The following is a 288,358-nucleotide window of genomic DNA, read 5'->3' as shown; positions in this document are numbered from 1 at the left end:
TTGGACTTCCCAGCCTCCAGAGCTGTGAGAAAATATTTCTGTTGTTTAAGTTACCTCATCTATGGTATTCTGTTAGGGCAGCCTGAGCCGACTAATAGAATAAATTACACTGAGATTGAGTTTTAAAAATTAAACATATTAGTAGGTAAAACAAAACCAATACAAACCCTTGATTTCCAGCTATAATAAATGTATTCAGAATTTTTGTGCTACCCATTCTAGAAAATTAAAGAAATGTTGCTTAATGTGTTACATGTACTTTGAAAAGTATTTCAAACACATTTTTTCTCTTTTCCTTGAAAACATAATGGTACACAATTTATCTGTATTTAATAGATGCTCTGGATCCATGAACGTATCAACAAAATAAGAAATTTCATTTCTCATTAGCAACAAAAATGTCAACAGGTAGAAGAAACAAGAAATTTAAAAAGATCATTAGAATACTAGAAAGAAACCAGGAGGTACTGTTTCTGGAAACCCAGACTGAGTAGTCTGAGATGAATGACATTATAAAAGCAACATGTGGAAAGAAATAGAACTTGCATTAACATTGCCAGATACAGGGGCGCCTGGGTGGCGCAGTCGGTTAAGCGTCAGACTTCAGCCAGGTCACGATCTCGCGGTCCGTGAGTTTGAGCCCCGCGTCAGGCTCTGGGCTGATGGCTCAGAGCCTGGAGCCTGTTTCCGATTCTGTGTCTCCCTCTCTCTCTGCCCCTCCCCCGTTCATGCTCTGTCTCTCTCTGTCCCAAAAATAAATAAACGTTGAAAAAAAAAATTAAAAAAAAAAAAAAAAAAAAAAGATTGCCAGATATATCTGATCCCAGGATTAAGAACTCTTGTCTTCTTGCCTGCTTCCCCTCAGAGTGACTATTCTGCTCTACTAGTGAGGCACTGAGTTGTAGCGGTAGTCCCGATGTCAGCTTGCCCTTTCTGGATTGGAACTCCCTCCCTAAGAGTCAGATAGACTGAGAGCAAGCAAAGCCTGGTGTCCTTGGCCTGCTATGTCCAGGTTAGGGCTTCTACCTTACAAGTAGAAGCTGGGTGAAAGAAGAAAGCCTCATACATCTCTGCTGTACTTTCCTACAGTAATGCTTCTGCAACATGGGACTGAGGGTGATAAGACATGCTGTCACCTGCCCCTCCCATAAGAGCCATCCCTATAGACTGGAAGCTGTGGGGGAAGGGAACCCCACATTCTTAGCTACATATGCCTGGATAAAGCCTCTATCACACTGAGATGAGGACAGTGTACATCGAAGAAATGCATGTAAGATGGAATTAAGGCAGCAAAAAGTAGAATATGTTTTTCAGTATGTCTGAAACTATAGTGGCAGAGGAAAATTAGTTCAAATATTAAGGCAAGGTAGGTAGGTCTGGTGGTTCAGACGAATGTAGGTCCTGTTACAATGTTTGAGCAAAGATGTGAATGACTAATATTGCCTTCCTACCTAGAATTTTAAAAATATCAATAAAATCCAACTAAATGAATAGTATAGTAATGGGACAACTCTGGATTGCTAATAGCAGCTAGTAAATATTGTGAGTAACAGCAAGGCCTTTGACCATACTAAAATAGAACGACAGTGAAAATTTCTTATTCCATAAAAATACTAGCTAGTTTTTTGTATAATCAAATATGATTATTAATCCAAAGGATAGGAGAAAGAGCCCTGGAAAGTGCTGAAGTTACATTTTAAATCAGTTGGTCCAAATGGGAATTTGGATTCAGAATATATTGTATCTAATATATTATATATATACATATATATACATATAATATATGTATACATATACATATATACATATATATACACATACATATACATATACATATATATATACATACATATACATATACATATATACATATATATACATATAATATATATGATGACTGAGCTACATACATACTACTACAACCCTACTGTATGTTTCTTTCTAGAGGACATTAACTTTTTGTATTTGTTTAACTAAATCCCTTATTTATTTTCTACTGTGATATTCATTCAACAAACATGTATTTACTGCTTAACTAGTGCAAGTGTTACATAGGATAAAAAGATCTATCTGATATATATAAATAAATGTATAAATAACATTTTATTTTTTATTTTTAATGTCATTTTTTTATTCTTAATTTTTTTTAATGTTTCATTTATTCTTGAGAGAGAGAGAGAGACAGAGAGACAGAACATGAGTGGGGGAGGGGCAAAGAGAGAGAGGAACACAGAATCTGAAGCAAGCTCCAGCCTCTGAGCTGTCTGCACAGAGCCCACCATGGGGCTTGAACTCACAAACTGTGAGATCATGACCTGAGCTGAAGTCGAACGCTTAACCGACTGAGCCACCCGGGCACCCCTATAAATAACATTTTAGAAAATCTCACAAAGATGCAATTTGAGGAGTATTGCTTGGTACAGTAATTTGTTTGAAAACAGTAAATACATTCTAAGTCAGACACAGAAAAAATTCATTAAGTTGTGATACTTTGTGCTAACAAAAATGGACATGAATCCCTGTATTTGCATTCTTGTCATGTCCTTTTCACCTTAATATCATTTTGAGGTAAATTAGGCATGCCACACATGTGCAAGTATTAAGAATTATAATAAAGGTGATATAGGACAGCTAGTTCCCTTTGTAACTGTGAGGTGGTGAATGTGGACCTTCAGTTGTTATGGCAACCTTCAATTAATGAAAGTATCATCAAAGTCATCTCTCTACAATATTTAATAAGTTATTTCCATTAAACATGATTGAATGTTCCTTTCTGAATCCAATGACACAGCTGAAGTTAAAAGCCATATTTTAAAAAATGAAAATAGATATATCCTTAATTGTTTAATGGAGAAAAATCTTTCAAAAACTTTTCTTGAAATCAAATTTTTGTAAAGACAGCTGCAGCTATGTTGCTAATAAAATATTAATAGCTTCTACATAGTTAGGCTTTCATGCAGATTTATGGATCATTATGGATTTACCATTAGGCTACTGGGGACAGATTTGATGATGATGATGATAATGTAGGTTACTGACAGGAAATTATGCTAATATTAGAAATGTTAATTGACATATAAAATACTAACAGATAATTTTATTTTAACAAAATAATTCTCTCCAACTCTGTCACAAATCCATTAACATAAACAAAAAGTTGAAAATCCAAAGGTTATTATTAGCAATAGATGTAGTGTTGACAAATAAAACTAGAATTTATAATGACCACCATTTATATAATGACTTTTCATATATTATCTTGAATCTTCAACACATATAAGGTCTATTTTATTAATCCCATTTTATAGATTGGGAAAATGAGACTCCATGAGCTAAAATTAGAGTAATATTTTAAAGATCACACAATGAGTATGGGAGTAAGGCTTTGTACCAAATCTGTCTAATGCCCAAATCTGTCCTCTATCAGACCATGCCCTCTTCTTATGACCTAAAAATAATATCGTAACATTTATAAGTCTACAAACTACTATCGTAAAATTCCAGTGTTTTTATTTCACTACCTGCTGAAAAATAAACTTGAAAATTTGAGTTTGTTAGCTGTAAGCTAATAATGATTCAAAGTTTAAGCCTCATTTCCTAAAATCTCCTTGGATCACAACGCAGGATGATGTAAAAATAACTGTAGCATGGGGCGCCTGGGTGGCTCAGTTGGTTGAGGGACCGACTTCGGCTCAGGTCATGATCTCATGGTTTGTGAGTTCAAGCTCCGGGTCAGAGTCTGTGCTGACAGCTTGGAGCCTTGAGCCTGCTTCAGATTCTGTGTCTCCCTCTCTCTCTGCCCCTCCCCCACTCATGCTCTGTCTCTGTCTCAGAAATAAACATCATTTTAAAAAAATGGAGCATGATTAGAAAATATTCTGTGATTCAGTGATCAGCAATGTAAACCTTGGAAGTAAACTAATAGCTACAATAGGAAATAATAGGATTGTTCAGTGGCACAGATGTAAATAAAGTCTAAGAGGAAAGTGTCTTGCAAATAGTGGCAATTGGCACACACCCTTCTTCTGTCTGGAACTCCCAGACCACTCAGCCCTTCTTCCTTCCATGATCTTCCTAAAGTGAAAAGGTCTGCATGTCTCTTTCCATAGAGAGGCTTGTCATCATTTGGAATTCAGTTCACCTAGTAAACTTGTGACTTTAGCACTCCAATAGGCTCAAAAAATTATGATTGTGAAGGTTTTCCAGTTTTTTAAATCAATTTTAAGATAGAAATGGTTTTCCCTTGTGTCATTTAAAAAATGTTTTTTAACATTATTTATTGTAGAGAGACAGAGAGAGAAAGAGTGCGAGCAGGGGAGGGGCAGAGAGAGAGAGGGAGACACAGAATCTGAAGCACGCTCCAGGTTCTGAGCTGTCAGCGCAGAGCCCGATGGGGGGCTCAAACCCACGAACCCGTGAGATCATGACCTAAGCCGAAATCAGACGCTTAACTGACTGAGCCCCCCAGGCGCCCCTCCTGTGTCATTTTAAACCCTAAACAAAAGCAAAATCACTTGATTTCTTATATAGTATTTTTAATATTACCTCTCTTCAATGGAAGTTCATTAACATACATGAAGTAAAGAACTCCTAAAGCCTAATAAGTCACTTTACATCTTAAGCAGTTAAGTCTAAGAGTTTCAGTCAAGAGTTATTACATCAAATAGAGGGCAACATAATGGCTTAATCAGAGAAAACCTTAGGAAATCAGATTTTAGATGGATTTTAAACTTTAAGCTTACAGTATGTTAAATTAAATTCTATTATCCTGCTGTGTAAAGATGGCAGCAGGTCCAGATATATGTAGTTAAAATTGAGGTAAGATTTGTTGAATGACTACTCTAAGGAATAATGTATGTTTTATTCTTTCTAATTTTTAGTACAAATATATTATTTAGATAATGTTATATATCACTTCTGTAGATGTGAAAACTGAAGCAATAAGAATGTAAATAATACCCCAAGTCATAAAGCTAGAAAGTTGTGAAAAAATATTCAAATTCATACATTTTGATTCTACCGATATTTATAACACTCTGCTCCACTACACTGGGCAGATAAATGTTTCCTGTATATGTGTATGTGTATGTGTATCTCCAATATATAATTACAAGTATAGTCCAATATATCATATTTGTATGTATGATATATATTGCTTATCCATACCCATGTATTATTAATGATATACCCATAAAGGAATCTGGAAAGATTAAAAATTTTAACAATATATACTTTTGGCTTACAGTACAATTTTACTACTTTTATAAGAGCAATTTATCCCTAAGCCAATACCCATTTCCTTTTATCACAATCTCTTATCTTTTAAACTCTCCCAATCTCTTACTTCTATTATGTCCATTCTCCATGTCTACCCCCATTCTTTGTGTGTGTGTCTCCCTGACTACCTACTATACCTAACTTCTTAATCATGGGATTCATCTTAGCTCACTTTAACACGTGAGCTTTTTCCCAGCCCTTTGCTTCTCTGCAGTCTTATAGGTGAAGAAAAGATTTAGGGAAGACACAAAAGGAGGATTGAGCAGGGAAGAACAAATATAAAGACTTATGAAAGCAAAGATAAATCAGTGTTTAAAAAAATACTTCTATGTTGATTAGAAAAACAATTACTTTTGCGAGTACTAACTTTCCATTCCACAAGAAATGTAGATTATTCAGCTAAGAAGTCAGGAAAAGAATAGTTATCATAAGGATTTATGTGGAGAGTAATCAAACCCAGATCAGGCTAATTCAACAGGAACTTTATGCCCCAGAGAGTATGAGATTAAAGGGTCATTCTAAAATCTGAGAAATCCTGGAACCTCAGTAATTAGAATCTGCCAACGTTCATTCAAGCAATATTGCTTTTAATCTGATCCAGCTGTTCTTTTCACATATAGCTCTAGCCTGGTCTTTCTGCTGACCCTTCAACTAACATGTGACTTTACGTCTCTCTACTTTGTCTATGTTATTTCTGTGATATAACTTATTTAAAATTTTATCTTAGTTATTACTTCAGCTAATGTATTATTCTTTAGGATATCAAGTCTCTACTTTTTAAAATTTTTTTAATGTTTTTTTAAAGTTGCTTTTATTTTTGAGAGAGAGAGAGAGAGATAGACAGACAGACAGAATCTGAAGAAAGCTCCAGGCTCTGAGCTATCAGCATAGAGCCCAATGCGGGGCTCAAACGCATGAACCACAAGATCATGGCCTGAGCCAAAGTCAGATGCTTAACCGACTGAGCCATCCAGGTGCCCCAAGTTTCTCCTTTTCAAGTTCAACTTTTGCTATTACCATCATACGTCCCATTCTTCTGGAATTTTCTGAGAATTCAATTACTATAATTCATTGTTGCTTACTAGTTCTCATCACACATCATTGACCAACCTCTTCCCATAGATTATCTATCGTTATGAAAATGAATTGGAATTGTCCTTTGTGATGGAGGTGCTCCTCACACAGAACAGCTTCCCATATTTATGAGTTTTCCAGAGCTGATGAAACGAAGTGCTATAAATCATGTGGCTTGAAACAACAGAGATGTATTGTTTCACAGTTCTGGAAGGTAAAAGTCCAAAATCGAGTTGTCTCTTTGGCCATGCTCCCTCTGGAGACTGTAGGGAAGTTCTTCATTGCCTCTTCCTAGATTCTGGTGACATGCTGTGAGTCTTTGGCATTTCCTGGGCTGCAGCTCCATGACTCCAGTCCATCTTCATCATCATGTAGCATTCTTTCTGTGTGGTATCTGCCTCTCTCTTCACATAGTTGTCTTCTTAGAAGGGCACAAGACATATTGGATTAAGAGACCACTTTCTTCCATTATTACCTCATTTTAATTTAATTAATTACATTTTCAAGACCCCTATTTTCAAATGAGATCACATTCTAAGGCACTGGGTTTTAGGACTTCAATTTAATTTTTGGGTGGTGGGAGAGAGACACAATTTAATTCATAACACCATAGGAGTGTGTACATTATGGCTCTCATAGAAGGAACCATAGTATTGGTAGGATCAATGAATGAATCGTGTTTATAGTTCATTGTTCAGAGCATAATGAAATATTTGCTATGGATTACTTCAATAAAACTGGACTTCCCAGAAGCCTTAGTTTATACTATCATTCACCTTGATGTAATTAAAAACTTAATTCCAGGATTTTTACAGTTACCTAATAATATAGGAACTTTTATTTGCTTATTTTTTAAGTGTTTCTTTTTGATGAGCATTGGGCTACATTCTTTATATACATTAATTTTTTATTCATCAAAATGAGCCTGTAACGACATAATGCTATTTTCCTTGTTTTGACATATTTACCTATTAAGTCACTGGACAAACATCACAATGCTGTTAAAAAATAGGGCAAGATTTATAACATATATATCTTATTCTATTGTTCATGATACCTTTTCTGAATGAATTCTTAGTTATCTTTTGAAATCTAAACTAATGTTTGTTTCTTGTTTGTAGATAGCTTCAAATATAATAACCAGAGTCCATTGCTCTGAGAAACAGTATTAAATGTGCTACAAGAATTGGCTCTAACGTCAGATAAATTTGTGCTTTGGTTCCATATTCAACCACTTAATAATTTTGAAACATTAGACAAATTAGATAATCTTTCTGAGCATACATTTTCCAGTTTATAAAATACAAATAAAAACTCATAGAATTGAACAGAGATTTGCAAAGACTAATCAAAGTGCCTGTAAGGGAGCAAATACAGAGTATATAAGAGCTCTTAATATTTTAGTTTTGTTATTATTATTCCCTGTCCATGCATTATGAATGACACATAACTTATCAATGTCGTTATAACCTTATTTACATGATTTTTATTTCCAAAGAACAAGCTGAGTGTTAAATGGTATGGAAAATAATCAATAAATTGAGCCCAGTATAATGAAAGTTAATTTTGGTAGTTATTAATGTATGACACTCAGATTCAAATTTCATCATGAATCAAGACTATCTCAAAATATTGCAAATGTTGCAGTAGCGTGAGCCATTTTGCTATAGAAGCTTGGATATAAATTAATGAGAAAAGCAAATACATTATATGTATATATAGAAAGATATTCATTAGATATAAAGCCATTTGAAAGTGTATAATAGAAAATATTAATTTTAAAATTTTTGTTCTATTCTAGTTTCTTTTTATGTAAACTGTTACTCATATAGGAATTTAAAATGTTTTACTGCCAATTTAGATAGATTATACATTTTTTCACTTTTAGATCGAAAATAAAGGATTTTATATCAATTTCAATATCTCCGGTACAAGAGGCATGCACCCCATCAATGGCATTATTGCATAATATTGAGATTATTATGAGCAGAGTCTGGGAAATTTTGTCACAGCCTCATGGAGTGGTAGCAGAGAAACGTTTCCATGACAACACTCTAACCACTCTTTCAAAATGTACTTGTAGATGTTCATATTTTGTGATGAGAAAATATAACATTTTTACCTTGAAAGGTTGTCTAAAAACTGTCAGTATTATCCATTTTCACCGGAAAAAATTGTTTAAAACTTTACATTTAAGATACCTTCCTTAAAATAAATATACTTTAATAATGAACATACAGGCATATAATAAATATACTCTGCTTAACATGGGTTCATTTTTTCAGCCAATAATAAATAGATTGCACATAATTCTAGCTATTCATGATAGCTTTAGATGTTATTATTAAAATAATAAATGTTATTACAGAGCCTAAATTAGAGCTCGAAACCTGAAATCCAGTAATTGGAGAGATGTTGTTTTTTCAAGTTACAATTTAAATGTTATATTATATTTGTTAATATTTTGCCAAATTATCAAATTTTAACTCATCAGGCATTCTATTTAAAAATCTAAATTAGGATTGTTTTGAAAGATAACTGGAATATCCTGAACTCCCCAATTCCCATGGACACACCAAATCTACAGATACATATGGAACAATGCCTTCTGAAAAAGACTAGAAAAATAGCTAAAATCTACCTAGAGGCTATGAAGATTCTCTTAGGGTATGCAGGCTGGGACATGCCATCACTTGTGCTCTCCCTTGGCCTTGCTGGAGCTCACCAGTACCTCCCAAAAGGAGCTTCTACACTTGTCTGGAGCTGTAATTTTTGCATCCGTTGCTCAGGGGTCACTTTCAGGTTGCCTGATATGGAGACCAACAGAGTTTATGATTCCACAGGACTTTATACATTTGTATACTTTAAAAGCTTTAGCCTGAAGTTTTGGCTTCCACTAAGCCTGAAATGAGATGCTGACTGAGTTCCTTCTCTTTAGAACACTGACAGGTCTTGGCACACCCTCAACAACTGGGGCCTAACAAACATAAATCAGGCTACTTAGACATTTATGAAGGTTTGGGAAACAACAAAGAGCTAGGGCAGCACTGAATAATAAGTTCCATCTCCTACATGTCTTCATGACTGGAAGACATAACTGTTCCACTTCATACACAAAAACAGAATCAAGCAAAATGAAACACACACACACAACAAATGCAGAGGAATATGTGCCAAACAAAAGAACAAGATAAAACCTCAGAAAAAATAACTTAATGAAACAGAGATAAGTAATTTACCTAATAAAGTGTTTGAGGGAATGGTCATAAAGATGCTCACTGAACTCAGGAGAAAAATGGATGAGCACAGTGAGAACTTCAACAAAAAGGTATAAAATGTAAGCAAATACCAAACAGAAGTTATATAGCTGAAGAATACAATAAATTGAACTGAAAAATACACTAGAAGGGTTCAACAGCAGACTAGATGAAGCAGAAAAAAAAGGATCAGTGGTCTAGAACTCAGAGTAGTGGAACTCACCCAGAGAAATAATTTTAAAAAAAGAGAATTTTTATTTTTTTATTTTTATTTTTTTAAATTTTTTTTTCAACGTTTATTTATTTTTGGGACAGAGAGAGACAGAGCATGAACGGGGGAGGGTCAGAGAGAGAGGGAGACACAGAATCGGAAACAGGCTCCAGGCTCTGAGCCATCAGCCCAGAGCCCGACGCGGGGCTCGAACTCACGGACCGCGAGATCGTGGCCTGGCTGAAGTCGGACGCCCAACCGACTGCGCCACCCAGGCGCCCCAAAAAAGAGAATTTTTAAAAAGTGAAGATAACTTAAGACACCTATAGAATAATATCAAGTGGAATAGCATTCACATTACAGCTATCCAAGGACGAATAGAGAGAGAAAGGGGGCAGAAAACTTATTTGAAGAAATAATGACTGAAAACTTTCCTAACCTGAAGAAAGAAACAGACATTCAGATCAGGAAGCTCAGAGAGTTTCAATTAAGATGAGCCCTAAGAAATATGTATGAAGACACATTACAGTTAAATGTCAAAAGTTAAAGAGGGAGTCTTAAAAGAAGCAAAAGAAAAACAAGTTGTTACATACAAAGAAACTCCCTTTAAACAGAAATTAACAGATATTTCAGCAGAAACTTTGCAGGTCTGAAAGTAGTGGAATGGTATCTTCAATGTTCTAAAAGGAGAAAAAGAAAACAATCCAACCAAGAATACCTGGCAAGGTTATCATTTAGAATTAAGAAGAGATAACAAGTTATTCAGAAAACCAAAAGCTAATGGATTTTATCGCCATTAAACCATTTTACAAAAAATGTTAAATATTACTCCATGTTCATGGGTTAAGTGAATTAATATTGTTAAAATGTCCATACTATTATTGAAAACAATCTTCAAAATCAATGCAATCCCTATCAAAATTCAAAGGGCATTTTTCACAGAATGAGAACAAACAATTCTAAAATTTTTAAGGAACCTCAAAAGACCCCAAGTGGCAGCCGAAGCTATCTTGAGAAAGAACAAAGCTGGAGGCATCACAATTCCTGATTTCAAACGATGTTACGAAACTGGAATACTCAAAACAGTATAGTATTTGGCATAAAAACAGACACACAAATTAATGTAACATAATAAAGATCCCAGAAATAAACCCATATATATATATATATATATATATATATATATATATATATCGCCAATTAATTTATGACAAAGGAGCCAAAAGTAGACTGTGGGGAAAAGGACACTATTTCAATAAATGATGTTGGGAAAACTGGACAGCTACATGCAAGAAAGTGAAACTAGAATACTATCTTATACCATCCACAAACATTAACTCAAAATGGATTAAAGACTCTAAAGGATTAAAGACTGAAACCATAAAACTTCTAGAAGAAAACATAGGCAGTAATCTTGACATTGGTCTTGGTGATGATTTTTTGGATCTGATTCCAAAAGCAAAGGTAACAAAAGCAAAAATCAAGAAGTGAGACTACATCAAACTAAAAAGCTTCTGCAGAACAAAGGAAACCATCAACAAAATGAAAAAGCAGTCTACTAAATGGGAAAAAGTATTTGCAAATCATATATCTGATATGGGGTTAATATCCAAATATATAAAGAATTTACATAAATCAATAACAAAATACAAACAATCTGATCCCACTCTGTAAATTTAGTTGGGAGTAATGAATGAGTATAGAAAAGTAAGAGATTGTGTTAGCTTCCTACCTAAGGTTGCCATAACGAAGCACCACATATTAGATGGCTAAAAACCAGAAATTTTTTGTTCCTACATTTCTGGAGGCTAAAAGTCCAAAATCAAGGTGTTGGCAGTCCTAGTTCCTTCTGAGAACTATGCTGTCATACCTTTCAGGAGAAAGGCTACCTTCTGGTAGCCTTGGGTATTCCCTGGTTTATAGATGATATTCTTGTACTTTTACATCATCTTTCTTGTATGACTATCTCTTTTCTTCACATGGCATTGTTTTTATGAGGACACCAGTGATACAATCTAGGGGTCTACTCTACTATAATATAGTCTCATCTTAAATATTTCTGCCATACTTCCAAGGTACTTGTGGTTAGAACATCAACATATAAATTCAACCCATACAATTCAATCCATAACACAATCTGTATGATTTCATTTCAGGTGATACTCTGTAATTAAATGTTACAATTAATAAAACTGATATTTTCATCCTTATTTATCCTCTTTGACTATTTCGCAATTATATCACAACTTGTAAAGGTAAAGGGGAAGTGATCAGTATCCACAACACCAACCACAGATAACTAAGTTCATGAAGATCTGAAGACCTGTAATTGTTCATGTCCCACAAGCATTACTATGTCCTTGATATATCTGATATTTCAAACATTGATTATAATTGCTAGTTTCAATGCATCAGATGTGGCTGTTAGAAAAAGGGTACTTATAAAATTGGTAATGAGCTCCGTTTTCAAATAGATGTTCTGTTTATTCAAATGAATTTCTTCAGTAAGCATTCTTATTTTTCCCAGTGGGAGGAATCTGTCTCTCAGCAGTTTCTTTGTGTTCAGTGAAGATGCCTTCCAAATGCCAGAATTATGTCTGATTTATTCTCTGTGCAGTAAAAATTTTACCTTTTCAATGACAAATTCTTTGGCCACCACTTTCCAATTGTTTTGAAAATTTATTACTTCTCTTTATTGTGTACTGACTAGCCTAGTGCCATTCCTACTAAAATGAGAAATAAAAGATGCTTCTTATTGTATATTTGGGTTGCACATTGTTAAGTATCAGATTTGAAGTGTGACAATGACTTGAAATAGCAATATTTTAACATGGAAACATTTGTCTTCGACTTATTTCCTTTTAACAAAAATATTATATATCTTTAAATGTCTTTTCAATGTTTATTACAATTTTCATATTGTCTTAAATTATTTGCTAACTTAACAAGTTGTCTTATAATAATACATTCATGATACAGTGTTTCCTTCATTCTAAGATGTGCAATTTTAGGATTTTTAAGTTTCAGCTATTCGAATGTGCCTTATAATTGATACAGAATTATAATAGGAGACTATTTTCTTTCTTTCTCCTTGCTTTCATAACTGATGATGTTATTAAATCAATCCCATATCACATGGACAACAATTTGGTTGAATCAGGTGTTATAAAACCATTCTTATGTTCCTGGCTTATAAGTGATGAATTTGTCCATTCAATTAATATTTTAACACTTCAAAATTATCTATGTATGGTGATCATATGTTCTGTTTTGCTCAGAATTCCCGAATTTTATGTCTATTTTCCTATCATAATCATTAATAGTACATAATTTCATTCTCAAATGTATCACAGTTTGGATGAGAAGTTATATGTTTACCTGACACATGACTGAGAGTAATCTATAGCTTTTATTCAATATTATCTTTGTCAGGTTATATCATAAACTTATACTTTGATTGGGTCACTTTCAGTTTTTAGAAGATGATAAATGTGTTTCTCAAATACATAACTTCCCATTGTTTATACAACATAGAATGAATTAGAAAATCATTACTTCTGTCAGAGAAGGTTAAGTTTGTCACCAAGAACACTGGTACTTAAAATATAATTCTGAAAAGGACATTTTAGAATATAGTCCTCTGTTAAAAAATCTGTGACAAATTGATCATTTTGAGAAGGTACACTAAGCCATAACTATGTCAGAGTAATTTATTTGGCTATATTTCCAAATCTAGAGAATGATTTACCAAAGAAAGTGTCTAATAAATCTCTTCTTTATAAATTCATGTGATCTAAAACAATAAACCTGTAAATGCGAATTCAAAAAAAAAACAGAAAAAATGTCACTTGTCTAGTTTTTCTTAAGGAAGAAATACAATTATATTAAATAGATAAATTATTGTATAGACAAAATTTTTTATGAGGTTAAAAAAACATGTCAGAGTCTCATTGGAGACAGCAGCAAGTAGAGAGGACGGGAAGAATAATATTAATCAACATATTCATTTCAGGACTCAAAAACTGATCAAGACATGTCACTGTAGGGAAGGAAAAAATAATTTTCCTTTTACTCTTCTAAGTTCCTGACTAAGACCACTCTGTATTACAATACAGATTATAGGAGAAAAATAAACAGAGGTTTAATAACATGTATACTTCCTTGTATACATGGGAGATGCCCAGGAAAGCTGAGTAACTCTTCAAGTCCCCACCATACAGACCATCTCTGGCTAAAGGCGAAAGAAAGATGTTGGGGATAGGGAGGCCACTTATGGGAAACTATGGGAAAAGCACAGAAAATAAGATTATACTTATGTAGATTTAAGGGGGAGCCTTCTCCATTCCTAAGAGCTTCTAAAGATTTAATTATCTTCCTTATCTTGGTACAGAGAGGGAGACACCTTCACAAATGGAGATTCTCCTTTTAAATACAAATATCCCTTGCAAAAGAGTAACTTCTACTAACTTTTCAGAGCTTCTTCTGTGTCTCCTGTTTCTTAAATATTACCAGCTCAATGGGAACCCGGGTGGCTAAGTCAGTTAAGCATCCAACTCTTGATTTTGGCTCAGGTCATGATCTCCTGTTTCATGTGATGGAGCCCTGTGTCGGGCTCTGTACTGAGAGTGTGGAGCCTGCTTGGTATTCTCTTTTTACCTCTCTCTCTCTGTCCCTCCCTCCACCCAAAATCAATAAATAAACACTAAAAAAATAACCAGCTCAAGAAAATCCTCATGCCAAAGAGGCATAGGTTGGAGTGGTAAATTGACCTCCCCTTCACTACCTGGAAGCTTGTTTGCAACAGCACCTAGGACCTTAGTGACAAATGGTGACAAGTGGATTTTCTAGGAATATGGGGAGTAAAACATGCAAAAGAGGAGAACACAATTGCTTAATCTCTCTGAGAGGTAGCAAAGAAGAATCCATTCTGAGTTTTAGGCAGCCCAAACTCATGTGACTCATCCCGGGACATCATTGAAGAAAAAAGAGGAATGTACAGGACAATACTAACAGGTGTTTCTCAAATATCCTAGGAAGAATCCTCTATGTATCCTGACAAATAGGACTTTAAAATGAAAAGAAAAAAAGTACTTACTTACTGAAAACAAACTCAATCTCCTACTGATCTGTAATCACAAGAAAGACTCAGTTCAGATTTGGTTGTAAATGCAACAATCCTTAGAGCAAATGACTTTCTCCCAATTGTAAGGCATTGCAGACAGGACAGTTAGGGCTGGTGGAAAAGCATAGTTGTTCTGTGCATCTTAGCAGAGGAAGCAAATTATGTACCTATATTGGAGCAATTCTGTCATCAGCAGAAGATGGGTTGACAGCAATAAAATGTCAGTGATAACCAAGGAGCAGATGTTAGGACCCACTGTGAATAGAAATTAGCCGGAGAACTAGAGTGTCACAAACCAAGGAGGTGGGGACTTGGGATTAGATTCCAAATAGTATTGCAATACTATTCATATAGTTGACCAGGTTCCCTGCGGCCAAACTATACAGTTGTCTGGGGACCATAAATCATATATATAATTTCAAAATTCTAAAAATTACTCTAATTTCAAAGTCTTAATGCCTACTAATTTAACTACAGTAAGATTGAAACATAGCTACATCAGGGAATTCATTATCATTTTAATTTAACCTACATAAAAAATGTTTTAAGTCCAATTTTTCTTAATAAATTCTTTTATTGTTAACAATTCACCCTTGTTAAAAAGAAATAACAGGTCCAAAGTGTAGTCACTTATGTTAAGGGCCACCAAGACTTAATATACAATCTAACTGCAGTTTCAGCTTGTCTCAGGAGTGGAATTTTAAACCAATTAGTCTCAAATTTGTGATTGGCACTTGTGAGGTAATGTACATGATAAGATCTCTGCCCTTCCCTCTAAGGGTAGGTGACCTTTCTTTTCTTTAGCTAATAACTTTCTTGACCCACTCTGTTTCTGTCTTTAAAAGCCTTCCAGGGTATCCTTCTATTGTAAGAAGGGATGTGGCCCAATTCATAGCGACTGATGCCAATCAGATCTTCACATTTACTAGGCTGAATTTTTGCTCTTTAACACCTTTTGATGCACAGTAGAACAATTTTAATTTTCTTTAATTTTTAATTGTATCTGATACACCTAGTTTACCTTATTTATTGATTTTTATTTGAATTTTCCAAACTCCAAACTGCTAAATTGGGATCCTCAGATTTTTTTTAGTGAGTTATATTAATATATTATACACCACCATCTGTCTCTTAATTTTTTTGCAGTTTTTATTTGACAAGATAGTGCTGATCATAGTTTTAATCATTAGTAAACTTTTATAAAATTTTGGGTTATACAGTAAGAAAATTTGTGGAATAGCTTGTCAACCATATGCCTGATTTAATTAATAAGATGTATTACTTAGCAAAATACCAAACCATATACCTATTATTAGACGTTAATTAAACTTTGAAGTTCTAATTTAGCAATTCAGCAAACTGGGTTTATAGAAAAGTTTATCTATGAAAGGAAACAGAATTTACCATCTCAAAATATGTCTCTTGGCATGTGGATTACCTTAGGTTGCTCACTTAAGAAGCAGCAGACATAGGGAAAGCTCTGAAAACTGTATATAAGCTACCCCTTTTGTCAGTGACATTTACATTTATAAGGGAAATGTCCATTTGTAAAGGTGTCTCCCTCTCTGTATTAGGAAGATAATCTATAGAAACTCTCATCAAAGGAAAAGGCAATAACTTAAATCTTAATAACAGCCTTATCTGTTTACTTTGCTTTTTCTGATAGCTTCTCATAGCTGGGTTCTCCCACCCCACACCAATCCCATTCCCTTTCTCCCCAAACCTCTTTTGCCTTTAGCTGGAGATGGTATTTAAGCTGGTGGCTTGGGCCATTTTGAAGATTAACTCAATTTTTTTCCGGGTATGTCTCAAGTACATAGAAGGTAACCTGTTATTAAATTTCTGTTTGTTTTTCTTTTATTAATGGTCTTTTATTGTAGGGGTAGGTCTCAGCCAAGAACCCAGAAGGTAAAGGGAAAATTATTTTCCTTCCTCACATGTACATAAACTGGTTGATTTATTATTAGAGGTATCTGTATGCCTAATGAAAACCCTGTGAACAACCTGAGTTAAATATGATAGAACCAAATGGTTTAAGGAGCAAGAGTGTCCTAGAAGTAATATACTTTCCTAAATCAGTGTAATATTTCCTGCTGTCTTTTCACTGCCACAGTTTCAGGCCATATACTTTTAAACTATATTCAGGTTTAGTCAGATGCCTAACTCTAAGATCAGGCTCTCCTTCCTTCACCTCTTTTCTTAACATATATCTAACTATAAAGTTACATGAAGGCATTTGAAAAGTAATACTGCTCAGAGTCCGTTTACTTCCAGCATCATGTTTGTTACTGTGTCCAGGAAAGTTGAATCGATGTTAAAAATATTTTATTTATTTACTTACCCTGGTGGCCTGGTGATATTTAGGGTATAGTATTTGAATTGATTGGAAACCATATGCAACTACTATTTAATTTGAATAACAAAGATGTGCTCCTTATTTCTGGTGATTGTCCCTCACCACCAAGAAACATCAATTTAAATGTCTGCTAAATGTTCAGTACAATGGTTTTGGGATTGATAAGAAACTAACCATCAATCAATCAGGGCAATGATTGATTTCTCATCAACCAATACTTTCAATTTGCTCATCCATATGTGTGTGATAAAGTACAAGAGAAATCAGGTAAAAAGTAGATGAGTCTCCGTAAAAAGAGAAAATAGCTAGGCCTCCAGTGTCCTGTGAGTCTTTAGCATATGAGAATCCCTCTGGAAACTTCCCCTAGCCTTTACCTCCCCCAACTCCCAAGTATACAATCCCAACTCACAATCCCAGAGCAGCTCTTCTGCCCACAGGTCCTGTCTGTATTTAATAAAATCACCTTTGCACCAGAGGAAAAAAGAGAAAGAGAGAGAGAGAGAGAGAGAGAGAGAACAATTAAAAAATGCTTATGAAAACACACAATCTGAAAATACTGATATCATTGCTGAGAATTTTACATGTAACAGAAAGAATTATTATATATTTTTAAGCACTTCCTTAATTGATTCTTTTGCCTATCTTCTGTCTTTCTACATCTCTGATTTTTTTCCATCCAATTTATAATTCAGCATATGGTTTAGTATTTCTATACTTTTAATAGACATTCTTGGGGTGATTTCATCTAATCTTTATGACCATGGGTCAATAAGTATTTTTTACTCTTGCTTTTCTTTATTTTAACATTTCTTAAGAAATAACTCATAGTCATTGTTTCCATTTCTTCCCAGTAAAATTAACTGTTTGGTTTCTGGGGTTCATGTCACTGAAATCTTTCTTTAAATATCATCAATTTCTTCTTTAATTCCAAAACCTAATTGTTTTTCTTTAGCCCTCAGCTTCCTTGATTTTTTGTAGCCTTTGAATGTGTTAAAAATTACCTTTTTTTCCTTATTTTCCCAACTTTTCCTTCATCTTACACTTGGCTGTTTCCTTTCTTCTTCTTCTTCCTTTTTTTTTTAAATGTATGATAGTTACAATTTTTCTTTTGTTACCAAATGTAGCCATTGTCCTAGTTTTTCTTCCATTACCTTCCTTTAAAGACAAAAGTCTCAATAGGTACTCTCAAAGTTTCAGTTATGATCACTATGTAAAGATAGTTTCTCTGAACTTGAGATTCACTCTTGCTGATAACTGTTTCTGTTCTTTGTTTCTTTCTTAGTCACTAAGCCTTTTAACAGGTGTTGGCTCTGTCCTCCTCTCTCCAATTAATCATTGGCTTTTCTCTTTCTCTCTGCTTTCGGTACTTTCTTCTCATACTGACATTTCCTAATTGGTGGCCTTGTGTTAGCTGCTCTATTCCTCAATTTTTCACAGTGTTACTCTATACTTCAATTCTATATTCCTTTTTGCACAGTGAAGTTAAATGATTTTTCCAGACCACCTAAGAATAGTAAGATTATATAATACTAGAGATCCAAAACACATTAAAGCAAATATTGGCCAATCCCTTTACTGTTTGATGAGGAAATAAAGACAGCATTTAATAACTGTATAATATAATTACACATTAGTGGCTTAGCCAGAGTTAGGAACTGAATACAATCATTTCAGGCTAGTATCTTTCCACTCCTACAAACTGGAAAATATATTTTTCTGAAACAGTCAAATGAAAAATTCTAAATCCAGCGTTATATACCTAAACTATCCAATAGGTTGGCCAGTAGCTACATTTGGCTCGTGTGCATGTGAAAGGTGTGTGTCTGAATTGAAATGTCTTAAGATCGTACCCTATTCCTAATAATACAAACAAAAGAAAGCAAACTGTCTCTCAGACTGTAAAGGCATTGATTACCCATTTAAATAATAATACGTGAATAATAATATATAGGGTCAAATAAAATATTTTTCACCTACTTCTTTTTACTTTTTATGTTTGCTTGTTTGTAATTTATTTAGGGAAAGAAAGAAAAAGAGAGGGAAAGAGAGAGAGCACTAGAGCAAAGTAGGGCAGAGAGGTGGAGAGAAAGAATCCCAAGCAGGCTCCATGTTCAGCGGGGAGCCTGCCATGAGGCTTGATCTCACTACCATGAGATCATGACCTGAGCTGAAATCAAAAGTCAGATGCTTAACTGACTTAGCCACCCAGATATCCAATTTTACTTTTTAAAAATAATTTAAAATTGTATATTTGGCTTCAATTTTGAAGTTTGTAGTATAATTCTATAGAGTAGTGTTTTTCTAGAAACTCCACAAATTAATGCTTTATATACCTTAAGACTTCACACAAAAAGTTTCCACACCAAGCAAATCAGCCTGGCTCAACTCTTCCACATGTAGTTCATATTATTGTTATGTATGCTCCTCTTTCCTGTCATCTGCAACATCCCCTCGGATACACCTTTCTCCTGTCCCTGTATGTATGTATTTATTCCTTCAGTGGGAATTCATTGTTTTTTCCCTTCAAGAAGTAAAACCCATTTCTCTATTCTCTTGACTTAGAACTTTGACTGACCAATAAAATTCAGAGGAAGCAAAGTTGTAGGAACACTAAGCCTCGGTCCTTAGAAGTCTTACAAATTCTATTTTCACTTTCTTAGAATGCTGCCCTGAAGACTAGTTGTGAAGATTCCTGGTCCAGTATACTAGAGGATGGGAAACTGAGTGGAGCAGAGACAAATCAGCCCAGATAAATTTCCCTATATGAACCATCTGACAGCAAGCCTTAAGCATCAGACATGAGACTGGGGACATTTTGGACAACTCAACTGCAGTCCAGCCAAATGACTCTAGGTAGTATCAGAAGAACCATCTAGCTGAACTCAACCTAAATTGATAACTCACTGAATCAAGAACCATTTGAAGATTCTTTCTTTTTAGCCTGGGCTGTTTTGTTGTTCATAATTGTTAACTGATACCACTTCATTCCTCTTAATACACCAAACATGGCACTCCAGTTAAAGCTACTTGAACTGATAAACTTCATGCAGAGTTTTCTAATTACCATAGACCTCTGACTGTATTTCTTTAAATGGATTGATAATAATTTTTGAATATGTAGTTTTTTCCTATAATTTTAGAATTATTTCATAAATGTAATCCATATCTTCATAACTATGGAGTCTAGCTCTTTCCTGACAGAGAATGTGAGACTGGTAACATAGTGCTAGAATTCAGTTATGGCAGACACTGTAGCTACTGCTATTTGTCAATATCACTATACTTCAAGTGTTTTAACTCTCAAAACTCTATGTCATAAAAACAATTACTATACTTCCGAGGAACTGAGACAGAGAGAAGTTTATTAGCTGTAGAAGGTCACATAGTGCAGTCAATAGGTCCAAGGTCTTGAGAATAGCCCAAGTAACAGATTCTGAAACTCTTGCTTTTAACCACTTCAGGCTAATGCCCTCTTGTAAAACTACTGCATAGCACAGATCTTACCTAAGGGAAACAATGTATTCTAAAGGACATAGTTTACATTGTCTGGATTGCTAACCACATTTTTGCAGTCTTCCCCCTTCCCTTTGCTATTTTCCTCTGTCATCTCTTTGCATAGTGGGAATTAGCAAGGCTCAGATCTAAGCTCCCAGATTTCCTCAATCAATATTAGATTTCTAGGGGAACTCACACCTATAGTCTTAATTACTACGGATGTCAGTATTTCCAAAATTTATATCTCCTAATTAAGCTTCTTTAAGTTCCATCATCTTGCCAATTAAATCAATCATAAATACATGTGCTTCTGTCAATTTTCATTATACCATTCAAATAAAAGTGATTTTACCCTGGGCTTGACTGCCCTGTTCATTGCAACACTATTAATTTATAATCCATATGTAACAAGATACATCCTTTAAAAATACTGACCTAATCATGACATCATAACACCTGCTGAAACCCTTGTAAATATTTAATACATAGACTGCATAAACTATGTGTGTATTTCAGCTACTGTGTATTTCTTCAACTTCAACATTTCCATTTCACCCACGCTGTCTTTTTCCTTGCTTTTCATCCACACTGGACCTTTATTTCCTCAAATAAGTCCCCCACCATTTGGGTGACTTTGGGCATACTCCTGCTTTTGCATGACAGAAATTACCAAAAAGTAAATAAATAACAGTAGGTTAAAATAAAAGTGTACCTAAGTTTTATCTATTTCCTGTAATTCCAGCTGCAAAGGGAATGAGGAAAGTAGCTGAAAAGGGATTAGAATTAGAGCAATGGACTTTTTGTCCCTGGCAGAGGTAAATGCTTATTGTTGCCTCTGTTATTAATGTGCACTCCAAAACACAATGGCCCTCCCAAGGAACTCCGACAGTTGAGAGAAGACTAGAATAAGATATATGGTTCCCCATCCTCTGACCTGATATCCCTTAGCTATATAGAAATGAAACACAGAATAAAGACCATCAGCCCATAGTCTTCAAACTGATGTTTTGAAGTAATTGTACAAATAACAACTTGTTTTTATGGTAGTAAAAACAAGAGAAATGATACACTAAAGATATATTTGGGAAGAAAAAATTGAATTAAATGACAAACATATAAAAACTCTCTGCCTAAAAAAAAAAAAAAAAAAAAAAAAAAACAGAAAAAGTAGCAACCACACTGAAATAGTGCAAAATATTAAGAAGTAAGAGGTAATGGGATGCCTGGGTGGCTCAGTTGGTTGAGTGTCCAACTTCGGCTCAGGTCATGAACTCACGGTCCGTGAGTTTGAGCCCCATGTCGGGCTCTGTGCTGACAACTCAGAGCCTGGATCCTGCTTCAGATTCTGTGTCTCCCTCTGTCTCTGACCCTCCCCCGTTCATGCTCTGTCTCTCTCTGCCTCAAAAATAAATAAACATTAAAAATTTTTTTTAAAAAAAGTAAGAGGTATCATAAACTCTACAAGAGACAGATGACCACATATTTTATGGAGAGAAACAAATAATTTAACAGTAAATATTTATACTCTCTTAATAACAATGAAGGTTAAAAAACTAACAAGTATAAGATTGTTCAAGGACTATGAAATGTGACATAGAAGAGAAAGATCCACTTTGAGGAACAAACTGAAGCAAAACTATTATAGACCTTAGAAAAAAAGAAAACTGGGAAGAATAGAAGCGAACCTAATAATGAATCAAGACATGAAGAAAAGTTCTGAAATAAACATGTAGACTAGCGAGAGGAAAATCATGTAGATGAAAGAATTAAAGCACAGTGGGGAATGGTCACAACAAAGGCAATGTCACAGTGACCAATGTAACTCAAGTAAGGAAGAAAAAGATAGATGATCAGCTGATAGAATCAGAACCAAAATAGAGGACAGATGTTTACTTTTCTTTTCTTTTTTTATTTATATGGGATAATGAGAGAAAGAAATTTCTCAAAAGAAAATAAAAGTTTTAGGAAAAAACTGCACAGAAAAATCAGCAACACGAAGATATATTTGGGTGAAGTTACAAAGCTTTAAGATGTTAAGATAAAATAAAAGCTATCAGGGCAAGAAAAAACAGTGACATGGATAATCAAACTGATTGACCTCAGACTTCTCCACAATTACATTTAAAACTAGGAAATAGTGAAGCCGTGTGTACACACACACACACACACACACATATATATATATAGAGAGAGAGAGGAGTAAAAGGAATACCCCACAAAATTAATATTTATCCAACTTGTAATTCATAGAAACATATTCTAATGCATTTAGGGTCTCGGATAATACAGGTAGTGCTCATAAGGATTTTTTAGAAGTAGTAAAGATCTTAATAAAGACAGAACATGCACTGTTGATTTTATACATAACGTAATGGATGTTTTAGGATTTCAAGAGATGGGGTTTCTGTTTGTAGTGTTTTAAACAGACTACTTGCTTCCACTTCAGGGAAATGCTAAGCAATGTTTAGATGTCACCAGCACTGCTTTTAGTCCTCCACCCCAGGAGAGATTTCTGAGCATTCATGGCAACCATGGATGAGCTAACTCTAATAAATGGGTGGACAAAGAAGGATTTATCTACATTCCGTGGACAAGCTCTCAAGGTAAAGCTGGGAACTTGTTTCAAATTGGGTAAGTATTTTAGTTCATTCTTATCATAATTCTTGAGACAGAAATGGCAGGCCCCAGGCATCACATACTTCCATTAACATTTGGAATAGATTTATTAGTGACATCTTATCCCAACCTGCCTATCTCATTTGCAAGATTAAGAGGAACATCCTACTCTTACTATCCTACTACTCCTACACACACACACACACACACACACACACATACACAAAAATTTTGCACCAGAATTTTGACAATATTATTATTCCTTCCTTTTTCACACAATTATTTGTATATTTTACTTAATATGTATAATTTCTTAATCGTATATTTTCCTCAAGGGCAAGAAATTAAAAATCATTATTTGAATGGCAAGTTATAAGAGACAGATTCCCATGGCCTCAGAGTGAAATTTGCCCAACTATCTCCAGTAACACTCACAAATTTGAAACTAGACATTTTTTTCTGAGCTCCATTCATAAATATCAAACTACCTACTCAAAATCTTCACCTACATATCACAAAGGTACCTCAAATTAAACTAGAGTTATTACCTTCTCCTAAATCTTCCCCGTGTCCCTTTTTCATTTTAAATAAGTAGCACTATCATTTACACAGTTGCTCAAGCTTGAAACTTGTGAGTCATCCATGATTTCTTCTACTCTATGAGCCCCAAATCTCACCAGTCTGCCTACTACAGTCCATCTTTATTGCCACAACCATGGTCCAGGTCACCATCCTATTCAATTTATTGGTAATCTTCTAACATCCATTTGATATCAACATCCCTCCTCCCTCAATCCAGTCTCTACAATGTAAAAGAGTAAACTTAAAAAAAAAAAACTATATGAGAACAAACTGAGGGTTAATGGCAGGTGGGAGGGAGGGCAGGGTGGGTGATGGGTATTGAGGAGGGCACCTGTTGGGATGAGCACTGGGTGTTGTATGGAAAACAATTTGACAATAAACTTCATATATTGAAAAAAATATATATGATAATGGAATTTCTTTACCAAAAACTAAGCAGTGGCTTCCCATTGTCCCCAGAATAAAAGACAACCTGTTTTAGATAGTGGAAGACACTGCCTTCACAGGCAGTCCAGCTACTATCACAGAAACGCTGTTTCTGCATTCTCTGTCAGTGCCATCTTCATTCCAATGCTGGGATTTTACAGTCCTTTACATGTTCACTATTCCAATTTTGCATCTTAGCCAAAGCTATTGCCTATTCAAAATGCTGTTTTATTCTACATCTATTCCATTCATTTTTTGTCTCAGCTCAAACATTTTTCTCTGAGAAGCCTTCACAAATTATATGGGTAGGTATACTTGTTATGAGTTCTCTTGTACTTGAAGCTATTTGATAACCTTTTGAATACTTGATAATATTTTTAAATAACATAAACTAAAAAATGTTTAATCTTTACCATAGTACCTAACCTATAGCAGCATTTTTCTTTTCTTTTTTAATAATGACTGAATTCTTACCTCTAGCATATTAATGGAAACTGATATTTCTGTGATCAGTATTGAATTTGATTGAGAACACTTCAAGTATTCTGAAACGTTGTACCTGATCATTATATAAAGAATTGTGTAATCTCTTAATTTCTAAGTCAAGACTTTACAGATATGTTGGTCTCATAATGTTGTTTACACAATTCATATAATACTAAATTCACATAATATTAAATACTTTGATTATTGTGCAAGCCGTTGGCAGGTCAAACTATGTTCTGTTATTAAATTTTTAAAACAACAGCAACTATTTGTATTTTTGCTAATGTTTACAATAGATAATTTTAAAAGACAGAAATGTGCAAAGGGGGAGATAAGACCTACCTATGTCTTCTCAGAGAGACCCACTATTAACATTTTGCTTTACACACCAGCCACAGATTTCATTTGTGAATGTGAGTGTATGTTTGTGTATTCATATTATACCCTTGAGTGGAGGTGATATTTCATAACATTTTAAAAATTGTGGTTGTACTTAATTACTCATTACAATGTAAAGATTTTCATGTTGTGATTCTGTCCTACATAGCTGTTCTCTGGAGCAGTAATCGTTTATCTCTGTTAGCCTTCTCTCCCATCTATGTATGTGCCACCACACCCCATGGAAGACTCAGTGCATGTGTACATGAGTCCTCTGAAGCCCCAGAGCTATCTTTTTGGTTGTGAACTAAAAGCTGACAAAGATTATCACTTTACAGTGGATAACGAAGGAAGTGAGCACCAATCATCTTTAAGAACGGTCAGTTTGGGGCTGGTGCAAAGGATGGATTATACATTGTTGAAGCAGAGATAAAGAATCATGAAGGCAGTCCAATTAAAGTCACTTTGAAAATATCTGTACAGCCAATAGTTTCCCTTGGGGGCTGTGAAATAATACCACCTGTGGTCTTATGGTTGAAATGTGGTTCAGGGCCCATGCATATTTGTGGACAGCACTTAGTAGCTATGGAGGAAGACGCAGAGTCAGAAGATGACTAGGAAGAGAATGTGAAACTCCATAGTATAGCTGGAAAGTCTTCTGTCCCAGGAAGTGGTAGCAAATTTCCACAGAATAAAAGTAAAACTTGCTGCTGATGAAAATGATATGAAGATGATGACAATAATGATGAATTTGACGATGACGAAGCGTTCACCTCCAGTAAAGAAATCTATATGAGATTCCACTCAAAATCTATATAGCTATTCTAGCCAAAAAATGCACAAAATCAAACCAGAATGGAAAAGACTCAAAATCATCAAGACCAAGATCAAAAGGTCAAGAATTCTTCAAAAACCAGGAAAAGACTACCAAAACACTGACAGGATCTAGTTTCATAGAAGACATTAAAGCAAAAGTGCTAGCAAGTATAGAAAAAGGTGGTTTTCTTCCCAAAGTGGAAGCCAAGTTCATCAATTCTGTGAGTAATTGCTTCTGGATGACTGACCAAGAGGCTATTCAAGATCTCTGGAAGTGGAAGAAGTCTTTTTAAGAAAATAGTTTAAAATGGTTTAAACAGTTCGTTAAAGTTTCTGTCTTGTTGCCTTTCTGTAACAGTTGATATGCAGAGTGAGAACTTTCCCTACTATGTCTGATAAATGTTATCCAGGTTCCATTGCCAAGAATGTGTTGTCCGAAATGCCTACTTAGTTTTTAAAGATGGAGCTCCTCCGCCCTTTTCTTGGTTTTAAGTATGTATGGAATGTTATGATAGGACAGAGCAGTAGTGGTAGTCAGACAGATGGAATGGTGGGGAGACAAAAACATACAGTGAAATAACGTCAGTAAAAAAAAAAAAAAAAAAGGCCATGTAAACATTTTCTCCATGTGATTTAATAGTCTCTTATAAAATACAGATATGGCTGCATGGTGTGTTATATGGATAAATTATATTAAATCATTCTGCTATCACTGGATATTTAGCTTATTTATAATTTTTCCACTATTACAAAGATAATCAATATGTGACTGACCATATTTGTATATAAATCTTCTACATCTCTGATTCTGTCCTTAGGATAAAATCCTAAGAATTGAATATATGGATCAAAGAGCATAGTTTTATTTCTAAGGCAGTAATTGATTTACAAATGGACTAAATTTCATCTCAATAATTTCAAAGTAATTTTATATAAAGTTCAAGTATATGAAAAGAATTATAAACATAAAGCAATCAAATTCTTGACAAAATTAATGTTGGTAATCTTATGATTTAGGAAAAAATCTTTTTTTAATAATTTTTAATATTTTTTAATATTTTTTAATATTTTTAAATAATTACCATATTATTTTAGATATAAAATTTTGTTTATAATTTTAATATCTCAAGTGAAAGAGACATAGCCCTTGTGAGTGGATCTGCAATAACACACAAAGATGTGGCATTTAATTTTTTTCTCTATAAAACATTTGTGATTATCACTATTGTCTACAACTTATATTTGCAATATGATACATGATAGCAATGCTTCAGTGAGTTTTGAAATGTTTCCTATATTGCACCAATGATCTAGAGTCTACATTTAATAGGAATCTTTTCTAAATAGGTCTGAATAAAGCATGCAAATGCATGAATGTTCAAAGGAAGCAAAATGATCTCTCTTCCAATTCTTGAAATATATTTGTGGGTTTTTGCTCTAGCAACTGCAAAGTCAGGCATCTGTTACTGTTTGGTGTGGTGTTGAATTTCATGGTTTGTTAATTTTGCAGTTATGTCTACAAAGCTAATAAAGGGAGAATGGGTAAGTCTTTTATACTGCAAAATTTTGACTATCCCCTGGGTAATTTTTCTTCATGAAATTCATTTCATATTTCTCTTTTAAGTGAATGAGATAAGTTTGTTGCTTTTTTAAGTTATCAAAAACTATTATGGGTTACTCAAACTTTAGACCTGTTAAAAATAATAAAACTATGGCTGCACACCATTAATTCTCCAATATTGGTTACAGAGATTCTTTTACTATATAGATGGTAGGATAATATAAAATTTTATATAAAACATATCTCTATACTTCCCCAGTCCATGTGGATACTGTCGTAACACCCTTTCTATTATTTTCAAAATAGATAGCATAATGTCGATCCTTGGGTAAAAATAAATTCACTTAATGCTATAAACATTTCAATAAACAATTAGTAGACACTAAATGAGCATTTGCTAGTGCCAGGCAGAGGCCCAGCAGTTCCAGGGACTGAGATCCAAAGGTAAAGATCTCTGTGTTTAAAAACTGTGGTTCTAATAAAAGGACCTATATATATATATATTCGAAAGTCCAATGAACACGTAAAGATAATTTTATATAGGTATATAGAGGTGTGGGGAAACAGTAAAAACCTAACAATGTACCTGAAGTAGTCTTACATTAGTCTAATAAAGTCTAAAATTAGATCTTGAATTGGAGCTCCATCAGGAAAAGCAGAAATTATTACTTCTATTTCAAGTATATGTTGCATATAGAAGATTAGAAACTTAACTCACCCATTATATGGGTTGGACGGAGTATAGATCAAGGAAGCCAGAAGCTTCATTAAAGGACTCCCCTGCAGTGACAAATCAGGTGGTTTCACAAGAGGTCTTCCACAGCAGCTGTTTTAAGTATCAAGAATCCACCGGGAGCTCCCCCCCATTACACAGGAACCAATGATGCTGAAGGAGACCCTGGTAGCCCCAGAAGCTACAATATCTAAGCAAATGCTTCACAGGGGCCTGATGCGAGTTGCTTTGAACATGCCCTAGACCCACAGCTGCATCTAAAGAACACTGGTCTCTCCTTTTCTTCCACCTTACAAATATCCTAATAGTGGCTCATTAGCAGACTCTATCCAGGTATCATACCAAAAGGTGTTTAGGGAATTGTAGTTCCTGAAAGCAGATGGTGTTGATACTAAGTTGATAACTGAAATCCACACAGATAATTAACGTGTTTGGATTTGGTATTTGTTAGGATAATATTTTCAATACCATGGCTTTCATTACATTTTCTTAGCCAAGCAATATGAACAATGTAGTATCTTAATAAATGTAAGTTAAATTAATTCCAATGATAGATTTAAGATGAAGCAATAGAGACTATAACTTTAATATATTCAAGGAGACCCAAATAAATTAAACAAAGGTAATTAATTTTGTTATTAATAATTTTATTTGCTCTAAACAACAAAAAATATTTTGTCATGTTCACAAAGTCACTGGGATATGTATGTATAAGTGAGTTTTCTTACAAATATATTTTGGATATATCCCTTTGTCTTCATTTCCACTGTCCCAGTACAGACTGCAATTGCTTGTTGTATAGAATACTGAAATTAGCCACCTATCTGGTCTTCTTGCAATTATTTCTTCCTATCACACCCTTACAAATCTGATGGTGTCATATCCAAACATTCTAACTACACTGTTAGGGAGATACACATTTTATTAGGAAAGTTCAGTTCAGCAATTATCGTAAACTTTCCTCTGACATTGTTTTTGGTTATTTGTTTTTAAATGTTTATTTATTTTTGAGAGACAAAGAGACAGAGCATGAGCAGGGGAGGAGCAGAGAGAGAGGGAGACACAGAATTCGAAGCAAGCTCCAGGTTCTGAGCTGTCAGCACAGAGCCCTATGCAGGACTCGAACTCATTGTAAGATCATGACCTGAGCCGAAGTTAGATGTTTAACCAACTGAGCCACCCAGGCACCCAAGACATTGTTTTGTAATTTGCAGTGTTACCTAATGTCTCTGAAGGTCTGAATCTATTTCTAAAATAAAGTTACTGCCTCAAAGATAAAGTGAGATAAGCACTAATTCGCTGCCTGATGTATTTGTTTAATAACTGTTCTTTTTTAAAAAATTGCTTTTGTGTGTTAAAGTATTTGTTTACATAATTGAATGGTGCATACCATAGACTAAAATAACAATATGAAATATTGGTTTTTTTTCCATTATAATTTTGAAAATTTGTATACATTGAGGTAATATTGACATACAATAAACTGTACATATGCCCCAAGAGACCATTACCAATATCAAAATACCCAACATTTATATCTTCCCCCAAAGATGCAATCTTTCCTATCTCCCAATTATATGACAAGGATTGATTTGTTTTCTGGCACTATAGATTAGTTTGCAATTTCTAGAATTTTATGTAAATAGAATCAGCACCACTTGCTAAACATGCTATACCTTCTCCATTGCTATGCCTTTGCACTTTTGCCAAAAACCAAATGACCACCTTTGTGTGGATTAATTTCTTCTTTTTTTTAATAAATTTTATATATTTATTTATTTATTTATTTATTTAGAGAAAGTGAGCAGGGGAGGGACAGAGAGAGAGGGGGAGAGAGAGTCCCAAGCAGGCTCTGCACTGTCAGCACAGGGCCCAATGCGCAGCCTGAATTCGTGAACTGTGAGATCTTGACCTGAGCCAAAACCCAGACTGAGCCACCCAAAAAGCCCCTGTGTGGATTAATTTCTGGACCCTATTATCCCATCAATCTTTTTGATTATACTTTTGTCACTACCACCTTTTATTGATTACAGCATCTAGCACTATAGGTTGTTTGATATTGGTTAGTGTGAATCATTCAGCTATATTTTTCATTTTCAAGATTGTTTTAGTAGCTTTAGTTCATATGAGTCCTATTTAAATTTTGACATTAGTTTGCGGATACTTAAAAAAAATTCTGAGGTGATTTTTATTGTGATTCCACTGAATTCATAGATCAATTTGGGGACATTTGCTATGTTGAGTCTTCCAAATGAAGTACATAGTATATTGCTCTATTTATTTGGGTCTTTGATTCCTTATTTTTGGTCTACAGTTCCTGCACATATTTTGTAAGATTTGTAACTCAGCATTTCAATGTTTTTACCTGTTATAAATAATATCTTTTTAAATTGTGGTTTCTACATTGTCAATGCTAGAATATAGAAATAAGATTTTAAAATATGTTTTTAAATTGTACTTTATGACCTTCCTAAACTCCTTTATTAATTTTGAGAACTTTGTAGATTATTTGGATTTTCTAGATTGCTAATCTTATTATCTATAAATAGGGACAATTTTATTTCTTCTTTTCCAATTTTCTTACATTTATTTTTCTTTTCTTAGGGTACTGCTAAAACTTTCAATACAATACAATGTTAAATAAAAGTGATGAGAATGAATATTTGTGCTTTGTTCCTGATCTTAGAGGTAAAACATTCAATCTTTTATCATACAGTGTGATGTTGACTGTGAGTATTTCTTAGACACCCTTTATCAGGACAAAAATATTTTCTTCTATTCCAAGTTTCCTGAGAATTTTTTTTTTTAATTTTTTTTTTCAACGTTTATTTATTTTTGGGACAGAGAGAGACAGAGCATGAACGGGGGAGGGGCAGAGAGAGAGGGAGACACAGAATCGGAAACAGGCTCCAGGCTCTGAGCCATCAGCCCAGAGCCTGACGCGGGGCTCGAACTCACAGACTGCGAGATCGTGACCTGGCTGAAGTCGGACGCTTAACCGACTGCGCCACCCAGGCGCCCCTGCTGAGAATTTTTAACATGAATATATGTTGAATGATGCCAATTTTTTTCTAGACCAAATGATATGATTATAATTATATGGATTTTTGAAAAGTCTTAGAACACATTGATTAACTTTTAAATAAGCTTTTAATTTTAGAATAGTTTGATATTTACAGAAACACTATGAAGATAATACAGAGTTTCTTAGTGCCCACACTGTTTTCCTTTATTAACATCTTACATTGGTTCGCTAAATGTGCTACATTTCATGAATCAACATTAATAAATTATTATTTAAGAAAGCCCATCTTTTACAAATTTCCTTAACTTTTATCTAATGTCCTTTTTTCTGTTACAGAATCTTATCTCAATATTACACTCAGTGACCATATCTCCTTATGCTTCATTTGGCTATGACTTTTTGTTGTTCTTGAAGAGTTGACAGTGTTGAAGAGTACTGATCAGATGTTTCCCAGAATGTGCTTCAAACTGGTATTTGTTTTATGGTTCTTCATAATTAAATGGAAGGAAGACCAAAAGACTAAGTTCTAGTCTCATCATTCCTATCAGGATACATGCTATCATGACTTTTCAGGTTGAAATAGTTTTGTAAGCTTTCTTCCTTGTAAAATTATTCTGTCCCTCACCCTTTTCCATACTGTTTCCATACTCTTTGGAGGGAAGTTACTATCCACAATCCATACTTATAGGATGAGAAGTTACATTACACCTGCTTGAGCAAGGAATATTTACATAAATTGTTTGGAATTTTTCTGCACAAAAGATTCCCATGCTTTGACCTTTATTTATTTAATCATTATATACCAATATAAATATGATGTTCATTTTATAGTAATGTCTAATGCAATGTAGTATAATACAATACCATATTATTGATCTTCTTGCTCAAATTATTCTAAATTTGGTCACTGGTACCTCTTTCACTTGGCCCCTGTGTCCTTTTTGCACAATCTGGTCATTATGTTTTATTTTATTTTGTTTTGCTTTTGTGAGGGATGGGAGCACTTTTTTATTTTCTGGAATTATGCAAGATACTCCAAACTCATCTTGTTTATTCCATATCACAGCCCTAGATAAAAGCCATTTATTCTAAAAGCTTTGGATCATTTTATTGAAGACTGATTTTCTAATTTCAATTTTTGAATGTTGCACAAAACTTGCATTTCTTTTATGAGTCCTTCTTAAATATGAGGTTTTATTATATATTGCTAGATTTGATGGACTACTTTTCTTCTTGATAATTGTTGATCTGTAATTGTGATGAATATGAGTCTATGGTTTTATTTTCTTATGCTTTCTTTATCTGAATCTGGTATCAGGACAAGACTAGTTTCACAAAATGAGTTAAGAAGTATTCCCACCTTGGGGCGCCTGGGTGGCGCAGTCGGTTAAGCGTCCGACTTCAGCCAGGTCACGATCTCGCGGTCCGTGAGTTCGAGCCCCGCGTCGGGCTCTGGGCTGATGGCTCAGAGCCTGGAGCCTGTTTCCGATTCTGTGTCTCCCTCTCTCTCTGCCCCTCCCCCATTCATGCTCTGTCTCTCTCTGTCCCAAAAATAAATAAACGTTGAAAAAAAAATTAAAAAAAAAAAAGAAGTATTCCCATCTTTGTATTTTCTGGTGAATCTTGTATAAAACAGGTGTTATATTTACATTTAAGTGCTTTGTGGAATTCACCAGTGAAAAATCTGGAGCTAGAATTTTTTGGAGGGAAAGGATTTTAATATATATATTATATATATAATATATATATATACATATATACATATATATAGACACATATATATACATATATACATATATATAGACACATATATATATATATACATATATATAGACACATAATATATATGGTGTCTTTCAAGAAAGGATTTTCATATATATATATTATGTATATATACATATATATAGACACATATATATACATATATACATATATATAGACACACACATATATATACACATATATATAGACACACACACATATATATATATACACATATATATAGACACACACATATATATATATATACACATATATATAGACACATAATATATATGGTGTCTTTCAAGAAAGGATTTTCATATATATATATTATATATATATATATATACATATATATAGACACATATATATACATATATACATATATATAGACACATATATATATATACACATATATATAGACACATAATATATATGGTGTCTTTCAAGAAAGGATTTTAATATATATATATTATATATATATATACATATATACATATATATAGACACATATATATACATATATACATATATATAGACACATATATATAGACACATATATATAGACACACATATATATATACATATATATAGACACATAATATATATGGTGTCTTTCAAGAAAGGATTTTAAAAATTTTTTTTTTTCAACGTTTATTTATTTTTTTTGAGACAGAGAGAGACAGAGCATGAACGGGGGAGGGGCAGAGAGAGAGGGAGACACAGAATCAGAAACAGGCTCCAGGCTCTGAGCCATCAGCCCAGAGCCCGACACGGGGCTCGAACTCCCGGACCGCGAGATCGTGACCTGGCTGAAGTCGGATGCCTAACCGACTGCGCCACCCAGGCGCCCCTCAAGAAAGGATTTTAATATATATATATTATATATATATACATATATACATATATATAGACACATATATATACATACACATATATATAGACACATATATATATACACATATATATAGACACATAATATATATGGTGTCTTTCAAGAAATTTGCTCATTTCACCTAAGATTGAATTTATGGGCATATAATTCCCTTATTACCCTTTTAATGTCTAAGGATTCAGGAGTGATGGCTACTTTTCCATTCCTAATATTGGTAATTTGTGTCTTTTTTTCTTATTTAAACTGGTTAGAGGTACACCAACAAATCCATTAATTATTTAAAAGGATGAGCATATTATCTCTCATTTCTTCCTTCTATACCTCTCAAGGACAAATATAGAAAAATCCTAAACAGAAATCACATTTGCTGAAATTCAGTACCAATTATTACATGCCCTTTTTGTTTGTTTGTTTGTTTGTTTTTTAAATGTTAAATTATCCACAAATTTTAAGAATAAATTGCATTGGTCATGTTGAATTATCTTATTTTACATGTCAATTTTTTTCACAAATAATACTTTATTTTTTTATTATTATTTTTTTAATATATGAAATTTATTGTCAAATTGGTTTCCATACAACACCCAGTGCTCATCCCAAAAGGTGCCCTCCTCAATACCCATCACCCACCCTCCCCTCCCTCCCACCCCCCATCAACCCTCAGTTTGTTCTCAGTTTTTAACAGTCTCTTATGCTTTGGCTCTCTCCCACTCTAACCTCTTTTTTTTTTTTTTCCCTTCCCCTCCCCCATGGGTTTCTGTTAAGTTTCTCAGGATCCACATAAAAGTGAACCATATGGTATCTGTCTTTCTCTGTATGGCTTATTTCACTTAGCATCACACTCTCCAGTTCCATCCACGTTGCTACAAAAGGCCATATTTCATTTTTTCTCATTGCCATGTAGTATTCCATTGTGTATATAAACCACAATTTCTTTATCCATTCATCAGTTGATGGACATTTAGGCTCTTTCCATAATTTGGCTATTGTTGAGAGTGCTGCTATGAACCATGGGGTACAAGTGCCCCTATGCATCAGTACTCCTGTATCCCTTGGATAAATTCCTTGCAGTGCTATTGCTGGGTCATAGGGTAGGTCTATTTTTAATTTTCTGAGGAACCTCCACACTGCTTTCCAGAGCGGCTGCACCAATTTGCATTCCCACCAACAGTGCAAGAGGGTTCCCGTTTCTCCACATCCTCTCCAGCATCTATAGTCTCCTGATTTGTTCATTTTGGCCACTCTGACTGGCATGAGGTGATATCTGAGTGTGGTTTTGATTTGTATTTCCCTGATAAGGAGCGACGTTGAACATCTTCTCATGTGCCTGTTGGCCATCCGGATGTCTTCTTTAGAGAAGTGTCTATTCATGTTTTCTGCCCATTTCTTCACTGGGTTATTTGTTTTTCGGGTGTGGAGTTTGGTGAGCTCTTTATAGATTTTGGATACTAGCCCTTTGTCCGATATGTCATTTGCAAATATCTTTTCCCATTCCGTTGGTTGCCTTTTAGTTTTGTTGGTTGTTTCCTTTGCTGTGCAGAAGCTTTTTATCTTCATAAGGTCCCAGTAATTCACTTTTGCTTTTAATTCCCTTGTCTTTGGGGATGTGTCGAGTAAGAGATTGCTACGGCTGAGGTCAGAGAGGTCTTTTCCTGCTTTCTTCTCTAAGGTTTTGATGGTTTCCTGTCTCACATTCAGGTCCTTTATCCATTTTGAGTTTATTTTTGTGAATGGTGGGAGAAAGTGGTCTAGTTTCAACCTTCTGCATGCTGCTGTCCAGTTCTCCCAGCACCATTTGTTAAAGAGGCTGTCTTTTTTCCATTGGATGTTCTTTCCTGCTTTGTCAAAGATGAGTTGGCCATACGTTTGTGGGTCTAGTTCTGGGGTTTCTATTCTATTCCATTGGTCTATGTGTCTGTTTTTGTGCCAATACCATGCTGTCTTGATGATGACAGCTTTGTAGTAGAGGCTAAAGTCTGGGATTGTGATGCCTCCTGCTTTGGTCTTCTTCAAAATTACTTTGGCTATTCGGGGCCTTTTGTGGTTCCATATGAATTTTAGGATTGCTTGTTCTAGTTTCGAGAAGAACGCTGGTGCAATTTTGATTGGAATTGCATTGAATGTGTAGATAGCTTTGGGTAGTATTGACATTTTGACAATATTTATTCTTCCAATCCATGAGCAGGGAATGTCTTTCCATTTCTTTAAATCTTCTTCAATTACCTTCATAAGTTTTCTATAGTTTTCAGCATACAGATCTTTTACATCTTTGGTTAGATTTATTCCTAGGTATTTTATGCTTCTTGGTGCAATTGTGAATGGGATCAGTTTCTTTATTTGTCTTTCTGTTGCTTCATTGTTAGTGTATAAGAATGCAACTGATTTCTGTACATTGATTTTGTATCCTGCAACTTTGCTGAATTCATGTATCAGTTCTAGCAGACTTTTGGTGGAGTCTATCGGATTTTCCATGTATAATATCATGTCATCTGCAAAAAGCGAAAGCTTGACTTCATCTTTGCCAATTTTGATGCCTTTGATTTCCTTTTGTTGTCTGATTGCTGATGCTAGAACTTCCAGCACTATGTTAAACAACAGCAGTGAGAGTGGGCATCCCTGTCGTGTTCCTGATCTCAGGGAAAAAGCTCTCAGTTTTTCCCCGTTGAGGATGATGTGAGCTGTGGGCTTTTCATAAATGGCTTTTATGATCTTTAAGTATGTTCCTTCTATCCCGACTTTCTCAAGGGTTTTTATTAAGAAATGTTGCTGGATTTTGTCAAAGGCCTTTTCTGCATCGATTGACAGGATCATATGGTTCTTCTCTTTTTTTTTTTGTTAATGTGATGTATCACGTTGATTGATTTGCGAATGTTGAACCAGCCCTGCATCCCAGGAATGAATCCCACTTGATCATGGTGAATAATTCTTTTTATATGCTGTTGAATTCGATTTGCTAGTATCTTATTGAGAATTTTTACATCCATATTCATCAGGGATATTGGCCTGTAGTTCTCTTTTTTTACTGGGTCTCTGTCTGGTTTAGGAATCAAAGTAATGCTGGCTTCATAGAATGAGTCTGGAAGTTTTCCTTACCCTTCTATTTCTTGGAATAGCTTGAGAAGGATAGGTATTATCTCTGCTTTAAACGTCTGGTAGAACTCCCCTGAGAAGCCATCTGGTCCTGGACTCTTATTTGTTGGGAGATTTTTGATAACCGATTCAATTTCTTCGCTGGTTATGGGTCTGTTCAAGGTTTCTATTTCCTCCTGATTGAGTTTTGGAAGAGTGTGGGTGTTTAGGAATTTGTCCATTTCTTCCAGGTTGTCCAATTTGTTGGCATATAATTTTTCATAGTATTCCCTGATAATTGTTTGTATCTCTGAGGGATTGGTTGTAATAATTCCATTTTCATTCATGATTTTATCTATTTGGGTCATCTCCCTTTTCTTTTTGAGAAGCCTGGCTAGAGGTTTGTCAATTTTGTTTATTTTTTCAAAAAACCAACTCTTGGTTTCGTTGATCTGCTCTACCGTTTTTTTAGATTCTATATTGTTTATTTCTGCTCTGATCTTTATTATTTCTCTTCTTCTGCTGGGTTTAGGCTGCCTTTGCTGTTCTGCTTCTAGTTCCTTTAGGTGTGCTGTTAGATTTTGTATTTGGGATTTTTCTTGTTTCTTGAGATAGGCCTGGATTGCAATGTATTTTCCTCTCAGGACTGCCTTCGCTGCGTCCCAAAGCGTTTGGATTGTTGTATTTTCATTTTCGTTTGTTTCCATATATTTTTTGATTTCTTCTCTAATTGCCTGGTTGACCCACTCATTCGTTAGTAGGGTGTTCTTTAACCTCCATGCTCTTGGAGGTTTTCCAGACTTTTTCCTGTGGTTGATTTCAAGCTTCATAGCATTGTGGTCTGAAAGTATGCATGGTATAATTTCAATTCTTGTAAACTTATGAAGGGCTGTTTTGTGACCCAGTATATGATCTATCTTGGAGAATGTTCCATGTGCACTCGAGAAGAAAGTATATTCTGTTGCTTTGGGATGCAGAGTTCTAAATAGATCTGTCAAGTCCATCTGATCCAATGTATCATTCAGGGCCCTTGTTTCTTTATTGACCGTGTGTCTAGATGATCTATTCATTTCTGTAAGTGGGGTGTTAAAGTCCCCTGCAATTACCACATTCTTATCAATAAGGTTGCTTCTGTTTATGAGTAATTGTTTTATATATTTGGGGGCTCCCATATTTGGTGCATAGACATTTATAATTGTTAGCTCTTCCTGATGGATAGACCCTATAATTATTATATAATGCCCTTCTTCATCTCTTGTTACAGCCTTTAATTTAAAGTCTAGTTTGTCTGATATAAGTATGGCTACTCCAGCTTTCTTTTGGCTTCCAGTAGCATGATAAATAGTTTTCCATCCCCTCACTCTCAATCTGAAGGTGTCCTCAGGTCTAAAATGAGTCTCTTGTAGACAGCAAATAGATGGGTCTTGTTTTTTTATCCATTCTGATACCCTATGTCTTTTGGTTGGTGCATTTAGTCCATTTACATTCAGTGTTATTATAGAAAGATACAAGTTTAGAGTCATTGTGATGTCTGTATGTTTTATGCTTGTAGTGATGTCACAAATAATACTTTATATATAATTTTATTCATTTAGGATTTTTCTGTCTTGGCCTATAAGATATACAGATCTTTAATTTTTCTTATGATGGATTTTTCAGATTTTGATTTCAAAGTATGTTGATACATGAAATAGCTGGAAAGTATTACCTCAATATTCTGAGGAGTACCTAAAACCTGGGGAGGTTTTAGCGAATATTGGTAATACTTTCTTAAATGTTTAGAATAATTTAGTGTGTATCCATACTTCTATCAGAAAAACTAGATTTTAAACCAAAGACTGTTACAACAGATGAAGGAGGGCACTATATCATAATAAAGAGTTTTATCCAAAATAGTAGGGGGCTTTAACACCCTACTTACAACAATGGACAGATCATCTAAGCAGAAAATCAATAATGAAATGATTGCTTTGAATGATACACTGGATCAGATGGGCTTAACAGATATATTCAGAACATTTCCTCTTAAAGCAGTACGTCCTAAAGAATACACATTTTTTTTGAGGTACATATTCCCCAGAGTAGATCACATACTAGGTCACAAATCAGGTCTCAACAAGTACAAAAAGACTGAGATCATACCATGCATATTTTCAGACTACAGTGCTATGAAATTTGAAGTCAACCACAAAAAAAAAAAAAAAAAAAAGGTAAGCCCACAAATACATCAAGGTTAAAGACATCCCACTAAAGAATGAATGGGTTAACCAGGAAATTAAAGCATAAATTAAAAAATACATGGAAGCAAATAAAAATGAAAACATGGCAGTCCAAAACTTTGGGTTGCAGCGAAAGCTGTCATAAGAGGGAAGTATAAAGCAATACAGAATAACCCAAGTAGCAAGAAAAATCTCAAGTACACAACCTAACCTTACACCTAAAGGAGAAAAGGAACAGAAAATAAAGCCTAAAACCAGCAGAAGAAGGGAAATGATAAAGATTATAAAAGAAATGAATGATATAAAAACAAACAAAAATCCCAGGAGAACAGATTAGTGAAACTAGGAGCTAGTTCTTTTTTTTTAATGTTTATTTATTTTGAGAGAGAGAGCACATGCATGCAAGCAAGCAGGGGAGGGGTGCAGACAGAGAGAGAGACAGAAAGAGAGACAGAGAAGGAGAGAGAGAGAATCCCAAGCAGAATCCATGTTGTCAGTGCAGAGCTAGACCTGGGGCTTGATCTCATGAACTCTGAGATCATGACCTGAGCCGAAATCAAGAGTGAGATGCTTAACAGACTGAGCCACCCCAGGCTCCCCTGGGAACTGCTTTTTGAAAGAATTAATAACATTGATAAACCTGTACCCAGACTTATCAAAAAGAAAAGACAAAGGACCTAAATAAACAAAATCTCAACTGAGAGGAGAGATCACAACCAGTCCCACAGAAATACAAAAAATTATGAGAATATTATAAAAAATTATATGCCAACAAGTTGGGCAATTGGGAAGAAATGGATAAATTCTTAGAAAAGTGTAACCTGCCAAAATTGGCACAGGAAGAAATAGAACATTTGAACAGACCCATAACCAGCAAAGAAATTGAATCAGTAATCAAAAATCTCCCAAGAAACAAAAATCCAGGGCCAGGTGGATTCCCAGGGGAATTCTACCAGACATTTATTTATTTTTTTAAAACTATTTGTATTTCTTTTTTAACGTTTATTTATTTTCGAGACAGAGAGAGACAGAGCATGAACTGGGGGAGGTCCAGAGAGAGAGGGAGACACAGAATATGAAGCAGGCTCCAGGCTCTGAGCTCTCAGCACAGAGCCTGATGTGGGGCTCGAACTCACGGAGCGCGGGATCATGACCTGAGCTGAAGTCAGACTCTTAAGTGACTGAGCTACCCAGGCACCCCTCTACCAAACATTTAAAGAAGAGTTTATACCTATTCTTTTCAAACTGCTCTAAAAAATAGAAATGGAAAGAAAATTTCCAAACTCCTTCTATGAGGCCAGCATTACCTTGAGTACCAAACCAGACAAAAACCACACTAAAAAGGAGAATTATAGGATAATTCTGATAAATATGGATGCAAAGGTTCTCAGCAAGATACTAGCAAATCAAATCCAACAGTATATTAAAAGAATTATTCACCATGATCAAGTGGGATTTATTCCTGGCAGCAAGGATGGTTCGATATTCACAAATCAATCAACCTGACACACCACATTAATAAAAGAAAGGATAAGTACCATCTGATATTCTCAATAGATTCAGAAAAAGCATTTGACAAGGTACAACACCCATTCTTGATAAAAACCCTCAACAAAGTAGAGATAGAAGAAACATACCTCAAATCATAAAGTTCACATATGAAAGACACACAGGTGATATCATCCTCAATGGGGAAGAACTGAGAGCTTTTTCTCTATGGTCAGGAACAAGACAGGGATGTCCACTCTCACCATTGTTATTTAACATAGTACAGGAAGTCCTAGCATCAGCTATCAGACAACACAAAGAAATAAAAGGCATCCAAAATGGCAAAGAAGTCAAACTTTTACTATTTGTAGATGACATGATGCTCTATGTAGACACTCAAAATAGTCCCCCCAAAGTCTGATAGAACTGATACATCAATTCAGTAAAGTTGTGGGATATAGAATTATCATGCATAATCTGTTGCACTTCTAAACACCAATAATGAAGTAGCATAAAGAGAAATCAAGGAGTCTACCCCATTTACAACTGCACCGAAAACCATAAGATAGCTAGGAAATAAACCTAATCAAAAGCGGGGGGGGGGGGGTAAAAGACCTGTACTCTGAAGCTAGCTAACTAACTAACCAACTAACTATAGAACACTTATGAAAGAAATTAAAGATGACAAAAAGAAATGGAAAAACATTCTATGCTGATGGATTGGAAGAACAAATATTATTAAAATGTTGATACTACCCAAAGCAATATACACATTTAATACAATCCCTTTAAAAGCACCACCAGCATTTTTCATAGAACTAGAGCAAACAATCCTAAAATTTGTATGGAACCACAAAAGACTTCAAATAGTCAAAGCAATCTTGAAAAAGAAAGCAAAGCTGAAAGCATAACAATTCTGGGCTTCAAGCTAGATTGCAAAGCTGTAATCATCAAGACAGTATGGTCTTAGCACAAAAGCAGACACATAGATCAATGGAAAAGGATTCAAAACCCAGAAATGAACCCACAACTCTATGGTCAACTAAACTTCGACAAAGAGGAAAGAATATCCAATGGGAAAAAAGTCTTTCAACAAATGGTGTTGGGAAAACTGGACAGCAACAGGTAGATGAATGAAACTGGACCATTTTTTACATCATACACAAAAATAAATTCAAAATTGATTAAAGACCTAAATGTAAGACAAGAAACCATCAATCCTAAAGAAGAACACAGGCAGCAATTTCTTTTACCTTAGTCATAGCAATGTCTTACTAGACATGTCTCTGGAGGCAAGGGAAATAAAAACAAAAATGAACTATTGGGACTTCAAGATAAAAAGCTTCTGCATAGCAAAGTAATCAATCAACAAAACTAAAAGGGAGCTTATAGAATGGGAGAAGATATTCGCAAATGAGATATCTTATAGTTAGTACCAAAATCTGTAAAGAATTTATCAAACTCAACACGTAATAAACAAATAATCCAGTTAGGAAATGGGCAGAAGACATGAATTGACATTTTTCCAAAGAAGACATCAAGATGGCTAACAGACACATGGGAAGATGTTAAACATCATTCATAATTAGGGAAATATAAATGAAAACCACAATGAGATATCACCTCACATCTGTCTGTCAGAATGGCTAAAATTAACACCAGAAACAACAGTTATTGGTGAAGGTGCAGAGAAAGGGGTACCTTCTTATTCTGTTGGAAAGGGTAACTTCTTAGTCTAAAAAACAGTATGGAGTTTCCTTAAATAGTTAAAAATAGAACCACCCTCCGGTCAAGCAATGACACTACTATTTACCCAAAGGATACAAAGATACTGATCCAAAGGGGCATTTGCTCTCCAGTGTTTATAGCAGCATTATCAACAATAGCCAAATTATGGAAAGAGCCCAAATGTCCGTTGACTGCTGAATGGATAAAAAAGATGTGGTATATATAAATGGATAAAGAAGATGTGGTGTGTGTGTGTGTGTGTGTGTGTGTGTGTGTATAAGTATACATGCATATATATATGGCTGTACTTTTAACTAATAAACAGGATATAAAAAGACTCAGAGAGGTGGTTAACTTTGCTACAAGCAAACATTTCTACTAGTAATTAAATAAACTGATAATATGTTCAAATTCATTAAAATCAAACACAATTGGAGAGGAGGCATTGCTATTTATTAAAAACAAAGGAGGATAAAGTTATCACATTTCTTGAAAAGACTTGTCTCTATTTTCCTTTATGATTTTATCTTATCTTTATTTTTCAAGATTAATAATGCTTGACCTCCATGTTATGGACTCAGAGAATATGTTTAAGAAACTATATGGTAAATTTTATCATTTTAAGAAGCTCATATGTCTAAAGCATTCCACTGTACTATGATATATTAAAACTCTCTGGTGATATATAAAAAGAATTATGCCATCTGTGATTTAACTTTTCTCTATACTAATGCTAAAATCTAAAAGTAGTAACCTTTTAGACTTTTTTTAAAAGATAAGCTCCAGATGTTGCAGTAGGTTATGACCATCAGCGATTTGAGATTTTCACTATAATTAACACCTGTGATTCTTCTCTCTTGATGTACTTTATATACTCCAGAACACTCCCACAGGAAGCATCACTGATGGTCACTAGATTGATTTACAGAGGACAAAAGTACAATGAGCAGAGTAGGAAATACTACTTGTAAGAAAACAGTGACTATAAAAAAGGCACATGAAAAGACATTGTTGAGAAAAATATTTCTGTGAACAAACTTTAGATACAGAATTACGGAGAATGTATCTTTACAATAACAGTGTTTTAAATTCTAGATTGTCAACATGAATATCCTTCCAATATTCCATTATATTTTATGAGTTTCACAGTCCACTTTATTTGTGCCTTCTCATTCTACTAACTTTTAGTAATTGGTAGGAAGGATGTCAGACTTAGGGGTGCCTGGGTGGCTCAATAGGTTAAGTGTCTGACTCTTGGTTTTCTGCTCAGGTCATATCTCATGCTTTGTGGTTTCAAACCTCTAATCAGGCTCTGTGCTAACAGTGAAGAGCCTGCTTGGGATTCTCTCTCTCCCTCTCTCTCTACTCCTCTCCTGCTCACACTGTCTCTGTCTCTCTCAAAATAAACAAATAACTTTAAAAAATTTTTAAAAAGAAAGAATGCCAGCCTTAGAGAAAAATTTTTGCTGAGCGAATATTCATTCATATATAGTCTATTTACATAGGCTCTGACAATCAATATTTTTACTACAGCTTTATGCTATTTTAATAATTTTCTTACTAATTAGATTTATCTCATTAATAATTCCAAAAATGGTACCTATGGATCACAGTATGATATACCTATAGCCCCTTCTCCCTCCCAATTTTACATTTTGTAGCACTTTACCCGTCAGGACAGTAGTGATATCTATTCTTTCATCAGAAAAAGTGTGTGTTGGGGAGGGATGTGTGTATGCATATACAACATGTATAAAGATTTATGTACTTAATTCTCATTAAGGCCTACTTCTCCAGTGGGTGTCCTCTTCAAGTTGGACTCCTATTCTTTATATTCAACACACTTCAAACATACTTTTGTTTTCTGACACGACAAAATTGTGAGATTCATGTTGCTTTTCTGTCCTTGTTTGTGGTGTTATGCCAATACTTCACCAAAGCTCAGATTTCTATCAGGATATAAAAGTGAGTTGGTCAGAGTCTGGATGCTGCGCATATATTGATAAAATAACTAGAGGAATTTCCAGCAACTGTTTCATTGTGTCACTGATGGAGTTGTCTCACAAATTCTTAGTCATTAGATCATGTTGATGGTCTCAATTGACTTTAATGTCTACACACACACACACACACACACACACACACTATAAAATTTGGTATTTTGCATTATATACTATTGTAAAAATGTAATTAAGTTACAACATAAAGGACTCAAACTACTTGATTTAGAGATATATTACAAAGCTTATATAATCAAGACAGTTTGGTATTGGCAAAAGAGTAGACACATATATCAACGGATGAGAGTAAGGAATCCAAAAGTAGACCTCTGCACACAATTGATTTTATACACAGTGCCAAAGTTATTAAATGAAGAAAAGGCAATCTCAACAAATGGAAATGGGACTGGAACAATTGGGCATCAATATACAGAAAAATATCTTAACTAAAATTTAATTCAAAATGAAAAATAGATATGAATCTAAAACATAAAGCTGTAATAATCCTAAAGGAAAACATACACAAATGTTTTTAGTTAGGAAGTAACAACTATGGTTATCTTTTTAAAATTTTTTTAACATTTATTTATTTTTGAGAGACAGAGAGAGATAGAGCATGAGCAGGGGAGGGGCAGAGAGAGAGGGAAACACAGAACCTGAAGCATGCTCCAGGTTCCAAGCTATCAGCACAGAGCCTGATGTGGGGCTCGAACTCACAAACCGCAAGATCATTACCTGAGCCGAAGTCGGATGCTTAACTGACTGAGCCGCCCAAGGGCCCCACAACTATGGTTATCTTAACTGATTCATAAACAATCTTGAAAATAGAAAACTTTATTTTTACCCTGATAAAAGATGTCTATAAACCCCCCACAGCAGAGTACTTAATAATAAAACATTGAAAGTATTACCATTGTGGTCAAGAATAAACAAGTGTTCCAACTATTATCATTTCTATTCATCTTTGTACTGGTTAGGGAGCTATAAAGAATATATAAATATTAGGAATATTAGCAATGTGGATAAAAAAGTAATGCTGGGGATTCCCTATTAGTCCCAAACAATTCTACAGAACAGCAATGCCATATAGAATCAGTCTTTATTCATGATTGAGTGAGACAAAAAAGTAATCACTCTGTAGTAATATTTACGAAGATAAAATCAGAGGACTAGCTCTATCATATATATTGATACATTAGAAATGTATAGTATAAAAAAAGAAATGCCATTTATAATACAAAGAGAACAATTAAATAAAATATCAAGCCCAGAAGAAAATCACTTACATATGGACACGTGTTACATGACAGATGGAGTAGCAGATCAATCAGGAAACATGAACTTTCAAATAAGTGAGGGAACAATGGCTACCCATGTGGAAAAATAAAATATACAGCCCTACCTCTCATCATTCAAAATAAATACATTCCATAAATAACATGACTATTAAAAAATAAAAGCTTAGAATACAGGACAATATATTGGTGCGTGAAATAATTTTTTTTATATAAAATCCAAAAGTGTAAACAATAGGGGTGCTTGGGTGGCTCAGTCAGTTAAGCATCCAACTCTTGGTTTCGGCTCAGGTCATGATCTTGTGGTTTGTGAGTTTGAGCCTCATGTTGGGCTCCACGCTGACAGTGTGGATCTTGCTTAGGATTATCTGTCTCCCTCTCTCTCTGCCCCTCCCCTGCTCTCTCTCTAACTCTTTCTCTCTCAAAATAAATAGACATTTTAAAAAAGTGTAAGCAATAATGGAAAGTACTGATGATTTTGACAATATTAATTATGAAATTCTGTTCATCAAAATACAAGTTGAAACAGTAAAAAAATTTTGTGATACAAATTACCAAAAAATGATGAATGTCTGTAGTCTACAGAAACATGAAAGACATGAGTCAAGAAAGATATGATGTAATAGAAAGTGAACCAATGAAACACACAGACTTTTTAAAAAAGATAAGCAAACTACCAATAAGTATTTGAGAAGGGAAATTCAAAATGAAGTCACAATATAACAAAATTTTACAAGCAAGTGACAGGCAAAAGCCAGATAATTCTAAATGATGATAAGAATGATCACAAGTGCTCTCTTGCCCTGCTGGCCTAAGTGTAAATTGATATATTCATTTTACAAAATAATTAGTCATTCCCTAGTATAGTTAAATATTTGCATTCCCTAAAAGCTGTAGTGACACATGGACATAAGAAGAAATGTACAAAAGGATTTATATCACCATGGTGTCAAATGGCAAAAACTGGAAATGATAAACACCAATAATAGACTGGAAGGATAATTTGGAGTATCTATAGGAGAGAGTAGTCTACAGTAGTAAAAATAAATGTAGACTACTACAGTAGTCTACAGTAGTCAAAATAAATGTAAGTCAAAAATATGTGAATTAGATTTCATTTATATGAATTTCAGAAAGAGATAAAATAAACAATATACTTGGGGAAAATACATACAATGATGATAAATGCTATAAAGGAAAGCAGGGGAATAATTCATAGAAAATTCAAGATAGTCATTATTTGAGGGAGGAAAAAGGCTATTATGATGGGGAGGAGGCCTCAGGGTCTTCTGAGGTATGGTAAATTCTTGTTCATAGGCCTGAGTATAAGCAGTAAGAGTCCAAGATATTATTATTCCTTAAATTGCATAAAGTTTTTATATTTCTTGTGTGTACGCTATGTTTTATTTCAGATTCTCAAGAGAGTATTAAGCAAAATACTGGTAGACGCAGAGATCTGGAACTAATTTTATATATTTGGTATAAATATCTTGGGCATAGGTTATAAGAAACTACATTTTGGAGATTGCTTCTTGGAGCTAGGGTAGTTATTAAAATAACTATGTAATATGACAAATCTTTCAATTATGCAGTTTTAGGACAACCAGATATTGACATGAATGTTACATTATAAGTCAGTGACATAAAAATCACTAATTTCTTCCCAGTTTTTTGCTGGAAAAATCAGCAGCAAGAATAGAAAAGCTGAAAAAAGACATGTTTTTAGGGGAAACTTAAAGACTCTAATAAAAGATGATTTGACAGATTATGGCAAATATGATAAAATATGTAGGAGGCTTTGAAAACATCATGTAATATTGCATCATCTCTCCATACTTTTTTCTTATTGCTCACATTCCTTTCTTATTGCTCACATTCCTTATTGCTCATATTCCTTTCCTTTCAATTGGGCCAAATATTACCATGATAAATTCGTAATCTTTTTTCCTAGTAATTTAATGAGGAGACTTGGACCCTGCTATCAAGGGATTAAATATTTGTAAACTGAATTACTCTCAATCATTGTAAGATACTATTAACAATTCTTGGTTTTCATTGAAAGACACTATGTGTGATAGAATATGTTTGATTATGTGATAATTCATAATATTCATTTTATATTTATACATTATTATTCTCAGACATTTATAATATATACTCAAAATGTTTTACATAGACAGAGAAAGTTTGTCATATTTGTTTTCACAAGGTCTCCAAAATTTTTACATGCTATAATGTAGCATTCTTTAGTAATAGTAGTGTCACCCTGAGATAAAACAATATATTTACTTACACAACATTAACCCCCACCCCCCCACACACACACACATATGGGAAGCTTGGGAGGCTTAGTGAAGCATCAGACTCTTGATTTTGGCTCAGGTCATGATTCCAGGGTCATAGGATCAAGCCCCACATTGGGCTCCATGCTGAGTGGGGAGCCTGCATAAAATTTTCTCTTTCTCAAAAGGAACGCTTTTGCACTGCTGGTGGGAATGCAAACTGATGCAGCCACTCTGGAAAATAGTATGGAGGTTCCTAAAAAAATTAAAAATAAAACTATGCTCTATGATCCAGCAATTGCCCTACTGGGTATTTATCCAAAGGATACAGGAATGTTGATTTGAAGGCGCACATGCATCCTAATGTTTATAGCACCACTACCGACAGTAGCCAAAGTATGGAAAGAGCCCCAATGTCCATTGACTGATGAATGGATAAAGAAGTGGTGTATATATATATATATATATATATATATATATGGTATATACATATATACATATATGGTGGTATACATATATGGGGTATACATATATACATATATGTATATGTATATGTGGGTATATGTGTATATACATATACACATAAACACACAATGGAATATTACTCAGTGATCAAAAAGAATGAAATCTTGCCATTTGCAACAACATGGATGGAACTAGAGTGTATTATGCTAAGGAAAATAAGTCAGTCAGAAAAGAGACAAATATCATATGATTTCACTCATATGTGGAATTTAAGAAACAGAACAGATGAACATAAGGGAAGGGAAGCAACAATAAGATAAAAACAGAGAGGGAGACAAACCAAAAAAGACTCTTAAATACAAAGAACAAACTGAGGGTTACTAGTGGGGTCTTGGGTCAGGGGATGGGCTAAATGGACAATGGGCTTTAAAGAGGGTACTTTGGGATGAGCACTGGGTGTTATATGTAAGTGATGAATCACTAAAATTCTACTTCTGAAATCATTATTGTGCTATATGTTAACTAACTTGGATTTAAAGTCAAATAAAATTAATTAATTAAAAAAATTCTCTCCCTCCTCTCTCAGTTTCTCTCTCTCTGTCCCTCTCCCCGACTCACACACTTTCTCTCTCTTTCAAAAAGAAGACTCCCCACATACAGACACAAACACAAGTCTATTTACCAAATGTAAAATTATGTAATTGAGATATTCAGATAAAGAAATTCCAGAGGTTAAAAAATAACAATTTTCTTGGTTAAAAATGTGTTGCATTATTTTCACCTTTTATATTTAACTTAAAAATAAAATTACTCATTGAGGTTATTATTTTTAAATAAGGGAGGAAGTTGTTTAGTCTCCTACCCTTTACTACTTGAGCTGCTATGCAAGATTCTAAAAAGGTATAAAAGTATTTACCTAACTACTAAGAGATAGCAGTTAGATGGCAGATAGAATGTGTTTAACATTTCCTGCTCGTTACCTGTGGTTGATTTCCTACTCTGCATATCAATGAATTCTGCTTTTAAAATGAAAAAAAAAATCCTCACAGGCAAATCATTCTTGAAACACAAAACCAACCATAATAATGATAATACTTATAATAGCAGCAGCAACAAATCAGCTCAAAAATAAAAAACAAATATGTGTGAAATGCAAAAAGAAATTACCACCAAAGGGAAAAATTATGATAGAATGAGAAAATAAATTAATGATTAAGCATATTTAATTGATAAGAAAATTTTGGTATAATTAAAGTCCATTTTTACTCCAGTTAAATTAATCCTCTAATTATAATCATATTAGTGTGTATGAAGTTTTACTGAATAAGTCATAGCCCCATCTTATCCCAGAGAGGAAAGTGAGAAATTGTAAATGCACACAAACAGCTGAGAAGAACTTGCAGAAGATTCTGAGCAGGAAACCCATGAGCCAAACACATGCACAATTCATGGATTCATGGAGAGAAAACATAATTTTAACAATGATATTTTTCTTTTTCCAGTTAAGCAGTGTTCATCATTCATTTGTAGGTAACTTCCTTAACACTTATGTTTTTAAATTTGCCATCTCTGAATACTGGATTTTGTGAACAAATTTAGATTTTTTCAAAGTTAGGGTTTATCTAAGAGAAACATATTTTGCCTTTAAGGCAAAAAAAAATTAAATTCACAGTCTTAAGCAGATTCTTTCAGAATCAAGGAAAATATATTTCTGGCGACTAGTCCAAGTGCCACATGAGAGCATTTTTTAAAATACTCCTCTGTGTTCTTCTCTTTGTCAGTTAACTACATCAAAAAGGTCAGTGAAACATTCCCTTCTCTAATACACTTTCCACTTTTTTGCCCTTGATCTTTTGATCCAAGATTGGCAGATGTGAGACCCTGAGGCAAAGTCATTGACTTGGAGAATCCAACAGAGCTTAAGACTCGTATATTTTATTTTTGGAATGTTAAACTTCCCAACTGGGGCATTTGGTTTGGTGACTGACCTGTGACACAGAGTTCACCCTGGCATAACAGGAGGGGGATTTTCTCCTCAATATCCACCAGGGAATCCCAATTCTTCCTCTATCTTGTCCTCTCTCCTGGTTTGCTTTCTTTGCTTACTCTCAGCACTGGTTACCTTCTATAGCCCCTTTCTAGCAGTCATTAGTACCATCTTTTTTTTTTTTCCCAGTGTCTTGGACAGCATCTATCTGTTATAGTATTTTCCTAGTTCATTTTCAGTAATAATTTCTCACATAGCTGTGATTGGGTCTCAATGGGATGTCTGGCTCCACCCCAGGAAGAGTTATGTTCTTTGCCTAAATAGAGTAAACCCTTGGTTTGCTGGTATAATTCATTCAGGAAACATGCTTGTAATCCAAAGATTTGTACATCAAAATGAATTTCAAGAACCATTGGCTTAGTTGTGATCATGTGTTGCTAGGCATCACGTCCTACTCGTAATGCAAGACATCACTTGTTTACCAAGTTAAAATGTATTAGAAATATTTTTTCATTCTTGCAGAACACTCACAGAACAAGTTACTTACAATCCAAAGTTTTACTGTATACACAAACTAGTTACCCTTTCAGAAAACTCCCACACAACTTCATTCCCAGTCTCCCTAATTGCCTATTACATATTTTTTTTTCAGTGGAGGAAGTAAATTCTTTATTTTTTCTAACCCTCTCCTGTTTATATTGTTTAGTGTCTTCTTGTCTTTCCCCGTATATTTTAATTCTTCAAATAAACAGGCCACGAACAAGGCTAATCCTCTTAAAACCCTAAGGTCACTAACCTTTGTTCTCTGGGTCCCAATTTCCTGACAGTTCCTCTTGGAAAAATTTCTGTCAGTCATGGCTAGGATTTCTTCTCAGTTATTCCTGACAAAGTATTAAATACAGAATGCATTTTCAAGAAATTCCAATATGTACTAATGATTTGCTTCAGGAATAATACTATCTGAAGTGATAAAGATAGTTGCTCACAGCTCCAGAAAAAAACAAACAAAAAGTATAGCATATGCTTTTCAAGGTTCAAGAGTTTCTCTCATGTCCCTACTCAAACAAAACATTAGAGGCTTTGAAGAACATTCCTGGGTTAATTTCAGCAAGTGCCAACTACACACCATTCCTGCCCAGTGCAGCCAGTCATGGCAACATAAGCCTGGATCACAGCATGCACCTCTGAAGATCAGGCTAAGAAGCCTGAGAAATTTCAAATATTGCCAAGTTCCAAACTTTCTTTATTTCAACCTATGTTTGGCCAACTCACTCCAAAGCTTAAAGGACTTTAAGATTCTGTAGCTACCAAATATCAAATTCAGAAAGTCTTACTTAAATACACTTCTTGAATTCTACCTACATGACAGAGACCATCCCATGTAGGACATAACCCATCAGGGAGCTTAGCCAAAGTACTGAAAACTTGCTCTAAGAGCCATATTCCATTTCATCGCCTGTTCTTTCACTATGATGGGTGTCTAAATGACTATCACAAACCCATATCCCTGCTTGCAGTATTTTATTATTGGAGGACAATGGCAAGACTTGGGACAGTGACAGGACTGGCTGAGGTTTAGACCATGATGCAATTATGAAAAGTTAAGAGCTGTCTGCTTGGCCAGATTTTTCAAGCCTTGTGTAAAATGTTTTCAAACAATTATGAATAATTGTTAAAATTTGAGCATGTTCAGTTTCAGATGGGTAATGTTGGCATAGCAACTTTATGATTCATGCTTATGTTATTGTTTTGTTTTACCCCAAGCCAGAGATGATCCTTGCTTATTGCTTCTTAGACATTTATATAGAAAATATTTATTGAGCTCATTCTAAGTGTAAGGCACCATAGGTGACATTAATTTGCATTAGATGTGGACTCCCTATACAAGGGAGCATGCAGTCTAAGAAACATCAGATTGGCACATTCTTATAATAGAAGGTAAAATAATAAAGAGTTGCAAGCATAGTACTGTAGATTTCAAGTCAGAAAACAATTCCTTCTAGTGTCACTAATAATAAAATCTCACTTCTTAGTTTTATTGATAGAAATCACTAATCTGTCCATAAGCTGTCTAAATTACAATACTCAGTATAATTTTGTGATTCAGAATTTCAAAAAAATTTTAGCAATTTTAATATAAATGGTATCAATTTCATATGAATTTTATCTTGACTATTTCTCCTGTCCTTTAAAATAATGACATCCATGGAGGTGCCTGGGTGGCTCAGTTGGTTAAGTATTCAACTTTAGCTTAGGTCATGATCTCATGGTTGTGAGTTAAAGCACTGCATCAGGGTCTGAGCTAATAGCCTGGAGCTTGCTTCAGATTCTGTGTCTCCCTTTTTCTCTGCCCCTTCCCTGCTCATACTATGTCTCTCTCTCTCTCTCAAAAATAAATAAATATTACAAAAATTAAAAAAAAAAAGTAATGACATCCAACTATTTCTAAATAAGAATGTACGAACCGAGCAACCTTAAGAGTTCATTATAAGAATGTATTTGTTTATGTGTATCTAGTATAGTTTTGTTCATTGCATTTGTTTGTTTATCTGTTTCTTTTTTGAGGAGAGTGTAAGAGAATCAATATAGTCCACTGGCAAAAATGTGAAACTGAATATAACAAAGGCAAAGATTAAAAAAAAAAAGATACTGCCATCATTGCATGATCTGTAAGTTAAACATCTCCCTAGAATTTATCCCAAGTTTTTCTCCATTTAAAAACTTCAAAAAATCTTTGTATGTTTCTTAAAAATCATTGTTCCCTTTGCAGCTACTAAATGAGATGGCTGCAGACAGGTGCTATTATCCTTACTGTAGGAAACACAGTGTGGAATATTATCCTAAACTCCTTTCCCTACTGGGTGAAAAATTACTCAGATAACGTGCATCTGTATACAGCATTTTTATCTTTTATCTAGAGTTCATAATGCTCCTTTACCTAGGTGAGGAAGGGGACAAATGCCAACCAAACATATATGAGTTTCAAAAGAGCTATCACACTTGTACTTCATAAAGAAAATCTAGACAATCGTCAAGGTCAAAGAAATGAATGCACTGAGAGAAATTTCTCCATGGCAGGAGATAATTTCTAGGCATGGCATGCTAAGGCTGTAGAAAAGAGATGATGTCTGGAAAGCATATAGATATTGTCCTTGGTGTCAAAGATATCCTCACTCTTTAAAGCATTAATAAAAAAGATGAGCCTAAGATCAAATCATGTGTACAAATACTTCTGTTGTCTAAGAGAACCCAAGTCAGCAGTTCAATAAGATAAAGGAGATTTGCTTGGTCAAAGAAAATAGAGAATAATCAAAGTTGGTAAGATTAATTAAAAACATGTTCATGGTTAGCCCATAGATATTAGCAGTAAAGCCAGCAAATGGTTTTTAGAAATCGTTTAGAAACAAAAACTGCAGGTGTCTAATGTGCCTACTTTACTATAGTACAAGAGGGAAGCTGATATAGAAAAAGTAGGATATAAAAGATGAAATTTATAATATATATATGGTAACAAGGATGAGACACCCCTGTCTCAAGGGATTAATCTGAGATTCAGACTTGTAGACAAAACAAGGAGTATATTTGACCCAATTTTCAAAATTTGATGTTTTTGATCTGCAGGGTTTTAGCCAGGCTATTAGCCTCCTGCAGTGAACTAGCCAGAGAGCATGGAACTTAGAGAAGTTAAAAGCCTTTAATGATTCATGGCACTGAATTGCAGACACGAAGAGGTAGTACTGAACTAAAAATTTATGCTGAAAGCTCAACCCCAGTTAGGTGGCACAGTAGCAAGTTACACACATTAAAAATATCCTTCCACATGGCTAAGTAATTTTCATCAATAAAGGTCTCCTAAACCAAACACTTGGAGAGGGGGGTGATTTTCCTTTTGAGAGATAAACAAAATATGCATTGTTAGAAGACACAGGTCCCTAACCTAAGAGTTGATAGTACTCTAAGCAAAATTACTAACATATCTAAAATAGAGTGTCCATCAGAAGCAATGCTGGGACAGAAGATAAGGGAGGGTTAGAAAAGAAAAAATAAGATTAAATAAACAAGTAAATAATGAAAAAAAAGGTCGTGCTCCTTCAAGCCCTTACTAGGGTAGAAGGTACTCTAAATTTGAGGCCCTTTAAGCAGCTCTATATCCTCTCTAGGATCTGCAAATATAATACACTTTGTTTTCTTGTGCCTCTTCTGGGTCCCCTTTTGTGGCTGCACCTGCCTGACCATCACTTAAAAGAACACAGGAAACTATTCTTTTGCCTCCAAGTTCACTGAGAAATCTTCTGATTAGAACTAGATTTCCTTTGTAAATATGCCCAAAGGAGAAAATAGATAAATTGGTAACATGGCTATCCAGTCCACTCGATTATCATGTTTAACTATATAAAATTCACAGTCATTATTAAATTTTTATGAGTCTCTTCAAGTTTTGTTAATATAGATGATCTTTTAATAATCTCTTCCCATAATCATAGTAGAAATCCTGAGATTTGGAGGTGACGCCCAGCTCCTGGACTCTAATAACATAATTCAGCATGCAAGTAATGTCACTGGGTTGAGCTAGACCAGTGGGCAGCCAGCTTCCTGGAGGCAATGCTCTCTTGTCTTAGTTAGACATCATCTTCAAATAAAACTATAATTCTAAAACTCAGCATAACAAAATTTGACTAGGCAAAATGTCATGCAATAAGCTTTTGTAAAAATACCTAAATCCAAGAAGGAAAATTTGAGCACTAAAGATCCTAGAAATTCACAGAAAGAATGAATTCGTCGTGGAACTGTAGTCAAGAGCTCAACTTAGCTAGTCTACATTTGTCTAATTTTATTGGTCATTCTCTTTTTCTAAATTTCCAGTATGTGTTAAATTGACACTAATAGAATTATTTAATTGCCACTTATGGAATTATTTTAAATGATGTTTGGAGAAAAATAATAAAAATTTTTTTTATTTTTTATTTTTTTATTTTAAAAAATAATATTAACAACCTTAAAGTATAAGCTGTATTTATAAATATGCTAGAAAGAGTCTACAAAAGGTGTGAAGAAGGAAGAACCAGAAGCCTCTTAAGAACTCCTTGAATGACTATAGGAAACATTTAAGCTCTCTGAGATTTACTAATATACCTATGAAATAACATGCTACCTTAATTTCTTAAAAGTGCTGGATTAAATGGTCATGTAAATTCCTTTCTAACCTCATGATGAAACTTTATAGAAGTATAGTGGAAATCCAAGTTGATAGCTGGGAAGGTTTAGGACAATAAAACATTTCCCGCATATATCAAGCTATCCCAAAGCAATGATTTAATAAAAATGTGTTTGGTTCCAAATTGTCTAATTGACTTAGTTTTCTATTTTAACCTATATTGGGTAAACCTAGTCAAATTGCAAAGCCCTTAAATCCTTCTACCCTCAGAAAAGAAATATGATTATTTTGGAAGAATATAGTCACATTTAGAGACATTATCACTTTCAAATATTAATCCACCCCCATTTTGGAAACATTTTTGTTAATATTGTCATTAAGCACAAGAAATATGTAAACCTGAGATTTCTTCACAAGAATAATAATAAGTACAAAACCAAAAAAGGGAAAATAAAAATGAGGTAAATGAAAGTTGGCCAAGCACTGAATCAAGGTACGTCATAGTTAAAAGGGGAAGTTAATGCCACAAACTACTACTAATAATTATTAATAATGATGATGATGATGTAATAAATACAATAAATTAAAATACGTACAATTAGATTGATAACAAAGAGTCAAAGTTTTTAGAGTTTGGAGTAATAACAAGGAATAAAATTACACTGGAAGGGAAAATATGAAAGAAACAGGTAGTAAAGAATAAGTAAATAATTAAGAGTATAATAGATCAGTAGCTAGAATACGCACAGTATCCAAGGACTAAAACAGAAAACTGACTTGTAACTGAGACAAGGTGTTTGAGAAGAAGTTAAGTAAGAAATTAGCTGACCTTGATAGTTTGTGTTTCATCTAAGAGAAGGTGCCTTTAATACCCTTTGTAATTCTAAGGACCCTGAAGATACAGAGTCTGGCCTCAATTTCATTTAACTGGTATCTGGACAGACACAAACACAGGTGTAAATATGAGGTGTGAAGTATCTTTAATTTTCACATATACTTGAAAAAAAGTATTTAAAAATTTATATAAGCTTAAAATGGTAGATGCTTTCTAATATTTTTTAATATACACATACTTGGTGTGGATCATTATTTCAATATTTGAGGATGGAAATCTATCCCATAATATTTAAACCTGGTTGTCATTCAGATCATCTGGCATGCATGTCCTTAAGCCCATCTGTTAGGTTGTCATGGTGCCATGCTGAGGAAGTGGCAAGCTAGTTTCAAGTACACATAAATGCCAACCAAAGATTAATTTAGCAGGAGAGCTTGTTGAGTGCAAAAAGTGACATCTCCTATAAGAGGAAACTCTTGACTAGCAGTGCCAAATTGGGGCCTTGTGCATGTGAGTGCATCTGCTGCCACTTGCAGGCCTAATGCCATAAAAGAGAATGATTTTCACTGTGAAAGCAACTTTGGAAAAAATAGAAGCATAGGTAATTGTATTGTTTATGAAAGATAGACCTAACTGTTGCACAGCTAATCAAGGTGCTGTGATGGACACTTCTGAAAAGCTGATAAAATAAATGAATTTACAATATTTCCTTACAGTTTAAGACTTCTGATCGAGAATTTAAAGGCACTGGGGTGCTTGGATGGCTTAGTTGGTTAAGCATCTGACTTTTATTTTGCCCAGCCCCACATCCAGTTCTATACTATGTTTATACTATACTATGGCTATACTATGACAGTACGGAGCCCACTTGAGATTCTCTCTCTCTCTTCTCTCTGCCCCTCCCCTTCTTTCTGTTTCCTCAAAATAAATAAACATTAAAAAAAGAATAATTTAAAGGCACTATTAGAAAAAATTTACATAGGAAGGCATAGTTATTAATGCTATGTTAGAATTAGAAAAATGAGTAATATATGAGAGAAGGATAAAACCAACAGTATAACTTAGCACACGGCCATGTGTGAAATTTGTGTGATTTAGAAACTGATACAAATCATTTAAGATTCAAAGTGAGTGAAGAAAAAGGGTTAGTTGGAAAATTATACCCAAGAAATATATAAATGCAGTAGATGTCTATTTTATTTTGTAAAATGTAAAAATAGCAAAGTATTTAGAATGAAATTAAGTTAACAGAATAAATATTCAGAATGTCATAGACTTTATGAATATGGCAAAGTTCAGAAAAGTGTCTTCGATTCACTGATGACAATTTATTGACAGATTCCTTTAGAAATGTTTAATGAATACCTAGAATGTGTAAAATTCAGTGACTGAGTTACCTTAATGGCTGACCTAAAGTATATTTAAGTTAAAAGATTTCTCTTTACTTCTAGATGACAAGTGTCCATAAGCTTAGACTTTTGTAAATGCATCAAGATAAGCAGCTATTGTTAAACGACAAAATAAGTCATAACCAAATGGAAAATAGTTAACTTTTTTCTTCCTTTTGTTTCTATAAACTGATGCTTTAGAGATTTGCATTTTACATTATTATTCTCTTAAAATTACCTTAACTATGACCTTGAATTGAATTATCAAAATAGATAACTAGAGAGATCTATTGGTTCCATATCATTATACTGCTATATTAACAAACATGTAACATGTGACAACTTTCCAGATAACAGCATGCATTCTAACCCTGGCATCAAATTCTCAAAACTGCTTTTTTTTTCTCAAGAAAAGTGATCTTCAGGAAATATGAAATGCCATAGAAATTGAGGCTACATTGCATAAAAACATGGGCTACTTTAATTATTTTGAGAAAAAAACCAAGAACTCTGATTCCAAACTTTCTAAAGTCATAAGCAACTTAATACTTATTTAACACTGGAAAGCTTCATCTCATCTCTTTGAAGTTAAAAATCATATTTCTTTGTATGATGTCTTTAAAGGTATTTGGGGACAGGGGCGCCTGGGTGGCTCAGTTGGTAAGCGTCGGACTTCAGCTGGGGTCATGATCTCACAGTTCATGAGATCCAGCCCCCTGTCGGGCTCTGTGCTAAGAGCTCAGAGCATGGAGCCTGCTTCAGATTCTGGGTCTCCCTCTCTCTGCCCCTCCCCCACTCACACTTTGTGTCTCTCTCACAAATAAACAAACATTAAAAAAAAATTTAAGGTATTTGAGGGCAGAATTACTTCCTTTAGTAACATGGCAATTCTCCCCCATACTTGTTGATTAAAATGAACGTGTTTCTCTGAAATCAAGGCAACTCTACATAATGGACCAATTTGAAATCATTCTTATCCTGATCTCAGGAAAATTGTTTCTACTTCTTAAAAACCTCATGTTGGATTCAAATGGTTTATTTTCTAATTTTGATTCTTAAATCTGTTCATTTTATTACATTGAAAAAATAACTGAATCTTTCCATTTCTAGCAATATTAAATACCAAGTACACTAAAACCTTGGATTGCAAGTAACTTTGTTCTGTGAGTGTTCTGCAAGACTACCAAATATGTCTAATAAATTTTAACTTCACAAATGAGTGATGTCATGCAATATAAATAGTATGTGATGACAAATGTCACATGTTCACAACTGAGCCAATGGGGTTCTTCTCTCTCTCGCTCTCTCTCACTCTCTCTCTCTCTCTCCCTCTCTCTCTCTCACTGTGGCATTGTGGGTGACCATCTCCATCTCAGATGTTCATTCTTAGGCCATCGTGTTTCTCAGAAATCAGTGACTTTTCAGAATGTTGGAAGGTGCCCTCAACTGGCACTAGTGTATTTTTGTCACTTCAAAGCACCTATGGACAGTCCTTTGTTTTCCCGTACAAGAGTAAGCTTAGGAATGCTTTGCCTCTTTCTCGATCAGGCTGTCTGCAGATATAGACCCTCTCCTCTTCTGCCTTATTACCCGTTACATTAGTACAATATATGACAAGAGTTTATTAATACTGTACTGTAGTCAACACCAATGAGAGTGTATAAAATGGCCCCCATGCAGAAAAAGATTTCATTGAGCCAATAAATAGTGATTCCATTAGTGATAGTGAAAGTCATTCTACACAATAACCCTCCTCTGTATTGTCTCCCTCACACCAGCCATGAAGGTTTTCAAAGGTAAGTGCAGGTTAATTTGTTTATTTTTCTTTGTATTTTGTATTTTCTTTATAATTTTGTATTCTATTACAGTATTGTAATCATTTTTATATGAATATTTTTGGGTTATGGAACAAATAGTCTGAGTTTCCATTATTTCTTAGGGGGAAATTCAATTTAATATACAAGTGCTTTGGATTACAAGCATGTTTCTAGAACAAATTATGCTTGCAAACCAAGGTTTTACTGTATTCCAAAATATCAAAGATTAAGTATTTTAAATAAGATAGATTATGCATTTTTCAGAGTTAAACCATGATGTAATTATATTATTTTCCCCCAATATATACATATGAAGAAACTGAGAACCTTGGAAGTTTTATAGTTTGTTCAGGGTCTTATAGCTGATAATGGAAGAGATAGGATTCAAACCTAAGCAATCTGGATCCATACTATTCAGCTAAATTAAATCTTAAATTATGTGCTGAAAAACCTCTACAAACACATTGGATGAAGTACGGGAATCATGATTTTGAATGTATTACTGTGTTGGAAAGAATGCATAAGGAAATCAGAGCCCCAAAGCCACACTAAACCAGAAACATAGGGAAAGGAATTTGCAAAGATTCTGGCAGTTGCCCTGGGGGCAACTTCTGGTGACCATCCTAGACCATTGTTTTCACTGGGAGCAGAAGACAAAGCCTAGGGCCAAAACAAAGGCTGAACTTTATTCTAAGGTCACCAAATCATAATTCACCTTGGTGTGTAAATCCACCACCACCAACACACTCACACACACACACACACACACACACACACACTCACACACACACACACATCCCTACTTTGCAGAGAGAAATACCTGTCTCACACTGGGATCTAGGTAAAGATGAAAAATAAGTCTCTCTTTACAATTTCTAAGAAAAAGCCTACTCTTTCAAGGATTTCAGACCAGAAAATATAATACCTTATGGTTCTAATATAAATAACTGATGATTAAAAGTTGGTAATAGATTTTTAGTTCCCTTCTAGTACCTGGCAGAAGCAAAACCACATCCTCTCTGAAGTATTATAGCTTCTAAGTGGGGCTCAAAAAACACGCAATGCTAAAACTGCAAGTAATGTGAGTTCATGATAAAATATGAATCTCATGAGAAAACAAGCCACTATTTACAGTTGAAAAAAAACAATGACTCTATAATTATACTTGCCAAGACTCTAGTCACTAGCATTATCAGCTACAGAATATTAAATATATGTTATACATCACAACATTATTAAGCACCAGGATACCATGAAAATGAATTAAGGAGCTACAAATGCAGTTAATTTTATGCATATCATGTTAAAATATGATAAAAAAATTATAGCTTAAATAAGCACCATAAGACATACATTAGAAATATCAGGTAAGAGAATTAGTGGACCAAAAGATAAATGCTAACAAAGTACAGATAATTCAGTATAGCGAGGAAAAAAGAGGAAATATATGTGAGAAGTTAAGGGATATAGAGGAGAGAATGAAATGGTCTGACACATACCTAAATACATTTTCATAAGGGAATAATAAAGAAAAGAAGAGAAGCAACAATTGAGATTATGATGAATGTGAATATTTTGGAAATTCTCAGGTTCAGAAATGTCAGTGAATACCCAGAAGCAGTAATTTAAGAAATCCACATTTAGATATATATGAAAACATCAAATTCCAAAAACAAGACAGAAAAAGAACAAAAAAAAATTGATTTCTCAGAGAAAAATAGAGTTCTTAAAGATAATAGACTTCTTAAAGATAAGTTATAATCACATTGATATTTAAGTTCTCATTATCAATATGGAAGCTGGAGGAAAGTAAAAATATATTCAAGTACTGAGAAAAAAGAAACACCAACCTAGAATTTCATATTTCGAAAAAATGTCTTTTTAAGAATGGAAGCAAAATAGACATTGCCAGATAAATAAAATCAAGTAAGTTTCTACCAACAGAACTTTATATATATATTTATAAACAAACAAATCAAAAGAGTCTACCCTAAGAAGGAAACTGATGTCATAAGATGATATAAAATGCAATATATGTTTTTCCAATGGGCTTTAATGGCTCACTACATTTAAAAGAAAAAGAAAAATTATTTGTAAACAATTGGCAAACTGGACTCTGGAAACTATTTTATCAATCTTTGCATTTTATTTAATATAATCAATCAATAATATGCAAGGATATCTGATTATGAAAATGGAAGTCTAGATAATCTTGCAGCCCACCCTTTAAGTAATAGAGTAGGCAGTTAGCCAGATATGAGTAGGAGATAGAACTTTGTGACTTGAAAAAAACAGAAACTGCCAACCACCTCCTAAACATGAACAGCCAGGGAAAATGCCAGGGAACGTTCATGTGCTCTTCCTTATAACTGCTGCCCTAAAGTAACCTATAGCTTCACACTGATATGGTGGTTTTGACCCTTGTTGTGAAGGATGGCTACCATAACAGTTCAGACAAGGACCATATAGGGCCAAAAACTCCCTCTCCTCACCAGTAGGAAGAGTCCTTTAGATGATTGGAGGCAACCTCAGTCAGAGACTGCCCTAACTTTGACTCATAACCCATTCAAGTATTCAAAGCAAGACAACCCTGACCCTCACAGAGTTGTCATCTCTGGGCCTGCCAGCTCTCCCACCTTGAGAAGGCACTTTCACATTGACCACTATTAAACGTTTGCTAGCTTAAGAGGTTTGCTCTGAATTCTTTCTTGGTGGAACTCAAGAACCCAGGCTGGGGAAGGGGACCTGCCACTAGCATAAAGACAAATGGAAAATATAAGAATTAAAAAAGAAATGTATGAAGGTATTAGATACCTGAGGTAGAAGAATTACAGAACCAAGAGCCAAGAGAAGATGAGAGTTAAGTTGGCTAACGTGGGCTATTTTTCCTCTAGAGCTATTTTTAAGTCTGGGTGAAGTAAAGAATCCAAATCACACTCTTAACAGCGTTTCAATGATAGATAGGCAAACACTGGAGCTTGAGGTCTTTTGAGATTAGGAGGTACACCCACAAAGCCTGTTTTTGAGTTGGAATCCCTTAAGGGGAAACATGCTGGAACTGAGAGTGAACAGAATCCCTAGCTTCCCTTGAGGCTTGCTGGATGCAAGTAGCAACCTCTGAAGAGAGAGATAATATAATTCTAGGCCTCTAATTATATTTACAGTTTTTCATAAGCCATATCCAAGACACAATAAAATTAAAAGGCACAAAAGGTGGAAAGAACATACAAATGAAACAAAGGAAAATTAAGGACAATAGAAAGAAAACTAAGAGATTCCAGGTGATGGGATTATCAGATGCTATAGACTTTAAAGTGTTCTTCTTACTTAAGGAGGGCACTTGTTCTGATGAGCACTGGGTGTTGTATGCAAGTGATGAATCACTGAATTCTACTCCTGAAATCAATATCGCACTGTATGTTAACTATGAGAATTTAAATAAAAATTTAAAGAAATATTCTTCTTACCTAGGTTACTTACCTAGATAATATTTTTAAATGTTTTCAACTGCATGGATATCCTACTTCTACCTAAATTATTCCTTAACATGTTAAACCGTGTACTGCAATACTAGTGTGAACTGAAAGCATGGATTATACAGGTCCTTGGTCCCTTATTTAAAAACTTTGGGGCATGCTGTGTTTTACTATTCAATATTTCAGAGTTGAAGAAAGATAATAGAGTATAGATTATGTAACACTGCTGGGGGCAGTACTCTATAAGCAAACACTTTAATATTTCTGGAACAAACTGATGAATATTCACAGTTGATGAGATTTTCAAAATGCTACAATAGTCTAAGTCAGTGTAAGTCATACTTTACCACCAAATAAATGTACTTCACACCTTTGGAACAAAACTTCTAGTTTGCAGACCACTATGAAAAGAACGAAGCAACTTGAAAAAGTTCTGTTTTGTGAATTTCTTTGTTCTTAAAATGTATACTCTAAGAGAAAAAAACAAAATTACATATATGTTTATAAGTTCATAAAATTTACAATTTTGAATTAGAAAGACTTTGCACAATTTAAAATTTTATGTTATATATATATATATATATATATATATACATATACATATATATTTAAAAATTTAAATTTAAAAAGCTCAAATCCAATTCTGGTTTTAGGCCATAACAGTTTTACAACCTTAAGGGATATTTGGGATTCATTGTAAACATGTGGAGTTAGAGTAAGGAATTTATATTTGCATTATTTATATTTATATTATCCTACAGAGATAATGCTGAGTATTTATTTTGAATGCTGGAATATAACCTTAGGATATTACAATAGCATTTCAGCATGGAAACTTGATTTTCAATATCTTTTTTGACTGGGGATTATAACAAAATGCATTTTATTGTTTTGTTGACAAGTGCATACATCCCAGTATATTTTATTTTGCTATTCGACATGAAGCATCAATGGAATATGTGTGTAGGCTTTGTTTCATTTATCCCCTTAATGAAATCTGACTGTCTCTTTTAATTTACATATTTAATATATTGAACAAATTTCAAGTTTTTTGTATAAAACCTTTTTAGATATGAAGATTTTCCTTTCCCATTGAATGATTCTTGCATGAAGAATCTGTAATGTGCTCACAAGAAAAACAAAAAACATCAAAGAATCAAACACTTAGACCATAACTCTCTACTAATAAATGCTTTTCTTTGGACTCTTATTATCCTTTTACATTATTTGTAATAAAACAAAGTGTTTCCCCTGAGATATAATTTCTAATGGTACATATTATTAAAGACTTTGGAAAAGGGGTGAAACCTTGTTGGATGACAAACAAGTTTTATCAGGGCCTTGAAGTAGGGCTGAAATAAGACAGGATCACATGGCCATAAAGAGAGCTTCTTAACAACTTTGACAAACTGTGAGGGAGATATGCTAGATACGATTTTTTTTTGTATACATATTTAGCAACGACAAATGTTGGTGATAAAGTGATTTTCCCAATACTGCAAGGCATTTCAAAGTGTCAGAACCAAGACTAAACCCAAGCCTTCTTACTCCACATTCTCTATTTTTAGCCAGACTGCCAGAAAATTAACTTTGGACAGGACTTTTCAATCTTTTATTCTTATAATAAGACTCCTTCTAAAAAGGTGCTGGACAATTGTATAATGCAATGAAGATTTACCTGTTGCTTTTAAGTTTGAATATGTATAATTAATTGTTTGGTGTGAAGTAGAAGACTGAACCACCTGAGTACATGTGACTGTTAGAAAACAGAGCTGTTGCATGTTAATATCAATAATAATAAAGGAAGTGTTGATATTTCAGTTTCAGGTGCTGATATTTCAGTTATATTGATTATTGCCACTGCTAGGACCCATTGCTAAAAATACTGCTGATCCCCTGACCAGAGGATTAAACATTACAAAGTGTAAGCTGATATAATCACAATTTTAATACTTATGCCTGGGGGTACCTAGGTGGCTCAGTCCGTTGAATATCCAACTCTTGATTTCGGCTCAGGTCATGATCCCAGGGTTGTGGGATTGAGCCCCATGTTGAGCTCCACACTGGGTGTGGAGCTTGCTTAAGATTCTCTCTCTCTTTCTGCCCCTCTCCTGCTCTTGTGCTCTCTGTCTCTAAAATAAAAAATAACAAAAAATAAAACAAATTAAAAAAATAAAAAAACTTACCCTGTTGGCCAATGGAGCCATTTCAAACTGGTTCTCTGACCTTCTGACTTGCCCTTATTATTTTATTTAGCAGCTACTTAGTTTCTGTAATAGAAAGATGTTGCTGATTTATAAAATGTTTTCTAATGTCCCAGCTCTGGAGTCATCCAAATCTTTAATGAGTCAGATTCCTTATTCTAGAGAATACTATAAACCATAATGCTCATGCTAGAGTACTCATTGCTACTTCTATACCATTGCTTCTAGATCTTCTCAGCAGGCAGAGTAATTCACGAATATATGTATATCATGTCAACTGTTTATCTAATTCTAATCTTTCTCTCTCTCTCTCTCTCTCTCTCTCTCTCTATATATATATATATACATATATACATATATATACATATATATACATATATACATATATATACATATATACACATATATATATGGTATATAGTATATGTTTATATATGTATATATTTACATATTTACTTATAAGTTATCAAAATATTTAACTATCCACATTTAAAGCCATGAATTCACATAATTCCAATTCAACATCCAGAGTTTATTCTAATGTTTCTTGTGTTATTTGTAGCTCCTGTCCCCAACAATGAGAAACTTGCATCTCATTTTCTTCTATATACTTACTCATTTGCTCAAATTTATAATATAAAAAAGTTTCAGGATTGCTAACCCATACCACAGAGATTACCAAACTAAATAACTGGAGAGCAATATTTATTTACAATTATTTTGCATTTCAGTATTTGTTTATTACTTAGTACTTACTTATATATTGTGAATTACACTTTATTTATTATTAGGTATTTATATGCATTATGTATAATGTGCAAAACTTAAGTGTGCTATTAGGTGAAATTTAGAATATTCATTTGCCAGTGTAATCAATGCCCTTAGTAAGATTTAGAGCATTTATAAAATCACAGAAAGTTCCTTTGTGTCTTTCCCTGTCAACCCATGCTTTTGCTTATTCTTAAGAAGTATACAATATGGAATCTTCTGGTTTCTTTCATTCATCCTAATGTCTTTAGTTTTTCCCTGTTTGTGGAGCATATCAAGAATTTATGTCTTTTTATTGAAGGAAAACAGTCCATTGTCTGAATAGACTACACATTTTTTATTTCTTCTTGTGTTGCAAAATGTGATACTTATTGGGATAAACTATACTCAAAAATGTATGTTGAGGGGCACCTGGGTGGCTCAGTCAGTTAAGCGTCCGACTTCAGCTTAGGTTACGATCTCACGGTGCGTGAGTTCGAACCCCGCATCGGGCTCTGGGCTGATGGCTCAGAGCCTGGAGCCTGCTTCCGATTCTGTGTCTCCCTCTCTCTCTGTCCCTCCTCCATTCATGCTCTGTCTCTCTCTGTCTCAAAAATAAATAAACATTAAAAAAAATTAAAGAAACGTATCTTGAGATCACTACATTTTACTTTTAAGTAAGCTCCAAATAAACACTTTGAATGAACACAGCTAAGTTGTGTATAGGTTCTCTTAGGATAATAGTAATATGTAAAAATTCTGAAAGTAATAGATTATTTGATCCATGAAACATATAAGCTCCTCCACTTAATACTGTATTCTATAGGGTTATGTTTCATTCACAATGTGACTTAGGATCAAGAGTTTCTCTACTTAAATAGATAAGAAAATTAATTTATGTAAATCTTAAAATGTATCATATTTTTATTCTGTTGAGGGAAATTTACTGGAATTAAAGCTCAAAGCAGGTGAACTATCACATGATTGAAATAGTTTTTTGCTAATCAGGTTATCATTGGCTCACTCAGAACCTCTCATTTTCAAAGTGCCTATATACCTATATAAAGGCACCTGAGGGATCTCAGGTCATGATTATTTTAGGAGAGTTTTATAAGAATGAATTTAAAAAGCATGTGTACTCTTATTTGCTTTCTATTTTAACTCATTTGCTTATCAATTCTCTGCATATTGCTTGACACATTTTTATGCAATATTCAAGAGTGGTGGATTGTGCTCCCATGTCTTTAAAGTCAATTTAAATCCTTTTACAGGGATTAGGTTATAATCTTTGCTGAATTATTTCTGCTAAAATCATTCTTTCAGGTTGCCAGATAGAACTTTTTCTACTTGTATCTTTTTTAAGGCAAAAATATCACCACCAACTTGTATTTACTCTATTATATGCTTACTTATGTTTTCTTTTTTAACTCTTCCTATAAAAGACAATAAACTCAAATGAGCTGTGTCCATTTAAGTACTAGAGGGTCCATTCTCTATCAAAGCCCTGTGATTTTATGTTTCACTTCTGCCTTCTCTTTAAATTTTTTTTTTCAACGTTTATTTATTTTTGGGACAGAGGGAGACAGAGCATGAACGGGGGAGGGCCACAGAGAGAGGGAGACACAGAATCGGAAACAGGCTCCAGGCTCCGAGCCATCAGCCCAGAGCCTGACGCGGGGCTCGAACTCACGGACCGCGAGATCGTGACCTGGCTGAAGTCGGACGCTTAACCGACTGCGCCACCCAGGCGCCCCAACTTCTGCCTTCTCTTTAAATAGTCTACATGATTTTGAATTATAACCTTATTAATTATGGTTATAATTAACTATATTATCATCCATTTATCTAAACTCTTAAGAGTATTTGGCAGCTATAGAGATTATTTTCTAAATTTTTTTTCTAAATTCTAAATTTTTTTCTAAATTTTCTAAATTATTTTTCTAAATTTTAATTTAGAAATTTAAAATTTAATGGCTGCTTGTGATAGAATGGCTTCAAACTCCAATTCTCCACATTTCCATTAATCAAACCCTTTGTAATGTGATATTGCAGTTCTTCACATCAAGAGATCAAGTCTACTCTTAGAATCTGGGTTGGGCTTATAACTTGCTTTTACCAAAAGAATGTGGCAGACACAATAGTGTTCCCATTCACAGCCTAAATCTAAAGAGGTCTTATAAACTTCTAAAAAAGTTATGGAGCACCTGGGTGGCTCAGTTGGTTAAGCTTCTAACTTTGGTTCAGGTCATGATCTTGCAGTTCATAAATTCAAGCCCTGTGTCTCAGAGCCTGGAGCTGCTTGGATTCTGTGTCTCCCTCTCTCTCTGCTCCACCCTTGCTTGCACTCTGTCTCTCTCTCTCTCAAAGATAAATAGATTTTTTTTTGTAAATCTTCTGGATAATAAGAGATATATTGCCAAATTACTCAAATCTCCCAATTAGGAGACATATATACAAGGTCATCATAAACCATCTGTCCCCCAAGCCAACTGATAAGTTAGCAGTTGACATATGAGTAACCCTGGCCAAAATCAACTGAAAATGGCCCACATCCTCAAAACTTCCCAGATAAGTTGTAGCTTCATGAACATTAATAATGCTTATTCTTTTAAGCCACAGAGTTTGGGGTGATAGGTTATGGCGGGGAAGCTAGCTAACCAATACACTGGTTCTTCCTAAAAACATGCTTTTAAAAATGTTGTTAATGTAAATATTTGAAGTCTGATGGGTAATGTATGAAAATAAAATGTAATTCCATATATAGAAAATTTAACAAATAAAATGCTTTCAATAAATTAATATATTTCATCATATTTTAAAGAATAATGATACTGCAAGGACTTTAGTATCCTTTACATTCAAGGATCAGATAATATATATCTACCATGGCACTATTAAATTTTATGGAGACATTGACTCTATTAAAGGGTAGGACAAGTGTATGTTGATAGTTGGGGGGTCCTTCCTGGATTAGTTACTTGCAGTCATAAACTGTGATTTTATAATAATTAATATCAATGTTTTCTGGAATAAATGAGATACTTAGTTTTGAGCATTGTAAAGTGTACTAACTATGCCCTTTGATTGACACTTCTGTATTTTTACTCTAACCCACATAATCTTCTCCATTAATTGTCTCCTGTGGTGTTACAGTCACAATAAAGGTGTATAACTCTGATAAACATTTTACTTAAAAGGGAAGTCATTTACGTTAAGAGAAGAAAATGAAACTGAGACCTAAAATTGGAGACTGGGAAATTGTGTTACAATCATAAGCTCTGAGAGCAATGCTCAAGGATAATTTTCAAATGCATTGGTTTTACTGTAATTTTTTTTTTCTTAGTTGACAGTTTCCTTTAGAAAAAAGTTATATTTCTCTGGAAGCATATCCAGACTCCTTTTACTCAAATGATTGTTCCATGATTAGCAAAGTTGTGCTAAATAATTAGTGTGAATTACCTTTCTGGGGGTTTTATAACAATGTATATTATTGTATCATACAGATAACAGTTTGTTCAAATATATGTATTATACTTTCTTATTTTAAATACAAACGAATAGGTAATACATCTATTCAAAGAAACTGAGTTCACCCTATTTACAGATTTTTACTGAATTTGTGCAAATGAAGTTATGATGAGTTGAAAATATCTTAAAGGTCAGAAAGTAGAGAGTGAAATAGAAATTATGTAAATATGCACAATATATTTACCTTAATACAATGGAATGAGAACACCAAAGTTATGTGGTGAGTTGAACTAATCCATTAAAATATTTTAAAATGAATCATGTGTATTTGATTCCAAGAGAATTTAGTATATAACAATGTAAATCATTTGCATGTTTGATTAAAAAAGATTGAGGTGAGCCATGACATGGTTTTATCTATCTTTATGATTGTTTTATCAGAGCGATATATACATAATACACTCCTATCAAATAACTGTGTGAAGCTTTCCGTCTTTTGTTTTTCCTTTTTTTCTTTTTCTTTTTCTCTCCCTCCCTCTCTCTTTTTCTCTCTTCCTCCCTCTCCTCTTCCATCCTCTCATACAGGGAAATTACTAAAATGTTCTATTACTATTTAGAGTTCACTTAAGTATGCTGCTTATCTTGGCTGAATTCTCTTTCATGCAGAATTTGTGATATGACTCACCACTGACAGTGCTACTAAGTACCTGAAGCAATGACAATAAAACATACTTAACAATACTTAACAAAGATACTTAACAATGACAATAATTAGATACTTAATTATTCAAACTCCACAGAACCACTGAAATTTAAATAATCTAGGAATTAAAGGTGGCATAATTACATATATATGTATTCCCTAAGTGGAAGCGAAAAAGAATGTTTAATTATTTCTTCATGTTAATAATTTTACAGGTGTTTTGCTATAAAAAAAATCTCCAACTGTTCATTGGAGTAAATGTTAAATCTCTGAAGAGTATTTTGATGGTTTCTCCTTCTACCTTTCTCTTTCATTGCCTCTTTCTTTTCACTCTATATTCTTATATGGAAATATTGAAAATTTCTAAGGTGGCTAACATTTGTATTGGAATAGATAGTAATTGTAAATCAATATTACAAAAGCAATTATATGCTTCTTTATTAATTACTACAATTATTTATGCTTTACACTTTTGGGTCCAGAATAATCTGGTCACTTTTGAGAACAAAATTTGACTAGTATCAATGAGTTTTAATTGAAAGACTGATCATTAAATATCAGAAAAGAATAGTAATGAATTGATGATGATGGCCAACAGAGAAAAAATTAATTACATGTTACAACTGACTGTAAAAGAAGTGTTTAAACAGGCTTTCAATGACTTCATCAAGAGCTTTTCTTTGTGAGGTGAGAGAAAATTTTGGGAGATACAGTGCAGTTGCTTTTTTTTTTTAATTTTTTTAAATGTTTATTTATTTTTGAGAGAGAGAGAGAGAGAGAGAGAGAGCACGAGCAAGGCAGAGGCAGGAAAGAGGGAGACACAGAATCGGAAGCAGGCTCCAGGCTCCGAGCTGTCAGCACAGAGCCCGACACGGGGCTCGAACCCACGAACCATGAGATCATGACCTGAGCTGAAGTCGGACGCTCAACCGAGTGAGCCACTGAGGCGCCCCTAGTGCAGTTCTTAAACTATCTATTGGGGAAAATCTGTGTTTATTCTTTGATTGAAATCCATTGAAGATGGATACTTTTATAAACTGCAGTTAGATGAATTTTTAGAAAAGTGTAATAAAATTCCTATTTATGTTAATTTAATGCTATGCAGTTGAATTGCTCATTTCAATTTAATTCTTTGTTTTTTACTGACTAGTAACAAGAAGCCCATGGACTGTCATAATTTGTTGTACGTATCTGTTTTTGTTTGTATATTGTCCCTTCTTCTTTTTATGATATCCAAAGTACTCCAGTTACTTAGGATATTGACTCTCTCCCAACTTGCACTACTCTTATCTCAATCTAGGGAGGAGTATCTGAATCAAATTGACCAATCCAAATACCCAAATCCTTTAAAAAATGACTCATCCAAGGTAACGCCATCTGAGTCAAGTGGGACAAATAATATCATTCTTAAAGAGGTTTATGGATGTTGAGAGAGAGAGAGAGATGATATATATTTTCTCTGAAATCTTGGGTATTAATGGATCGTGTATGTTTGGGTTTTCCAGAGCCATCACTGCCATCAATACGCCTTCCGTATGACTATGATAGTCATTGAAGTGGTAGATGCCAAGAGGGTGGAGAAATAAACTATGGATAAGTTCTAGTATTAGTCTGTATATGGTAACTTTTGTAAAATCAATCCTTAAATTTCAGTAGTTTTACAAAATAAATATTTGTTATTTGTTATTTGAGTCTCAGTGCAATGTAGTTTGGAGACTCTCCACCACACAGTCATTTAGTGATCTGGACTCCTTTCTTCATATCATTGTGCCACTTAGAACCTCTTCCACCTTTGTATTTAGCTTGCAGATTGTGAGAAATTATGGAGAAGAACACTGGAGAGTTATTTGAGTCCCAGAAACGTCATATATCACTTCTGCCTGAATTTAACTGGTCAGAACTCAATCACATGGCACCTGCTAATTACAAAGAAGAGTTAAAAATGATGTCTACCTGTGTGGTTAGGAGGAAATGGAAATATGATTTCTGATCACTGAGGTTCTGCCTCAGTGCCTAAGAAGTATACAAATGAACAGCAAGCAACATTTAAATGCAAGTGAAAAAAACGAGATGTTGAGATATCCAGATAGTATGAAAATAAAAAGAATATATACTTTATAATCTACTCCTGAGATTCATGGTCTGCAAAAAAGCAATTTACTCTGCCTTGATTAAACAACCATGAAAACCGTGTCCTCAGAATGGAGACAGTTTTCAGTTAAGTTCTGGTAAAGTGAAGCCTTCAACAAAATGACTGAGGATCCCAGTTGTTGGTTTATAAAATAATTGGGGGTTGACCTAGCATAGTACAGGGATGGATGAGTCAGCAAGGGAAGGCTGGGTTCTTAGAAAAGTGGTAAAAAATATGGTGATGAATACCTGAGGGGATATATACCCAGGTGGCTTCTGTCTTGTGTATTGACCGTAGATAACAGAGAGATGAAGATGGTACACTTAGCTTAATGACATGAAATATCCGAATTGTTGAGTGAAAAAACAAATGATAAAATATTACATGATGGTTAAGTGATGTCTTCTAAGGTTATGTAGATACTTAGGTAATCAATAAGTGAGAGAAAACACACTTTCATGACTATATCAAAAGCATTAATTTTTTTTTCTAGAAATTTTATTTTATTTTTTTAAAATTTTTTTCAATATATGAAATTTATTGTCAAATTGGTTTCCATACAACACCCAGTGCCCATCCCAAAAGGTGCCCTCCTCAATACCCATCACCCACTCTCCCCGCCCTCCCACCCCCCATAAACCCTCAGTTTGTTCTCAGTTTTTAACAGTCTCTTAAAAAGCATTAATTTCAAGAGCACCTGGCTGGCTCAGTAGGTAGAGCATGCAGCTCTTGATCTTGGGGTCATGAGTTCGAGCCCCACATTGGGTGTAGAGGCTGCTTAAATAAACTTAAAAAAACATTAATTTCAAAAGTGATATCTATGTATGTATACATAGATATACATATATCTATATCTATCTATATATAGATATATAAACATACACACACACATATGTATATATAATAAATGAAAGTTTATCAAGGATAAAATTAAGCCAGATACATGAAGTAATAGCAAAACATATTTGAATGACACAAGCTAGAATATATCATGTGCAACTGTGCAAAGAATTAACGGAGTAAGTGAATGAAAGCAGAGAGTGATAGTATCAGTAAGAAGAGAACTTAGCAAAAGTTTAACAGATAAAGTGCACACTCCTCCAGATGGGTGTAAGTGGCAGCACCAGGCTTTGAAATTGAAAAGACTGAGAGAGTAATCCCCTCCCTTCAAATTCTGCTGAGTTCTGTTAAGTGTCCACTTAAATAGACCTTCAACATTTGTGTGCAGGTGTTTAGACTGTATAAGACAGAAAAAGAGTTAAAGAAAGCCATTGGGAAAAAAATGCGCCAGGGAAGAAGGTGAAAACACTGCTGGGGATCTGTGTCAGTTCTCCTCAAATTGCCAGGCTAGAGGACATACTTAGAAAGCTTTGATTTCACAAAAGTTGAATGATTAAATATATTCATTTGATTGAATTTTTGTCCTAAAGAGACAGGGCTGCAGACGTTTAGTCTCGGAGAAGTGAAAGTGAGGAATAAATTGTACACAAGTCATTGGACTAGTCCTTGGCAAAACTGGCATGTGTACGTGGTCTCTTCTGTGTTGAAATATTTTGGTCTAAAAAAATCACTAAATCTTGTATCTCCCCACATCTCCAAATTTCCAGCTACCCACTGACAACTCCCTTCCTTATGCAACCTAGATTTGATGTTCCCATCCTGACCAAGGTCAGTCAATTAGTTTCACTTCCTTTTCATTATAAAAATGTCTGGGAGAACACTGAACTTGGATTAATTTATCGATCCTATACGATGGTTGCTGGGAGCTGATGGGGGAAAATATTACAAGTTTTCAAACCAGTGCAAAGAAAATACATTCTCCTCTAACTAAAACTAGGCTTCAAATCTTTGTGGAAGTTTCACTTTATATCTTTGGGCAATTATTTCTCATATGTTGTAAATTGATTTGTTCACACCTTCTATACTCAAACATCCCACATCTGCGTACACTTGGGAAATTTGCCTCTTGTTAAAAGCTAAACTCTCCATTGCTGCTTAACCCTTTCTTACCTTTCTAGATTCTTACTCTACAGCTATCAGCTTGCTTGCCCATTTCTTCAAATTCTTTCTCTACTGATTTCTTCTCATTTGAAATGCTCAAGTGTCTTCTACCATAGTAAAAACCACATCTTACCTGAAATATTTCTTCTTGGTTTCCTGAACTGGGATTGTCTACCAAGTTTCTAGCTACTCATATACAGTTTTTAGATAATCTCTAAGTTCCTAAATGCATGTTTGTAAAGTGGATGTACCAGAATTGCCTAATTTTAGTATAAGGAAATATAGATTCTGAGGCCCCACGTCATATTTACTGTGTCTGGAGGTATAGGGATTTGTTCATTAAAACTCCTCAGGGTTCTGCTGTACTGCCAGGCTTATGACCACTGTTAAAAGGCTTTTCCGCCTTTGCTTATCTCGTATGTTGGTATTCTTCAGGATTCTGTTCTGAGCCCCCAGTTTAATTTTCTCTATGGACCATTTCACACATTTCTATGCCATCAATTATGATTCAAAGGTGAAATCCCACTTTTCTATAATTACAGCCAGGTTACATCAATTATTTCTTTTGTGACTTTGAGCATGTCTCTAATGTGTATGTTCAGTTTCCATTGCTCTAAATAAGAATAATAATAAAAATTGCTATGTAAGAGTTTTCAGGAAGAATTATAATCATTGTAAAGCTCTCAGAGTACTCAGCATATAGTAAAAATAGATAGATCATAGAAACATAGATGAACAAGCACTTAGCTGAAGTTAGCCTACACTGCTGACCATGAACACATAAGATGCTTAATGTTTTAAAACATTACATCTTGGAGTAGTTTGCTACACAAAAATAGATAACATACAAAGGTGAATGATTAGTTTGATTTTTTCTTTTTAACTAATGTGTTATGTGACCAAAAGTTTTGTGATCTTTAACCCACCGAATAACACCATGCTCTTAGAATTGAATGCCCTCCACCATCTGGAGGTGATATTAACATATGTCACTCATTTGTTGATAGGTCCAAGATATCAAGCTACTTCTCTAACATATTTTGTTTCTCATATATTTCATCTTTTGCCACCCCCATGTTTTATACACTATCCTTTCTATAATATTTTAATATCTCATATTATTTTCCCATTTAGATCAGCCTTCCACATCCTTTTCTACCTAACTGAATTCTATAGTCCTTTAGGGATCCTGTTCAAAGTTCATCTCCTTTGAGAACACTTCCCTTCAAGGCACAAAAATATTTTTTCTGTGATCTGTTATAACGAGGATAATTGTCAGTTGAATCTACCCTGAGGCTTACTTTTCCAGAATCTTCCAGAAAGTATTTGCCTTAAGAACTCTCTCTGCTGCCTTTGCCCCAGGCTCAGACCATGACCCAACACTTGCAAAACAGCAGAGGAGAGATTTCTGATCACTTCACAAGAGAAAAATAAATCATGTAGCTGGAAAAAAAAATATGACTACTGATTTATTTTGCCCCCAGTAGTTGGTGAGATTCTATGGTTTTAAAATCCTTACAGTAAGTAGAATATAACCCTAGCACCTGTAACTATAGGTAATAGTTGAAATTTACTTAAAAAAAACATTAAAACTCTTAAAATAAGAAAAAGTTACAAAAGTGTTCTGCTTCAAACACACCTAAAAATAAAAAATTTCAGAATCTTATTATTAAGAAAAGAGGCAACATGGATATCTTTAGATTTTTCTAGGGTTAACCTAAAACTACATAAAAGCTAGTCTATTAATATATCAGAAATGGATATTTATCAATGACTGTCTAGTAACATGAAAATTAAAGTTTATTTGTATCATTTTGCATGGCTGTATGTTTCAATTGATATTTGGCAGATAATTTTTTTTAAGTTAGATAATTAAGTTATTCATTAACATAGACCCCCCGCTATAAAGTGAGTTTTAGTGTTTAGACCAGTTTAGCACTTTTGAAGACGGTTTTCTCCTAATTGTGCCACTAAGCAGTATCTCACTTTTCTAAGTGCATACAATTCAAATAACATAAAAAAGGAAATTTTTCACTTTTTAAAATTGAGTTTTTTAATAAAAACAATATTTATTAAGTATAGGCAATATTCAGTGTTATTCTTCTTAACAGTTGAAAATCTTGTAATATTGTAAATCATAAAATATTGTTAATTTCAGTTGATTCCTGATTTGCTGATGTTGTTTTGGTGATTTTTTTTTAATAGATAATTTGAAGTACTTTTTAGGGAAAGAATTAACCATGATCATGTAAAGAAGTAACTCACTAAATGACATAAACCAAACTATTTAATATTGTTTTTAATATTGCCTAGAGTTCAGAGTTCTATAAATTATGACCTTTAGAACTAGTACTAATGATACATTTTTTAGCTCTTTCTTATAAGTTTTACAGAATTACAGGTTGGAATGAGCATTGGATGTGCCATTCATATAAATGTGTCTTGAGCCAAAAGCCCTGGAGACACTGGTTATCTACCTTGCATATATTTTTAATATGGAAAAATCTTTTTTGCAGAGGTTTTAATAACAACTTCCTCTCTTGCCATCTTTTCCACTCCTTAACTTCACAGATTTAAAATATTTTCACATCAACTTCTGCTAAGTATTATATAGTTATTTATTAAGATTTCATCTAGGATTTATTTCATTGGTGTTTTATAAATGATTAACTGCTTTATCAAAAATCTCTATGTTCTTTCATATTTTAAGAATCTCATTTCAGGTAAGATCTATGTTCTAAAGTGGACTAAAATAATTTTTTTCTTCTGGATAAAAAGATTTTTTTCTTTAATTTTAACCCTATGTATGTAAGTTTGACAAGCCACTATTGTCTTTGCAATTTCCAGGGTAAAAGCTATAATTTTATACTGCAGGTCACATTGAAGGGGACACCTTGACATGCATTTGACAGTAATAGAATTATATTCCTCAGGAAATTTAATTAACAATTTGGGGTTATAAAGTACTTAATGGCATTTCTCATCAAAATATTTCAAATTGCTTTTTTTAAACATTAACTCATTAATTCTCATAGCACTCATGGGAAGCAATTATGTACTCAAGAATACTTTTTAATTTGAGATCTATTCATGGTCATTTGTAAAACTCCTTTCTTATATCCTAAAATAAATATTTGTGATTATGTGATTACACAATCAATTACTTTAAATCTTCTTATTATTTTTCCTGATATATTCAAGATGCCAAGTTAAATGGAAGAAAGGACCTTGGCATAAAAATAAATAAATTGTGGCATTTCGGCTCTCTAGGTTTAGACCTTGTACTGATTCAGTCTCTCCCTAGGTGATATCTTTGTTTTACTGTGCTTTGAAGGAATAGAAAAGATAATGAATTTGGCATTTAGAAAGATGATAAAATGTCTGGGTTCTGGAAGATAACTGGATAGGACTGAAAATGTGTCAATTTCAAAGCCCAAGATGATTTATGTTCAAATACATCTCGTGTATTTCACCAATAGAGATCCTATTAGATTAAAACAGTGAAAAGCAACTATACCATGTGTAACAGTTTGAACATTCATAATGTAATATAAATTATTTTAGTATAATTACTTTATTCAAGATAACATGTCCATGGGCTGGAGTAGAATGGGTTAATAAATATTTATTTAATGATTGACTGATATCAGTAATAACTAATTGGTAAGTTCAAGTGAGACACAGGCCCATTTTGAAGTGGAGGAGGAGCAGTCTGTTGAGGAGTAAAAGAGTGGAAAAATACAGGGTAGGAGAGGGAAATCAAAAGAACTGAAGGTATCAAAAGTCTTTGCCTCATATCTTGGTAAAGGTTAGCAAGCTATTAAAATCTTGGTAAAGGTTAGCAAGCTATTAAAACCCATGAAATGTATAGTCAACTCAAATTAAATTAGTTTAGAATGCTACAAACCTTAAACTTCGATAGTTCTAATAAGTCTATAATCCACGCTGCTCACTTGAACACCTTTAGTACTATCTGTAGTTTTCCTGGCCAGTCCTCATTCTTTCCTCTCAGACATGAGGATATAGAGAGGTTAGTAATATAATAGCTAACATTTTAAGTGCCTAATTATTGCAAGGGATTGTGATGAACACTTTGATCCTCCTTGGTAGACAGTGCTATTTTTTCTACCCACTATACACATAAACAAAACAAATCTTAGGTTAAGTAATTTGCTCAAGATCATGTTACCAGAGAGTTCTAGATCCAGGATTTGAACATTTGTCCAATTCTAGATCCTACTTCTTCAGTGATTGTCCAGTTGGGTTCCGTGAATCCAGCAGGAACATCAGTAGACATATCTTTAGGGAATTTGTAAGTTCTTTATGAAGTTTTAAACATTTGTGGGACTTTCACATAATTATAGAAATGCATATGTAAATATTGGATTATCTGGATAATCACTCAAGAAGAGAAAGCTATCTTCCATGTCAGTACGAATTTCCATTTATATTTATAATCCTATTGGTGCCAGCTACTATTTTAATTGTCAGGGACTATAGTTGAAGTAGGAAAATAAAGTGAACTTAGTCCACAAGTGTACATTAAAATGTATGAATCACTGCACTTTGTGTAATAATGAAATTAAAGAACTGTTAATGCAGAATTGAAAATGGTATTATAACATGACAAACTAAGAAGAATATGTTTGCTGCAGTCAATATCATATTCAGTTTGAGAGGTGTAAAACATCATCTGTCACATTATACTAATACTGATAATTTTAATGTGATTGTTTTAATTTATATTGTATATATTATGTTTATATATTTATTATGTATTTGTGTACTATATTTATATACTATATATTACATATAATGTATATTATATGTATATACTATATATTATATATATTTATTTTATATTATATATAATAACGCTACTTATGTTAAATTATTGAATAAAAGATGAAAGAAAAGTGGCATTATATCTAATTTTATTTAATATAACAAAATAATCAACTTTTAAAAATATTTTATTGAATTTTATTGAAAAATAAAGTATGAATAAAAGATGAAAGAAAAGTGGCATTATATCTAATTTTATTTAATATAATCAAAATAATCAACTTTTAAAAATATTTTTTCTTAAAAAATTATCCAAACATTACATTATTATTAATTTTTAGAAGCTCTCCTACCTGTAAACCACTCCTACTTTAGACACATCCTTCATCCTTCTACTTATGACTTATTCATATTATTTTTTTGTTCAGGAATAATTTAACTGCAAAGTAATTTATCTAAAATTTAACTCAATAGCTGATGTGAAATGAAAATACACAAATACAGCAAAAAGTTAAGTGTCCAGTAGATAATGAAGAGAACAATGACACTGAGTATCTTTTGGTCGACATACTCTTTTAGAATAAGACCTCTGGCAATGGTTTTAAAAAGATGACAGTTTCTGAGTGTGTATGGCTTATTACATTTGTCTTCAGGAAATTCAGCTTAACTATAGTTGTTTCCACTGAAAATGTATACATTCAAATAAGTCAGTATAATGTGATGAATAAGCTCTCATAGTTCATATATATGATTCAGACAATGTTTTTGAGAGCATACTCTACAATCATTGTTCCGTATTCACACATGTACCTCTCTTCCTCATTCATTAGCCTATCTTTTCTATCAACATTCTAGTAAAATAGCGCTCATTAATATATTCAAAAGTTCATCCTTAATATGCTCTTTTCTGTACTTATTGACTTCTCTATTTCAGTGCTTTCGCTTGACCATACCTACTGCCAGTTTCTGTGACACTAAACCCTACATGTATTCTTAAAATGTCTGGTAGAGGGCTATCTATTCTTAGTTATGTTCATGGTCCCATCGTTCTTTACACAGCCCTTGAATATTGATATTTCTCCCAAGATCTTATTGTGCCTCTCTCCATAAATTTACAGTAAACTTCATCTATAATCAGCATTCCAACTACTACCTATATTCTAAAATTATTGTTCTTGTCCTGTGTGCCTACATTTGAATGCCCAGAGACACTTAACACTCAATAAATACAAAAAGGAATTTTATCTCCGTCTCACAGTGTTTGTTCTACTTTTTGTATTTCTTGTATTATAGGTGGATTGAGTCTCATTCATTTATCAACCCACAGTCATGACAAACATCTTAGGTTTCTTATTATCTTCTTATCTACTACTTATTATCTGGTCATTTTATATATTCTATAGATGTAATATCCTTAATATGTCTTAACTATATTTCACTGACTCCATCATATTTCACTATTCCTAATTCTGTCTTTTGTGACTTCTCACCTAGCATCTGTCTGGCATCCCTTTACTTCATCCTCCATGTTCTATAAGAATAAGCTTTATACAATGCAAATAAGACCATGTAACATTGTTGTTAAGGATATTTTACTTTAAATTTTTTTTTTCAACGTTTATTTATTTTTGGGACAGAGAGAGACAGAGCATGAACGGGGGAGGGGCAGAGAGAGAGGGAGACACAGAATCGGAAACAGGCTCCAGGCTCCGAGCCGTCAGCACAGAGCCCGACGCGGGGCTCGAACTCACGGACCGCAAGATCGTGACCTGGCTGAAGTCGGACGCTCAACCGACTGCGCCACCCAGGCGCCCCAGTTGTTAAGGATATTTTAATGCTTTGCTGTATTTTTAGTTTAAAATTAAAATTCCTTAACTTTTTCTAGAATACTTCTCATGGCATAATTCTTACTTACCATTCTAGCCTCAAGTTATACCACTCCAACACCTCCTCTTTGTTCACCTACATAGAATTAGTTATAACTTTATGCAGGACTCATGTTTTTTCCTTAAAAATGGTTTCCCCCCCTTGGAATGCTGTTCTCTCCCTCCATTCCCTGCATACACTTAGGCTACACCCTGCTTGTCACTAAAAATGAAACTCAAACAATACCTTCTATTGGATTTTTTTCCTTATGCAGTAGAGAATGAAGATGGCTCATACATGTGAATTCCCAATACCTTTCCTTTGTCTTCCTCTGTTATAAAGGATAAAAATCAAAGTGTTAACTAATCAAGCAATGCTGCTGTTAGAGTGAGCATGTGGTGATCCTGGACAATGAGCTATTATCAGAAGTCATATAGAGAGGGTTTTTCCTCAGAAATATCAAGATAAAGGTGTGGAAAGTGTTTTCTTTTTTTTAGAATGTGGAAGTACATGATGCCTGGAGCAGCAGCAACAATCAACCTATGACTATAGGCCAGAAGCAAGAAAAAATGGAAAAATACTCACAGGATCTAACATTGTTGAGTTCCAAAATCATTGCCAAAGTCACTATTAGTCAACATTTAGTTTAAATCACTGTTTAGTTAAATTTCTCTTATTTTCAGAGTAATGCATTCCCAATATACCCTTAGGTTTGATGTATTTATCTTACTTCATAAAACACTCTACTCATGCCTCCTGTCACACAGCAGCAAGCCATGGTATAACGTTTTATAGCAATTGATTTACTTGTCTATGTCCTCCACTTGATTCGTTAATGTACAGAACAATGTTTTGCCTCTCAAGTACTTGGTCTTACATATGGAAGATCACAGCTACCCTATAAAAATTTATTAAGAAAAAGAAATAATTATATTAATTAAATATGCAAGTGAGTAAATAACATTGTTGTATGTCTTCATTGACCAAAGTAATAATTCCTCAGAGAGAATCACAAACTATACAGAGCAACTCTTAATTTTAAACGGACTATGTCTGGCTTTTATTCCTTTAGTGGTGTATCTTCTCCAGAATTAGCTAAACGTACTTAGTGTTCTTTCTGCACAATAAATACCAGGACTCATCTTCATGGATTGGGTAGTACACCTACTAAATGTCCCCAGTAACATTGATAACTACAATACAAAAATTTCCACTATATAGGATATCAGATGCAAGGCAGACAGTACTAATTCTTAATTTGTGGCATGCTCTTATATTAGGTACTCCCTTCACTACCCATATTTTTAGTCCTATTTCTCACCAATAGCTATCCTTTCTGATTTTTTCAATACAGGCACTTAGATATCTATGTTGAAAAATATGAAACACATATTTTTTACATAAAGTGAACTTTACATACATTGAAAAATATGTAATCATGTTTTATAAATGCATGTGCTTAAAATTTACACGAAGTTTATAAAACCTGTCCTATGATTATAAATGGCTCTTTTTCTAATTTTTTTCATTGAAAGCTTTTTTCTCTTAGAAACAATTAGAAAATATTTTTGTTGTGTTTATATCAAATGATTTCAATGTATGGTTTCTTTTGTTCAATAATACATTTGGAAATTCTTTCACGTAGTTGCACATATTAATAGTTCATTCTTTTGCATTGCAAATTGTTTTCCATAGTGAGCATTCCAGAAATTTTTATTGACTATTTTTGATAGACATTTTGCTTAATTCCAATTTTAGTTAACACGAATAAGGCTCTTATAAATTTTTTTTGTGAATTTCTCTTGTAGATCGATGGATACATTTCTGTTAAATATATTACAAAGAGTAGAATTGCCAGGTCACAGTTTCTATGTTTAGTTTTCATACAGGTTTCTGACTTTCTAAGCAGTCATGCCAAATGCCAGCAGTAATGAGTGGTCCTAGTTTTCTATATCTCTAGCAAAACATTTTTTTTTTGCTTTTGCATGATGGTTATCTGGTATCTTGTTTTGGTTAAAATTTCATTTTCTTAATGGCTAATTATGATCAGCAGCTTATATGATTTTTGGTGTTTTGAATATGTGATTTGTGAAGTCCCTGGTCAAGTAATTTTCCAATTTTTAAATATTAAATTTTCATTCTTTATTCCACTGCAAAACAAGCTTTTTGAAATTCATATCTGAGTATGTCACTTCTGACATGGTTCCTCATTTATCTTAGGATAAAGTCCAAACTTTCAAATGTGGTTTCTTAGGCAACATATAAACTGGCACTTGCTTTACTCTCCAAGTATATCTCTTACTCTGTCCCACTTGTACTTAACCTTACATCATATTGAACTTCCTCCAATTACTGGAATGCTCTATGAATCACTGAATCCTATATGACACATCTTAATAACTGCTATGTATAAAGAATTGATTGAATTAGACACAAAGTTTATGAACCTACACAAGTTCAGCAACAATCTTTTCTTCCAGAGGCATAGCCCGAGTCTCACCTTGGCTAAGCTACTGCAGCTAGCTGAAGTTTCCCCAGCTAATATGCCCTGCATGACCCACAAAATTGTGTGGAGTCAGTTCACTACTGCCAATGAACAAAAAGCATATCACAAGGTGGTATATGGTGGACAGTGCAATGAGTCACTCATATACCCCTCCAAAGACAAGGAACTTATTTCTTTAGTGGCTGGAATTATTGCCTGCTGACAACACAGATAAAGCTTTTCTAGGTGTTGCCCTTAGCAGAAAGACAATGGAGGTGCCTGGGTGAGACAGAGCCTTATCTTGTGCTCTGCCCCCCACCCCCCACCAGGTGTGGAGCCTGCTTAAGATTCTCTCTCTCCCTCTCCCTCTGCCCCTTCCCCACTTATGCTCCCTCTCTCACTCACACACACACACACACACACACACACACACACACACACGCACATATATATACATATACCTTTAAAAAGAAAGACAATGGCTCCTGTAAGATTGCACATTCAATCTGGATGCAGCCTGACTATAATGGCCAGCTAATAGGGGAATAAAAGTCTGGTCTCCTCTCATGGTTTCTGGATGACTAAAGGGCTCTGTATTTGGGCTGAGCCTTTTGTTGTAATTGCATCAATGTTCTGCTTCCAAGGAGCACTACCCACTAAACTTTCTGCATTCAGATTACCATCTCTGAGGGGCACCTGGATGGCTCAGTTGGTTAAGCGTCTGACTTGGGCTCAGGTCATGAACTCACAGTTCATGAGTTTGAGCCCCACATCGGCCCCACAGTGGTAGTGTGGATCCAGCTTGGGATTCTTATTCTCTCCTCTCTGCCCCTTCCCTGCTCCTGCTTTCTTTCTCAAAATAAATAAATAAATAAATAAATAAATAAATGTGAAAAAAATTTCCATCTCTGAGTCTTACCTATATTCCTGAGCAGTGCCTGGGGGTCAGAATGAGGTGATAGGGAATGTCTGGGAGTTCACTCCCTTTTAGGGTTATAACTTTGAAATGGGAAAGTTAGAACAGGAAAGAGCTGAGAAAGTGAAGTGCTCTTCAGTCATCCTTATATCTGTTGCCCCTTGAAATCTGCCTTATCAAACTTGACGTGAGGAAGAGGCAAACATCTCTTTCCATTGGGAGATGAGAGTACATTCCAAAATATCCAAAAATATCTTCCGTGTAAATTTCTCAGCTTCTTTCAACACGAGCCTTTCTAGAGTAGGGTGAACTAATGGCCACAAAATTTACTTTAGGGCATTTCCTTACAGATTCTGCATGAGCAATCTAGATTAATTTGTGGATAAAATTGCCATTGTAACCTCAGCTAACAATGAGGAGAGTCTCACACACAAACACCTTCACGCACGCACACCCCCACACAAATAGCTAGGTATGTAAGTAAATGGATCTCTCCCCGCTCAAGTCCTTAAATATGCTATTATGCTTGTCTCAAAAACTTGCCACATATAATTAGTATTCATTCTCTTCCTTCAAAACTTCCTCAGGGAGGACATTCCTGACCTTACAGAATAGACAATATGCCTCTGTTCTGTGTCTCAGAACACCTTTTCTTTTCTAATATAACACTCATAACAATTTATTGCTGTATCTAGTGCCTAACGTTTTCTTAGGGGATATGAAGAAGAAAGGAAGTGAAGGAAAGCATAGAAAACACTGTAGCAAGTCTCCAATACATTTAGAACACTACACACATATTCCCAGAAGTATTACTTCTCTGGAGATTTCTTGAAATTGAGGTTTGTTGTATGATTCTTCAGAATTCCAACTGAATTCCTACCAAATCTAGGGGTGTTCATTAGGATGAAAAAAGGAGTTTACAGGATCCTTGGGCTACATTTACTAATTTATTTCATAAATCAGATATAAAGAATCAATTTAGTTGCTTGTTGGTAGTGATTTACATATTAAGAATACATGTGGCTCAGAATATAACACTGTAAAACTGAAACTTTGTCATATATCCAAAGAAAAAGTGATGACTCACTGTGTGAATAATAAAATAATTTTGCTTGACTCTCCATTAATCTTAATATTGGAATTTACTATTTCTCTACTACTTAATGTTTTAAGACAAATGATAAAATAAATTGTAAATATTAAATATGATTCACATTTTTAAGTTACAAACAACATCAACTCTTTAACATACCTGGGTTTTAAATTCTTCAATAATATAAACAGATCCCATGGTTTTAAACAGGACTCATTAATGCTATAACTGGCATAGAGTTTACTAATTTGACTTCTGGAGAGATTAAATTAAAGACAAAACTTTATAGTATAACAAAATAAGCACATACCCTTAAGGAAAGTGAACCTGAATACTAATACAGGATTTCTTCAGGAATTTTGAAACTCTTAAAAAGAAAGATAACTTATCTCAATTATTTTTATCTAGAGCACAAAGTGAATCTTCCGCTTGGAATTTATTATTTTTGTGCTAAACACTTTTGGTTCATTAACTTGGATCTTTGTAAATAAATATTTATGGAACTCCAAACATTTGGCATTAAACCAGGCTTTTGAAACATGAAAATGAATAAAGTATTTATCTAAATTTCAATGAACTCATGATCTTTGATGGGAAAGTAGAAGGGTAAAGAAACTGAGTCATTATGTGATTTTGATATTTTTATGCATATATATATATATGCATATATATATATATATATATATTTGTTTCAAATGTATATTTAAATTCTAGTAAGTTAGGGGCGCGTGGGTGGCTCAGTTGGTTAAGCGTCCGAATTCAGCTCAGGTCACGATCTCGCGGTTCATGAGTTCGAGCCCCGAGTCGGGCTCTGGGCTGATGGCTCAGAGCCTGGAGCCTGCTTCCGATTCTGTGTCTCCCTCTCTCTCTGCCCCTCCCCTGTTCATGCTCTCTCTATGTCCCAAAAATAAATAAACGTTAAAAAAAATTAAATTCTAGTAAGTTAACATATAGCATAATATGAGATACCCAGCATCCATCACAAGTGCCCCCCTTAATACCCATCACCCATTTAGCCCATCCCCCACCTACCTCCCTTCTAACAGCACTCAATTTGTCCTCTTATACTTAAAAGTTTCTTATGGTATTCCTCCCTTTTTTTTTCCTTCCTCTATGTTCATCTGTTTGTTTCTTAATTCCATGAGTGAAAAATGAGTGAAATCCTATAGTATTTGTCTTTCTCTGACATTTCATTTAGCATAATACATTCTAGCTCCATTCACATCGCTGTAAATAACAAGACTTCATTCTTTTTGATGGCTGAGTAATATTCCTATGTATATATGTATGTATACATGTGTATATATATAATATATATAGTATATATATATAAATCCAAGATATATATACATATATGCATATATATATATACACACACATATATATACACACGTGTGTGTGTGTGTGTGTGTGTGTGTGTGTGTGTGTTTATACATTCATCAGTCAATGGACATGAAGGCTCTTTCCACAATTTGGCTATTGTTGATAATGCTGCTATAAACATTAGGGAGCATGTGCCCCTTTGAATTAGTATTTTTGTATCCTTTGGGTAAATACCTAGTAGTGCAATTGCTGGTTCATAGGGTAGTTCTATTCTTAACTGTCTGAGGAACATTCACACTGTTTTCCCAAGTGGCTACAACAATTTGCATTCCCGCCAAAAATGTAAGAGGGTTCCCCTTTGTCCACATCCTTGCCAACATCTGTTGTTTACTGTGTTGTTAACTGTAGCCATTCTGACAGGTGTGAGGTGGTATCTCACCATAGTTTTGATTTGTATTTCCCTGATGATGAGAGATGTTGAGCCATCATGTGTGTGTTAGCCATCTGGATGTCTTCTTTTGAAAAATGTCTATTTATGTCTTCTCATTTCTTAACTGGATTATTTGTATTTTGGATTTGAGTTTGATAAGTAATTTTTTTAAGTTTATTTATTTTGAGAGAGAGAGAGAGAGACAGAGAGAGAGAGAGAGCAGGGGAGGTCAGGGAGAGAGGGAGAGAGGGAATCCAAGTGAACTCCATGCTCTCAGTGGAGAGATGAATGCAAGGCTTGATCCCATGAAACCTGAGATCATGACCAAGCAGAAATCAAGAGTTGGACACTCAACAGACTGAGTCACCCAGGCACCCCAATAATTTCCTTATAGACTTTGGATACTATCCTTTTATCAGATATCACATTTGCAAATATCTTTTCCCATTCTGTAGATTGCCTTTTAGTTTTATTGATTGTTTCCTTCACTGTGCAGAAGCTTTTTTATCTTGATGAAGCCTCAACAGTTCAGTTTTGTTTTTTTTTCCCTTGCCTCTAGTGATGAAATATTCTGAAATGTTCTGCTAAGTCCACTTGTTCCCATTTGTCAAAGACATTATTTCTTTGTTGATTTTCTGCTTAGATGATCTGTTCTTTGCTGTAAGTGGAGTGTTAAAGTCCCTTACTATTATTGTATTGTATCAATGAGTTTATTTATGTTTGTTATTGTTTTTTATATTTGGCTTCTTCAAGTTAGGGGCATAAATATTTATAATTGTTACATCTTATTGGATTGACCCCTTTATTATGATATAGTGCCCTTCATCTCTTGTTTATTTTTTTTTTATATGAAGTTTATTGACAAATTGGTTTCCATACAACACCCAGTGCTCATACCAAAAGGTGCCCTCCTCAATACCCATCACCCACCCGCCCCTCCCTCCCACCCCCCATCAACCCTCAGTTTGTTCTCAGTTTTTAACAGTCTCTTATGCTTTGGCTCTCTCCCACTCTAACCTCTTTTTTTTTTTTTCCTTCCCCTCCCCCATGGGTTCCTGTTAAGTTTCTCAGGATCCACATAAGAGTGAAACCATATGGTATCTGTCTTTCTCTGTATGGCTTATTTCACTTAGCATCACACTCTCCAGTTCCATCCACGTTGCTACAAAAGGCCATATTTCATTTTTTCTCATTGCCACGTAGTATTCCATTGTGTATATAAACCACAATTTCTTTATCCATTCATCAGTTGATGGACATTTAGGCTCTTTCCATAATTTGGCTATTGTTGAGAGTGCTGCTATGAACATTGGGGTACAAGTGCCCCTATGCATCAGTACTCCTGTATCCCTTGGGTAGATTCCTAGCAGTGCTATTGCTGGGTCATAGGGTAGGTCTATTTTTAATTTTCTGAGGAACCTCCACACTGCTTTCCAGAGCGGCTGCACCAATTTGCATTCCCACCAACAGTGCAAGAGGGTTCCCGTTTCTCCACATCCTCTCCAGCATCTATAGTCTCCTGATTTGTTCATTTTGGCCACTCTGATTGGCGTGAGGTGATACCTGAGTGTGGTTTTGATTTGTATTTCCCTGATAAGGAGCGACGCTGAACATCTTTTCATGTGCCTGTTGGCCATCTGGATGTCTTCTTGAGAGAAGTGTCTATTCATGTTTTCTGCCCATTTCTTCACTGGGTTATTTGTTTTTCGGGTGTGGAGTTTGGTGAGCTCTTTATAGATTTTAGATACTAGCCCTTTGTCCGATATGTCATTTGCAAATATCTTTTCCCATTCCGTTGGTTGCCTTTTCGTTTTGTTGGTTGTTTCCTTTGCTGTGCAGAAGCTTTTTATCTTCATAAGGTCCCAGTAATTCACTTTTGCTTTTAATTCCCTTGCCTTTGGGGATGTGTCGAGTAAGAGATTGCTACGGCTGAGGTCAGAGAGGTCTTTTCCTGCTTTCTCCTCTAAGGTTCTGATGGTTTCCTGTCTCACATTTAGGTCCTTTATCCATTTTGAGTTTATTTTTGTAAATGGTGTGAGAAAGTGGTCTAGTTTCAACCTTCTGCATGTTGCTGTCCAGTTCTCCCAGCACCATTTGTTAAAGAGGCTGTCTTTTTTCCATTGGATGTTCTTTCCTGCTTTGTCAAAGATGAGTTGGCCATACGTTTGTGGGTCTAGTTCTGGGGTTTCTATTCTATTCCATTGGTCTGTGTGTCTGTTTTTGTGCCAATACCATGCTGTCTTGATGATGACAGGTTTGTAGTAGAGGCTAAAGTCTGGGATTGTGATGCCTCCTGCTTTGGTCTTCTTCTTCAAAATTCCTTTGGCTATTCGGGGCCTTTTGTGGTTCCATATGAATTTTAGGATTGCTTGTTCTAGTTTCGAGAAGAATGCTGGTGCAATTTTGATTGGGATTGCATTGAATGTGTAGATAGCTTTGGGTAGTATTGACATTTTGACAATATTTATTTTTCCAATCCATGAGCAGGGAATGTCTTTCCATTTCTTTAAATCTTCTTCAATTGCCTTCATAAGCTTTCTATAGTTTTCAGCATACAGATCCTTTACATCTTTGGTTAGATTTATTCCTAGGTATTTTATGCTTCTTGGTGCAATTGTGAATGGGATCAGTTTCTTTATTTGTCTTTCTGTGGCTTCATTGTTAGTGTATAAGAATGCAACTGATTTCTGTACATTGATTTTGTATCCTGCAACTTTGCTGAATTCATGTGTCAGTTCTAGCAGACTTTTGGTGGAGTCTATCGGATTTTCCATGTATAATATCATGTCATCTGCAAAAAGCGAAAGCTTGACTTCATCTTTGCCAATTTTGATGCCTTTGATTTCCTTTTGTTGTCTGATTGCTGATGCTAGAACTTCCAGCACTATGTTAAACAACAGCGGTGAGAGTGGGCATCCCTGTCGTGTTCCTGATCTCAGGGAAAAAGCTCTCAGTTTTTCCCCGTTGAGGATGATGTTAGCTGTGGGCTTTTCATAAATGGCTTTTATGATCTTTAAGTATGTTCCTTCTATCCCGACTTTCTCAAGGGTTTTTATTAAGAAAGGGTGCTGGATTTTGTCAAAGGCCTTTTCTGCATCGATTGACAGGATCATATGGTTGTTCTCTTTTTTTTTGTTAATGTGATGTATCACGTTGATTGATTTGCGAATGTTGAACCAGCCCTGCATCCCAGGAATGAATCCCACTTGATCATGGTGAATAATTCTTTTTATATGCTGTTGAATTCGATTTGCTAGTATCTTATTGAGAATTTTTGCATCCATATTCATCAGGGATATTGGCCTGGAGTTCTCTTTTTTTACTGGGTCTCTGTCTGGTTTAGGAATCAAAGTAATACTGGCTTCATAGAATGAGTCTGGAAGTTTTCCTTCCCTTTCTATTTCTTGGAATAGCTTGAGAAGGATAGGTATTATCTCTGCTTTAAACGTCTGGTAGAACTCCCCTGGGAAGCCATCTGGTCCTGGACTCTTATTTGTTGGGAGATTTTTGATAACCGATTCAATTTCTTCGCTGGTTATGGGTCTGTTCAAGCTTTCTATTTCCTCCTGATTGAGTTTTGGAAGATTGTGGGTGTTCAGGAATTTGTCCATTTCTTCCAGGTTGTCCAATTTGTTGGCATATAATTTTTCATAGTATTCCCTGATAATTGTTTGTATCTCTGAGGGATTGGTTGTAATAATTCCATTTTCATTCATGATTTTATCTATTTGGGTCATCTCCCTTTTCTTTTGGAGAAGCCTGGCTAGAGGTTTGTCAATTTTGTTTATTTTTTCAAAAAACCAACTCTTGGTTTCGTTGATCTGCTCTACAGTTTTTTTAGATTCTATATTGTTTATTTCTGCTCTGATCTTTATTATTTCTGTTCTTCTGCTGGGTTTAGGCTGCCTTTGCTGTTCTGCTTCTATTTCCTTTAGGTGTGCTGTTAGATTTTGTATTTGGGATTTTTCTTGTTTCTTGAGATAGGCCTGGATTGCAATGTATTTTCCTCTCAGGACTGCCTTCGCTGCGTCCCAAAGCGTTTGGATTGTTGTATTTTCATTTTCGTTTGTTTCCATATATTTTTTGATTTCTTCTCTAATTGCCTGGTTGACCCACTCATTCGTTAGTAGGGTGTTCTTTAACCTCCATGCTTTTGGAGGTTTTCCAGACTTTTTCCTGTGGTTGATTTCAAGCTTCATAGCATTGTGGTCTGAAAGTATGCATGGTATAATTTCAATTCTTGTAAACTTATGAAGGGCTGTTTTGTGACCCAGTATATGATCTATCTTGGAGAATGTTCCATGTGCACTCGAGAAGAAAGTATATTCTGTTGCTTTGGGATGCAGAGTTCTAAATATATCTGTCAAGTCCATCTGATCCAGTGTCTCATTCAGGGCCCTTGTTTCTTTATTGACCGTGTGTCTAGATGATCTATCCATTTCTGTAAGTGGGGTGTTAAAGTCCCCAGCAATTACCACATTCTTATCAATAAGGTTGCTTCTGTTTATGAGTAATTGTTTTATATATTTGGGGGCTCCGGTATTCGGCGCATAGACATTTATAATTGTTAGCTCTTCCTGATGGATAGACCCTGTAACTATTATATAATGTCCTTCTTCATCTCTTGTTACAGCCTTTAATTTAAAGTCTAGTTTGTCTGATATAAGTATGGCTACTCCAGCTTTCTTCTGGCTTCCAGTAGCATGATAAATAGTTCTCCATCCCCTCACTCTGAATCTAAAGGTGTCCTCAGGTCTAAAATGAGTCTCTTGTAGACAGCAAATAGATGGGTCTTGTTTTTTTATCCATTCTGATACCCTATGTCTTTTGGTTGGCGCATTTAATCCATTTACATTCAGTGTTATTATAGAAAGATACGGGTTTAGAGTCATTGTGATGTCTGTATGTTTTATGCTTGTAGTGATGTCTCTGGTACTTTGTCTCACAGGGTCCCCCTTAGGATCTCTTGTAGCGCTGGTTTAGTGGTGACAAATTCCTTCAGTTTTTGTTTGTTTGAGAAGACCTTTATCTCTCCTTCTATTCTAAATGACAGACTTGCTGGATAAAGGATTCTCGGCTGCATATTTTTGCTGTCTAGCACCCTGAAAATCTCGTGCCAATTCTTTCTGGCCTGCCAAGTTTCAAAAGAGAGATCAGTCACGAGTCTTATAGGTCTCCCTTTATATGTGAGGGCACGTTTACCCCTTGCTGCTTTCAGAATTTTCTCTTTATCCTTGTATTTTGCCAGTTTCACTATGATATGTCGTGCAGAAGATTGATTCAAGTTACGTCTGAAGGGAGTTCTCTGTGCCTCTTGGATTTCAATGCCTTTTTCCTTCCCCAGTTCAGGGAAGTTCTCAGCTATTATTTCTTCAAGTACCCCTTCAGCACCTTTCCCTCTCTCTTCCTCCTCTGGGATACCAATTATGCGTATATTATTTCTTTTTAGTGTATCACTTAGTTCTCTAATTTTCCCCTGATACTCCTGGATTTTTTTATCTCTCTTTTTCTCAGCTTCCTCTTTTTCCATAACTTTATCTTCTAGTTCACCTATTCTCTCCTCTGCCTCTTCCATCCGAGCCGTGGTGGTTTGCATTTTGTTTTCCATTTCCTTTAAAGCGTTTTTCAGCTCCTCGTGACTGTTCCTTAGTCCCCTGATGTCTGTAGCAAGAGATTCTCTGCTGTCCTGTATGCTGTTTTCCAGCCCAGCGATTAATTTTATGATTATTATTCTAAATTCACTTTCTGTTATATTATTTAAATCCTTTTTGATCAGCTCATTAGCTGTTGTTATTTCCTGGAGATTCTTCTGAGGGGAATTCTTCCGCTTGGTCATTTTGGATAGTCCCTGGTGTGGTGAGGGCCTGCAGGGCACTTCCCCTGTGCTGTGGTGTATAACTGGAGTTGGAGTTGGTGGGCGGGGCCGCAGTCCGACCTGATGTCTGCCCCCAGCCCACCGCTGGGGCCACAGTCAGACTGGTGTGTGCCTTCTCTTCCCCTCTCCTAGGGGCGGGATTCACTGTGGGGTGGCGTGGCCCGTCTGGGCTACTTGCACACTGCCAGGCTTGTGATGCTGGGGATCTGGCGTATTAGCTGGGGTGGGAAGGCAAGGTGCATGGCGGCAGGGGGGGCAGGCTTAGCTCGCTTCTCCTTAGGTGATCCACTTCAGGAGGGGCCCTGTGGCAGCCGGAGGGAGTCAGATCGCTGCCGGAGGTTTGGCTCCGCAGAAGCACAGAGTTGGGTGTTCGCGCGGAGCGAGCAATTTCCCTGGCCGGAGCCGGTTCCCTTTGGGATTTTGGCTGGGGGATGGGCGGGGGAGATGGCGCTGGCTAGCGCCTTTGTTCCCCGCTAAACTGAGCTCTGTCATCCAGGGGCTCCGCAGCTCACCCTCCCTTTGTCCTCCAGCCTTCCCGCTTTCCGAGCAGAGCTGTTAACTTATGACCTCCCAGACGCTAAGTCGCGCTTGCTGTCGGAACACAGTCCATCAGGCCCCTCCGCTTTTGCAAGCCGGACTCGGGGCTCTGCTTGGCCGGCGAGCCGCCCCTCCTCCCCGGCTCCCTCCCGCCAGTCCGTGGAGCGCGCACCGCCTCGCTGCCCTTCCTACCCTCTTCCGTTGGCCTCTCGTCTGCACTTGGGTCCGGTGACTCTGTTCTGCTAATCCTCTGGCGGTTTTCTGGGTTATTTAGGCAGGTGTAGGTGGAATCTAAGTGATCAGCAGGACGCGCGGTGAGCCCAGCGTCCTCCTACGCCGCCATCTTCCCAGAATCCCATCTCTTGTTTAAAATCAGTCTTTGGTTTAAAATCTAGTTTGTCTGATAGAAGTATGGCTACTCTAGCTTTCTTTTGATGTCCATTAGCATAATAGATGGTTCTTCATTCCATCACTTTTAGTCTGTAGTGTCTTTCAGTCTAAAGTGAGCCTCTTGTAAGCAGCATGAATATATGTTTATTTATGCATTCTGATACCCTTTGTCTTTAGATTGGAACATTTAGTCTATTTAAATTCAAAACGATTTTTGATAGATATGAATTTAGTGCCATTGTACTTCTTGTGAAGTCATTGTTTTTGGAGATTTCTTCTGTTCCTTTCCATTATTTGTTGCTTTTGGTCTTACCTTTCCAAAGAGTCCCCTTTAATATTTCTTGTAGGGCTACTTAGTGGTCATGAACACCTTTAGTGTTTATTTGCCTGGGAAACTCTTTATCTCTCCTTCTATTCTAAATGACAACCTTGCTGAATAACATATTCTTGGCTGCATATATTTCCCATTCATCACATTGAATGTATCACGGCACTTCCTTCTGGCCTGCCTAGTTTCTGTAGATAAGTCTGCTGTTAACCTTATTTGTTTTCCCTTATAAGTTAGGGATTTGTTTTCCCTTCTTTTCCATTTTTTTCCCTCAGGATTTTTTTCTTATCTCTGTATTTAGCAAATTTTACTATGATATGTCTTGTGTTGCCTGCTTTTGTTGATATTGATTGTAGTTCTTGTGCCTCAAAAACTTGGATGTCTGTTTTCTTCTGAAGTTTAGGGAAGTAATCAGCTATAGTTTGCTCAAATAAATTTTTGCCCATTTTTACCCTTTCCTCTTCTTCTTCTTGGACTCCTGTGATATGAATGTTATTATGCTTTATGGAGTCAATAAGTGCCCTAAGTCTTCATTCATGATCCAATATTTTTCTCTTCCTCCTCTTTACAACTTTGTTATTTTCCACAATTTTATCTTCTAAAATTCCAATTTGTTCTTCTGCTTCTTCCATCCTTGTGGTCATTAAATCCAATTAGATTCATATCTTGATTGTAGCATTTTTTATTTTGATCTGATAGTTTTTAGGTCTTTTATCACTGAAGTAAGGAATTCCCTGATGTCTTGTATACTTTTCTTAAGCCTAGCTAGTATCCCTTTATGATTTTTGTTTTAACTTCTGGTTCAGGTATATTACTTATGTCTGTTTCAATTAGGTGCCCAGCAGTGATCTTTTCTTGTTCTTTCTTTTGGAATGAATTCCTCCTTCTTGGCATTTTTTTTTCAGTCTCTGTCTTCTCTGTGTTAGGGAGGCCTGTTATATTTCCCGTTCCTGAAACTAATGGATATGTTAAGAAGACATTATACACTGCCCAGGGTCTGGCACTTCAGGAAATGATTCTTGTGTATGCTGTGTGAACTCTGCTGTTGTGCTTGGCTGCTCTTTCCCTCAGGTCAGTTCTCTGCAGTATTTATCCTTGCCTGTAGTGAGGAGTGTTTGGACCATGCTTAGTGTGTGGCAAGTTTTAACTGGGTGTGTTTTGGTCTGCTCATTAAAAGAGGCTAGATCCAGTCTCCACTAGAGCTGAAGGTTTGCAGGACTCTATTGTCAGTAAACTTGGTGCCTGTGGGGAGTTTCTGCTGGTCTTCTGGAGGAAAAGCCTGCTGCTTCTCTGGCTCTCAGACACACTTTCCCTAGTGAAAAAGCACTTGCATAGGGCAGATGGGTGGGCTTGGTGTAAGCAGCTCAAGCCTCCACTGTGGGCACTGTGCTGCTCACTGAAGTCTGCCTATGCTTCCACGATGTGGCATCTTTTCTTTCTGTAGTTGTGCAATGTGTTCTCTCAGTCTTCTGATAGATTTCTTGGGTGTTTAGAATGATTTGTTATTTATTTAGCCAGGCAAGCATTGGGACCCCCACACTCCACCATCTTAACCCCTAAGTGATTTTGATTAAAGAAAGTGTTTTGTCAGTATAGACAGAACTTTATTTAGACTGGGGAGGTGTAAGGAAAAGGCTTCTCAGAGATAGTGGTATCAGTGGAATCTTGAATTATGAGTAGAAATTAGATAGGAAGCCTAGGGGATGAGATGAAAGTCAAGAAGGCTAGCATAGAATATAGTAGTAGAGAGAACATAGCACATTTGGGAGTGATTCAAACTTAAATCCGTGAGGCTGAGAAGTTAGGAAAGATCAAAAGCCTAACAATCCATCTGCCATGCTACAGAATTTGGATCTTTCATTGACACAGGGTGATTCGTAAATGGGTAATACTTCTGAAAATGGTCATAATAAAAGTTACCAGTTTCCCTTAGATTTTATAAGCTATTTGACTACTAAACTGATAAAATAAATGAAACTTCCAGTATGTCTCCTCATTGAGAAAATCTATTTTAAACAACTTTGGAATTAACATGCTTACAAATTATGATTTCTATTTGATGTGATTTTAGAAAGTATCCCCTTTATTTTTTAAAATGGATTCCACACAAATATATACAATAATTTTAGATTATTAACTTATGTGGAAATGATGAATGCAAGTAATTTCAAAGTAGTCTAAAATTAGGGTGTTCTCTACATAGATAATTGAATTCTATAATGATCTCCGTTTCAGGATACAGAATATTTAACTGTCACCAAAATGATGAATCTCCAAAACATAACAGTTCTTATTTAATTTTTATAAAATAATTTTTATAATAAAATTGTTAAATGTGCCTCATGAATGTGTAATTTGCCAATAATTAATACTTTTATTGATATTAAAAATATTAATGGTCTAACTACAGGGTTCGTTTGAGTGGGATATACCTGAAGGTACAAGATAAACAAGAACAATGTACGCATTTAAATCAAGAACAATAATCAGTAATAGTCCTTTAACAATGGTCTGCAGGTAGGTTTTGCTGGTAAAAAGATTCTTGGTTTCTTTAGCTCACATTTTATGGACATTTATTTCTAAAAAGTAATAATAAAACGTAAACTGGATGATTCTGGCTATTGCTATAAGAAAAAGTATACGTATTTTCCCTAATTTAGTACATTTTTTTTTAATTTTTTTTTCAACGTTTTTTATTTATTTTTGGGACAGAGAGAGACAGAGCATGAACGGGGGAGGGGCAGAGAGAGAGGGAGACACAGAATCGGAAACAGGCTCCAGGCTCCGAGCCATCAGCCCAGAGCCTGACGTGGGGCTCGAACTCACGGACCGCGAGATCATGACCTGAGCTGAAGTCGGACGCTTAACCTACTGCGCCACCCAGGCGCCCCCCTAATTTAGTACATTTTAAACAAAATTATGACCAAGACAATTTTCAAGGGTCACACTTAAAACTGATGTTAACATTCCAAAAGACCACTAGCATGTCTAGCAAATGAATGTGCTTCTTGGATTTGGCTAGTGGTAAGACAGGCACCATAGAGTAGTGGACTACATAGACTTAATGATATCCATTCTCAGTGTCAAAATCAGTGTTAGTCAAGGTTTTTAAGAGAAACTATATATATATATATATATATATATATATGTATATATATATATACATACACATACATATAGATGTATATGTGTATGTACATATGTGTTTGTGTGTGTGTATATGTGTGTATTGGATAGATGTATACATGCATACAATATATATAAAGAGATTATTATGAGGAATTGGGTCATGTGATTATGGTGTCTATAAGCCAGAGCCCAGGAAAGTTGGTAGTATAATACTAGTACAAGTCCAAAGGCCTGAGAACTCAAGAGAACCTAAGGTACAAATCCAAATTTCAGGGCAGGAGAAGATCCATGGAAAGCTAAATCAGCCAGGCAAAGGGATTAAATTCTGCCTTCCTCTGCCTTTTTGTTTCATTCAGGCCCACAACAGATTGGAGGATGCCCACTCATTTTGGAGGGAAGTCTGCCTTACTTTGTCTATCAATTCAAATGCTAATCTCATCTGCAAACATCCTTACAGACATACCCAGAAATAATCTTTAATCAAATACTTAGGCACCTCATGACCCAGTCAAGTTGACACACATATAATTAATAATCACAAACATGAAAGTGATATGTTAAGATCACTTTTGTTTAAAATAGATCTTTCATCAGGTAAGAAACATACAAATATAAGCACAAGTGCACAAAGGATAATTTTGAATTTTTTCACCCTAAATGGTACTCCACCTTCCCAGAAGATTTTTCATAGCCTTCCTTTTAACATCAAAACAACAAAGAATATTTACTAATTCCTCTGATTATGGGAGTTTGCTTGAAATTACTCCTTCATTGCATGCTCCATGCAACATCACCTTCCATACCCGTGGCAATCACTGCTATTCTTATCCCTTCTTCCTTCAACTTACTGCAGGTTTATCCTCCCACTGACTTGGTGAGGAACAATAAATTGCATTGCTTTTTACTTAAATATTACACATTTTCTTTTCTAACAAATTTATGTATTTATGTATTTCTCTGTGTGATGATGCTTATGACACAGTGTGCAAACTGTGTGTGTTAAACTACAAGTTTAACAACCCGTTTTAATCAGTGATCAGGAAACAAAGTTTTAAGTATTGTATGTAATAAATTGCTACGTAGGTGCTTTGTTGTATTTAATTACATTTTAGGCAATTAGTAAGGGATTTTAGGTTAATGTGGAATTCATAATAAATGTCCCATTTAGAAGAATGGGAAATGGTTTGATAGCTTTTGTGGCATAATTATTGCTTTTCAGTAATGGATTACTGAAATTATGTGGGAGATGCTTCTATATTTATGCCAGGAAGCTTGTTATTTTTATTGACACACTAATAATTTTTTATTACATATAAGATTTTGAGCAACAAAACAACATGATCCAATTTTCATTTTGAAAAGACATGTGTCCCTTTGAGACCTTTTAAGAAACCAGATTTTATACGTATATTTTACAGTGGTAGTGGAACACTATTAGTGCACTTTTAATCGATATTCTATATGTAAAGGGTAAAACGGTTCATATTCAAACACTGTAATTCAGCAGCAATAATAATATAAATGTTTAAATTTAAAAGTTGATCATGACAAAAATATTTTTGTCACTTACCACTGACCATTGTATTGTCCTTTTTTATTACTGATAATAATTACCCTATAAATTTATTTCAGAAATACAATAGAAAATATCTGTCTCTGAAGTGCCTTGGAATTTTTCATTTACATATTTATTCCTCCTTTCCTTCTGTAACTTGAAAACTAATGCTCTTGCAATATGTAACTCATAAATTTTGTCAGATATTTGTGTTATATAATGAGACGTCTGAAATGTATTCTCCTCTGTCTTCAAATCATTCTACATGCAATTGTCATTTCAATATCTGTTTATCATATATTTGCTTTGTTTTCTAAACCCAAATATATCCATATTGTAAACAAAAGTTTCATACTGAACCTTACTCCAGGTTTTCTATCCCCCAAAAAACTTTCTCTACTGTTGGCTGTACATCAAACATCATTCTCCAATGTTTGGTTTCTATTTACACTTACATTATCATTAATTCATGTATTCTATGCATGTTTATTAATTAATTTTTTCAAGATTCAAATAGTCTAAGTGTAGAAGAATAATAATCAAATTACTTATTAGCAAAATGGAAGGAGTATCTATCTACCTATCATGTATCTAATATATAGGTATATATATATATATATATAGGCATCAAAAACACCTCTAGAGAAAAAAGCAAAACAATACAAAACAATATAAGACAGAAAGTAAAAAGAAAAAGCCAAACTTGTTCAGGTAGGGTGAGTATGCAGACCCCAGGAAAGATGCCTAAAGAAGAATAGATGACTATTTGGCTAATATTTGGACTTTTGTTTTTCCGATTCACATATGCAAGATGTTGATAACTGAATTAATGGAACAATAGAGGATACCATTTCAAATGCATTATAGGAATGGAAAATGTCTGAGCTGTCTGTAGGAGCATCATTAGGGAACAGACCGGGTATTATGTTTTGTATATCCTGCTTCATATATCCATGGCACATTTCTTAAAATATCCACTTGGTGGTTATTCTTTGGGCTCTGAATCTTTGCTTCTTTCATTTTTGTTTCGTACTTTTTAGATGTGGGTCAAAATTCTAAGTCCTGTTTCAAGGGAGTTGCAAAGCAAATACTGCCCCAAGTATCAATTCAAGTTTTTGTTTGTAGTTCTATTGATAGATATGAAATGCCAGAGGAGAGAATATAATAAGTGTTGAGGTATAATGGTGATGTTCACCAAGAGTGGGATGTAAGAAGTGTCCACTGAACATAATGGAAGGGATGTTTGCATTATCAGAAAGTTCTTTTGACCCTTTTGAAAATTTGATTTAAAAATATTATACCTCCTTGGTCTGTTTTACTGTTTTAATGTATTTTGGTGTGTCATAATTCCAAATGTACATATTGTTCAACTATTTTACAGACTGTTTTATTATATTTTAATATGTAGTATATAATGCATTGTATTATATAATATTATATAGATTGTTAAGGATCATCTTCTCATGTGTTTTTTGAAGAAATCTTTAGGAACAGGCATAAGTGTAGGTTCATACAGAGTGGTCTGGGGATTCCCAAAGATTTGACAGTTTTGGAACCTATCTTATGCTAAGACAACCTTAACATTCCCCTCAGATTCACTAAACTTTAGAAAGGTTTTTTCCTAACTATAGTCTCCTGACCTCCTTTAGACTATTTACTTCAGAAAACTCACAGGTGTAAGTTCTTTCTATGCTTCTTCAAGATGTAAATACTCTGCAAGACTTTTTCCAGTTTCATTACTCAGAAATATCTTTCTCCAGGAACTAAGAGCCACGTCTTAGAAATGTAATCACCAGGAAAGACAATAATCTTATTTCCCTGTCTCTGTTTGAAAGTTCGAGCCTAACTTCAATAAGCACCAATTAACAAGCTAGATGGCAATTCACATTGTCCAACCTTCCCACGAAGGTCCTCTAGTACTTTGACACTAGCTCATCCCAATGCTTAAAATCTCTGTCATGGCTTTGAGTTCAATCTCCCTTATTTCCATTAGCCTTGCATAAAGCCTTCCTTGCCTGTTTAACTTGCCCAGTTTTCTTTGGCAATGTTGACTTTTTGAGTTACAAGAGTTATACAAGTTTGGGAACAAACCTGGTTAAGCTACAGTTAAGGATTTTTGGATACTAGGTGTAGGGGGAGGACTTGTTCTCCCAGTTAAAGACTATTGCCAATAGGTAGATTTTTCTTATTTACATGTTCAGTGAGTATCACTTCTTGAGGATGTTAGCTTTATTAAGGAGTATCGTAACAGAAATATATAAGGATTTTCTATTTTCACTGTCACTGCATTTGTTACCTCTGATTGCTCTCAGCCAGATTTTCTTTTTCTCTCTCTCATTGGCTTTTGAATTAAAATATATTTCAAATCTACAACTAATCTGAAATAAAAATCTGCTAATAATATCTCTGTGTATGCCTGAGGTTAATTTACTTAGAGAAAATTGTTGCATATATTTCCACTTCAGATAGAAAAATTATGAAAACGTATCTCTTCATAAATTCAAAAAATTCATAAATATATATGTTTTAAAGCCATATTTATTAAAGTATAGTTTAAACACAAAAAAATAACACTTTTTTTTAGCTGCAAAGTTCTATAATTCATAACAAATGTACATAGTCACATACCCAACCAGAAAAATCAAGAATTAGAATATTGCCATCATGGGGGAGGGAGCCAAGATGGCGGAACAGCATGGAAGTTTTTTGTGTGTCTCGCATCCATGAAATACAGCCAGACCAACACTAAACCATCCTACACACCTAGAAAACTGGAGGATTAACACAGCAATCTGCACAACCTGAACCACAGAATTCAGCAGGTACGCAGCAGGGAGCTGCTTTTCCCGCAGAGAGAGGAAGGAGATGGGAGGGGGAGAAAACGGGAAAAGCACCCCTCCCCAAAAGCAGCTGGAGAGAAAGTGGAAAATTGGAAACAGACACAGGGACTAAACTAAAAAGGGAGAAAGGAGAAAGGAGAGGCTTTAAATTCCATTAGGACAGTAAACAAGGGGAGAGCAAAGGCTGCAACTCCACAGCTCCATACCTGGCAGTGCTCTGGTGGGAAGGGCAAATCCTCAGGAGCACAGTGGGGTTGGGGAGGTTCTCGGGCCACACGGGAAGAAGTGGTTCCACTGCTGGAAGGACATTTGGTAGAGGCTGTGAGACTACCTGGGCCCAGAAGCCCCCAGAGAATGGCCACATTCACTGGTGCTGGAACAAGGTCATTGGGGGTGAGGCCTGGTGCCAGATGTGTGTTGTGATTTTCCATAATCCCTGAGGTGCTGCTGCTACACTGTCTCAAGAACTTTTTTGGGGGGCAGGCTGGCACCTGGCCGCAGTCTCGGGGCACCATCAGCAGCAGGGTCCACCAAACATTCCTGGGTGCAGCCAACATTTGGCCATTGCTTGGTGAGTCCCTCCTGCAGAGGGGTGGAAGGGGTCAAAGTCACAGTCCTTCAGAAGTAAGACGCCGGGGAAAACAGCCACATCTGAGACAAAAGTCAGGGAGAGGTACTGCCTGGGGCTCGGTCACAGACAGTGAAGAAGTGGGGAGTGGACAAAAGCTGAAGACAGAGGACAGGTGCATGAATGCTGATCGGGGAGAACAGAGTTCCGATATTAGAGACTGGGTAGCTGGGTGGCGCCATTTTCACCGCTCCCGGGCATGCACATATGCACCTAGGAACACCACAACAATCCACTACAGTAGGCTAGCAGCGCCATCTAGTGGAGAATGGAGCCATTACACTAAGACCGCCCCAACTGGGCCATCCTTGCTCTTCAAGAACACAAGTCTCACCGCCTGCTTACTTTATGGACTATAAAGCACTTCTGACTAAAGCATAGTCTGACTTCTAGGGGAAAAGGAAGTAATTTCAGTTGTATTTCAATCTGTTATCAGGTCCATCTATTCAGTTTACTGTTTTTCTCCCCGCTTTTTCACTTCTTTTCTTTTTCTTGAATACAAAAAAGAAAAAATTCATTTTACTTTCAATTTTTATTAAAAATATTTTTCCTTAATTTCTTTACCATATTTTTTATTTTGTGTAAACTTTTTTCAAATTCTATGTTACTTCTATCATTTTATGTTAGTATACTTCAGTGTATTCACTGTTTCAAAATTTCAAATGATTTCGTTTTTTTCTGTTTCTTTTTTCTCTTTTTCATTTCTTTTCTTTTTCTTGAATACATAAAGAGAAAAATTCATTTTTATTTTTTATTAAAAATATTTTTATTTAATTTTTTCTACTATATTACTTTGTGTGAATTTTTTCAAATTCTATTTTATTTCCATCATTTGATTATAGTCCACTTCAGTGTATTCATTTTTCCAAATTTTCAAACAATTTCCTTTTTTCCCCCCTTTTTTATCTAATCTGTCAAACCACTTTCAACATGGAGACCAAAACACACCTAGGATCTAGCATCATTTATTCAATTGTGTGTGTGTGTGCGCGTTTAATTTCAATATTTTAATATTTTTTAATTTTATTTTTTTTAATTTTAATTTTTCTATATCATTAATTCCTTTTCTCCCTTCAAAATTATGAAATGAAGGAATTCACCCCAAAAGAAAAAGCAAGAAGAAATGACATCCAGGGATTTAACCAATACAGACACAAGCAAGATGTCTGAACCAGAATTTAGAATCATGATAATTCTGAACCAGAATTTAGAATCACGACATATCATAGTCAAATTCACAAACTACTCAGGCAAGGAGAGAATCATGAAAGCAGCAAGGGAAAAAAAGTCCTTCACCTACAAGGGAAGACAAATCAGGTTTGCAGCAGACATATCCACAGAAACTTGGTGCCAAGGTCCAGCCCCAGCAGGTCCAGGGGTTCCTGAAGGATGAATGGTGTTGGCAGAAATAACAAATGGACACAGACAACAGCAGTCTGTTAGACTGGCCACTTTATTGTGGCAAACGTGGCATTATATATGTTAGCAATTTCCTTGTAGCATGTGTCATTTATGTTTCTCGGCATTACCTAATTCTAAAAATGTTCCTTTGTGTAATCACCCATTAAGGAACGATATAGTTATTTTCTTGTAACGTTCCCTCCTGCCCTTTTGCTTATTGATTAATTTCTTCATATTATTTTCATAATGTATCTATGTTTGTTTATAAAGCATTTGCTGGGGCGCCTGGGTGGCGCAGTCGGTTAAGCGTCCGACTTCAGCCAGGTCACGATCTCGCGGTCCGTGAGTTCGAGCCCCGCGTCAGGCTCTGGGCTGATGGCTCAGAGCCTGGAGCCTGTTTCCGATTCTGTGTCTCCCTCTCTCTCTGCCCCTCCCCCGTTCATGCTCTGTCTCTCTCTGTCCCAAAAAATAAATAAATAAACGTTGGGAAAAAAAAATTAAAAAAAAAAATAAAGCATTTGCTATTTTCATGAAAAGTCATCTATCTCTCAACACATCAAGTGGAACGTTTACAGGGATACGACTTCTTAATTGTTCCTTTGAACCATTTGCAGTACAAGAAACAAAGGTATTCACTTTGGTCTGGGGTGCCAGGAGGGAGCCAAGAGGGCCCTGGGAACCCACACTTTATGCGTTCCCAGAGAGACAATGTATACCTAGGAACTAATGAACCATTCTGTACCTTAACCTACCAGGTCCAATAATTATCTGGAATGCCTCCTGGGGCCAAGTGGGCTTAGGGGTTGGAGTAACTTGTATCCATAGATACATTCCTTTGTTGCCAGAGTGGGGCTTTAGAACCTGTTTGTCCCCTCCTTGGCTGGGAAATATATGGGGCTATCCTTCCTTTACATAGAGGAGTCTTTATAGGGGGTGGCAAGGGCTGGATGTAGGGCCACATAATTTCCCTGTGGAATCTTATTTATTTCCCCAGTGGTTCTTTTCCCGAGGGGCCTGTTGTGGGCAATTCTACAACCGACAAATCCCCAGGTACTTTCATTGGTAGGGGGGCTGCCCTGACCAATGCTAAGGCCAAATTACATAAAAGCAGGAATACAAGAAGCTTCACTTTCGGTGGGCTGCCATGCAGTGCCGATCCGTCCACCGCCGGGCCCTGCCATCAGGCTGGTTGGAAAGCTTGGCTTCTGGCAACTTGGCAGGCTGGAAAGGAGTGGCAGGATATATTCAATGTGCTGAACCAGAAAAATATGCAGCCAAGAATTCTTTATCCAGCAAGTCTGTCATTCAAAATAGAAGGAGAGATAAAGTTTCCCAAAGAAAAATTAAAGCAGTCTGTGACCACTAAACCAGCCCTGCAAGAAATTTTAAGGGGGACTATCTGAGGGGAGAAAAGATGAAAATATAAATAAATACATACATACATACCAAAAACAGCAAAGATTAGAAAGGACCAGAGGACGTCACCAGAATCTTAACTCTACAAACAACATAATGGCAATAAATTCATATCTTTCAGTATTCACTCTAAATGTCAATGGACTCAACGCTTCAATCAAAAGACATAGGGTAACAGAATGGATAAGAAAACACGATCCATCTATATGCTGTTTACAACAGACCCACTTTAGACCTAAAAACACCTTCAGATTGAAAGTAAGGGGGGGCGCCTGGGTGGCTCAGTCGGTTAAGCGGCCGACTTCGGCTCAGGTCACGATCTCGCGGTCCGTGAGTTCGAGCCCCGCGTCGGGCTCTGTGCTGACAGCTCGGAGCCTGGAGCCTGTTTCGGATTCTGTGTCTCCCTCTCTCTCTGCCCCTCCCCTGTTCATGCTCTGTCTCTCTCTGTCTCAAAAATAAATAAACTTTAAAAAAAAAAAAAGAAAGTAAGGGGATGGAGAACCATCTATCATACTAATGGTCAACAAAAGAAAGCCAGAGTAGCCATACTTATATCAGACAATCTAGACTTTAAAATAAAGACAGTACCAAGAGATGCAGAAGGGCATTATATCATAATCAAGGGGTCTATCCACCAAGAAGACTTAACAATTATAAACATTTATGTGCCAAATGGAGAATCACCCAAATATATAAATCAATTAATCACAAATATAAAGAAAGTCATTGATAGCAATACCATAATAGTAGGAGACTTCAACACCCCACTCACAGCAATAGACAGATAATGTGATAAAAATATCAACAAGGAAACAATGGCTTTGAATGACACACTGGACCAGATGGACTTTAATATATATATTCAGAACATTTCATCCTAAAGCAGCAGAATATACATTCTTCTCCAGTGCACATGGGACGTTCTTCAGAATAGACCACATACTGGGACACAAATCAGCCCTCAGCAAGTACAAAGAGATCGAGATCATACCATGCATATTTTCAGATCACAGCGCTATGAAACTCGAAATCAACCACAAGAAAAACTTTGGAAAAGTAGCAAATCCTTGGAGACTGAAGAACATCCTACTAAAGAATGAATGGGCTAACCAAGAAGTTAAAGAGGAAATTAAACAGTATATGGAAGCCAATGAAAATGATAGCACCACAACCCAAAACCTCTGGGATGCAACAAAGGCAGTCATAAGAGGAAAGTATATAGCAATCCAGGCCTTCCTAAATAAGGAAGAAAGATCTCAGATACACAACCTAACCTTATGCCTTAAGGAGCTGGATAAATAACAGCAAATAAAACCCCAAACCAGCAGAAGACAGGAAATAATAAAGATTAGAAATTAATCTATCTAAATTAATCTATCTAAAAATCTGGAAATTAATGCTATCTAAACCAAAAAAAGAGTAGAACAGATCAATGAAACCAGAAGCTGTTTCTTTGGAAGAATTAACAAAATTGATAAACCAGTAGCCATTTTGATCAAAAAGAAAAAGGAAAGGACCAAATAAATAAAATCAAGAATGGAAGAGGAGAAATCACAACCAACACAACAGAAATAAAAACAATAAGAGAATATTATGAGCAATTATATGCCAATAAAATGGGAAATCTGGAAGAAATGGAAAAATTCCTAGAAACATATACACTGCCAAAACTGAAACAGGAAGAAGTAGAAAATTTGAACAGACCCATAACCAGTAAGGAAATTGAATTAGTAATCAAAAATCTGCCAAAAAAATAAGAGTCTAGGACAGATGGCTTTCCAGGGGAATTCTACCAGACATTTAAGGAAGAGTTAACACCTATTCTCTTGAAAGTGTTCCAAAAAATAGAAATGGAAAGAAAACTTCCAAACTCTTTCTATGAAGCCAGCATTACCTTGATTCCAAAACCTGACTAGACCCCATTAAAAAGGAGAACTATAGACCAATTTCCCTGATGCACATGGATGCAAAAATCCTCAACAAGATATTAGCCAACTGTATCCAACAATACATTAAAAAAATTATTCACCACAACCAAGTGGGATTTATACCTGGGATGCAGGGCTGGTTCAATATCTGCAAAACAATTAACGTGATTCATCACATCAATAAAAGAAAGGACAAGAACCATATAATCCTCTCCATAGATGCTGAAGAAGAATTTGACAAAATACAGCATCCTTTCTTGATAAAAACCCTGAAGAAAGTAGGGATAGAAGGAGCATCCTTGAGATAATAAAAATCATATATGAACGACCCAATGCTAATATCATCCTTAATGGGGAAAAACTGAGAGCTTTCCCCCTAAGGTCAGGAGCAAGACAGGGATGTCCACTCTCGCCACTGTTATTAAACATAGTATTGGAAGTCTTATCCTCTGCAACCAGACAACACAAGGAAATAAAAGGCATCCAAATCGGCCAGGAGGAGGTCAAACTTTCACTCTTTGAAATGACATGATACTCTATATGGAAAACCCAAAAGATTCCACCAAAAACCTGCTAGAACTGATTCATGAATTCAGCAAAGTCGCAGAATATAAAATCAATGCACAGAAATCGGTTGCATTCTTATCTACCAACAATGAAGCGACAGAGAAATCGTGGAATCCATCCCATTTACAACTGAACCAAAAACTATAAAATATCTAGGAATAAATCTAACCAAAGAGGTGAAAAATCTATACACTGAAAACTATAGAAAGCTTATGAAAGAAATTGAAGAAGACAGAAAAAAAATGGAAAAAGATTCCATGCTCCTGAATAGGATAAACAAATATTGTTAAAATGTCAATACTACCCAAAGCAATCTATATATTCAATGCAATCCCTATCAAAATAGCACCAGCATTCTTCACACAGCTACAACAAATAATCCTAAAATTTTTATGGAACCAGAAAAGACCCTGAAAGGCCAAAGCAATTCTGAAAGAGAAAACCAAAGCAGAATGCATCACAGTCCCAGACTTTAAGCTATACTACAAAGCTGTAATCATTAAGACAGTATGGTACTGGCACAAGAACAGACACTCAGATCAATGGAACAGAATAGAGAACCCAGAAATGGACCCACAAACATATGGCCAACTAATCTTTGACAAAGAAGGAAAGAATATCCAATGGAATCAAGACAGTCTCTTCAGCAAGTGGTGCTGGGAAAAGTGGACAGCGACATGCAGAAGAATGGACCTGGACCACTTTCTAACCCCATACACAAAATTGAACTCAAAATGGATGAAAGACCTCAACGTAAGACAGGAAGCCTCAAAATCCTCGAGGAGAAAGCAGGCAAAACCTGTTTGATTTTGCCTGCAGCAACTTCTTACTCAACACATCTCCAGAGGCAAAGGAAACAAAAGCAAAAATGAACTACTTGGACCTCATCAAAATAAAAAGCTTCTGCACAGTGTAGGAAACAATCAGCAAAACTAAAAGGCAACTGATAGAATAGGAGAAGATATTTGCAAATGACATATCAGATAAAGGGTTAGTATTCAAAATCTATAAACAACTAATCCAACTCAACACCCAAAACACAAATAATCCAGTAAAGAAATGGGAAAAAGACATGAATAGACACTTCTCCAAAGAAGACATCCAGATGGCCAACTGACACATGAAAAAATGCTCATCATCACTCATCATCAGGGAAATACAAATCAAAGCCACAATGAGATACTACCTTACATGGGTCAGAATGGCTAACATTAACAACTCAGGCAATAACAGATGTTGGCGAGGATGCAGAGAAAGAGGATCTCTTTGCATTTTTGGTGGGAATGCAAGCTGGTGCAGCCACTCTGGAAAACAGTATGGATGTTCCTCAAAAAACTAAAAATAGAGCTACCCTATGATCCAGCAATTTTACTACTAGGTATTTATCCAAGGGATACAGGTGTGCAGTTTCAAAGGGACATGTGCACCCCAATGTTTATAGCAGCACTATCAACAATAGGCAAAGTATGAAAAGAGGCCAATTGCCCATCGATGGATGAATGGATAAAGAAGATGTGTATATGTATATATGTATATATATATATATGTATATATATATGTATGTATGTGTATATATATATATATATATATATATATATATAAATGGAGTATTACTTGGCAATCAAAAAGAATGAAATCTTGCCACTTGCAATTACATGGATGGAACTGGAAGGTATTATGCTAAGTGAAATTAGAGAAAGACAAATATCATATGACTTCACTCATATGAGGACTTTAAGAGACAAAACAGATGAACATAAGGGAAGGGAAACAAAAATAATGTAAAAACAGGGAGGGGGACAAAACAGGAGAGACTCGTAAATATGGAGAACAAGCTGAGGTTTACTGGAGGGGTTGTGGGAGGGGGGATGGGCTAAATGGGTAAGTTGCACTATATGGTAACTAATTTGAATGTAAATTTAACAAAAAAATTAAAAGAAGAGAAAAAAAGAAAAGAATATTGCCTTCATGGCAAAAACATCCCCTTCTGCCTCTTTATAGTTCATTTGTTTCTCCCACACCAACTTGTGAACTCTACTGATTTGTTTTCTGTCCCTGTAATTTTGCCTTTTTCTAAAATGTCATAAACTTAGAATGTATACTATTTAGACTTTGCACTTGGCTTTTGAGTCTGATTTGAATTTGATTTATCTATCTTATTGAGTCTGTCAGTAGTTAGTTCTTTTTTTATTGCTGAGTAGCATTCCACTTGATGAATATACTATAATTTCTTAACCATTCACCAGTTGATAGCTCTTTGTTTTTTTGTTTTTGTTTTTGTTTTTGTTTTTGTTTTTGTTTTTAGTATTTGGTGATAACAAATAAAGCTATTATAAATATTCACATAGAGGTCTCTGTTGAACAAATAATAATATAAATAATAATTTTAATTCAATGTACCTTATTTTCTGCTGTTAAAACATATAAACACAAATAAGATTCCAAAATAAAATTAGTTAATGGTGTTTCAGTCTTACATCTAATGGCTTAATCTTAGATTTCTCATGTTTAAGTTAAACACATTTGGATAGTTCTTTAAATTTTATGAGCTTCAGTCTTCTAACTGTTTTTAAACTAGATTAAAACAAAATATTCCTAAGAGATATTGAGAAAACTGAGGTAATTTTTATAAATATGCTTTGTAATCTCTCTTGTTTAGGAAACAGATCTTTTCTGAATGTGGAGTAACTACCATGTTTAAGTCCATAAAATAATCATCTGGAAAGTTAACCCACAAGGATTATCTCAGATTTTAGGCAGATAAACACTTCAACCACTGTGTAGATTAGTGATAGCCCTTAAACATTTTGCCTAGACTATAAGACTAAACCCAACTACACTGTCACTATAATGTAGGATTTCAATAAAACTACCTCATCCTATGACTAGTAGAGTAGGTTAGAAATTATTTTGTTTATTAAATATTAAGCCAGGTTACCATATACTGTAGAAAACAGCTTTTAACATTTTCTAAACTTTAGATTGGAAGTAAGTCTGTGACCTCATCATGTTCAATGTTAGTCATCCACATAACAGATTTTTGGTTGTAACGTTATTTCAGCTTTGCTGAAATATCCTGCTAAACCAGATGGTAGGAGAAAGGAAATTACCTTCCCAAATAATAATTCTTGGAATATCAATGCAAACTGTCTAGTTAATGACCAGGTATTAAGCCAAACCAGTCAGGCACAAGGTCATTTATATTCTCTCCAGCTCAACTTGTTTTGGTCGACTAGTTTAAACACAATTCTATAAAGCAAAAGTCCTATGAAAGTGAGCAGAAATTAAACTAGTAACTAAAGGGCAATCAATCTGAAAGTATAGCCACTATCCAGATTGAATCTCTTTCCTACAAATTTTCTGAAGATGATAAGATGCTGTTAACATACCAAAAAAGAACAAAGTCTACACGGTTAAAATAATGGATGGAACAGAATTTAATCAACTGCTGCCAAATGGGCTTTTTAAAAATGGCTTTTACTTTGCTCCCAGAAAATTGCAATCCAAATATAGCATTTAGACTCTTTTAATGTTTATTTCTACTGTGATGAAGACTGTGAAAATAGCAGTAAGTGGACATTAAGTGAGAGAAAACTTGGTTTTTGTGAAGCAGTGCCATGGTCTTAATCATACTGGTAGTAGATTCTCAAGAATATACTGAGTATGTGATCTTTATCTTTTGACCACAGTAGGTCTTATCTGCCAAGTAGTAGTCTTCTACCAGTCATAACATAGAAAAATCAGTAGACACTAATTGGAATGTAATTTTTAATCTATGAGAAATCTTTTTTGTCAGCCAATATGCTTAAATGGAATGTCAATCTTGAGTATTGCAGGAAGCCTACCAATAGATATTTTATCTAACCTTTTTATGTTTCTGGGAGTAGAATATGCATGCAAATTAACTTACTTATTTTAATTCCTACTGGTTTGATAGATTTAATTGATGTGAACAATTTTTTCTTGCTGTGTTATTGATAATTGCCCTTTTATTGCCATCTGGTATCTGCTGGTTTTTTTTTTTTTAGGCCATTGTGCCTACATAATATAATTAGTTAGCTCTGCTCCAGATTGTTCGTGGGTAACAAAATAGTTTTTCAATAGTAATCCAACAAAATCTTTTATGTCTTTAGACTACAATGTAGGTTTCAGCAAATATTTGGGTTTTTTAGTAAAATTTTAAAAGTAAGCTTAGCAATCTATTGGAATAACTTTAGGGGGAGTATGACTAATCTACAAATTTTAGAGGTGTAGGTTAATTCATTTATTTGTCATCCAAATTATAAACAGATTACATGCATGTTTATATTGCCTAAGTTGTTGGTTTATTTCTCCTCTACCTTTTAGGACCATTATTTGTAGCTCCCTTTTGCATAATCTGATATAAAAACAATGACTATAACCTTTGAATTTGGATAGATAGATACATAGATACATAGGTAAATAGAGATTATAGATAGATATAGATATAGATATTTATTTATTTGTCATAGAAACAATAAGAATAAAATAATTATTTAAGAAAAGGAAGTACTAGATCTAAACACATAATAATAAAAGAAAAAAGTATTTGGGGAATGATATTACAAATAACAGGATATATCTTCTTTTTTTAATAACAGAATTGTGGGGCGCCTGGGTGGCGCAGTCGGTTAAGCGTCCGACTTCAGCCAGGTCACGATCTCGCGGTCTGTGAGTTCGAGCCCCGCGTCAGGCTCTGGGCTGATGGCTCAGAGCCTGGAGCCTGTTTCCGATTCTGTGTCTCCTTCTCTCTCTGCCCCTCCCCCGTTCATGCTCTGTCTCTCTCTGTCCCAAAAATAAATAAACGTTAAAAAAAAAAATTTAATAACAGAATTGAGACAAGCTAGGCTTTATGTACTTGAGATATTTTGACTACATGAGGTTCTTGTTAAATATGGAAAGGAAGGAACACAATGGGCAGAGCAGACTTAAATGAAAAGAAAGAAGGCAAACATACACACACAAGAAAATACACTTAATTTATAAGGGCTGTAAGGACTAGAGAAAGAATTATACTCTTTAAGGGGATAAAACCATGCAGTAGCAATGTGTAGTATTTGCATATCACAGAAGATTGAGACTTTTTTAAAAGATGTTCTGGTAAATAGTTACCTTAGTAATACAGATATCTGATGAACTGAAGAATATGACCAGAATTCCAAATGACTATGAGAAATTATGTAGTAGAAAATGACCAAGTTTAATATTACATGTATATGACTGGTGAAGATTTATAATGTTCCTATACTTTTCCTCTAAGACAAAGGAAAAATAAATACTAAAATCAATTTCTACTTATTAAGTTCTCTAGAAATCATTTCAAGCTCACATAAGAACTAAAAAATTGAAAAATATATTATTATATACTTAAAATTTCATTAAGAAATAATTTACTTTTATTTTCATCTAGGAAAAATGAAAATTTTCTTTGCTTGGAAGTAAGCTTCATTTCTTTAACTTTTGTAATTTTAAACTAGTTTCTTAAAATTTTTAAATTAGAAAGAAATCTAATGGGTGATGGGTATTAGGAGGGCACATGTTATGATGAGCACTGGGTGTTATATGTAAGTGATTAATCACTGAATTTTATTCCTGAAACCAATATTACACTACATGTTAGCAAAATAGAATTTAAATTAGAATTTGAATAGAAAAGAAAAAGAAAAAAAGGTAATAAATCCAGTGTCATTATAAATATAGTTTAAGCACTATGTAAACAGTTAAATAACAAAAACAAAAGTGCTCTCTCATTGAATCCCCAGTGTTTACTCCAACACCTTGTGTATAACACTGGCAAAATTTGATGTATAGCTTTCCAAATCTTTTTCAATATATATTGAACATGATGTTTAATACAGATATTTCTGTGTGCGCGAGCGCACACCCACGCGCGCGCGCACACACGCACACACACACACACACACACACACATACATGCTGCAAAAATACATATTAAATGTTATGTTAAAAGCAATAATTTTCCTGTTCTTGAAATCAAACTCAGAAATAGCATCTTTATATAAGTGTATGTATAATATATATATGCTCAGATTAAAGAACACAAATGCATTGAGCATCTATGTACCCAACACCAACTCAAGCAATAGAACATACCAATATTTGCCTGCCTAATCTTATCACTAGAAGAAACCTTTCCTATATTTTTAAATTTTTTTGCTTAAAAAATAGTTTAACATACATTGCTTTCAAACATAAATGAAATTGAACCATATGCATTGCTCTATTATTTTTTTCATAATAGTGTATGTAGGTTTTATTCATGCTGATTTAAATAATGTTAATTAACTTTTCACTAGTATTAAATGAGCTGTAAAATTTCTCTTATTCTATGACACAGCACAATTTGGGGGCAACATGTTCTTTTGAAGCAAACATGGCCGATCAATCCTATAAAATTTTCTAAAAATGTAGGACTTTGTCAGAAGTGGGATAGGGGTGTATTTTTTATTACCATTATTTTTATTCGGTATTAGGCAAATTAAATCTTTCATTTCTTCTTTTACTTTGTATTTTACATTTTTTCAAGGCATTATTTTACAATTTGTTACACTGGAAATTTAAATACATGTAACTTCATAGTATTATTATTTAAAAACTCTTGTCCAAAAATTATTCTAATATTTCATTTTAATTTGATTTGTACCTTATATTTATATTTTGCTTATTTTAATGGGTCTTAAAATAAGTTCTGCAATAATCAGTGCTTATGATATTGTGCATGTATCACACTATTTGCAAAATTTAATCACAAATCTAAAACTAAATAATAAGGTGCTATTGTATGGCATAAAACTGTACTTTGTGAACAAAAATAGAACTTTAAATATGGGGAAAAGTCAGGAATGTGAGTAAATATATCATAATTTTTATTTATGTACTTAAGTACTTATTATACTATGCCTGCAGTTTGTACTGAAATCATTCAAATTCTTAATCATAGTATATTAATAGGGACTTAATATTTTTTCAAGTGGGAACATACATAGTTTTCTAACTCCTTATTCTTCTTTTAAATTAAGTCTGATACCCAGTTATTATTCTTTTTTAAAAATTTTTAAAATTTATTTACTTAGAGAGTGAGCATGAGCAGGGGAGGGGCAGAGAGAGAGGCAGAGAAAGAGAGTCTCAAGCAGGATCCACGCTGTCAGTGCAGAGCCTGAAGTGAGGCTGGAACTCACCAACCGTGAGATCAAGATCAGATCAGATACTTAACTGACTAAGCCACCCAGGCATCTACCCCACAGTTATTATTCTTGAGTATCTTTTTGTATCTCTTTTTATGGCTCTCCTAAATCAATTCTTCTGTTTCTTGAATCTCAAGTCTTTTTATTTTTCGGATACTGTTTTTATTGTATGAAAGGATCGGAAGTATTTGTTCATGTAATCCCTTGACCATATAATTGACTGATATTTTGGCTGAGCACTCTATTTTGAGTATTATAATCTATGTTTAAATTTGACTCAAGCATTTATTGTAATTGGGATGAAAGGTTTGAAAGTTAAATTAGCATATGTGCTAGAACAGATTGTTGTCAGTTTTAAAATTTTGCATTTAAAACTCTGGAAGGAGTGAGATTTCCAACTACAGAAAGATAGAATAGACATACTTTCCTTATCCTCTCATCATGTGCAAAAAAACCAAAAACAACCAAAAAAACCCATATATATATATATATATATATATATATATATATATATACATACACACACACACACACACACATACATATTTTCAAAAATGTAAGGAAAGAGCTGGCTAGGGACACGAGGACCTAAGGAACAGAACAGTGATGAGTCTCCCATGTTTTCTTTTTGCCTTATGTATATCAAACTTGGAGTTGAAGAAGCTGGCAAGCAGGAAACACCAACAGATACAGACAAAAAAAAAAAAAAAAAAAAAAAAAACAACAACCCTAAGACTGTTTCTTTTAGCGAAAGGATCAGTAAAAGAGCAGCCTATCAAAGGTAGAGCAGCTTAGCTGTTGTGCTAGAAAAGGCCAAGTCAATTGCTGGGATTCCATCCCCACTGAGTGGAGAACACTACCAAACTCTTAAAGAGAATCAGCATTTATTCTACACAATCTTCTTGAGAAGAAGAGGGAAAGCTTCCTATTTCATTTAATGAAGCTAGCATTACCCTGACACCAAAACCAAAGACACTACAAACAAACAAACCAACCCTGCAGACCATTATCCTCCATGGATAGAATCACAAAAATTCTTCACAAAATATTAGCAGATAGAATTCAGTAAGGTACAAAAAGTATACACCATGAACAGGTGGGATTTATTCCTGGAATAAATCAATCCATGTAGTAGAATACTAATAAGCTAAAGAAGAAAAATTATATGATCATATCAACCAATAAAGAAAAAAGGTAAGAAAAAATTCAGTATCAATTAATGATTGATACTGATAATGACTGATACTGATAATGGTTGATACTGTTTCCTACTTACTGTCAGGTAAATAGGAAGAGAAAGAGACCTTCTAAATTTGATAAACGACCCCCATCATCAACCTATAGCCAACGTCTCACTTATTGATGTTAGACTGAATGCTTTCTCCCTAAGTTTAGGAACACGAAAAGGATGCTCACTCTTACCCCTCTTACTCAACATATTACTAAAAGTTCCAGCTAGAGCGATAATGCAAAGCAAGGAATATAAGGCATACATATCAGAAATAAAAAAAAAAAACATGCTCCTAGTGGTAGAATGACATTATTGTTGGTATGGTAAATTCCAAATTATTACAAAAAAAGAAAAACTGAAATTAATAAGTGAGTTAGGCAAGGTTGTGAAATAAAAATACACTTTAAAAAATAAATGATATTTACATATAGTAGGAACAAAAACATAAACACCAAAATTAAAAATATAATATCATTTACAATCTTTCAAAAATTACTTTTTTGCAAATCTAACAAAGCATGTACAGAACTTTTATGCTAAAAAAATAAAAAATACTGATGATTAGAAGACTTAACAATAACGGAAATTGTTGATCAACATATATTTTGTTTGTTATATGTATTATACAAATACATTCTTACAATAAAGTGAGGGAAAAGAAATATCATTAATAAAATCATAAGGAAGAAAAAGTACATTTATAGTATCACACCATATTTATTGAAAAAATCTGCACATAAGTGGACCTACACAGTTGAAATTCATGTTGTTCAAGGATCAACTGTATTTACCAGAAGTTATGAAAATAAAATCTTCCTTTTCCATAGTTTATTCAACAATTCAAAGAATGGGCGTTTGGTTTATCTCCAGCATTTTATAATTACAAGCAATGTTGTAATGATGATGTGGTACATAGGCATTTTTATATTGTTGCATATATACCTTCAGGATAAATTCCCAAAAGCAGGATGCCTGAATCAAAAATTAAATACATATTAGTTTTGTTAGATATTCCTAAATTTATTTCCAAAATAGTTGCACCTGTTTGCACGCCTATCAGCAATATAGGAGTCCCTGTTGCCCCAAACCCTCTCAAAATAATATGCTATAAAACATCTTAATTTTTGCCAATCTGTTAAGGAAGATGTGGTGTCTCACTGTGTTATACATTTGTATTTTTCTAACTGTCAGTGAGACTGAACATTTTTAACATGTTTAAGGGAGATTTTAATACATATTTGCATAATTATAAATGAGATTTTTGGTCATTGTCACCATATATGTACATATGTATAGTATATATATATTGCATGCACATGTATGTATCCACGTATACCATATATATTGCATGCATATCCGTATATTTTATATATATAAGTATTTAAATATAAATATTTTCTCCCATATATTTTGTTGTTTATGCACTGCACATTAACTTTTGAGTTGCATATTTTAAAAACCTTTATGTAATTAACTTTATCAACTTTCAATTTTTATCTATTTTATCAAAAAAAAGTTTAATTGCAGAGGAGGAATAGCATTTGGAGAAGACCAATTAAAAGATTGGGTAGAGGGGCGCCTGGGTGGCTCAGTAGGTTAAGCGTCCGACTTCGGCTCAGGTCATGATTTCACGGCCGTGAGTTCGAGCCCCACTTTGGGCTCTGTGCTGACAGCTCGGAGCCTGGAGCCTGCTTCGGATTCTGTGTCTGCCTCTCTCTCTGACCCTCCCCCGTTCATGCTCTGTCTCTCTCTGTCTCAAAAATAAATAAACATTAAAAAAATTTAAAAAAAACTAAAAGATTGGGTAGAGAGCAAAGAAGATTTTCCTACACATAAGAATGTCTGGCACCTGCCACACTTCATAGAATTAGTCTAAAAGTTTTCAATTGAAAGGGCAAAAATATTGATACCTATCTCTTAGGGCAGTGGTATAAATTAAATTAGAATTAAATATGAATTAAATTAGAATATTGAGGCAAATATACTTATATGTAAAGGAATATTATAAGCACTAAATTAGGGTTAGCTGTTTTTATTCATAGTGCTCTCCAATAATTATAGCAGCCAAATGACTCCAAATATGTTTTAACCTTAGTGAAGGTCACCTAACCACACTCAAAAGCAGAACCTTCTAGCCAATGAGGCAAATCCTTTTTACCTAATGTTTATAGAAGAATTTCTATTGCCCCATCATTGAATATGTTTCGGTAATCCAGAAAATGATAGATACTTAAGGAGACCTTACATTGTGAAAGAAAAAGATCAAAATATAAAAATAGACAAGATGGTCACACAGAAAACCTAAAATAACAACAAGAACAATAACAACAACAACTAGGACAAAGGGGGAAAAAAAACAAGGGAATATCAGGTAATTATATTAGGGTAATACATGTTAATTAAAGATGTATATAGCAAATCTAGAAAACCACAAAAAATTAAAAAAAATTAAAGAGTTATATTGCTTGACTCAAAATAGGAGAACTGCATAATGAAAAATGAGCAGTTAATTAAAACGGCAATAAATAGGAAAAAATGAACATGAAAATAAAATAAATAGTGCAATTGTAGTCTTAAAATCAAACATATTGTTAATGACATTGAAAGAAAATGTACTAAACACTATAATTATAATTATAAAATCAAGGATTTTCAGAAAAGATAGAACCAAACTATTGCCTAAAAGAAACCATTATGAAATACAAATGTACAGAATGATATACTTTTTAAAAGTAAAAAGATGGGAACTAATCTACCATATAGACCTAATCATGAGAAGCTGAATTAATTCTATTAATATGAGATAAGAGCAAGAATAATATCAGAATTAACTCTCAAAAGAAATATTTAGAAATACATCATGTAGAACATGAAAGTTTGGAAAATGGTAAGGCAGATTTCTGTTCCTTTATTATGAGCTTTTGTTAATCTTTGATTCTTTCTGATTATGTATATGTATTACATATTAATAAAAATAAATTTATAAATAAAATGTATTAATAAAAATAAATAAACTAATGCATAGATTAGAGTTTATAAGAAGAGATTTCCAGAGTAAGTGTAATTTTTAGAGATCTCAAGTCAATGCATTCAGGAAATAGTTGAGTTAAACTTAGATTTAGTGATGAGAGAGAATTTTATTTTTGTTTGTATTAGCCTTTGTGTAATATCTATTTTTTTTTATTTTAGAGAGAAAGAGAATGTGTCAGAGGGGAAGAAGGGCAGAGGGAAAGAGAATCTCAAGCACACTCTACATATAGAGTAGAACCCAATGTGGGGTTCAGTCCCATGACCCTAGGATCATGACCTGAGCTGAAATCAAGAGTCAGACACTCAACTGACTGAGCCACCCAGGGGCTCCAATATTTTTAAAAACATATATATATTGTATTGATAATTAAAAATGGTTAAACCATTTTCTTTCAGGAGTGCCAGGGTGGCTCATTTGGTTAAGCATTTGATTCTTGATTTTGTCTCAGGTCATGATCTCACAGTTCATGAGATCCAGCCCAGTCAGCCTCTCTGATGACAGCACAGAATCTGTTTGGGATTCTCTCTCTCTCTCTCTCTGCCCCTCCCCTCAAAATATATAAATAAACATTAACAAGTCCTATGTTCTTTCAGGTAGAGATAGGATAAAAAAAAACTCCTGGAAATTACCCCAAGAGGACTTCAGCAATATCCATCAATTTTTGTAGAGACATGTAGGTTAATCATACAGTCATGAAAAACTTCCTAGATGTGAGTTTCTATTGTAAATAAAATTCTATGAATTTATAGTTTATTCAAAATATTGCTTAAATTGGTTTGTTTGCAATTGAATTAATAATTTACATATGTTTTTGAAATAGAAATGATCTTTAGACCATGGTCCAGAGCTTGGAGAGCATAATGTCTCAATAGCTTTCAATGAAAAATGTTTATTTGATTAGTAAGTGACTGCAAATGTAGCAAGTCAATCATGTTATTATATGCAAAGGTAAATTTTTTATACATCTTCAAATTTTGTCTATTTTATATAATTTATTACAACTATTGAGGAAAGGGAAAATAGATATTACAGGGATATTTCTGGATTTCTTCTTTCTGTTTTTAGATTTATAGGTAAATTGGATAGTTGCAGTCTATTCAATGTGAAAATACATCTGTGGGTCTTCTATTCACCCCTTCTGTCAGTGAGCCTTAGATGAATCAGGTAGAACCCATTTACTTATTCCAGTAACAATTTGGTTAGTAAATACTCAATACTCGGTTGGCTACTATATAGAAAACAAATGAGTCAGTAGTGTCCCAGTAGAAGACTTTAATCAAGTAAACAAATGTGATCATGGGAAATTTCTAGAAAATGTTTCATTATGTCATTGTTAATATATTAAATCAGAGAAATGAAAAAAAGTTGCATGAATCATCTGTTAACTGGCTTTATTTTCATATAAATTATGAGATAAACTATCAAAAATGTGTGATTGTATATTTTCTCCTGGAGAAATCTGGGGATAATTAACTTTAAATCCTCAGAGATATTTTCCAGAATTTTGTTTCAGCTTTGTAGACATTTTTCTTCTAAGTTATAATGTATTCCTTTCCTGTGTTAATGGAAACTGTTAATTTTTCTCATTTTTCTTCCATGAATTTGCGTAATGCCTTAGATATATTTCTTATATTAATTCCCCAAATAGTTGAAGGTCTTTCCTGGTTTTATTTTTTGTTTTCTGAATATTCTAACCTAAATTTCTGAAATTTTCTCCTTAACCATATTTTCTCCATCCTCTATATTTTTCTTATATGATAAACTTGGAAAACTGATAAATGTTATTTTTTTTCTCTCTAAAACCAACCTAAACAATATATGCTTTAATTAAATATAGTAAAACAGTATCTTGTCTTGAACTTGTTTCTATCTTCCACTTGGAAAAAAAAATCCCATCCTTTGGCATTTCACATTACACTAGGGCATAGTCAAAGGACTATAATGAAACCATCACATATGGTGAACAGACTGTAAAGGGAACAGGTATCCAATCTCTTCCAACCTATACGAGCTATTATTTAGATTGATCACATTCCCGAGGTTGTTACATATTTAACATCAACATAGAATAAAAATAGAGGATAAGTGTAGTGTTCCTAAGGCCAGGATCCAAAAGATCAGTTCACTTGAAGAGCTGGCACTTGAAGGGTTCATTCCCACATCTGGGTCTTTAACACTGTAATATGTTCAGAGAATTAGTGAAGTTAGCCCTTGCTTTGAACCTGTTATTGTGTTTTTATCATTTAAAGTGCTCCAGAGGGGCGCCTGGGTGGCGCAGTCGGTTAAGCGTCCGACTTCAGCCAGGTCACGATCTCACGGTCTGTGAGTTCGAGCCCCGCGTCAGGCTCTGGGCTGATGGCTCGGAGCCTGGAACCTGTTTCCGATTCTGTGTCTCCCTCTCTCTCTGCCCCTCCCCCATTCATGCTCTGTCTCTGTCCCAAAAATAAATAAAAACGTTGAAAAAAAAATTAAAAAAAAAAATAAAGTGCTCCAGAAAAAGAGCACAGCAGTACCCTTGAGAAATAGCTAACATCTTCCACTGCCAAGAAAAAGCAGTGTGGAAGTATTTGGAATTAAAAGAAAAATCTATAATTATCAAATTGCAAAGGGGAAAAATCCCTCTTAAAAACTTAACAGCTTTCCTTTACACTTTGTCCTGGTTTGCAGCCAAATAATTCAAATTGTATTATAGAAAGATTTATCAAAGTAAGCATTCCAGTCCATTCTTGCATACATATTAACAGTAATCATTTGGTTCCAGGTGAGTTCATGGTTTCTTTCTTTAATTGACACAAGAGAAAAATCCATCTAAATATACATGGTGATGGACTTGTGGACTACCAGCCAAGTTAAAAGCCTTTAGGGTTGGCTGAAAAATTCTTATGTTAATATAAATGAAAAACAAATCTCATAATTTGAAGGGATTAGTCCTTGGCTAGTTCCATAAGAATTTGACAAAAACATTCACTAAAAATATCTGGAATTTGATGTGTCTGTCGAACAAAGCAGACTTTTCTTAACTCTCTTTTGCATTTTCTTTCTTTCTCTATACCCTGTTATGCAGAATATTGGGTAAAATAGAAAGGAGACAATCATCAAAAGCCTTGTAAACTGATGTCTACTCCTATTCCTTCTTATTTCATACATGAATTCATAATGTTCACAAATTTTCTTTTGTTTTCTTTTCTTCTTTGAAAGTGTGGTACCCAAGTGATAGTCTCCTCAAAATCTGCTCTTAAGCATGGTCAGCAGCTATCCATTCACAGTACTGGGAAGATCTCTCTAGACCCAAAGCAGTAAAATCTCTGTCTTCATCTCTAATAACGATTGATTTTCCCTTAATGAAGCAATGTTATTTAAAGATAAAAAAGTTCTCATTGCGAAAGAATGAAATATGGTCTTTTGTAGCAACGTGGATAGAACTGGAGAGTGTTGTGCTAAGTGAAATGAGTCATATAGAGAAAGACAGATACTATATGTGTTCACTCTTATATGGATCCTGAGAAACTTAACAGAAGACCTTGGGGGAGGGGAAGGAAAAGAAAAAGAAGTTAGAGAGGGAGGGAGCCAAACCATAAGAGACCCTTAAAAACTGAGAACAAACTGAGGGTTGATGGGGGGTGGGAGGGAGGGGAGGGTGGGTGATGGGCATTGAAGAGGGCACTTGCTGGGATGAGCACTGGGTGTTGTATGGAAACGAATTTGACAATAAATTTGATATTAAAAATAAAAAAATATATAAAAAAGTTAAAAACTAGAAGATATATTTTCTCTCTTTCCTCACTACTCTTATCCTGGTTCATGCCTTTATCATCTTTTTTCCTTTGACCACTGCAGCCAGATTTGTTAAGTGGCCCCAGGTGCTGCATCATATCTGCCTCATCGATTCTTCCTGCCTACATGCTCAACATCTTTCTAAAACAAAAGGTAGTATCTGTTGCTTTTCTATTCAAAATTTTTCTCATTTTCCAACTGCCTCTAGAGTAAAACCCAAACTTTTTGATTTAATATGGAAGACCTTTCAATGATTAATTCTCATTCATCTGTTCATATTCATAATACAGTCTTGTTTCAAAATGACATTTATAATATCCACACTCAGAAACTCAGTAGTTTCCAGGTCATTCAATCTAAATCACAGTTCTGTCCTCTGGACCAAATTGCTTATTTTGTTGAAATATCTTTTTCCTTTCATTTTGCTTAATTAATTATTGTACATTCTTTCAAATCTATTCATTTAGTAGCTGCTTTGTGAAGCAATGATGCTTTCTGTATATAACTGGTCTCTTTGTGTACTCACAAGCACACAAAGGTTATTTTTTTCTCTGTGAGACTTTCAAGTCCTTAAGAACAAGAACTGTGCCTTATTCTTCTTTGTATATTTAATTATAGTGCTTAATATATAGGCTGTGGTATATGGTAGAGTTTCTCCTCTACCTACATATTCATATTCATATTCATATTCATATTCATATTCATATCTCCTACATATTCAGATTGGCCAACCTTAAAGCATTTTGAAACTGTTGATACAGATCTTTTATAATGAGGGACACATGAAACCATTGAAAATCAATGGTAGTAGTATAGGTTTAGAAAGGGGAAGAATGGGAAAAGGTAGCATTTAGGGACACCCTAAATAGCCTGTGGGTTTTTTTTTTCCTTAGTTGAAAATTTGCTTAAGTATAGTGGCTTTCACAAGAGAATAGTTAATTTCTAGAGAACTATTTTGACAGAGAATGAGGTAAACAAAATGTGAAATCCTTTGTTCTTTAATTGTTTAAGTATTTATATAGATTTTTAAGGAGAGACAGAGAGCAAGACGGGGAAGGGCAGAGAGAGAGGGAGACACAGAGTCCAAAGCAGTTTCCAGGTTCTGAGCCACCAGCACAGAACCTGATGTGGGGCTTGAACTCATGGACTGCAAGATCGTGACCTGAGCCAAAGTCAGACGTTTAACCCAGATGCCCCTGTGTGTGGCATTTTAAACCGAAGAGAATGAGGGATGACTGCGTGGCTCAGTCTGTTAAGCGTCTGACTTTGGCTCAGGTTATGATCTCATGGTTCATCGGAGAGCCTGCATCAGGCTCTGTGTTGACAGTTCAGAGCCTGGAGCCTGCTTCAGATTCTGTGTTTCCATCTCTCTCTGACCTTCCCCCATTCATACTCTGTCTCTCTCTGTCTCTTAAAAACAATTAAAACATTAAAAAAATTGAACCAAAGAGAATAGGAAAATATTATTTTCCTAAACAGGACTGGGATAAAAATAGAATTGATGTCAAGAAGAATTGATGTCAAACATTGAGAACACAATGTGTGTGTGTGTGTGTTTGTGTGTGTGTTTGCATGTGTTGGGGTATTTTTGGTGTTAAATAGTGTAAGTGAGAAAATAACACATAAAATAACTAGATGGTTAAGGGAACATTCCCATAAATATTTATCTCATATCTTCCAAGTTAATAATCAAATCATAGTAATTAATAACTGTAATTAAAATGTTATACAAAATTATAACATTTGAGATACTCTCAGAATTAAGAACATAAAGGCCTACCTAATATGTATTTAAATACTTTCGGAGGCTTATATACTTGATTCAGCATTTCTGCTGCTAAGCATTTATTCTGATGGACAATTAAAATTTTCACAAAGTTTTATATAGAATAATTTATTTGAATCATTATTTATAAAACTGTTCAGATAGAATATCAAATCTAATAATAGAAGATTGATTAAATAAAATATGTACTATTTAGTACAGTTGGTTATTTTATAGCCAAATATTTTTTAAAATTGATATTCTATAAGAATATTTGATGACATGGAGAATGTATATATTTTTTATCGCTTATAAACTCTAAATCAGAGACTGAGAAAACAGTCATCTAAACACAGGTCTGCCAGCTCAAACATCATAAAATGAGAAAACATATTTTTTATAAATGTTAAGTCAACAAGTTTGGGAAACAGCATAATGTATACCAATTGTCCAGAGAATTGGGAAAATCCTTGAGAGATAGAAAAAAGAGAAAATCTATAAACAAGTGAAGGAAACCACACAGCAATATGCACACAGAACACTGTTATGGGATTGGAGGTAGATAAGACTAGTGCTGTGCCAGTGATAGACGCAAAATCAACTCAAGGGTTCAAAACTAAAAAGTGGGAGTAATCTCTTCGGGGGAAAAAATGTGTATTTTACAGTAGCTTTAGCAGAACAAGTACCATTCCACCTCACACACAGAGAGAATGCCATGTGTAACGAACAGTTACAAGTAACAACAGTTGCTTTTGTTCATAGGTTACAGCACTGAGTAAGGACTCCAGAGATTGAATGTGTCTGAATGTCCATCATTGAGTTACTGACCTCAGGGACTAGAAAGTACCAGGAGAACCTAGCAAAAATTAAGGTAGAAAATCTTTAAATTGCAATAAACCTTTGAACTGGTACTCAATTCATTGATATAAACAAGGATATCTATAAAATTCTGACATATATAATAGTGAGAAACCACCAAAAAAATGCTCATGGGAAAAAAGCAAAAAACAAATACAATTACAGAGTCATAGAGTTAGAAACATAGGCGAGATTAAAAACTTAAAAATTACTGTGTTCACTTACTCAGATAATTTTACAATTATGTTGAAATGACTGTTCCTTGATGCTTCATATTTCATTTTCTTATTTCAAGTGCTTGTGTTATTGATCGAATGTTTGTGTTCCCCCCAAATTAATATTGAAATCCTAATTGACAATGTGATAGCATAAGGAGGTGTGGCCTTTAGGAGGTACTTTGGTCATGAAAGTGTAGCCCTCTCCCCTTCTACCATACATGAAAACACATTGAGAAGATGGCCATCTATGAGCCGGGAAACTGGCTCTCGCCACACACAGAATCTGCTATACCTCTTTTACTTTTATAGATATTCTATTTAATTCTGTGTTCACATTATAAAAAGTTGGTGTGTAAATAATAGAGTAAGTCATGTGTATGTGTTAACTTCTGGTAGAAAGGTAATAATAAAAATAAATCTGTCATTTCAGTGTACATAAAGCTGGATAACTGTAGTTTTTAAAAAATTCTATATCAATTTAATTAAATTCACCCATTAAATGTTGATTAAAGTACAGTCCTTGAGTATCCCTCACTGAAGAGTTGTAATTTTATTGGAAAGAGGAGAAAACTGTAGACAAATATGTAATAGCCATTCATAAGACAGATGTACATTATCTGATGAGTAGATATTAGAGAAAACCGATGTGTTTAGGTTTTTAAATTTTCTCATCAGGGATCTGGGTGGCTCAGTCGGTTCAGCTAATGACTCTAGATTTGGCTCAGGTCATGACATCACAGTTTGTGAGATCGAGCCCTGCATTGGACTTCTTGCTGACAGCACAGAAGCTGCTTGGGATTCTCTCTCTCCCTCTCTCCCTGCTCTTCCCCTTGCTCTCTCTCTCACACACACACACTCTCTCTCTGTCTCTGTCTCTGTCTCTCTCTCTCTATTTCTCCTCTTAAAATAAACTTAAAAAAAATAGAAGTAACCTTTAAAAATTAAAAAAAAATTCTCATCACGAGGAGAATTCTTTTCTTTTTATTGTATCTATATGAGATAATGGATATTAACTAAACGTATTGTGGAAATAATTTCATAGTATACGTAAATCAAACCATCATGCTGTACACCTTAAACTTATATATTGATGTATGTTAGTTATTTTTCAATAAAATTTGAGAAAAAGATTCAAGAGGGCATTAATAATTTTAATATACAGTATTGTTTTATAATTAACAGTACTGTTATTTATTTCAAAATTTACATAAATGATCTTTACACTGGTTACCATTTGAAACTTCTCTTCTTTACTCAGGATTTTTGTGATTCTCTGTATTCATGAACAAAAAATGGGCGCATTTATTTCTAATTGTTTTTATTAGTCTTTGTATTATATCATATTTTAAATATCCTTTAATTTTCTTTTCAGTTCTTTTGCTACAGCAAACAACTTTGCAATGGACATTCTTGTTCATGTCTTTTTGCATACATATGAAGCCTCCATGGCAGCGTTTTGATTGATTAACTGATTGTTTTTGTTGTCTTGACACAAACATAAAAATAGACTTGATATTTATATCATATTTGCCAATGTTTTCAGGAGTTCTTTAAGATTCACATACTCAGAAGTGGGAAATCTGAGCCTTAAGATGCTAGTTACACCCTGCTTATAATAATCTACACCATATTCCTATATATTCACTGAATATTTTATATTTACCAAACTTTTATATTGTTGGATGTCAAAGAATAAATTATATTTTATTTTTTTCCATCCTGGCTTATTTAGCTAATATTATTTACTTTAGTGGGAGAGGTTATAGTTTTAATGTGGCTAAATGTGCTATTATTATGACATATTTTGTGTTTCTTATAGTTCAAGAAGGCTTCTCCTATTTGAATGTGATGACAAATATATTATCACATTTTACTTGGTATAGTGGACATAGATTTTTGATGACTGTGTACTTAGGAGTGACTTACTTGATTATAGATTGTGGTAGATGGTATTTTCAAAACATGACATTGACCAATCCCACTTGAGAATATAGATTCCCTTCCCTTGAGTATGAGTAGACTTTCGAAAATTTCTCAACAAATAGAATGTCTTAGAAATTCTGCTGTGACTTCTGAGGTTAGATCATAAAAGGCAATATGATATCTACCTAGTTCTTTCTTTTGGAGTATGCATGTGAGAACTATGAACTGACATGTAAGAATTCTGTTTGCTCTAAATCTTCATGCTAGAGAGATTATAGAGAGAGGCTTAATTAAGATAAAGAGGAATGGGGGTGCCAGGGTGGCTCAGGCGGTCAAGGGTCCGACTTCATCTCAGGTTCATGATCTCATGGTTGGTGAGTTCAGGTCCTGCACAGGTCTCTGTGCTGACAGTGTGGAAACAGCTTGGGATTTTCTCTCCTTCTTTCACTGCCCCTCCCTCCTTTCTCTCTATCTCTCTCTCAAAATAAATAAAACTTAATATATATATATATATATATATATATATATATATATATATATTCACTTCACTTCTAGTTCCTATTCACTTCACTTTCTAGTTCCTAGCACTTTCAGTCCAGGCACGAAACATGAGTGAAAAAAACCTTGAGATTATCCAGACACTATGTCTGCAAAATCTTGCCAAATCACACTTGAATCCAAAAGATAATAAATGAGTATTTTTGTTTTAAGACAGAGTTTGGGGAGACTTACTATGTAGTAATAGGTAACTGATATGCAGAGTGTGTAAAGTCCAACTGTTTTCTAAAAATGCTTATAAATACATATTCTAACCAGAAATGTTAAAGGTTCTGTTTCTCTACATCATCACCAACACTTTTAATCTTCGTGTATGTACCCATGTATAACTGTCAATTTACTTCGGATATCTTTAATCACTATTGAGGCTATGCCTTTCACTGTGTGTGTGGTAGATACTATCACTGACTCTGCATCACTTTGTCTCCATAGATTTCTATTATTGTGCTACATAGTCTATACTTATTAAAATATTTTTCTGCATTTTATTTTTTCCATTTAAAAATTATTTATTTATTTATTTATCTATTTATGTATTTTAATTTGAGTATAGGTGACACATAATGTTACATTAGTTTCACAACTGCTGTAGAAGATAATTCTCTATAATAAATATCTCTTCATGTCCATCTCCCTGGTTCTTTCTGTCTGTTCTATTTTTCATATATATATGTGTGTGTGTATAGATGTATACATATATAAGATATACGTGATATATATGAGGTGAAATATATATGACATATATGATATACCTACATATATGAGATGAGAGATATATGAAAGGATATATATGAAAGGATGAGAGAGAGAGATGAAAGCCATAATGTGAACTATGAGGTAGGCAGAATAATGGCCCTCCAAAGATCTTTGTCCAAATTCGAACTCTCAAAACTTATGAATATTATGAATATGTCATGTTATATGGAAAAGGAAGGTAGTAGTTATAGAAAAAATCCAGGTTATTAATTAGCTGGCCTTAGGATAAACAAGTTATCCTGAGTTATCTGGTATGTCCAATGCAATCACAGGGACTTTATAAAACTTTGAGATGTAAGCAAGGCTCAACCGTTCATTGTTGGCTATGAAGATAGAAGAGGGTCAGGAGCCAAGAAACGCAAGTAAGTTCTAAAAGCTGAAACACACACGCACGCGCACACACACACACACACACACACACACATGGATTTTCACCTACAGCCTCCAATAGAGAAGAGTCCAAATACCACCTTCATTTTACTCAGGTGGGCCATTTTAAAATTCTGACCTCCAGAACTGAACGATAATAAATTTGTTTTAAGCCACAAAGTTTGTGGTAAGTTGTTATAGCAGCAATAGGAAATTAATACAAACCATAATTTAAGAGATTATATACTGTCAGGAATGTTTATATGTCTAGATTAAATCTATATCTCTGAATAATTCATTGCATAAATGAACCAAATTATAGAAATTACTCAACTAAAGTTGAGTAATTCACAATATAGTTAATGGAACATCTTGGATGCAGTTTCTTTAAGATCAGGAGTAAAAAAGTGCCACATCACTATTGTGCAATGTTTACTAGATCAATCAAGAAAGCATAATCTGAGATGTAAACTCAATTAGATTATTGGGATTACTCCACACTAAATTATTTTTTGAGAAGGACAGTTTAAAATGTTATGATTTTAGTCAGTTTTAATATTTAGGCATATTTTATAGATTATGGTTATTTTCAGTATGAGAGATTCTTAATTTTTTTTAATGTTTATTTATTTTTGAGACAGAGACAGAGAGAGACAGAGAGAGAGACAGAGCATAAGCAGGGGAGGGGCAGAGAGAGAGGGAGACACAGAACCCAAAGCAGACTCCAGGCTCCAAGCTGTCAGCACAGAGCCTGATGTGGGTCTCAAACTCATGAACCATGAGATGAGTGGGTCTCGAACTCATGACCTGAGACGAAGTCGGATGCTCAACCGACTGAGCCACACAGATGCCCCTCAATGTGATGGATTATTAATGGAATTATACTTTAAATAAACTTATGTTTTTTTTAATGTATTTTAAGAGAATCATGTCATGAATGACATGAATTCAATGTCATGAATTATTTTTTTAATTTTTATTTTTATTTGTTATTTTGAGAGAGAGATACAGAGTGCAGCAGGGGAGGAACAGAAAGAGAGGGAGACACAGAACACTAAGCAGGCTCCAGGCTCTGAGCTTGTCAGCACAGATGCAGGGCTCAAAATCATGGAATGTGAGATCATGACCAGAACTGAAGTCAGATGTTTAACCAACTGAGCCACCTAGGCACCCTATATCATTAATAATTTTATAAATCAGAAGAGTCTTTTGTTAATCTTTAATTTGTATTTTCTATACATCTGTGTTTATTGGAGTTATTGAATTGTCTTAGTTTTCCATGTGGCAGTGAAACTAATAAAAGTAACCTAATGAATGAGATCGTGCCACTGGAGACAACATAGATGGACCTAAATGGCATTATCCTAAGTCAGACTGAAAAAGAAAATACTATATGATTCTATTCATAAATGGAATCTACAAAAAAAGAATTAAAGCAGAAAAATAACCTAATAAAATGCATAATAAAACTATAAGTTTTCAATAAATAGTACAAAATTATATGATTTCAATCAGAAAATCAATACTTAAAATGGATATTTTTATGTGTTCTTATCAGTAAAAAACTGGAATTCAAGCAAGTAGCTCGGCTAAATTTGCACTGCGGAGAAGAAACACTGATAGGAGAAAGCACCAGTTCCTTTCTTCCACCTAAAACCTTTCCATCAAGGCAGCCTTCTATACTTGGAACACAAAATAAGTGAGTTTCAACATTTCAAGTATCATTTTGCCATTATAACCTTAAGATGTTTTTATTTAACCTATGACTGTACTTATCATGATGACACTTGACTACAGCTTTACTTGAGAAATTTATACTTCATATACATTGTCTTATTCCATTAACATCTTGTGTGGAATGGATTGTTTCCAACTAAGAAAATAAAAATTAGGATATAAAATGCTTTTGTATTTAAAGAATTTTCACATTTTATTTTCCACAATCTATTGCTTTTAAATGTTTTCTTTTTATGAATAAGAACGTGAATTGTTTTGATTAAGAAGTGGAGTCTATTTACAGAGCATTACATAATGTTGAGACTTCAAGGTCAATATTCTCAGTACAAGGATGATATAGAAATAAATGTGTTCACATAATAAATATGTACTCCTAACCCAGCCGAGAAATTACCACCTGAATTTTGTGCCGAGTGAGAGAAAAAATAATTGTGCAAGAATTTCATAGTCAGGGGCTGGATCTTGTTCAGGTTTGAGTTCCAAATCCACACTTGTTTGGATCGTCCCCAAATTATAAACTAAAGACTGAAAGTAGTGCCAGACTGTTAGTGGACCTGGGCAACTGGCAGAAGTAAATACAAATCTTCTCTTGAGGAACCCAAATTTGACATGGTCCTCAAATCTCACAGATGAAGTGCTAAGGAATATGAGTTGAGTCAACTATCAAATTAAAAAAAAAAAAGACAGTACATGGAAGATATAACAAAAATATATATACATTCAAACTAAGATGTTGAAAAAACATAAAAACTCTAAGAGAGTAAAAGAAAGGAAATAATAAAATGAATGTCATTAATGAAATAGAAAACAAATATAAAATAAAGTTGTTTTAGCAGATTCCTTATAAAGACTAATAAATTTGATAAAGCTCTGAAAATTTGATTGATTAAAAATAAGACAAAGCACAAATAAACAATACTAGAAGTGAGTATGGGAGCAAAACTGAGTTGCTGCAAATTCAAATATATGATTAAGAGAATGCTAAAAGCATTTTGTGACCATTCTTTAGCTTATTATGTTATTTTGAAATATAGAAAAGTAGAGCTCTTGAGATGTTGCTTGAAAATAATGTGTTTGTGAAAACAAGAACAAATTCTATTTGAAAAAAATGACATTTTTACATGTAATAAAATTAATGATAGTTAATATAATCTAATCCTTTCCATATTCACATTTATTCTTTTTACTCCAAATTGTTATTTATAATAATCTGTCCTAATATTCGATCCTGACATTGATAGTTTGCCTGACAATTCTATTATTTTTACCTGAACAGTCTATTTTTAAGTTTATTTTGAGAGAGAGAGACATAGAGAGTAGTCTATTTGTTTTTTCATGAAACTTAGTAAAAATTCCCAACTTTCCTGTGATTTTATCTTGTTTCTCTGTCTCATATATTCTTGTTGATTATAAATTGTATACAAAGGATTAATTAGATTAAAGATTATTAGTTCAAAACAATTTATGTGGCATGATATAATTCATACTGCATTATATCAGCAGACATATAATATGCCTTCTTATCATTACTAATACTAATATTAACCTTTGGATTAGAGTGACAACATCCTGATCTCCACTATAAACATATTTTCTTACTGTGACCAAAATGTTATTTCATGGGGGTCATAATTAGGTATAAGAATTTCTATTTCTGGGGCGCCTGGGTGGCGCAGTCGGTTAAGCGTCCGACTTCAGCCAGGTCACGATCTCGCGGTCCGCGAGTTCGAGCCCCGCGTCAGGCTCTGGGCTGATGGCTCGGAGCCTGGAGCCTGTTTCCGATTCTGTGTCTCCCTCTCTCTCTGCCCCTCCCCCGTTCATGCTCTGTCTCTCTCTGTCCCAAAAATAAATAAACGTTGAAAAAAAAAAAAAAAGAATTTCTATTTCTCTTTTAACTATGAGACTTATGGTTTTATTGTCACTTGATAATATTATGGAACAAATATTTCATTAGGTATTGAGAAATGATGGTTTTTTGTATTCTCTAATTTATTTTAACATATATTTTAACCTTATGTTCTTTTCCATAGTAAAAATTTTATTCAAAAACTGGGGTTCTTTATTTTCCCTAATTATTGTTTCTATTTGAAATACAAGATAAATGCTGAATTTTTATTAAATTGTTTTACTTGTAATGATTTCATAGTTATGTGTTTTATAGCTGTAGATATCTAATCTCTTACCTATCTAAAATGATCTAGAAGCAATGAAGGTAGTTTGGTAAAAAATAAAAGTGAAACTACATTGAAATTTATCCATAGAAATTGTGTTTCTACTATTGATGAACAATATTTCCCTGACACTCAAAGTAAGCATTTTTTTCTTGTTTCACAATAATAGATACAAATATGCATTTACATGTGTTTCCCCTTTTTATTTAGAAAGTGTGCATTTTTTATTATGTATATAGTATATGTGTGTGTCTGTATATATACACACACACACACATATAATACACATATATATCACACACATATAATACACATATATATATATTTGTATTGGAATTCTTTAACAGTGCAAAAAAACGCAGCCCACTTTTTAAAATTCTTTTATTTTTTTATTTTTTATTTTAGGGAAAAAAGAGAGAGCGTGAGCAAGGGAGAGGGGCAGAAAGAGAGAGAGATAGAGAATACCAACCAAAGTGGTGCTCAATCCCACAATCCTGGGATAATGACCTAAGCCGAAATCAAGAGTAGGAGGCTCAACCAACGCCCCTTTGTTCAGTATAGAACTCTGTTAGCTGTGCACCACATTTTATTCAACATTTCCTCTTTAGGTGGACATTTGGGTTATTTCAGGCTTTGGTCATTATAAATAATGTCACATCAAACAAATTTGTATATGTCGTATTTTTCTTTTTTTACTGGCTTAAGTGTGTTCTTTTCTAGGATATGTTTTCCTATCTGTCACTTCAGAGGTAAAGTGCAAATTCATGCACCATTTGTTACCATGCCAAACCTCCCTTCTTTGGGATTGTACAATTTTACCTATATGAGTTAGTTTGTTACTTTTTCTTTCTGAGTGATTATATCACATTTTGCTTATCCATCCATTAATTGATGATCATTTTTTTTATTTGTTGGTTATTGCAAATAATTCTGTTATGAATATTTAAATGCAAATTTTGTGCAGATATGTTTTTATTTCTCTTGGATACTTTTGAATCGTAGGCATATTTTTAACATTACTTTTAAAATGACAAATGATTTTACTGTCCCACTCGCGATATATGAAAATTGAGTTTCTTCACATATTTGATAACACTTGGTCTTTTAAGCTTTTGGGGTATAGCAATTCCAGTTGACTAAAGGCATCTCCTTGTAATCTTGGTGGTTTATCTTCCTAATGACAACTGGTCATAAACTTTACATTTTATTATCCTATTCTATAGTTTGCATAATTTTTAAATCAGATTTTTTGAGGAATTTTTAAAATATATTGATTGCATTTGCTTTCATTAAGTACTATAACAAATATCATAAATTTAGTGGCTTAAAATAGTGTAAATATGTTATATTGCAGTTATGGAGGTCCAAAGTCCTAAAATCAAGATGTTGTCTGTGTTCCTCCTGGAAGATATAGGGAAGTATCTGCTTCCTTGTCTTTTCCACATTTTAAAGGTAGCTTACAACCCTTGAATTTTGGTTCCTCCTTCCATTTTCAAAGCCAGAAGCTCAGATGTTCAAATCTCTGTTTGTGTTACCTCTGCTTTTCTGTAACATTTCTTCCTTCCCTCCTGAGCTATCTGCCTTCCTCTTACAAGAAACTGTGAATTACACCAGACACACCCTCATAATTCAGGATGATCTTCCTATCAAAAATTCTAACTTAATCACATTTGCAAAGTATCTTTTGCATTTAAATTTAACTACATTCATTTATTCTGTGTAAGTTTACGTGAAGGTGTTTGTGTGAAATGTTTTATATATGCTTTCAGGTTTTTTTCCCCATTATTAGCATCGGTCTTTTTTTTTTTTTTTTTTTTTGGCTACAGGTAACAACTGTTTTTCCCAATCTGACACTGAAAATAGCTGATTTTTATTCTATGTGATTTTTTTTAATAGACTCCATGCACAGTGAGGAGCCTGACGCAGGACTTGAAGGAACGAATGACCCTGAGATCAAGATCTGAGCTGAGATTAAGACCTAAGCTGAGATCAAGATCAGATGCTTAAGCCACTCAGGAGCCCCCCCACCCCACATGTGATTTATTTTAATGTAGTGGAATTGGCCTTTTACTTTCTTTACAACTTTTAAATTTGAAGCCATAGTTAGACATTTTACAGTTAATTCTTACATACCACTTCACTTTAGATATATATATTTTTAAAGTTTATTTATTTTGTGTGTGTGTGTGTGTGTAAGAGAGAGAGAGAGAGAGAGAGAGAGAGAGAGAGAGAGAAATACCACAATCAGAGAGAGGAGGGGCAGAGAGAGAGGGGGGGAGAGAGAGAATCCCAAGCAGGCTTCTCACTGTCAGTGCAGAGCCCATGCGGGGCTCAAACTCACAAACTGTGAGATCATGACCTGAGCCAGCAGGGCAGGGGCAGAGAGAGAAGGAGACACAGAATCTAAAGCAGGCTCCAGGGTCCATACTGTCAGCACAGAGCCAGACTCGAGGCTCAAACTCAACAAACTGAGCTGTGAGATCATGACCTGAGCTGAAGTCGGAAACTAAACTGACTGAGCCACATAGGCACCCCTTTGTTATTGTATTTAAAGTGTGTGGTCAAAATTTTCATCTGCTTCATCAGCAGTTTTCTAGTACATATTCTCCCTCTGCCATATGGATTCAGGTTCTTTGATTCTTCTTTTTTTATTTCTTGTAGAATCTGATGTAGTCTTTATACTTGTGGGAACCACATTTGATATAGCGCATTTCCTGCTTGTTCCATGCCTTACTCTAGTGTGTATTTATTATTCCCACTTTTACGAATAAAAAAAAATAGGTGAAGTGCCTCAGGTTGTGTTTGCCAACTTTGGCAAGTATAATTTATAGCTTTGCTGGCTATTTCCGAACATAAATCAAAATACCTTCTGTCCCTCGATACTTCTCTGTTTCCTTCCAAAGGAACACTGCTCAAAGTGACTTGCACTGCTTTTTTGAGCTATCAACCTATGTCACAGTGTTGGGTTTTAACTATTTCCTTGTTTCCCTGAACATGGAGTTGTGTTTCTTGTATTTTCCTGTAACTTCTGGATTTTCATTTGAACACTGTTTCATAATTTTAATTTTATTTATTTATTTATTTATTTATTTAATTATTTATTTATTTATTTTTATTTTTTAAAATTTACATCCAAATTAGTTAGTATATAGTGCAACAATGATTTCAGGAGTAGATTCCTTAGTGCCCCTTACCCATTTAGCCCATCCCCCTTCCCACAACTCCTCCAGTAACCCCCAGTTTGTTCTCCATATTCATGAGTCTCTTCTGTTTTGTCCCCCTCCCTGTTTTTATATTATTTTTGTCTCCCTTCCCTTATGTTCATCTGTTTTGTCTCTTAATGTCCTCATATGAGTGAAGTCATATGATTTTTGTCTTTCTCTGACTAATTTCACTTAGCATAATACTTCCAGTTCCATCCACATAGTTGCAAATGACAAGATTTCATTCCTTTTGATTGCCGAGTAATACTCCATTGTGTATATATACTACATCTTCTTTATTTATCCATCGATGGATATATTTCATAATTTTTAAATTAAACTACAAACACATAGAAAATAATAATTTTGAAAAGCATTGAGTTTTGAGTCAAAATATATGACTATAGTTGTTCATTTTGAAGTTACTCTAAAGAATAATGAAATAGAAATTTTAGATTGCGTAAAGGATTTCATATTACCTTATCAAATGAGTGAAAGAGTGAAAATAGCATTGATACTTTAAATTAAAAATAAAACAAAAGCTTTATTGTAGGGCTACTAGTCTTTCCATTTTAGAACACATACACAGAGTCAAGCTAAAATCATTTCCCAGATGGTGTAATATAAGCAAGCGATATTAGTTTGGGATGGCCAGGGGATATGCATATATTAGCATGTGAACACTAGTAAGTTATTGTCCCATTTATATTGTAAAAATCTCAACTGTGACTAGACCTAAAACATAAGCAATAGCAAGAAAATGTTGGAAGAAGAAAATCACGTATTGGTTGAAACAATACTCTTTGAGGAATAATCAGGCTTTGGTATAATCGCAAGCAAGAAGAGAGTAAATGTGTTATTCAGATTTAAATGAGATAATGAAAATAAAAAAATGTAATGTTCATCATGCATTCAGATAAGTAACTTTTATTAAAATAATGATGTATATAGCATTACTGTTAACTCTTTCTTTCACACTTTTTTTCTCCTCCATTTATGACTATTTCTCACTTAAGGCAGCTTAACAATAAATAACAACAAAAAAAGTGAGTTAACTTGAATCTGTTTAACATTTAAAATAGTAAGTCTTTACAGTATTTGGCATTTTAGTTAGTAATACAAACAAATTATTTGTGACATGGTTCTTAATTTATCACAGCACATAAATGTATTTGGATGTTTTGGGAAAATGTATCAGGATCTTTCAAATTCTGGGCATCAGCATATTAATTTTAATAGTTAAGAGTATTATTTATGAGTCCTTTCTGGCCAAATAGTTATCTCCACCAATAGTTATAATGATTATTAGGATGCATACATATTATATTATTGTAAATACTATTAAATATACACATACCATGAATAAATGACAAATATACTATAAGATTTCATTTATTTTCCATTCTATAACTGGTGAAAACCCTAAAGCCATATGACTAAAATAATATTTTCTATTTTGACACAGTCTTTTTATTTCACAAATCTCCCTTGTATATTTTGTTCCTATTCCATACCTTGTGACAGAGATCTTATTAATCTAGAAGGAGGGCCCTGGCTGGTCCTAAATTAACACTCCTTATCAACTTGCTAGGATCTATTTGCCTGACTTATTTGCATAAAATGAAGAAATATTCTGGGAAAAAAGTATATTGTGCATGTTCTGAGAGAGACAAAAAAGAAACAAATATTCAAAGATTATCCTGACATCACAGAGCTATGAGTTGCAAGTTTGACAGAAGAGAAACACATATTTGTGCGAAACACAGGGTGGCCCCAGGGTTCTCAGTACAGAAAGAAATAAATCATTATTTTTGGTTCTTTAAATCTTTTGTAGGTTGGTCCTGAGAGGTGGCATTCTAGGCAGCATTACTGCTTTAAGAGGAAGTAATGAAAGAGTAGCATTGGAAACTTTGTCCAGGATATAGAATAAATGCCCATCAGAAGAAAATTGGCAGCAAAACAGTAGTGGCCACCTGTTTCTGATTTAGTATATAAATACTAATATGAAAGCATTACTACCCACAGACTCATAATGACAGAGGAAATTTGAGTTACGTTATTTTTTAAATTCATTCTCTACTTTCAATTACTCTAAATTCACATTAAATACCATTTTTACTGCCAATTTTTCATAAACAAGGTTTTTAAGTTTGTTTATTTTCTTCTGTTACATTAATCAAAATATTTACCACTAATTACACATTTGTAGAAAGACCTCTTTCAGTTTGCATGAGGTTACATATGTGCTTTATCACTCCCTGATATATTATAAAACAACAATAAAGTGTCCTTTGGTAAAGAAGAGCTAAATATTAACTTCTTCTTTTTCTCTTCCCTGTGTATGCAGAAAGGTGACATCCTAGCTTTCTTTGCTGGATCATCTGTCTCTCTATCTCTATCTCTATCTCTATCTCTATCTCTATCTATCTATCTCTATCTCTATCTCTATCTCTCTACATCCATACCTATATCTATCTAGCTAGCAACACCACCTAGATATTATATAATTAATTCCATTCAGTATAAGTTTGCAGACGTGATTTGTACTAATTTCAGCACGGGCCTCTAAGATCATCTGTTAGATTTTGCTTTACCATTCTTATCCATGCAGCTGAAGGAAACAATCCTAGATGTCAGAACTGTAAATTTCTCAAACAGAACTTGGAATAAAAATCCTCAGGGAACACACCAGGCTTAGTTTGTTTGTTTCCTTTTGATGTTATATGAGTGAAAATAAACTTTTATTATGTTATAACACTGATATTTTATGGGTTTTGGTTACATTAGCTAGCATTGCTTCTACTAACTAGTACATGTGCCTTTGTGCATTTTTCACTCTGTGACAATAAAAAGGGTCACATTTTTATTTATATATGAGATTTTTCTTCTGAGGTGGTTGTGTATCTAGAGTGATCAATATGGCAACATTTCTAATTGTAGTAAAGTTTTCATACAGCAAAACATATATTTAATTATATGATCAATTTTGATAGATATCTATACTCATGTAGCCAGTACCCACCCCCCCAACACACCCTGATCCATATATAAAACATTTATTCAACCTAAGAAAATATCTTATTCATCCTCCCAATTGATTCCCACCCCCATAGTTTCAATTACCACTACCACCACAGGCAACTTCTCATCTTATTTCTATTACCATAGGTTAGTCTTAACTGTTCTTGAATTACATATAATGAAATCCTACAATCCATATAGTTCTGTATCTGGTTTGATTCAATCAACAAAATACTGTTACATTATATGTTTTTACATGTATTGAGAATCTACTCTGTTTTATTGCTGAACAGTAATCAATTGTGTGAATACACTGCAATTCATTTATACACACACCTGTTTTTGTGTATAGCTTTCTTCCTCACCTTCTAAATATTATGAATAAAGGTATTATAAACATTCATTATAAATTTTTGTGTGCAATTGATTTTTGTAAGAATGAAATTGCTAAAGAACACAGTGGGTAAATGTTTAACTTTATAAAAAAAAACTTTCAAAACATTTTCTATAACTTATTATACCATTTTACACAACCAAGAGCCATGTATGTTATTTCCATTTGGTCAATATCCGTGACAACAATTGATATTATTAGTATTTGTGTCTTTCAAAATTAGTCATTCTAGTTGGTATCTATGGTGATGTGGGTACAATCTGGATTTTCCTAATAACTAATGATGTTTCATGGGTATATTGGCCCTCTGTACATCTTCATTTGTGAAATGACTGGCCATGCCTTTCCTTATTTTAAAAATAGGGTTTTTGTCTGTTTTAAATGTTTATATATTTATTTTTAGAGACAGAGAGAGTACCAAAAGTGGAGGAGCAGAGAGAGAGAGAAGCAATCTCAAGCAGGCTCCTTACTGTCAGTGCAGAGCCCAACATGGGCCTCTATCTCATGAACCATCAGATCATGACCTGAGCTGAGATCAAGAGTTGGACACTCAACTGACTGAGCCACCCCTAAAATAAGTTTAAAGAAGGTTATCTGTATTTTTTAAATTTATTTTGAAATTATTTGTGTATTCTGAATAGAAATCCTTTGTTAGATATATGTTTGGATTAACACTACAATTTGCCTCTCTTTGTTAACGATTTATTGACATAATTTCTGTGATCTTTGTTGTCAACTTCCTAAGTAATTGTTTCAGCTGTAGAGACTCCTTGCAAGATCATGTTCATTTTTGATACAGGCCCCATTCAAAGACTGATCATGTGGGAGTACACAAATAGGACAACTCTGAAAGTCCAAAACTTCCTATAGAGTCAGCCAATACTGCTGTGTGCCTTAGTCTTTAATTTTAGCTCAACTTCTTACTCTTCAAAACCTTGCTTTTTTTCCCCTTTCTTTCCATAGGTATTGATGCCAAAGATGTTATTTGAGTATCCTGTACACTAAACTCTTCCTAGATTCTATTTCTTAAGTATATAAACTTGTGACATGTAGTGCCAAGAATGATCAGAGAAAGAAGGCACATGGATGGGATATTTGATCTGGATTATCCAACAGCTGGTTGACAATGAGGACTTCATCACTGGATATAGATGAAACATAGATATTCCTTGGCACAGGTTCACTGTTGGTGAACTGGAATGATAAATTGGTAAAAAGAATACATTATTAGATGTGATTGTCTGGGCTTTTGAGAAATATGAAAGAAATAGCAACTATGAGGGCAACAGAATGGTTGGATATTGCTGAGCTTGACTGATGCTTTGGAAAGTGATAATGAAAAGCTGAGGGTAATTAATTGCTAATTAAATGCTAAGTGTGAAAAGTGGTGACCCTTCTTGGTAGTTTGCAAATAGGCTTGCATCTATTGCAGCTGAGGCATAAATATAATCCATGTTCCTTCATAATCTTCAGAATATCCAAACTTCAAAGAAGTTGAAATATTCCATCAAGGCAGCTCTGCTATGCCAAGTCCAAGGTTCTACCTTGAAAGGAATGAGGTACTAACATATATGGACACAATTTAATGACTCAGAAAACACTGAATTTCCAGGTTATTGTGAATGCTCTTAACATACATAAATGACACACTCTTCCATATTAAGACCTAATACTCACCACTTACTTGGAAACAATACTGAGGTTTTCCCCTTCAAGACATGTGCATGTCTCTCCCCTGCCCCTGAATCTGTCAAAACATAATCTCTGGGTTGTGTTAGGTCTGGTAAGGAAGGAAAGGGGATATGTTTCAAAGAAGTTACAAAACCTAAAGCCAAAAACACATACAAAAGAACTAAAACGGTGTGAGTGCAATTTGATTTTGAGGTTGACTGATGAAGAAAGGTCTTGAACAAAAGATTAGATGAACAAGAGTTTATTGATTTGGGAGTAATTTCTTGGGCCACAGAATTTAACATTACAATAAGGAGCTTTGGATATGGTGTGAACTCATTTCTAGGGTAGCTCCAAGATGCATAAAATAGTGATTGCCATACTATGTGGTGTTGAATTACTGTAGCAGTCATTGGAAGAAGGAATTAAAAGGCTCAGAGTGGTCATGATAGATTGATAGTCTATGTAAAACTAGGATACACACAAGATTATTTTGTTTCATAAAACTACCATGAATATATAATTTATGAAGGCCATCAGAAATACACTAATGAGAAGGGCACAAAGATTACTAAGAATTTCAGTGGTGCCTCACCTGTATATATTGTGAGCAAAGGTAGGAGACACCATTGCAAAACTAGGCTCATAGATAACAATAGGTCTAATAGGACACTGAAACCATGAATGTCTGATCGTGACACCTCCTGAATGAATAAATGAAAATATAATTATGATAGTCAATGGCAAGATCAGAGGAGAAGTAGGCAAAGTGTAGGAGGGGTGCTATATATGTAGAGAGGGCCCAGTAATGTTATTAAAAACTGGCATCCTTATAAGCAAATTAGATATACCCACAAGGAGACTATTTAATTTGTATCATCAAAACAAATCAAGGATGAGGCTCGGTAGTTTGAGAGCAGTGCTCCAATTAAAAAAAAAAAAAGCATAATCCTTTGCCCTGTTAAATCTGAGCCAATTTTAAAATCTGAAAAAAAAATGATTAAAAATCTTCATCTCCAAGAGGAAAGAGTTTGTAATTCAACAAGTCTAGGTGACAAAGATCACCTAGTCCTTCAAAGGAATCTGTAGTCATATACTTAGATAACAAAACACTGGGGAAAGGGAGTAATCCAACTATTTTAAGGACTTCTGGATAAAGAGTCCATGTTAGCATAGATGCCCAAAACTCAAAGCATCATTATGGTTAATGTCAGAATTAGTTTGGGGGTGGGAGGGGAAAAAAGAGTTCTGGCCAATATCTGGCATCACAGTGTTTCCATTGGCTAGTACCTCAACTGTAAAATTAGAATAAACATATACTTGGTAAGTGGCAAAAACCTCATATTGAGTCCTTGGTTTTTAAAAGGACACATTGCATTTGGATGATTAGCCCATTTTTAAATTAGGTTATTAGCTTTGTTTGCTATTGCATTGTAGATCTTTATATATTTTGGAGATTAACCTCTCATCAAATATATGTTGTGCAAATTTTTCTTTGACTTTTCACTTTATTATTATCTTGATTTTTTTTTGATGTCATGCCACTTTTTAAATGTTTTTAAAAAAATATTTATTTATTTTTGAGAGAGAGGGAAACAGAGCTCAACTAGGGGAGGGGCAAAGAGAGAGGGAGACACAGAATCCAAAGCAGGCTCTAGGCTCTAGCTGTCAGCATAGAGCCTGACAGGTGACTTGAACACAGGAGCTGTGAGATCATGACCTGAGCTGAAATCAGCCACTTAACCACCTGAGCCTCCCAGGCACCCCGATGTAGTACCACTTTTTAACTTGTGTTGCCTATGCTTTTGGTGTTATATCCATGAAATTATTGTCTAAAACAACAGTATGAAATTTTTATCTTATGTGTTATTGTAAAGTTTTACAGTTTCAGGTCTATCCTTAAGTCTTCAATCCACTTTGAGTTATTTTTATATATGGTGTAAAATAAGGGTCCAGTTTCATTCTTTTGCATGATAGTTTTCAAAAGAAGACTTATGAATGACCAACAGGTATATGAGAGATGCTCAAAATCACTAAGAATCAGAGAAATGCAATTTAAAACCACAATGAGTTATAACCACATGCCTATCAAGATTACTACTGTTAACAAAAGACAACAAATGTTGACCAGGATGCGGAGAAGTTGGAACCTTTCCTCACTGGTAGTAAGAATGCAAAATGATGTAATTGCTATGGAAAAGAGTATGGAGATTCCTCAAAAAATTAAAAATAGAATTACCATATGATTCAGCATCCCACTTCTGGATATATAATAATTGAAATCAGGATCTCAAAAAGATATATTAGCACTCTCATGTTCACTGAAGCAATATCCACAATAGCTAAGATGTAGAAACAATCTAAGTGTCCACTGACAGACAAATGCACACAAAAAAGAGTGGTATATATATGAATACTGTTCAATCTTACAAAAGAAAATCCTGTACTATATGACAACATAGCTGAACCTGAAGGACATTATGGCAAGTAAAATAAATTTTAAAAAGAGAAATACTTCATGATGTCACTTATATGAGGTATTTAAGATAGTCATTCTTGGGGCGCCTGGGTGACGCAGTTGGTTAAGCGTCCGATTTCAGCCAGGTCACGATCTCGTGGTCCGGGAGTTTGAGCCCCGCGTCAGGCTCTGGGCTGATGGCTCCGAGCCTGGAGCCTGTTTCCGATTCTGTGTCTCCCTCTCTCTCTGCCCCTCCCCCGTTCATGCTCTGTCTCGCTCTGTCCCAAAAAGAAATAAAAACGTTAAAAAAAAAATAAAATAAAAATAAAATAAAATAGTCATAGTTAAGCAGCCAAGTCTTGATTTTGGCTCAGTCATGATTTCATGGTTCATGAAATACCTTTCCACAATGGGGTTCTGCGCTGACAGTGTGAAGCCTGCTTGGGATTCTTTCACTCTCTCTCCCTCTGCCCCTCCCCGCGCCCCTGCATGTTCTCCCCCCCGCCCCGCTTTCTCTGTCTCTCAAAATAAATAAAAATTTTTTTAAAAATGTAAAAAGTCAATATCATAGAAGTAGAGAATAGAGTGGTCATTGCCAGAAGCTGGAGGGAGGAGGAAATGAGGAGTTACTAAATCATTAGGACAAAAGTTTCATTTGTGCACAATGAACAAGCTCTAGAAACCTGTTGTACATTATACCTGTATTCAACAATGAGTTGTACACTTACAGATTTAAGAGGGTAGATCTCATGTTAAGTGTTCTTACCACAACAACATAAAATTTCTCAAAGAGTCATTATATTTAGTGTTTCCAAGTGAAAGTCTATGACATTTATCAACCTTCCATAGCCAAAGAGTAAATAAAACCATATTATATCCCTAAAGTTTGGCCAATTTTAAAGATCTAAGGAATACGTGGTGGTGACCACTGTCATGTATCAATTTTATTCACCAGTCTTACCTCTGCAAAAACAAAAACAAAAAAAGATTCTGGTGAATGAGAGTGGGTTACACTAAATTTGACCAAAAGTAACCCAGATAGTAGCCACCATGATATCTTTACTTGAGCAAATTAATAAAGCCTCATACATATTGTATTGTACTACTGATTTGAAGAATGGATTTTTTTTCTATCACTATCAGGACCAGTACAAATTACATGGAATGGACAATACATATTTGTAGTCTTGTTCTTATGTTTTGTTGACATTTTCACTTTCTTTCATAAATATCTAAAGAGATGTGGGTCATCTAGATATTCTAAAGAACATTATCTTGACCCATTACATTGATGATATCATGTTAGTTGGACCAGAGGAAGAAGACAATATTACATTAGGCCTTGGTATGCACATGTGCTCCAGAAGGTGGAATACAAAAATAAAAAGATTCAGGAGCCTGACATTTCTGTAAAATGTTTAGGGTTTGAATGGTTATGGGCATGCCAGGACAAACTAATGAAAGAATAAGAGATGATACTGCATCTTGCACCTGTCACCATTATGGAGGAAATACGGTACCTAGTAGGCCTCTGGATTTTGGAGGTAGCATACCACATATAGGAATATTACTTGATTTAGTTACTGCCTGACACAAAAGCCTGCTTTAATCGTATGGGGCACACAATAGGAAGATGTTCTAGAGAAGGTTGAGGCTTCAGTGTAAGCCTTCAAGTGTAGGTCTGAGTTTTAAGGCAGGACAGATCCTATGGTATCAGATGTATCAATAGTGTGAAAAATTGCCATGTCAAATGAACAGCAAACTTCTAGGGGAATATCACAACCCAGACCTCTTGATTTCCAGAGAAAGACTAAGTATCTAGGGAAGATAATTATACATCTTTTGAAAAACAACCCCTAGCTTTGTTACTCAAGTCTCAGTGAAAATGAGGTGACTGACCATGTGGCCACAATTGCTTATTGTGACCTAACTGTATCAGACTCACCAAGTCATAAAATCAGTCAGGTCTGGTGACAGTCTACTGTAAGTTAGAAATGACAATTATGAAATTTCAATGTAAATAGGAGTAGAGGGCTCAAGTGAGCTCCCAGAGTATGCAACCCATTTTCATATCATCCATCAATGTGTCAATGCCCTTTTGTTACATGTAAGGTTATATGGGTAATCTTTTCCAACTCATTGATGGAGGAAGGAAAGTTCAACCTTGGTTCATAGATGAGCCAACTTGATACACTGGAGCAGGCCAAATAGAAGGCAAGTGCACAACCACTCTATTTAGGGATGACACTGAAAGAGAGTGGCAAGTGAAAATGGGCAAAGAATGGTAGACCTGGCCATCTAGCTGATACGGAAAGAGAAGTAGTTGGAATTTAGAAAATACATGAACTCAAAATCACTTGTGAATCTCTTGGCTGGAAAGTCAGAGGCCATAAGGAGAAAAATTGGAAGACTAGAAAGATTGCAAACAGAATTCCTAATTTATATGCACATATATAACAAACTGTTAAAATCTTGGTACCGCATGTTAACATTTGACAGAGAATATTCTCCATGAAAGAGGCATGCAAGTAAGTAAACAAAATGACTCAGTCATTTAAAACATTTTTTTATCTTAAAGATTTAAATGGTATAACATGGGAAGTGTGGAAAATGATATGAACTTAAGAAAAAAAAAAGAGATGACTACTAAATACAAGCCTGAAAGTTTACAGGAGACTTTTGAGAGGTTCCTGGGGGCCAGCAATCAATTCTCAGGTTCCATGTAGCTTTAAAATCTGGCAAATATCTTGATGTGAGACAACCAGGGATTTGGGCTCCTCATTTCCAAATTTATTTCCTGCCGGGATTAAGCGACTGCTGAAGTTTTTGTTGGTTTTATTTCCTTCGGTGTATTTCTTCTTAGGGCCACGTTCCAACTTCAGCTGGCATCCATAATTGGCAAATGAAATCAGGGAAGAGAATGGGGCAGGTCAGTTCACCTCAGAGGGTGCTCCCTTCTTTGAAATTTTAGTTCTTATCGCTTCACAACTCTGAAATACATTTAAAATATGATTTGTGTAATACATTCAATTGTTCCTAATTTTTGCAGTAAAGTATTGCCTTGTCATGATAGGCCATATTATAGATGGAAGTGGAAACTTCTCTTTCTGGTTATAATTTCAAAGTAGGAGCTTGATTAGCAGATATTTTTGATATACTAAAAAATCTTTATCTCAACATAGAACTAGATTGGCTTTTTTTCTTCATTGAAAAAGTCACAGGCTAAGGACAAAGTCAACAAAATAGCCTCTATCCACAGAAGTTATTAGGTATAAAGGGACTTCACTGCAAGTCTGCATCAGTACTAGCTATATAAGGCATTTCAGGAGTAGAAATGTTGTTAAAAGTTATACTTTGGAGTATTTTATTTAGAACTTCATACAGCTGAGATGGCCCACATTCTAGAAAATTGAATATAATTGAGTTCATTATTTATGTGCTCTGAAGTTGCTCAAGAACTATGAATTTAATTACCTGAAATTTGAGGCCAAATGAGTTCTAAAAATAAAATAAAATTATATATATATATATATATATTTATATATATATATATATATATATATATATATACACATGAGAAGGACCTATAAGATTGTGACATAGACAATAGAACTGGTTGTTGATATCGTCTCTCTGTAAAGTCAGTCCTACACCTAGAGACCACCACTTGAAATACGAATGGAAGCTTAGAAGACAAGCTAAAGGAAGAAAAAGAGGGGACAGAGGGAAAGGAGTGGGAGTGATGAGAAAATAAAGACACAAAGGAGGCAACAAAGTCGGTATTTATTGTAGTTTAAAACAAAAGGAAAACAAGATTAAATTTCCACAAATGTAAGACCTGATGCAAAGGAAAAAAGATGGATTACAACTAAGACTTTTAAAAAGTGATTTTGTCTTCATTATTCTAGAATAAAATGTTTTAATATTCTTTAGCTGTCTCACGTCCACAAAAACTCAAAAGCCTTGATTGAAAACTCAGAAGAAATGGTTGAAAAAAAGGGTTAAGTCCTCACAGAATAAAATGGGCTTGATAGATTCATGGGCAAAATTAACATTAATTTGTAATAGGCACGGGTTTCTTATGTTAAATATTTTCATATCATGTCAAAATTCAATGGAATTTTTCCTTTAAATTTATTACTTAAAGGTTACTGGTGGAAGAAAAGAAGTACTGATTTTTTAAGGATATTGACTAAACGGTTATTTTAAAAAATGATCTCAATTGATGGAATAAACTATACTAACTTCTGGAATTATAGTAGAAGACAAATGCACTATATAGAATGTGTTATGTTAGAATCCAAGGGAAATTAATAATTTTGATTCCAGTGAAATTTCCTAATGATGGATAGTTCATATGAAAATTTAACATAAGGCCAGTAGTTCATGTAGGATTGATTTATATAGTTGGAAGAAATGAAAATAAAAATAAAGTACAAATAAGATTTTTCAGTGAATTTACTTCTTAAGTATATTTCATAGTTCATTGAAAAAATAGAAAATAAAAAAATAACAGTAAGAAAAAATATAATGGCCACATAAAAAATATACTGTCCATATAGACATATGAAACTAAAGAGAATTCTTCTTGGATTTTGGATACAAAATATGTTTATATAAATCAATTGCCTTCATTCCAACACACAAAACAGAAGTTTAAAACTTATGACAAATACCTATAAAACATAAACATCTGTAAGGGGAAAAGGAAAATATAATATCATGATTTAAAAATGAACTATGAAGAAAGAAAGCAAAACTCTAATGACTTAAGACTTCATGAGGTTTCTGTGTGGTAAAGTACACTTTTGTGGCTACTGAGGGACACCAGAAAAGAATTAAACAAATTGCAAGGCCTCTATGATTTTGGATAAAAATATTTTAATTAATACTGTTGTTACAGTTCCCTAGTTTAATATCTACATTCCAAAATATTATAAAAACATTATCTTCTATAAACAGATTAAAATGTTCATAGAGAAAAATTAAATATAACCAGAAAAATTCATTTAAAAAAAGATGCAATGGATAAGGGATAACTTTCCTAGATGTAAAAAATGTTATACATATAAAATATTTTTTCAAAGCATTAGAGCTCATGAATAGCCAACTATGTTGATTAACAACAACAACAACAGACCTAGAATTAGGCTAGGAAACATAAATGGTGTAACTCAAAACAGTGAGGAAAGATGGGTTTTTCAAATACTTTTTTGAGACAAGTAGGTAGCCATATGGGAAAAAAAAATAAATTTGTGAAGTCAAAATATCCTAAAACCATTTTAAATGGATAGAAGATTTATTTCTTAAAATGAATCCAGGAATATACTGGAAGAGAACACAGAAAAAATAAATCTAAATGTGTAATATCTTTGAAAGTGTGACAAAAAACTACCTAGAAAAATTTAAAAAATGGACATTTTTATTACATCAGGTTTTTAAATTATGTTTATGTGAAACTAATAGAAAAAAATTCAAGGGAAAAATAAACTTCAGAAAAAATATTTGCAAGTAATAATTCAAAGACCAACTTATCATATAAATGATTTTTTTACATCATCAAGTAAAAATTAAATAAAAATTTAAAATATCAGGAAAGACATAAATAAAAACAAATCATAAGTGCATACAAACATACAGAAAATTACTCATAAATGCATATAAAACCACAATTAAATGTCATTTTCAAACTATCCAAGTTAAGAAAATAAAACATTGAAAACTGATTTTGTTGATGTGGATGTAGAGTAATATTATATGTTAGTAGTAGGAGGGTAAATTGGTATAATTTCTATGGATGACATGTTGGCAAATATTTATTAAAATGGAAATATGCCAGCAATTATACTTGAATAAATTTATGTTACAAATTTGCTTGCAGATGTGTAAACTTTGTGTAAGAATGTTTATTGTTGCATTTTTTGCAACAGTAAAATTACAAACAACCTAATTGATTTTAACAGCCAATTTAATCATTGTGGTACAACTACAGTACATAATGGAATACTAGACAACTTTCAAGGAATGAGGCAACTCTACATGCTTAATTTGTGGTAAACTTCTAGACAGTGTTAGTTGCAGAAAAAGAAAAACAGGTATAGGGTACAACCATTTGGTTACATGTGTGCATGTGTTTGGGCCTGTATTTATTGTTTTATAACTTTTTGAGATTTGTACCATAAGTTGAGTTTTATAATATGTACAAGGTAACTTTGTATTGCTATAAATATATTATCTATTTTAAAATATTATAAGGATATGTAAGCATTGAACCTCAATTTTTCCTTAAAATTGAACCTCTTTGTTTTATAACTGAATATTTTGTAGTTTTATAAATGACAATTGATATAATCTTTTATTTAAGTTTTCATAAGATATGTGAAAACTGTTGAAGACCTGATTTTATTTTATTGAATTATGTCAACCACATATTTCAGATTAGAGTGCTTTTATATTAACTGCATCTGCTCTTAAGGCAGCACATGATTGTTTACAAAGTACTTAACAAAAATATTATTTTCTCATATACCATGACTGCTTAACTAATGAATTCATGTATCAGTTTTTCATTTAATAGCTTTATGCATATATATTTTTATATGAAGGCATAAATGTGATGCTTAATGTTCTTAATTCTAACTCATGGTAATAATGGATATAAGCTGATATTTTGTGGTCTTCTATAATAAAATACAGCCTGTGCAAGTCATTAAAGCTATTTTTCTGTTTAAAATTTAGAAATTGTGCTGTTTCTGAGACCAAAGAAATTTTGGGTTCTGATGGCTCTCTGCTGACCAACAGATGGATCAGTAAATAGCAGATGGTTTTATGAGCAGTTCTGTCATCTTAGCATCTAAAATGTTTTACATGCCAAGCCGTAGAAGTTTGGATCAAAATATCTGCTCTCGTGCAGTAAGCCTGCTGTTAGCCTGCTTCTCTGAGTAGGTTTCTCAGCCAATTGTGGCCCTCTGACTGAGCATTATGACCATGCTTATACATATTCCCTCTATATTCACATAAATATGTGAACAAGAATGTCTTCCTGTTCAAAGAAAAAGTCTTCATGGGACTTCATCTTTGTCAATAATGCAAATTAAGTCTGTATGCTATTTTATAGAGTTACTTGTTTGTTTTTTTTTTAATCACTCTGGTCTTTATGATTGTGTCAGTTTTAAAACAGAATGTTAATATTTTTTCATTCTAAATTTAATAAACCTAAGTAATTATCTTGTAATTTTAAGGATATCGCATGCTAATTCTAAACACACACACACACACACACACACACACACACACACACACACACCAGAAGGATTATACTGTACTACTGGGGATGTTATGTGCATTAATGTATGGATTTCTTTCACCAAATCTATTAAGTAGGTACTGTTATTATTTCTTGATTTTGGTAAGAAAATTGAGTCTTTACCAAGGTAAAGGTCAATTCAGTAAAATGGGATATAAATTTTACAAGTGGGAAAACTTGATAGTTGGTGCTTCATTATTAGTAGTTCAAATTTTCATCAACCTCAGGAGCTTGACCAAGTTTTAGTATATTGATGCATTTCTGAGTATTTTCTCCTCAAAGAGTTTTCTATTTATCAAATTGGTCTGCCACAAACAATCACTTCATCTGCCAATTCTTTTCGTTTAAAATAGCCTCTATTCCTGGTGGATATTGTGGCACTTTTTCACATTAATGTAGTTTTTACTCACTGAGTTGTCCTAGTGACATTTGCCTTTTGGCAGAGATGCTCTTCTGGTTCCAGACTGCAACATTGTTTAGGGCAAACCAGCTGCATTGGAGAGAATTTGGGTTAAAGAAAAGTCCAATGTCATGAAGTTAGTTCTAAGTAAATGGGTCTCCTCTCTGTATCTCATACACACATTTTGATCTTAGAAAACTTTTAGCTATGAAACAAAAACTCATATTGTTACTATATTTTGTTCTTTCTAGCTCTGTCCCTATGCACCAATATGCTATTTTATTTGTATTAAGTAACATGCTAGCAGATAGATATCAAAAATCTCCTATTATCCCATCCCTCCAACATTTTTTCTTTCATTTTTTGAGTACTGTCAAGAATGCTCTCCATCCATTTCCCACAATATTATAACCAGAAGAGGGATCATTTCTCCTCCATGTGGATGGGGAAAATTTTTTACATAAAAAACTAAAAAAAAAACCTGTTTTTGTATCTAATGGCATACTCCCAAGTTTCATATATGACTGGCAATGTTCCTGAATTTTTCTCTTGGTAAAATTTCTACATTTGATTCTACCTGTTTTGTTTCTCAGAATTTCTATGCATGTATTTATTAAACATTTCTTATGCCACTATCTTGCCAATTTGACTTCTGGATGTCAATCTCAACAGCATTAAATGCAATGTCTTGGTACCTAAAGTCTGTGTCTATTTCAGGTTAATTTCAAGAGAAAAAAGTAACAGAATACTATGCTAATATTTCAAAACCCATGAAGTGCCTAAAGGAGCCTCGTGAATGGTGACTGTAAACATCTTTGACAAAATTATGCCTGAAAAAAGAAAATGCATAAATCACGTTGCTACTACAGCTATTCTGTTCTTTTATATCCTCAATGAAATCTATAAATAATACAAAATTGGAAAATTTACTACCCATATTGTATTAAACTTCATAAATATGTTGTTACTTATAATTTAAGTTGGATCAGACTAAAATAAAACTTCAAAGTCTTATTGTAACTTCCCCTGTATAAAGTTGGTAGCATCAGCTAGTATGTGGTTTGTCCAGAATCACCAACTAATAAGTGATTATTCCAGAATAAGTTCCAAAAACCCAGAAAACTTATGAGACATCATGTTGACCAATTACAGGGTGTCATTCATAATATGTTTATATGAATAGTGTTCTCTGGAGCACCAATAAGGCAGGAAAAGTTAGTACACATGAGAAGGGAGTTAGAAGAGATGCTAAGGCAGTCGATTGGGAAGAAAAGATCTGATGTCAGGAAAACAATTAATGAGATTGACTAAAAGTGAAATCAAACTGTTTCCACATAAAAAAAGGAAATTTCATGAAATTACTGTCATCATCAGAAATTGCAATTATTTATAAAGTTTATAGGAATTATTAGCAAAAGTTTGTCATTACATGTCGATGGTGAAATATATGTTACCATTACTGTTTTTATATTTATATTAAATTTAAGTAGCATTAAAGAGGCGTAAGGTGAATTAGAACAAAAAATCATCAATTTCTACATATTTAATTGATCTAGGGGTTCCTAATACTATTAGGATATTTTTCCATTAGTTTTTGTGAAAGATATATATGAACTGGGACTTCAGTTTACAAAAGAACAAATTGCTTAGGAAAGTCATGGATACCATGGAATATTAATAAACCAACACCCAGCTTATGTGAGAGCAGAGGAATGATCTCTTGCTTTTGAGTTAGTAAACGTAGGTTTGTATCTCAACCGGCTGATTTCTACCAATTTGGAACAATTACAATATTTAATTTTCTTCTACCTTTGTATTCTTTTAATATAAAATGGCAATCCCTGTACACCTTCATAATAGAAATTAAAAATAGTGTACGTTGCAGTGCCTTGAACATTATCATTTATCAATAAAAAATACAAACAAAATATGTCACCCATTAAAACTGTATACCTATAAGTCTGACATGCCTCTTCAGGAGAATCAGTAAACGCCACCACAATCACAGCCACAGCAACCACAATCAATTCTACCAGAAAGGGTAGGCTATGATTCTAGAAATAGCACAGTGCAACTGGGAGAGTTCATGCCTATTCCCACTACTTTCATTTTTATCAAATACAGGAAACATTTTGTACCATACCCATGTTGCCACATTGATTGTGGAGAAATTCGATTTTGATAGGTATCTTTTAATTTTCTTTGACTTTCTTAGGAACGCGAACTGCCTTAACCTGATAACTACGATAAACTGTGACTATTTCCAATATGCAAAACCCCCCAATTATTTACAGATAAATTTTATACGTGTTAAAATTGGCATATTAAAAGAGAATATACTCATTGACTAGACTTTTAAAGGTTTTAACCATAAACTCTAAGTATCACTAATGGTTGTGGTCATCATGAATTTAACAAGTTCTTTTAGATCTCTGCTTATTCTCTAAAATGTACTTCAGTCTGGGGTCTCCAAAAGTTGATTCTAAGACACAGGCTTGCATAGAAATAGTTTACTTGAGGGGCGCCTGGGTGGCGCAGTCGGTTAAGCGTCCGACTTCAGCCAGGTCACGATCTCACGGTCCGGGAGTTCGAGCCCCGCGTCAGGCTCTGGGCTGATGGCTCAGAGCCTGGAGCCTGTTTCCGATTCTGTGTCTCCCTCTCTTTCTGCCCCTCCCCCGTTCATGCTCTGTCTCTCTCTGTCCCAAAAAATAAATAAACGTTGAAAAAAAAATTAAAAAAAAAAAAAGAAATAGTTTACTTGAAAAATCAGTCCAGGATTCAGTAGAAAGTGACAGAGAAGGTAAAACAAGAAAGGATGCTGAACCAGTTCAAGAGTACTTTATGATGATTGCCAGCTGCTCTAGGACCAGCATTCCCCTCCATGAAGACTTCTGAATAACCCAGTAAGCATTTCAGAATGAGACACCAACTGGTCTCCATTCATTAATTGGTCAAGGGGGCCTCAGAGGTGGCTATAAACACCCAACTTGTTCACATTTTAGCCCTGAATGGGTGATCCTAGGTATCCTACTTCTCTATCTCAAAGAAGTACAAGAGCAAGAAGTAGGAGTTACATTGCTCTGGTCCAAATGCAAAGAACTGTCGGGTTGCTTTGAAACTGGCTGAAGCTGCAGGAGTGGTTGGCAGGAATATGAAGAGGGAATGAAAGAATCTGAAAAGGATTACAAAAGCTATCCAATGCAATCAATTAGTTTCTCATGCTAATCAAGGATATTAGCCATAATATAGATTATATTATTTAAGCTAGTTAAGAAAACTGTTTTAATATGAAGGTTAAAATGTTCTGTATAATTGGATTCATATGGAAAATTATCATCTAAATGCCTATTTATATTCTTCCTGAAGCATTATAATTCTTCATATTTTTCTGCCCATGGGGTAATTTCTAATGTCTCTTATCAGTCACTTTCCATCATTGCTTTCTAGTTGAAATTCCATAAATGTTCTATTTGGGGTGCAGTACATTCATTTTAACACTTTTAACTATGAGACAGCTTCCTTTGTAACTCTGTCCTAGATTTGACTTACAATCTAATTCAATATTCTAATTAAAATTAAATGTTTCAGTTTTGCTTAATATACTACACAGGGGTTGCAAAGAAATGTCTACCCTTGTAGCCAATTTAAAGCTTACATCTGAGTATTTTTCAGTCTCACCAGCAGTGCAAGTTTATAGTGGGTGATCTTTCATCCTGAAAAATGAATCCAGCTGTGTTGCCACTAAGAACTGGTGGTGTGCAGTCTGTTAAATAGCATGCAATTCAACTAAATCCTGATTACTATGTGCAAATAATGAGATTACTATAACTATGTTAAGCATGGTAAATTTATGGGATACATTTATTAAAAACATATTTTGTGCACTTTTAAAACAAAGTTTTCTCCATTATGAGATTGTTTGTCAAGATGGAAATTTGTTTGAAGAAAACCATAATAGGCCTTTGGCTCTTTTAGGAGTGCTATCTCTCATTTTGGAAAAAAATACAGTGGGTTTTGGAGAAGCACAGTCTGTGATTATTGAGCTTATTTTTAAAATTAAATGATAATATGAAAATAGATGTATGACTTGGATTAAAAAATAGCAGGTATGTGATCTTAAATTTAGTTCAGATAAAATGCACACAGAACTCTACATATCACAGAATTAATATTCTAAGTTTCTCACATCTCATAAATACCAAGGCTCTGAGTCAGCCTCTACCTTTAAACATAGCACTGTACAGGTCTATAAAAGTTACAGTTAACGTCCAATCGTGTCCACACTGTGAGTCTAATGTGATGCACTAATATGCATCGAGAATAACATCCAGCAGAAGAAGCCACACTCATACTCTTTATGCCAGCTGCACTTACAATGCATGTACATATTTCACGGATGTGAATGCCATCAACAAAATACTGGTAACAATATGGAAGTAACTGGGCAACCTAGTCATTTAATCATTTCTATCTTTAAGTCATGATTATGGGAATAAAATCCATATGTTCAATATGAGTCTAAAGAAATAAATGAACTTGGTTTTATGACATTTGATTAATTGAATCTCCATGAACAAATTCTCCATGTCTCTGATTCAATTAGAATTATATTACCCTATATCCATAATGATAGCCCTGAAGTAATCTAAAATGTGAAGTCTGGTAGGTTTAAATCCCATAATACTTTATCAGATATCAACTGTAAGTTTTACTTATTTATTCACTGTTTATTCTAAACAATACTCTATAGGGGCACTATTATTTTCATTTTGTTAATGGGGGATATGAGGGTCACAAATAAAAACTTGTCCAAATGTACATAGTGTTGGAACAAGTTCTTGAAATAAAATCCTCTTGTATTCACACTCTGCCCTTTGTCACAATATTATAACCCTTGGCAAATTATAAAAGTAGTAAACTATTTGATGGAAACTTTAGGATAAAATGAAGTAAAGAATTGATGAATAGAACAAGAAAATTGGGAGTATAATATGAGTAGACATCTGGAAAAGATAAAGAACATTGAGACAAAGCATTCAGGCAATGGCAACATATATCTGAATGTATAAGAGCAAGCTACTTAGATACAAAGCCAAAAAAAGTGGAACAAAAACTTAGTATGCTAAAAAAGAAGACCATAGGTTCCAGAATTCTGTCTCTTAATGGCCAGAATAAGACATTGGATGAAATTACCATGTAGTTTTATTTCATTGTATATTTTCATTTGTTTCCTAGCAGTTTTCCGTAGAAATGGAGTTGACACTATATTATTATTATGTAGTTCTACATTTGACAAGCTTTTACTGAGGAATGAGTGTATCACAGAGATATGGGATAAAACACAAGGAAACATTAAGAACTGCATATCTTAATTCTGTGGCATGGGGGTCCAGATGGAAACAGGTATGAAGAGAGAATCCACTAAAAATTAAAAACGAAACACAAAGATACAAAATTTAATTTGATTTCATGAAATACAACAGGAATTGTAAGTGAAACTGTAAGATCAACTTCTGTACAGAGTTGAGGAAATACTGCATTTAGTATATATCATGCAAAGATGAAGACTTTCTTCAGCCTTGAAAAATGATGAATTATGATAGAAACTTTGTCTTGGATACTTTTAAATAAGAAGAATTTGTAATAATTAGGCTAAAGATATTGCAAAGAGCAGAATGACATATTAATTTTGTGCTTAAAAAAATAGCTTTCTCTTTGGTGACGAGAAATAACTTAGAACAAGCCCTTAAAAATCTAGAGACAGGAGAGGGTCCTAAGTCTGCTTTCCTTCTCTTTCTACCAATATATAACCACTAATTAACTATTTGTATTAATTTTTTTCATTTTCAGATGTGTAAATTCAAAAAGTAAGAAAACAAAAAGAACCTCTAAATATCCTTGAGGATACTCTGAGCTTTCCCCCCAAACTGACAGGATTCTGTAAAATATCATTAGAAAATAAATAGCAATCTGGGCCTAGCAGGAAAGCTTCTGGTGCTCATGTAAAAGTTATAAGATGCTATTCATTTGCCTGTAACCATTCACTAAAATGATGCCTCAGGGAAAGCTAAACAAAATAATATATTCAAAATTGTTTATTTGTTTTATTGAGATGATTCCTTTATGCATCATCCAATACACAGAGTCTAACCCTCTGAAAGAGACCTTTACCATCAACTTGTACCAATTCTTTGAGAATTCTAATGCAAATAGAATTTGTGAAAATGGGTAATTCTGTAAGGTGAGTTCGATTAGATAATGATTTCTGGTAAATATTCCAATTTGGAAGACTTTCTAGTTCCTTTTAAGTTCCAGTCTCTTTTAGGGAACTTTTCTTAGAAAAAAAAAAAAACTGAAGCAAATGAAGGGCCACAGGTGATTGTTTTATTGTTTTTGTTGTGTAATTCATCTATTCTGGTAGCATTAGCTTGTTTTTAAGTGACATAAATATAGTATTCTGAATTGTATCTGATTTTTATGTCCAAAGAACATGGCTCCATCTAGATATAAATACAAAATCTTCATTCAGAGGGACCAGAGGTTTGCTTATTAAGGTTATTTCTATCTTATAAGTAATGCTTTCAAAAAGATAATCATGTCTATGTCACTAAGTCTAATGGGTAAACTTCATTTTCTAACTTGCTTCCTGCAAAGCAGCACTTAGCACAGCAGACTACTCATTTTTAATTACACTCCTCCTCTAGCCTATAGGGGCAACATAGGCTCCAGGTTTTCCTCTTTCTTCTTCTTCTTTTATTTATTTATTTATTTAAAGAAAGAAAGAGAGAGAGGAGAGAGAGAGAGCCGAGAGACAGAGAGAGAGAGAGAGAGAGAGAGAGAGCACAAACAGAAGAGGGGCAGAGAGAAAAAGGGAGAGTTAGAATCTCAAGCCGGCTCCTTGCTGTCAATGATGAGCCTGACACAGGGCTTAACCGACTGAACCACCCAGGTGCCCCTCCTCTTACTTCTTTTGATAATCTTTTCGGGTCTCTTGCCAACTCTTCTTTCTCAAGTCAATCCTCCTGTAATAGAACAGCTCAATTATTCTTCCTTGGTATCCTTTTCTTATCATCACAGAACTTTTCTCAAGGTAGTTGATTCCTCCCTTGGTCCTCATTAGAATTCACATGTGTGAATACACAATCCTATACTTCCAGTCTACACTGCTCTTCTGAATTTTGGATTTATATATCTAAGTGCATACTCAAAGATTCCATTAGGATTAATCAGAGGATCTCAACATACTATATTCAAAACAAATGTCAAATCATTGTACAATGTATCTCTCCCAAATTACCCTTCTCAGTATTCCTCATTTCAGCAAATTCTGTTAGTATTCACTTACTTGCTTAATCCACAAAACTGAAGAATTTCATCAAGAATTGCCTTTAGCTCTGTCTCACCTTAGGTCCTACTATATTGCTTCCCCATTAATGTATCTATCTGTCCATGTCTTTCCATTGGAATTGCCAAGATACAATTTTTTAAAAGCTATTCCTTATTTGATGTACCAGTTAGTCATTTAATTGGTCTCTACACATCCACCGTATCTCCCATTACTTCTCCATATAGGAGTTTAAGTTATATTTAAAAATTAATATTCAGGGACACCTGGGTGGCTCAACTGGTTAAGGGTCGAACTCTTGATTTCAGCTCAGGTCATCATCTCATGGTTTGTGGGATTGAACCCCATATCGGGCTCTGTATTGACAGTGTGGAACCTGCTTGGGATTTTCTCTCCCCCTCTCTCCGCCTCTCTCTTTCTCTCTCTCTTTCAAAATAAATAAAAATAAACATTAAAAAATAACATTCAATCATGTCATGCTTAAAGTTTAGGTTGATAAAATCACTAGTTTCTCCTTAACTGAAGAAAAAGTCTAAAATTTTTAGTAAGGCTTGCAATGACTCACATGATTTCATCTTTAGATCTTCTGCAAAAACTTGTTTCCAATGTTTATATACCAGCCTTTCTGGCCACCATTCAACATTTCAGACACACCTCTACTCATGGTTTGTATACACTATACTTACTGGCTGAAAACTTGTTAACTTATATTTTGCATCACTAATATTTTCTTAAGTGTCTGCTAAAAACTCAGTATATCATTTGGTAAAGTTAAAATTGTTTACTTGCTAATACCAAGAAATTTCACATTTTATACATGTGTGTACCAGTAGGTCATCAAGGCAACATTTCTAATGGCAATTGGTTAACTGAAATTCCTTTAAGTGGCCATAAACAATATCATAAATTTATATTAAAATATCATAAAACTATTAACGTGAATGAACTAAGGCAACATGCCTCAGTCAGAATAAGTTCAAAAAGCATAATATTAAGTTTAAAATAAAATTACAGATACATACTTAATTGCATGATTTTTATATAAATGCTAAGTTAAGCAAATTAAATAAAATATATCTTAATGGTTCATCTATATGTGGTCATACTGCAAATAAAAGCAAGTTGTATTAAAATAAAAATTCAGAAAAAATTTACTTGTTTGAAGCCAAGAGGGGAATATGAGTGTGAGGAAAAAGCACTCATATTAAAATAAGATTTTTCTTAAGCTACATGATTTCTTTAAACTACTAAAAATAAAAGTTATTGATTTAAAAAATGAAAGGGGGTCTATTTGAAGTCAAATCAGAAATACAGGACAAATAAAAACCAAAAGCAAAAAAACTCCAGAGAACTAATGTATCAAATTTAAAAAAGGTATGTCAAATTGTAGCCATGTGTCAAAAGTGATTCTTGACTAAACACTTGGAATTCATCTCAGAAAAACTCAGGTTGTCAGTCTTATTTTAAATGTCCTCTCCTCTTCATCTTATATTTAAAAACATGAAGTGGAAATTTAAATATTTCCTGGAAATTTAAATATTTTCTAATCTTGCTCTACTGCCAATAAACAGTTGATATTAGCACATTTTACTGCAAATGTTTTGGCAAGATATTTATGTGACATGAACGTGTGTGTGTGCGTGTGTGTGTGTACGTGTGTGTGTGTGTCAAACACTATGGTGGCTTTATAAATAGCCATTTAATATACTTTAATTTCTGCCACAGTTACTATTTTGGTATATTGGTTACTAAACTTGTCAGAAGAAAAACCTTGGATTTTCAAATTTCTGTAATCACTATCTTTGTTGTGTTGTTTCAAAGTCATGGGTAGATGATCTATTAACAATATTACTGCCTTAAAGAGATAAATATTTGAATCTACACTTGAAGGTAAGTAGAATATATAATATTTTAGCTGATGTAAACACAGGCAGACATTAGTTAAGGAATATAGCACATTCTTCATGATTACCATGACACTTAAGACCTATCTTCACTGTAGGTTTTCTCACACATTAATGAGATTTTTTAAGGTGCCTCATCATTATAAAAATGTAAGATCTCCTGAGTCATGATGGCAGCTTTCATAATTTTCTTCCGAGGATACCTGATGTATGAGACATTGGAATTATAATAGTTTGGTCTCCCATAAAATCACATGATTGCAAGGAGTTTGTTTGGGAAGTGAAGCCAGAGACCATGAACGGAGGAGTGAAGAAGTATTTCAGGAATCAGAAGAAATAAAAGTCGAATTATCAAAAAAGTTACACCCTGGACAAGTGCAACTTGATGTAGCTGATAAACTGTAAACTTTTGTGAAATCCATGCTTCAGAGTTCTCTCACATGGAAAATAAGAGAACTGGGTTATTTATCTGCTGATCCCTTTCAGTCTTTCATGAAGGGTTTTTCCCTGGCACTTGATCCTGTCCCACAGGATCATAGTGGACCCAAAGACCCTACAGGTGCTAGTTACTGGAATTCCAATCTGAATATAACATAATGGTAAGGTCCATGTATATGGATAGGGATACCCACCACATCACACTATTAATACATGAGTTCTATACCTTGCATTGTGCTTATACCAATATCGGTTGCTATTTAAAATAAAACACATAAATGGCCAAGATATTTTTTTAATAATAAATGCCACTTGTTCTTACCAGTGTATTTTTTAAGGGTGAAAAAGTAAGTCTATAAATAAAACAAATGCAAATGAATGCACATGATCATACTCTGAATATTTTTGGTTGCTAAACACTATATAATACTGTGTGTATTTCATTTTGTAACCTGAATTTGCACAAAGTTATTCATAAGGTACGTAATCTCAAAATGTTGTATCCAAAATTTTTCCTGTCATTATTCCATAGAAGTGGTCATATCCATTTAATAAATTTATTCTGCTACCATTGTAATTTAATCCAATGTAGGCTATTTTGCTAAAACTCAACTAAGTACACCTGCAAATGTACAGTTGTCTATTTAGTGCATTAAGAATTTTGGATTTTGACGAAGATGACAAAGTAGGAGGATCCTAAGTTCATCGCATCCTATGGATAAACACAGATGTCACATCAGTGTAACTAACCCATAAAACAAACTAAAGTTTGGCAAAACAGATTCTCCACAGTTAACTGTAGAGAGGAGGCCACGAATAATCCAGTAGTAAGGGACAAGGCATGATCAGGAACCAAACTCCCAGTGAGACTAACCACAAATTGGAGGGACACCCCAAAAATGAAGAACAGAGAGGAAAAGACCCTATACTCAAGCACGCCAGACATGAGAAATCTGCACTGGGAAGACAAATCCCCATATCATTTGACTTTGAAAACCAGAAGAGTTTAACTTCATAAGTTTTTATAATTAGTTGCTCTTAACATCCAGAACTTTAAAAATCACTGGACTTGGCTCTGGGAGAGCCTGAGGGTCATAGAAAACGGTCTTCCCATTAAAGATGCAGGATAACAAACAACCTAACTGAGATACAAAATAGAAGCAGTAGTTTGGAAAGTGCCTGGCGTATACAGGGAGAAGATTTTATTTACTAATCCCAGAATGAACACAGGAGGGGCAGGGATATTTAGGGGACTTCTTCAAGAACAAAAGAACTGGTGGGTGCCATTTCCTCCCCCCTGTTCCCCAATGTAGATACCCGGACACTTGCAGGAACCAGCTTGAACACTCACCACCTAGCTTGCTAACACCACATATCCAGCCTTTGCATTCTCCTGTGGACTGTCCCAAGCAGCTCGCCCCACTCAGTGGGAGTCTCCAAAGTGACGCCAGAAGCATTGCATTCTGCAAGCAGCCCCAACAATGATCAGCAGTACTGCAAAGTGACTCTTACCCTGGGGAGAGGGGAAGAAAACCACACACACCAGTTTGCAGCCCCAGCAGTGGGCTGAGGGCAGACATCTGATCTGACTACTGGCCCTGCTAACCAACAAAAATCTCACAGTAGAAAGCACAAAAAGAGAGTCTTGTAGTTTAAGGTCACATGTGACTGTTAAGGGCAGACATCTGATCTGACTGCAGGCCCCACCCACCAACAAAAGCCTCTCAGGGAACAATGTAGGAACAGATTCCTGACCTTCCATGTGACCCCAGTTCTGGCAAAAGGGCTGAAGGTAGGCATCTGCTCTGACCTAAGTCAAGCCCAAGGCAGCCCCAGACTGGCCCCTAAACAGCACAAGAAACAAAAACCTTCTGACAATAAGCAAAGAGGGCCATTGTAGCTGACTGGACTGAAGCAAATGTGGCTCAACTAGGACAGTAGGACACATGCAACACACATAAGAGACACCCCTGAAATGCCAAGTTCTGGTGATTAAGGGACATTGTGCTACAGAGCACGACAGGGCCTCTTCTTCATTAGGCCACTACTTTCAAGATCAGGAGACATTAGCTGCCTTTCCTAATCAGACATAGAGACTTAGACAAAATGAGGAAACAGAGGAATATGTCTTGAATAAAAGGACTGAATAAAATCATAGCAAAAAAAGCAGGGGGGAGAGAAGGAGATAAGACTCAAATAAACAAAATCAGAAATGAAATATAAATAATGCACACCACAGAAATACAAAGAATTATAAGAGAATATTATGAAAAATTATATGCCAACAAATTGGGCAACCAGAAGAAATGGATAAATTCTTAGAAACATATATCCTCCCAAAACTGAAACAGGAAGTAATAGAAAATTTGAACAGACTAATTACTAGCAATGAAAGTGAATCAATAGTAAAAACAACTCCCAACAATGGTTCAGGACCAGATGGCTTCCCAGGTGAATTCTACCAAACATTGAAAGAAGACTGAATACCTATTCTTATCAAACTATTAAAAAATAAATGAGGAAGAAAAGCTTCAAAATTCTCTACTGTTCTCACTTCCAACTTCATTTAGAGTTGTTTTCTATTAGTGATTTTCTTTTCCTATTACTATTAATCTCATCCTATTAACATGTTTATTATTTCTCTGTGTAGTTCAAAGGTCTAAAATATCCTGAAGAGATAGAAAAGCACTAATTACTCTTTAACGTGCGCCATGTCTTCATGTAAACTTCTCCTTTAGGGTTAGCTTTCAATTTCACAGCTCCAAAATGTGGAGGAGTCAATATATAGGACCATATGAGGAATCTCCATAAGGCATTATAAAAGATCAGATTGTCAAAACTAATTTTAAAACCTCAAAGATATTATTCAAATTTAAACTTCACTAATGTTTCAAGGATACAAGGAATTACAAGACACAGGCAGTAGAACGATTTCATGACCACAACCTTATTTCCCATTTTTTTTTTTTTGTAGCATCATATGTGCTCTGGGACCAAACAGTATATGAAATCTCTAAGCATTACTGAATCAAGGGACTTTCTGTTAGCAAATATCATTGTCTTATTTGTCAGGAGACTTGATGTTGGTATATTTATAAGGAAATTCGATGGATTCATCAGCCATCTTCCTTATGTGCATCCTTCCAAAAGAAGAGTATGCTGCTTCCAAAAGTAGGTTGAGACCTACTACTTAACCTCTTCCTTCCCAGTACACCCTTTGCCTTTTATCAATATTGCCTTTCCATAAATGTCTTAGGCATCTTTATTATTTTTCTTAAACTATTTTCTGCAAAATATTATACAAAAGAACAAGCCTGTAAAGACTCCAGCAAGCATTAGGCATGAACAATACAATGTGGAACAGAAATTCCCTCTACAAAGCATGCTAATCATGATTGTATCTCTTTACTTGTCTTTTGCTATTAATCTACTGGCATTTACCCCTTTTTAAAATAGTCAATAATTTGGGGCGCCTGGGTGGCTCAGTCAGTTGAGCATCCGACTTCAGCTCAGGTTGTAGTCTCTCAGTTCATGAGTTCGCCCCCACTTCAGGCTCTGTGCTGACAGCTCAGAGCCTGGAACCTGCTTCAGATTCTGTGTCTCCCTTCTCTCTGCCCCTCTCCTTCTCATGCTCTGTCTCTTTCAAAAATGAATAAACTTAAAAATAAATAAATAAAATAAAATAAAATCATTAATGATTTGAATTTTTTTTTCATGTTTTTATTTATTTTTGAGACAGAGACAGAGCATGAGCAGGGGAGGGGGCAGAGAGAGGGAGACACAGACTCTGAAGCAGGATCCAGCCTCTGAGCTGTCAGCACAGAGCCCGACGTGGGGCTCGAAACCACGGACTGTGAGATCATGACCTGAGCTGAAGTTGGACACTCAACCGACTGAGCCATCCAGGCGCCCCAATGATTTGAATATTTTAATGCATTTAGTACAAATGTTTATAACAGCATTATCAATGAGAGCCAAATTATGGAAAGAGCCCAAATGTCCATCAACTGATGAATGGATAAAGATATGAGATTATATATATATTATGTATCTAATTAATGGAACATATATATTTAATGGAATATTACCTAGTCATGAAAAAGAATAAAATCTTGCCATTTGCAACGATGTGGATGGATCTAGAGTGTATTATGCTAAGCGAATTAAGTTAGTCAGAAAAAGACAAATATATAATTTCATTCATATGTGGAATTTAAGAAACAAAACAGATAAACATAGGGGAAGGAAAAAGAAAAAGAGGTAAACCAAAAGAGACTGTTAACTATAAAGAACAAACTGATAATTTCCGGAGGGGAGGTGGTGGGGGATGGGCTAAATTGGTGATGGGTATTAAGGTAGGTACTTGTGATGAGCACTAGGTGTTATATATGAGTGATGAATCACACTACACCTGAAACCGATATTACACTATATGTTAACTAACTAGAATTTAAATAAAAACTTGAAAGAGTACATGTCTCTTTTATAAACAATGGTTTTCCACAAGTGTTTCAAAAATCATGAACTTCAAATAAATTTACCCATATATTATCTTATTTGGAGACCATGTCTGCATGACTTTACTTTTCACTTATTTTTATCAGAGAAAACATAAAATTTTATTTCAACAATATATATCTCTGCCAGAGAAGTTAAAGTTTCACTAACCATATATCAATTAACTATATCACATCTTAGCAATATCCTTGCTATTTCTAATAGCAAATTGTGGCTAGAGGTCAATGTTCAATAAAGTCTGGATTCTTTTTGTTAGTGAAAACAGCTATATCTTGGATATCATGGCATAGGTTTTTAAAGATACTGGCTTCCAGCTGTAATTATATAGTTCCACTTATTTATTTCCCATAAGACAATATGGTTTTGATCTTTATCTGTTCAATACCAACTAATCATAGCACAGAGAAGATAAAAGTTTTTACCAGGTATCTGGGCTGTTAAAAAACAACAATGAAAGGCCATATTTCATTTTTTCTCATTGCCACGTAGTATTCCATTGTGTATATAAACCACAATTTCTTTATCCATTCATCAGTTGATGGACATTTAGGCTCTTTCCATAATTTGGCTATTGTTGAGAGTGCTGCTATGAACATTGTGGAACTGGAGAGTGTGATGCTAAGTGAAATAAGCCATACAGAGAAAGACAGATACCATATGGTTTCACTCTTATGTGGATCCTGAGAAACTTAACAGGAACCCATGGGGGAGGGGAAGGGAAAAAAAAAAGGACGTTAGAGTGGGAGAGAGCCAAAGCATAAGAGACTGTTAAAAACTGAGAACAAACTGAGGGTTGATGGGGGGTGGGAGGGAGGGGCGGGTGGGTGATGGGTATTGAGGAGGGCACCTTTTGGGATGAGCACTGGGTGTTGTATGGAAACCAATTTGTCAATAAACTTCATATATAAAAAAAAAAACAAAAAACAATGAAAACCATAATAACCGGTGATGATCTCCTAAAACTTAGACTTACCATAATGTATTATCATAAATTTGCTTTTTAGGTTACCTCTTGAGTATTCATAACCACTGATCTTCAAAGACATCATTTTCATGATTAGAATATCTAATAGTCCTTCGTTTGTGAGTCTATAAAACTACCCCATCATTGTTGATGGGCATGGTCATCCATTAGAACAGAAGTTCTCAGTCAAGGGTAATTTTGTCCTCTAGAAGACATTTGGCATCTGGAGACATTTTTAGTAGCTACAACTGGGGTCTTGCTATTGGCATCTAGTGAGTTGGAGTTAGGAATATTACCAAAAATCTTAAAATGCATAATAAAGTCATTCACAACTAAGAATTATTTAATTCAAAATGAAAGGTGATAAATCCTGCATTTGATTAATTATTCAGAGTCATTATTAATCCTTTCACCTATGGCCTTATTACCTATCCAGAGTGATTTTCAGCTGTAACCCATCTTCCTTGTCTTCTAGAATACATATCCCTCTGATATTCTGAAGAATGGACGTTTCCTTAACATGGTTTCTTGCCTCTCAGAACATTTTTATAGCCTGATGCAATACCCCATGAGCAGTTCCTAAAATTCTCCCAAAGTTTTTGGAACTACTGGTCAAACCTCTACATATACTGTTGCCTTTGAACATTAATGAGAGTCATGCAGTTTGAGAACATAATCTGTATTCCAAAATGTTGTGTGCTCATTGAGACTGCCTGTGTGCACCACAATTTTAAAAGTATCTTTGCATACCTCTGAATGGTTGTTGTAGGTAATATTAAGCCACAATTCACATCCAAATACACAATTTAAAGGCTGCTCAAGTTCTATTTCTACTGTCCTTAAGTAAATTTCACCCAAGTTCACAACAGATGTATTTAAATGAGCATACTAAATTGTGAAATATAAGGACAACAGCTGCAGTCTGCTTCTCACCATATTCAGGCAGCTGCCTTCAAAATATATAATTTTGATCTATGATTTTATATAATGCATAAACTTTTCTTTTCATTATTGTCTATCCTATATGATTCATTGGTAGTACTTCACAGGATATCTGATAAATAGAATAGTAAATATAGGACATTAACAGTGAACTAAGCAGTAGCTGGGGCCCATAAGTAAAGTCATCAAGATATATTTTGTCCCTTCTTTACTCCAAATTATATAAGTGGAAAACATAGGTAGAGTTTATAAATCAATATTTTAATTTCCCTTCTCTATAGGAACCAGGTCTGAAAGCTTCTCATTGCCACCACATTGGTAAGAGAGAGCTATGGGTATTATTCTCAGGCTCTGAGTTTCTCTCCTGGAAATAGGATGATTGTATCCTTAACTGGAACTGTGATCCACTTTTAAGCATCATTCTTATTTGCTATAATCTTTGCTTATTTCTAATTATTACCTGTTTTGACCACTTTTTCATCCCCACCCCACTTATCCTCATGATCTTGGTTTCTAGCACAGAGGAATAGTTTACTCACAGAGCCACCCATACAATATCCTTACTAATGTTTCTCCTTAGCTCCACATGCCTGGAAGACACAGTAGGATTTGACAGAAAAAAAATCAAATGACTACCCCTGCTTCTTGGTAATCGCACTGAATTTACATTTGATCCTCATTTGTCTATATGGAAGAAACTATGACCACCCTAAGATTTAGGAAAATGCACTATCACTTTTATGATATTGATAACATATCAACTACACTGGGTATATATAAATTTAAACCCATACCAGTCACCACCAGATAAAACAAAAGAGAAGATTATATTTTGTTAGATGGGAAATATACATAGTTGTATAAACTGCATCTTTCCTTACTCCCACATTCTGACCTCTCACACTCAGAAATATTTCCAGTTGACTCCTGGCCTTACTTCCTTTCATACTTATTTCTGTAGATTTAAATGGAATACTAATCCTTAAAAATTATCTATCTCATTATTAATTGGCCAATATTTTAATTAAAATGTAGTATTTTCAAGTAACATGGAACTACCATAGATTATTGTTTCCTTGTCCATTTCCTTACCTGAATGATAGATAATTCAAAATTTTAAACATTTAATTTTATTTTCCAAGGTTGCTTCTGTTATGGGATAAATAAAGTCTAGGGTAGAATAAGTCCATCCCAGAGAGCATCAGTTAATAATCCACTGGGTTTACCAAGAGAAGTCCAGTGTAATTCACTTAGCTGATGTGCACTGACCTTTGTCCTTGAGAAATTATTCCACATCCAGCTTCAAACAATTTATTTCCTTTTGATATTAGTGCAGTTCACTTTCACTCACCTGTTCATGAATGGTCTGTGTCTCCCCCTGCCTTCTCATGTCCTGAATAATTAACTCAGGAATGAGAAAACAGCATCTTAACCTCCATTCCAGTTTCCTAAGGGCCAGCACATCTTGTTTATTTTGTTTTGCTTTGTTTTGGGTAATTATCTACATAACTCATGCCAATACTTCCTCTAAATTTACATAGAGATTTTCGCAGCTGGCTTCTGTAACCTAGTAGTATGTATTTAAGATGAATCTAAGTGTGACTTGATTGTAATTTCTTTTAATTTATATTTATCTGGTTTTGGTATAAGGACAATGTTGGCTTTATAAAATGAATTAAGTTTATTTATTTGTTTTGAGAGAGAGAGAGAGAGAGAGAGAGAGAGAGAGATCTCACAAGCAAGCAGGGGAGGGGCAGAGAGAGAGGAAGAAAGAAATTCCAAACAGGCTTTAAGCTATCAGCAAAGAGCCTGATGTGGGTCTTGATCTCACAAACTGTGAGGCCATGACCTGAAATGAAATCAAGAGTCTGGTGCTTAAACTGAGTGGGCCACCCAGGTGTCCCTCACCTCACTCTCTCATTGCTTGCATGGTTTCTGAGTTGTCTCCTGCATGTTTTATTCCCATTCTTCTATGGGTAAGATGTCCCCTCCCTCAAGCTTCTTTCAAGATTTTATATCTGTCTTGGTTTTCTGAACTTTGAATATGATATACTTGAGTGTAGAGTGTATCTTGCTTGGTGTTGTCTAAGATTCTTAGATTTTTGCCTTTGTGTCTGTAATTAATTTTGAAAAAGTTTCAGCCACTATTACTTAAAATATTTCTTCTGCCCAGTTTTCTCTTTTCTCCTGCTGGTATCCCAATTACATGGATATTACACCTTTTGAAATTTCCCCACAGTTCTTAAATATTATATTCTATTTATTATTATTACCTATCATTATTATTATTATTTATTTTGCTTTTCAGTTTGGAAAATTGCTTTTGACTTGTATTCAGACTTAGTGCTTCTTTCCTTAGCAATGTCAGTGTTCACTGATGGGTCTATCAAACATATTCACCACTCTCAATACAACAGTCCATAAAAGCATTCACCGTTTGTTAGTTTTTTTTTCTTTGCCTAAAAAACTTAATAAATTTTTTAAATTAATTAGTTAATTAATTTTTTTAATTTACATCCAACTTAGCATATAGTGCAACGATTTCAGGAGTAGATTCTTTAATACCCCTTACCCATTTAGCCCATTCCCCCCTCCCACAACTACTCCAGCAACCCTCTGTTTGTCCTCTATATTTAAGAGTCTGTTATGTTTTGTTCCCCTCCCTGTTTTTATATTATTTTTGCTTTCCTTCCCTTATGTTCATTTGTTTTGTATCTTAAATTCCTCATATGAGTGAAGTTATGTGATATTTGTCTTTCTCTGACTAATTTCGCTTAGCATAATACCCTCTAGTTCCATCCATGTAGTTGCAAATGACAAGATTTTATTCTTTTTGATTGCCGAGTAATACTCCATTGTATGTATATATGTGTGTATGTGTGTGTGTATGTGTGTGTGCGTGTATGTGTGTATATATATGCTTTGTCTTTTGTTTTTTTAAATTTCAGCAAGACTTGTAAATTTTTTTTTTGCTGAAAGTCACATACGATATCTTGGTCATAGTAATTGTGATAAATAGTCTTTTAATGTGAGTTTATATTAATCTGGCTGTGATTTGTTAAATGTGCCATAGTAGTATATGCCAGATGCTTTACATCTGTATCTGTACATTGCCCATATTTTTATTCTTCCTTAGAATTTCTTTCTCTCAGCTTTAATTACTCATTTGTTTTTGCTATCTTTGGGTTTCCGTAGAAACACCTCCTCAGATACAGTGTAGATTGCAGACCTTTCAGCTACGATCCACAATTATGACACTGGACCCTTGTTGGTATGGTAGTAACATAGGGGAGAGGAAATGTCCTACAATATTATCATAAATTATCAATCTTTTACTGAACCTGTGTCTCTGAGATGTGAACTGCACATGTATTTCATAGTTTCCTTTTTCTCCTCAGATGTAATAGGAAGCCTAGAGTGGGATGGATTTGGAGAAATGTCTTTCCATTAGGTGGAGTAATGCTCTGATAAAATCTTTGACACTGTTTATTCTTCCCTTCTCTTTTCCAGAGACATGAGAGGATCTCTCTTGGCTCATCATCATAGAGAATCTGGTGGTATTCCTGGAGGTAAAATCTATAAAAGTGTGGGACTTTCCTAATATTCTTGCCCCCAGGAGGTCCCTAATCTCAATGTAGTCCACTTAGAATCAATCCACAACTTCATCAAAGTTAGCATTTAATTATTACAACAAATTTATTGCTCTAGCTGATCTCTATTATGACTGATTTGCCAATATCTCCAGGTTTATGGGTGGTGGTTTGCCATGTCACTTCAGGTCTCTAATGGGTCCAAGAAAGACATTGATTTTCAATTTGTTCAGCTTTTTCTAGTTGTTAAGATAGGAATGGCAACTTCCAAGCTTTTTACATGTCAGAGCTGAAATCAAAAGTAGTTTTCAAGCATTTTTCATCATGAATCATGATCCTAATAATTTCATTTGAAAATCTCCAAACTGGGATAGATAGAACAAATTTTCTATGACACCTTAATAGAGCACTGATGGAACACCTCCATTTCCCTCATATTTTTTCATGTACTATCAACTTCATAATAAGAATCCTATGCACATCCATCTTTTTTATCTCATTCTTCAAAAGCCATCTTCCACATAATAGCACTAGTTATTATTCCTTTTCTTGTCTTCTCATTTCTCCCATTTGTCCCCCTTTCATTTTGATAACATGCATCTTAGTTTCCCATCATGCAGCCCCTTAATGCTGCAAGCTGAGATACCCTTAGTGTTCTCCTGGCTTCCCAAGAGTAAGTTTACATAAAAAGCACATGATTGGAGAGTTCTTCTGATCACAACATCCATTATCATCTGCATAGATAGCATTAAATTTTTTGTCCCTGGTTATTAAAAATCCAGTTTAAAATCACTTGGTATTCATAGCATTCTAACAGTGTAGGGAGAAATAGTTAATTTATACTTCGGGGAGAAGTGGGGAATTATTCATGCCAGATAATTGTTTTAAACCACAGCAAAAGGTTAATTTTCTTACCATTAGAAATATGACCGGTTAAAAAATATTCTTCAGAATTAATAATTTTAATCAAAATTTGGAAATATAAACTTTTGAATTTAGTAACTATTCAGCCTTGCTATTTTCAAAGCTAAAGATGATTTAGGAAAGGAAATAAAGTTGTATCATATCCTTAGAATAAAGTGTTCTCACTTTTAAGTATATCAAATGGTGTTGAATTTCCAGATGCATGTCAACGTTGACATAATATCCACAAGATCCCAATTACCATTAGTCTTACTTCTTTTTGCCTCTGGCAATGTGAAGTCCTGGGTCTTCATGAGCAAAACTGTCCACTAATCAGCCAAAAATACTGCAGTGAAGAAAAACAGTGACATGATTTTTAGCAGAATAAAAAAATGTAGTGGAAATAATTTAAAAAGTAACTTCATGCTTGAATTGTACATTGATTGCTTTTGTTTTATTAATGTCATTATTTTATGAATCTTGTAATGTTTTCAGTATAATAGAAAATGGCATGAGAATGTTGAATAATAAAAAGCATTTGAAAAAAAGTGGAAAAACTTTCTAAAAATACCTTGCATAGAAACAACATAATGGCTCAAATGTGTTTGTGTGTATATATGTAAATTTTGAAATTGGTTAATATATTCCATGGCTTAAAATCTATATGTAATACATGCTTATAATTTTACTCTGCTATATTTCCCATCATTCAGTACTAGCCATGAAAGATTATTTCTGTGTTGGTATGAAGGTTTGTAATGTGTGTGTTTATGTATGTGTGATTACGTGTATACAGTTAGTTGTTTCAGGTCAGATTGAGATCAAGTGTTTGATAAAGTAAACATTTTATCTGAATGAATTTACACTCACAATATGGCATAGTGTTTGGGTGTACTGTCTTAGCTTTTGGTTATAGCTTTTTACTTATAACATAGAGTTTTCATTTTTTATAAACCATAAGAAAATATCATTTTTAATGAGCTGATTATTTCCTCAACCAAAGCTAAAGGCATCAGGTAATAGGTAGCATCTGTACCAGCAATGTTGAATCTTTTAAAATCACCTTTACTTACTTGACTGCAATATTTTCTGAATGATTCAATATACTTTATTATTTCCCATGTCACCTTTGCCTTGGTTATGTCCAGTTTCAGGAAAAAGCAATATGTATTTGAGAAATGGTAAATGCTAGGAAAAAAAAGAATGGTAAGAAGTTGTCTTAAGTTTTTATTAAAACATTTTCTCATAGATTTTCACCAGTGTTGATTTAAAGCATGAATCTTGAGAAGATAATATTTTCCTAAGATACAGCTTACATCAACATGATGCTGCCAAGACATTGTATAAGTAATGGAAACTACATGCTTTTTATTATATTTATAGATGGTGATACTACATTAAAGGCTTCCTGTATGCATATTAATTAATTAGAAGTGATATTGAATGTGGGATATTTTATGTGAAAAGTGAGATATTAATGAACTCCACATCATATGTATATTTATTTTGCTGCAGTTTTTGTTGTTTATTTGTGAGACTTAGATTTCCCATCAAGTTCCATTTTTAAGAACATACTGAGATGTTAATATCATATGCAATTTAATGTAATATTAAATTTTAAAAATTATACTAATGATTTTTTGTGAGTACAAATATTTTAGCAGTACATATTATGAGATGAAGCACTTAGAAATTAGCTTCATGGTGTAAGAAACAGTTCAGAATGAAACTGTTTAAATAAAACTGTTCCTTCAGCCCTGCTTTCCTTTTATTCCTCTTGCTTCTTTCCAACCATACTCCTATATAAAAGTTGGTGTAAGACTAATCATTCACTCATGCATAAATTTGTTTATATTTGGCCTAGAAATCAATTTAAAGCATATCTGTGTCAGAGTAAGCATATCAAATAGTTTGACATCACGAATAATTTAGGTAGAACACCAAATTGCTGATTTTTTTCAGTAAAATGAAATGTGTTCATTAAATACTAAATTAGCTACAAAGTTTAAACTGTTGTAGGCCAGGTCATGTTTTATTACCCAAAGTCATTTACATGATATTTCTCTCACAGTGGGCATTTAATAGATATTTATTTTATTTAGAAATAAGTGTGAGCTACTTCAGAATTAAACTGATATATAACATATTTCTGATTACATCTTAATTTTTGTGAAGTTTTTCTCAATATTCTAGAGCTAAAGTTGAAGGACATGATCATGCCCTCAAAAATGCGCAAATAAATGCACTAAAGGCAATACCATGTAAGACATAAGGCAAAGTACAAACAGCAGTATGTGAAGAAAAAATATAACATGAATATCTAACTTAAGAAATTAGTATCTACATTAATAGCTTAAGGTTAAGCAGTTTTAGCAGGTCTGACTCAAGTCAATGGAAGAATAGACTGATGTCAGCATCTGATTTAGTCCAAACAGGGCCATTTCCTCTATCAGGTGGCTCCCATTTTACATGCTCAGCTAGAAGTTCTCCTTTAACCATAAATATATTGAGGGTTATGAAAGTTAGATACTTCTGTCAGAACCCTTTTCAACAAAGATATAGCTCTACCTGACATGAGTACATTTCTGTGTAGGTTTTCCCCAAGAAAATGTGTTTTATATTTAGCAGTGTGTGACATAACTGGTTTGTCTGTCTCTGCTTTAGTTTTGAGTATTCTACATGATCATATAAATTGAGTTATACAGTATGCAGCACTTTTAGCCTAGCTCCTTTCACTTATCATAATGCTGTTGTTGTTGTTGTTTAAATTGTTTTCTTTCAATCAAAACCACACTGAGATATCACCTCACGCTAGTCAGAGTGGCTAAAATGAACAAATCAGGAGACTATAGATGCTGGAGAGGATGTAGAGAAACGGGGACCCTCTCACACTGTTGGTGGGAATACAAACTGGTGCAGCCACTCTGGAAAACAGTGTGGAGGTTCCTCAAAAAATTAAAAATAGACCTACCCTATGACCCAGCAATAGCACTGCTAGGAATTTACCCAAGGGATACAGGAGTACTGATGCATAGGGGCACTTGTACCCCAATGTTTATAGCAGCACTCTCAACAATAGCCAAATTATGGAAAGAGCCTAAATGTCCATCAACTGATGAATGGACAAAGAAATTGTGGTTTATATACACAATGGAATACTACATGGCAATGAGAAAGAATGAAATATGGCCTTTTGTAGCAATGTGGATGGAACTGGAGAGTGTTATGCTAAGTGAAAAAGGTCATACAGAGAAAGACAGATACCATATGTTTTCACTGTTATGTGGATCCTGAGAAACTTAACAGAAGAACATGAGGGAAGGGAAGGAAAAAAAAGAGAAGTAAGAGAGGGAGGGAGCCAAACCATAAGAGATTCTTAAAAACTGAGAATAAACTGAGGGTTGATGGGGGGTGGGAGGCAGGGGAGGGTGGGTGATGGGCATTGAGGAGGGCACCTGTTGAGATGAGCACTGGGTGTTGTATGGAAACCAATGTGACAATAAGTGCCATATTAAAAAAATAAATCTATGTAGTAATGATAAAATAAATAAATAAATAAATAAATAAATAAATAAATAAATGCATAAATTGTTTTCTTTCACTGTTGCGACTGGTGCAACAAACACCAAGATCAGGGTCCTGAGGGTAGGGGAATGTAAGAAAAAAAGAGAAGAGAAGACAGTTTGGGAACAGGAGGGTCCCCTGGGCTGATGGCCCAAGTGACGGCTTTATTGTTGCTGTACACAATCTTTTATATCCAGACTCTTATGGGTTAGGCCATTCTAAGAATAAACAGGTTTCACATAAGCACTGCCAACCAAAACATTTAGTTCTGTGTTTCTTGTGAATTTTCTAGACAGGTCACAAGACCTTGTTGATAGATTGCTAGCAAAACACAATTCCCATGTTTGTTTCTATCTGACTCGGGGTAGAAAAAGGGAGGTAGCATTACTGCCAACACCTGCAGACCACAGGCTTCAGGAATTAACTTTCTCAGCCTTGACAAGGCTTTCGTATGCCCTTGAAAGTGGGGGAATGGGAGGGGGAACCACCAGGTTGGCTGAGTCAACAGGGAACCATTGCTCAACCCGGTCTCAGTCTGGCACTGGGGCCCGGCCTCCCACATGAATGGGAGGGGGAACCACCAGGTTGGCTGAGTCGACAGGGAGCCGTTGCTCCACCTGGTCTCAGCCTGGCACTGGGGCCGGCCTCCCATATTTCACTACTTGCTTGCTATTTTTCTGATTTGTTTTCTCTGGGCTTCTTGAATGCTTGGATTTGTATTTTGCTGTCTCTTCTTATTTGTGAAAAATTATCTGCTGTATTGATTTAGGTATTTCTTTTAAAACTTTATCTTACTCTTTGCATTCTGGAAATCCAATTACATATAGATGGTTAGTTTGATATTGTACTACAGTTCTTGGAAACTGTGTTTTGTTATCTTTTGTTTTGTTTTGTTTCTTACTCATTTCTATGTGTTTCAGTTGGGGAAATTACTATTAGTCTATCTTTAAGTTCACTGTTTCTTTCCTCAGCTATGTCTAGTTCACTGATGAGCACCCTAAAGGTATTCTCAATCTGTTTTACCATACTTTAAATTTACTACGACTATTAGGCTCATTCTTATAATTTTTATAAGGATTTTTATAAGGATTTCTATTGAAATCCTCCTTCTGTCCATGAACACTGTCTATCTTTCAATATAATTTCTTACATATCACTTACACTTACTTAATTTCCCTCTCTGGATAGTTCCACATCTGTGTCGTATCTGTGTCTTATCTAAACCTTGTTCTGTTAAGTGATTTGTCTCTTGACATTACTTTTGTCTTGCATTTTCATATGTCTCTTTATTTTGGATTAAAGCCAACATTGTGTGTAAGATAACAGAGATTGAGATAAATAACACTCAATGCTTCACTTGTTGGGCCTCAGGTAGTAAATATATCCATCCTATCTCATCCATATTCCCCTATATTTCAGCTTAGTTCATTGTCTTGCAACTTCAGCTTTCTGTTTGGTTCACAAATATGATTGCTTTTTTAAACATTTTTTTTTCAACGTTTATTTATTTTTCAGACAGAGAGAGACAGAGCATGAACGGGGGAGGGGCAGAGAGAGAGGGAGACACAGAATGGGAAACAGGCTCCAGGCTCTGAGCCATCAGCCCAGAGCCCGACGCGGGGCTCGAACTCACAGACCGCGAGATCGTGACCTGGCTGAAGTCGGACGCTTAACCGACTGCGCCACCCAGGCGCCCCAACAAATATGATTGCTTTTAACATTACCTAGGTTTTCTCATTGTTAGTATAGGAATACGTATATTTATATCATATAGCTCTAGATCTATCATCTATATATTTTCCTAATCATGTTGATCTTTATTTATCTCTTTTTTATTTAACTGAATATGTTACTAATCTGTTTTTCCTATATTGCATCTGTTAGAACATATCAATGCAGAATGTGTCACTCTATATCAGAGTACCTTATGTAACTGATTGTTGCTAGAAAGAAATATTTTTATCAATGCATCTAATACTTTATCATTTATTCTGCTCTCACAGACATTTCAGCCCTTTCTATTCTAATAATTTTACTGGAATAAAACAGTAAAAGAGCAGAATTCAATAAAATGGAATATCAAGAAGACAATAACCAAGGCCTGTTTACACTAAAATTTTATAAGAATTGTAATTTGGTTTTTTTATATTTGTTAAGTAGACTGCTGAATGCTGGAAATTTAAATGGTTAGAGAGAATGAAAACTGTTTAAACCTACTAAATATTTACTCTTGTTCTTCCACATTTGTATTTTTATATAAAAATGGAAAAAAGGAAATTCATGTCAATTTTATCATGTTGATGACATTCTTTGTCTACTTAGTATTTGTTATAGTTCTTATAAATTGCATATTTTAAACTGTGGTAATATTAAATTAATCTATCAATTCAGTCACCACCAAGAAATAGACTCCTCTGTTTGGTGTAAAAGACTACTAAGTACAAAAAACTTCAGAGTAAAAACTTTTTAGTATAAAAAAAACCATTTAGATTACAAAACTTTCAGTTATTTCATTAAATTCTGTTTGATCAGAAACTTGTCTACATTTCTTATTTACTTAATACATTTTCGTGATGCCAAAAAACAATATAAGGAGCTAATGTTCACAGAATAATAAAGATGAACAATCAATTCAATACCTAATAATTAAATACGTATTACTCTGAAAATCCCAGATCTTCTAAAAGTCTGAGCCATTTTTTCCTGATAAAATAAGAAAACGTGCTGTTAATATAAACGAATGCTGAATTTTATAAATGCCTGTTAGAAGATTTCCTTGAAGAGTTTGGAAGGTATTCCCTGAAAATGTAATAAAGATTATGAGTTCACATTTATATAATATTGTTAAAATTACAAAAATATATTAATCACTGGAAGTTAGCAAAACCTTTTCAGTCTCATTAAAGACATTTGTTTGCATATGCTTTTCCTCTGTATTCTTTAATTAAGATCTGTGGGTTCTAGAGAAAATGACAATCCGTTCTCCATAATTTTGTGGCAATGATTTAAGTTAATTACAATTAAACATATTTCAGTAATCTTTTCAGATTTAATTAGAAAATGATATCCACTCAACAGGAGCATTTATTCCCAACTGAAATAACTTTTTGATAATATTAAGTCATCTCTACATTTAATTCAGAGAAATATTTATTGCATATGAGATAATAAATGAAAGTAAGAATACAATATGCTATAAAAGTTTAACTTTTTGACAACATGTTGACATACTCCCAAATGCTGTGCCATCATAAATCATTTGTGCTTTTAATTGCTAACATCTTTAATTGAAAGAGATTTCATTAACTCCCTTGAATTATCAAATCCATTAGGCTCCTTGAATTATTAAATAAACTCTTGCTACATCCTTAAGTACCTAAGAATTAGGCAGGAAAAATCTCACTTTTTTAATAGATTAGGTTTTTTTTTTCAAATCTCTGAAAAAAATCCCACAGTCATGTGCATCGTTAAGCAATATGTAAAGTTGGAGTAACTCTTTTATCCCTTTAAGCCTAAAACCTAAGTAATGGCTAAAATGGAAAAAAAAATCACAAAGACATATACAAAATTGTGGCCAAGTACCCAAATATAGATCAATAAACCAATATCTTTACCCACAATTTAGAAATCTTACCTCAAAATCCTAAAGGACTGAAGATGAACTAAGAAAATGTCAAAGTTAGGCAAGAATTAGATCATGTAAATTTAGATAAGATATTTAGGTTTTCTTGTAAGTATAACTACATCCTCTGAAGAATTAAAAAAAAATTAGCTTATTTGTTTTTTGAGAGATAGAAGGAGAGAGAGCCGGAGAGGAGGAGAGAGAGAGGGAGAGCAAGAATCCCAAGCAGGCTCTGCCCTGTCTAGGTAGGGGCCCACATGGGGCTCAAACTCAAAAAACATGAGATCATGACCTAAGCAGAAATCAAGAGTTGGACACTTAACTGACTGAGCCATCCAAGTGCCCCACTAAAGAAATATTTTTGTATTTTATTCATGCTGAGAAATATCACTGTGACTTCTGTATAGATTATGGAATATGGGATAGAAGATACTAATAAAGAAAGAAGAAATATTAGGAAGAATTTGACATAGTGTAGTGAAAAACAATGGTGTTTAGACTCAAGCTGTACCAATGGAGATAGATATGTGGTCTTATTTGGATATTATAGAATTGGCTAATTTAGAATTATAGCCAATAAGACAAAAAATATGTACTCCTGTGTTTGCTGGGAAACTTGACGTTTTCTCCAATAATTGGATGTGATCCCTGTGGAAGATAAAGGAACTATAAAGTCTTCTTGCGTTTTATCAAATTACTAACTCTTAAATTGGTGGAGAAAGTGATAAAGTGAAAAGCTGAGGTGAACTTAGATTACTAGAATGCCACAGAATGAGACACCCCAAATCGTATATATCTATATTATTTAAATGTATGTATATCTCTATAGATAGAGAGATAGAAGATATAGAGAAGATACATCTTATAAGGTCTTATAAAGTCTTATATGATATATCTTATCTGTATTTTATCTTATATCTATATATATAGAGGATTTCAACGTTTATTTATTTTTGGGACAGAGAAAGACAGAGCATGAATGGGGGAGGGGCAGAGAGAGAGGGAGACACAGAATCGGAAACAGGCTCCAGGCTCTGAGCCATCAGCCCAGAGCCTGACGCGGGGCTTGAATTCACGGACCGCGAGATCGTGACCTGGCTGAAGTCGGACGCTTAACCGACTGCGCCACCCAGGCGCCCCAGATATATAGAGGATTTCAAAGGAAAGTTTCTCATAGGGAAACTCTAAAGAAGCAAATGAAGTGTCCAAAGACAAAGTCAGCTTTAAAATTTTCATTATGATAGAAGCTTATCAATATTACTATAAGTAGTAATTTTCCTATCACTGACACTCATTACTCTCCCTCCTCAGATTTGGGTCCTCACTCTCTAGAGGTTTTTAACTTGCAAGGAAGCCCAATACTATGACAGTGAAAGGTTTCAAACAAAATTAAATCTTATATTAACAAAACTTTGTGACTTAAAGTTATCATAAAAGATTCTATTTCCCAAGGGTGAGCAGAGAAATTGTGAACTATTTCATAGTCTTTTTACAAGAACAGAGGAAGATTACTTTATATCCTTTGAATAAATGTTAAATGAATGGAAGAAGACCAAAAATGGGTGAATTATGGCATCAACTATGTTTATTCAACCTACCAACCATAGCTGAAACCAAAGTGAGTCAAAAAATCATCGAAAGCTAACATTCAGTACAATGTTCCATAAAATTTTAAAAAGATAGCTACTTTTAAATGTTAAGATAGCTACTTTTAAAAGTGTTAAAATATTATAATCTCAATATTAAAAAAGAACATAGAGGATATTATATGTACAATGATAACAGTTAAAAGAACTACATTAATAATGGTAAAATTAGTAGCAAATTTTACTTTTTTATTTCTTTGCAAAAGCGATAAGGTTTTCTAAATAAGTGCATAAAAGAATTAAGAGAAGAAAACACTTAAAACACTGAATAAAAAAACCGTTTAAAAATAAACAAGCTGGTAAGGGCAATTTAAAAAATATAACCTAAAATTCTCATGTAAAATATTTGATGAAATAGCTCAGGCCATTTAAGTAGGTTTTGTTAAATGAACGTCTGAATATGAGTATCACAATGTCAGCAGTGATGGCAACACTATTCTACATGACTTTGAAAACCTGCTATATTTTTAAGTCAACATATAGGGCAGAAGGAACATGATAAAAGGAACATGGTAAAATTTTTCATGTCAATCTAAATTAGAGAAAACCAGTAATATTTTGCAACTTAGAATTTAAAACTACTAAAAATAATCAACACAATATGGAATTTTGTTCACTCTGAATGAAATGATGAATGATTAAATGGGTATGGCTATTAACATTTTAATTCAAACTTCTTTTATGTTATTGACATGTGAATCACATTTAATGTATTAAATAATAAAATAAAGACTTCATAATTGAGACTTTCTTTAAAGTATTACTGGAAAAATCTACATTGATATGAGGGCAAATAAGTGTGATTGATATATAGAAGAATATAAAGCATTAGCTGTTTGCTTTATTAAATGTGATGCAAATAAAAAGGGAAAACTACAGTTTAAAATAAGTAAGATTGGAATAAATAAGGAGGCTCTTGAGAATATCATTGCGGCTTGTAAAGATTATTCATAATGGAAATTATGAACAACATTTTACCCAGTAATAATACTTTTAGAAATCTATTTCATGCAAATTATCTCACTTGTGCAAAGCTATATGTATTCAAATGTTCATTGCAATATTGTTTTTAATAGGGAAAAAACATAATATTATAAATGTTCTTGAAAATGGGAGTAGTCAAATGCTAAATTTATAATCCACAATGCTGTGAAGACACAAATATAATGAATGACGGAAAGCTGTATATATTTATAGGAAATATTTTTAGGTGGTTAAGTTGGATAAAGACAGAAAACAATCGTTTTGTGATAAAAGGGAAGAATATTTGTATGTGATCAAAATGGAGTTGTATATTAGCTTAAATCAGACTATTATAACTATAAATGTTTTATGTAAGCCTCATGATAACCACAAAGCAAAAAATAAAATAGAATTAAAACAGATAAAGAGAAAGAAATAAAAATATACCACTTTATGGGCACCTAGGTGGCTCAGTTAGTTAAGTGTGCAACTCTTGATTTCGTCTCAGGTCATGATCTCCTGGTTAGTGAGTTCCAGCTCTTCATCAGGCTTTGTACTACCAGTACAAGGCCTGCTTGGGATTCTCACTCTCTCCCTCTCTCTTTCTCTGCCCCTCCTCTACTTGCACTCACTGTGTCTCTCAAAATAAACAAAAACAAACAAACAAAAAACGTAAACCACTTTATCTTTTTATTTTTATTAGAAATCTTTTTAATGTTTATTTATTCATTTTTTTGAAAGAAAGAGGTAGAGAGAAAGCAGGCGAGGGGCAGGGAGATCCCAAGCAGGTTCCACCGTCAGCACAGAGCCTGATGCAGGGCCTGAACTCACAAAACGTGAGTTCATGACATGAGCCGAGGCCAAGAGTTAGATGCTTAACCAACTGAGCTATTCAGGTGTCCCAGGGCATACCACTTTAGAAAATAGTCAAATCACAAAGGAAGACAGTGTGAGGTGAAAAAAAACAAAGGAACTATAATGGCCATAAAAAAATGAACAAGATGGTAAAATAAATTTTACCTATCAATAATTACTTTTATTCTAAATGGATTAAATTATGCAATAAAAAAATGGAAGATGGAGAAACAAAGATTGAAAAAACAAGAATGGATAAGGAACAAATAATTGATAAAAATAGAAAAATAAAATAAGAATGGATTTTTTTAAAAAAAGACCCAATTATACTGCCTACAAGAGAAGCAACTCAGCTTTAAAGACATACATGGTTTGAAAGTAAAGAGATAGAAAAAATATTCTAAGTAAATTGAAACCAAAAGTGACCATAGCTAGCTATATTCATATCAAATAAAGTAGACTTTAAAAAACTGTAACGAGGGACATAGAAGGTCATTATATAGTGATAAAGGAGTCAGTTCATCAAAAGGACATAACAATTGTAAATATATATATATATATATATATACACACACACACACACACACACACACACAACATAGAGCACCTAAATATATTAAGCAAATATCAACAAAATCAGGGGCGCTTGGGTGGCTCAGTCAGTTAAGCATCTGACTCTTGATTTCGGCTCAGGTCATGATCTCACAGTTTCATGAGTTTGAGCCCTGCATGGGATCTGCACTGTCAGCTTCAGATTCCCCCTTTCTCTGCCCCTCCTCTGCTCACAGTCTCCCTGTCTCTCTCAAAATAAATAAATAATCTTTTAAAAAGCTTAAAAGAAAATATTAACAAATTCAAAGGGAGAAAAAGACAACAATAGCAACTGTGATATTAAAGTCCACACTTTTCAACAATGAATAGATCACCTAGGAAGATAAGTAAGGAAATGTTGGAATTAAACTATACTTTAGATCAAATGCACCTACCAGACATATGCAGAACAGTCCATCCAACAGTAACAGCGTATACATTCTTAAGTGCACATGGAACATCATCCAGTACAGATTATATATTAGGTAACAAAACAAATCTTAAAAAAATAAGAAAATGGAAATCATATCAATTTATTTTCAACTACAATAGCATGAAACTGGAAGTCAATTAAAAAAGGAAAACTGGAAAATTCACAAATGTGTGCATTCAACAATATGACCCTAAACAACCAATAGGCCAAAGAGGAAATCAAGAAAGAAATTAAAATATACCTTGAAAAAAAAAATGGAAACACAGTGCACCAAAACTTATGGGATGCAGGAGAAAGCATTTTTAAGGGGGAAATGTACAGCAATAAAATGCCTACATTAAAAAAAAAAAGGAAGATCTCAAAAAAAAAAAAAACCAACAAAATAGAACTAGAACTAGAAAGAGAACTAAGCCCCAAGTTGTTAGAAAGAAATATCAAAGACCAGGGCAAAAATAAATATACACCAGAAAAAAAGTAGAAAAGTTCAGAGAAATTAAAAGCTGTTTTTTAAAGTTTATCTGTTTATTTCGAGACAGTGGGAGAGAAAGAGAGAGACAGAGAGAGAGCATACACACATGCATGCGTGAGCAGCGGAGGGGCAGAGAGAGAGGGAGACAGAGATACCAAGTAGGCTCTGCACTATCAGTTCAGAGCCCAATGCGGGGCTCGGTCCCATGCACTGCAAATCATGACCTGAGCAGAAACCAAGGATAAGATGCTTAACCAATCGAGCCACCCAGGTGCCCTAAGAGCTGGTTTTTAAAAAGATAAACAAAATTGACAAACTTTAGCCAGATTAATTAAGAAAAAAAGGGAGGGCTCAAATAAATAAAGTCAGAAGTGAAAGAGGAGACATTATAAATGATGACATAGAAACAGAAAGAATCATAAATGCTATTATGAACTATTAGGACCAACAAATTGGATAATCTAGAAAAAATGAATGTGTTCCTAGAAGCTGACAACCTGTCAAGACTGTATATGAATAAATAGAAAATCTGAATAGATTTTTAATTATTAAGGAATTGAATCATTAATCAACCACCACCTCCAACAACAACAACAAAAGTCCAGGAAAAGTGGCTTCAATGGTGAATGTTATCATACATTTAAAGAAGAGTTAACACCAATCTTTCTCAAACCACTCCAAAAAATTAAAAAGAAAGGAACCCATGTAAACTCATTTTATAAGCCAGTATTATTTTCATACCTAAACCAAACAGAAACATTGCAAGAAAAAAAAATCTAGAAGCTAATATCTGTGATAAACAGGCAGGTAAAAGTCCTCAACAAAATACTGGAAACAAATTTAACAGCATATTTTAAAAAATCATACATTGGGATCAAGTGGGATTTATTCCAGAGATGCAAGGATAGTTCAACATACATAAATCACTAAACATGATTCACCATATTAATATAATGAGAGGTAAAAATCATATTAGCTTCTCAATATGAGGCAGAAACAACATTAAACAAAATTCAAAATCTTTTCATGATAAAAAACTCTCAACAAATTAGGCACAGAGGGAACATACCTCAGCACAATGAAGGGCATACATGACAAGCCTACATCTAACATCATACTTAGTGGTGAAAAAATACAAGTTTTTCCTGTAAGATCAGGAATAAGACAAGAGTGTCCACTGTCACTGCTTCTAATCCACATAGTGGTGAAGTCCTACTCAGAGTAATTAGGTAAGGAAACAAAATAAATGACATCCAAATATGAAAGGCAGAAGTTAAATTACCTCCATTTGCAGATGACATGATTTTATATCTAGAAAACCTTAAAGATTACACGAAAAACAGAACTAATAAATAAATTCAGTAAAGTGATAGGATAAAAAATCAACATGCAAAAGTCAGTCACATTTCTGTACACTAATGGAAAACTACCTGAAAGAGAAATTAAGAAAGCAGTTCCACGTACAGTAGCAACAAAAACATAAAACATAAAAATACTTAGAAATAAATTTAACCAAGGGAGTGAAAGATCTATACACTGCAAACTGAGACACTGATGAAAGAAATTAAAGAAGGCGAAAACACATGCAAAGACACCTTGTGTTCATGGATTTGGAGAATTACTATTGTTAAAATAGCCATAATACCAAAAGTGCTGCACAGAGTCAATGAAATATCCATCAAAATTCAAACAGTGTTTTTCACAAAAATAATAAAAGCATTTCTAAAATACGTGTGTAAACACAAAAGTCCCCAAATAGTCAAAGCAATCTTGAGAAAGAACAATGCTGGAGGCATTACACTTCCTGGTTTCAAACTTTATTACAAAACTATAGCTCAAAACAGTAAGATACTGGCTTAAAAACAGACATAGACCAAAGGAACAGAATAGAAAGTCCAGCAATAAACCTTGACATATAAGGTCATCCTTTGATAAGGATGCCAAAAACACAAGTGGGGAAAAGATAGTCTCTTCAATAAATGGATTCTCAAACTGGATTAAAGACCTAAATATAAGATCTGACACTATAAAACTTCTAGAAGAAAATATGTGAAAAGGCTACTGGAAATTGGTCTTTGCAATATATATTTTTTTGATATGAGAAACTTTAAAGAGCAATGCAAAAATAAGCAAGTAGACTATATGAAACTAAAAAGGTTCTGTTACAACAAAAGAAAGAAAGAAAGAAAGAAAGAAAGAAAGAAAGAAAGAAAGAAAGAAAGAAAGAAAGAAAACCTGATCAACAAAAAGAAAAGGTAACCAACCTATGGAATCAGAGAAAATATATGCAAATCAGATACCTATTAAGGGACCAATATCTAAAATATATGAAGAACACTTATAATTCAATGGCAAAAATATAATTTAATTGGAATGGGCAAAGAACCTGAATAGACATTTTTTTCCAAAGAAGATATACAAACTGGCAATAGGTACATGAAAAACTGTTCAATATTATTAGTCACCAGGGAAATGCAAATAAAATCACGGGTTACATCCATTAGAGTAGCTACTATCAAAAAGAGAGGAGATGAAAAGTGTTGGCAAGGATGCAGAGAAAAGGTAGTCCTTGCACACTGTTGGTAGAAATATAAAATTATGCTACCACAATGGAAAACAGTATTTTAGAAACAGAACTACCTCAAAAACTTGAATCAAAACTTTAAAAAATTAAAAATAAAAACATAGAACTACCATATGATCCAACATTCCCATTTGCACACACACACACACACACACACTCACACACACACACATACATAAATATATCCAGCCATAAAAAAGGAAATCCTACCATTTGTGGCAATAGGGATGAACATGGAGGGCGTTATGCTAAAGTGAAATAAGGCAGAAAAGACACTGTATGATATCACTTATATGTGGAATCTTAAAAAAAATAAAATAAACTCATAGAAATAGAATAGCATGCTGGTTGTCGGGATTAGAGTGGAGGAAATAGGGACACAGTGGCAAAAGATAAAATTTTCAGTTATAAGAAGAGTAAGTTCTGAGGACCTAATGTATACAATGGTGAGGATAGCTGAATACTGTATTGTATACTTCAAAATCACTTATAGGATATCTTATGTGTTCACACACACACACACACACACACACACACATAAAGGGAACTATGTGATAATGAATATGCTAATTAACTTGATTGTGGTAATCATTTCACAATAAGTATGTAAACCAAATCATCACATTGTACATCTTAAATATATACAATTTATGTTAGTCATACCTCAATAAAGTTGGGAAAAAAAGAAACTTGACAATTTGTAAATGATTGAGTGTGGTTCTGTTCCAATACAACTTAAAAAAAATTTTTTAATGCTTATTTATTTTTGAGAGAGAGAGAGAGACAGAGCATGAGCAGGGGACAGGCAGAGATAGAGGGAGACACAGAATCCAAAACAGGCTCCAGACTCTGAGCTGTCAACACAGAGCCTGACACTGGGCTGGAACTCATGAACCAGGATATCATGAACCTAAGCTGAAGTTGGATAATTAACCAACTGAACCACCCACGCACCCCCACCCAGTACAATTTATTTATGGACTCTGAATTTCTAATTAAAAAAATAAACTAAAAATTAAAAAATGTATTGTTTTAGATGCAGATATAGATGACAATATCATATATAATATATATGTATACATATATATGTGTATATATATATGATATAAGCAAATTAACACGTGAAGTATACTTCTATATTTTTGTTTCATTCAGTCATCTTATTTCCTTTTACTATTCTTATTTAACTTATTCTCCTAGACTTAAAGATGATACTTGTGGTTTCATTCATCAAATAGCTCACAAATTTGCCAGGGATAGAGAGGATATAAGTTCCACAATAAAAAAATATATAGGTGATATCACTGAAAGGGAACCAACTGATTCTGAGTAACAATTAAACTTCAGGGTTTTTGTTTTGTTTTGTTTTGTTGGTGGTGGTTTTGTGTGTGTGTGTGTGTGTGTGTGTGTGTGTGTGTGTGTTTGAGACAGAGGGAGTGAGAGAGAGAGAGTGCCCAGGTGAGGGGTAGGGGCAGAGGGAGAGAGAGGGAGAGAGAGAATCTTAACCAGCCTCCATTACCATCAAAGAGCTCAAGGAAGGGCTTGATCTCACTACTGTGAGATCATTACCTGAACCAAAATCAAGAGTTGGATGTTTAACTGACTGGGCCACTCAGGCACCCCAAACTTCAGGGTTTTTTTGGAAGAGAAATGGACTATTTTAAGAAGGTCATCCAGACAATAGCTATTCTTGGATATTCATAGAAACTGTATGTACAGTGGAATATGCAACATCAAGATAATAAATGTGCAGTATTTCTAATAATAAGGTGGGTTATGCAGAGTATTATGATGAGATTAAAATCAGTGGAGGAGCCAGGCTCAGTGGTTATAGACTCTGTGTAGACTAATGCCATTTATCATTTGAGAGGCATGTAATTAGCAATTATTTACAACAGTAATTAAATTATATGTGAATAATTTACCTTTAGCTTTGTTTTATCAATGAAAAGTGATTGCATTAATGCAATTTGAATATTGTTATAAAACAAAAAGGCCTTAACTTATGTTACATAACCTAATAAATGATTTCATATACTTTTGATATTTTAATCAAATTTTCTTCTTGTTCATCAGAATATGAGGTGACAGGAGCAAGCACTTCTCCCAGTGTCTCCTTTACCTGAAGCTAACTGTTTAAAAAAAAGACAGAAGGAAGGAAAGGGAAAGAGGGACACAGAGAGACAGAAAGGTAGGAAGGTGGGAAGGTAGGAATAAAGGAAGGAAGGAAAGAAGGGAGAAAGGGAGGAAAGAAGAAATAAATTCCATTGTATATAGATACCACATTTCATTTATCCACTCATCCACCCATAGACAACTTGGGCTGTCACAAGAGGAGTTAAAAAAATATGGAAACCTAAAGTATTTATAAAAAACACTTCTCCCCATTATGAAGCATTACACGTCTTCTACCACCAGCACTGTGCCTTTGAAGTATGTGGCATTTATTTAAAAACACATTGAACAAAACCAAAACATTCTTTTTGATGTCAAGAAGCATATTCAGTCCCTTTAGATATCATTAAATTGTACCTGTTTACTAATGAGTATATTACCAAGTAGCTCATATAATTCATACTTGTCAATTGTTTCCTCTCACTTTACATAACTTTAAAAATTGTCAAACCTGTGACTTTTGGCTTTTACCCCCTGGTTTTCTATGGATATCTCAAATGATTAATAGGAATTCCACAAAAATTGCTAATAATTTTCCTCTTTGTTTTATCATATCTCTTAATTTTTATAACCTACCTAATATCTTAAAGATTGCTTTTCAATCTCTTTCCTAGCAGATTATTCAGCAAATGACATGACACAAACAATCTGATGGACACTTCACAATCACGACAGAGACTGCAAATACCATGACTTAACAAGGATTCTGAATTGTATAATTAGCGAAGAATTTACCTTTGAACAAGTGAAGGAATGGAAAGGGTATGAATCTTTCTTCAATAGAAATGAAACAACAGTTTTAAATCCCAAACAAAAAGTAAACATTTTTTCTTGTTAAACTCAAAACCACAGGATTTATAATCTCAGACATATGCAATCTTAGCCCATCCACTTGTGATATTTAATAACATGTTAACTAATCTTAGTGAATCACCTATTGCCTTGCCTTCCCACTCCCTACCTCATATTCCTGTTTCACCCGTTTTGGTGAACAACTTAGGCACTTGATAAACTAATTGACAGATGGCAAATCAGTTACCCTTTTAGATTGTACTTTTGTTGCAACAGAAAATAAAGATTTTTCTTACCTCACTTATTTTTTTATGAACTTGTTTGAGGATACATCATGTTAAGGAACATTTCCAAGGAAACCACTTTAGAAGGAAGTAATTAAATATGGAACCATGGACTGCTTTTCTTTGGAATGTTTTCATCAACATCTGGCACAGTCCCTATCACATAATGTATTCCAAAAATGAGGTATAGAGAAAGGGCTATTGGTCATTATATATGGTAAACTGAACTTCAAAATGTTTTTCTAAAATGCTATATCTGGGCACTTAGTGGCTCAGTCCATTAAGTGTCCAACTATTGATTTCAGCTCAGGTCATGATCTCACGGTCATGTGATCAAGCCCCATGTAGGGCTCCACACTGGGTGTGGAGCCTGCTTAAGCTTCTCTCCCTCAATTAAAACAATAAATAACTAGAATATAAAATAAAATTCTCTATCTTAAAACTTATCTGAAGTACACAGGAAAAAAAAACTATGCAACCTTTAAAAAAAGCATAAATCATGTTTAAATGGTAAATTTTTTTCTTGAAACATAGTACATCATTACAGATACTTTAAAAATCTTCCTGTAAAAAGCATGATGGTGTAAACATCTTGTCTAATAACAAAAAGTGTTATGAGAAGAGTTTCAATAATTTAAAAGGCAATATTGAAAATTTTTATGATATGGCTAGATTTGGGGGATTGATATACATTAATTCATTTCTTATGCAATGAATATATGGTCTTGAAAATATTGCATGATTTTTGTCTATAAGTTGCTGTGACACAAATATGATTCTGGTTTATTAGAGATATGTATTATTTATTAATATATTAATTTTTCTTTCAAGTTTCTATTTAAATTACAGTCAGTTATTATTCAATGTAATATTAGTTTCAGATATAGAATTTAGTGATTCAACACTTACATACAATACCCAGTGCTCATCACAAGTGCCCTCCTTAATACCCATCACTTATTTAACCCATCACCCTAACCACCTCCCCTCCTGAAACCCTCAGTATATGCTCTATAGTGAAGAGTCTGTTTCCTGGTTTGCTTCTTTTTTTCCTCTATGGTCATCTGTTTTGTTTCTTAAATTCCACATATGAGTGAAATAATATTGTATTGTCTCTCTGACTGACTGATTTTAGCATAAGTCATGTTTATTTTTTTTTTAATTTTTTTTTCAACGTTTTTTTATTTATTTTTGAGACAGAGAGAGACAGAGCATGAACAGGGGAGGGGCAGAGAGAGAGGGAGACACAGAATCGGAAACAGGCTCCAGGCTCCGAGCCATCAGCCCAGAGCCTGACGCGGGGCTCGAACTCACGGACCGCGAGATCGTGACCTGGCTGAAGTCGGACGCTTACCCGACTGCGCCACCCAGGCGCCCCGCATAAGTCATGTTTAAATGGTAAATTTAGCATACTACTCTCTAGCTCCATCCATGTCATTGCAAATGGCAAGATATCATTATTTTCTTATAGTTGAGTAATATTCCCTTGTACATACATATACCACTTCTCTATCTAATCATCAGTTTGATGGTTATCTGGGCTCTTTCCATAATTTAGTTATTGTTGACCAACGCTGCTATAAACATCGGGATGCATGTATCCCTTAAACTCAGTATTTTTATAACCTTTGGTTAAAAACCTAGCAGTTCAATCGCTGGATCATAGGATTGTTCTATTTTTTAACATTTTGAGGAACCTCCATATTGTTTTCCAGAGTGGCTGCACCAATTTGCATTCCCACTAACAGTGTAAGAAGGTTCCCCTTTCTCCACATCCTTGCCAACATCTGTTGTTTCCTGTGTTGTTAATTTTAGCCATTCTGACAGGTGCACGGTGATATCTTATTGTAGTTTTGATTATATTTCCCTGATGATGAGTGATGTTGAGCATCTTTTCATGAGTCTGTTAGCCATCTGGATGTCTTCTTTGGAAAAATGTCTATTCATGTCTTCTGCTCATTTCTTAACTGGATTTTTTTGGGTGTTGAGTTGGATAAATTCTTAATAGATTGTGGACACTAACCCTTTTTTGGATATGCCATTTGCAAATATCTTCTCCCAGTGTGTATGTTGACTTTTAGGTTTGTTGTTTGTTTACTTCACTGTGCAGAAGGTTTTTATCATGATGAAGTCTCATAGTTTATTTTTGCTTTTTTCCTCTTGCCTCAGGAGACATAGCTAGTAAGAAGTCGCTACAACTCCTGTCAAAGAGGTTACTGCCTGTGTTCTCCTCTAGGATTTTAATGTCTTCCTTTCTTACATTTAGGTCTTTCATCCACTTTGAATTTGTTTTTGTATATGATACAAAAAAGTGGTCCAGTTTCATTCTTTTGCATGTTGCTGTCCATTTTCCAATAACTATTTGTTGAAGAATGTGTCTTTTTCCCATTGGATATTCTTTCCCGCTTTGTCAAAGATTAGTTGACCATATAGTTGACCATATAGAAATGTGGGTACATTTCTGGGTTTTCTATTCTGTTGCCTTGATCTATGTGTCTGTATTTGTGCCAGTACCATACTGTCTTGCTCACTACAGCTTTGCAATATAACTTCAAATCTGGAATTATAATACCTCCAGCATGCGTTTCTTTTTTAAAGAATGTTTTGGCCATTCTGGGTCTTTTGTGGTTTCTATACAAATTTTAGGAATTTTTGTTCTAGCTCTGTGAAAAATGTTGGTGGTATTTTGAAAGGGATTATATTGAATGTGTAGATTACTTTGGGTAGTATTGACATTTTAACGGTATCTATTCTTCCAATCCATAAGCATTAAATTTTTTTCCATTTATTTGTGTCATCTTTAATTTCTGTCATAAGTGTCTATAGTTTTCAGAGTACAGACCTTTTACCTCTTTGGTTAGGTTTATTCCTAGTTATCTTATGGATTTTGGTGCAATTGTAAATGGAATAGATTCCTTGATTTCTCTTTCTGCGGTTTCATTATCAGTGTATTAAAATGCAACATATTTCTGTATGTTGATTTTGAGTCCTGCAACTTTACTAAATTTGTCTATCAGTTCTAACAATATTTTGGTGGAGACTTTTGGGTTTTCTACATAGAGTATCATGTCATCTGCAAATAGTGAAAGTTTGACTCTTCCTTGCCAATTTGGAAGACTTGTATTTCTTTATGTTGTCTGATTGATGAGGCTAGGACTTCTAGTACTATTTTAGATAACAATGGTGAGAGGAGAAATCCCTGTCTTGTTCCTGACTATAGAGGAGAAGCTCTCAGATTTTCCCCTTTGAGAATGATATTATATGTGGGTTTTTCAGACATGGATTTTGTTATGTTGAGGTATGTCCCCTCTATCCCTACCTTGTTGGGAATTTTTATCATGAATGGGTGCTATACTTTGTCAAATGATTTTTTTCTGCATCTATTGAGAGGATCATATGGTTGTTATCCTTTTTCTTTTATTAATGCGGTGTATCATGCTGATTGATTTGTGGGTATTGAGCCAACCTTGCATCCCAGGAATAAATTGCACTTTATTATAGTGAATGATTCTTTTAATGGACGGTTAGATTGGATTTGCTAGTATTTTTGTTGGGAATTCTTGATCCACGTTCATCAAGGATATTGGCCTATAGTTCTCATTTTTAGTGGAGTCTTTGGTTTTGAATCAGGATAATGATGGGCTCATAGAATGAGTTTGGAAATTTTCCTTCCATTTCTATTTTTTGGAATAGTTTGGGAATAATACATATTAGCTCATCTTTAAATGTTTGGTAGAATTCCCCTGGGAAGCCCTCTGGCCCTGGACTTTTTTTTGTTGGGAGATTACTGGTTCAATTTCTTTGCTGGTTATCAGTCTCCTCAAGTTTTCCATTTCTTACTGTTTTGGTTTTCTAATTTTGATTTCTAAATTAATTTCCAAAATTTTTAAACTAATATCTAAAAATTGGTTTATATGTTTCTTAAATTTATCCATTTCTTCTAGATCATCTGATTTGTTGGTGTATAATTTTTCATAATATTCTTTAATAATTTTTTGTTTTCTGTGGTATTGGTTGTGATCTGTCCCTCTCATTTGTGGTTTTATTTATTTGGGTCCTTTCTCTTTTCTTTTTGATAAGTGTGGTTAGGGATTTACCAATTTTATTAATTTTTTCAAAGAGCTAGCTCCTTGTTTCATCGAACTGTTCTACTAGTTTTTTTCAGTTTCTATATCATTTATTTCTGCCTCAATATTTATCATATTAGTTTTTCTTCTGACTCTTGGCTTCAACTGTTCTTTTTCTAGCTCCTTTATGTGTAAGATTAGGTTGTTCATTTGAAATTTTTCTTTCTTCTTGGGTAGGCCTATATTGCTATATACTTCCCTCTTATGACTGCTTTTTCTGTATCCACAAAGTTTTGGGCTGTCATGTTTTCATTTTCATTTGTTTTTATGTATTTTTAAAATTTCTTCTTTAATTTCCTGGTTGACCCATTAATTCTTTAGTAGCATGTTCATTAACTTCAATGTGTTTATGGTCTTTCCAGGTTTTTTTCTTGTGGTTGACTTAAATTTTCATATCATTGTGGTCAGAAAAGATGTGTCATATTATAAAGATTGAGATCTTTTTATGCTGTTTGAGGCCTGTTTTGTGACCTAGTTTGTGATCTATTCTGGAGAATGTCCCTGTGACCTAGTTTGTGATCTATTCTGGAGAATGTCTCCTGCTGTGTTTTGTCTCCTGTACCCCTCAGGTCAGTCATCTGCAGAGGTTCTCCTTGCCTACAGGGGGCAGTGTTTAGACTTTGGCCAGAATGTGGTGATTTTAACTATTTGTGCTCTGGTCTGCTTGTTAAATAAGACTTGATGCTATTTCCTTTAGAACTGAAGCTTTGTAGAACTCTATGGTCAATAGATGTGGTGTGTTTATGTGTTTGTGTAGAGAGGTTTGTGTTTCTTCTGGGGAAGGGGACTTCTGGGATGGCACTTATGCACATTTGCCTATGAAAAGCAGTACCAGCAGAGTACAGGAGGGCAGTACTTATAAACAGGTTAGGCAGCCAGTGTTGGTGCTGTGCTGTTTACTGAAGCTGATTTATGCTGAGGGGCAGGGGATGGAAATGGTGTCAGCCAGCTCCTTTATCCCTGGAGAAGGGAGTCCATGCTTGTTGCTCTCAGGGAAGTCCTCCCAGCAAAGTGAAAAATTACCTCTCATGTGTCCTAGGCATTTTTCAGATCACTGTTTTCCCACTGTCTGTCTCCAGGTTGCTTGTCTGCCTGCAGCAGCACAGTGCACTTTGTGTTCTATCCCAGACAAGTTTGTTGATTTTTAAAACTCCAAATTTTAAGGACCTGGTATGGCGTGGCCCTACACTGGTCTTTGGGAGGGTCTTGCTGTGCTGAGACTGATGCAGGTTTGATCCAGAGGACAGTCATGCCAAAGCACAGAGGCATGGGATTTGGAGCAAAGCAGGCTAAACAGCGAGTTTTGGGGCTAGCTTTCTGTCTAGGGGTAGGGGAGTGAAATGGCACCCACTGGTTCTTTTGTCCCCAGAAAAGCAATGCCACCTCTCACAGATGCTAAGAAGAGGGAGCAGTCTTTCCTTTGTGCCTTACATCATCCTCAGAATATGCTATGTACCTTGGGGTTGCTTGCCTGCCTTTTCTCCAGGGCCCTGAGGTCTCCATCCCATCCAAGCCCACGGACCTCTAAAACCAGTCTTTGGTTTTGCACTGATTTTGCACTGGTTGCAAAAATTCACAAAAATCAACCCCTCTCATTTTCTCAGCCAATGGTTTTGGGAATGTTCTCCTTGGGTGTATCCTTATGTGCTCCCCTCTCTCTTACCTTTCTCTGCTACTCACTCTCTCCCCTCAGCAGCGCCCAACATCCATTTCTCCCCCACACCAAGCCTCTGCACTCCCTACCTTCTCTGATGTGGCCTTTTCTCTCCATCTAGTTGTGCAGTTCATTCTATCAGTTGTCAGGGCAATTTTGTGGGTATTCAGAATGATGTGATCTAGTAATATAGCTGTGGTCAAGGGATGGGGCAAGCCTAGTTTCCTCTTAGTATGCCACCAGTTTAGTTCTCCTATATTTTGTTTTTTTATAACATTGTCTCAGAGTACAAACCAGCCATTTAATTAAGCTTCACTCTAAAGGGTATATTGCCCTTTGTCAGATATATTGTCATTGTCAGATGCATAGTCATCTCCCAAATGGCACATTACTAAGGGATATAAAGACCAAATTGTGATGCTAAGTGACATAAGTCAGAGAAAGACAAATACCATAAGATTTTACTTGTATGTGGAATCTAAAAAAAATCAAAACAAATGACTAATAAACAAAAATCATAATCAGACATATAAATACAGAGAACAAACTGATGGTTGTCAGAAGGGAGAAGGATGGGGTGATAAGCAAAATGGATGAAGGGGAGTAGGAGATACAGACTTCCAGTTATGGAATGAGTAAGTCATGAGAATAAAAGGAACAGCATAGAGAATATAGTCAATGGCATTGTAGTACGGTTGCATGGTGATAGATGGTAGTCACACATGCGGTGAATATAGAATAGTGTATAGAGTTCCTGAATTACTATGTTGTGTACCTGAAAATAATGTGACATCATATGTCAACTATACTCAAATTATGAAGAAGAGGAAGAAGGGAGAGGAGGAGGAGCAGTGGAAAGACTAAATTGTTTTGAAAAAAAAATTTTTTTTTCCTATAGGACATAATCCCCATGCATACGAAATTACACAAGACATGTTTTGATTTTTTCTTTGCTTTGTTTGCAGTTGCTCTTGACTCAGAAATTAACAGTTACACATTAATAATACCCTCAAATTTTATTTGTTTGGAAAGGTTCAAAGAATATATTTAGAGCTGCAACTTTGCCCCATCACCCCCTTTCCCCTACCTCACTAATTATTCTCAAAATTTCAAGATACTGGAATTTGTAATGGTATGGTTCATTCAAATAGAGCAAAAATATATGGGAAGTGAAATCAATAGCAATCATATACATAAGAAGATATTTGTGTATTTTGTTCTAAGAGTCTGATATACCTAATTATTAGTAAATTGTTAGATACTTTTGTAGAGAATGTACTGACATGTTTTCAGCATATTGAAAAAGTGACCCTGTTGATAAAATAGGTTTTCTGGCTACCATTGAAGAGTATGAAAATATGATTTTAATTTTGGAGGGCTTTGTTATCTAAAACTGTCTGATCATATTTAATCTGTCAGAAAAAGGGCAATGTTGTTTTTGTACTTAAACTGCCGACTCCTATTTGGAATATCTTTCATGCATACATGCATCTTGCACTGTGAAATCATGGTGATGGTACATGATTAGAACTGTCAAAGTTTTATGTGTTCTTTTGAATTTATAATTTACCCCTTTTTAACTTGACAGGCGATGATTCTTTTTTCATATCTTTAAGACACTGATGAAAATATTTATATATTAACAAAATCCCACATTTCCCCACACTTTTTACAAATGATGAATACACAAAAGTGACACTGTGTTTGAAGTCACACATCACAGCATTTGATTCATCTTTTTTCAGTCCTTAGCCTTGACAGGTGCTGATGGTTTGCTTCCTATCTTAGTAACTGCTGCAAGCTGTCACATCTACTTCCAATTAATGCATATCTGTTACAGTCCAGCAGCTCTAACAAATGCAAAGCTACAAAATATTTCTTCAACTTTCACTAACCAGGTGTTGCCATGGTATCTGGTCTAGCGGGCAAAGTGATGTGGCCTGTTTCTAACAAGCATATTGTCAGTCATTAGACCTACATATTTTACTCATAGACAAAAGCCATCAGTGTAATAATAGAACTTTGACTTATAATGTAACTCATTGAAATATACACAAGAAAATAAGTAAACATTTTATATGCCTCTATATTGACTGACAATAATTTAAATCAAATTTTTGGTGATTCCTTCTTCAATTTGAAAATTTGGTCAAGAATATCATTCAAGCTTTCATAAATTCCAAATGTTAAACTACTTCATCATTATTTCAAGAATATTAAAGCACTAAAGTTACTGGGCTTTTACAAGCATGTATTAAATTAGGACTAGAAAATGAGAAAAAATAGCCCAAAGAAGACTCTTTTATTGCTTTGTCAGGAAATTTCAAGGTGATATTTCAGGAAAAACAATGGAGATAGAGTGAGAAGGAAGAACAGAAAGAGGAAGAGGGAGAGAGGGAAAGAGGGATGATAGATTGACCCTGGATATTTTTAAATGAGCAGATTTTTAAAAATAAAAGCTCTTAAATTATTTTGACTTATAGTATATGCTACTCATACTCAAGGAAATATTGAGCTCTTTAAAATTAAAATATATAAGTTTCAGAAAAAGTTAAATTAACTAATGATAACACTCTTCGTGTTGATGTGAAAATAATTATTTTTCTTGTAAATTATATTGAGATGGCACTAGGACCAAGTGGACTTTTTGTTGTTGTTGTTGTTATTTGTTTTGCTTTGTTTTTTAGCACTTTAGTGTGCACAAGTAAAAAAGAGATATATAACTGTTTAGTTCTTCTCTGAGCAAGAGAACTTCACTTTGATGGACACAGCATATTAATTACACTTTTATTTCCATTGTGTCAGAATCAGAAGATAAGCTTAAGTGGTTCTGTAAGAGACTAGAATCTGAACAAGAAGCTGATTGCTACTGTGTTTGGAAATGTGAGGTTTGGCAAGAAAATGTTTGTATCATTTCATAGTTGATAATATTTGATTAATATTAATAATTGATAGTATTGCTTAAACGAAATGGAGTGGAAGAGAAAACTAAACACCAATAGAAAGTAAACAGAAAAAGGCCATATGACTTAGAATATGAATACATATAGTTTTAATAAGAGGAAAAAAAAGATTCTAAATTCTTTCATGCTAAAAATGTATTTCATAAGTGGTTTCTGTAGCTAAGTGCATTTTACTCAGGTGGAGTGCAGTTTAGAATGGTCACACAGTTCATTGTGTTCATTCACACATATTTCCATAAATACTTCAAGTCACTTATATTCTAAACCTGTGTTCAACACTGGCTGAATGGTGACAACATAATATAAATATCTCTATTGATTCACTCAATAGATGATATTCCTTGACTTCTATTTTAGACATTTGTATATGTCAGTAAATAAATCTAACAAAGATCCCTGTTCTCTCACAGCTTATATTTTATCATGGAGATGTAAACATTAAATACTATCAACAAAGAAGTAAATAATTCAGGATATTAGCAGGTAATGAATGCTATGGGAAACAAAGGGATAAAAAGAGATTTGAAGGTAGTATATATAGGATTCTGCTTGGTTTATTTTAAGGAAAGAGACAGGTAGAGATAGAGAGAGATAGACATGATAGAGATAGAGATAGAGACAGAGATAGAGATAGAGACAGAGAGGAAGAGAAGAGGAGGGTAGAGGGGAAGAGAGAGAGAATGAATGAGTGAATGAATGAATGAATGAGTGAATGACTCACAGACGAGTCTAAGGTTTTTGCACCAAATACCTGGGAAGATGATGCTTCCACCAACCAAGATGGAAATGTCTGCAAGTGGAGATGGTTTTAGAGAATCATCAGAAGTTCAATTTTAGGTATATTGAATTTGGTATAGATATTATACATACACAAGTGGAGATACCCTGTAGGCAATTAGATATATAAAGCTGGAATTTGTAGAGAAATATTTTAAGATTTAAATTTGAAGATTATCAGCATAAAATTATATTTAAAGTCATGACTGGATGAGTTCACCATGAGTGTGTGTGTAAACATATACATATACATATACATATACATATACATATACAGGCCAAAGATTAAACCTACACAATGGATACAAATTCCAAAAAACATAAAGCACATACCATGTATACATAATTGAGTAGGGGCTATATTAACAATCAAGTACCATGTTAGTTGGTTCCTCTTGAACCAAACATAAGCTTGTTGTTTTTAATAGCCTTTTCATCAGTCATCATGAATGACTGTTGAAATGCCTTTTCATCAGGCAACAGAATCATGAACACTTGTGACATTTATCATTTGTTTCAAGAAACCCTAATTGAATAACTAGTCCAATTTTGTTTAGATATTTATTTATTTTTTAAAATTTCTTAATATTTATTTGTTTTCAGAGAGAGAGAGGGAGAGAGAGAGAGAGAGCACGCTGGGGAGGGGCAGACAGAGAGAGGCACAGAATCAAAAGCAGGCTCCAGGGTCTGAGCTGTCAGCATAGAGCCCAACACGGGGCTCGAACTCACGAACCATGAGATCATGACCTGAGACAAAGTCGGATGCTAAATCAACTGAGTCACCCAGGCAGCTCAAGTCCAATTGTTTTTAAAAGCAGAATATTATAACTGTCATCATTCTCACATGTCCATGTGTGACATGTGAGTGCCTGCTGGAAGGATTGTTCTCTACTGTCTTTATTTCTTTATGTTGGGATTACTAATGATGCCACAATATAAGAAAATATTTCATTTATAAAATTACAAAATTTTTAAAAAGAGACCAATTGAATGTATAAATTTTGGGGATATAAATGGTACTTAACACATATTTAAAGTATTGAATATATTAATGCTTTTACATATAACATTTAAAATCATGTACTATATAACATATTCACTTAGAAATAACATTACTTTTCCCTTCTCATAAGCATATTTTCAGACTTTTCACAGTCATTTTTGACATTGTCTTTATCAACATTACAGCTATTTTCTGAGTGATCTAACAGTGTTCTCAAGAATCATGTTTTAGGAATTGAAAATATGTTTGGAGAATCCCCTATTCTCAGTTTACTGTCAAAAAGATTTTCAAGAAGAAATCTTTTCAAGTGTGCTTGCCATGAGAGGAAAGATGGTCCTGTGGGATAACATTCTGCACTTGAGAAGTGTGTGTAACACTAACAAATATATGTATGGTTATTATTGATACAATATTGGCAGAAATAATAACACATAACTGTATCATATTTTTTATATTATTGTTATTATAGACAGGGTGAGAATCAGCAAACATTTCCTAAATTTGTGTAATGTCAATTCTTGGTTTTGATTTAGGATGCGTGGAACAATAAATTCCATTTTTTTCTGTCTAAGCCATTGAGTTGGGTGGATTTCTAATTCATGTTAAAAGCACACAGGGAACTAAATGTAAGGCAAATATATTTGTTTTCTTAAGGACCAGCTACTTTAGAGGTAACAGTTTACACTTGTAGAGCTGGAGCTAAAGTTTTAAAAAATAAACTTAAAATACTTAATGATCTAAACATATTTTTGCAAATTGTAGCTTTCCCTCATGTAAAACTTATCTATAAATGGCTAGGTAAAACCAAAAACTTTCAAAAGAGTCATAAATTTCTTAGAAGTAGAAAGAATATGAAAAAAAAATATTGGCGGGTCGGTAAAGAATGCCAAGAATCTTTTATTTTGTTTCAGTTTTTTAAAATAAATCTATAATAATAATTTTTTTCAATAAAATATTAGATCTCAGTTTTTTTGTCAACAAAATGGATGCTGCCTCCCTACAATGGTATGTGGCATATAAATAATAATCGCCACCTGTGTAGCATTTTATAGCACAGATGGTACTTTCTTATATATAATTTGAAATGTACTGTGTGGAATAAAATAAAGAAACAAACTAGGATTCAACTTTAATTTCTCATCTGTGAAGAAACTGACAACATAAATTAATAAAAATATAAGAAATAGTCCCTGTATACGTAAGCACAAAGTTCAATTTTTTATTAGTATAAGCTTTTGTTTAAATGCTCCAAGGATTTCTATACATGTTTCTCATACATTTTGTAAATTAATTTAACTTTTACAAGAATTACACCTTATTTTACATAGCATATGTTACTTTCTCACACAATTTGTAATTTTTACCAATTATAAATACATTTGTGGACCTACAGAACTATCTGTGAAAGAAGCAGAAATGATTAACATGAAGTATTCTAACAATTATTATATCACTTACTCATTTACTTATATCACTCATTTTCCTTACAGCCATACAAACCTTCATTTATTGGGCATGTAATTACACATTTCTAAGATATTGAATTCCCTAAACTTTCTTTTGGGTTATCAGGTTTATGTTATTACATATATCTTATGACAATTTTTGCATGTCCTAATTTGCTTGAAAAGTATTTTGATATAATGGAGGAACCTAGAGTATAAAATCATGAGACCCTTTCTTTATATTTTTTCAAATTTATTTATTTATTTATTTATTTATTTATTTATTTATTTATTTATAGGATGTGTGGAAGAAGGGCAGAGAGAGGGAGAGAGAGAATCTCAGGCAGGCTCTGTGCTATTGTCATAGAACTGGACATGGGGTTTGATCTCACAAACTGAGATCATGACCTGAGCCAAAATCAAGAGTCAGATGCTCAACTGACTGAGCCACTCAGGCACCCAAGACTCATTTCTTTCTGTTCTATATATCCATAAAAGTTTTTCACACTTAGTGGTCAGTTTCAGAACCTTTACCACAGGAATAATATAACTCATCTCATTCAGTTGTTGTTAGAATAGAATGCCTTTTAAACTATTTCTTAAGTGAGTAAATAATATACAAATGTTAGACATTGCTATTATTCATAGATTAAATTAATTCTATGCTTTCACACGGTAAGAAAAATAGCGGTGAGTTGCTATTCCACATACTAGCTTTGTGTATATTGTTGTTTATTTTCAACATGCTATACCTTAAGAATCATGAGTTACAATGGCCAGGTAATTTGGTAAAACAGAAATTACACAGACTTTGTGTAAAATCAATCTGTATTTTAGTCTCCACTTAACCACATATGAGGATGAACTTTGGAATATTTCTTAATCTTTTTGGATCTCATTCTATGTTGTAAAATGAAGAAAATAATGTCTATTTTAGAAAGTTACTGAAAAAATCTTGTCGTTTCTTAGAAATTATTAAGGTTCAAGTAACCTGTGTAAAAGTTGTGAAACACAGTAGTGCTAACATGAGAATCAAAACTGGTATATAAATGCGGCTGTGTTTATAAGGAGTCAGGTTGATTTATAAAATAGAGATTATTTTCTTTATATATAATAAAGTTGATCTATTCTACCATGTTTCCACTTTCTCACATACCCCTATACTATTTCTTCCTTCCTATTTTGCCCAGCTTGGGCAAAAAAACTGTACCATCAAACATTTGTGTACACCTATTTTGCTCTTGTGGTCCTTTTTTATTTCTGCAAACCAGCTTGTCAAAATTATAATTCTAAAGAAAATAAATTTTGTCTCTATTCTACATCTATGTAGCTAATTAAAGTTAGAGAAATAAATAAGTCATTGAGGCTGTTTTCGTTTTAAATTCATGACCATAAACTTCAAAAAGTAGAAGGAAAATGGCTTTAAAAAACCACAATTTTACTAGTCTACATTTCCACTTCTCTATTTGGGTATTTTATATAATCTTTAACCTTCAACCCCAGACACCTCATTTTCTAACCTTTCTCTCCATCCCCTCTTATCTCTATCCCCATCTATTCTCAGCAGATGATACTGCTTTGAATTACTATGAGACAACTGAAGCAATGAGAGATATCGCACAAAAAAAATCCTCTCTATAATATGTTTGTTAATTCACTACTACCTGTTCTGTTATCAAGGATGAATTGTTTTTGCACCCAACTGTAATAGCTATTGTGCATTAAATCCCACCCTCTCTCACTGAAGAGAGCCTGGCTAGAACTTTGTCCTTATGTAATCCTTATCAAAACACCACCAGCATTTTTCACAGCTAAAACAAATAATCCTACAATTTGTATGGAACCAAGGAAGATCTCAAATATACAAAGCAATATGAAAAAGAAAAGAAAAGCTGGAAAGATCACAATTTCAGGCTTCAAGATATATTATAGAACTGTAGTCATCAATACTGTATGGTACCGAAACAAAAACAGACACATAGATCAATGGAACAGAATAGAAAACCCAGAAATATACCTCCAACTATATGGTCAACTAATCTTTGACAAAGCAGGAAAGAATATCCAATGGAAAAAAGACTCTCTTCAACAAATGGTGTAGGGAAAATGGACAGCAACATGCAGAAGAATGAAACTGGACCACTTTCTTATGTCATACACAAGAACAAAATCAAAATGGACAAAATAACTGAATGTGAGACAGGAAACCATCAAAATTCTAGAGGACAACATAGGTAGTAACCTCCTTGACCTCAGCCATAGCAACTTCTTACTAGACACCTCTCTGTAGCCAAAGGAAACAAAAACAAAAATGACCAATTGGGACTTGAGCAAAATAAAAAGTCTCTGCACAGCAAAGGAAACAAGCAACAAAGCTAAAAGGCAGCCTACAGACTGGGAGAAAATATTTGCAAATGACATATCTGATAAAGGGTTAGTATCCACAATCTATTAAGAATTTATCCAACTCAACACCCAAAAACAATCCAGTTAAGAAATAGGCAGAAGACATGAATAGACATTTTTCCAAGGAAGACATCCAGATGGCTAACAGACACATGAAAAAAAGCTCAACATCACTCATCATCAGGGAAATATAATCAAAACCACAATAAGATATCACCATACACCTGTGAGAATGGCTAAAATTAACAACACAGGAAACAACAGTTGTTAGTGAGTTTGTGGAGAAAGAGGAACCCTCCTTACACTGTTGGTGAGAATGCAAATTGGTGTAGCCACTCTGGAAAACAATATGGAGGTTTCCCAAAAAATGAAAAATAGAACTATCCTATGATCCAGGATTGCACTGCTAGGTATTGACCTAAAGGATACAAAAATACTGATTTGAGGGGATACATGCATCCCAATGTTTATAGCAACATTATCAACTATAACTAAACTATGGAAAAAACCCAAATGTCCATCGACTGATGAATGTATAAAGATGTCATATATGTATATGTATATGTATATGTATATGTATATGTATATGTATATGTATATGTATATGTATACACACACACATACACACACATGCATGCATGTGTGTGCACAATGGAATACTACTCAGCCATAAAAAAGAATGAAATCTTGAAATTTGAAACAACATGTATGAAGCTTGAGTGTATTATGCTAAGCAAAATCAGTAAGAGAAAGACAGATACCATGTGATTTCAGTGATATGATGGATTTAAAAAACAAAACAGATGAACATAGGGGAAGGAAAAAAAGAGAGAGAGAAGGAAGCAAGCCATTAGAGACTCTTAACTATAGAGCAAACTAAGGGTTGATGGAGGGGAGGTGAGTGGCAGATAGGCTAAATGGGTAATGAGTATTAAGGAGGTCACTTGTTTTAAGCACTGCATGTTATATGTAAGTGAGGAATCACTAAATTCTACTCCTGAAACCAATATTATGCTATGTTTAACTAACTAGAGTTTAAATCAAAATTTGAAAAAAAAATAGGAAAGTTAGATTACAGTCACATTACTAGATATCATGCCTTTAACCACTTAATTACATTTATAACCAAATGTTATATCAAAATTACATGTTTCTGCTCTGCTGCAGTGTCATCTCACAATGTTACATTAATTATTTTATTTTCTTCATCTCTTTCAAATAGTACACTTTGCAAGGGGATATTTGGAGATTAAGGATATTTGTGAATTGGATATAAGTTGGTGATATATTCTTTAAACAAATATTGAGAACACTATTCACATTTCAACCAGGCAGCTTGTATCTGGAAGCAAGGTTAGCTTTGGGAATCAAGAATTACATGTGTTCCTGAGTCCTTGAATTCTCATGAAACTAGTAAAATATGCCTAAAGCAAGAAATTCTATATACCTTTGAATAACCATCTTAAATATCAATTGTTTAAGGTCTTTTTTGTTTGTCTTAAATGGAAACATTCACTGCCATTGCTAAAGCCCATAATACTTTTACTCTTCTGTATTGAAAGGATAGTATTTTATTTACATTATATTTACTTGAAAAAATCATTATATATTCCTAAATAGATTATCAGCTATTTGAGAAAAGATGTTTGTTTTTGTGCCCCAAAGCACAAAACTACTTGTATTGTATCCAAAGTAGGGCATTAGTAAATATGTGTTGAATTGAGCTCTTAAAAAAAAAGTATACTTCAATTTTATGGTAAAGTAAGTGAAATGAAAGTGGTTATTTTTAAAATGATGATCATGATCATCTGTTTTCTGCACCATCCTCCTCAACTAAGTGAGAAGATGAGTCTCTGCAACTGAGAAATTCTGCAAAGTACAAGTACTGAATCTAATCAAATACTTGAAGGAAGGTTTCTGTGTTGCTTGTTACGAGAAAAGAATTATAAATGAGCCATATGACGCCCTGGGTTTATTTCAGAATTTCACTGTTTGTTTGGTTGTTTCAGAAAAGCTTAAGAAATTTCTCCCTGCACCAGAAATCTTTAAAATCCCATGTTCTTTGGGAGTTTTCACACTGTGGATAAGGTAGGATTTTCAAAGAAGTAACAAATAACATTTTAAATTCATTAAGCTTGAAAGTAGTTGAACTCTTCTTTGTAAGATTGCTAAAGTGCAAGTTATAAAAAAAAATAGAGAGCTTCTTATAAACGTTGGCAGTTAGTCAAAGAAAATCCTGAAGTTTTTGAAGTCTGAACTGCTTCATTTGCTAGATTATTATAAATTTTTTGTGAAAGATTCTATTTTTCAACCTCTCATTAGGAAATTCAGCTTAGAATATTACTTTCAAAATGCTCAACTACATTCCTAACACTTTTAATTGAAGGATTAATATGAATTCAGATGCATATTTTCAATTGCAAAAGTGGTACATTATCATTTTAACCAAAATTTTTCCATAATCATTCAAATGTCAAGGAACATTTGCTTTTTGTTTAATATTCTCTACTGTGAATGACATGAGTGTATGAGTATATATGTTTTCTGTAAATTTCTTTGTCTTGGTCATAAGCTACCAGAATTCTGAAACATGCCTAATGTGAACAAAGAACAATTGTAAAATAGAGAATTAAATGCAAGAGAAATGTAAACTATTGGTCTCAATGAGAATGTTCCACTACTTCTAAAGGTATGTTGGGTTCTAAACGTTTATAGAATATTTGTTACCTATTTTCTATTCCAAATTTTAAATGTCATTTTACCTCTGCATGCACCTTCTCAGCAGCTTTTCACTTTACTATTTCTTTGAGTTAGAATCATACATTTCAAAACATAAAAACCTTTTAGAACTGAAAATGCTATGCCAATTTTAAGATTTTATCAGAACTGAAATAAAAAAGGGGGGCTTTAGACTCTGAATGACATATTTGCCAATTTTGAAAGTGTTATATAACCTAGTGACAAGTATGAAGCTGCAATAGAATATCGTGTCTAAAGTATACGAGCTTTACATTTTTTTAATGTATGTATCCTAAAAATGACATATTTTCATTCTCTAGAAAAACCAATCCTTTCCATATAGTCATTGGTTAAATTGACTTTCAAGTGAGTCATTATTGGTGATTGTATCTATATTTAACATGTTAAAAATGGAAGAAAAGTTATAGAAGAAGGTAGCCTAAAAATGTAACAAAATCCATGTGTTCATTTTCTTCTACTATAACCAGTAGATGATCGCCTTGTTGTTTCTCCTCTTGCCCAGCTTCCTCATGTAGTAAAGAAATAGAATCTCTTCATTGTAATGTCAACGCAAACTGCACATATTCCATTTGAGTACTGTAAGTATCAGAGTTTATGCCTGTATAAGTAAATTACTTAGATCTTTCCAGTTGTGGAGATCCAGTTAACATTGCTTCATGATGTGAATTTCATAAACCAAGGTGTTTCTATGTCTCATCAATTTTATTAACATTTCTTATGTTTTCTGGTCCCCTCTACTCTCAACTCTGGGGCACAGGGTTATGTCATTTTATGTCATTATTACTGATATTAAAAAGCTCAATTTAGCTCCCACAATAATAATCCCTCTCAGTATACATTTGTATTTTCAAATTTTAGACAATTTCCGCAGGCACATGGAGAGGGGGTTTACATCACAGTCATAAAATCAATAGTAATGGGCACTGCATTTCTTTTTTTTTTTTTAATTTTTTTTTTCAACGTTTATTTATTTTTGGGACAGAGAGAGACAGAGCATGAACGGGGGAGGGGCAGAGAGAGAGGGAGACACAGAATTGGAAACAGGCTCCAGGCTCTGAGCCATCAGCCCAGAGCCTGACGCGGGGCTCGAACTCCCGGACCGCGAGATCGTGACCTGGCTGAAGTCGGACGCCCAACCGACTGCGCCACCCAGGCGCCCCTGGGCACTGCATTTCTTACAATGTCTTTAACTTCTGCAATCTTTGAGAAATTTTACTTGAATGTAATCTCTGCATCTTGTCTATCATTTGCCTCTTTTCCCCCATTCCTTCTCCATTATCTGGTGTCTCCCTACTTTATTTCATGACTGAGGAGGAAAACAAAAATATGTCTTCCCCTAAATCATGCTGAAACTATTCTTACCTCAAGGTCAGCAGGGAAGGGTAGTGTTTTTTGGCATCAATTTTCAGTATTTATTACTCTTTCCATCTAAATCATTCAGTATGCTTATGAAATAAAATTGTACTATTTTTTCATTAAAAGTGGGTTTGAATTTCCTTGAAAATAGCAAATACATATGAATGTTTAAAATTTCTTTAAACCAATATTAATTAACTCATAGAAATCAATTTTACAGAACTTTGAGCCAGTTGTATATACAAGGGAGGTTCTGCACTGTCTTGGGAAGCACTTAAGTTTGCCAGAGTACTTTGCACTAAAGTAGGTAATAAAATAGCTTCTGTGTTAAAAAAAAAATATGTCCCAAGGTTGTTTACATTTACCAAAGAACTTCAGGAGATAATATCATGGACTATTATATATTATATATAAATATTTCTGTTCAAAAATATAACTTCACACAATAAAAGATGACATATAAAAACAATTGTTTTCAAGACAGTGGACATCAAGTAATGGACAATAATGTTTGAGAGATGAGAAATATCCAATGTGAGCACTTTAACAACACAGTTTATATCCTTGAGACAGTTTCCAGGCCATAGTGTACAGAGGGAAAATACTTCATTCCACTTTCTTCTTGCTTACATGATTTCCGAAGAGAAATTGGATGTAATTCTTATCTTTGTTCTTCTATACATAAGGTGTTTTTTGTTCCCCCTCAGGCTTCCTTTATCTTTGATTTTCTATAACTTCAAAATTACATGCTGAGGTGTGTGTTTTTGTTTGAATTTAATCCTGCTTGGTGTTCTCTGAGCTTCCTGGATTTATGGTTTGGTGTCTGACATTAATTTGGGAAAATATTTATTCATTGTTGTTTCAAATATTTCTTCTGCTTTTTTCTGTTCCTTCTTCATCTGATACCCCCATTACGCATGTTTTATAGTCTTTGTAGATGTCCCATAACCCTTGGATATTGTTCTTTTTATTCACAATCTTTTTTTCTCTATGTTTTTTAGCTTTTGAGGATTCTATCTCTTTCTGTATACTTTTCCTCAGAGATTTTCTCCTCTACTGTGTCCAGTCAACTGGTAAGCCCATCAAAGGTATTCTTTGTTTTTCCTACATTGTTTTCAATCCCTAGCACTTCTTTTTGCTTCTTTTTATGATTTCCATCTTTCTGCTTACATTGCCCTTATGTTCTTGCATGCTATTTAATTCATTAGAACCTTTGAAATATTCAATTAATCATAGTTGTTTTAAAGTCCTGGATTGATAATTTCAACAATTCTACCATGTTTGGGGGCTACTGTTTGTTCTGTCTCTTCAAATTGTGTTTTGTGCCATTGGTACACCTTCTGACTTTTTCTTGATAGCTAGAGATGATACACTGGGTAAAAGGAACTGGTATAAATGGTCCTTAGTAATGTGCTAGTAAGGTGTGTGTAGTGGAGAAGGTGTTCATAGTTCTATGATTAGGTTTCAGTATTTCATTGAGTCTATGCCTCTCTACTATGAACATCATAAGAGTTTCTCAGTTCTCCCCACTTAGATGGAAAATGATGCTTAGATGGGCTGCATTTGGGTATATCCCTTCCCTTAGGTCAGGGATAATACCCCAACAGGTTGGGATATGGTTAGCTAATTTCCTTTATGGGCAAGACTTGTTAAGAAAAGAGTACTCTGGTGTATTTCAAAATGGTTCTTTCTTCATTTCCCTGCCAAAAGCCAGAGGAAATTTTTCTCTGATACTTACTGTGGGAAGCTGGTCAAACCTCTGGAGGTAAATCTCACTATATAGTGGTGATCTCCCCAAGACTGAGTCCACCTGGAGATTTTAACTTTCAAACTATCCACACTGAGCCTCCACAATTCACCGATTACTGTTCAGGTTTTCCAGCTCCAACTCTGATTCCTGATTTCTAGTTTAGACTTGAAAGCCTCTGTTCTGATAAGCTGTGACTCCCTGTATTTGCCCATTTGACTCTCTAATTTGGGGGGTAGGGTTTTGCAGTCTTGCTCTTTCTTAGGAATCCAAGAACAGTCTGTGAAACTGAATAAAGGAAACTTCATATAAAATGGGGTTGGAAAGTCAGATGAAGTCGCTCTTGCCCATTACCACTCACCATTAATTGCAGACTCTAATAAGAGTTACATTCCCTTACATTCCCAACAGAAGGCTACTTTACTACCACAGCAGGAGAAAGGAAGAGTTTCTCCTTGCCCAGCCATTGAAAGACTGTCACAACTCAGCCAATAAAAAGGCACTACAATTTGAATTCCTAGTTTACTCTAATGGACTTTTGACTTGTAACAGCCCCTCCCAACACCTTTCCTCTATAAAGGTGTTCCTCTCCTTTGTTCTCCAGACTTACCTATGGCTTTTGCTATAGCTTGCTTGTCCCAGATAGCACTCCCTCTGCTATTCCTGAATAAGCCTTGTTGGCAAAATAACTGACAATTTTACTTTTAAGGTTAAAATTACTTGATGTCAGAAGTGGGATCCAGAGACAACCCCTCTAACAACTCTGAGGTTGGTAAGCCAGAGGTGCCAGTACCCACTGAGCCCACTGAGCTCACTGCTTTCTCTCCAACCCTGGGGTTTGAGGGTAAATTTTCTCTTGGGTTTCAGGCTTCACTCTCTGTGTCTTGAGCTCTCCAGGCTTTATTTGGGATATTTTTTATTTGTTTGTTTGTTTTTTAAGTTTTATCCTTTTTTGTGAGTACTCATTTGGCATTTGACCCAACCTCCTTTGGACTCCAGCTGTTTCTACTGAAACTGTGATGATATTTGGCCCCACTCCTTTCAAATCAGGCTGTTTAGGAATATTTCTTTTGCTCTGGAGAAAAAAAAAACTGTGGAAAAGGGATTCCAGTTATTACATGCCCAAAGGCACCCCTTCCATGTAACAAGGTTAGTTTTATATCTAAAACCTATAGTCCCTCCTCATACACATTTTTAACCAACTGGACCAGCTTAGCTAAAGATAATTTAGAACTTTAATGACGATTATGCAAACTTTCAATTTCTCGACTTGTTTTTCTCAAAACTAAATTCAATAGTTGTGGCTACAAAATGAAACAACAACAACAACAACAGCAACAACAACAACACAAACATGAATGGAATGCCTATTTTAATTGGTACCTTGAGGTTTCAAAACATTTCAGGATTCTAAGTTGCCTCTCTGCAAAATACTATTTCTAAATTAACTGAAGCAAACAAACAATTGAAAAAACCCAAAATGGTTCTCAGTACTTCTTTTCCACTCCCATCTTCCTTGTCTTTCGACACACAGCAGCCATCTTGTGCTCAGGCTCTGCTTCTGACACTATTTTCCTCTATTCACTCTGTACCATCCTACTTCTCAGAACACTCTCCACACACTCCCTCCTTTTAATCCTTTCCTCCAACTTCCTTTTCTTCTGAATCTTTCCCAGCTTTCTCTTCTCCTGGACCTATTAAAAGGTTCAACTCTTTAAAATAAAGTGTTCTGAGCATCCAAATTACCCCCAAATTTCTTATGTTCCCTGGACTAAAGGTGAACTTCAAACCATAGTTCCTGAAAGTAACCAAGGACCCCCACAGGTTCGCTGAAGAATTCAACACAGTCATTCAAACTTATCAACCTGTTTTCACAGATTTGTATCAATTAGTTCACATGCTTGTTAATGATGGCCAGGCCAAACATTGGATGAAAACTATGCTAATGGAAACACCTTGAAAGGTACTTAGGAAAACAGACCCCTAACTTTGGGCAAGATGCTAGCAAATTCACTAGAAATCTCCACTAATCAACTTCAACAGATTTTCCTAAGCCTTTGGCCTGAAACAAAATTCAGGCTTGCACACAAAAGCTTCATTAACCTGTTCATGGCTATTATAATCAAGTTAAAATTGTCTTTAAGGAAACTCTGGTGTTCTTTTAGATACTGAATCCACTTAGAATTTAACTATGTGTTTATTAATGGGCTGAAACAGGATCTTTTTCTTTTAGTTGAAAGGACCAGGATGAAATAGGAAATTATGTCCACAGCAAATTTAATTAATGTGTCAAATCAGCTTGCCTGTACCCTAGATATTCAAATAAAAGGAAGGCCACTAAAATTCTTAATTTTCAACTCTAGCAATGGAGGTTTTCAAACAAAACCAAAAATCTCATTGTCTCTGCCAGTATTGCAAAGAGCCAAGATATTAGGGAAAAAATGTTACAAACTTAAGCACTCCATGTACCCAGAATCTTCTTGCCAGCCTTTCCAGTGTTCTCCTAATTCCTAAATGGTGCTCCAAGGAACTACATGGGCTTTCCCCAATCCTCTATCTCAATCAGCACAGAGAAAAAACAATCCAGATTGGGAATAATTTCTCTCTGTCGTTACTGACACTTGAGCTATACTTTTGGTGCTCAAACCCATTGCTATAAAGCAGCCCTTGCCTTAGAGTACAAAAATGATTCAAATAGTGGGGGTTCTCTAATACACATCAACAGGTTCCTGCTCTGAACCTATTCCTTCTTGTTTAGGTCCTTTGAGATATACTCACCCTTTTCCCCATAGTTCCTTCACTCTTATTCATTTACTGGGCTGAGACTTAGAAAAATATGCTGGAATTCTCTCTCCCAAAAGAGGGAAATAATTCTAGAATTTGACAGTAATAATCAAAATAGCCAACCAAGTGAATTAAATTACTTATAACATCTTTTATTTGCTCTGACAGCACTATGGCTGAGTCTGGGGAAACTGATCATTTGTCCTTATTACTTCAGGTACCATTCTCTTTATGAACAAAATCTTCAACTGATATTTGCAAAACCAATAGTGTACCTCCACTGAGATTCAAATACATCTCTCAAGACCTCTCCTCAGAATTAATTAATACCCTATAAATAAAGAAGCCCTTCAAGACATCAAGCTCAAGCATTTACACTGATAGCATGTCTTTGGGGTAGCTCATAACTTTGGAATGATATGAAAATAGCAAGGTTTCCTTATCTCCAATGTGAATAAATTTTAAAATGGCTCCTGTGTCCACATTTATTAAATGCCATATGTTTGACAGCTGCTTTGGCTATTATTTAGGTTCCTGAGCATTCTAGACTCAATTCTCAGGAGGCCAAAGGAAACCACTTCACTGATATTTCCACCAAAAATGCTACTCTCAAGGAAACAAATTGCCAAATCTTTGTCATAGTCCAAAAGGATGTTCTCCCAAATGATAATTTGGACAAATTGACCTCAATGAAGAAAAAACAATGAGATATAATAATTAATTCAATAAAAAATAGCTTTTGTTTTGACCAAATAACAATCTGGCTCTACCAGAAATTCTAAATTTCTCACTAGTTATCACTGTACACATATTAAATCATTGGCTTACTGACAAAATTATAGCATATGTAAATTATGCTTTGGATAATTGCATTGGTTTGGAAACTTTAAGAAGGCTACAAAAGTGCCCACCTCATTTATGTCACATGTCCAAAGTACAATCCAAGGAAACCTGTTTTCACTGTTCCCAGATACTATAAACTGCCCAATTTCAAGGACCATTCAGGGTTTAGCAAATGGACTTCATACAGCTTTCCTTGTCTCATGGATATAAATATGTTTGTCATGGTTTTTATGTTTTCCTACTTCACCAAAGCTTCCCCTTATAGAGAGGCCATTGATTTTCTATGGTTAAAATTCTGTTAGAAAAGATTATCTTTAACTGAAGAACCCCTCTCAAACTGCATAGTGATCAGTTAGATGTTTTTTGTTTGTTTGTTTGTTTGTTTGTTTTTATTTTTTACATCTGTGCTGTTTGGACAGTTTTACAAGACATTCACTGTGCTTATCATCCTCAATCCTCAGAGCACATAGAATGCGCTAACAGCATCATTAATACCCAATTGGCAAAATTTGTAGAGACCCTCCAAATACCCTGGCTAAAGCACAGCTGTTGACCCTTCTAAATCTCCTTTGGAATTCATCATACGTCCCCTTTGGAACTCATAAACTCTCACCACTTGAGATAGTCATAGGATATCTAATGCATCTGGCCCCTGCCTCTATGATCCCCAGTTGATAAAGGAAGATATACTTTAATATTGTAAAGACCTACTTGCTTCTATTAGATATATCCATGCTTTACTGACAAATCTTTTCATAGCACACTACTGGGAAATTAAGACTTTAAGCATCACACCTTGCAACCTAGAGATTTCATCTAGTGGAAAAGAAACCCCTAGAAAGATTCTCTTCAACCTCTCTGTAAAGTCTTCTGTCAGGTTTGGTTAACCCACTCTTGTACCTCCGAACTCCAGGGAATAGATTCTTGGATTCATGTGATAAATCTAAAGAAAGCACCAAACTCTAACTAGACCTGCTCACCTTCTGGTGACCTGAAATAAAGATTTCCCATAATTGAAGCAGACACCACCTAATGAGATAGCTTTTACAAGATGTATGGACCAAGCCTTTACACCTTTTCCTCACTGTTGCTTCTTTTCTCTCTCTTTCATGGAAAGACATTGCCGTTGTCTATATTTCCCAATTCCTTTAGAAAGGGGATAACCTGATTGTTGGATTTGCCATCAGAAACCTCAGTCTTCCCAAGACAGCAATGAGCCCTTAGTTCATCTTATACATAACTTTGCTGAAATTCCAAATGCCCCTGTGTGCTTGAATTGTTTCCCAGGCCCTTTTTATAAGCTTAGAGTATTAAGCCCACCTAACCCCATTCCTTCAGTTTTTTTAATGTTTATTTGTTTTTGAGAAAGAGAGAGCAAATGAGGGAAGGGCAGAGAGAAAGGGACAGAGGATCCAAATCAGGTGATTTTTCAGTCTGCTCAGCTTTTTATTTGTTAGGGTGGAATGATGACTTTCAACAGCTTCTTATATGCCAGACTGGAAACTGAAGTCCCTATCTTAGTTTTTGTAGTTAGTACTTTTATGGTCTCTAAGTATTTTAGGATCTCTCACAGACTATAGTCAAGATGTCATTACAAGGCCAGACTGTGGAAGGTTTTACTTCCAAACTCCCTCATGAGGCTGTAAGCAGGATTTTTAGTTCTTGCGGTATGGAAAATTCACATGGAAATGGAAAATATCTAGGACAGATGAAGTAAGTTAAAAACAAAAGCAAACTGGGTTATCCTGAGTTAATGACTTATTATAAAGCTATGGTAATAAAATCAGTGTCGTACTGGAAATAAGTTAAATACATCCAGAATCCACAATCCAGAATCCAGAATCCAGAAATAGACCCATACTTATATGGAGAATGGATTTTTGATAAAGGTGCAAAGGCAATTTAGTGGACAAATGGTATCTTTTCAGCAAAATGATACTGGAACAACTGGAAACTCATATTAAAAAATATAAAATATTACATTATACTCAGGATCATGCTAAGAACATGAGGACATATATTTGCAAGCTCGTTCATGCTTTACTTTATGAACTATCTTTAGTTTGATACCTGTATTAAATTAACAGCTTTTCCTTTGGGTTTGTGTTCAGGTTTTAGTCAAAGGCTTAATTTTTAAGCCTTCTAGGCTTTTACTCTACTTCTGCCTTGAGATTTTCTTACTGATTCTAAAAGTCTAACTCTAGCAATTGTTATATTAATACTTTATCTACAACTAAATCCATATCCATAGCAATTGTTATATTAATACTTTATCTATAACTAAATCTATATCCATAGCAAAAACTTGTTTTCACTGTAATATTGAATCTCAATATATTTATAGCATAGTGACAAAAATTGGGAAAAAATTTCTATAACTCAGGATCATTTCCTTGTGAGAATCATGATTTATTTTTAAAAATAACAAGAAATACAAATCTTAGGACATCATAGGATACTAGGTAATTTCATGTGATCTACTCTCTTAATCTGAAGCATTTAATTGGAAATTTCCCTAATTAAAATAAAAATATAATTTTAACCAATTTCTAACATTAGACATATATTTTTTGGCAATTTTCATGAGTCCTTGAGTTTGCTACCTTTCATAATATTGTAAGGAAACATCTTTTTGTTAAAAATACATTGAATTTGTAAACTACCTATGGTTTAGATATAATAGTTGTCATCTTTTACTCTGGAAAAAAGTTCCAAATAAAAATTTGGCCTATGGAGCTCTATACCCTTTATTCCAAAATGTTTTAAGTTTAAATGTCAAGTACATCATCATAACAACAAACGTTCTGGTCTTATTACTTGAATGTAAACATCTGTTTTGGCTTTAATGTCAGAAACATCTGAGCTTAGAACAAATATATTCCTTAAAGATTGAAAAATAGTTTGCTATTGAGAATAAAGAATGGAAATGGAAAGAGAATTTAGTCATTTCAAATGCAAATTTACATGCATGTAATTCTCATTTGCATGCATGCAATTCCAAAATGACTTTATGTGTTTGATGAGAACAGACTAGAATCATTTGGTATACAAAAGCATCTGCTACACATACATAGGATTATTATTCAACTTGAAGAAAAATTTACTACATGCATCACGTTGACATTATAGTGGCTGTAAAACAACAAATAATAAAATATTATTGAATGAATTGCATTTGTTTAAGGACATTTACAATGACAAATGTAGCCATGTGAGAAACATTTCACTCATCTGTTTCTATTTAAATTTGCATGCATACCATATATTTTGCTTTTATTTTGGTATTCCATGATTTAAAAATTAGAGATGACAAGAAAGTCAGACTTTTATAATGTTTTCTACAAAACTGTGTTTTGTACATTTGATAAGGGTCTTATGCTTCTTAACTCCTCCGTCTCTAATTCTAAATACCTTACTGTCTATAGCCACATGCTCTGAAAAATGTTTTATTTTTTAACTAGAAAAACATTGTGAACTTGTTCAAATCCAAAATATAGTGTGACACAAAATTAAAAAATCAAAGAAGTAAACAAACGGAAAAGTCAATGATACCCAGGAAACAAATTATTTCTAAAGAGTGGATGTATTATTTAAGAAATATTTATTTTTAGTTGTTTCCCAAAATTTTCAAATTGAACATATCTTATTTTTATGACATTGAGGAAAACAATAAGTCTGCCTTTAAATGTATGCCTGGGTTTCTTTATAATATAGCATGGATGATTTGTGTGGACACCATAATATACATTCTGTATGTAAACAGCTAAATATTAGGGCTATGGAAGACACACAGTCAGAAGAGAAAAACATGCATAAAGCCATTATAAACTGAGTGTAAGTAAATCTATTTACCATAGACATTTATAAAGGTATCACTGAGAACAGTATTGGTTTAAGAAAAAAGTATCAGAAAGAATAAAACCCATCTTTTAACTAGTTTTCAGCGGTAGACAAACATTGTTCTATTTCTTTACCAGGAACAAGACGGTGAAGCAGAATACCAGACTGAGAATAAGAAATGAGTATTGTATTTTTAATTCTACCCCATGTTAGATATATGGTTACAGGTAAGGTATACCACCCAGAGTCCTCTTTAAAGGATTTATCACTCAGGGCGCCTAGGTGGCTCAGTCCAATAACTGTGTGACTCTTCATTTTGTCTCAGGTCATGATCTCAGGTTCGTGAGTTCAAGCCCTGCATAGGGCTCTGCACTGATAGCATGGAACCTGCTTGGGATTCTTTCTCTCTTCCTCTCTCTCTCTCTGCCCCTCCTGTGTGCATGTTCTGTCTCTCAAAATAAATAAATAAACTTAAAAAAGATAAAGGACTTATCACTCCTACTGGCATCTGCATTAGGGTTTGATTCAGGTGTACAGATAATCTCACTCAAGGCCATGCTTTATCTGTGTGGCCTATATCCAGTGATGGATCAACACAGTCAATCTCAGTGTAGGACAGTGTTGACAGGACATATTCATTCCAGATCTCATGAGGTGGGTCAAAATTTTCAGGTATATATCAGTTTGGCCTCTCCCTCTGCCCAGTGCTGCTTCCTCCCTCTTCTTTCCAAAGGTGTTTATTCTTCATTAAAACTCAGCATGATAAAGTCTGTCTCAGCTTTTGCTTTCCCAGAAACAAAATAGTGACGGTAATTCCCAAGAGTGTACAAAAAAGAGAATGACAATATTTACACAAGATCTCTTTTCAGCCTGCCTGCTCCCTGTCAGGGAGCCCCTGACAAAAGGCAGTGGTCCACTTGTTAAAAGTATCACAAGTAGTGAATTGGCATAGTGTAACAGTGAAAAACAATGTGATAGCTTACACTATTTATCAGACGTTTGATAAGTGCAAGATAAATAGTAAATACAAACATTTTATGCCAAAATCAGGGGTGGTTGGAAAAATATAGGAACCAAACATGGTACATGCTCCTGCAAATGTTGAATAGTTGTATTTGCAAGCCCTGAGCCTGAAGAAGTTGCCCAATCTTCCCTATTGAGAACTAACACTCCTTTCTTATTTAATGTCAATGTAGAAGCTCCTTCCCTAGAAGACAACTGCCCCCTGTTTGGCAGCTTCTCTAAATATTAAATGTAAACTTATCATATGACTTAGCCATTCTAGCTCTAGGTATAATTCCAAGAGAACTGTAAGTATATGTCCACACAAAAGCTTGTATATTAATGCCATAGTATCATTATTCATAATAATGAATAATGTTGGAAATTCAGCTGGAAACCCAAATTTCCAACTGATAAAGGAATTGTTTAAAGGTCATTTTATTACCCATTTATACAACAGAATAGCCATATGATGGAATAAAAACTAATGAAGTACTGATACCCACCCAAATATGGATGAAGCTCATAAACATTAGGCTAAGTAGAAGAAGCCAATAACAAAAGACAGATTAAAAGATTCTATTTATATGTATGAAAAGTTTACAATAGGCACACTTAGAGACAGAAAGTAGATCAGTGGTTGCCTAAATTGGGAAGGAATGATGGTGGGAAGGAATGAGAAATGACTGCTAACTTACAGGTTTTCTTTTTGGGGTGACACAATGTTCTAAAATTAGATTTTTATGATTTTTGCATAATTCTGTAAATATACTAAAAATAATTGAATTATACATGGTGGATATTTAAAGTATACAAATTATATCTCAAAGCTGTTTAAAAAATAGTCATACATTCACATGTAATTTTCACCTATCTCCTAATGTTAATTTCCTAACAATAATCAATACGAATAAAATCACAGATTCATTTCCTGAAATACGTTTTTAGTTCTAAGATCCAATTCTGTATCCCTCATTGCATTTTGTTATCATGTCTGCTCAGTCTCCTTCAATCAACTAGCTTTTTCTTTTTCATAGTATATTGTTAAAAGGTATTTACTAAGCCCAGCCCACAGTGAAAAGGAGGTAACTGAATTTGTCCTCCTTGACAGAGAGGCAACAGAATTTATGATAAGCTTTTTTTTAAACTACTAAAGTAGGAAATTTGGGGGATAGATATAATGAAGTATGCAATAGCTAGTTTCTCTTTTAAGTTTGTCTACTACTTTTGTCATTCATCAGTGGATCTTGCCTGCATCAAGTTATTACTATGGTGTTCTCATGATGATTTTTCTGTTTCCCTCATTTCTTCTACTTGTAGGGGAGGGGGAAATCTTTTCCTTTTATCCTTCTTGGTTCTTGGCTGGGGCAGATTAATAACAAAATACCAGTTTTAATAATTTTTTTAATGTTTATTTATTTTTGAGAGAGACAGAGACAGAATGAGAGTGGGTTAGGGGCAGAGAGAGAGGGAGACACAGAATCTGAAGCAGGCTCCAGGCTCCGAGCTGTCAGCACCAGAGCCTGACATGGGGCTTGAACTTGTGAGCTGTGAGATCATGACTTGAGCTGAAATCGGACGCTTAACCCACTGAGCCACCCAGGTGCCCCACAAAATACCAATTAATAACAGAAAAGCACACAACTTTATTTAATATCAATTTTACATGACACAAGAGCTTTCAAGGAGATAAAGACCCAAAGAGACAGTTAATACTGAGCATTTTTATATTATGTTTGATTAAAAGTAGACAGTTCTGAGAAAACGTGATAGGAAAAAAGGGTATGAACTAATGTAGTAAACTGGCAGAAACTTATCAAGGCCTATGAGTGCAAATTCTATTTGATATCCCTCCATCTTTAGAGATAAGAATACATCTTTCCTCCTTGTAGAGAGAGGGTACCTCTCACATGAGCATTTCATGACCTAGTTCAGGGGGGAAGGTCAGAGAGTCTTTCCAGCACCTGCCATTTTTCAAATTCTTTCAGCTTAAAATATTCAACATGCCAAGGTGCTATATTTTCCATTCTTTTGGGATTACACCTAGGGCCTGAACCCTATCAACATTTATTAATCAAAATTATTCTGTAAGAAAAATCTGGCCTTCTTTTCTCCTCTACTTATTTATTCAGTCATAAATTCATATCATTGTAGACTCATGGAGTTTTTTTTTTCCTTTGAGTTATAATGCAACACTATTATTATTTATTATTTTATTGGAATTCTTTCAGTTTTGGCCATTGGGTGCTTTATAGGCCACTAAGAGCTTCTATGTCTACTGGCATATACCTTTTTTTTTTTTTTTTAAGTACTCCTTACTTTCTAATACTACAAAAACTCCAGACTTATTTTGCATTTTTCTTACCCTAGATCTAGAATTAACCATTTCTCTAAGGAGATCTGGTTTCTTTTATTGGAAAATGATGTTTAGAAACCAAGAATGTGGGGTTAAGTGTGCTTTGCTACTGTATTGTCACTGATTCAAGCTCTCTGAATGGACAACTCTGGGAAATACATGTCTGTATAACAAGACATATGAAATATAATTTCTGTAACTATCTATGTACATATATTAAAAGTAAGTTTATACTGACATTTCTGATTCTAATTCAAAACAGGTGTCATTTTAATCTCTTTCTTTTGGGTATTTGTAACTTTTTCTCTAGCCATGAGGAATGGGCTCACATTATCTACAAGTAACTTATTTATTTGTTCAACCCAGTATATGTGTAAAATAGTTTCAGAATTATATAGTGTTACACAACTGTCTGTAGCTTTATGATATTTAGTCAAAACAATCTTTACCAAAGTTACATAGATCAAGTCCTTTTCCTCCTATCATTCAATGATGTTATATCATATATATATATAATATAGTTTGATTAAGTTTTTACAGTTTGTATTCGATGCTGGGATCCCTGATGTTCTAGATGATTTTTTTTAAAAAATCATCTGCAAGCAAGGAAAATATTTTCTTGTACCATTTTAGGTTCCCTGGCTAGGTCTGAAATTTAAAATGACAAAGATTCACAGAACAAAATCATAAAATATATTTAATATAAATTTTATGTGACATGGGAGTCTTTGTAGGAGTCAAAGAAACAGACTTGTGTACTTTTATTCTAGGTTGATGAGGGATGGACAATTGTGGAGAAATACAATAGGTTAAGGATTATTAGGCAATTGCAGTAAACTGAGGGAAATTTAGCAAGGCTTATTTATTAAGATTTATCTTGATGACCCTTTGTCTTCAGAGATAAAGGTACTACTTACCTCTGAGTATAAGTAGTGTGTCTCTCACAAGAAGTTTTTATGAACTGTTTCAGGAAAGAAGAGTGAAGTGGGTGTAAGAAATTCGAGTGACCTTCCTGCTTCTGCTATTTTCTCAAAGTCTTTTAGCTTAAAATATTCACTGTGCAAAGGCATCGTATTTTAGGGTAGTGTTTGCTGCACCCCATCAGTATCTGATCAAGTTGTTCCTTATGATGTTACCATTCTATGGGTTCTGACAAATGCATAAAGTCATGTATCCACCCACCTAATACCATACAGTATGATTCCAACATCCTAAATTTCCCACATGAAGCTCCTTTCCAGTAGCCCCTCTCATCTTCCTCCTCCAACTACTGACAACTACTTACCTGTTTTAGGTCTCTATGGTTTTACTGATTGGATCTGAGTATACTTTGGCATTCCTTTTTTCTGCCTCTCCAGCCCCCATCTTGTTCTCTTCTTCAACAGTGTTGCATACATATGGCCCCAGCCCTTCTCCTTATCTCCACCAGATTATGGCTTTTATCCACTGAAGAGATAGCAAGAGAAGAATCCAGTTGAGTTTCCTGCCTCTATTGCAAGATTGATGTTGATTTGCAGCACAAGATACCTCTCAGACCTGTTTTTGTAAAGATTCAAGAAAAACAACTCATATATTTTCATCACCCTTTCCAGGGATTTCATGCTATCCTGCCAGGCTGCCCTTAGCCTTTAATAATTTGCCAGCAATTCAAGTTAAACTCTAATGTGTTCAGTTGCATCTATCTCAGTAAGTGTGAATATCTGCTCTCTCTCTTCAAGCACTATTGTTTCTTAGATTTGGGGCCAGTCATTTGTTCTGCTAATTTTGAAGTTAGGTCATCTCTTTTCTGTTGTTAGAGAGGAAGCGCCCCACTATTTAGCTCTCTACATCTTGGGGCAGAAGCCAGAAGTTCTCAGTTCTATGTTCTTCGTTTGCTACTATGAATTTACACTTAGTATGTAACCAGGATTCTATCCCCTTAAACCTTATGCTTAGAGTAAAAACTAATATGCCTAATCCAGTCCCAGTGATATAAATCACACAAACTCTGTCCTTACTTCTGAGCAAAATTGTCCTCACTTCTGCCTATGTGCTTACATCCAGAAAGTAAAATCACCAAACTAAGTATTACTTTAATTCTTTAAGTCTTTTAAAATGCATTTAACTTATCACTCTCTTCCTCCTCTTGCTGCTATTGACCAGTTTTCCATTGCTTTTCAATATGATGAGAAAAATGTCCATTGTAATTTTTGTAGGTTAGATTAACTTCAGGAAAGTAGTCAATTTTTCTATGGGAACTTTTACTTGATAAGATAACATCAAGGATTGTGACTATTGAGTAGCAAAAAAATTTGCAATTTAATGGTAACAAATCCTTGCATTTGCAACCCACTGTAGAATCCAAGAAAACAACCCTCAGTGATATGCAGGCCATATGTAACAAGGAAGTTAAGTAATTTCTTGAGTTGATAGCAAGTATGCAGACTGAAGTCTAAATTATAAATAAAAGATTTTGGTGTATAATTTAACTAGTTGATTTTTTTTTCTTTTAAAAGCCATAAAATGCAAGTAGTTACCTTCATTAAGTATTCAAACAAATAAATTTGAGTAGGAAAAGGAGCTAAGTATACCTCCCTCTTTTTTGCTAATCAAGTTCAGAATACACCCTTTTCATTAGCAAAAACTGTTATATATTTCTAAGAGAATTTCTTTTTCAAAACAATTTTAAATTGGAGAGTTTGAATGAAAATCCATTATTGAATATCTTCAGATGAATCCAAACATGATAATAAAGTCTCATTTTCATATGTAACTCAGTAAAATCTCTAAAAATGTAATAGAGTCACTTAATGGTTAAAGTATTAGTTTCCTTTTACTGCTGTAACAAATTATATGAAATTTAGTGGCAAAACAACACAGATTTATTATCTTACAGTTCTGGAGGTGTAAAGTCCAAACTCCCTCTCAAGGTTTCACAGGGCTAAAGTCAAGTCAGAGGGCTGGTTCATTCTGAAGGCTCTAAGGCTGAATCATTTTCCTTTTTTGTGGTAGCTTCCAGAGACTGTTCAATTCTTTGACTGGTGATCCATTCTTCAGTTTCCAAATCCTGCAGGGTAACCTCCAATCCTCTCACTGATACCATTGTCACATTTCCTTCTCTGTCTTTGACTTCCCTGCCTCTTTCTTTCAAGAAGTTTTGTAATTGGGCCCGCTGGATAATCCAAATAATCTGCCTATCTCAACACCTCTAATTTAATTACATATTCAAAATCTATTTTACCATGAGGAGTAAAATATTCTAAAGGTTGGTTCGAGGGATTAGAAACTGGGCATCTTTGCAAAAGAATTGTTTAGGCTGCCACACATAATTTAATACTTGAATTCAAAGTCCTCAGTAAGGGATTAGAATACATTAGAAAAAAATATAAGTAAGTTTCTATTTTCTTTATTAGAAAATTTTATCAGTGACTTTTTTTATTTTTTTATTTTATTTATTTTTTTTTAAAAAGAGAGAGTATGTGAGTGGAGGAGAAGGGCATAGAATATTCAGCAGGTTCCATGCTCAGCACAGAGCCTGACACAGGCTCTATTGTAAAGTAGTCATTCTGTGTTTGAATTTTGGAAGGCAAGAAGCTAAGACGGAGAGAAGACTACTGAATAAGGTTAACAATTGCATGTATAATATTTAGTCACATAGAATATACTGAGAGTCATTTGGCATCTGTGCTATTTGATCCTAAGCATTCAGAGACTTGTCTAAATTGTGGAATTGTGAACATTTTTAAACTTAGAAAGTATAGAGGAGCTCATTTTCTCCTAATTTGAAATGTACATAATTTCAATTCCTTGGAAAATAGAAAGTAGACTTGCCTTTTCATGTGGTTTTCATTAGGAGTGGCATATTTTACAAACACTATAGATTTGAACACCAAATACCTAAATCTACATTATATAGAAAGAAGAGTAAAGTCAAATATATCATCACTCTATATCTTATTTAGCCCAGATTATTCATTTGGTTTTAAGTGCTTTTAAGAATAAGATACATGGGCTCCTGAGTGGCTCAGTTGGTTCTGCATCCAACTCTTGATTTTAGTTCAGGTCATGATCTCATGGTTCCTGGGATTGAGCCCTGTGTCAGGATCTGCACTGACAGTGCAGAGCCTCCTTGGAATTCTCTTTGTCTCTCTCTCTGTCCCTCCCCTGCTCACACATGTGTGCTCTCTCTCTCTAAAAATAAACACTAAAAAAATCATTAAGATAGACACTTCTTGGGGGGAGAGGAAATTAGTCAATATTAAGGTAACATTTTATTTTTATTTTTTTCAAATTTTGATTTAAATTCTAATGTACTGACTTATAGTGTAATATTGGTTTCAGGAGTAGAATTCAGTGATTTGTCACTTACAAGTAATACTCAGTGCTCATCATAACAAGTGCCCTTCTTAACAAGTGCCCATCACCCACTTAGCCCATCCTCCACCCCCTCCCTCCATCAACTCCATTCTCTATAGAGAGAGCTTTTTATGCTTAAAGTAAACCATTCTTTTAAAATTCATTTAAAATCATTCAAAGTTTGATTAAGAAGTTTTCTTTTGGTTCCATATTCTTAGATATGTTAATTTGAAATGTGTTATATTTGTATATTTAAAGCCTAAAGCATTGTAATTGTCTTCACAACAAAAAGAGATTTTTGTATTGTGTTGTTTTGACATACTACAATTTCAGACTCTCGCTGACTGAGCAACAGACTCCACATAAACCACATATCTAGCTATGTCTTACATTTTTTCAGTACTGATTTAATATATTTTCCTCTGGGATTTTACATATTGTATATGACCAGTGAAAACTGTCAATCATCTAAGTGATTATTTATTTCTTTAATTATATTATTATTTTATGATTTTGTTTGTTATTTAATTTTTTGCTATTTGGCATCTCTCTGCTAAAATACAAAAGTATAGCTACAAAAAAACCCCACTTATTCTTAGAATAAGACTGAGTGAATTAAAATAAAATTAATTTTGTTATTATTAAGTTAATATTTCATAACCACAAATAATCATACCACAGTAAAACGTTAAGAGTGAATAATGTCTGGAGATCTTTAGAATATTTGATATTAATAGAAAGTAAGTGAAAGTAAAGACCCAGTTTGATCTGCAAAGTGTGCCTAAGAGACCAATCCCTAATTATAGTATTTATAAAATAAGGCTATATGACGTCAATTTTGCCATTTTGAGTTTATATATTTCATCATGCCTCTTTAAGACTTAACCTCTCATAACCTATAGTACTATTGATGGCACTTTGACATTAGTTGGCTATATTCACCGACAGGTAAAAATGTTAAGAATTAAATTAGAAGATAATTTAGTTAATAAAAAGTATGGTGTAGATAGGATCTGTGCTTTAGTTGGACACATTTTGTAAAGTCATTTTGTAAACACATTGTGGGACTTCCACAAGAATTAAATTTGGACCCACACCTATTCTTATTGTGTACTCTTCCTCAGTTTTTCTATGCAAAAAGATTTTATACACACTATGTCTTTGATCCACATCCTTTCACTCAAACACTCCCAGAAAAATACATGATTGAAATCAAACAAGATGTTGTGTGAGTTCAAAATGCATTTTAAAATCTTTCATTTTAAACAATCAAATAGAAATAACATTTAGATAAATATGCCATAGTGGTCTATTTGTATAATTTTTCCTAGAGACTCAAGTTCCTCATAATTAGGGATGAATAATTTGTCAAAGGTAATACTTTCTGAACATTATTAAAGGGACTTAGAATATTGTTTACTTGAGATTTATAGCAAGTAAAGATTAGCCTTAATAATTCCAAAAAAGGAATCATGTTTTCAGGATCTACAAAAATATTTCAGGTACAATGAATAAATCATTTTCTATAATTATTTTCATTTTTAATGTTTATTTATTTATTTATTTTAGGAGAGAGAGCATGAGGTGGGGTGGGGCAGAGAGAGAGGGGAGAGAATCCCAAGTAGGCTTCATGCTATCATCACAGAGCCAGACCTCATCTGGCTCATCTGAACCATGAGATCATGACCTGAGCCAAAATTAAGAGTCCAACACTTAACCAACTGAGCCACCCAGGAACACTTGTAATATCATTTTCTGATCAAGTAATAAACAGTAATAAAAGATAACTGAAGAGTTAAAATATACACATAAAAATTTTAAAATATTTTGCTCTACTTATTATTAAATGAGAAAATATAATTCTAGGTAATAAAATTCTAGGTGTTAGAGCTTCAAAAAATAATACAAGTACTTGTATATGTGTGCAAAGACAGCAGAATATTAACTGAAATAATTCTTCCATTTTATTTGCTATTTCTATTTATGATTTTTTAAAAGATTTCAGAAGAAATGATTTTAATGATCTAGTTCAGCTACCAGTGTTTGGATATGTCAAGAATGTTAAGCTGATGTGAAAGACATGGATTTTTCTACTAAAAAACTTAGAGAGTTATAAAAAAGAGCTTTCATTTTATAAATTATATTGCCTTTTTAAGCACATTATGCATATTAATGTTTATAAGGAAAATAAACATATTAGTTCCAACATAAATATATATTGACATTCTTGGTTCAATCTATTTTACTTTATTTCTATTTCCAGATTTCTTTTAATCTTTGAGAATGTATTTTCTTTTTGATTTTTACTATTTTAAAAGACTGCATTAATTATTTATCATTATAAATACTTTAGTGTAAATTAGTGAGCTATGCAATATTGTCTATTTTATATTATTATTATTTAAAAATAATCTGATTTTTAAGTCAGTGTTTTGGAATTTAATTATGAAAAGAAGAGGGAAGACAAGGAAAAATTTCCCATATTTTCACAACTCATATCACCCATGTTGACATGCAAATAAATATATGAAACATGCATATTGTAAGAAAGTTCAAATAAAACAGAATAATGCAAAATATTTTAAAAGTATATCCCCTCTCTTCCTTTTTCAAAAATATACCCTCAGTAAACAAAAATTCTTAGGTATATTTCTATAAAAAATGAATATACTAGATTATTTATACTAGTTTATTTATGTTAGTTTATACCATTTATTTTCATAAAAAGAAATATGCCTTGGAGATTAAGTAGCACATTGTGTTTATGTGTTTTATAATATATCTTAGAGACAATTTTATATCAGAACTTAATTAAAACATTTTTTTAAATATTTTATTTATTTTTGACAGAGAGAAAGACAGAACATGAGTGGGAGGAGGTGCAGAGAGAGAGGGAGGCATAGAATCAGTAGCAGGCTCCAGTCTCTCAGCTGTCAGCACAGAGCCCGAGGTGGGGCTCGAACTCACAGACTGTGAGATCATGACCTAAGCCGAAGTTGGACGCTCAAACAACTGACACCCAGGCGCCCCATCAGAACTTAATTGTTAAATTTATTATTTTAAATAAAGATTGGTATTTAGTGTTTTTAGGCAGTGGTGAAACAAACATCTTCGTATATGTATTTATTAATTTTATAAGTGAATCTATAGGTTTATTTTCTAAAACAAAATAATTAACCTTTTTATTTTGATGTACATTGTCAAGTATAATCTATTATAGTATTGTTCTAAATATTCATGGCTGTCCCTATAAATCTTGTCCTAATCCCTGACTAAGAATGACAGGTGAATATGAGAGAGATGGATCTCATGTTTTGAAAAAATTTCAAGGAGAGTGAATTACAAGTGGGGAGGTAGGGAATGCTGTGGCAGCTTAAAAGGTGCTGAAGAGGCTGATCTAGTTTTAAGGTTAGATAATATATCCCTTATGATGTTATACTTATGGTTAAAGAATGAGTAGAAGTAAAATAAAAAACAGACAAATTCATGTCACTCTTAAGAGGTATGTAGAATCAAGCTTTATATTTATATGCAATCACAAATAAATAATAATAAATATGACTAATAACCTATATAATTTTTTCCAAGCAAATAATATTTCCACTCTCTGTGGTCTTTTATTTCAGCTCCTGCTTAATATCTCTTAAAACAAGGTCCATAATCGTTAAATAATACCTTATAAAGCTTAAAAACATGTAAGCCATTTCAAATTTCTCAACTAGTGAATAAAATCATAAAAAAGGGAAGGTTTGATAGGCTGTAAGAATAAGACACAAAGCAATGGCGAAGGCCTGTCTAGTTTTTGCTATATTTAAAGTTCATCTTGTAAACCAGGATGAAAAACATGTTCAACTTGTGTTTAAAATGAGAAAGAATAAAAAAACGTAATCCCTGAGTTTGGGGAATTATAAAACAAAGTTTTTAGAGAAAATTTGTCCTATAACTAAGATTCATACAGCTATGTTGACTTGACGGTTTGTGTAATAAAATGAAAATACTTTACCAAAAATTATGTTTACATTATGCAAGCAGGTTAACACTTTGAAATGACTGAGTTCATTTTCTGCCAACCTAAAATACAGCTGTTATAATGTTTATCCAGAGCTCATGCTCATTTGGAAGCTTTTAGTGAAGGAGCTAGAATGCGTGTGTGTGTGTGTGTGTGTGTGTGTGTGTGTGTGTGCGCGCGCGCGCGCGTATGACTTACCAGAAGTAGGCAGAGTCTCATTCTTTTAGTTCATATAGTGACTCTCTAGTAAATGTTCCATATGCCAGATATTCAGCTACCTAGTGAAATTCCTGAAATTTGACTCGTCTTTTCTTCCTGAAAAATGTTTTTTTAAAGCTCAAATTCTCATGAAAGGAAAATCTGGAAGTAGAGTTCCATTAATAAACAACTCAGTCTTTTGGTAATTTTTTTTTTAAAAGGAAGAGAACTCATTTACTTGAACAGAATTACAAGCACTATTTTCTCAATTTTAATACATGAAGTGGAATTTAAGATACAAAACAGATGAACATAAGAGGAGGGAAGCAAAAATAATATAAAAACAGGGAGGGGGGAAAACATAAGAGACTCTTAAATACAGAGAACAAAATAAGGGTTGCTAGAGGGGTTGTGGGTGGGGGGATGGGCTAAATGGGCAAGGGGCATTAAGCAAGACACTTGTTGGAATGAGTACTGTCTGTAATATGCAGGGGGTGAATCACTGGATTCTACTCCTGAAATCATTATTGCACTATATGCTAACTAACTTGGATGTATATTAAAAAATAAATAAATACATTATATATAAAATATTAATACATGAAGTAGGTGTTAGCTTTGGTAATATTTTAGCTCACATAGCTCAAAATTTAATTCCAATTAGAATATAACAAATTCATGTGGTATTGGCAAATTACAGTTTACTTAAGTCTAGCTGCACATTGGGCAAGGAAATAATTTAGAAAAATTTTTTCAGATTACTACATAGAAAATAGTTTTATATCCCTTCTACAGGGATATATTCTATTCCAAAATACTATACAGTTGCCAACCATCCATAAATAATTATAGGTTATATGTGTATGAACACACACATACACACATCCATATCTCCACACAAAACAGAAATATTAAGATGAAATATACTGATACATCCCTATCACACATAATGTGTTCTGAAACCATCTCTTTAATATTAAAGCCTGTTAGTGTGCTTGTGGTGGTGAGAATTAATCCCTAATACAGTAGACCTAGAAATGACTTTTACATAAATTTTCTATTTTATCTATCAGCAATGTCATAAATACTTCCCTTTTACAAATCTTGAACATTTTAATTTATGGTACATTAGTATAAATATTGTTTAGATATTTCAACATAATTTAGAAAAATAAAACTCAAACTTTTCCTCTGGTGCAGTTTAACTTATTACCTAAATTTCAAAAAGTAATGTGACACTGCCTGGAAATTTTGTTTGAGAGTTTTATTTAAGCTTTTATTCAAACTTAATAAAGCTTAACTTTCTTTAACTATCTTCTTTAACTATGATTCTTCCTTTAACAATGATTATGTAAAACACTTCTAGCAGGAAAGAATGAGTCTCAAGATGATTTGTAGAAACAGAGTAGAACTATGCTATTAAGAAAGGAAACTTGGATGGGGAATCTGGGTGGCTTAGTAGCTTAAGCGTCTAACTCTTATTTTCAGCCCAGGTCATGATCTCACAGTCATGATCTCTCAGTTGTGACACTGAGCCCCGTGTGGAACTCTGCAATGGGCCTGGAGTCTTCCTAAGATTCTCTCTTTTTCTCCTTCTGCCCCTCTCCCCTGCTCATGCTCTCTCTCTCTAAAACCAAAACCAAAACAAAACAAAACAAAAACTTGGAAAAGTACTGGTTTATTATTTTATCCACAGAAAACACCCTTTCACAAAATCTAAAATAGATCTATTTCAATATCTACAGTCATTTATGAGATTTTGAAACTTTGTTAACTATTCTCTGATCTTAGGAACATTTGAAGTATAGGATATCTTCATTTTAAGAATGTGTGCTTATTAAGTATAAATAAATACTGTGAGTTGTTTTTACTTAAATGAAATGTCATTAAGAAAAAAACAATGCCTGATACCTTATGGATCCCATATATACGAAAAGGCTATGAAATATTGAAGTATATTAGAAAAATTAGTAGGTATAAGAATGTATATAAAAATTGCAGAACTAAAGAACTGAAGATACATCTTTTCTTCTGATTTTTCCTTGAGAAGCCTATTACAAATAACAAAAATAAAAATAGGATGAATGTCTTTATGAAAAAGTAACATTAAGTTCAATAATGCAATATGAGTGTATTATGACAAAATAGTGTAATAGGTGAGAAATCAAAACATCAGGGAAAACAAAACCACAGTATTAGAGTGTAAAAATAAGGACACTTATATGAGTATAAGTCTAGGGATCAAGAAAGAAGCACCTTTATAAAGATCATAAAAGCAAAAAAGTTAATAAGGCTTTGAGAGAAAGATTAAAAAGGTATTTGAGTTAATTCTCAACCTTCCTGCTGGTCAAATTGAGAAAGTAATGGAGTTAGGAAGAGTGGAAGGGTGCCTAGCAGAAAATTTCAAAAGTCTGACCTAGTCACATTGAGTTTTAGATGGCAACAGAACACATGGGAAGATGTCACGGGTAAATGTACAGATAGTGAATTGAATAAAGCAGAACATGTCATGGGTTGAGAGACCCATGGAACTAGAATTGATTGGATAGTAATTGAAGACATGGAAAAGACACAAACCAATGGAAAGAGAATGAAAGAGAAAATGAAAGGATAACAAATGGTAAATAGATTATGCAGAGTGAGTAAGACATAGAAATCACTGGGAAAGTTGCTGATATTATAACTAGAAAGAGAACGGGAATTCTTTTATGGTGAACAGACATCTGACATTTTTGAAATGGAATAAGAAGATTTATTAAGATTTCAAGTAGGAAAAATAAAAAGATATGATGAAGATAACAAAGTACTGACAATTAGTCATATCTTGAGTAAGTATATGGAAGGAGGTTGAGAGTTTGGGAATGTATAAAAACCACAGACCAGTTAATTTCATAAGGGCAGTAGCTACCTTATGAAAGGAGTCTTAAATGAGGACACAGGGCTGAAAGCAGGTTGTAAGAGATCAAGATGAGAATTGGATGACTGAAAGCCTAGGTACTTTCGTAAATTGCCTCTTCAGGGACTATAGATATAAAGAAGATAATAGTAGTTGGAAAGAAAAGACCTGCTTTGCAGCTGCAAAATCAAAGCAAGACTGACAAGAGGGGGAAAATGATGACAGCGATAGAAAAAGAAGAGGCTGCGTGTTTAAGGAGAGATGCCACGTAAAGGTAAGTGAGTTTACTTCTGAAGTTTAAAAATATTGAAAACTTTTCTTAAGAAATCTCTTCTCTGACCGTGCTATTACTACATCTAAGTTTATTCACAGCTTGACATCTGTTTATATTTTCAAGATAATGAAAAAGAAAACCCCCTGCCTATGTCAAACCACACTATCTTTTCTTTTTCTCTCTCTTCAAAAGACAAAGCTGAGAGAAGTAAAGCCAATGATTCTTAGAGAAAAAAGTCAGCCAAAAGTTACCTTTATTAAATAGGAGTACCAAAAAATCAGTGCAGGGCATTGTCGAATCCAAAAGAAATTTGTACAAACTAAAGCTTTAGGCTTTCCTTCCTTTCTTTTTCTTTCTTTCTTTCTTTCTTTCTTTCTTTCTTTCTTTCTTTCTCTCTTTCTTTCTTTCTCTCTTTCTTCTCTTTCTTCTCTTTCTTTCTCTTTCTTCTTTTTTGGTGGAGGGGTATCTTCTGAATAATGAACAATGTGTTTGGTAATTAAGAGTTTAATTAAACTGAGTTTTTACTAAGAATATTTATAAACTGAAATATTTCCAGAGAATAATGCATCATGTCCCTCAGTCAGTTAGCATCCTCCACTTCTTTCACAACCACTAACCAAACAAATAATCCTAATTTATCTGATTGGTCCAATTGGTTTATGACCCCACACACCTTCTTCCCCATTTCTCACCTCATTGTACTCTCTGAAACTGCTCTCCCAAACCAGCAGACTACCCTATGTCAAAGGATCTCTCTTATTTCCTGCTGTAAATGAAACCTAAATCTTCTCTTAGGAAATTCTTTCCCTGTAATCTCCTTAGGTGGTGAGTACTTAGATTCATCTGACCCCTAGAGATGATACTTGTACTTGTTCCTTCTTGATCCCCATTACTTCACCACACTTATAAAATATCAAAATCATTTCTGTTGAGTGCTGAGTCTTTCAGCTACATGACCACTTTTCATTCTACCTGCTGCTTTCTCCCTTTGTCCTGACATATACTCCTGCCCACCACGTTCATTAAAACCTGCCTCAGTTTTCTTCTTCACCTCAAACACTGCAATCATTTTTATGGGACTCCAATAACCAATTGCAAATCCCAAAGCCTTCTCTGTCAACCTCTTCAAAACCTTATTTCAACTGACCCATTTTTGCCACTTTAGTAACCCATGCCTATAGTCAAAATTTAAGTCACAATCACAAAAGTATTGACGATTTTACTTTCTTCCAATAAGTAACTCCTTATTATCACTTCCTTCCTATCTAATAAGATAGCCATAGTCTATCATCGCAGTAATACATCCTCACTAGTATCCCAAACTTCCTTGCATCTCTAAATTGTGGTTGCAATTGTCTAATAAAACTTCAACTTTTGATGAATCTAAACATTGTTTTCTCTATGATTTACTTAAGGTAGTCAAAATATCAAGTAAGTTTCTTTTTTTAACTTTTTTAAAAAATATTTATTTATTTTCAAGAGAAACAGAGTGTGAGTGGGGAAGGGACAAGAGAGAGAGGAAGACACAGTATCTAAAGCAGGCTTCAGGCTCTGAGCTGCAGCACAGAGCCCAACATGGATCTCAAACCCACAAACTGTGAGATCATGACCTGAGTCAAAGTCAGATGCTTAACTGACTGAGCCACCCAGGTGCCTCCCAAGTAGGTTTCTTAATGTTTAATCTTTTAAGATTCTACATTAACAAACTGAAGTTCTGGCTTCCATTCTTGTCTCTAATATAATCTTAAGTCATTCTACTCTTAGTCTCAGATTTCTAATATATAAACCTGGAATCCTATTACCTCCATAATTTTTTGGTATTTATTTTTTTGAGATTTGAAAATCAAATGTGATAATGCATATGGAAACTCTTAAGAAAAAATATAAATATTTTTTGATATTTCAAGTTGTAGACTGTGGGAGGGACAATGATTTGGCCTTCTAATACCTGGTGCCAGGTAGCCACTCAGCAGAATCACTTTTATTCAGTGGAGATATGACACCATACATCTCAATTAGTTGATTCCAGGGATAGCCTCATGTACCTGTCGTAATTCCTATCAAAATGTCTTAAGTATAATGAGAAAACTATCAAAGGGAAAACAGCATAGGTCTAAATACAGGGGAATACTGTCTACTTCAATACTGTACCGAGCTGGTCTACACAATTTGATTAGCTTGCAGTAGGTGATCTTAAATATTTTTTCTTCATTTAGAGACAAACTTGAGAAGAACTGATTAAAATAAACAAACTGAGAAGGACTAGCTGCACAGGATAAACAAAGACAGGACAAGGTAGTTGACTTCAGATGTGATCTAGTACAGGTTGCACATCAATTTTTCTAATTGCCCCAAAATCAATGTACCTCTTGGGAATCCAGGAAAAATATTCACTACTTTTTATATGGATGATGCCAGACAGTAGTATTTATTTTAAGACTATCACCTATTAAAAATAAAATAAAAATCATTTATAGCATGAACAGAGAATTCTCAGTATTGGGTATTCAGTCACAGTATCACTTCATTATAAGGGATAAAAGATTTTACTTCATATTCTTAAAATTATGCCTCTATTTAATAAAGAACACAACCTGAGAGAACTATATGCCTAGGAACCAAAAACAATAAAATACTTTACTACAGGTATTTCCTACTTTAAGTAAAACAAATCTGAGAACTTTGTATTTAAAAGAGAGGCAGTCAAGCTCAGAGGATAGAGTGACCTAAGAAAGATGAGCTAGGTTTACTCCTAGATTTGCCAGTGAGAAGTCATGTGACCTTAGGTATCTTCAAGTTCTCTGAACTTCAGTTTCCTCATCTATGATATGGAGACAGAAAAGTCCTACAACATAGAGTTGCTGTGAAGATTAAATCAGTCAGCAAAGGTGTAGTGTTGAGCAAATAGTAAGCACTCAATAATTGTAAGGTATTAATATGAAGCAAAATTGGAAAGCATTTTATAAAAATGGATAGAATTGATTTTTCAAAAAAATAAATTCTTTTAGTGTATTTATTTATAAAATTGCATCTTTAATTTTGTTTACACTGAGAATTTATCAGCCTCACCATTAATTTATCTACTTATTTCTTCCTCACCTATTTTGCAGCACATAAAATGTGATAATTACATGCTCAATGTTGAACTTATCATAGTAAGAAGTTCATAGTCCTGGGGTGCCTGCATGGCTCATTTGTTTAAGCATCCAACTTTGGCTCAGGGCATGATCTCACAGTTCATGGGTTCTAGCCCCACATTGGTATCTGTGCAGGTGAGGAGCCAGCTTGGGATTCTCTCTCTCTCTCTCTCTCTCTCTCTCTCTCTCTCTCTCTCTCCCCCTCTCCCTCTCTCTGCCTCTCCCCCAACTTGTTCTTGTGTGCTCCCTTTCTCTGTCTCTCTCACTCTCTCTCAAAAATAAATAACTTAAAACAAACAAACAAACAAACAAAAAAAGAAGTTCACAGTCCCTACCCTAAGGGAGCTCAGAGTGCTCACAGTATACTAGGGAAAATAAACAGATTAGCACACTCATCCAATACAGACTGATGGAGGATTTGACAGCCCTATTCCTAGGATGCTTTGAGACCTATACTAGCACCTCAGCTTTATATAGACTTTAAAGTCCTATTAGAGGAACTAATTTTAGTAATACTAATCCTAAAAAAAATATGGGGGGATGGACTGGATTTCAGAAAAAAATAGCATGTGAAGAGAAGTAAATTAAAAAATGAAATGAAAAGTTCCAGAAAACTAGAAGCTGAAATAAACAGGAAAAGAGTAGTGAAAGGTGATGCTAAAATGCAGGTAAAGGTGGGTTACAAAGTGTTTTTTCTACATCATTTAAAGTTTTTTCAACTTTATCTTGTGGACAGGGAGACATTGACATGTATTAAGCATAGCTGGTACATATTTTTGAAGGTAATTCCAGGTCTAAGATGGTTTCAAGTGGGGAACAATCCAGAACTTATTCTACCTAAATAAGGCTGAGATGGCTGAACTAACGGGCTTGTAAGGCATCTCTCTCTCCACTTAAGTCTCTCCATATGCTATTTTAGATTCCTTACCCATGGTGGTCATGCTTCTTACATGAGTGCTCTAATAGCTATGAAGTGGAGATTGCTTTTAAGTCCAAGGCCTGGAAGCTGACACATTATCACTTCTTCCATATTCTGTTGGTCAAAGCAGATACCAAACCTTACTCAGATCCAAGGTGAAGGATCACTGACCTTGACTTATTATGGGAACTACACAAAGGATTTTTTTTGGTCATCTTTAACTCACCACATGCATTATTGTTACTAATTTATTTCTTGAGAATTGACAGAGGGGAAAAAGGGGTGATAGAACACCAGGATAATTGCTAGGTTTCTAGCTATTAAAACTATGAAAAGGAAAATGGTTTGAAAAAGAAAATGAATCCTATCTGGATAACTGTCAGACTATTTAGTAGAGATAGACAACAGTTGCATTTGGATCTGGAAACCAGAAGCATGGATCTCCTTTGGAGTTAGGCTTTAGATTTCTTCATCCACACATTATGCAACTGGCAACTGAAGATCAGCGGTGAAGGTAAACCTTCAGGGAAATCAGAGAGAACAGAGTAGGAGTCCAAGAAAATGGTAGAAGAAACAGTCACTTTTGTATGGGCATTGAAAGAGAGGCCGGTGATAATTCCTGGAAAAGAGTGGTTAGATATGTAGGTAGAAAGGGCTCAGTTCATGATCCTAGAATCATGAGATCGAGCCCCAAGTTGGGCTCCATGCTGAGCATGGAGCCTACTTAAGATTATTTCTCTGCCTCTGCCCCTCTCCTCCACTCACGCTTTCTCTCTTAAAAAAATAAATAAATAAAATAAAGAGAGGCATTCAACCATGGTTTGTGCTGCTGAAAAAGTAACTGACAGTTTACATGTGTAGTTTCCATTGTGTGTTGTTAAAGCAAAATTATTCATGAATTTAGCAAGAGCATGGTGGTAGTTCCCCCAAGAAACGAAATCAAATCATAAAGAGTTTAGGCAAAATTGAAAGCTGAAAAAAAAAAAAAAACAACAACCTCGAAATAGGAGAAATTCTCGAGAATGTGAGTGCTATTATCAAGAATAACAAAGAATGTTTTTATATAAATTGTTCATTTATCACATAAAAAAATAAAAATATACAGCTCAATACATTCTTACAAATGTAACTATACCCAGATAAGAAAGCTAGCAGAAGCTAGAAGCCTCCCACCTATCTTTTGCTTTATTCCATTCATATCTACCCTTGAAAGTAACCACAATCCTACCTTCTAACATCACAGACTAGTTTTCCTGGTTTTGAATTTTATGTTAATGGAATCATAAAGCATATACTTACATGCATCTGGATTCTTTTACAAAATACTACATTTGAGAGACCCATCCATTTTGTTGCATGTAGTTAACTGAATATATTCTCATTGCTATTGCTATGTAGTATAGGTAAGTGTATATTGAAGAAAATATCAGAAGTTCCTTATGTTCTGAAGTTACAATAAATAATTCAGTATAACTTTACAAGGTGCAAAATACCTGTGATACAGAATAGCAAACCTGGTAATAGTTTCACATACGTATGAAAACCTCGTGTATTGCAGAGATGGCATTACAAACCAGTGGAAATAAAATTAAATGTTTAATAAGTGATGGTAAAAGACTTGGTTTTCCATATGGTAACAAAATAAAATTAGACTCCTATATATACACAAAAAATATTTAGGTAGATCAAAACCCTAATAGAAAAGCTAACCTTTTAAAATATCATATTTTATAATAAACAATAATTTCCTAAATAAGATAAATAAACAGACAAGAATAAAATATTAATACATTTAATTACATTAAACTTTAAATTTTTTTTTTTCAACGTGTATATATTTTTGGGACAGAGAGAGACAGAGCATGAACAGGGGAGGGGCAGAGAGAGAGGGAGACACAGTATCAGAAACAGGCTCCAGGCTCTGAGCCATCAGCCCAGAGCCCGACGCGGGGCTCGAACTCACAGACCGCGAGATCGTGACCTGGCTGAAGTCGGACGCTTAACCGACTGCGCCACCCAGGCGCCCCTACATTAAACTTTAAAAATAGGTACAATAGAACTTAACAAGGATAACACAGACTCAAATAATACATTTGCAATGCATATATCCAACACAACTTAATATCCTGCAATTATATAGACAGCCCAAAAGAAATAAAATGAGGAAAAAAAGCCCAAAGGAAATGTACTGAACATATATAATAGTTTACAAAATTTCCTCAAGTGGCTGGTAAACATTTAAATACATGTCTATCCACATGGAGAGGACTAAAAACTACCAAATTCACATTTAGATTGTCTCTGATGTTTGAAGGATGGGAAAATCATTGGGGAGAGGGGGTTACAGGTCTTGATTACTAAATAAACCATGTTATATATTTAACTGTAACTATTTTAAATATGGAAAATGATAGCATTTGATAGAGCTGGGCAGTAGGCACACTTAGTTCTTTGTGTAATTTTTCATTTTTCTTTTTGATATATTTCTATGTGACTTAAGAATTTTATATTACAATTTATTAAATATTATTTCTGGCTTCTTTGATTTTAAATGAAATATAACCTTATGTGTATAAATACTGATGGAATAAGTCAGAAGAAAGAAGATACAATTGAGAGATATATTCATTAAAATGCAATTTCCCTGAAAAATATAGGAAATTTCAAAGCAATTATTTATGAGAGTTGTAGGGAATCTTCCTTTACTGTGGATTTGGGTTAAGAAAATTCATTTATGACTGAGATTAAGATTTATTTTAAATTGAAATTAAGTTTTAGAACCTGAGAATGTTTTCATGGTTGGGAAATGTTCATTTGAAAGGTCAGCTTCGTGTTTGAACCCATTTTTCTTTTGAATTTTATTATGGCTTCAGTTTCATTTTAAATATTATATTATATTATATTATATTATATTATATTATATTATATTATATTATATTATATTAATACAAAAATTATATATGTATATGTATATACATGAATATATATGTATATACATATATATATATATTCATACACACACACAAACATATATAGCTCATTAATCCTTTCTTATAATTTTGTGAGTATAGAAAAGTAAAAAAGTTGTAGGGTGTCTGACAAATTTTTGTGGTAAACATTTTAAGTGTTAGACCATCAAAATGCTTGAAGTTTCTTTAAAGTGCCCTCTTAGAGATTTCTCTTTTAACATTTTAGACACATTTGTCTTTTCTAAAGCTAGGTATCAAGACAAAAAGATTCTGCAGAACATGCGATATCCAATCTGTCATGGGAGGCTTTGCTGCCATTTCTAAGATATCTCCCTTTTTGGGTATGATCTTTGCTAGAATAGAAAAAGATTTCAACCAGAATACAACCTGAAATAAAATGTCACTGTAACATTCCAGAATTACTTAAAAGTCTCATTAGAAGTCATCTCTGTTTCTGCATGAATAGTAAATATGATAAATTTTCATGAAAGTAAGAAAGTATAAGTAATAAAATAAATTCATTATGGTGAATATTTTAAAGGTAAAATCATGAAAAAATGTGCTTTATTTACTTAAGATGAACATACTTGTAGCTCTGGAAGGAGATAATTAATCTTTAAAAAAATTTTTTTAACTTTTATAAACATTTTTGAGAGACAGAGAGAGACAGAGAATGAGCAGGGAAGGGGCAGAGAGAGAGGGAGACACAGAATCTGAAGCAGGCTCCAGGCTCTGAGCTGTCAGCACAGAGCTCGACTCAGGGCTCAAACTCATGAACTCCAAGATCATGACCTGAGCCAAAGTCGTATGCTCAACCGACTGAGCACCCAGACGCCCCTTAATCTTTTTTTTTTATACTGGTTGTCATTGACTTAAGCTGTCATTAACTTGAGTTGTCACTGACTTGAGTTGTCACTATATGAAATACATATATGTGTGTGTGAATGTGTGTATGAATACATACAAAGTGCCATATCCAACTTTAATAATGTATGGATATTTACCTGTGCTGAAAACTTCAAAATAAAATGCTTAAAGCTTAATAGTTTAAAATATGTGGCAATCTCTTTCTAAAAGAAATAATGTTTGTCTTCTCAATAAGAGTAACTGTGAAATAAAACGGTAACAGAACCTTGTATATTTTTCGATGTTTAAAGTAATGCCATAAAGTATAATTATTTTTTAAATGTCTAAAAAGTAAAACATCTAAATACTCATTGCCAGAAGCTGAAATATTACACGTAGCTTTCAATTTCAGTACTGGTCTAATGAGTAAGCAACAGTAGGTAGGAAAATCTTCACAAACAAAAGCCTTTATGACCAAATTGTGAAAGGGCATATAAAATCAATTATGACAATACTAACAGCACAATTTACATTTCACAAAATGGTAATCAGGAAAAAATAAAAATAGAAAACAAATATTAGACATAGGATATATTTGATGACGATTTTATTATATCAAGAAATTTCTCATATTATCCACTCATTAACAGAGAAAGTTATTATTGTTCAGAGGTACTGTTTTCAATGCATATTAATTAAGACGAAACATATTATTAAATTATTTTATTCATAACCAGTATAAATAATTAGTAAAATATTTCTAGCTCTATTGCTCCATCAGCTTTATATGATGTCTTGATAGCTGTCCACAAAGCCTAAGAGAATGCAGCATGAATATGTTTACAATTAGATTTATGAACAGGGAGTAAGTGGACCTCTTCATACTCCTTAAAAACATGAAACACCCAAATTCTATAGGAGAAACCAGCAGCCCTGATATGGACACCACCACCACCACCAACAAATAGCATGGGATGAAACTCATTATGTGGATAGGATTCCTCAAATAGTTGCTGCATTCTGGCTGGCACATATTTGTTCTAAATGATCAGGTAAAGAGAGAAGATGAACAATCATGAACCATCTGTGAGGGTGTTCTTCAATGAGAGAAATTAGAATGATCTTTTAGAAAGGGGGTATGATTTAAATTTGAAGACTGTAACAATGGTACTATATAATAGGAATGATGGCCAAAGAGATAGAAGAATTTTGGAACAAGCTTTTAAAATAGACATGTGTAAACATACGGCCTATAATTATTGCTACCTCTTTATAATTTTAATCTCAATTGTGAGAATAAAAGAAAATCACATAAAACAACTGAAATGAAAGTTGTGCCCAGCATGAAAGATGGCATGGGATAATACAATATAAAAGAAAGTTTCTCACCCATGGTAAGATCAATTGATGGAGATTGATCCCTTAATTATTGCATTAGAGCTATTTCCATATAAAACCACTCATACACCAGGTTGACAAGAACCCAAATTCTTTGGAAATGTAGATTAATGATCATATTTTAGTTTAGAACCCACAGTAAAATATGAATACATGTGGTACTGGTTTTTGTCTGCTTTTTGAATAACATTGCATTTGTTTCATAGGTTAGTAGGATGTAGCCACATACTAGGCTAGTTTTTCATAAATGAAAGAGATTTAAAACAATTCATATATATTTAATAATCCAAAAATTAAAATTTATTCTAAATACCAATAATTTAAAAATGAAATGCGATCATTTAAAAATAGAAGATGCAGTTGCATCCAACTGTGTATGAAATTCAATTGATGGGATCCAATTGATGTTTTTCCTAATTTCTGCTATATTTTTCAGTACTCATAACCTTTAATGACATAAATGATAGCTCCAACTTTGAGCTTACTGATAACTTCTAAAGATTTTAAATTTTGATAGACTTAAAAATTGTCTTATTTAAATGATCATGGATATATTCAGAATTATCTTAATGCTTTATGAACTACCCATTTTTTCCTATATAATTATAATTTTCTATGAAACACCTTGGAAATGTTTGGGAAAAAAAAAACACTGCTAAGTTTCATATACACAAAGGTAAGATTAAATGGTATCTTATCATGTATCAATTAGACTACAATGAACAATGCCTATGTAGTTTGCAGTTTTCAGAAGTTAGTAGATACATTACATCATGAGCACTGTTGGCACTGTAAACAGAACCAGGATTTGATTTCATATGTAAAAAGTCTATCTGTAGGAACACTTGAATTATAGAGAAGACTTTTCTGTGATTTCCTTTAAAAGCAATTTTCGATACTAGCCCTTTGTCCGATATGTCATTTGCAAATATCTTTTCCCATTCCGTTGGTTGCCTTTTAGTTTTGTTGGTTGTTTCCTTTGCTGTGCAGAAGCTTTTTATCTTCATAAGGTCCCAGTAATTCACTTTTGCTTTTAATTCCCTTGCCTTTGGGGATGTGTCGAGTAAGAGATTGCTACGGCTGAGGTCAGAGAGGTCTTTTCCCGCTTTCTCCTCTAAGGTTCTGATGGTTTCCTGTCTCACATTTAGGTCCTTTACCCATTTTGAGTTTATTTTTGTGAATGGTGTGAGAAAGTGGTCTAGTTTCAACCTTCTGCATGTTGCTGTCCAGTTCTCCCAGCACCATTTGTTCTCCCAGCACCTGATGCTAAGTGAAATAAGCCATCCAGAGAAAGACAGATACCATATGGTTTCACTCTTATGTGGATCCTGAGAAACTTAACAGGAACCCATGGAGGAGGGGAAGGAAAAAAAAAAAAAAAAGAGGTTAGAGTGGGAGAGAGCCAAAGCATAAGAGACTGTTAAAAACTGAGAACAAACTGAGGGTTGATGGGGGGTGGGAGGGAGGGGAGGGTGGGTGATGGGTATTGAGGAGGGCACCTTTTGGGATGAGCACTGGGTGTCGTATGGAAACCAATTTCTCAATAAATTTCATATATATAAAAAAAAATAAATAAAAGCAATTTTCCCCATGCTTGTTTTCCATGTCTTTTTAAATATCTCCAGACCATTTCACTACTAAGGCTATTAATTAACTGTCAATATAACAAACACTCTTTTCTCTCCTTATAGGGAGATCACAGTGTGACAATTGAATCCTCAAAGATAATGACCTAATATGTGTTGAACTGAAATTGAAAAGCTAGTGATCAAGAGAGTTTTAAAAATGTGATATTTTAAAACACTACCGGGGGGAAGATGGCGGCGTAGGAGGACGCTGGGCTCACCACGCGTCCTGCTGATCACTTAGATTCCACCTACACCTGCCTAAATAACCCAGAAAACCGCCAGAGGATAAGCAGAACGGAGTCTCCAGAGCCAAGCACAGACGAGAGGCCCACGGAAGAGGGTAGGAAGGGCGGCGAGGCGGTGCCCGCTCCACGGACTGGCGGGAGGGAGCCGGGGCAGAGGGGCGGCTCGCCAGCCAAGCAGAGCCCCCAAGTCCAGCTTGCAAAAGCGGAGGGGCCTGACGGACTGTGTTCCGACAGCAAGCGCGACTTAGCCTCTGGGAGGTCATAAGTTAACAGCTCTGCTCGGAAAGCGGTAAGGCTGGAGGACAAAGGGAGGGTGAGCTGCGGAGCCCCCGGACGACAGAGCTCAGTTTGGCGGGGAACAAGGGCGCTCGCCAGCGCCATCTCCCCCGCCCATCCCCCAGCCAAAATCCCAAAGGGAACCGGTTCCTGCCAGGGAAATTGCTCGCTCCGCGCAAACACCCAACTCTGTGCTTCTGCGGAGCCAAACCTCCCGCAGCGGATCTGACTCCCTCCGGCTGCCACAGGGCCCCTCCTGAAGTGGATCACCTAAGGAGAAGCGAGCTAAGCCTGCCCCTCCTGCCGCCGTGCACCTTGTCTTCCCACCCCAGCTAATACGCCAGATCCCCAGCATCACAAGCCTGGCAGTGTGCAAGTAGCCCAGACGGGCCACGCCACCCCACAGTGAATCCCGCCCCTAGGAGAGGGGAAGAGAAGGCACACACCAGTCTGACTGTGGCCCCAAAGGTGGGCTGGGGGCAGACATCAGGTCGGACTGCGGCCCCGCCCACCAACTCCAGTTATAGACCACAGCACAGGGGAAGTGCCCTGCAGGCCCTCACCACACCAGGGACTATCCAAAATGACCAAGCAGAAGAATTCCCCTCAGAAGAATCTCCAGGAAATACCAACAGCTAATGAGCTGATCAAAAAGGATTTAAATAATATAACAGAAAGTGAATTTAGAATAATAGTCATAAAATTAATCGCTGGGCTGGAAAACAGCATACAGGACAGCAGAGAATCTCTTGCTACAGAGATCAAGGGACTAAGGAACAGTCACGAGGAGCTGAAAAACGCTTTAAATGAAATGCAAAACAAAATGCAAACCACCACGACTCGGATGGAAGAGGCAGAGGAGAGAATAGGTGAACTAGAAGATAAAGTTATGGAAAAAGAGGAAGCTGAGAAAAAGAGAGATAAAAAAATCCAGGAGTATGAGGGGAAAATTAGAGAACTAAGTGATACACTAAAAAGAAATAATATACGCATAATTGGTATCCCAGAGGAGGAAGAGAGAGGGAAAGGTGCTGAAGGGGTACTTGAAGAAATAATAGCTGAGAACTTCCCTGAACTGGGGAAGGAAAAAGGCATTGAAATCCAAGAGGCACAGAGAACTCCCTTCAGACGTAACTTGAATCGATCTTCTGCACGACATATCATAGTGAAACTGGCAAATTACAAGGATAAAGAGAAAATTCTGAAAGCAGCAAGGGGTAAACGTGCCCTAACTTATAAAGGGAGACCTATAAGACTCGTGACTGATCTCTCTGTTGAAACTTGGCAGGCCAGAAAGAATTGGCACGAGATTTTCAGTGTGCTAGACAGAAAAAATATGCAGCCGAGAATCCTTTATCCAGCAAGTCTGTCATTTAGAATAGAAGCAGAGATAAAGGTCTTCCCAAACAAACAAAAACTGAAGGAATTTGTCACCACTAAACCAGCCCTACAAGAGATCCTCAGGGGGACCCTGTGAGACAAAGTACCAGAGACATCACTACAAGCATAAAACATACAGACATCACCATGACTCTAAACCCGTATCTTTCTATAATAACACTGAATGTAAATGGATTAAATGCGCCAACCAAAAGACATAGGGTATCAGAATGGATAAAAAAACAAGACCCATCTATTTGCTGTCTACAAGAGACTCATTTTAGACCTGAGGACACCTTTAGATTCAGAGTGAGGGGATGGAGAACTATTTATCATGCTACTGGAAGCCAGAAGAAAGCTGGAGTAGCCATACTTATATCAGACAAACTAGACTTTAAATTAAAGGCTGTAACAAGAGATGAAGAAGGACATTATATAATAGTTACAGGGTCTATCCATCAGGAAGAGCTAACAATTATAAATGTCTATGCGCCGAATACCGGAGCCCCCAAATATATAAAACAATTACTCATAAACAGAAGCAACCTTATTGATAAGAATGTGGTAATTGCTGGGGACTTTAACACCCCGCTTACAGAAATGGATAGATCATCTAGACACACGGTCAATAAAGAAACAAGGGCCCTGAATGAGACACTGGATCAGATGGACTTGACAGATCTATTTAGAACTCTGCATCCCAAAGCAACAGAATATACTTTCTTCTCGAGTGCACATGGAACATTCTCCAAGATAGATCATATACTGGGTCACAAAACAGCCCTTCATAAGTTTACAAGAATTGAAATTATACCATGCATACTTTCAGACCACAATGCTATGAAGCTTGAAATCAACCACAGGAAAAAGTCTGGAAAACCTCCAAAAGCATGGAGGTTAAAGAACACCCTACTAACGAATGAGTGGGTCAACCAGGCAATTAGAGAAGAAATCAAAAAATATATGGAAACAAACGAAAATGAAAATACAACAATCCAAACGCTTTGGGACGCAGCGAAGGCAGTCCTGAGAGGAAAATACATTGCAATCCAGGCCTATCTCAAGAAACAAGAAAAATCCCAAATACAGAATCTAACAGCACACCTAAAGGAAATAGAAGCAGAACAGCAAAGGCAGCCTAAACCCAGCAGAAGAAGAGAAATAATAAAGATCAGAGCAGAAATAAACAATATAGAATCTAAAAAAACTGTAGAGCAGATCAACGAAACCAAGAGTTGGTTTTTTGAAAAAATTAACAAAATTGACAAACCTCTAGCCAGGCTTCTAAAAAAGAAAAGGGAGACGACCCAAATAGATAAAATCATGAATGAAAATGGAATTATTACAACCAATCCCTCAGAGATACAAACAATTATCAGGGAATACTATGAAAAATTATATGCCAACAAATTGGACAACCTGGAAGAAATGGACAAATTCCTGAACACCCACACTCTTCCAAAACTCAATCAGGAGGAAATAGAAAGCTTGAACAGACCCATAACCAGCGAAGAAATTGAATCGGTTATCAAAAATCTCCCAACAAATAAGAGTCCAGGACCAGATGGCTTCCCAGGGGAGTTCTACCAGACGTTTAAAGCAGAGATAATACCTATCCTTCTCAAGCTATTCCAAGAAATAGAAAGGGAAGGAAAACTTCCAGACTCATTCTATGAAGCCAGTATTACTTTGATTCCTAAACCAGACAGAGACCCAGTAAAAAAAGAGAACTACAGGCCAATATCCCTGATGAATATGGATGCCAAAATTCTCAATAAGATACTAGCAAATCGAATTCAACAGCATATAAAAAGAATTATTCACCATGATCAAGTGGGATTCATTCCTGGGATGCAGGGCTGGTTCAACATTCGCAAATCAATCAATGTGATACATCACATTAACAAAAAAAAAGAGAAGAACCATATGATCCTGTCAATCGATGCAGAAAAGGCCTTTGACAAAATCCAGCAACATTTCTTAATAAAAACCCTTGAGAAAGTCGGGATAGAAGGAACATACTTAAAGATCATAAAAGCCATTTATGAAAAGCCCACAGCTAACATCATCCTCAACGGGGAAAAACTGAGAGCTTTTTCCCTGAGATCAGGAACACGACAGGGATGCCCACTCTCACCGTTGTTGTTTAACATAGTGCTGGAAGTTCTAGCATCAGCAATCAGACAACAAAAGGAAATCAAAGGCATCAAAATTGGCAAAGATGAAGTCAAGCTTTCGCTTTTTGCAGATGACATGATATTATACATGGAAAATCCGATAGACTCCACCAAAAGTCTGCTAGAACTGATACATGAATTCAGCAAAGTTGCAGGATACAAAATCAATGTACAGAAATCAGTTGCATTCTTATACACTAACAACGAAGCAACAGAAAGACAAATAGAGAAACTGATCCCATTCACAATTGCACCAAGAAGCATAAAATACCTAGGAATAAATCTAACCAAAGATGTAAAAGATCTGTATGCTGAAAACTATAGAAAGCTTATGAAGGTAATTGAAGAAGATTTAAAGAAATGGAAAGACATTCCCTGCTCATGGATTGGAAAAATAAATATTGTCAAAATGTCAATACTACCCAAAGCTATCTACACATTCAATGCAATCCCAATCAAAATTGCACCAGCATTCTTCTCGAAACTAGAACAAGCAATTCTAAAATTCATATGGAACCACAAAAGGCCCCGAATAGCCAAAGGAATTTTGAAGAAGAAGACCAAAGCAGGAGGCATCACAATCCCAGACTTTAGCCTCTACTACAAAGCTGTCATCATCGAGACAGCATGGTATTGGCACAAAAACAGACACACAGACCAATGGAATAGAATAGAAACCCCAGAACTAGACCCACAAACATATGGCCAACTCATCTTTGACAAAGCAGGAAAGAACATCCAATGGAAAAAAGACAGCCTCTTTAACAAATGGTGCTGGGAGAACTGGACAGCAACATGCAGAAGGTTGAAACTAGACCACTTTCTCACACCATTTACAAAAATAAACTCAAAATGGATAAAGGACCTAAATGTGAGACAGGAAACCATCAGAACCTTAGAGGAGAAAGCAGGAAAAGACCTCTCTGACCTCAGCCGTAGCAATCTCTTACTCTACACATCCCCAAAGGCAAGGGAATTAAAAGCAAAAGTGAATTACTGGGACCTTATGAAGATAAAAAGCTTCTGCACAGCAAAGGAAACAACCAACAAAACTAAAAGGCAACCAACAGAATGGGAAAAGATATTTGCAAATGACATATCGGACAAAGGGCTAGTATCTAAAATCTATAAAGAGCTCACCAAACTCCACACCCGAAAAAGAAATAACCCAGTGAAGAAATGGGCAGAAAACATGAATAGACACTTCTCTAAAGAAGACATCCAGATGGCCAACAGGCACATGAAAAGATGTTCAGCGTCGCTCCTTATCAGGGAAATACAAATCAAAACCACACTCAGGTATCACCTCACGCCAGTCAGAGTGGCCAAAATGAACAAATCAGGAGACTATAGATGCTGGAGAGGATGTGGAGAAACGGGAACCCTCTTGCACTGTTGGTGGGAATGCAAATTGGTGCAGCCGCTCTGGAAAGCAGTGTGGAGGTTCCTCAGAGAATTAAAAATAGACCTACCCTATGACCCAGCAATAGTACTGCTAGGAATTTATCCAAGGGATACAGGAGTACTGATGCATAGGGGCACTTGTACCCCAATGTTCATAGCAGCACTCTCAACAATAGCCAAATTATGGAAAGAGCCTAAATGTCCATCAACTGATGAATGGATAAAGAAATTGTGGTTTATATACACAATGGAACACTACGTGGCAATGAGAAAAAATGAAATATGGCCTTTTGTAGCAACGTGGATGGAACTGGAGAGTGTGATGCTAAGTGAAATAAGCCATACAGAGAAAGACAGATACCATATGGTTTCACTCTTATGTGGATCCTGAGAAACTTAACAGGAACCCATGGGGGAGGGGAAGGAAAAAAAAAAAAAAAAGGACGTTAGAGTGGGAGAGAGCCAAAGCATAAGAGACTGTTAAAAACTGAGAACAAACTGAGGGTTGATGGGGGGTGGGAGGGAGGGGAGGGTGGGTGATGGGTATTGAGGAGGGCACCTTTTGGGATGAGCACTGGGTGTTGTATGGAAACCAATTTGTCAATAAATTTCATAAAAAAAAAACACTAAAAAAAATAAAAATAAAAATGTGATATTTTTATTTTTTAATAAAATGTTTAATATCAGGTAAAGTATCAGAATACTGCCAGCTAAGAATATTTGAACAAAGAGTAGAATCATAGTAAACGTTATAGCTATGAAGAATAATTAAAACAGTATGGAATAGTAATTTTATTTTTAAAAATCTGAATCAATCCTGTTGAAAGGTATTATAAGTGACCAAATATGTACAGGATTATGTGAATTAATTATTTGTTGTCTGTCAACTATTTCCAGTCTTCATTGCAATACTGTATTAATATTTTAGGCCCTTATTTTTTCCTACATAAGGGATACTTTCATGGTTGATTTATAATAACTTCAAAAATTGATATGTGTACAAAAACAGGCAAACAAATATATAAAAATTAAAAATTTCCATATCAGTGTGTTAATAATCTTCCTCCATCCTGATTGAATACTAATGTTAAATGCTGAAAAAACAATATTGAAGGAATACTAGACTTGGAGGGTTAGTAAACACAACATTTTAGTGTTGAACTGGAATTCCCTTAAAAATATCTAAGTACAGAGAGGGGAAGAGGGTGGTGTAGGAGGACGCTGGGCTCACCTCGTCCTGCTGATTGCTTAGATTCCACCCACATCTGCCTAAAAAACCCAGAAAACTGCCAGAAGACTAGCAGAACAGACTCTCTGGAGCCAAGTGTAGACAAGAGGCCTATGGAAGAGGGCAGGAAGGGCAGAGAGGTGGTGTGTGCTACACGGACTGGCGGGAAGGAGTGGGGAAGTGGAGGCGCAACCCACTCAGCAAGGCAGAGCCCCTGAAGTCTGGCTTGCAAAAGTGGAGGGACCAGACCCTGTGGGATCTGACAGCCAGCAGGACTTAACATCTGGAATGTAAAAAGTCAACAGCTCTGCTCTCACGAAGAGGGCGAGAGGACACTGGGAGGGAGAGTCGTTGAGCCCTGGAAGACAGAGCTCAGCCCAGCTGGGGAACAAAGGCACTGGCAAGCACCATCTCCCTCTCCCATCCCCCAGCAGAAATTCCAAAGGGAACCAGTTCCCATCACTGAACTTGCTTGCACCATGGAAATGCCCAACACTGTTCTTCGGTGGATCCATCTCTCCAAGAGGTCTGCCTCTCTTCCAGTGCTGCGGGGCCCCTCCCACAGGGGACCACTGATGGCAAAGTGAGCTAAGCCTGCCCCTCCTGCCCCTGTGCACTTGTGGATCCACCCGGGCTAATACTCCTTGGCCAGATCCCATTGAAGAATCACCACAAGCCTGGCAATGTGCAAGTAGCCCAGACAGGGGCCACACCACTCCACAGTGAGTCCTGCTCCTGGAAAGAGGAAGATAAGGTACTCACCAGTGTGACTGTGGCCCCAGCGGGTGGGCTGGGGGTTGATATGGGGTCTGACTGCAGCCCCACCCACCAACACAAGTTACTCCAGACAGCACAGGGAAAGTGCCCTGCAGTTGGGAGCCACCACAGGGACTACCCAAAATGACAATACAGAACAATTCTCCTCACAAGAAACTCCAGAAAGTAGCGACAGCTGATGAATTGCTCAAAAACAATTTAAGTAATATAACAGAACAAGAATTTAGAATAATAGTCATAAAATTAATTGCTGAGTTTCAAAAAAGCATAGAAGACAGAAGATAATCTATTGATATAGAGATCAAGGGACTAAGAAATAGTCATGAGGAGCTATAAAATGCTATAAATGAGGTGCAAAATAAAATGGAGGCAGCCATAGCACAGATTGAAGAAGCAGATGAGAGAATAGGTGAATTAGAAGATAAAATTATGGAAGAAGTGGAAGTTGAGAAAAAGAGAGATAACAAAATCCAGGAGTATGAGAGGAGAATTAGAGAACTAAGTGATGCAATCAAACAGAACAATATCTGCATCATAGGAATTACAGAAGAAGAAGAGAGAGAGAAAGTGGCTGAAGGTGTACTTGAACAAATCATAGCTGAGAACTTCCCTGATCTGGGGAAGGAAAAAGGAATTGAAATTCAAGAGGCACAGAGAATTCCCTTCAGACGTAACTTGAATCAATTTTCTGCATGACATATCATAGTGAAACCGGCAAAATACAAGGATTAAGAGAAAATTCTGAAAGCAGCTAGGGATAAACAGGCTCTAACTTACAAAGGTAGACCCATATGAGCAGTGGCAGACCTATCTACTGAAACTTGGCAGGCCAGAAAGGAATGGCAGGAAACCTTCAATATGATGAACAGAAGAAATATGCAGCTGAGAATCCTTTATCCAGCAAGTCTGGCATTCAGAATAGAAGGAGAGATAAAGGTTTCCCCAAACAAACAAAAACTGAAGGAATTCATCACACTAAACTAGCCCTCCAAGAGATCCTAAGGGGGATTCTGTGAGTGAAATGTTCAAGGACCACAAAGTACCAGAGACATCACAGGCATGAAACCTACAGACATGACAATGACTCTAAACCCACATCTTTCTATAATAACAGTGAATGTAAATGGACTAAATGCACCAGCCAAAAGACATAGGGTATCAGAATGGATAAAAAAACATGACCCATCTATTTGCTGTCTACAAGAGACTCATTTTAGACATGAGGACACCTTCAGATTGAAAGTGAGGGGAGGGAGAACTATCTATCATGCTACTGGAAGTCAAAAGAAAGCTGAAGTAGCCATACTTATATCACACAAACTAGACTTTAAATTAAGGGCTGTAACAAGAGATGAAAAGGGCATTATATAATAATTACAGGGTCTATCCATCAGGAAAAGATAACAATTATAAATGCCTATGCACTGAATATGGGAGCCCCAAACATATAAAACAATTAATCACAAACATAAGCAACCTTATTGATAAGAATGTGGTATTTTCAGGGGACTTTAATACACCATTTACAACAATGGATAGATCATCTAGACACAGGATCAATAAAGAAACAAGAGCCCTGAATGATACATTGGATCAGATGGACTTTATAGGTGTATTTAGAACTCTGCATCCCAAAGCAACAGAATATACTTTCTTCTCGAGTGCACATGGAACATTCTCCAAGATATATCATATACTGGGTCACAAAACAGCTCTTCATAAGTATACAAGAATTGAGATCATACCATGCATACTTTCAGACCACACTGCTATAAAACTTGAAATCAACCACAGGAAAAAGTCTGGAAAACCTCCAAAAGCATGGAAGTTAAAGAACACCCCACTAAAGAATGGGTCAACCAGGCAATTAGAGAAGAAATTAAAGAAAATATGGAAACAAATGAAAATGAAAATACAACAATCCAAAAGCTTTAGGATGCAGCAAAGGCAGTCCTGAGAGGAAAATACATTGCAATCCAGGCCTATCTCAAGAAACAAGAAAAATCCCAAATACAGAATCTAACAGCACACCTAAAGGAAATAGAAGCAGAACAGCAAAGAGCCTAAACCCAGCAGACGAAGAGAAAATAATATAGACCAGAGCAGAAATAAATAATATAGAATCTAAAAAAACCTGTAGAGCAGATCAATGAAACCAAGAGTTGGTTTTTTGAAAAAAATAAACAAGATTGATAAACCTCTAGCCAGGCTTTAAAAAAAAGGGGGGGGGGAATGACCCAAATAGAAAAATCATGATTTAAAATGGAATTATTACAACAAATCCCTCAGAAATACAAGCAATTATCAGGGAATACTATGAAAAATTATATGCCAACAAACTGGACAACCTGGAAGAAATGGACAAATTCCTAAGCACCCACACACTTCCAAAACTCAAAGAGGACAAAATGGAAAACTTGAACAGACCCATAACCAGTGAATAAATTGAATCAGTTATCAAAAATCTCCCAACAAATAAGAGTCCACGACCAGATGGCTTCCCTGGGGAATTCTACCAGACATTTAAAGAAGAGATAATACCTATCCTTCTCAAGCTGTTCCAGAAAATAGAAAGGGAAGGAAAACTTCCAGACTCATTCTATGAAGCCAGCATTACTTTGATTCCTAAACCAGACAGGGACCCAGCAAAAAAAGAGAACTACAGGCCAATATCCCTGATGAATATGGATGCAAAAATTCTCAACAAGATTCTAGCAAATCGAATTCAACAGCATATAACAAGAATTATTCACCATGATCAAGTGGGATTCATTGCTGGGCTGTAGGACTGGTTCAACATTCATAAATCAATCAATGTGATACATCACATTAATAAAAGAAAATGTAAGAAGCATATGATACCGTCAATCGATGCAGAAAAAGCATTTGACAAAATTCAGCATCCTTTCTTAATAAAAACCCTTGAGAAAGTCAGGATAGAAGGAACACACTTGAACATCATAAAAGCCATTTGTGAAAAGCCCACAGCTAATATCATCCTCAATGGGGAAAAACTGAGAGAGAGCTTTCCCCCTGAGTTCAGGGATGTCCATTCTCACTGCTGTTGTTTCAGAGAGTGATGGAAGTTCTAGCATCAGCAATCAGACAACAAAAGGAAATCAAAGGCATCGAAATTGGCAAAGATGAAGTCAAGCTTTCACTTTTTGCAGATGACATGATATTATACATGGAAAACCCAATAGACTCCACCAAAACGTCTCCTAGAACTGATACATGAATTCAGCAAAGTTGCAGGATACAAAATCGATGTACAGAAATCAGGTGCATTCTTATACACTAATAATGAAGCAACAGAAAGACAAATAAAGAAACCGATCCCATTCACAATTTCACCAAGAATCATAAAATACCTAGGAATAAACCTGACCAAAGATGTAAAAGATCTGTATGCTTAAAACTATAGAAAGCTTATGAAGGAAATTGAAGAAGATACAAAGAAATGGAAAAACATTCCATGCTCATGGATTGAAAGAATAAATATTGCTAAAATGTCAATACTACCCAAAGCTATCTACACATTAAATGCAATCCCAATCAAAATTGCACCAGCATTCTTTTCAAAGCTAGAACAAGCAATCCTAAAATTTGTGTGGAACCACAAAAGACTACGAATAGCCAAAGTAATATTGAAGAAGAAGACCAAAGCAGGAGGTATCACAATTCCAGACTTTAGACTCTACAACAAAGCTGTAATCATCCAGACAGCATGGTATTGGGACAAAAGAGACACATAGACCAATGCAATACAATAGAAACTCCAGAATTGGACCCACAGAAGTATGGCCAACTAATCTTTGACAAAGCAGGAAAGAATATCCAATGGAAAAAAGACAGTCTCTTTAACAAATGGTGCTGGGAGAACTGGACAGCAACATGCAGAAGATGGAAAGTAGACCACTTTCTCACACCATTCACAAAAATAAACTCAAAATGGATACAGGACCTGAATGTGAGACAGGAAATCATCAAAACCCTAGAGGAGAAAGCAGGAAAAAAACCTCCCTGACCTCAGCCGCAGCAATTTCTTACTTGACACATCCCCAAAGGCAAGGGAATTAAAAGCAAAAATGAACTACTGGGACCTCATGAAGATAAAAAGCTTCAGCACTGCAAAGGAAACAATCAACAAAGCTAAAATGAAACCAATGGAATGGAAAGAGATCTTGCAAATGACATATCAGAAAAAGGGCTAGTATTCAAAATCTATAAAGGACTCACCAAAATCTACACCTGAGAAATAATCCAGTGAAGAAATGGGCAGAAGACATGACTATACATGTCTCTAAATAAGAAATCCAGATGGCCAACAGGCACATGAAAAGATGCTCAACCTCACTCCTCATCAGGGAAATACAAATCAAAACCACACTGAGATACCACCTCACGCCAGTCAGAGTGGCTAAAATGAACAAATCAGGAGACCATAGATGCTGGAGAGGATGTAAAGAACACAAACCCTCTTGCACTGTTGGTGGGAATGCAAACTGGTGCAGCCACTCTGGAAAACAGTGTGGAAGTTCCTCAAAAAATTAAAACTAGATCTACCCTATGACCCAGCAATAGCACTGCTAAGAATTTACCAAAGGGATACAGGAGTGCTGACGCAGAGGGACTCTTGTACCCCAATGTTCATAGCAGCACTTTTAACAATAGACAAATTATGGAAAGAGCCTAAATATCCTTTAACTGATGAATGGATGAAGAAATTTTGGTTTATATACACAATGGAATTCTACGTGGCAATGAAAGAATGAAATATGGCCTTTTGTAGCAACGTGGATGGAACTGAAGAGTGTAATGCTAAGTTAAAGAAGTCATACAGAGAAAGACAGATACCATATGTTTTCACTCTTATGTGGATCCTGAGAAACTTAACAGAAGACCATGGTGGAGGGGAAGGGGAAAAAAAAAGTTAGAGAGGGAGGGAGGCAAACCATAAGACCCTTAAAAACCGAGAATAAACTGAAGGTTGATGGGGGGGTTGGAGGGAGAGGGGGGTGGGAGATAGGCATTGAGGAGGGCACCTGTTGGGATGAGTACCGGGTGTTGTATGGAAACCAATTTGATAATAAATTTCATATTAAAAAATATCTAAGTACAGAAGATCGCTAGTTAGGTTAAATTTATTAGCACTCAATATGCTATCTGGGCTGGAAATACAAACACAGAAGTATGAGCACATAGATGGTAGAAAAACAAAAGGGCGTATAGAATTGCCTGTTGATGGCACATTGAGAAAGAAGAAAAATAGATCAGAAATAGACTCTTGAGAGACACCAATCCAATCTTTAGGGATAGACTAAGGAAAGAAAGCCAATAACAGGAATCAATAAAGAAACAAAGGCTCCTGGGTGGCTCAGCTGGTTGAGCTTCTGACTTAATTTCCACTCAGCTTGTGATCCCAGGGTCATGGGATTGAGCCCCACACTGGGCTACGGGTTCAGCCTGTTTGAGACTCTCTCTCTCTCTTTCTCTTTCTCTCTTTCTCTCTCTCCTCCTGTCCCTCTCCCCTACTCCCATTCTCTCTCTCTAAAATAGAAAACCAAACAAAAACCAAAGAGTAACTACCCTTTCCATTTCTTTAGCTGCACACAAACCATCCATCAGATGTTGTGGTTTCTTCTGACCAATGTCACAAGTATATTGCTTCTTTCAGGAACTAGTAATATCTGTAGCTATATGTACATCAGCTAACCACAAGGTCTTGTCACCAGTAGTGATTAGCTCCTTTTCATTTCTTCAATCCCAAACTCTACCTCATGTTCACTTCCTGCCTTCTCTGGAAAAACTCATGCTGTTGTTTTATCCTACACACTCTACTATTTATAATTTCCACTATATATGGCAGAATTTATTGTCACTACCTAAAAGAGAAATTGGCAACAATTACAAAACAGAATACTTGCTAGTCTTAGTAAATGTGATATTGAACTCACCTTGTTTTACTAAATGGGAATGGTCGAGACAGTCTTTCATAAGAAGAAAGCATACATCTTTGGGAATTAAGATAGGCAGGAGGAATGTAACAGAATAGCACACATATATTTCAGGTGTCAGACAAAAATCAATGAGGTCACCAGCTCAGAGACATAAGGACATGGCCCCTTTCAGTTGTATAATTTCAGAGCAAAATGTTCAAATCAATAACTGATGTCACTGGAGTTAGTGCGATCTTTTCTAATGTATGATATAAACATTGTTTTAAATAGGTGGAAAAACATTATTGATCAAATATTAGTTCAAATATTCTATACATTAGAATCCCCAAAATATTGTATCTATATCATTTAATAGCAAAATCTATTGAATATATTAATTTATCTAAGAGAAATTATCAAAGTCATTCCTGTTCACCAGTCACTAAAGACAAAAAAAACTCAATTCCTAATTCCTTTCATTATATAACTGTATGTCTAGATGTACAGACAAGCTAATGCAATACCATGCATGCTATGTTTCATGTATAGGACAGAATGCTGATATAGCACATAGAAAAATGTGAATACTATTTCTTAATTTAAAAAAGGAGATATTCTATTTGAAGCTTAAAACTAGAAGTACCTAATCATAGGGTAGGGTCCATGTCGTCTGCATCAATACACCTTGCTCACTTACTGTTCCTTTCAATGTCTCTATCATTCATACTATAACTTAGACCCTCACGTGTATATCTTGATTTTGTATGTAGGGTTGATGGATTTCTAGTAGTAAGATTATATTTAAGTATTTTTTTAATTTTCTATCAACAGTTAATTGAGACTTAGTCTGTACAGGAAGTCACTGAATACATATTACATTTATTGGGAAAGTTCAGTAGGATCTCGAGGAGGCAGAATTATATTCATTTTGCCCACTTCATTTGGGAGACTCCAGGGAAGAAACTGAGAGTTTCCATATAACGAAAATTGAACCTCAGATACAGAATATATTCAAAGACCATAAAATTCAAATAAAAAACAAAACAAAATAAAATAAAATAATAAAAAAGGCAAAAGAAGGCACAACGCAACCTGAGGAAATCCCTAATTTGCACTGGGTCATTTTCTCAGTCTCTTTCAGCCAAATATTTGCTCTCATTTTTCTTTTCTCACATAAGAGGAAATAAATTTAAAAAGTTAGTTCCTCAAAGATTCTCATATTTGCTTTTCCTTTATTTCAACTTAATTATTTCCTCCTTGTTATTTTTTTTAAGTTTATTTATTTTGAGAGAGAGAGAAAGAGAGAGAGAGGAGGGGCAGAGAGAGAGAAGGAGAAAGAGAGAAACCCAAGCAGGATGCAGAGCTCAAACTCAAGAACCATGAGATCATGCCCTGAGCCAAAGTCGGAGGCTTAACACATTGAGCCACCCAGGTGCTCTTTCTCTTTGTTTTCTTGATTTTTTTTAAATATCAAGAGAGCTTGTATAATATACTTTATATCAGGACAACCATTGCCTACAAGTAATGCTATCCTGATCTTCATTTTCTCTACTCTTCACAGACTGGTCTCACAATAGAGGTAGAAGTATGGAAATAAATCCTTTTAGAAATGTCTTTGACCCAGGCAGAAGTTCATCATACCAGATTAGCTGTATGAGGCTGCCACATTACTGTTTTATATGTTAATAATGAGTTCTTACTAAAGTCAAAGAATGATTGGTACATCAAAACCAATAGCAGAAATGAAAATTAATTGATGATTTATATTTATTTTTAGTTATAAAACCACATCATATTTAAAAAACTTAGTTGTTTCATGAATATACAAATATACTCATTTCACCAAGTGAATGTAGGATCTATGTTAGATTTTATGAAAATTGTTGCATATTGGAATCACCTGGAGAGCCTTAAGTAATGATGATCCCTGGGCCTCACCTATACTCTGATTAAATTGATCTTAACTAATTTATATTAATTTTCAAAATCTCTTAAAGCTATTTAGCAAAGATTGAGAAACACTGATCAAAATCATGTAAAACACATCTGACTAAGCTATGTATATAAAGATACATAAATTAAAGAAGTATGGGAAAGTTCACTATAATTCTATTTTATGGTGATGTTTTGCCAGAAACTTATACATCTCCAAGTCCTGTCTTCAACAATTCAACCTATTTCTCAAGGTACTAAAGAAACTCATATGCACTGGAGAAGACAACAAAAATTTACCCTTTATTATTATCCGGGGTTTTAGAAAACTAAGCCAAATTAAGTGAGAAAAACTAAAAAATGACAAGAAGAAAACAATAAAATTCCAAACTGAAAAATACAGAAAAACATAAAGGACATTAAAATCAGGTTATTTAAAAAGATCAACGAATTTGACAACAAGAAAGAATGAAAGAAAGAATATAACTAATTATATAGACAAAAGATTGTAAGTACAGATTATGAAAAACTCCATGCTTATAAATTCAACAAATTTGCTTAAATCAACTTACTTTCCTCCAAATCACAGCTAAGATAAAATATTAACACATACACACACACACACACGCACACACACACACACACACACCTATATATCATGAAGAAATTTAGTTGAGTTAAAAATATTTTGTAAAACAAATATCTGGCCAATAATGCTTTCAATGGCAAATTCTGATGAACTTAATTTTTTTGTTTCCATCAGTTAAGCATCCAACTCATGATTTTGGCTCAGGTCATGATCTCATGGTTCCTGGTTCAACCCTCCACTGTTAGCACAGAGCCTGCTTGGGATTCTCTTTCCCTCTTTCTTTGGTCCTCCCCAGCTCATGGGCGCACTCTCTCTCTCAAAATAAAAAAAAAAAAAAAAGATTGAATATTTGTATACATTACAAAATAATCACCACAATAAGTCCTGTTAACATCTGTAACCATACATGCAAAAAAAATGTTTTTCTTGTGTGAGAACTTGTAGGATATACTCTCTTACTAACTTTCAAATGTGCAACATGGTATATTATTAACTTAGTTAGCATGCTGTATATTACATCTCCATTACTTATTTTATAACTGAAAATTTGTACCTTTTGGCCACCTTCAACATTTCAGCCTCTCTTTTATATCCCTCACCTCACTCACCCCTCATCCCCTACCTCTGGCAACCACCAATCTACTCTCCCATTTATGAGCTTGTTTTTTGTTTTTAGATTCCACAAATACATGAGATCATGTGATGTTTGCCTTTCTCTTATTCACTTATTTCTCGTAGTATAATGACCTCAAGGTCCATCTATGCTGTTGCAAATAGAAAAATTTTATTCTTTTTGTGGCTGAATAATATTCCATTATACATGTATATATACCACAGTTTCTTTATCCATTTATCTATCCATGGACACTTGGGCTGTTTCCATATCTTAGCTACTATAAGTAATGCAAAGATCATGAAAGTACATACATATTTTCAACTTATTGTTTTCATTTTCTTTAGATAAATAACCAGAGGTGCAATGCCATGTTGTGTGCAACAGAGAGTTATTCTTAAATTTAAAATCAGTTTGTGGATACATCATAGACTCTAAGACCATAGCATGAGCTTTAAGACATTAGATGACTAGGGCGCTTGGAGATTCTCAAGATAAATGCTTATTTTCCAAATATCAGATAATACATTTGAGTGACTCAACACCAATTTATTGTACAACAGAAATGGTGTCTTTTGGTATAGCTCAGGCAATTATAAAGGGCAAAATTATATTATACAAATAGGTGTCCTAGACCCACCTGTTACCTCTCGCTATTGCATTGGTGTTGATCCCTCTCACTTTACAGATAGCTGCCTAAGACCAGATAGATATCAAAGAAAGAAAAATACTAGTTTCCATTTAATGGCTAGGTTAGCTCACTATATTTGTGTGAGCTAAGTACAGAGTGTTTCAACATTACCAGCCTAGAACCAAGGAATGGGAGTATTGATAGCTCCTCCCAGAAACACTCTGGGGAATTTAGCACCCACATTTCTAACTCTATTAAAAATTTCTTTTTTATTTGATTTCTTGGTTTTGACTTCCTGGGGGAGAGCTTTTTTACCTGGAAATATAGTAAGGGTTCAAGTAAAGCTGTATCTGTTGTCTGGTCACTTTGGGTTGTTTGTGGCGGACAAAAAAAGTTGTTCTTACATTAGTAGGGATAGTTGACTTTAATGATCATCATGAAATACAGCTGCTGCCATAAAATCAAGACAAGGAAGAATATGGCTACAACTCAGGAGATTTACTGATGTGCTTGTCTATGCTTTCATATACGGAGATAACATAAAGAGAGAATCATAGGAAAAATGAACTGACAATAGCACAGTTATCTTGGAGATAAAGTCAAGAATTGAATATTCTACTTCATTCCCACTAAGAATTTCAATTTAATCTTTACACATTAAAAACTAAAATGGAATGCCTTGAGGGTAAATAAAAATTACTGAGGCAGAGATATAAGGTATTTGAAGATTATTTCAGGATTGGGGATTATTGCGTACACACAGAAGAAAAATCTGAAGCAAAATCAATAGTCCATTTGAACGTAGCATAAATAATTTAAACAAATTTAAAATGAATCGGCAAATTAAACAGATTCAGTTTTCCAGATGGTCAACAAACTAAAGCAGCACTCTCCACGTTGTACAGCTTTTTTTAGGTACAAATGTGATTAATATATATATAAAGCCAAGTCAGTTAGGCTTCATTCAATTATTAGCTTTTGTCAGATACAGTGAAAAAGATTTTCCTTAGAACAACATTTAAAAATGTTAAGTCTCTTAGATTACTTTGTTTCTAAAAGATACAAGTATAAATTTATGCTCTAACATGTAAATTGTGTGGAAGTTAGCACTCCATCCTTACAACAAGATCAAGCTAAACAAAAAACCCTTTTATAGATCCAACAGAGAAATGAGGTCACAGGGCAAGCTGCTGCAACCAAAACTGGAGAGAAGGGCAGGTGTAGAGAATCACAGAGAATAACAACTTACCAGGAGCAAAAGCCCGTAAGGAGTATCTTGAGAGTTAAAATCTTTTGGAATCCCAGTGTTAGGAGGGCCCCCACACCTTCACCTGGAGCTTCACCTCCAGGATTCGCACTAGCTTCTCACTGTGAAGAATGAAGAAAAAATCCCTTAGTGCTTCCTAAATACTGTCTTGATTACTGTAGCTTTATTTGAAAAATAAATTTTGAATCTGAGATTCAAAATTTATTCTTCTTTTTGAAAAATGGTTATGACTATGGAAAAATGTAAATGGAAATTCAACATTTGATTTTCCATATACATATTAGAATCAACTTACAAATACATCCAAAACATATGGTGAGATTTTGATTGGAATTCCATTGGATCTACAGATCAAAATGAGGGAGATTAACACACTAGCAATATTGAATCTTTGAATCTGCCAACAAAGTTTTTTCCTCTTTACCTAGGTGTTCTATGATTTCATTTTTAATACTTGAAATTTTAATTTTTTCCAATTTTATTGAGATATAACATTGTATAAAGTTTAAAGTGTACAACAAGATGATTTGATATATTGCAAAATGGTTACCACAATAAGTTTAGTTAACATTAATTACTTCAAACACTTATAATTTTTTTCTTGTGATGAAGATTTTTAAGATATACTCTTTAGCAATTTTTCAATATACAATATTGTTACCTGTGTGGAATATGCTTAGGAATCCTCTGGGCTTACACCAATGGGTTAACAAGGCATAAAGAAGTACAAAGCCATAGAATGCTCACACCTGAGTTTGAGTAAACAAGACCAGGACCCCAGAATAGGGAGGGGGTGCAAAGGCACCTAGAATAGAGAGGGGGCTTAGGCTTCCAATACAAAGGTATATGAGGTAAGCAAGATTAGGCATTCAGGGCGAAAACGCCCCCCAATTTAGTACTATAGCAGAAAGCTGCTTTCACAGGAAGGAAGGACCAAGTTAAGTAAGCAGGTAAATAGGGCTATAGACCACTACACTGAGCTGCAGGTGAAGCTGCCCAGAGTGGAGATGATTAACAAAAGAAAAAGGTGCCTTGTTAACCCTGAGGTCACTTGTCCTACCTATCTCATCCCTAGGTTAGCTAAGATAAAGAGAGGTGCTGTCTCATGTCCACTGTAAACAACCTTCTGCCGACTGCCCGGCACCAGGATTTTGTTTTGTATTAATCTAAACCCCTAACCCCAAATATCTTCAAGACCCCCTTTTCCTCATGTCCCCAAGTTAATGTTCACAGAGCCATTGTCTCTTTGTGCAGTCCATCGCCATGTTTGTAAGCCTTCTGATTCTAATAAAAACGGGGCAAGGACTCTTATTTGGGGCTCTTGTCTTTTCCCAGACATTAGCTATCTCTCACTTTTCATCCTGCGTCCTGCTCTCTTGCTGGCCAAGAGATATCTTTAGACTTAAAATCTATGACAGTTACCTATAATTTTCATATTGTACATTATATTCCCAAAATGTATTAATCTTACTGAAAGTTGTAACTTTTGACCACTTCACTCAATTCCCCTACCCTCCATGTTCCACTTTTGGCAACCACCATCCTGACCTTTGTTTCTGATTTTTTTTTACATTCCACATACAAGTGAGATCATTTGTCTTTCTCTGTCTGACTTATTTCATTTAGCTTGATGTTTTCAAGGTCCATCCATATTGTCAAAATGGTAGAATTTCCTTTTTTTAAATGGTTGAATAGTATACACATATAAATATATATCATATATGATACACAATATTTTGTAACACATTCTTTATCCATTCATCTGTTGATTAATTTAATGTTTGTTCTATGCTTTGCTTTTTTTTTTTTTTTTTTTTACCAAAAGAGTGCTGGCAATACTTCTACAGATCTCTACAATCATGGTGGCAGATGAAAGTCTATATATACATCTTAATTAGTTTTTGTATTAAGACTGAAACATTGATGTAGCTCATCAGTTATATGTAACTGGACTCAATGAACAATGCTTATTACAGCAATTTTTTCCTTTTGTATGTCATTTCTTTCATGGGCTTTACTTACATTGTTGTAAAATCTTGTGGTTTGTGAAACAGGAAAAGAAATCTTAAAATATTCCTATACAGTAGGAGTAGTGTCATTTTTAGATGAAGAAATCAATGCTCAAGGAGGAAAAACTTTTGACAGCTTATAAAAAATGTGTATTGAAATTTATGAATAAACTGCTTCAAAATCTGTTTTTATCCATACTTATTCTATGCCTTATGTAATAGTGCCCTATAAACATTATAATAAAAATGAAAATTGAATTACAACAGTAAATTTAAAAAATTTATTAATATACAATTAACAATAAGACTATGTCCATATTATGAGTCATTTGGGGATATGCAGTTCTTAATGGATGAGAAATGGTTTAATCTATATATCAGAACACCATTCTGTATATCATGAATATTGATCTCCAACATAATACATTTATATCAATTTCTATCAATGTGAATTATTTTATCACTGACAAATGACAGTCTATCTAGGGAATTAGTATTTAGGAGATAAAGATATAACTTTTTTAACCTTGCCTTCTTACTAGGAAAAGTAAAAATTAAAGTAAACTGTAATATTAAATGCTTTAGTGTTGAATAAATTTACTACTACAAAAAAGTAAAAATATTTTCCTAGAATTTTATTCTAAATATCCTTCTAAATTAAAAATATATTACTGTGCTAGATATCAAGCCCAGTCCCCAAGAAAAGCACTTAACAGTTTCACATTTCACTGACTAGTGTTTTATATAGTTGCTTTAAATCATACATAGCAGGGTATTTGGCATTACACAATTTTACCTTGGCTTGAGAATTAACCAACAGCTGAGAACTTTACCTGTAATCTCACTCAATATGATTTTAATGGACTAGCTCATGGTGGGAAAATGCCATCACAATTAAAATTAATCTTTTAGGTTTATGAATCCTTATAGAAACTGACTCAAGGAGGATATCAACTGAGGTTACAAAGAATACTTCAAACTTGAAATTGTCCAAAATACTCTGAATATGTGGCATCTTTTATGAACTAGTGTATCATATTTTCTCTCAATACATAATAATCTTCCACTAAATATTATGTCTGTTTTAACAAGTGCTGTGGGCCAAAGGTTAATGCTCTTCCCTTGAAGAGAGTTATTTGTACTTTAAGGCTTTACTTCTAATCCTTTGACTTTGCAAGATATTGCCACCATAGCATCAAACCAAACACAATGCCCTCTTTATGGAAGGTTTCTAGTATTAAAATCATTGAAGCAGATTCCAAACAATTTTTTCCTCACTGACATTTTGTTTTATTTTTATTAAAAAAAGTTTTTTTAATGTTTTATCTATTTTTAGAGAGATAGAGCATGACTGGGGTAGGGGCAGAGAGAGAGGGAGACACAGAATCTGAAGCAGGTTCCAGGCTATGAGCTGTCAGCACAGAGCCGACATGGGGCTCGAACCCACGAAACACGAGATCATGACCTGAGCTCAAGTCGGACGCTCAACCTGGCCCAAGCCTTGTATTAGGGATAAATTAAAGCAATAATAGCTGAACTTAGGAATTTGAATTCTGTGGATGTTTACCAAATTTTGTCTTTCATCACTTATGGTCCTTCCTCCGTATAGATACCTCTTATAAGTTCTGAGGAATTCAGAATTTAAAAAGCCACATTACATATAGCCATTTGCATTATTTTTAGGTAACGTTTGACATTCGGTAGTCTGATTCATAGAACAGGTTTCTTTGGAATATGTTTCCCAAATCATATATTTTCTTTAAATTCTTGTATTTATTTTCTTTTCATAGGTAAAATCGAAAGAAAATAAAGAAATTAATCATTCTCAGTTATAAGTGGTTAGTAATCAAATAAGGTGAAGTATTTAGGTGAAATGGCAGTGTTTGTGAGATAATATCCTATCTGGGGAGTAATGTAATGCCATTAGAATTTCCCGACTGTTTATCTCTGATTTCCAAGAGTACATGTAAAAATACTCTGAAAAATGTCTATATCATTACATTAGTGAAGCTTTGCTGAATAATATACCATAGTCTAATTTTGAAAGTAAAATATTATGATTCAAAATATTCTGAATTCATATTTTATTCATAGACATGACGGCACTATGAATTATTTATACATATCTGTTCAGATACATTTTTACTTTTTATTAACATACTCATAAAGTAGAAAGATTTCTCTCTTAAAAGAAGTTTTATCATATAAATGTGTAATGTCAAGGTATACACTTACTATTATAATTATAGTGAGGTTACTAAAGTAAAAATGTAGCCTTGAAAAAAATATTTTGAAATTATATACTTATGTAAAATTATTTAAGTGGTTGAAGAAGTTCTTCAATATTTAAATGATAATCAGTTTTGTTCATTAAATGAAATATTGCATACATATAAGTATATATATCATGAAAAATTCCATTGATATTATAGAATCAGAGTATAATGAGTAAAACTAAAGAAATACTCATAAATATGGGGTGCTTGGGTGGCTCAATCGGTTGAGCATCTGACTTTGGCTCAGGTCACGATCTCATGGTTCTTGAGTTTGAGCCCCACATTGGGTTCTGTGCAGACAGCTTAGAGCCTGGACCCTGCTTCAGATTCTGTGTGTGTGTGTCTCTATCTCTCTGTCCCTTCCCCTGCTCACTCTCTGTCTCCCTGTCTCTGTCTCTCTCTCAAAAATAAATAAACATTAAAAAAAAAAAAAAGAAGCATTATCTTTGGAGTCAGCGGACCTGGTTTGAGTACTACTTCCCCTGGAGTCTTTGCTGTTTTTACCTTGGGAAATTACTTAACCTCTAAGTCTTAGTTTCCTTATGCATGAAACGACAGAGATAATAGTATCTGTATCATAATTGTGATGGTTCAGTGGGAGTGCTCATTAAACCTTTAGCATGTGGGGCACCTGGATGGCTCAGTGGGTTAAGTGTACGACTTTGGCCCAGGTCATGATCTCATGGTTCCTGAGTTCCAGCTCTGCTTTGGGCTCTGTGCCAACAGCTCAGAGCCTGGACCCGGCTTTGGATCCTCTGTCTCCCTCCCTCTATGCCCTTCTTCGCCTCATGCTCTCTCTTTCTCTCTCAAAAATAAAAACATTAAAAAAAAAGAAATACTCATGAATAGTAAATGATATTGTAAATTCTTGGCAAACAATGTCAATAAAGTCACAAAAATGTTTTGGAATGAGCAGGATTTGAAATGATTCACAAATATGTATAATGATGTGCTTGTCTTGGACATTATTAAATGCCATCTTGTGTTGCATACATATGTACTACTTATTTATTAAAAATGTAAATTTATTTAAGCATTGTCAATATTGGGTAATATTTTATTATTTAGAGATGAATACATCTTTAACTTTTACTGTTTATTAAAATTTTGAGTCTAAATTACATAACAGAGGAGAACCATCAGATATATGCTGTATTTAAATTTTTTCATTAGAGAAAATTATGTTAATAAAATATGTATTTAAATAATACATTAAATAAATTAAACAAGTAAATATATAATTAAATGCATAATTAAATACATACATATTTAATAAATTAAATGTATGTATGTATTTAATTTAATTAATAAATAGTACCTCATCCTTTCTCAATTTTCTAAACTTGGTTGTTGGGGGAGTTCAGTGGAAGAAGAAACTACATTTTATCCTGTTAAACAAAATAAAATGTATAAAATAATACCATTTCTGTAAATGAATTTAAGACATTTGGTAGTTCAGTTCTATGACAAATATTAATTTACCAACTGTTTTATATAAGAAAGTCTCTTAACTATTCTATACATATTTCTTAACATTAAAACAAAAAGAAATTTGAATTTTCTACCATGATAAACATTGATATCTAAGAATAACTTTTTAAATTGTTACCCAAAATCTTTTTGTGTTCCTAAGTGTGTTAGTTTTATTATACCCAAAAATAAATTAAATCTGCATACCTAAAATAAGATTAAAGACAAAACGATACAGAATTCTTAAAATGTGGAGTTTTTGGGGCGCCTGGGTGGCGCAGTCGGTTAAGCGTCCGACTTCAGCCAGGTCACGATCTCGCGGTCCGTGACTTTGAGCCCCGCGTCGGGCTCTGGGCTGATGGCTCAGAGCCTGGAGGCTGTTTCCGATTCTGTGTCTCCCTCTCTCTCTGCCCCTCCCCCGTTCATGCTCTGTCTCTCTCTGTCCCAAAAATAAATAAACGTTGAAAAAAAAAAAAAAAGAATGTTAAAAAAATGTGGAGTTTTTAATTTTATAAAGTACCAAACATGCAAATTGCTGTCAACTGCCTTTTTATATAAGATCTGTAAAAATAGTTTTTATAATTAAAGCCAAAAGTCCTCCTCTCCAGAACACGGATAAAACACTAAATTAAGACATGATCACTGCATTTAAAATCTGATGAATCAAATTTACACTTAATCTCACTTAATCTTCACGCGGGGCTGCACGGAGCAAGCCAAGGGCAAGAAGGGCAAGAGGCCTGGAATTGTGTGGCCACTTAAATGAGTGAAAAGCATAAAGATAAGAAAGCCTGGGAGAAGGTGACAGAAAGGAACGGGTCCACACCCTGTGGTGCTGTCCTTGCCTGAGCATGTGGGCTGGCCTCGGTGCTGAGCGACTACACGGAGGAGGTGAAGTCCTTAGGCCTCGGTTAACACAACAGGGTACTTGAACACCTCCAGGGGGAATGAGATCTTGCACTTCACAGGCCGCGCAGGCGCACCGGTTCCCCGACGCTTGCGCAGGAGCACCGTGCTGCTAGCAACCTGTCTGCCTACCGCGCGAAGCTGGCCTGGAGGGATCAGAAGGACACCATCTCACCGTCCCTGCTCTTAACACTGCCGCCTTCTCCCATTTCCGGAATGAAGCCTTGCATCCGGTGTTCCTGAAGATGGCACGGGGCTGTTTCCCCACAGCCAGAGTCTGTGAGCGCCACGTCCCAGGGGCCTCAGCTCAGGCTCCCTGTCCCAAAGCAGTGTGGGGCCTGTGGAGGCCAACCGCCCTGGCCAGCCTCGCTGCAGACACCTGTGTCGCTCTAGTAGAAGACCAGTGTTCGCTGGTCAGCCAGGTCTTCGGGGTTGTTTACACGGAGTCCACCATAACTTTCTGGGCAGAGTACTGTTTTATTGGGCCTCGACACCCACCCACCGTCGGCCCCTTCCCAAACGACACTCTCCCACCAAAGTGGATGTCAAAGGTCCCTGTGAGGCTGGAACCAGCTCTTTCTCCTTCCCCGAGTGTACCCACGCAGGTTGCCTTTGGGCCTGGTCCTTGTGCAAGCAGGGGTCGCCTCCCGCCGTGACCATCCGTGAGCGCTCTGAGCACCGTGGCTGCTAAAGGGCTGCGCCGCTGGCATGCGAACTGGGTGCCGAGGCCCACGCCGCGGGAATTCCAGTTTGGCGCTGCGCTGCTTCACAAGGAGCGCGAAGGGCCTCAGTCCCCGAGCTCAACATGAGGCAGCTCTCCAGGAACAGCTGCAAGTTCGGGCTGCTTCCCCTGCAGCCCTTCATCCTTGGGGCCGACTACCTGCAGTCTGGGCATTTCCTGGAGACCATCTGGGCTAAGGACGGCTGCGGAATCGTCACGGTAAGAGCAAGGCTTGGGCGGCTCACATCCCCCACCTGCACACCCTTACTTGTCTTGCCTTCTTGGGTAGAGGCTCCCTGGACCTCTGTGCTTCTACTCTTTTCCTCTCCCTGGGTTCCGGCTGGGCGGGGGAATTGCGGGCATAGGTGGCCCTCTATTGTGAAGAAGCACGAATGTATTAAAAAACCGTATTATTAAGCAACATAAAATAGCTCACTTTATCATCATATTAGGCTGCACTATACAGATATTTTCATTTTCTGCCGCATTGACTGAAATGTTCTTTCTCCTGACACCTCTTTATAGAAATTCTTTCTTATTACATCCTACATAAAATATTTTGCAAACAGCAAGGCTACATTTTTAATCCATTAATTTGTTCAACAGGAATTAATTGAATGTAAGGATGGGTTCATTTAAAATAATTTTCTGATAGTCCCATAGATAATATCGCATAGATAATGTTGACTTTTTCATTGCCTAACAATTTAGATAGTGATTGTCAAAACTCTTTTTTTCCAAGCTAACTGACAGGAAGTCAGTAAGATTCATAAACTGTAGAATTTTTGATGAGATTAGGAAGGTGATGTTATAGTAAAAGCTTCTTGGGTACATAAAAAATATACTAGTTTAGACATTACATAAATTAATACATGAATAAGAGAAAGGTCCAAATCAGTTTTTTAAGTTTATTTATATATTTTGAGAGAGACAGACCTTGAGCAAAGGAGGGGCAGAGAGAGAGAGAGAGAGAGAGAGAGAGAGAGAGAGAGAGAGAAAGAGAGAGAATGAGAATCCCAAGCAGGCTTTGCAAGGTCAGTGCAGTCTGTCACATGGGGCTCAAACTCACAAAACCACGAGACCATGACCCGAGCCAAAACTAAGAGCTGGATGCTTAACCATCTGAACCACATAGGTACCCTCAAACCAGTCTTTTAATCATGAAATAGTCCACCGTACTATGTAACTAAACAGTTTATAATTGACTTCAGTCTATGATTGAGGCCAAAAGAAACTCACAGAATGGCGAAGGTATAAAGTTGATTTATTTCATTCACTGAGATTCCTTTCTAAATTAGAAAAATCGTGGTTATCATTAGCTAGGAGGAAAGGCTTTTTATGGACACTTTTATTAAAATCTACTAAGGATCTTTTTCCCGTCTAAAATCAAGCCAAATCTTTTTTTTTTTTTTTTTTTTAAAGAAGCAAAGCTGTTATTCCCTGTAGGTTCCCGTCCACAAAGGGCCTTCTGCACAGTGTTCTAAACCTTTCTGGAGGTGTGGAAGGTCATGGTTTGGGAGAAATGACAAATAAATGAAATTCCTACCAAAGCTGCATACTCTTATACCTTGACTGAAGTCCCCTAGAAAATTATATAAGTCATTATCCCCTCTATCTAGCACAGCATGTTCTTATTTTTATCTGTACCATTCACTTAGACCAGCAGTTCTCCAGATTGGCAAATTCTGAAGAGAGGGAAAGCTGAGAAAAAAGTCTTACTTCTTTCAATTTATCTATAATTGCCATTTCTTCTTCTGTTATTAGTTTCTATAGATATCTTCTGCTCTTGATACATTTCTGTGTTTGTAATAGAAATTTCTACTTCTATATGGTTTTGAATTAGGGAACTTGTTTCTCTAATACTGAAGTATTTCCTCTATAACTTCTGCTTTTATGTTGGCATTTCTAGCCATCTAAAGTATTGATTTTCAAACAATTTTCTGTTCCTGTTAAGACATTCTACAATCCTTTCATTGACTGGAATGAGTCATGCAGAAAATAAATTTGAACAAAAGTATAATAGCTACCTGTGCTTCAATGCCATGACAAATAAAGCCATGGCCATAGATTACATAACTCCAGTTAATCCTAAAATGAGAGCTATGCATAGTAAGAGAGCTTGGATATGACCTTGTGTTTAGGTCAATACAAATTCATCATTAACTATTAGGAAAAATACTCAAAGGTCATAGTGAATGAATGATGACTGAATAACATCATCGGTCATTTAAAGAGGATAGCACACACCATAAGTTTATGTCAGTATGTCAAATTGAGTTGTTATTTAAAATTTTACTGTTACAAACTAATTTCTCAATCTTCTTCGTAGGAGATTTTTTAAATAATTAAAAAAAATTTTAGTGTTTATTTATTTTTGAGAGAGAGAGACAGTGAGAGCAGAGGAGGGGCAGAGAGAGAGGGAGACACAGAATCTGAAGCAGGCTCCAGGCTCTGAGCTGTCAGCACAGAGCCCAAGGTGGGACTCGAATTCACAAACTGTGAGATCATGACCTGAGCTGAAGTCAGATGCTTAACCGACTGAGCCATCCAGGTGCCTCCAAATAATTTTTTATTTAGTAGTATTATTTTGGAATAACCACTAAGGTTTATTTAAGCCATTTTACTGTTAACATAAAAAATCAATACATCAAAAAATTTGAAGTACAATAAAAACAATTTCAAAAAATAAGAAAATTCATATGCAGTACATAATAGTAAATTAAAAATTGAACAAACATGTAAGTAAAAATTAAAAAGTCAAATAAAAAAGCATGGTAAATAGCACATAGATAATATGCACAATGTACAAACCTACTCTTAATGACTATATGCCTAAAGTTTTAAATACTTTTTTTTTCAAGACTTCTTATTTTATTCCATGCTTACATTTCAGCACTAATACAACAAAATCAAATGTTAGAATGACAACAGGATTTTTGACCATAAAGATTCACTATTTCACCATGATATTTTCTAATCAGAAGTCTTTGGAAATATTCAAACTATTCTAGATGGTAGTAGGAAGTTATCAAATCAGAGAACCAAAAATTGTAGGCTGTCTTGTAAGTGATTTTAGATGTTGCTCTGTTTTTTGCCAGAAATAAATTACCTCTTCAGGGATCACATAGAATTAGTCAAAAATTCAAATGCTGGAATGGTTCCCAATTAAGCTAACTTGCATGGCATTATAATACCCATATAGCTAATGGTATAAATATAAAAAATGATCTGTTTCTATGTGATTCCACGACCCTGGGATCATGATGCAAGCTGAAATCAAGAGTTGGATGTTTAACTGAGCCATCCAGACGCCCCTGAAATAAAGTTTTGTAATTGTAACACTTCAGGTGTATACTGTTTAAGAAAGCAGTGACTGAATAAAACTGAATAGAAAGGATGCAAATAAAAATACAATAACATATGAGGGAAAAGTTATCTAATAAAAAAATTCAAAGCAAAAATATCAATGGATACTAAAGTAGAACACCTATCATGATCTGTGTCACATAAGAGTATTAATTCACTAAGTAATATAGCTTTCATTTTATATACTTCATTTCATTAATTTCATTAATATAGCTCCAAATTAGTGAAATAAGGACAAATATGAAAAATGCACAATCATAGAGGGAGATAACTTTAAGTGGATGACCAAACAACAAAACAAAAAACCTTCCCATTCAGGTATTTAATGCAAGAAACAGGCAAAAAGCCAAGTATGTATTTAATACAAAATGAAATCAAAACATACTTTGAAATGTTTAGAAACAAAGCAAATCATATTACAAAGCTTGTGTGGAAATTTACAGCTTCCAACTGATTATTGAATAATATGAAAAAATTGAAATAATTTATCAAAGACATCAACTTAAGAAGTTAGAAAAAAAAACAAAATAAGCCTTAATATTGAAGAAATGTATAAATCAATATATGAACATATATTGACATAAAGGAAAATCTCAGAATATAATTATTCAACAAAACCAAAATTTTTTATCAGAAAATATATATAAATGAAATGGCTACATTGAAATTTGAATGAACTAATTAATAAAGAAGAGGGGAAAATTAATTTAGAAAAAAAGTAGATAACCTTAAGACCAAGATGTTTTAATATAAAACAATTATAAAAATTTCACATTAAAAATCTTAACTAGAGGGGCACCTGGGTGGCTCAGTCAGTTGGGTGTCTGATTGGACTTTTGATTTCTGCTCAGGTCCTGGGTTTGTAAATTCAAGCCCTGAGCCATCTGGCTCCATGCTGACAGTGCTGAGCCTGCTTGAGATTCTCTTTCTCCATCTCTCTTTGCCTCTTCCCCACTCACATGTACACATTTTCTCAATCTCTCAAAATAAATAAATAAACTTAAAAAAATCTTAAGTAGATACAAAATGACTTAATTTGTGAAAAATATAAATTAAAAAATACCTCAAGAAGAAATAGCATATATGCATATATTAATAATTAATAACTTTACAAGAGCATTGAAAATAAAGACTATCCAATACATAGATTTATGGTTTAGATTAAAGGAGCAAACCCAGGGGTGCCTGGGTGGCTCAGTCGGTTAAGCGGCGGACTTCAGCTCAGGTCATGATCTCCCGGTCTGTGAGTTCAAGCCTCGCATCGGGCTGTGTGCTGATGGCTCTGAGCCTGGAGCCTGTTTCAGATTCTGTGTCTCCCTCTCTCTGACCCTCCCCCATTCATGCTCTGTCTCTCTCTGTCTCAAAAATAAATGTTAAAAAAATTAAAAAAAAAAGGAGCAAACCCAGATCTGTGACACCCCCAGGAACTGGAAGCAAAGGAACCCCATTACCACCCATAGAGGGAAGGCAAAAGGAATGTTGTTATTGAAACCTGGCAAAAACTCAGGTCTGAGAAATAGATCCTTTGCTACAAGTTGTGGCCATTGAAAGAGGAATGGAGTCTGCTAAATTTGCAGCCCTAAAGGAAAGAATCAGGGAAATAAATATATTTGGTTCTCCTGTCAGTTTATTCCAATAGCAGATGAACAGAAGCCATGGTGCAAGGAGACAGAGTCAAGCAATCAATAGAAGTCTGCCTTTCTAGCCCTAGGACAGGGAATGGAAAGGTAGAACAGTTTCTGAAGTGGCAAATGAAGAATAAGTTGTCCAATTATATCAAAGTGGTCCAGTTAACCTTCACATATTGATAGGATCAACCTTGGATGTGACATGTTCTTTCAAAGCCCTGTTTGTATTCATTGGATCATATGTTGTTTTTTATTTTTACAGTTGTATTTATGAGAAGGATTATCCAATAGTTGAGTCAATTTATGTTAGTTTCTTTTTTATTTTATTTTTATATTTGAGAGAGAGAGAGAATGAGTGGAAAAAAAGGACAGAGAGAGAGAATGAGTGGGAAAAAAGGACAGAGAGAGAGAGAGAGAGAGAGAGAGAGAGAGAGAGAATCTTAAGCAGGCTCCACACTCAGCGTGGAGCTCAATGCAGAGCTGGATCCCATGACCCTGGGATCATGACTTCAGCCCAAATCAAGTCAGATGCTCAACCAACTGAGCCACCCAGACACCCATGTTAGTTACTTCTTTTTATAGCTTTTGATATTCATTTTTTCTTATATATACTGGTTTTCTTATGCATATAATTTTAATTGTTGCCAGGTAGCTCAGTCTTAAACTATAATAGTGATAATTACTACCCTTGTTTATAACTATGAATATGTTTAGCTTGTCAACATTGAATATTATGTGCCCTATCAATTTCAAGTAGATAGCTTTCAATAGCTATCAATAGAGTTTCAATAGGGTAAGCCATTTTTTTCTACTGATAATTTGATGAAATTGTTTTATATTTGAATTAAATAATGCTTTTAAATGTTAGAATTATATATAAAATGAAATCCATCAATATAGGTACATTGGAATATTATTATGATAACCTGATCCTAAATAGGAACTGTACACTCAATGGATTCAATGAAAAATGTTAGTAATTGTCAGCTATTAAATGTAAGTCAGCAAGATGACATAATAGGAGATTCCCTGCTGGTTCCCTCCACAGCAATAATAATTTGGCTGCTATCCATGGACGAAAGTGCTTTTGTAGGAGTGTTGGGATCTAGGTAGGAGGTTGTGAAACCCCAATGAAACCCAAGACTGAGGTGAGCCATTTTGAGAAGGCAGACCCAGGTGGCCGATTCACTGATGGTAGTTCTGGCTGTAGACCCAGAAGACCCATCCCTGTTTGGCTTTGGTTTTGTCACTAGCACCACCCACAAAGGGACCTGGGAGGAGTCATGCATGTATGTGCCACAGGAAACAGACCCAGACTCATTTCACAAGGCCAGAATTACCCTATACCAGATCCTGATAAGCACACTACACGAAAACTATAGTCCAATATCCTTGATGGACATAGATGCAAAAAGCCTCAACAAGATATGAGCAAACCAAAGTCAACAGCACATATAAAGATCTACAGAACAATCTAGTGTGATTTTCCAGAGATGTAGGAATGCAAATAAATAAGTTGATAAACTGCATCAACGGAATGAAAGACAAAATCATATGATCGTCTCAATTGATACAGAAAACTATTTTGACAAAATTCGACATCCTTCCATGATAAAAACTGTCAACAAATTAGGTGTAGAAGGAATGTTCTTTCTCATAATGAAGGGCATATGTGAGAAGCCTACAGCTAAACTCTAAGATAAAAATATGTGAGATTTTCCTCTCAGATCAGGAACAATACAAAAGCACCCAGTCTCACCTCTTCTATTCAACTTCTTAGTTCACAACTTCTATTCAACAACTTAGAGTAGTTAGGCATGAAAAAGAAAAGACATCCAAACTGGAAAAGAAGTTAAATTGTCTGTTTGCAGATGAAATGATCTTATATATAGAAAACCCAAAAGACTCACCAAAAAGGTATTAAAATTAATATATTTAGTAAAATTTCAGGATTCAAAATTAACATACAAAAATCAGTTGCATCTGTATATACTAACAACTATCAAAAAGATCATAAGGAAACAACCCTATTACAACACCATCAAACAAACAAGCACTTAGGAATAAATTTAATCAAGGAAGTGAAAGACCTATATACCGAAAACTATATGACATTGATGAAGGTAATTAAAATAGAAATAAATATAAAATATCCTCAGTTCATAGATAGGAAGAAATAATATTGTAAAAATATCCATACTACTAAAATGATGTAGAGAGTCAATTCAGTCCCTTTCAGAATTCTGATGGTGTTTGACTCCAAGTAGTCATGATATCTTGAGCAAGAACAAAGCTGGAGGCATCACACTTCCTGATTTCAACTTGTGTTACAAAAGTATAGTAATTAAAAGAACATGGTACTGGCATAAAAACAAATACAGAGACCAATAGAAAAGAATAGAGAGCCAGAAATAAAGCCACATGTATAGGGTCAGTTGTACCAAAAATATGCAGTGGAGAAAGGAGAGTCTAGCCTCTTCAATAATGGTGTTGGGAAAACTGGATAATTAGCATGCAAAAGAATGACACGTAACTTTTGCACAATACATGAAAATAAACTCAAAATTAAACCTTAAATGCAAGACTTAAAACTGTAAAACTTTTAGAAGAAAAGATAGGGAAAACGCTCCTTGACATTGGTCTTGGCAAGGATATGACAAGGATATGACACCTGAAGCACAGGCACCAAAGCATAAATAACAAGGAGGACTACATCAAGGTTAGAAAGCCTATGCACAGCAAAGAAACAATTATCATAGTGAAAAGGCAGCTTACAAAACTATAGAAAATGTTTGTAAAGCTTCTATCTGGTAAGGGGTTAATATCCAAAATACATAAGGTATTGCTAAACTAAATAGCAAAAACAAAAAAACGAAAAACAAAAAAAAAAAACCCACCTGATTTTCAAAAGACCAAAGCACCTGAATAAATGATAATTTTCTAAAGAAGACATACATGTGGCCAACAGGTATGTGAAAAGTTGCTCAACAACACAAATCATCATGGAAATGCAAATCAAAACCATAATGAGATGTCACCTCACACCTGTAACAGTGGCTGTTATCAAAAACATAAAATAAGTGTTTTCAAGGATGTTGAAAAAGCGAACCCTTTTGCACTATCAGTGAGAATGTAAATTGGTACAGCCATTCTGGAAAACAGTGTGGAAGTGTCTCAAAAAATTAAAAATAGAACTACTGTATGATCCGGAAATTCAACTTTTAGGAATTTTTTCCAAAGGAAACAAAAACAGTAACTTGAAAAGTTATCTGCACTCCCATGTTCACTGCGGCATTATTCACAATAGCCAGGTAATATACATAATTTTAAATAAAGGTAAGGGAATTTAAGAAAATGTTAGTGAACATTTTATGAAAATTCAAAAAATAATCACTCTAGGTTAAAATTATATTGTCCTCAGAAAAATATTAGTCAGCATTAAAGACAGATAGGCTAAACAACTGATTAAGTATGTATTTACTAGAATGATTATCCTGTTATGCTATATAGCAACTTTCTGATGATCCATATTTTTTAAAGATAATCAGTATTAATGGGGAGCTTTGCATTATACCATACTATGTTTTATTTATTCTAGAATTGTTTCTCTCAAAGGTAGTATGGCTCTTCAAAATGTCTCCTCCCACCACCTCCTTCCCATCTGCTACAATTTTATTATTTACCACAAACACCAAATATTGTGTAAGGACAAGGAAGTTTCTTTCTTTTTGTCTCATGATATTGAGTAATTATTTCTTTTATTGGCCAGAACCAGGTCATACACTTCCTGAAACAATCACTGTGAACAAGATAATAGAATATAATGGTGAGTTTAAGATAGTCATGGCCTATCCTTAGAGGTCATGGTGGGGTAAACCCCTCCAAACTTTATGGATGAGAATGGGGAGGGGTGAATTTGCAAATGGAAAATTAAGATATTTTTGGACAAAAAAATACAGAAGTGAAAGCTATGAAGGACACTAAGTCACTTCCATCATACTTTTTCTAAACTCATCATATCCAAGTCTCCCCAACTATAGTTCCTCAGTTTCTTTAAAATACTAATGCTCATTCTCCATTTCTCTTTATGATTGGCCTTCCTTTTTAGTTGTCATAATCTCAGAGAGGACTTCCATGTTCATTCTGTACTAACACCATAAATTATTAACAGAAGCTTGTATTGTTTCCTATAAACCATATGTCATAGTTTGCACAATTGTAAATTAACTCCACATCAGGCTTAAGTAAAAAGGTGTACACATACTTCTTTCTTGTTTTTTTTTTCCTACTAGAATAGGAATATTTCCTGTTAGAATATTTCCTACTAGAAAATATATTCCATGAGAGTAGGAACTTTGTCAATTTTTTTCACTACTAGAATTCCAGGACCAGATACAGTGTCAGACACATAGGAGGGAACCAGTTGATGATACTTTATGTCTTTTGTGTGACTACAACAATAATAGAATATTGATATCTATAATTAACTATGGTGGAGAGAAGTGTAGAACTCATGTAAATCCATATTCTGGGAAAAGAAGAGTGACCAGAAGATATAGTTCATGAATACTAAAAACCTAAAAGTCAAGCAAGGAGACCAGATTCACAAATATAAAACAATTGGGAAATAATGCAAGGTGATACACAATCAGGTAGATTTGTGTACGTGAATATATTGATACTGGAATGGGTCTTACTGAATATTATCTAGTACAACCTCCACATTAAATAATTAAGAAAATGCACAAAAGCAGTAAATGACTTTATCCAGAATTTACTTTGCAATTAGGAGTTCCTGTTGCAGAAAAGTCTTAATAATATAGTACGCAGATTAATTACAGGAATAGGCTGTTCATGTAGTAATCCATTTCAACTATAGGTATAGATACATATTGATAGATACATATTGAGTCAATTCAGTTTATATCTGGTGATACCAATTATTTAGAGAAAATCATATAAAACTATTTTTATTACACAATTTACAGATACGTTAGTCCTTTTAGTAATACATCCCATATATGTAAGTACTTTAGTGTATACATATATGCTTCTGTGTATTTCTGGGTGGATTAAATCAATTTGATATCTTTATTTTATTTTATTTTATTTTTTTTTTTGATTTTTTTTTAATTTTTTTTTTTAATGTTTATTTATTTTTGAGACTGAGAGAGACAGAGCACGAATGGGGAGGGGCAGAGAGAGAGGGAGACACAGAATCGGAAGCAGGCTCCAGGCTCCGAGCCATCAACCCAGAGCCCGATGCGGGGCTCGAACTCACGGACCGCGAGACCGTGACCCGAGCCGAAGTCGGACGCCCAACCGACTGAGCCACCCAGGCGCCCCTGATATCTTTATTTTAGCACAACCTCTATTACTCCATTTTAGCCACAGAATATTTTCTTACCCTGTCAATTAAAATTAGACCAAAATATGATTCATCTAACTCAAATCAAATTCACCTGAATCTCTGAAGATACTAAACTAAGAAATCTGATATTCAAAATCTATTTATTTTAATATGAGATTGACCCCAAGAGTCGCTACCTTAAATGTGTTACCTATCCATTCTCCTGATAATAAGAGGGGCCAGAGGAGTTGCTGATAATCATGGTCCTGTTCTAATATACTCCATGCTATTGCTCTGTTTGACATTTCAGCTTTGTTTCCCACTTCCCCCCAAAATTATCCTTACATCAAAACCAGGTCAGTTTGATCGTTTTCCACAAACTCAGTATGGTCATTTCTGTCCCAGTTTCTCTTTGCCAAGGGTCACTTTCTCCATGATTTTTTTTTCTGTTTTTCTTTCCTTATTGGCTGCTGCTCTCACTAGCAATTTTCAGTATTCTTTTCTCTAGGTACAATCTATGCAGTTGTATTCAATTTTCATATACAGAACAAATGTCTCCGTTGAAACTGAAGTGTTACAGCCATAGTGATCAATTGTGTATTTCAGAGTCATTCAAAGTTACAGAAAATAATTTATACCATAAACTCTTGCCTTCTTAAAGAATGGCTCACCAATGCTTTTTTGTAGCCCAAGGGTACCTTTGTATTAAACACAAACTTCCAATACCTACAGCATCAAGTTCTCTAACTGATCATTCCTCTAAAACAGGGCTACATTTCAAATTGCCGTTTAAACAGATGATTAAGATAAAAGGAGAATGAGAATAAAAGTTCCATACACAACAATTCTTTTTTCAACTACTTTGCTTGCTAAGCTTACCTTCCTAAGATTGTAGGCCTCCAGGGCAAGGGCTTGTCTTCTTTATGTCTTTTGTGTGACTACAACAAATGATAAATAATAACCAGTCTCACACATTGTAGCAGCATAGTGCATTTCAACAGTATAGGTTAAGTTTTTTTTTTTTTTTTCAATATGTACACTTGACTTCATCCAGAATATACTCCCCTATCAATTTTTTTTTCTGCTGTCTATCTTGTAACAAGCTATGTGGTAAAGTCAGGTAAATTTCTTTTTACACGAACCTGATGTGATAACCTAAGAATTTGCAACAAAAACATGGCAGGGGTGGGGGGGGGTTCCTCTTTTTAATTCCATTAGAATTCATTTATAGAGAAAAAAATACTTCCTTCTCACTTTCTTGGTTTAAAAAAATCCAGATTTTCTTCAACATATAAGTAAATTTGTAATTTGCATGGAATACACATACAGACTTTCAACATTTTACTCTACGTTAATTTAGAAAGTGCTGGTAAGGAATATGACCAGCACAAATTAGGGAACTGGTTTTGGTAGAGTTTTATATTTATAGGTATTCTTAACTTTCTTTATGCCTCATCTACCATTAGTGTTACTAATTGGCTGAAGAAAAAGAGAAACTTCATAAACAAAGTCATGTGGCTATCAGGTACACAAGGAAAAACTACTTATAATGTATATTGATAATAAATAGCTTAGAAAGATAGATGGAAGGAGTAAATAGTAATCCATCTGAATTGTGTGCTTCTCCTATAACCCCTTAGTTATAATGGATATAAATTAATAAATAGATACTAATTTCAACACAAAAAGTAGATGAAAATCATTTTAATACTGTCACCATTGCATTATCATTTGGTTTCCCTTTTATGATTTGTTCTCTTACAAATACTTTCTAACTATTTACCTATCCATTTATCATCTAATCATCTCTCTGAGTCATACATTAAACTGGGGAAAACAGTCTGCACTTGAATGAAATAGGCAGATCAGGAATGTCCGTCGTAGATTTTGTCATTGTATATATTTATATTGTCATGAAATTCTTAGTTTTTATAACATAGTTGAAATATTTTACATGAAATATTTGAAACATACTGTTCAAGATTTTGTGAGATATATATCTCAAGAAGTTTAACATCTGAGACATGTCCTTCTGTCTAGGCCAATAATAATTTAGAAAAAAATAATTTCATAAGTGTGGCTTTAAAATTAGATATTTCCCATCACCCAGTTTTATCTGAATTCAGAAAGTTATATTTTTCTGTTCATTAGTGGGACACAATGAATGACAAAATGTACTGAAATTTATTTATTGTATTCTCATTTTTAAAAAATGTTTATTTTTGAGAGAGAGAGAAGAGCATGAGTGGGGAGGGGCAGAGGGAGAGGGGGAAAAAGGATATGAGAGCCCAATGAGGGGCTCAAACTCACAAACCATGAGACCATGATCTGAGCTGACGTCAGATTCTTAGCAGACTGAGCCACCCAGGTGCCGTGTATTCTCATTTCTTGAATAATCTCTTCACTCTATTGTTCAATGCATTTACAATATATTCTATTTAGTATTGTTTCCCCCCCCCCCCCCATTTTGGCTCATTATCACTTAGCTTGTTTTTAAAATGCTTTGCTTCAAAAACAAAGCAATACTGGTATACTGAAAAACAGTAAACTGCTAAGGGTGTTGTGTGTTTATTTTTGATTCTCAGAAGGCCATTGAAAGGTCTCCATGTAGGAAAGCTACAGCTGTGGATTGTACTGTGCAGTTGTGAATCAAAGAGCACCAGAAAACCACACTGCAAACAAACCAATCAACAGTCATATTCTACTGTGCTGTTCTGATTTGATGACATTCTGCAACATGTGTTGTTTATTCCTTTCTGGCTTCTCTTTTTATTTTTTATTTATTTTATGTTTTAGTGAAGCATTTTTACCCACAATGGCAAACAAATTTTGTGCACAAAGAAAATAAAGTGAAAATCTGATGCTAGAAACTACAACACAGGCTTCCCAAGGCTTAAGTTGCCTTCAAGGAAACGCTTGAAGAAATGGACCATATGTATTAACACACAATTAGGAATGATGGAATCATTTGGTATTATTGATGGCAATATGAATTGTATTGCAGCTGGAGAGACATGTCCCTCATTTGTAGGAATGGTTACTTGAACAAACTATGGGCAGGAATATGTTGTGATGAAAGAATTTGAAGAAAATAGAATGACTTCCAGGATAAAAGCTTGGGATGAAAATGCTGAATAAAACTGACTCCATTAGCAGTACAATTTCCAGGAATGGATGCTGATACTACGACAGATTTTTTTTTTTGATGTTCAAACAGACTAATAAGTGTAGGCTTCACAAATGTTAATTTCACATTCATTATTGAAAGAGTTGGTGAAAGCTAGAGATGTATGTAGATACCCTAGAGATGTGCTATATTAAATATGTATGTATGTATATATTTGGGGTCATTTAAGTCAAATCTTCAGTAGTTTAAATTAAAGTTCTAGGTGTAGTCACTCAGAGTGTAAATGATAATTCAATGCTTTTCTGATTAAATTCTCATTCTACGAATTGGTATAAAATTATGTTCTGATCATAAACTGAAATTTAAGAAAATGACTTTAGCTTGTCTTTATGGTAGGGTTTGTTGACCCAAACTATTTGATTCCTACCACTTTTTTTTTAAATTGATAACCCAAGTTTGGGATGAGGCAAAGACTGGCTGAAGGCTTATTTCTGTTTCGTGAGATTCTATTTTGATGCAAGGGCAAAATTTTTCTCAGGAGGGAGAGAAAGAAAGACAGAGATTACAATATTTCAGGTGAAGTTACTGATTTCTCAACAGCAGAACTAGATTGCTGTAAAAGGCATTTTTAAGTATATGGTTAAAACTATTATGCTAATTTACAGTTAAAAGATGAGAGGAAAAGCACTAAAAAATTTTTTTTACATTTATTTATTTTTGATAGAGAGACAGAGCACAAGTGGGGGAGGGGTAGAGAGCAAAGGTGATACAGAATCCGAAGCAGGCTCAAGGTTCCGAGCTGTCAGCACAGCTCACAAACTGTGAGATCATGACCTGAGCCGAAGTCGGACACTTAACCAACTGAGCCACCCAGCAGCCCCAAAAATTTTTCAATAGATCAGCTTGATTAACCTCATTAAGAGAAACCTCTTAATGGAAATTACTATCATATCTTGTTTGCAGCTATAAAATTTCTAGGTAAGTCAGGCTCTTTCACATTTCTGCTCAGAAGTATGGCCTTTGAATAGCAAATATTACCAAATCCAATTAATGACTAAAATCCTATAAAATTTGCCTTCAAAACAGATGTTGAATGCTATGCACCTCACTACCTTGATGACAAACCACCAGGAAAAGTATGTGCCTATTCTTAGTATGACTATAAAAATAACTTCCTTACTGGCCACAAATCCTCTCTTCTTGACTATCTGTTAATCACTTAACAAGCTGTTCATGTTCAAAGAGTCTAACTTCCATTGACAATTCTTGTACTATAAATTTTAGTGTAATAGCATTACTCTTAGGGGAAATTCCAAGGCTCTTCCTTTTATCTCAGCATTTATTTCTCTATTTTTTTCCCTTCTTAACGTATACTCACAGTTGTAGGGATTTGAATGAGATCTTTTCACACACCATTCCCCTTACTGGAATAATTGCTTCTCTCCCAACTATCCACTCTTTCTTTAGTTAACTCATGATCATACTTTATGTCTGAGTTGAAATGGAATTTCTCAATGACCTTGTTTCCCAAAACTCACAGTACCATACATTCCATTTTATCACTCATCACAATATTAAAGAATGAATTACAGTTAACCCTTGAACAAGGCAGGTGTTGGGGTGCTGACCCCCCACACAGTCAAAAGTTTACATATAACTTTTGACTCACCCCCCAAACTTAATTACTAATAGCCTACTATTGACTGGAAGCCTTATCAATAACATAAATATTTGATTAAAATGTGTTTCATATGTTATATGTATTATATGCTGTATTCCTACAAAAAAGAAGCTAGACAAAAGAAAATGTTATTAAGAAAATCATAAGGAAGAGAAATACGTTTATATTACTGGAAAATTTGCATATAATTGGACCAACACAGTTCAAACCCATGTTGTTCAAGTGTCAAGTGTACTTGTGTAACTATTGTTAATTAAAATATATTTTCCTTTTGGACTACATTCTCCTTTTCTCTTCTTTCCACCCCTGTATGTGTGTGTATATTTTCTTATGTGCTGAGAAGATTATATATATAGTATACTATGTATACTGCGAGGTACATGGTCACGTTATTGGCACTTAAGTGTTTGTTGAGTAAATAAATTAGTAATATTGAGCACTCACTGTAGACAGAAAGTACAAGAATCTTAATACTTTATGTTTTATATTGGTAGAGAATAACACAGATGAAATTTTGGAGTTTTGAGAAAATTCATTGTAATAGAAATTTCCTGAGATAATTTCACAGTATAGAGGCATAATAGGGAAAGCTGTGTTAATTTCCTATCTTTTTTTATTGAAAAGGAACTATAAAATTAATGATAATAGTCATAATGTATTCAGTGTTAAACTGAACCATACAATGCACGTGTTCCTGTGTATATCATCTTTGATTTGGTTTGTTCAGATATTCTTGAAAAATAAAAGTTCCTACACTTCTAGAAAAAGATGGATTGCCTTATGATACAAGTAGCAATACAAACCAGTTTTAAGGTTGTTTATTCAATAAGCAAAAACTTTCCTTACTGAGGATACTTTTCCATACTGACCAATCAGTTCCAGCTCCTCATTTATCAGACTTACTCCAGTAGATATACTTCTGAGCGCCAACCAATTAGGAGTTAGCAACCAGCAACCAATTAGTCTTACCTGAGTAATCATGCTTCTACAGATTATATCATCCTTCTGTTGCTTTTGAAAGTCTACCAATCCCCAAGTCTTACACTTCCTAAAAAAATTTTATAAGATGAGCAATCTGGTCTACCTAGATTCAGAGAGACTATACTTAAATGGCATTACTCTTGCTTAATATAATAAGCAATAAATTTAGCTTCATCTTTTTATTTCAGATGTTGAGTAGTACTCTCATTATCCTTTGACTCTCCTATGCCACCTATTATTATATTCATTTTACAGAAAAGAAAAATGAGGATCAGAAGAGATAAGTGACTTAATTGAAGTTGCAGAGATAATAATGTATCACTATTGGAACATTGACCATACTAACTCTAAATATAATTCTTTAATCATAGTATGTTCATATGGGCATGCCTTTGATAAATGCACTTTATCTAGGATTTAAAAAAAAATAATATCGTCATCAAGTCATTTAAAATCTTGAATAGCAACAAAACAGAGGAAGATACAGAATAGAGGGAAATAACAAGAAAACATAAAAATATGAGGGGTGCCTCAGTAGCTCAGTTGGTTAAGCATCTGACTCCTGGTTTCAGTTCAGGTCATGATCTGATGGTTTGGGCCCTGCGTCAGCCTCTGCAATGACAAAGCAGAGCCTGCTTGGGAGTCGTTCCCTCTCTCTCTCTGCCCCTTCCCTCTGCCCCTCCTCACACGTTCTTTCTCTCAACATAGATAAATGAACTCTAAAATAAATAAATAAGTAAATGAAAACCATAAGATATTGAAATTAGAAATAAGTATACCACCATAAAAATGAATATAAAGAATTAAGCTTATAAACTAAAAGTGAAATACTTTCAGTTTTTCCTAAGTAACATATGCGACCAAAAAATACTTATAAAAGACAAACTTGGGGCACCTGGGTGGCTTCAGTTGGTTAAGCATCCAATTTTGGCTCAGGTCATTATCTCACAGTTCGTGAATTCAAGCCCTGCTTTGAGCTCTGTGCTGACAGCTCAGAGCATGGAGCCTATTTCAGATTCTGTGTCTGTGTCTCTCTGCCCCTCCCTGCCCCTCTCTCTCTCTCAAAAATAAATAAATATTAAAAAGAAAAAAAAAAAGACAAACTTGATGGGTTAAATAGATGATGAGGATTAAGGTGGGCACTTGTGATGAGCACCAGATGTTGTATGGAAGTGTTGGATCACTATATTGTACACCTGAAACTAATACGATATAGTATGTTAACTAATTGGAATTTAAATAGAAAAAATGGCAAAATAGGTATAGTTGTTGGACAGAATGAAAGAAAAAAATTAAAATATATAAAATTGAACAAATAAAATTCAAATGAATATTAATTGGAAATCATTAGACAATTTGTGTTGATATAAGTTACAAATCTCAATAAATAGTTATGAATATGAAAATTCAAAACATCACTAAAATATTTTTAAATCTTAGAAAACTGAAGAAACATATTTAAGAAATTTTTATATGCTAATATGTGTGAAAATTGTACATTATTAATTAACTGATACTTTAATATGATATGCTTTCTGTAAATTATAAAGGAAAGAAAAAGGCGTCTAGACAATATTTTTTACATAAGATAATGTGAGGGGCACCTGGGTGCCTCAGTCAGTTAAGAGTCTGACTGACTCTTGATTCAGCACAGGTCATGATCTCACGGTTTCTGAGACCCAGCCCCACATCAGGCTTTGTGCTGACAGTGCAGAGCTTGCTTAGGATTCTCTCTCTTACTCTCTCTTCTTCTTAAAGTAAATAAACATTTAAATTTTTTTAATTGGGATTTTAATAAACTTTTATTGGATAAATAGGGTTTTTTTCTACTCCATACACAATTCCAATAAAAGAAAACTGAATGTATATAAGAAAAGAATAAATCTGCAAGGATAGATGTATGAAGCAAACCAAGATGACTACAGATAAGAAATGTTAACCATGTTTGCAACAAAAAAAATAGATGAACAAATAGCAAATGATACAGGGTTTATGTATATCTTCCACCTGACAAGGGCCTGAGTGGCTAGAGGATAGTCC

At 34.5% G+C, this 288,358-nt stretch overlaps 2 pseudogenes; both read left to right on the top strand.

Annotated features, from left to right (window-relative positions):
- Positions 1 to 25,521: 25,521 nt before the first annotated feature.
- LOC124529025 (nucleophosmin-like) lies at positions 25,522 to 26,397 on the top strand (annotated as a pseudogene).
- Positions 26,398 to 105,193: 78,796 nt separating this feature from the next.
- LOC124529114 (cerebral cavernous malformations 2 protein-like) lies at positions 105,194 to 270,120 on the top strand (annotated as a pseudogene).
- Positions 270,121 to 288,358: the final 18,238 nt, after the last annotated feature.

The sequence above is a fragment of the Lynx rufus genome, unplaced genomic scaffold (genome assembly GCF_022079265.1).
Source record: "Lynx rufus isolate CCGP_SWC_20201006 ecotype Redwood Valley unplaced genomic scaffold, mLynRuf1.p SCAF_6, whole genome shotgun sequence".
Lineage (NCBI taxonomy): Eukaryota > Metazoa > Chordata > Mammalia > Carnivora > Felidae > Lynx > Lynx rufus.
The sequence above is the reverse complement of the archived record's forward strand: the minus strand, read 5'-3'. Positions and strand labels throughout refer to the sequence as shown.